Source organism: Hyperoodon ampullatus, assembly GCF_949752795.1.
Source record: "Hyperoodon ampullatus genome assembly, chromosome: 12".
NCBI classification, from domain to species: Eukaryota; Metazoa; Chordata; class Mammalia; order Artiodactyla; family Ziphiidae; genus Hyperoodon; species Hyperoodon ampullatus.
The window spans coordinates 6,751,798-6,995,085 of NC_136925.1; the positions used below are offsets into that span (position 1 = coordinate 6,751,798).

At 40.0% G+C, this 243,288-nt stretch overlaps 1 protein-coding gene across 2 annotated transcripts; it reads left to right on the forward strand.

The window, feature by feature from the left end:
- Positions 1-7,837: 7,837 nt before the first annotated feature.
- Positions 7,838-231,244, forward strand: FILIP1 (filamin A interacting protein 1; the record flags this gene model as incomplete). 2 transcript variants are annotated; one of them, XM_079716772.1, is made up of 7 exons in its annotated part: positions 7,838-7,876; positions 125,335-125,616; positions 167,688-167,861; positions 176,166-176,344; positions 212,563-215,368; positions 218,894-218,951; positions 231,204-231,244. In XM_079716772.1, the coding sequence occupies 7 exons, from the start codon at positions 7,838-7,840 to the stop codon at positions 231,242-231,244; spliced, it is 3,579 nt and encodes a 1,192-aa protein (XP_079572898.1). The 2 variants fall into 2 exon arrangements, with proteins under 2 accessions (XP_079572898.1, XP_079572897.1); XM_079716771.1 differs by lacking the exon at positions 231,204-231,244 and having other exon boundaries at positions 218,894-219,193.
- Between the last annotated feature and the right edge of the window lie 12,044 nt (positions 231,245-243,288).

Consider the following 243,288-nt stretch of genomic DNA (forward strand, 5'->3'; position numbering starts at 1 on the left):
TTATGACAAATTGATCTCTGACTGATGGATCAGAGAAGCAGGATAAATAATGGATGAAAGGATCCAGAATTTCAAGTATGAAAATAGTGGTAAATGGTGATTAGAAGTAATTCATTAATTCATTCAACAAAGATTTATTGATCTGCTGTAATGTGCTAGGCCCAGCTTTGGGGAGATTTTCCTGACATCAGCTTACTATTCTTCTCAGCCTCCTCTGAGCTTTTATCTATGCCAGCATTCCTCACACATCCTGCGTTTGACAAACACAGGGAGAAAATTACCTGTTATGGAGAGACTCAGTCCAGACATATTACAGGGTAAAGAATCATCTTGGTACATGAAAAACACAAAGTATTCTTTTTTTCTAAATTCTGGTAAAATATACATAACATAAAATTTACTCAATTTTAACCATCAAGGTATTCTTAAGTATTTGCCTATTAGGATCAAAGTTTTTTGCTGTGAAATTTTAATGAAAGTGGAGTTCTAAAAATATGATTATTCAGTCATATTATGTCTTGTTTATATAAAAATGAATATGAAGAATTAGGAAGTAAGTAAGGAAAAGAAAAAGAAAAAGGTGATTTCTATGATTACTTGAAAAGTGGAAATATGTAGGTTCTATGTTTTTTTTAGATATTACTTTATTGACTAAGAAATATAATTCCAAGTTTCAAAATTCAAAAAATAGAAGGATATATATATATATACATATATATAAAACATAGAAGGAGATATATATATATATATAAAACATAGAAGGATATATATTCACATATATATAACATAGAAGGATATATATATAAAACATAGAAGGATATATATACATATTTATATATATTTAGCATAGAGGGATATATATATATGCTTCTTCTCATCAGTGATCCCTAGCCACCCTCTTTCCCTTGCCAGAAACAACGGACTGTGTTAGTGCTTAAAAAAATCTTTCCAGAGATATGTTACTCATATATATACCAAAATGTATATATTCTCTATTCCCACATCCTTTTTACATTTATGGGACCACCTCTGTTCCTTACTTTTTTATAACTTAATAACAGTCTAGAATTCTCCACATCCTTACATAAAAATTTTTCTTATTCTTTCTTATGTCTTAACAGCATTTCATGGCTTGTCAGGCAAAATTGTGAAAGACTTTGAAATGGGAAAAGAAAGAAAGAAAAAAGATTACTGGCTATCTTTTCAATGGAATACTAAGCATCCTTCAGTGAACCCTTCTATATTGGCTGATTCAGTAAGGGTCTGTGTCTTTCACTGTCTGTAACAGAGCTATTTTAAACACCGTAAGTTGGAGAAGACAAAGTAATGAACGTGAATTTTGTCTGGTGGAAAGGCAACTGATTTCTTTCCCCATGCCCCACTCCTGGGTCCTTTCTTTATATCTATTAACAAATTTATTTTAGTACTTTTGATGATATATCTCTATCTCTATCTCTATCCCTATCTCTATCATCTCTATCTCTTCTTTAGATTCTTCTTGGAACCACTTGTAACATCTTACTGCTTCCTTCATCAATCAGTGAGTTAAATCTTTGATATGTGTTAATTTTATATTTGTATGATAGTCATAATTTTACCTTTAAAAAAATAATTCTTAACAGTTTTGGTGGTCATCCACTGAACCGCCCAATGACAAAGCAAGGTCAACTGCATTGCTAGAAAAGTGCATTTCATGGTTTTGTTTTGGTAGGTCCTTTTCTTCTCTTGTGTTTCCCACTTAGAGAAGTTCCTTTAGCATTTGTTGTAGAGCTGGTTTGGTGGCGCTGAATTCTCCTAGCTTTTGCTTGTCTGTAAAGCTTTTGATTTCTCCATCAAATCTGAATGAGATCCTTGCCGGGTAGAGTAATCTTGGTTGTAGGTTCTTCCCTTTCATCACTTTAAATATATCATGCCACTGCCTTCTGGCTTGTAGAGTTTCTGCTGAGAAATCAGCTGGTAACCTTATGGGAGTTCCCTTGTATGTTATTTGTCGTTTTTCCCTTGCAGCTTTCAATAATTTTTCTTTGTCTTTAATTTTTGCCAATTTGATTACTATGTGTCTCGGCGTGTGTCTCCTTGGGTTTATCCTGCCTGGGACTCTGTGCACTTCCTGGACTTGGGTGGCTATTTCCTTTCCCATGTTAGGGAAGTTTTCAACTATAATCTCTTCAGATATTTTCTCAGGTCCTTTCTCTGTCTCTTCTCCTTCTGGGACCCCTATAATACGAATGTTGTTGCATTTAATGTTGTCCCAGAGGTCTCTTAGGCTGTCTTCATTTCTTTTCATTCTTTTTTCTTTATTCTGTTCCTCAGCAGTGAATTCCACCATTCTGTCTTCCAGGTCACTTATCTGTTCTTCTGCCTCAGTTATTCTCCTATTGATTCCTTCTAGTGTAGTTTTCATTTCAGTTATTGTATTGTTCATCTCTGTTTGTTTGTTCTTTAATTCTTCTAGGTCTTTGTTAAACATTTCTTGCATCTTCTCGATCTTTGCCTCCATTCTTTGTCCGAGGTTCTGGATCATCTTCACTATCATTTTCTGAATTCTTTTTCTGGAAGGTTGCCTATCTCCACTTCATTTAGTTGTTTTTCTGGGGTTTTATCTTGTTCCTTCATCTGGTACATAGCCCTCTGCCTTTTCACTTTGTCTGTCTTTCTGTGGATGTGGTTTTCCTTCCACAGGCTTCAGGATTGTGGTTCTTCTTGCTTCTGCTGTCTGCCCTCTGGTGGATGAGGCTAAGAGGCTTGTGCAAGTTTCCTCATGGGAGGGACTGGTGGTGAGTAGTGCTGGCTGTTGCTCTGGTGGGCAGAGCTCAATAAAACTTTAATCCACTTTTCTGCTGAAGGATGGGGCTGGTTTCCCTCCCTGTTGGTTGTTTGGCCTGAGGCGACCCAGCACTGGAACCTACCCAGCTCTTTGGCGGGGCTAATGGCAGACTCTGGGAAAGCTCACGCCAAGGAGCACATCCCAGTACTTCTGCTGCCAGTGTCTTTGTCCTCACAGTGAGCCACAGTCACCCCCCGCCTCTATAGGAGACCCTCCAACACTAGCAGGTAGGTCTGGTTCAGTCTCCTATGGGGTCACTGCTCCTTCCCCTGGGTCCCGATGCGCACACACACTACTTTGTGTGTGCCCTCCAAGAGTGGAGTCTCCGTTTCCCCCAGTCCTGTTGTAGTCCTGCAATCAAATCCCACTAGCCTTCAAAGTCTGATTCTCTAGGAATTCCTCCTCCCGTTGCTGGGCCCCCAGGTTGGGAAGCTTGACATGGGGCTCAGAACCTTCACTCCAGTGGGTGGCCTTCTGTGGTATAAGTGTTCTCCAGTCTGTGAGTCACTCACCCAGCAGTTATGGGATTTGGTTTTATTGTGATTGTGCCCCTCCTACCGTCCACTGTGGCTTCTCCTTTGTCTTTGGATGTGGGGTATCCTTTTTGGTGAGTTCCAGTGTCTTCCTGTTGATGGTTGTTCAGCAGCTAGTTGTGCTTCCAGTGCTCTTGCAAGAGGGAGTGAGTGCACGTCCTTCTACTCCGCCGTCTTGAACCAATCTCCCATTTTATTATTTATTTTCTGTTTGTGTCCTCTATTATTCCTCTTTTATTCCTTGTCTGCCTTCTTTTTGATATTTGAATATTTAAAAAAATTTTATTTTATTTATCTATAGACTTTTTGGCTAGACCTCTTTGCATAAAATTTTTTTGGTGACTGCTTGACGTAAAAACGTAGAAACCATGAAACTTTTTTATAAACCAACTAACTATCCCCTCTACCATTCTTTATGTTGTAAATGTCATATGTATTACATCTACGTGTATTTTAAACCCCAGAAGACAATATTTAATATTTGCTTTAAATAGTCATGTAGTTTTTTTGTTTTTTTTTTTTTTTTTGCGGTACACGGGCCTCTCACTGTTGTGGCCTCTCCCATTGCGGAGCACAGGCTCCGGACGCGCAGGCCCAGTGGCCATGGCTCATGGGCCTAGCCGTTCCGCGGCATGTGGTATCCTCCTGGACCGGGGCACGAACCCATGTCCCCTGCATCGGCAGGTGGACTCTCAACCACTGCACCACCAGGGAAGCCCAGTCATGTAGTTTTTAAGAAAGGAAAAATATTGTCTTTTATATTTACCCATAGTAACAATTTCTAAAGCTCTTTATTTCTTCTTGAAGATTTGAGTTTCCATTTCATTTCACTTTTCTTTCAGCCTACAGAAGTGTTTTTTTTTAAGCATTTCTTATAGTGAATTTCTTTTAGTTTTCTATTGCATGAAAATGTCTTTATTTTGCCCTTATTGGTGAAAGATATTTTCACTGGATATAGAATTCTAAATTGACAGCTTAATTTTTATTTCAGCACTTTAAAGATATTGTTTCACTGTCTTCTGATCAGTATAGTTTCTGGTGAGAATTCAGTGTATAGTCAAATGGTTGTCCCCCTATGGGCAATGTATCATTTTCCTCTGGCTGCTTTCAAGATCTTCTCTTTAATGTTGCTTTCTAGCAGTTTGACTATGATGTGTACAGGTGTGATATTCTTTCTTTCTTTTTTTTTTTTGGCTGCACAGCTTACAGGATCTTAGTTCCCCGACCACCTATTGAACCCAGGCTCCCCGCAGTGGAAGCATGGAGTCCTAACCACTGCACTGCCAGGGAATTCCCAGGTGTGGTTTTCTTTGTATTTTTCCTTCTGAGCATCTTGAATCTTACATTTTTGTCTTTCACCAAATTTAGATGTTTGGGCCATTATATTTCGAATAACTTTTTCTCCCTCTTTCCTTTTGGGACTCTAATACATGTATGTTAGACTTCTATTATTGTCCCACAGGTTTCCAAGACTCTGATAATCTAAAAAAAGCATTTTATTTTTATTTTTTTGGCTGCACCATGTGGCTTTTGGGATCTTAGTTCCCTGACCAGGGATTGAACCCAGGCCCTTGGCAGTGAAAGTGCAGAGTCCTAACCACTGGACTGCCAGGGAATTCCCTCAAAAAATATCTTAAAATATATTTTTGTCTTTTAGATTGGATACTTTCTATTGATCTATTTTCAAGTTCACTGGTTCTTCTGTCATATCCAATATGCTGTTAAGCCTGTTCAGTGAGGTTTTATTTTCAAAATTGCATTTTTTTTAAGCTCTGGAATTTCCTTTTGGTTCTTTTTTATAGTTTCTATATTTTTCTTCTGCTGAGATTCTTTATGTTTTCATTAATACAAGCATATTTTCTCTTATTTCAATGAGCAGAGTTATAAAGTCTGCTCTAAAATCCATGTCTGCCAATTTCAACCTCTAGATCATTTTGGGATTGGTCTTGGTTCATGGTCTTACCTCTTGAAAATGGGTCACATTTCCCTGGTTCTTCATAAGTGGAGCATTTTGGATTGTATGTTGGACATTGTGGGTTGTTCTGTAGTGAAGGCTCTATATTATATTTCTCCAAAGAGTGGTTTTTTTTTGTTTTTTTTTTAAGTGAAAAGTTAACTTGGCTAATCTCAAACTGTAAAGGCATTTTCTTGGGCAGCAGCTCAACCCCCTATTTCACCTTTAGCTGAGGTATTGGAGTCTGCTCCATTCGTATATGCCCAAGTTCAGAGACTTGGGCAAAGTTTATAAGCAGAATTCAGGGTTCTCCCTTTCTGGATCCCATCTCTCTCCCCACCCTCTCAACTTTTCAGGATCTGTGGTTGCTCTAAATTCCATCCTCTGATTCTTTAGGCCAGAAAGACTGTTTTCTATTAGAGTATTAGGCATGCTCTTCAGTGCTAACTTCGACCTGCCCTCAGGGCAAAATTTGTAATAATGGAAAACTGAAACTCTTCTGATCCTTCTCCCAAGTTTTGATTCTTCCAGAATCTGCTTGCTTACTTTCCAGTGACTTCACTTTCCAGGTTTTCTTGTTTGCTTTTTTTGTACAGAGTTTTTAGTTGTTATTTGTGAAAGATCCTGATAGGATCTTACTTGGCCATCTGAGTCATATTCCACATGGTATCTTAGTGCGATTGAGTCTTTTACCCCAAATTGTAACCTGATAATTTTATTGACTTTTCTCATTCTTTATCTCACTTTTCCCACTTCCTCACACATTCTTCCTAAATTACCCACATCAGTGTTTATCTCAGGGTCTAATTTAGGGGTGACACAAATTAAGACCCACTCACTCATTCAGTCATTTGGTCATTCACACGTTATTTAATTTAATCCCTCCAACAGCCCTTAGAAGTACACTGTGAGAAGAGCTGCACTGTTATCTCTGTTTTACATGTGACTGATTTTTAGTGAGATTGTATTATGCCTTTGATACTATATTCAATAGGTGGTAGAATATAACTTCAAAGCTAGAAGTGTGTGATTCTAAAATCTTACAGAACTGTGTGTTTCGGATTAGTTACTTTACCTCATCCTTTTTTTCTCATATGTAAAAAGAGGATAATAAAGTATGTAACACACAGGATTATTGTGTTAGTTAAATGAGATATTGTGGATACAGGACATAGTGCTTATAAAATATTAGATATTATATCAGTCAGCTTTCACTATATGGCAAGCAATCTCAAATTTTCAGTGGTTTACAATAACAAATATTTATTTCTTTTCAGGTTTATATTGTCAGCTACTAATTGGATGTTGTGATTTTACTCCAGACTACAAGCTGATTGTCCTCTACATATATCCTTATTTTGAGACCTAAACTAAAGGAAAGCCTTATGCTTTTCTTATGGCAGAGGGCACAGGAGCTAGGAGAGCTTTGGAATCTTTCAATTCCTCAAAAACTTCTGTTTGGAAGTGATACATAGCAAACATTCCATTGGCCAAAGCAAGTCAGATGTCTGAGCCCAAAGTAAAAGGGACTGGGGAAACATATTTTATTCATGAAGAAAGAGGGAGTGAATAATTACAAACAATAATACCATCTACCACAGATATAACAATCATTTTTGCTCCCATGGCCTACAGTTACTGTTTTCCAGCAACTGGAGTAGAAGGTTAATCATAAAAACGGCAAGGGTACAAGGGAGTATTTTATTAAATGCCAAAAGAAAAAAAAGTTCAGACAAGAGATGCTATGGGCCTTCAGAGAGAGTTAATATGTGAACCACAAGGACTGGGAAAGGTCTCATGAATGAGAGAGGCCTTTAGCTGGGTCTTGAGAGATGATTAGGATTTGGGTAAAAGTCATTCTAAGCAGTTGTAGTAGGATGAGCAAAGGGACAGAGGTGGACTATTTGGCCCTGTTACTGGGGTGTTTTTGGTGGGGGGGGAATCACTGGAGGCAGGTTGGAGAGCCTGGATTTCAGGCAGGAGACAAAAGGGAGACCTTAGGAAATTGTGGGCAAGATTCAGAATTGAAAAGTTATTTTAGAAAGACTGGCTTGGCTGTCCTACAGAAGGGAAGATGGGTGGCAGCGAGTATTTCTCCAGCGTGATACACAGTGGCCATTCTTCTCTCTTCAAAGTTGCACACTGGCTCTGTGAAACAAATATATGACAAAAATGTGGTGAGCATGACAAATATTTCCTCAATGCAGACTTGACTCCCACTGGTAAGAAAACGAAAATTGTCTTACTTGTTTTTCTCTGAATCTTCTGTCTGACCAAATAAAGAGCATGCTTTGGTAGGAGACAGTAATTCCCACACAAAAACATAATTCAAGTAATGTATTAGATAGGCTGGATGTACAATGAAGCATTGCAAACTGGATGAAAATATTTGTGCACTGTCATTTTATTTTGCTTTTGAACTAACCAAGGGAAGACAATTTGAACACAGTTTTCTGTTGTGCACTTCAAAACAGAGAAACGATTTCTAAAATTTTCCGTCTTTGAATTCCTTAGCAAAATACAATGCCCAGAAGCTTTTGGAAAGCAGTGACAGGGGCTGTGGTAAGAGTTTCCACCTATTCTTTTATTCAATTATTTTTCTATGTGCTGTGGTTGTCTGGGTTCATTAATGACTACTGGTATTTGTTATGTTGATGTTTCTCTATGTTAGATTTGAAAATCAGTAACAGAGGTTTGAATGAGATTATTTGATTTTCAGAATTAGATTTATGACTTAGCTAAGTGAAAAAAGAAAATGTGATGTATTTGTTTATCAACCCTTAAACCAATCACTTAAAGATTAAGATTTCTTTTCAGACCTATTGGCCCATCCTTATTCCTGCCATGAAACTACATTACTTCATAGGATGTTGCTGATTTTTATATGGTTTTATAATTAAAAGGCAAAACTGGCTAGCAAAAACAGACCAAATGGCTTTCATTAACTTTGAAAATACTTGTTTTCCAGACAGGAGCTGACGATGCCAATCTATAGCCACTATCTAACAGAGGTCATATGCCCAACTGCATACACATCTTAGGCTTAAAAAGAAGGATCAAAAAAACTTGAAATAACTTTAAAATTCTCCAGAGTGATGTAGATATTATACATGAGAAACAAAAACTTAAATTTTACAAATAGTTTTTTCTATCAATTATGCAATTTAGCAAAGACTTGTAGGTCAACTAAACTTAATGTGAAAAAAAGACAACTCACTTTTTTGAAAGTACAATGAATGCTTTTAAAAAGTGAGATACTTTGTTTTTATTTGGGATGTTTTTACAAAAACTTAATACCCAAGAGATTTTCGTTGGTCTTTTAATGTTTCCTGTGTTGTACTATACTTGTGGGTTCCTGTTTTTGCCCTATCAAATTCTTTTTTTAAACAACACAAATTTATTTATTTATTCATTCATTCATTCATTCATTTATTTATTTTTACATCTTTATTGGAGTATAATTGCATTACAATTTTGTGTTAGTTTCTGCTGTACATCAAAGTGACTCAGCTATATGTATACATATATCCCCATATCCCCTCCCTCTTGAGCCTCCCTCCCACCCTCCCTATCCCACCCCTCTAAGGTCATCACAAAGCACCGAGCTGATCTCCCTGTGCTATACAGCAGCTTCCCACTAGCTATTTTACATTTGGTAGTGTATATATGTCAGTGCTATTTTCTCGCCTCGTCCCAGCCTCCCCTTCCCCTCCTGTGTCCTCAAGTCTGCTCTCTACATCTGCATCTCTATTCCTGCCCTGCCACTAGGTTCATCAGTACCATTTTTCTAGATTCCATATATAGGCATAAACAACACAAATTTATTATCTTGCAGTTCTGCAGATCACAGGTCGAATATGGGTCTCACTGGGCTAACACCAAAGTGTCAACAGGGCTTCACTCCTTTCTAGCCGCTCTAGGGGAGAACACTTTTCCTTGCTTATTTAGATTGTTGGCAGAATTCAGCTTCTAGCAGTCATGGACTGAAGCCATCTCCATGTCCTAGCTGGTTGTCAGCTGAGCGCGTTCCCAGCTTCTAGAGGCTGCCCACGCACCCCTTCCATTTTCAAAGCCAGCAATTTTTCTGCCATTTAAATTTTATTTTGAAATTGTAATGATTAAGTTCTATATACTTTTCCTTATTTAGTGTGTCCTTCTTGGCCCATCTGAGATGGGAAGTAGGACGAGATTTGATCAATAAATGGATTCATGGAAAACCACCATGGATTCTGTGCTTCAGATTTCACAGCTTTGTGCTAAACATTTGTTGAATTTGGATGAGCTGCAAAGCCTCTCAATTTTCCCATCTTCAGAAGGAGGGAATGGAATTGGATGATTTATAAGGTCCTTCCTAACTCAAGACCCTTATATTTAGAAATGCAGTTCCTTCTACAAAGTCTTTCCCGATCTCCAATGATGTCTCCAGCTTTCAAAACTCATGGTATTTGTGGGCTTTTCTTTCTTGCCTCACATAATCTTTCAGTTTTATAACAGTCATAGCACATAACATAGTGCTTTTGTCCTCCAGCTTTTTATTTAAAAATTTTTTAAACTGGCAGGAATTTGGAATTTGAAAGACAAGTACAATGAACTCCCATCTATCTCTAAACTGTGTATATAATATGTGAAAATAAGTTGAAGGCATCATGATACTCAGCATTTCCTAAGAATAAGGACATTCTCCTACCATTATCACATCTAAGAAAACAGTGCTTTAATAATATCATCTAACTTATATAGCTCATATTAGAATTTCCCCAATTGTACAGAACATAACTTTTACAGCTGTTTTCATTTTTCGATTCAGGATATGATCAAGGATCATACATTATGTTTTCTTGCTATGAGATTTAATGTAGGACATTACCTTGTTTGGTTTTTTATGACATTGCTATTTTTGAAGAATATAGACTATGTAGTTTTCATTTGGAATATCTCACATTCTGAGTTTGTCTTGTGATGTTCTTTGATTAGATTTAGATTAAACATTTCTGGCAAGGCGGAATCACAGGTGATGTGCACTTACTGCATTACACAGGAGGGTCAGCAAGTCCCTTTGTCTTACTGTCGGTGGTGCAAAGTATGATCACTTAGCTAAGGGCAGACTGCCAGATGGTTCCATTTTGAAGGTATATTTTCCTCTTTGAAGTTGGTACTTACAGACCATGTGAATATACTGTTCCCCATCAACCTTTAAGCAATATTTTTATCATCCAGTAATGATTTTTGCCTAAATTAGTTATTACATTGGGGAAGGCAAAATGGTTTGTTTTAAAAAATTCTTTCATTCCTTTGTAATTATGAGCTGTCATTCCTCTATCAGGAGAGTTTTTCCTCTCCCACTCCTTTTTTATCCCCTTCTCACTCTACTTCTTTTGAGAACCACCAAGGACTCAATTTTTTATTCAACATGTTTTAATCCTTTACTGTTTTCAGTTTTTTTGATGCTCGGATTATCCCAGATTGAGCCAGTGAAAGCCTCTTCAAATCAGGACACAACTTCACTAGTCTTTGAATACCTCCTTGCCTTGTGGAGTAAGACGTTTCAGACTCACCTTAAATTTTTCTCTGCCCTAGGTCTGGAACCAGCCACTTCTCCAAAAGAGTCTTGGTTTCTTTCAGTGTGAAATGGGATTTCAGTTAACACAGTCTATGCTCTAGGAATGCTCATTGCCAGTGGGATAATCCTTGTTTCTAGGCCTTTCCAGTGCAGAGAGCCAGGGATTTCTTTTTAAGAGGAATTATATAATGAGTTATAATAATATATCCAATTCAAGTTTAGGATTACACGGTTTTTACTAACTGCTTCTGTCTTACATTTTTATTTCTTTTCTTCCATGCCAAGAATCCTGGTTCTCAGTGACACTAGGAATGAAAGGATTAGCATGTCACATAATTACTCATTTGCTTTTTCATGTATTACATGCATCATAATCTCAGAATAACACTGTTGTCTACAATATGATTACTGAAAATAGATACAAATTTTTTTGTGTAGTTATTTGCATCCTTAGGGTATATCTCTCTAGAGGTGTACAATCACAATTTATATTTAAAGTCACTTGGATGTTAGCCAAAAAAGAATGAAATATTGCCCTTTGGGCCAACATAGATGGACCTAGAGTGTATTGTGCTAAGTGAGATATGTCAGACAGAGAAAGACAAATATTATATGATTTCACTTATATGTGGAATCTAAGAAACAAAACAAATGAACAAACATAACAAAACAGAAGCAAATCCATAGATAGACCAAAAATAGGTGGCTGCCAGAGGAGAGGGGGTTATAAGGATGAGTGAAATAGATGAGGGAGATTAAGAGGTACAAACTTCCAGTTATAAAATAAATAAATCACATGAATGTAATGTACAGCATAGGGAATATAGTTAATAATAGTTTAAACTGTATGCTGACGATGGTAACTAAACTTATTGTGTGATCATCTTGTAATGAACAGAAATATTGAATCACTGCATTGTGAATCACTGCTGTAGGTCAATTATACTTCCAAAACCAACCAACCAACCAAAAAAACTAATAGAAAAAGAGATACGATTTGTGGTTACCAGAGGCGAGGGATGGGGGCAGGGGAAATTGGATGAATGCAGTCAAAATGTACAAACTTCGTTATAAGATAAGTAAGTACTAAGATATAATGTACAGTATGATAAATATAATTAACACTGCTGTATGTTATGTATGAAAGTTGTTAAGAGTGCAAATCCTGAGTTCTCATCATAAGGAAAACAAATTTTTTTTTCTTTTCTTCTATTTTTTATCTTACGTGAGGTGATGGGTGTTCACTAAGCTTATCGTGGTCATCATTTCGTGATGTACGTAAGTCACATCACTATGCTGCACACCTTAAACTTATACAGTGCCGTATGTCAATTATATCTCAATGAAACTGGAAGAAAAAGTCACTTGGAAAAGTTTTTTTCTGTGTGGATGTAGCACCAATTGGATATAATTTTAATTTCATGTGTTAAAGATTGTTCTCATTTAATTTAAAAATGAATACAATTCAAAATGAACATTTCAGTGTTTATTCTTGCTTTTGTTTAATAGATATGCTTATTTTATATATATATATATATATATGTATTTTTTTACAGGGAAAATCTTGGTTCATAGTAACAATAATATGTTAACTTATTTACAGTGACCTAAAATGCATGTAAAATAGTTTCAGAGTTTCAATACAATATCACTACTAACAATGCAATACCAAGTAAAGTTAAAAAAAAATTTTTTTTGTCGTTAGAATATATCCCATTAAGGATGTACAGTAATGGCTTCAAACGTTACTTGAATTAATTCTTTTTTCTGTTTGATTTTTATAACTTGATACATTTAGGTTCATCTGTTTGTATTTGTGTTCAACTTAATTTTTTTTACAGCTATTTCATTTAATTTTTGATTATGTAAAAGCATTTATATGGTCCAAAGGTTGAAACTATATAAGATGGTATGTCACTAAAGTGTCCCTCCTTCCTTATTTCTTCTGTTCCACCCCCCACCCATCCTCTTTAGGGAAACATTTTCTTTTTTCTGGCTTACACTTCTTTTCCTCATTTCGCAAAAACAAACATACATTTCCCTTTCTTAATCAACAGGTAATATATAATAGACTTTTTAAACTTTGTTGTGTTTACTTAACAATATATCCTGAAAATGACCCCATATTGATTCATAGAGATCTCTCTTATTCTTTTCTTTTTTATGTTTACACAGTATTCCATACTACAATGTATTCAAGCAGTCTCCTATAAATAAGCATTGCCTTGTTTCCAATATTTTCCTGTTATAAATAATCGTGTAATTCAAGACTTTATGCATATGTTGTTTTATATATATATATATATATATATATATATATATATATATATATATGGATATGCCACAATTTAGTTCTTTATTTAAAAAATATCTATATGCTAATTATTTTATTGAGTTGCATTGAACTGAGTAGAAAAGGAGCTGTTTGTGCCCCTAGTTAGTCTTTTGGGGAATGGGGCAATGGCATACTCTTAGCAGAGCCTGTGAATCTATTTATAAGGTGCTGCATTTGGACCAGTTCTTGGCTTATTTTATGACAAACATTTAGATACTGGAGTTGCTTCATCCTTGCCACATACATTGAGCTCTCAGTATGTCTAATGCAATGTGCTTCCTCAGAGATGAAGACGAAGTCCTTACCTTTCAGGAACTGACAGTCTATCCCATAGTTTGTAACCTGGCTCAAATTTGAATCACCTGGAGAGCTTTTAAAATGTACCGATCCATGTTGCCCCTTCTAGACCTATTAAATCAGATTCTCTGTGTTTAGGCCCCCATCGTTTTTTTTTTTTTTTTTTTTTTTTTTTTAACTCTCAGTGTGATTCTAGTTGCAGTCCAGGTTGAGGACCACTGATCTGTAGGTAGATGTGACCATACACGGTAGGTGTCACAAAGTGTGAAGGGTGTGAAGGAGATGGAAAGTCTCTTGGGCTGGGAATATTTGGACTCACGGAACATACAGGACTTGAAGGAGTAAAACAAGAGGACGAATGTGACGTTGAGAGGAGGAGGACCTAGAAGTTGGCGAGAGCAACCGAGTTGTGACTGACGCATGGGAAGGAGTATGTGGTAAAAATGAAGAGAGTAGGAACTTTGCGGGCTACTGTGGTGTGCTTAGAATAATCGAAAATTCAGGTCAGATGATGGGTTAGGGAAGTAAAAGGGCAGCAGAAGACGCATTTGGAGTTTCAGAAATAGAAAGCAATGATCTGACAAGATGATGTGTCCAAGTCTCCCTACTAAATTTTTTGTTCTACAAATGAGAAAGCAGACTAATATTCAATAGAAGACATTCTGCAAACCACACAGTTTCAAGCACCAGTGGTGCCACCCGCCTCCGATCCAGACTTTCCTCCTCCCCGTGTGGTCTCCTGAGCACGAGCCAGGCTTCTCCAGACCCCCTCTTCCCCAGGCTCTTGCCCACCTCCCTTAGGGTCCCCAGGCTCTTGCCCACCTCCCTTAGGGTCCTTGGTGACCTCACATTCCCTCTCCTGGGCAGAGTAAGGAGTTGGTTCTACTGTTTTCCCAACGGACCCATGTGGTGTAAACTTTATGGCTACTCCCCTGACGACCCATTTTGTAAGTTATTAAACAAACCAAACTTCACTGAATACTGACTTTTTTCTTTTTTGCTTTCTTATCAACTTTCTTACTGACAGGGGAGTGGGGAGACAAGAAGTTGTGGAGAAAAAGAAGTGAATATTTCAAAATTATCTTTTTCTAATCAAAACGAGGATAATTTTCTTCACTTGCTCAAAGGTCACACTAAGCATGTGATACCTGGTTTTCTGATTCCAAATCTCCTAATCCCTTGGTGACTCATGTGACTAAATTAAGATGTTAAAACATGATAGATTATTTAAAAATAGCAAATAACTACTAATTTTTTGCCTTTCAATTTTTGTATTAGAGCGTATTTGACCATAATAGAACAGAGCCGTTTTTATATTTCAAAATATAGATATTACTGTGTTACGAGGTTCGGGAGTCTACTTTTCGGCCGAAAGATCTATCTGTCTGGCAGAGAATGTCTTATTTTAATTTGGCATTTGGAGTGTCAGGCTGGTGCCGGGGCTGCCTCACGCCAGAGGGTCAGGGAAAATCACACTGTAAGTCGGAGGGCGGCCACCAGGTGGCAGTCAAGCACTACCCATCAGCGTCTGAGTTGAGGTTAGTGTGTATGATGGCGAAACAACTAATTTTGTTGAAAAACAAATGTGTTTAACTTTAAGAGCTTTCTCTCTCATATGTAGATAAAGTCTAATATGGACCACAGACCCCATTATTAAAATCCATCTAAACTAAGATAAAGTTTTATTACTTATCTGCCATAAATATCGTTTCGTTTCTCTCGCATACTGCAAAACAAAAAGGGAGATGATTGAGTACTTACATATTATTGACCATATACTTGAAAATATATATCAATAAACAGTGCCTAACAGTCTTCTGTCAGAAAAATGTCCAGAACTTCTGTGCAAAAGGGAACTGCAGTAGGGTTCCTGAGCTGTCACGATGTACCTCTACCTGACGTTTCTCCGGAGAGGTCTCTTCACCTCAGAGGGTGTCCAACTTTGCAAGCTTCCTCCACAAGTATGGAAAATGAGGAACATGAGACTGTCTTACTTTTATAAAAAGATCATATTATTATTCTCAAAATTAACTTTTTGTAAATACTTTAACAAAGTATTTATTTATAAAGCATTTCAACATTTTGAAGAAAAATTGGAGTTTCTATATGTAATTATAACCTTTTAGACCTATGCTAAATTAATACCAACCCAGAAAAAGCATAAAATTAAAATTATATCATCCTGATTGGTATGAACTAGTGTATCTCATTGTTACTGTTCCTTTCTCTTTTAAATAGAGACTGCATGATTTGTACTCAGTTAATAATATCTTTTTGTTTTATATTTTTATTATGGAAATTTTAAAAAATATACAAAAGAAGAGAGACTAATATAAGGAGCCCGTTTATATTCATCTTCCAACTTCAATAATTCCCAACATTCTGCATTATTGTTTCATCTATAACCTCCGACCTTTATTTTTCCAAGTATCTGAAGCATTTTAAAGCAAACCCAAGAGATCATATCATTTCGCCTGTGAACACTTGTTTGTATCACCAATAAGTGAAAACTTAAAAGAAAAACACCAACCACATAACCACAATACTGCTCTCCCATTACTGGAGCTCTTGATATGTAACTTTGTTTTAAAGCTCAGTCAGGCAGTACAACATCCTCAGCGAAATAATACTTAAGTCTTGAGGGCTTAAAATGAGGGTATGCTGTAGGATGTTGAATAAATAATAATTTTTTAAAATAGGCAGAACTATTTTTAAGATGAAATACATAAACTATTTTTAAGATGAAGTATATTTATAGAGAGTATATTTTATTATTTCATTAAACTATAAAATCTCATATGTGAGTCATTGGACAAAGGGAAAGCATGTACATATCTGGAGACAGGCAAAGTTTTTTTATTTACATGTGTATATAAAATTTTGTACATGTTTACAAGTTAGATAAGTGTGTTCCAATGTGCATAGTTATGTTTTATTACCACAGTCTGGATAAAAGTTATAAGAGTAAGACTACATTGGCTAAACTATGTCTGCCGTGAGGCATAAGACTTTCTGATGCACAGCTCTGTTTATTCTGGCTTCCATTCTTTTTCAGACTTCATGTGATGTAATGTTCCCTATAAAAATCTGACATCAATAAGGGTAGGAACGGACTCGTTACATTTTTCTGAAGATAATCAGTGTTTTTATGTTTTAGTATTCTCCTCCATGCCTGGCCATATTGACATTAGCTTCAGCTGAAGCAGGCGTGACCACAGGGTTCGTTTACCTCAAATACCTAAAGCTTAACAATATGCCGCAGAGTTCAGCTAAGATCAGGAGAGGCATGCAGTTGCATAGATGAATGTAAGTGATATTGCATATCTTTTTAGGAATGCGATGTTTAGATTATATCTAGTGGCGGTTAAGAGTAAACAGACAGCTTTTTTTTCTCTAAGATCTTGTATTGATAATACTTCCACGCCATTTACAATATTATATTAACCCGTTGTATTGCCTGTGTGTGACAATTTTGCAGGGTTTTTCCTAGCACACTGTTAACTTAAAATCTAAAAGAATGCACAAATTAAATTGCAAATACAAATATAAAGTAACTGTTATTTCCTCAGATTTTTTTTTCAGTTGCTATTTGCTCTTTTTTTTTTGAAGTTTTGAATTTTATTTTATTCTTTTATACACCAGGTTCTTGTTTGTTATCCATTTTATACATATTAGTGTATATATGTCAATCCCAATCTCCCAATTCATCCCACCACCACCACCCACCCCACCACTTTCCCCCTTGGTGTCCGTATGTTTGTTCTCTACATCTGTGTCTCTATTTCTGCCCTGCAAAGCAGTTCATCTGTAACATTTTTCTAGGTTCCACATACATGCGTTAATATACGATATTTGTTTTTCTCTTTCTGACTTACTTCACTTTGTATGACACTCTGTAGATCCATCCGTGGCTCTACAAGTGACCCAATTTCATTTCTTTTTATGGCTGAGAAATATTCCATTGTATATATGTACCACATCTTCTTTATCCATTCATCTGTTGATGGGCATTTAGGTTGCTTCCATGACCTGGCTATTGTAAATAGTGCTGCAATAAACATTGGGGTGCATGTGTCTTTCTGAATTATGGTTTTCTCTGGGTATGTGCCCAGTAGTGGGATTCCTGGGTTATATGGTAATTCTATTTTTAGTTTTTTAAGCAGCCTCCATACTGTTCTCCATAGTGGCTGTATCAATGAACATTCCCACCAACAGTGCAAGAGGGTTCCCTTTTCTCCACACCCTCTCCAGCATTTGTTGTTTGTAGATTTTCTGATGATGCCCATTCTAACTGGTGTGGGGTGATACCTCATTGTAGTTTTGATTTGCACTTCTCTAATAATTAGTGATGTTGAGCAGCTTTTCATGTGCTTCTTGGCCATCTGTATGTCTTCTTTGGAGAAATGTCTATTTAGGTCTTCTGCCCATTTTTGGATTGGGTTGTTTGTTTTTTTAATATTGAGCTGAATGAACTGTTTATATATTTTGGAGATTAATCCTTTGTCCGTTGATTCGTTTGCAAATATTTTCTCCCATTCTGAGGGTTGTCTTTTCATCTTGTTTGTACTTTCCCTTCCTTTGCTGTGCAAAAGCTTTTAAGTTTCATTAGGTCCCGTTTGTTTATTTTTGTTTTTATTTCCATTACTCTAGGAGGTGGGTCAAAAAAGATCTTGCTGTGATTTATGTCAAAGAGTGTTCTTCCTATGTTTTCCTCTAAGAGTTTGATAGTGCCTGGCCTTACATTTAGGTCTTTAATCCATTTGGAGTTTATGTTTGTGTATGGAGTTATGGAGTGTTCTAATTTCATTGTTTTACGTGTAGCTGTCCAGTTTTCCCAACACCACTTATTGAAGGGACTGTCTTTTCTCCACTGTATATCCTTGCCTCCTTTGTCATAGATTAGTTGACCATAGGTGTGTGGGTTTATCTCTGGGCTTTCTATCTTGTTCCATTGATGTATATTTCTGTTTTTGTGCCAGTACCATATTGTCTTCATTACTGTAGATTTGTAGTATAGTCTGAAGTCAGGGAGTCTGATTCCTCCAGCTCTGTTTTTTTCCCTCAAGACCGCTTTGGCTAACCAGGGTCTTTTGTGTCTCTATACAAATTTTAAGATTTTTTTGTTCTAGTTCTGTAAAAAATGCCATTGGTAATTTGATAAGGATTGCATTGAATCTGTAGATTGCTTTGGGTAGTATAATCATTTTCACAGTATTGATTCTTCCAATCCAAGAACATGGTATATCTCTCCATCTGTTTGTATCATCTTTAATTTCTTTCACCAGTGTGTTATACTTTTCTGCATACAGGTCTTTTGTCTCCTTAGGTAGGTTTATTCCTAGGTATTTTATTCTTTTCGTTGCAGTGGTAAATGGGAGTATTTCCTTAATTTCTATTTCAGATTGTTCATCATTAGTGTATAGGAATGCAAGAGATTTCTGTGCATTAATTTTATATCCTGCTACTTTACCAAATTCATTGATTAGCTTTAGTAGTTTTCTGGTGGCATCTTTAGGATTCTGTATGTATAGTATCATGTCATCTGCAAAGAGTGAAAATTTTACTTCTTCTTTTCCAATTTGTATTCCTTTTATTTATTTTTCTTCTCTGATTGCTGTGGCTAGGACTTCCAAAACTGTGTTGAATAATAGTGGCAAGAGTGGACATCCTTGTCTTCTTTCTGATCTCAGAGGAAATGCTTTCAGTTTTTCACCATTGAGAACGTTTGCTGTCGGTTTGTCGTATATGGCCTTTATTATGTTGAGGTATGTTCCTCTATGCCCACTTTCTGGAGAGTTTTTATCATAAATGGGTGTTGAATTTTGTCAGAAGATTTTTCTGCATCTATTGAGATGATCACATGGTTTTTCTTCTTCAGTTTGTTAATATGGTGTATCACATTGATTGATTTACGTATATTGAAGATCCTTGCATTCCTGGGATAAACCCCGCTTGATCATGGTGAATGATCCTTTTAATGTGTTGTTGGATTCTGTTTGCTAGTATTTTGCTGAGGATCTTTGCATCTATATTCATCAGTGATATTGGTCTGTAATTTTCTTTTTTTGTAGTATCTTTGTCTGGTTTTGGTATCAGGGTGCTGGTGGCCTCATAGAATGAGTTTGGGAGCGTTCCTTCATCTGCAAATTTTTGGAAGAGTTTGAGAAGGATGGGTGTTAGCTCTTCTCTAAATGTTTGACAGAATTCACCTGTGAAGCCATCTGGTCCTGGACTTTTGTTTGTTGGAAGATTTTAAATCACAGTTTCAATTTCATTACTTGTGATTGGTCTGTTCATATTTTCTATTTCTTCCTGGTTCAGTCTTGGAAGGTTATACCTTTTTAAGAATTTGTCCATATCTTCCAGGTTGTCCATTTTATTGCCATAGAGTTGCTTGTTGTAGTCTTTTAGGATGCTTTGCATTTCTGTGGTGTCTGCTGTAACTTCTCCTTTTTCATTTCTAATTTTATTGATTTAAGTCTTCTCCCCCTTTTTTTTTTTTTTTTGATGAGTCTGGCTAATGGTTTATCAATTTTGTTTATCTTCTCAAAGAACCAGCTTTTACTTCTATTGATCTTTGCTATTGTTTTCTTTGTTTCTATTTCATTTGCTTCTGCTCTGATCTTTATGATTTCTTTCCTTCTACTAACTTTGGATTTTGTTTGTTCTTCTTTCTCTAGTTCCTCTAGGTGTAAGGTTAGATTGTTCATTTGAGATTTTTCTTGTTTCTTGAGGTAGGATTGTATTGCTATAAACTTCCCTCTTACAACTGCTTTTGTTGCATCCCATATGTTTTGGATCATCGTGTGTTCATTGTCATTTGTCTTTAGGTATTTTTTGATTTCCTCTTTGATTTCTTCAGTAGTCTCTTGGTTATCTAGTAACGTATTGTTTAGCCTCCAAGTGTTTGTGTTTTTTACAGCTTTTTCCCTGTAATTTATTTCTAATCTCATAGTGTTGTGGTAGGAAAAGATGCTTGATATGATTTCAATTTTCTTAAATTTACTGAGGCTTGATTTGTGACCCAAGATGTGATCTTTCCTAGAGAGTGTTCCGTGTGCACTTTAGAAAAAAGAGTAATCTGCTGGTTTTGGATGGAATATCCTATAAATACCAATTAAATCTATCTGGTGTATTGTGTCATTTAAAGCTTGTGTTTCCTTATTAATTTTCTGTCTAGATGATCTGTCCATTAGTGTAAGTGAGGTGTTAAAGTCCCCCACTATTATTGTGTTACTGTCGATTTCCTCTTTTAGAGCTGTTAGCATTTGCCTTATGTATTCAGGTGCTCCTATGTTGTGTGCATATATATTTATAATTGTTATATCTTCTTCTTGGATTGATCCCTTGATCATTATGTATTGTCCTTCCTTGTCTCTTGTAACAGTCTTTATTTTAAAGTCTATTTTATCTGATATGAGTGTTGTTACTCCAGCTTTCTTTTGATTTCCATTTGCATGGAATATCTTTTTCCATCCCTTCACTTTCAGTCTGTATGTGTCCCTAGGTCTGAAGTGGGTCTCTTGTAGAGAGCATATATATGGGTCTTGTTTTTGTATCTGTTCAGCAAGCCTGTGTCTTTTAGTTGGAGCATTTAATCCATTCACGTTTAAGGTAATTATCAATATGTATGTCCCTATTACCATTTTTTAAATTGTTTTGGGTTTGTTTTTGTAGATCATTTTCTTCTCTTGTGTTTCCCACTTAGAGAAGTTCCTTTAGCATTTGTTGTAGAGCTTTTTGGTGATGCTGAATTCTCTTAGCTTTTGCTTGTCTGTAAAGCTTTTGATTTCTCCATCAAATCTGAATGCGATCCTTGCCGGGTGGAGTAATCTTAGTTGTAGGTTCTTCCATTTCATTACTTTAAATATATCATGCCACTCCCTTCTGGCTTGTAGAGTTTCTGCTGAGAAATCAGCTATTAACCTTATGGGAGTTCTCTTGTATGTTATTTGTCGCTTTTCCCTTGGAGCTTTCAATAATTTTTCTTTGCCTTTAATTTTTGCCAATTTGATTACTATGTGTCTCGGCATGTTTCTCCTTGGGTTTATCCTGTATGGGACTCTGCGCTTCCTGGACTCGGGTGACTATTTCCTTTCCCTTGTTAGGGAGGTTTTCGACTATAATCTCTTCAGATATTTTCTCATGTCCTTTCTCTCTCTCTTCTCCTTCTGGGACCCCTATGATGTGAATGTTGGTGTCCCAGAGGTCTCTTAGGCTGTCTTTATTTGTTTTCATTCTTTTTCTTTATTCTCTTCCACAGCAGTGAATTCCACCATTCTGTCTTCCAGGTCACTTATCCGTCCTTCTGCCTCAGTTATTCTGCTATTGATTCCTTCTAGTGTAGTTTTCATTTCAGTTATTGTGTTGTTCATTTCTGTTTGTTTGTTCTTTAATTCTTCTAGGTCTTTGTTAAACATTTCTTGCATCTTCTCGATCTTTGCCTCCATTCTTTTTCCGAGGTCCTGGATCATCTTCACTATCATTTTCTGAATTCTTTTTCTGGAAGGTTGCCTATCTCCACTTTATTTAGTTGTTTTTCTGGGGTTTTATCCTGTTCCTTCATCTGGTACATAGCCCTCTGCCTTTTCATGTTGTCTGTCTTTCTGTGAATGTGGTTTTCCTTCCACAGCCTTCAGGATTGTCGTTCTTCTTGCTTCTGCTGCCTGCCCTCTGGTGGATGAGGCTATCTAAGAGGCTTGTGCAAGTTTCCTGATGGGAGGGACTGGTGGTGGGTAGAGCTTGGTGTTGCTCTCATGGGCAGAGCTCAGTATAACTTTAATCCGCTTGTCTGCTGAAGGGTGGGGCTGGGTTCCCTCCCTGTTGGTTGTTTCGCCTGAATTGACCCAACACTGGAGCCTACCTGGGCTCTTTTGTGGGGCTAATGGTGGACTCTGGTAGGGCTCACGCCAAGGAGTACTTCCCAGAATTTCTGCTGCCAGCGTCCTTGTCCTCACGGTTAAACACAGCCACCCCCCACCTCTGCAGGATACCCTCCAACACTAGCAGGTAGGTCTAGTTCAGTCTCCTATGGGATCACTGCGCCTTCCCCTGGGTCCTGATGTGCACACTATTTTGTGTGTGCCCTCCAAGAGTGGAGTCTCTGTTTCCCCCAGTCCTGTCAAAATCCTGTAATCAAATCCCACTAGCCTTCAAAGTCTGATTCTCTAGGAATTCCTCCTCCCATTGCCAGACCCCCAGGTTGGGAAGCCTGACGTGGGGCTCAGAACCTTCACTCCAGTGGGTGGACTTCTATGGTATAATTGTTCTCCAATTTGTGAGTCACCCACCCAGCAGTTATGGGATTTGATTTTATTGTGATTGTGCCCCTTCTACCATCTCAGTGTGGCTTCTCCTTTGGCTTTGAATGTGGGGTATCTTTTTTGGTGAGTTCCAGTGTATTCCTGTCAATGATTGTTCAGCAGTTAGTTGTGATTCCAGTGCTCTCGCAAGAGGGAGTGAGAGCACCTCCTTCTACTCTGCCAACTTGAACCAAATCCTCCCTCCTGAGATTTTGAAAAAAATATTTATTTATTTATTTATTTGGTTGCACTGGGTCTTAGTTGAAGCATGTGTCTCCCTAGTTGCAGCATGCAAACTCTTAGTTGTGGCGTGCATGTGAGATCTAGTTCCCTGACCAGGGGTTGAACCCAGGCCCCCTGCATTGGGAGCACAGAGTCTTAACCACCGCACCACTGGGGAAGTCCCTATTTCCTCAGATTTTAACTGTCCTCTGTGTATGCCTGCTTTATATGGACTTAGTCTTAGGAGTACTTGCATTAGGAAAAGCATAGGTAAGGTAACTTTGTCTCATCAGGTATCTCTAAATTTTATTTGTTGACTAACTTCTGAAATTCTAAAACCAATGTTCTATTAATTCTGTAGTAGATAGATTGATTTCTTTGTTCAAATACAACAATTCCTGAGCCCTAAGCCTTATGAATTATAACACCTCGATGTGTATTCACCCACTCTCCTTTTCTCTGTGCAAGTCTCAATAGGGAAGTGAGCACACCGAGGTTGCTATCAGAAAGAATACATGCAGGCCTTCTTAAGAAGCAGGTTTATTCAACAGAATTAGCTCTAGTCAGGATTTGAGTAACTAAAAAATGTGCTAAGTAAATTTGTGTTAGCAAGTAACCTAAAACTGCCTGTTTTGTTTCTATAAGGCTAAAAATATCTGTTTAACAAAATGTTATTGGGGGCCTCCCTGGTGGCGCAGTGGTTGAGAGTCCGCCTGCCGATGCAGGGGATACGGGTTCGTGCCCCGGTCTGGGAGGATCCCATATGCCGCGGAGCGGCTGGGCCCGTGAGCCATGGCTGCTGAGCCTGCGCATCCGGAGCCTGTGCTCCGCAACGGGAGAGGCCACAACAGTGAGAGGCCCGCGTACCACAAAAAAAAAAAAAAAAAAAAAAAAAAAAAAAAAAAAAAAAAAATGTTATTGGAAGTGTTTTATTTAAAACAAATATTATAGGCTAATGTAGAGTCTATTTTGTCTAATTTCCCTGAGATGTATTCTCCAATCATAAAACTGTCAACATCATCATCTACTGCATGTTATATCAATAGATAATTGGAAAACTTACACTTCTAGTGGAGTTTAGTATCAATATTAGAATGTGTAAAAACTTCTGAGTGAGATTGTCCTGGGTTCTAATTTTAGTTCTGACACTGACCTTGGTCTATTACTTACCCTCTCAGAAATTCGATTTCTTCATCCATAAAAATAGTGTAATCCTATCTAATAATAATAGCTGTGTTGGAGAATTGTTTTGGCTCAGATGGTGAATATGAAGTAGCTGGCTGTCTTAATTTGGGTTCTCCCAGAAACAGGAATTCTAAGGCAAGAATTCCAGTGAAATAGTTTACTCGGGAAGTTCAGAGAATATGGTAGGGAAGTGGGGGAAGAATCAAATGACAAGGTGTCAACTGGCAAAGAGTACGTGGGTCAGCCAGCTACCACAAAGGACACCTAGAGCTTAATTCTGTAGGGAAAAATGATGCAAAGCACACACCTTAGAAATTTCCACCTGAGGGGTGAGGGAGTTGGGATATTAATACACCAACTTCTGGGAGGTCACTGGTTGAGGGCTTCTCTCTGGGGTATTAATTCCTTAGCACTATACTCTGCTCCTGAACAACAGCCCTGAGGGATGCATACACCATGCCAGTGGTTGGAATCTCACCAGAGCATACTGAAAATTCCTCAGGAATGTGGGGTGGGCACTAATACAGCTTCTACACTAGTACAATGTTTTCCCAGGCTTCAATAAAAGCTAAGTATGAAAACTAAAAAATTAAACGGACCTCTTACTAGAAGATATTGTTATTGAATGCTATACCCTTCCCTTTATAACATACTCTCTTTTCTGAATTAGCTTAAGGCTAAGCTGCTGTACAAAAAAAAAAAAAAAAAAAAAAATCCCAAACACAGTGGTTTGAAGAATGGAGATGTTTCCTTCTTATGTATTAGTCCACGGTTCTGTGGGACAGATTCGCGGGCCTCCCATTCGGGGAAGCACGTTCCTTTTATCTTGCTGCTCCACAGTAGGAGCTGGAGGAGACATGAGGGTATATCTTTGTTTACATGGTCAAAGCAGAAAGTGCCATTTCTAGCTTCCAGCCAGTGGGAAGGGGAAAAGAGAGGGGAGGAGCGTCTGCCCATTGTCTTAGGCCCAGCCAGACCCAGAAGTAGCATCAGCATCCCTGCTCTCATGGAGAGAACTTGGTCACGAGGCCGTACCTAATGGCAGGGGAGCCTGGGAACGCCGGCCAGCTGGGTGATCAGTGTCCAGCTCCAGGTCGGTTACTATGGGAAAAGGGAGAAGGGGTTTCTGTGCACAAGCACCTATTAGTAGTATAACATCTATTTTAGGCTTGATTAAGCTTCTTGTAAATCTCAATAGCCACAGAAAGAGCACAGGATATGAGCCTATCAACCGATCTGGTGGTGTCTTTCACTGAAACTGAGTCACAGAGCTATTCACATACTAATGACGGGCTTGGACTTCACCGCATCTTTTCTTTTCACCACATCTTCTTCACCCAACCATACACTCACCTAGAACTTTTCCTGCTCTCACTCATAATTTTGCACATTTGTATATTTCCAGTGTCTTGATTTGAGTTGAGGCTTACCTCATTGACCTGAGCAGAGAGCTGTGCAATCAGCACGACTGATGCCTCGGTTCGAATAAGTTCCTAGAGCAGGGGTGGGGGAAACCATCTTTCACCCTCCAATCACCATGCAGCTCTCTGGTGTGCATGTGACCTGTGACAAGGTTCTTCATCTACTGCTTGCCTGGTGCTCCACTGGAGATGGAGAGAGGAGGAACGTGGAGCATGGGGGCGGGAGGGGAGGTTGCATTAGGGGCACCGTGGAGAAAGCAGGTTCTTGACCCTTGGCCTCTGGGTGGGACTGTTGGGAGGTCAAAGGGGTGAGGTCTTAGCTTGCTGGAGAGGACTTCTGTGACTCTTTATCTGGTATGAGATGTGGAAGCTGGAGGGGGCTTCTTAAGTTATAGGTCGGTCCCCACAAACATGGGCCAGTGAGAGACCCCCCCTCCTTGCTGTTCTTACTGTTACCAGGCTCTTTTTCCCCCAGCAATATCTTGCACAAAGTACCACCTTGTGACTGTGGAGTAATTTTTAGTAAAGTGACTGATGAAACTCTGACTTAGGCCCTGTAGTTTAGGGGAATCGACGCATGATGTAAGAAAGTGTGAGATTTTTGAAATTTGACTGTATAAAACTTGAGGATCTCATAGATATATTTCAATCACCTGCATAATTTCTCTCCTTATAATCATGAATATTTGAGAATTGGCTAATCTTTATGTTATGTATGCAGTGTACTCTTTGTCTAATGATTATCTATCTGCATCTCTGATTAACCAGACCCTTTCAAAAAAAGTTTCTCTTCCTCACACGCTCGCATTAGAGAGGAATGTTTATGATTCTTTGACCTAATTCTGTGTTGTGCTGATTTAATTACAATTGTGTGCATTCTAGTTATGCTATCTATCACATCAGCTAGATGAAATATCTTGAAGGGAGGGACAAACTTAAAACTTTCTGTTCCTAGGAACAAGTCCTTTTTTTTTTTATAATATCTTTATTGGAGTATAATTGCTTTACAATGTTGTGTTAGTTTCTGCTATATAACAAAATGAATCAGCTATACGTATGGATATATCTCCATATCCCCTCCCTCTTGCGTCTTCCTCCCACCTTCCCTACCCCATCCCTCTAGGTGGTGACAAAGCACTGAGCTGATCTCCCTGTGCTATGCAGCTGCTTCCCACTAGCTATCTATTTTACGTTTGGTAGTGTATATATGCCAATGCTACTCTATCACTTCGTCCCAGCTTACCCCTCCCTCTCCCTGTGTCCTCAAGTCCATTCTCTACGTCTGCATCTTTATTCCTGTCCTGCCCCTAGGTTCGCCAGAACCTTTTTTTTTTTTTTTTTAGGTTCCATATATATGTGTTAGCATATGGTATTTGTTTTTCTTTTTCTGATTTATTTCACTCTGTATGACAGACTCTAGGTCCATCCACCTCACTACAAATAACTCAATTTCATTTCTTTTTATGGCTGAGTAATGTTCCATTGTATATATGTACCACATCTTCTTTATCCATTCATCTGTCGATGGACCCTTAGGTTGCTTCCACGTCCTAGCTATTGTAAATAGTGCTGCAATGAACATTGTGGTACATGACTCTTTTTGAATTATGGTTTTCTCAGGGTATATGCCCAGTAGTGAGATTGCTGGGTCGTATGGTAGTTCTATTTTTAGTTTTTTAAGGAACCTCCATACTGTTCTCCATAGCGGCTGTATCAATGTACATTCCCACCAAGAGTGCAAGAGGGTTCCCTTTTCTCCACACCCTCTCCAGCATTTATTATTTGTAGATTTTTTGATGATGGCCATTCTGACTGGTGTGAGATGATACCTCATTGTAGTTTTTTTGTTTGTTTGTTTGTTTGTTTGTTTTTTGTGGTACGCGGGCCTCTCACTGTTGTGGCCTCTCCCGTTGCGGAGCACAGGCTCCGGACGCGCAGGCTCAGCAGCCATGGCTCACGGGCCCAGCCGCTCCGTGGCACGTGGGATCTTCCCAGACCGGGGCACGAACCCGTGTCCCCTGCATCGGCAGTCAGTCTCTCAACCACTGCGCCACCGGGGAAACCCCCTCATTGTAGTTTTGATTTGCATTTCTCTAATGATTAGTGATGTTGAGCATCCTTTCATGTGTTTATTGGCAGTCTGTATATCTTCTTTGGAGAAATGTCTGTTTAGATCCTCTGACCATTTTTGGATTAGGTTGTTTTTTTTTGATATTGAGCTGCATGAGCTGCTTGTATATTTTGGAGATTAATCCTTTGTCAGTTGCTTCGTTTGCCCTAGGAGCACGTCTTGCTCTTTGTTGATACTCAATGAGTGTGTGTTGTTAATGTTGTTATAGTTTATAAAGCTGAATGCCTTCTCCTTTACTTCATTTCTTAAGCCCCTTTTCATACGTACGCGGTGTCTAAAGATATTTTACAGAACTCTCCAGATTTCCATGCACTTTCCTTTTGTTAAGTCCCATCCGATCCGGATATGCAATATGGAGCCACATTTCTGGGAATATTCAGTGTGCAACACAAAGTCCTAGGAAGTTCCTTTGGAAATCCAGGGATTTAGGGTTTGGAGGGAGTAGTTTGAGTTGATGAATTAATAGAAAGTCTTCTAAATTTGTCCAACTCAACCTTCTACTCCTTTCTAAGTAATTTATTGAGGGTATAGGATTCCTCCCCCCTCCACCCCCAATGAGATATGGCCTCACATACTTTGCTACTCTTTGAAGCCCAGTTGTTCTCCAATAGTTCATTCTTAACATTTCAAACAAGTTTCAGATGTTTTCCTTGGGTTTATTAATCATAGAGGCATTATAAAACCTTTCCAGACAAACTCCGCCTGGCCTCCTCTTATTTGGTCCTTCCATAACTCTGATTACTCAGCATTTCTATACTTTTCTGGTTGTTTGGAAACTTGCACATTGGTAGAGAGAACTTTTTTAAGTTAGGGTTATCCTAACTCAACTAGAGTAACAATATACATGAGATGCAATTGTTGCCACTGCCTGGCACTAAACAGAATACACAGAAAATTGAATCCATTAAAATGTGAAACATCACAAGCTTTGGGGACCTTTCAATAAAACCTGCTCAACTTTGGAAAACCATTTAATGCCACTCTAAAACATTAAAACTTGTAATTTAGGTTTGAGCTACTTAAATGAGTAAGCAAAACCCTAAGTGGAAACCTGATATAAAATAGTTTTTGTTGTTTATCCATTCTAAATGTAATAGTTTGCATCTACCTACCCCAAACTTCCAGTTCGTCCCTCTCCGTCGCCCGCTGCCCCTTGGCAACCATAAATCTGTTCTCTATGACTGTGAGTCTGTGTAGCACAGGGAACTATATCCAGTCTCCTGGGATAAACCATACTGGAAAAGAATATATAAAAAGAATGTGTATATGTGTATAACTGAGTCACTTTGCTGTACAGCAGAAATTAGCACAACATTGTAAATCAACTATACTTCAATTAAAAAAAAAAAAGAAAGGGACTCTCCTGGTGGCACAGTGGCTAAGAATACGCCTGCCAATGCAGGGGACACAGGTTCAAGCCCTGGTCAGGGAAGATCCCACATGCTGCAACTAAGCCCGTGTGCCACAACTACTGAGCCTGTGCTCTAGAGCCCTTGAGCCACAACTACTGAGCCCGCGTGCCACAACTACTGAAGCCCGCGTGCCTAGAGCCCATGCTCTGCAACAAGAGAAGCCACTGCAATGAGAAACCCGCGCACCCAAACGAAGAGTAACCCCCTCTCGCCGCAACTAGAGAAAGCCCGCGTGCAGCAACAAAGACCCAACGCAGCCAAAAATAAATAAAATAAAAAATAAATAAATTTATAAAAGAAGAAAAAGAAAAAAATATTTTTTTGGCTCGTCAAAGATAAAATCACAGAAACATGGACTATTTAGAATAGGATTTAGTTCTAAAATCAGTTGAACCTTGACCTCTGAAGATCTAATGGTTCTGACAGGGTATCTGACAAAGGCATATGTTTATTCGGCTTATTAAGTCTATGTAAAGCATCTTAATTTTGAACGACATTATGTACTTCTCTCACTATGGGCAGAACATGGCTGAGAATGGATACCTTCTGCATGTCATTGTTTTATCTTGCAAGTATTAAACCAATACATTTTATTTCCACCTCTTCCCTGAAATTATTTTTCATTCACAGTCTTCTATTTCTAAAGCTGAGTCTTGAGGCTTATGAGAGGCTGGCACTGGACTTCTTTAGTAAGACAATAGGGTTGAGAGCAAGGCTTTCTGGAGTTGAGAGTTTTTCCCAGTCTCCTTTAGCTTTGATTTAACTTACCAAAGGGAAAGTCTGGAAAACTTGGGTCACAGGGTTTTCCCATAGTGCAGAGGAGGTAACTCTCCCCTGTGGCATCTGAGCCATATCCCTCCCTGAGCTTTCCTGGAAGAGGAGGAGCTGTGTTAAATAGATGTGTGGGAGGCTATTTCCATTTATCATCTGAAAGAGATTGCATTTTGGGCTAACATGGGACTCAACCCCAGCAGACTGAACTTGGCTGTGCAATGTGGCTAGTGGGACACTCAAAGTTTAGCTTTTCCAAAGACCCCTCCCCCATCCCATGTTGTATAAATAAGTCTAAGGAGTTCTTGCAACTCTGGAAGGGGAATCTGCAAATCAGCTAAGTTGGGAACCGGTGAGCCTGCCCTGTGTCCCAGTTTGAGACTTAGTTTACCCCAGTTGTTCCTGTGTAATTATAAGCAACCTTCCTTTCACTCTCATGAGTGTCTCAATTTGGTTGATCAATCTTATTGTCAGCCCAGCCGTGGAGCCTGCTGAGATGGGAGCGGCTCTGAAGCAGGGGCAGGAGGCCTATTGGGCCAGATGTAGGAAATGTCATAGACATGGGGAGCTCTACAGCGCTGCTGAGAGCTGAGCTGGAGATCCATCAGCCAGGGGACGCTGCCAAGTCAGCTAAGAGACCAGATCAAGGATGATTCCAGCCAGGGAGTTGAGTCATGAATGCCGACAGGGCAAGCAGAAACCAGGTGGACCTGGACATCAGGGGTAAGGTTGGAGAACTTGAATGGTTGTCTGCCCACACATAAACCATAGCCCTCCCCCATACACCCCGACACACCTTGTAGAGCTGAGGTGTGTGTGTGTATGTGCACGTGCACTGGTACCCATGGATGGGATGGAGGGCTAGAAGTCTGCCGCTCTTTCCTAGATAGGTCAGAACATTACCTAAAGGCACTGTTTCCATTACTGAATGGAGGTTAAGTTTTAAATAGTCTTGAAGAAAGTTTAATTCCTTACCCTCTAACCAGCTGATGATAGAGGCTTGTGAGGAAGCTCAGAACAGTTTCAGTCAAATTAAAGACGTTACATTTCCTTTGCATATCTTGAGTTGCAGTATGCCAGTAAATTTGTGACCCCACTAAATGTATATAAGTGCAGTCTAACTACTGATTAAACTAATGACCAGTGAAGTTAGTCTGTTTGGGTCCAAATCCCAGTTCTGCCAATTACAAGCTTTATGATCTTATTCGAGTCACTTAATTTCACTACGTTTTTATTTTTCCAAGTGTAAAATAGGGATAATAATAGTGCCTAACTCTCGGTGCTTTTCTGAGAACTAAGTGAGATGTATGTACTGGGTACATAATACATGCTCAGTGAACGTCAGCCATTGTTATTAGTATCCTGGTGGTCACAGTGATCTATTTCATAAGTTGTATAACTTCTAAGTGTCTACATTTGCATCAATCCTACCTCTACCGATAAGATTCAAACTCCTTAGGGCCTCAGAAGTTTTTTTTTTTTTTTTTTTGCGGTACGCGGGCCTCTCACTGTTGTGGCCTCTCCCGTGGCGGAGCACAGGCTCCGGACGCGCAGGCTCAGTGGCCATGGCTCACGGGCCCAGCCGCTCCTCAGCATGTGGGATCTTCCCGGACCGGGGCACGAACCTGTGTCCCCTGCATCGGGAGGCGGACTCTCAACCACTGTGCCACCAGGGAAGCCCTGGACATTTGCTTTTGTTAGATAGTCTGTGGGATTACCAGTCTGGGGCTTCTTATAATGAAATCTTGGATTGGGGATTCTCAAACAAGGTGACTGACTGGTGTACCTTTGGTCATCAGACCTACTGAAACCTGGTTTATGGTAAAGAATTCTCAGCATAGGCTATTTTTTCTTTTTTCTTCATCCAGCCCAGACCAAGGTTAAGCTACCTTCTTATTTTCCTATGCCTGCGTTTTTTTTTTAAGTTCAAGTGTCCTAGTTTAATTCAGGGGTCTCACTTCCAGATCCTAATCTCTGGGATCTAAGGCTTCATATCCTACTTCGGTAAAAAAAGATCTATTGGTTTTTGAGACTAATACCGCCCCCCCCAAGCCCCAAGGATCTCATTGTCAGTTTATGTTCCCTGCTCTTGTTTTCATTTCCCTCTTTGTTTTGGGCCCTTAATGGTTTCCTACAGTTTCTTTCAGGTTCAGCTGGTTTTCAAAAAGAATGTTAGTGATATTTTAGCTAGCATTTCTAGGTGTTTTGCTGGAGGAGAATTTCAGGGTTTTTGGACTATACTCCAATATTTTTAAAAACAGAATTCACACACTTGAAATCACGCATTTGTTGATTTGATTTTTGTCTCTCTCCCCCAAGAGACAGTGTGTTCTTCAAGGGCAGGAACCTTGCCTAAGTTCTGGGCCACACATAGTGTTTGGTACATAATTGGCATGCATGATATATTTGGAGAAATGGATCTTGATAATGTTAATATGGAATTGGGGATGTAGTTGTTCTCTGAGCTCCAGAGGATAGTGACTCTGCTTTACTCAACTTTGTCTTTCCAGGGAATTTAATACAGTTTCAGGAATAGGGAGGATGTTTTCTATAAGTATTTGGTAATTACCTTATGGTTATTTATAGAAAAAAGAATTGTAAAAATAAGCAACTTCTTTATGTTTGATTATCATAGGAATGTTAAGATGGATATTTACAGTTTTATTTTTCAGAGTTTCCCCTGACCTCTGAAGCTATAAGTAATTTTTCCTCCATGTATTTCTTATAGCCCTTCTTGCTTTGCCCATCTTGTTGTGTATCTGCCTCATCTTCATTACCAGACTCTAAGCTCTTGAGGGCAGTTACTTCTGTATTCCTGTCTTTAATCCTCTAGTGCTTGCTGGGTTTTTCAACCTTGGCGCTGTTGACACTCTGACTGGATAATTCTTTGTTTTGGACAGCTGTCCTATGCATTGTAGGGTATTTCGCAGCATCCCTGGCTTCTACCCACTGGATGCCAGTAGCATTCCTCCGCTGTGACAACCAAAAATGTCCCCAGATGCTGCCAGTCGTCCCTGGGGCACAGAAATGCTCTCAGTTGAGACCTATCACTTCAGAGCCTCACACAGAGAAAATGCTCCCCCATTTGTTTATTACATAAACTTCTACAGCAAATTCTGATTGAATTCCACAAGGCAAATGTAGAGTTCACATTTTCTTGAGGAAACTGGTCTAGTGTTGGACCACCCTCCTTGTCTGCAGGTCTGAACGGGCACTGAGATGCGCTGTGCTCCTGTCACCCCTCACTGTGAGCTCCCTCCTCAAAGCCTGTCCTCTCATTCCCTCTCCTTGTTTATAATCTGAAAACATCTGGAGGTGCAGAGTTTGGGTGTGTGGCTTAAGTCCACAGCTTCCATAACGCATGTATTCATTTTCTGACAAATACTGTCGGTCAAATTTACATTTGAATGACCTGCTCTACAGATGACAGGATTTCTAAGCAAATGCAGACAGGGGATTAGAATACTATTTGTTGGCATAAATGTGCAAAATTTGGCCTCGGAACTGTAACATTTTTTTTTTCCTTTAGCAAAGCTACAACTAATTTAATCAGCAGTTTTTGAAAAGAAACATTCCTGCTTTCTTACTTTTACTTATTTTACACTGTTTTCAACAGTTTAGAAATATATAAAAAACTTAAGCAGTAAATTATGTTTTGTTAAAAAAAGCTGTTTATATTAGAAACAAAGCTTATAACAAGTAATACATTTTAGTTAACAAAATTAATTTTAGGCAAGGAAAATGATTTTAGGTAGTGAAAGTGGACGGTGAGACCTTGTCCCCTCTCATGTTCCGATGCCCACTCTTAGGGCACCGGCTCACCGTTAACTTATGTAATGTGACTGACACAGTGGTGGAGGGTACAGAGCAATGGTGGGATGTGTGGATTAAATTCCATTATCTCCACTTGTCAATGGAGGAAATAGGCTCAGAGGGATTAAACCATTAAAAAAAAATTGTTCACTACTTGAGGTCAGAGCAAATTCTCCTTTTTCCCAGGGCTCTTTCTACCATGAGACATATTCAGATAGTGATATCATATTCCAGATATTGCTGGGGAAGTGCAAAAAGTGTTTCTCTGTCCCTAGTCACTTACAGTCCACAGCAGCACAATGGCTGGAGACTTTCCTCAGGTAAGCCATAAAGGTGAAAATATTTCCTCCTGGCACCATGCAGAATTTCCAGGAAGAGTCCAAACACAATCTATGGCTCAGAGGGAAAATGTCATGGGAGAAAGTTACAGAAACAAATGCAATGTTGTAATGGTATGAAGAATTAAGACATTTTTAAGGATAATAGAGTAGAAAAGGCATGGAAAGCACAGCAACTATAGTTCATTTTGAAGAATCATGAAAAGATGACCTTTTTCTTTTCTTCTGAGCAAATATTAAGAGGAATTCAATTAATGAATTCCAGACCCACACCAGACAAAATTCAGCTGTTTTAGTTTGTTTAATTATTACATTATCATAAGGTAAGTTCACTGAAATCCTGAATAGTAACCAGAAATGCAAGTCATACCAAGCACAAGCCTTCAAGTCTCCACCTCAGCAAAATATTGGAAAACCACCAACGAAAAATGATTTAAAAAAAAATTTATGGAGTATAGTTGATTTACAGTGTGTTAGTTTTAGGTGTACAGCAAAGTCAATCAGTTATACATATACATATATCCACTCTTTTTTTTTTTAAGATTCTTGTCCCATATAGGCCATTACAGAGTACTGAGTAGAGTTCCCTGTGCTATACAGTAGGTTCTTATTAGTTATCTATTTTATATATAGTAGTGTATGTCAACCCCAATCTCCCAATTTATCCCTCTCCCCCCAAAAAATGATTTTAAGTAATCTTATTTTCCTACTATGAAAACAAAACATCAATTAAAAATGTAGAAAACGTAGGGAAAGATAACCATTGTAATTGTTGTCATTTATGTAGTTCAGATATAAATATACATATACATGTATAAATATATATATATGTATTTCTGTAGAAATACATATGCATGGTGTGGGATGAAATATTTATATCTATATCATATCTATTTTCTATATATCTATTGCCATGTGATAATACAATAATTCCTTAATGCTATTTTATTACCTGCTGTTTTCACTTAACATTAAGGGAACTTCTTTCTGATTCATTAAATAATTAAACATTCTTCTGCAATGTTACTTTTATGGCTAAAGAGTCAACAGGGAACTTATAATTAAGGTGTGGAAGTCAGTTTGCTTTAAAAAAACTACTGCTTTGTGATTTTCATTTACTTTTTTATTGTCTCACTCTACCTAATGATTCTGATTTCTACATTCTGTAGATTCAGATTTTTATATTATATTTACTTAACACTAGCCTTTTTAAGAACTTTCTTCATCATTTCATCATATGGTTGATTTCCTCACAGTCCTCAAGGTAGGGACTAAAAGGAAAGCTTTGAGGTACAACATTTTTAGATATTTCATCATTTCAAAACACTTCCCTGTCCCTGATTATTTGTTCCAGCTCTCCCAGGTGAATTATTACCACATTTTCAGATGAAAGGGGTAAAGAAATGCAAATATTAAGCATATGAAGGCCTGCTCAGCTATAAAATGGATTATCAAATTCAAATATTTCTGAGCATTGCTCACCCTGAATTTTTCACCCAGTCTTTCACCCTTATAGCGACATTTCCTGTTAGTAACCACCTCTGCTGGCCTACAGCTTTTAATGCCTAGACATCTTACTTTCTTGACAGTTTTCCTTTTCATTCTCAGATAGGCAGATCAGTATGTTGATGAGTTTTGTTGATGAAAGCAAGAACTGAGCCTGTTTCCCCTGTGGTTTAAGGACTAATTTGCCTAAGGTGGGCCTTTTTAGTTTCCCTACTTTTTTTTTTCTCTTTAAACTTTTGATCTCAGTTGCTAATAGTGTGTTATTAATATTAATCCAGTTGTCTTCTTAATTAGCTCATGACATCAGGGGAATTCCATGTGTCTTCCACGCAAAGACTCAGTTAGATCCGAAGAGTTCAGTTCACACAGATATTTTAAGATGACTGTCATATTAATAATGAAGATAATATTAATAATGAAGATAATAACTAATATTTATTGAGTATCTACTTATGTGTCCAATAGTAAGCACTGTTTTGAAGATATTTTATTATGGAAGACTTAAAACCTCCATGAAAGTACAGAGAGCCCTGTAATGATTACCCGTTACCCAGCTTCAGTAACTGTCAACTTCTGGCCAATCTTGTTTCATTGTCCTCTTGCCCACTTCTCTTCCTCCCTCACACCACAGTGTTTTGCAGTAAATTCCAGATATCGTTTTATTTCATCTGTATATATTTCAGAAGATAAGAATTCTCAGGAAGTATATACTCAAATGTATTTTTAATTTTTAAACTTTCTGTTAAATTATTACGTACAGACAGAAAAATACATAAATCGTACGGGCGCAACTTGGGTTAGTTTTTGCAGACTGAACCCATTGGTGTACCTAGAACATCGCCGGTGCCACAGAAGCCCCCGTTGTTCTCATTCCCAGTCGCGTCCCCACATCCCAAGGGTAACTACTATCCCAACTTCCGGCACCCTAGATTAGTTTTTCCTGTTTTTGAACTCGGTATGTATGGAATCATACAGTGTACTGTTTGGGGTCTGGTTTCTTTCATTTAACATTTTCTCTGAGAGATTTATCCGCATTTTTGCACGTCAGTCCTCATTGCTTTATAGAACACCATAGTCTGACTGTACCACAGTGTAGCGATTCAATTGCAGAAAGCATTTAGAGCGGGGGTCCCCAGCCCCCAGGCCACTACCGGGCGAACGAGCGGAGCTTAACCTGCCGCTCCCCATCGCTCGAGTTACCACCTGAACCAGCCCCCCCCACCCCGTCCGTGGAAAAATGGTCTTCCGTGAAACTGGCCCCTTGTGCCAAAAAAGGTTGGGGACCGCTGATTTAGAGAGTTCTAGTGTTTGGCTATTATGAATAGTCTTAACTTCCTTTATTAATCGTATAGAAGAGGTAAAGGCGGGTTGGGTGAAATAAAGTAATTTGCTAAGTTCACACAGGTAATAAGTAATGGAGTCTGAATTCAAACTAGCTTTGCCTGACTTCAGACTCAGAGGTCTTAACCACTGTGCTTTCAAGGCAGCCCTTTTCAGAGTTAACTATAATTATCTGCATAGTGTGTGTATACAAACCCATACGTTTGTGGGGAAAAGTACATTATTCTGCACGGCTCTGTGCCCAATCACTGGTTTTCCAATTCTGTGTCTATTTCGTGGAGAGTAAATGTCTCACTCCATTTAAAAACATTGTTAAAAGTCATCCATTACCATTAAGATTTAGAGTATTGAGCAAGAGTGAGAGATGACTTTAGAATAGGAAAGGAAGAAGGAAATACACTCAAGCACATGTCATCTGACCCTTTCAAAAAATAAGATGCTTGCGAACTGTAAATGTATGCAGAATATGGTCTTATATAATAACTACCAGGGTTAAATTCTATTAACCTACTTTCAAGCACATAAACAGGGAAGTGGGGTTTTTAATAATAATAAGTTATTATTATCTTATAACTTTTAAACCTAGTCTTGCCTCTCCTTTTTCTGAAACTGTTGGGAAAATAAATAATTTAGTTAAATATTTTATGAATAAATGTAGGTGTGACACTATTTTATTTGTAAATAGGACAAAGTAGTTATTCTATTATGAATATTTGTAGATATTACAAAGTATGTATTAGTACTACTTCTTTTAAAGTTTTGTAAAATCTAAATAGGAGTATAGCTAGATTAATAGAAAGTGTAAGTATTTGCAAATTGTAAAACCTGACTATACCAAATATATCAAACTATCATTTTGATACCAAAGAACTAGCTAATGTATATCAATCCCTCCATCCCCCTTGTTTTTTGGTTTTTGGTTTTTCTTGCTGTTGATTATGTCTTTGAGAAGTTTTGGTTGTGAATGCATAGTTCATAAACATTTTTGAATTGCTTATCAAATCATAGACCAAAATTATATTTTTAGAATGTAATTTTAGAATTTTGCTAAGCAGTGAACTCATTCATCATGCATTGTTTGTTTTAGAGAAAATACTGAACAGCTCATATCCTTTGCTTAAAAATAGATTTTTTTTTTCCTCAAAGCAATTATCTTCTTTTCAGTCCAATTTTCTCTTTTCTGGTATTCAACAAGTCTTCATTTCCAATAAGCTTTTATTTTACTATGCTGATCATGAAATTATGCCACTTTTTTTTCTATCTGCCTCAAAGCTGTGGAGTTTTAAGTGTATGTTTTTCCTCAGAACATATATCTTCAGGTATAGAAAAGTCTATACATTTTGACTCTCAGTGACTGTGAAGAATAGGTTACTGTGACTAACATATGTAAGAGACAGTTAAGTGGTTAAGAACACAAATTTTTGGAACCAGACTCCCTAGTTCAAATTCTGGCTCTGTCACTTACTAACATGTGACCTTGGTCACGTTACTTAATATCTCTATGCTTCAGTTTTCTTGCCTGTAAAATGAGGGACAATAATAACACCGACCTCACTGGGTTATTGTTAGAATTAAGTGGGTTAGTACATGTCCAACCCTTAGAACTCTGCCTAGCATATAATATGTTACACAGGTATCTTTATTATTATCCAGAAATCTATTACTTTCCTTTGAAATTTAAAAATTTCAAAATAATTAACTTACAATCTAAGAATTTCTTCCTACAACTTTGAATATGCAGCTAATAATGACCCAAGTCTGTCCAGAGAGCCTAGATTCATTTTCCATAAGTTTACGGATAATATGCTCTAAAGTTTTCTTCATCTTTTCTTTCATCTTTTACATGTTCATTTGCTCATTCACTCATTCCTGTTTATTGAACACTTACTGTGGTGCTTGAGTATTTAGTAAGGAACAAACAGGAAACATTCTCTGCTACCTGGGAGCTTACATTCCAGTCTTAAAGCCAGCCAATGTGCAGAACAGGGCAGGTCTGGAAACTCCCCTTGTGACCTAGGCCCCCACCCCCTGCTGCCCTGAGCATCGTTTTGAAGTCAATGTCTATTTTTCTCTTCACTGTATATATTAAATAACATAAACTTTTAACTTAAAAATCACTATGCCTCTTTAAATGAACAATGTGGTAAATTTTGGTCTTATAAACGGATACAGACATAATGTGCCACCTCCCTTACAACTCGTCTGCTTTTTTCTCACTGATAACATCTATCTTCTTATTAAAAAGTTTCATCGTGATTCATTCTTGAAGTTGGGAAATTCAGCTTTAGTTGTAAGTTTATTAGAGGTTCTCAGAATAATGCTCACACTTAAGACGGGGAAAAGGATGACGCTGAACGGTAATATATTAACAACATGTGTTGAAAAATCGATTCCTTGTTGACTGTATACAAAACACAAATCTCTAATAGTTCTTAATGCACTACTTCCTCTGTGGATTATGTAGGAAATGCTTTTGTCTGAATAATCATTCCCAGGGGGTGGGGGAAGCCTTCAAAATAAATTCACTTTATAGAGAGGGATGGAGTGTGTGTGTGTGTGTGTGTGTTAGAGAGAGAGAGAGAGAGAGAGAGAGAGAGAGAGAGCATGAGAGAATGAGAGAGAAACTGATGACTGTGGAGTACTGAGTCAGACCAGCACATATGCCTAGCCTGATTAAAGAACATAATTCGAAGGTAGCAATAGTTTCTAATTATATGAAATACTTTGTATGCTGTTGCTTGTTACCACAGTTTAGAAATAAACTAACAGCAACAATGAACAGCTAGTCCAAAGGTTAAAGAAAACAATGGTGGGGGGCTAGGTTTTCATTAAAGAAGAAAAAAAACCCCACCAAAACCTCTAATTGTCTGGATAGTTAGGAAACAAATAAATAACAATCACCCTCTCAATGGAATTACCTAGGCCCATAAAGGCAAAGTGGGTTATTTCCCCTCAGTCTTTTTTTTTATACCTGGCTTCAGTACTTAATAATGAAGCTCAGTTTTTTTTTTTTTTAGAAGTAATGGATTTACTTTACTTATTTTATTTCTTTAACATCTTTATTGGAGTATAATTGCTTTACAATGGTGTGTTAGTTTCTGCTGTATAACAAAGCGAATCAGCTATACATATACATATATCCCCATTTCTTCTCCCTCTTCTGTCTCCCTCCCTCACACCCTATCTCCCCCCACTCCAGGTGGTCACAAAGCACCGAGCTGATCAGAAGCTCAGGTTCTTGATGTCCCATCGCAGAAAGAATTCAGTGAGAGACAAAATGACAGGTAAGAAGTGGATTTATTTGGAGAGAAACACACTCCACAGACAGAGTGTGGGCCATCCAAGAAGGTGAGAAAGGCCCTCAGTCTTCTTGACTTTGGCTAACATACTTCTCTGCTTCCTTTTGGACTGGGGACATCTATAAAATGAACTCTTAGGAGGGATGAAATGATACATTCCCCAGGTCCTCTTTAGGGAAGGGGGCGCTATCGCATGTGGGGTATTAGTGGGGTGTGGGCATTTTTCAAACAATTGTCTCCCCACCCCACCCCCTTTGTAATGTTTTAAAAAAAATTCTCCTAGTCCCTCTCTGAACCATTTCACAGCCCAGTCACACACGTCCACTGCCTATTAGAACCCACTTTCTAGGGATTGTGAATAGATGGTCTCTAAAAGATCCAGTAGCGTTCCAGAAGAGGCAGTTTCTTATAAGAATGCTTTCATCTCTGTTTTCTTTTTTTGGAGTATAGTTGATAAGAATGCTTTCATCTTAATAGAAGTCTTTTTAAAAAAAATCAGCGTTGGCCCAGACCCAGAAGGACTGAGAAGAATCTGAACAAATGCAATTTTATATGTGAACAGTAGTAAAGAAATTAGAGGGGGAGGATGAATGCTGTCAGTGCGGTGGGTGGGTTGGGGGGAGCTGAGATGTTTTCTCATTGGTTGAGGTGTGGGCTCATCTAGCCTTGGAGGTAAGTGTCATTTCTTTAAAAAGAAGGACACGCACACCCCTTGTGAAAAGTGGCAGCCTTTCCCAGACAGACATCAGGGTTCTCTAGCATATTAAGCCTCTTTTCGCAAGTATGCAACACTTAAAATATGCAGTCTATGCCTTTACATGTCTCCTTGGTCCAGCTTCAGTTTGCATGTCAAAAAAAGGGTATCATTAAAAATGGTATCATTAAACTGACAAATTGATCTCAGGAAAGGGGTCAACATTTTTAGTGGTATTGGCAAGATTTTTGTCCGGGCAATATTCTAGTGTGTTAGCCAGTAATGGTGTGTGCTTTTGTGTGTGTGAGCACGTGTGTGCATGTGTGTCTCCCTTCCTACTTTGTGGCCAAAAGACACTCTCTCGGGTCCTCTTACTGTTAATTTCACATATGTAATTAGTAAGGGAATCCCAAGAATAGTTTTAAGCACACTTTTTTTCATGATTCTTAATCTTGGAAGATTCATACTATTTTCCGACACAGAATAAAGCAAATAAAAATATCTTGAGACATTCTTTATGTTGGAATTCAGGGTAGAAGTGATCGCTCTCTGATTTTGGAGACTGGAGGGTTAATGACGAGACAAGGCTGTCGACAACCAGAGGTGTCCGAAGTCCTGGTTTTCCTGGAGTGTTCTCCATTTCTTGCTTTGAATGAATGACCTGAGTGAGAACGCTAAGATTTTCCTTTCAAAAACATAATGTTATAGACATTCCTTTATGATAAACTTACTTTAATAACAGTCAGGTATATAAACTGGTTAAGTCTGATATGCCAGGTATAAATGTAATCTAGCTACGAATGCAACACATCAATGTAGAAAGCTGCCTGGGAATGATCTCTTACTGTGAATTTTCCCAAGAGTTGTCACACAGTTTTAAAAGCCTTTTCTATTTAAGACCGTTTATCTGAGAAAGCCTAATTGAGCAGAATATTGCATTGATAAATTGCTCTGCTCAAGGCAACTGCTTTGAGGTTCCAAATCACAATCTGCATTTAAGGGCTTCCAACAATAATTACCTCTGTGTAATGAGCAGCAGTCCTTAAAAGGGTCTGCCGTTTCCCCACAATCTTTTACAGGGTGAGCAGAGCTGTATCCACTGATAACCCAGCTGCCGAGGAACTGAGCAGAGCCGGCTCCAAACTTCTCAGCTGTTGACAGGCTTGACTTGCTGAGAACACTGGTTAAATATAGCACACGCGAGCTCAGCTTCTCGACAAAGTCACTGCTCTGACAGTGCTGTGAAGGGAGCAGAAGACGAGAAACCTAATCTCAGAACCCAACACCTAGCAACAGTTGAAAAAACTTTTAAACAAAAGTCTGGGTGGGAGATATACAACAGCCTCCAATTTCTGCTGATCGGGATTTCAGGGAGAAGAAGCTGCTTTCCCCTTCTCTCTACCCAGTTTCCTGCATGACTTCAGCTATTGGCTAGTCCTAGGAAAGAAAGTGGGAAAAGCTTTTTCCTCTGTATTCTTTTGGGCTGGATAGTTTTCCAGAACTCCAGTCTCTCTTGGGCTGTGGGGCAAGCCACTGGGTTCTTCCAAGGATAAGCTACCTCCATAAAGGACGTACCTTTGGTTAGACGAGCTGCCAGTCAGGTAAGACCAAAATACACAGCTACCTACTCTCTTAAGACATTTCTGTTTCCACAAGAAGAGAGCTCTCTCTGATTCTGTGTTGTCTGTTTCCTTTGATTCTCACTGTTCCACGATGTGATAACACATTCAGGAATTATGACGATCACTGTGAATTCTTTTTAAAGAATCAGAAAGTCATCTCTTTCTCAGAATTATCCGATTGTTTTCTAAACACAAAGATTGTAATGATGCTTTAATAGCGATCAAAATATGTCTGCCAAGTTATCATTTTCTGGCAGGTAACAGAAATACGACAAAGGACAACTTCACAGTCCTTTCACAATGAGGATGGGCAACCAATGGAAGGGATATTTTCTCTAGAAGCAAAATAACTTTCATATAATGAAACTAGCTGAGCAGCTTGTGTGGTAAATGAGAGGCAAGTCCTGCGTGGTGTTTGTGTTGATGTGCTTTTGACTGGCTGGCTTCTCCTTTGCCGGATTCTCTGACTACACTGGTACACCTTGTGCTGGTTCTGACCTCGTTACATTACAGTCACCCCGAGTGCTTCTCACTAGGCACAAGATATGCCTGGTTTCAGATCACTGCTTTTGGAGTTGTTGAATAGTATTCAGGAGAATACTATTTTGTGGTTTTTTTTTTTTAAAAAGGCATTGAGTAATTGCTTGTATATTGATGAGACAGATTCTGATTTTTAAAACTCAGATTGAATGTATTAGAAAAAATTCTTTCTTAAGTTGCACGTATGTGTGTATGAATGTGTTCACCACAGTGTGAAGGAAATCCTCCTTTTGTCTGTTGTATTGTCTCCCCTTCCATGAGTTTCCAGGCTGTTTTATCAGAATTGCTTAGCGTGGTCAATATCACACTGAATCTGACAAAACTTACGGCTTCACATTGGTGAGTGGTTAGTATTGGTAACTCGTGTCTGTAGTTGGGTTGGATTTGTGTAAGAAGTTTGTTCCTCTAAGTGAACATGATAATTTGAAAAAATATCCTAAACTAAGGATAATTTCAAAGAAGATACAAATGCACATTTTAAAAGAAATTATTTGAGTCTATTTTGTCAACTTAAGTAATTTACCCCAAACCAGTTTTGAACAAATTGTTGACAAGAATGTATCAACTCTTTCAGTAAATGTTCCTATTTTAAGAGAAACTAATTAAAGCTTATATATCATATGCTCAGAAAAATGAAATAGTACATACATTTCAGTACATATTATATTTCACGATTCTGATTGCATGATTAGTTTACAAAGTAAATGCAGCTAATCATGTATAATGAATGTAACAGTGCAAAATGCATTCTGGTAAACTTGGTATCGGAGAATGAAACTTCTGGTGCTTTAGTGGAGATGAAGTATCTTGGTCTTTAAAGAGTTTCAAAAAGTCTGAACTAAATGCTTTACATTTTTCTTGTTTTTATCTTAGGAAGGGTCACATTGTTGGCTTACAAATGTCTGTGTAAAGCCAAAATCTGCCATTCGTAGATTTCGGAGGCATGTAATTTCTTTTGGAGTTAGTGGAACAGCATGAGGATAACTGAGTACAGCATTGGGCCCTGGGTGAAACCATGTTTCCTGATGGATTGATTTTTGAGTATCACTGTCTTCATGACTGTAAGTTTACCCTTGAGAATCAAAAATAGCTCAGGTCAGAGCACGTGCTTTCCTCCAGTTTATGAACAATCCACTGTGCAGGTTGTGTCCTCTCGTTCACTCAAGCTCACGTCTGTGTTATTTTGACGCTTGATCGTAAAGAGAGCCCATTGCCGTTTCTCCCACCACCCTAAGGTCTGTTCCCCTCATCCCTGGTCTGTATTGTAACAGTGCTGCTCCCCTTCCACCCCTCGCTGCCGTCCAGACCACCTTGCCCATGACCATGGGGTTCATTTCCTTATGCTTGTCTCTCCTATTCCTCACTTATCTTTTGCAACTAGTCGCTGCCAAACACCTAGGCTGGGTATTTTGAGAACCTTCCATCATCTGGCATGTACTTCACTTTTCCAGTCTCAGCTCCCACTACTCAACAACAAGTGTCCCTCTGCTTCAGATAGCTCAGATTTTGGGCCCTTCTCCAAACACCGACATACTGCATATTTCAATGCTCCACCTCTGCCCCTTTCATCCCCTCCTGCCTGGAACACTTTTCCTCCTCTCTCCTGTAGAGACTTTGTCCACTGTTTAAATCAGTGGCTTCCACTTTCACAATGATTTCCCAGACCATAGCATTTAGAAGTGATTCCTTCTTAGTTTGGGCTGTTTGGTGCTCTGTTAGAATTAGGGTCCTTTGGAGCAGGGTTTACTTCTTTAAATTCAGAACAATTTTATGAAGGCGACCAGGTACAAAGCATTGTCCTAAGCATCCCTTGGCTCTGGAGCGGTTCGGCCCCATGTACCTTGTGGATGTTCTATGAACATTTTTGGCTCTGAATTTCTAATGATGAGCATGTGAGAAAGTATAGGTAAGTATAAAATCAAGACAAGCAACTATAAGTGTGGTTAATAGATTTTTATCTCAAAAATTTCTCAAGGAAGGTCTTCATAGTTTTACCTAGTACAGAAAAATTACAAGTAATTGTGACTACGCTCGTGTACTTGATTGTGGAGACGACGTACCTCTTGGGAATGAAATAGGAAGGGATATATATATACATATATATATATAAAGATATATATATATATATATTTATACATGCATCTCCTGTGTATACACCTAGAGCTCTAAATACTATAATTCGTATACTTTTATCATCTTCTGGTACCAGATTCTATTTATAGTTACCTTTGGTACCATACATTTAAATCATGGTTCCTTCCATTTGTGGGTCATCATGGATTAAAATCTGGCCTTGAACGTTAAAATATTTAAATATCATGATTATCCCTTTTTATTTTTCCGTAAATATTTTAAAAAGAGACATTTCTCAGTTTTATTTTAAATCACTCCTGAAACCTGTAGCCTTACTGTGTGAGACAAAGCATGAATCATGATTCTGAACTAATTTTTTTCCGTGTTCACCAAAAGAAAAGAACTCTCTTTACATTTTAAGACGGCCAAGGGGGTTAAAATTACTCTTTTAAATGGGTGTTCACCAAGAATCACTATGGGATTTTCCCAAAGAAATTTATGAAATATTTAATATATTCATTTAACAATGATCTCCCGGTGGTTATAATTTTTACTTATTCTTTAGAAGTGACACTTTGTGGTAAAATACACATTCTCAACTAATGCTAATTGTCTGTTTTGGAAGATAAGCATTTCTTCACAAAACAGTTGCCCTAAGAAATAAGATTTTACAGAGCTTGTTTAATTGACATCTTCACTAATTAGTCCCCTCTCTAACATGTGGGTTTTAAAACAGCAGCATCATGGGAAGTGAAGGGGTGAGCTTAGGCTGAGATCTATTTCAGCAGACAGGTTTAAGAGAAAAAAGGCTGGTAACACCTTATTAGAAAAATCATATCTGAAAGCCCGCAACATACATTTGTTTATACATTAATTATTTTTAAGATATGTAGCAGTAGAATGAAAGATAAGCTAATAAAATGCGTTTTGCTTCCTTATATCTGAGCTGGATGTGTCATTCAGATGGAGCAGGCAGGAAAGGCTAATTGCATAGGCAAGTCAGATGGCCTGAATTCAGGTTTCAGCTCACTGTGACCCTGGGCAAATTACTCCCTGTGCCTCAGCTTCCTCACCTCTAAAATGAGGGTAATAATACTAGCTTCCTCATAGAGTTGTTTTGAAGATTAAACGAGTTGATAAAACTTACAGTTGCCCAATAGACTTTTCAATAATTTTATGCTATTCTTGCTTTGTTAGTACACCTTAAATATAGTTATCTGTTTAGTTTAATCTTTGTTGCACACAAAAATCTTAGATACAGACGGTTTGTAGAATCAGGTTCATAGATCATAGGAAAGACAGAAGAATGTATTGTTTAAATGTGGAATCCTGTCAGGGACATACTTTGCTGCTGTGTACTCCAAGCAGACATAGTTTGAGCTCCAGCCAATAACTTAGTATGGAATTTATGTTTCAGTCCCTCCGTTATCACTCAGCAGTGTGCTGTCTTATAGAATTATTACTAAAAAGGCCAAGAAATCGCCCACAGCATAGACCGTTCCGTGGTTTCTATATTTGCACTTGGAGATAAAGTGTGTTTATACGTAGTGCTTGGGTATCTCTTTTATAGCCGACTACGCTGGGAGACTTCCTCTTCCAAGGAGGGATATATTATTAAATTTATCATTCTTTATTTCTTCCCTTAGATGTTTTGTTTTGTTATACTAACCTAGTAACAGATAAAAATGAAAAGACCAAAAAAGGTCGTCTCACACTAGCTTCAACCTCACCAAATACAAGTGAATTCTTGCTACTCATTGCCCTTAATCCTAGTCATTCCTCTTAAACACGGCAAGAAAGTATATTCCAAGGCAAAAAAAGAGTGTTACCGCATAAAGATGTATGAGTATATTATGGGGTGCTCACTATTGTGTGTATATATATATATATATATATATATATATATATATATATATATTTTTTTTTTTTTTTTTTGCGGTACGCGGGCCTCTCACTGCTGTGGCCTCTCCCGCTGCGGAGCACAGGCTCCAGACGCGCAGGCTCAGCGGCCACAGCTCATGGGCCCAGCCACTCCGCGGCATGTGGGATCTTCCCGGACTGGGGCACGAACCCGTGTCCCCTGCACCGGCAGGCGGACTCTCAACCACTGCGCCACCAGGGAAGCCCTATTCTGTATATTTAACTTAACAAAAATATATGAAGCACTCAAAAGTGGAGAAGTTTCTTAGTAACTTCTACTAGCTTATGCAGGGTACTCACAGTTTAGACCTGTCCATTTTGCTTTATTTTTCACAATTGAAAGGATGAGTTTCTAAAAGATAAGGCAAACTGAATTTCAGAATGATCATTCTCTAATGAAGACCTTGTTTTAGAAAGAAAGAAAGAAAGAAGAAAGGAAGGAAAGAAAAGAAAAGAATTTTTCTGGCTTTATAGAATACATTATAAAGGTTCTAGGGCAAAAATATGGGAACCTCAGGAAAATATATTGGATTATGTTCTTCTTTTTTCCTTAAATGGTCAGTCCTACTCTTTAGCTAATCAGAGAAGAGAAAAGGCTGCAGGCAGAGTACAACATTCCCCATGGCAGTAGCTGAGGCAGTGTAATTTCAAAGGCTAGGCAGCAAGTTGTGTAAGAACTTAGAATAAGGAAAGTCCAACATGAATTGGGCAGCTCCAGTTGGCTGTTAACCAGCTGATTGCAGAACTTGAGAAACTCCCAGGAAAGAGATGAAGAAATACGATATTAACCAGCACTCCAGTCCCTGAGAGCTTTGTTTAAGCCACAGCAGCACTGAAAAGTCAAAAGAACGTTGGTGTTGTGTTTCCTTTTTGGGAAATGGTGTCAATGTGCATAATATTGTGTGATTTATGTGTTTCTGAGGTCTGTGAAAGACAGACTTTAAAAAGAATTTTTAAAGCTGATGCAGAATTTATCTCAAGTGGTCTGACTTCCATTGAACCCTTAAGGTTCAGGGATTTTTCTGTTTTTGCTTTTTTGCTTAAATGCTGTCACCTACCTCCTTCACCAAAACATAGATGAAAACAATTGTTGCTTCACTGTCCAAGGACTTTATATGTCTACACTTGAAAATAGTCTTTTTTTTTTTTTTTTGCTTTTTCAATAATTGTAATTGCAATCTTTCAGTCTTTCCAAGTTACTTTGAAGAAGTGAATTATCTGCTGCTTATCTTTCTAAGGAAAAGGTGAAAGAAAGCCATGAAATGGACATATCAGAGTTGGCCAAATGCATTCTTTAAAAAATGATTTGCTACAGATTTAAAGCCAAAAGGCAATTTGATTGAAAACAGTAGACTGCTGACATCACCAAGACAATCAAATTACTGCCAACTTGCCTTGTTTATATAAAAGATCTTTGCAAAAATAAGGTCCCCCCCGACACACACATGAGTCATAGGCGATACAGTAATGGGGATAAATGGACTTTATTTTTCTTTATATGTCTTTAATATACTTATGTCTTAAGTAACTCCTTTTAGGGCCTGCTTCTTTGACTGAGGTACCACAGGAAAGGAAGAGGCATTGCTGAGTTCATAATGCTATTTCAGTGTGGCAGCCTAAGTACATGAGGAAATGACACCCCGGGCCTGTATTTGGAGCCTTGCAGTTACTGTGACGACAACACACACTAATGGAAAACAAAGACGGTCTGCTTGCCAGCACAAGCCAGGAAGAGTTTTGCCAGCTCAGATTTTTCCTAATTATTCTATAAGTCTTGAAATGTGACACTTGAGATATTCAAGGCTCTTTGTGTTTCATTAACTGTTTAGTGAGTGACGCATGCTTCACGGGCAGCCTGGAATTTGGACGAGGGAGGGGCCTTTACATATAAGCTTAACTTTCACATGCTGTCTTGATAGATCTCATCCTCTGGTTTGGACACCGCCAGACCAACTGCTTTGGTCACAGCCTGTTGTTTGGTCCTTCAGGAAGGCAGCTGCTTTGGTAGAATTCACTCCTCGGGGGCCCCTCAACTTTGGTGACAAATCCCCACCTTCCATATTCTGTTCATTCCATAGATCGTTGCCCAGCATGCCAGGTGTTCCTACTAATGACTGGGACATCTGAATCCCAATTCTTATATAGTGATATAATAGATAATATAATAACAGCTACATATAATATAGATTATCTACTTAATGTATGTATTATAGAGCTATGCATAATTATTTAGTATATATACATGATGCCAATAATAGCATTTACTGGAGATTTTTCTGTGCCAGGCACTTTGAATGATTTTATTTACTTCTCCTAACAACCCAATGAGGCACTATTATTATCTCTTGTTTTATGGATTAGAAAAATGAGGTTTATAGGTGATAAGTAACTTGCTCAGTGGTAGAGTTGAGATTCTAACCCAGGCAATTTGATCGTATTTAGCCCATATTTTCACCACTTTCTTGTAATGCAGGCAGTTGTTCAAGGAGGACCTCTACCTAGGTGGCTGTGAGGTTTTGGTGAAGGTGTCGAATGTGACCCTGCAGTCTGGAAAGATTCACTAAGAGCAAAGAACAACGAGATCTGGGGGTTGGGCTTCCCTGGTGATGCAGTGGTTGAGAGTCTGCCTGCCGATTCAGGGGACGCGGGTTCGTGCCCCGGTCCGGGAAGATCCCACGTGCCAGCGGAGCGGCTGGGCCCGTGAGCCATGGCCGCTGAGCCTGCGCGTCTGGAGCCTGTGCTCCGCAGCGAGAGAGGCCACAGCAGTGAGAGGCCCGCGTACCGCAAAAAAAAAAAAAAAAAGAGATCTGGGGTCAAAAGGCCAATGGGGCTCTTCTCCAGGGTCCTGAAGTGGAGCCAGAAGCTGTAATGGCCTGCGGAGCTGGGCAACCCAGGAAGAGCTAGGCCTGGGGCCCTGGAACACAGAAGCTCTTCTTCCACAGTGGTGGATGGCACGACGTGGCTCTCGGCTTCTACACTTGCTGAGATGATTCTCTGGAGAAGGGAGACTTGGAGCGTTTGAATTTATGATCTGTTATGGGTGCTCGTGTAGCCAGATCCTTTGATGCCACTGGGGGCTTTGGTCTGTTGTGGCTCCTGTTGACAAGTGAGAACTCCCCCTCCTATTGTAAAGAAATGCTCTGCAGATCTCTGCCTTGGTCATGAGCGTTCCGTTTGTTAAGTGGTTCAAGAGAGAGTCCCGCAACATACTTATTCCAGCTGTTGGTAGCAGTAATGCTGGAAGAAGCCTTTGGTGGTGTGTGTACGTTTGTTGGGGGAGGTACTGAGGAAGGGGGCAGAAAGTCTTATTCTGTAGAAGAGCCCATATTGACTCCCAGTGACTTTGTTTAGGGTGTGAGTTGTCAACTTAACAGCATGTTGTTCCTTCTGAAAAACAGAGCTGGCTGTGGTTTAAGGAGAATTACCTGGTACTTTTCAGCCAGTGGTTTGCTACAGTGGAGCAATGGCATGAGATATTTTATTATTCTATTTAATTCTTTTATCTTTATTAAAACCCGAGTCATCTCCAATGATGCCAAAAATCTGACTCTCTGGATATACTTGGAAGTTTTGAATTTCTGTTTACTTGTATGACACTTAACTTTTGTACTATCTGAAGTAAAAGGAGAACAGTTCTAATACAGTTTTGATGGAGCAGATAATGCTTTGCTTTTTCTTACGCCAGTGGCCATAAATACTCTACTTTTCCTGTGTATCAAATATCCCAGGTGATAGGATTTAATATCCCAGGAAGGTGAATGTGTCATGTGAAATAAACACATAACAGAATGAGTCTCTACCTTCTGAGAAATTCTATTCTATGAATTACAAACAGCATCTTGTCACAACTATGTAGCACACCCCAGCCCCGCTCCTACATGCTCACTACTGGTCAGCACACAGGACTTGTAGGCTACCTACCTGACAGGCTAAACACCTTCCTGAAGCAAATACACTCTTTGCTCTGTGGCATAGACCTATTTAATCCAAAATAAAGGTCGTGATGTATTATATTTCATGAAGGCACTCTTTTTCATTCACATGATCTCTCCTGACTTCCTTACGACAAACAAACTAAGAATTTCCCTTTTGTCCTCCCTGTCTTTATGTAAAAAGGTGTAACAGTGTCAAAGGAGGGAAAGAATTAGTGTTATATCCTTTGGAGACAAAGGGCTTCATGGGTTGGCTTCTGGAAGTATTCTTTTTCTCGTTCAGTTATTCTAAATTCCTCTTGGCACCCAAACTGCATGATAATTCAGACATTCTGTGAGACCTCCTAGTTCTCTTGGCATTGCCACAGCTGGTCTGACTTCCAGCAGGAATGGGGGTTCTGAGTCTCACACGGTCGATGATCATACAGCTTTGGTCCTGGAGCCACCCATACCAAAGAGGGTGGAAACCTCTAGACTCTGAGCTCACCCAGAACCATCAGGTCATCTCTTCTGCGGTTCTCAACACTCCCTGTGTGTCAGAGTCACCTGGGATGCTTTGAAAATGCAGATGTCCAGGCAATGCCCCAGAGGTTCTGATTCAAGCTGGCCTGAGTGCGTGCCCAAGTGTTGATCTATTTTGGAAGCTTTTATGTGATTTCAATGTGCATCCAGGGCTGAGAACCAGTCATCTAATACAATATCTTCATTTTAAAGAAGAAGGTACTAGAATGAAGGAAGAGAGGTCACTTGGTAGAAGTTACAATGTCCTCTGAGGCTGAGTCTATTACCTTTTCTATCACATGATCATAATAAACAACAAAGTAGCCAATATTCAGTGACTGCTTTCTATGCCTGAGGCACGAACAAGGCAGAAGTGAGGCACATACTCGTATGCTCCGCATTTACAGATAAGGAGGCTGAGGGAGCCGCCCCGGGCCCTCCAACAAGCAGGTGGCAGATCTGCGATTTGAGTCCAGGCAATTGGACTCCTCAGCTTGTGCTCTTAATCTCTTAATCACTTTGCTGTTCTGGAGCCAACTCTGAGAATGTAAGGTGTTGAGTGGCAGCTGCTTCCCTATTTCAGCATCAGGGGGTCTTGTGGCAGCTGGCCTTGGTGCTCTGAGGTCCCACTAACTGGTTTGCTGCTTGACTGGAGATTGGGTCCTTGCATTCTCTATTTTCCCAATAAGTGTGCCAACTGGAGATAACCCATTCTCTTAGAGGCTGTTCCAAAGCGTTCCATTTTCCCCAGTGACTTTGCTTCTTGTATCCTGTCTTTCTTTTGTGGACCGTTATAATATTTCCTGTCTTACTTTTGGGCACATATCTTTTTACCTTTATGTGGAAATTCTAACCACAAACTCTACTGTCTCGTTCAGACCTTGACTTTTGCCCTAACCCCGTGAGTTTGCCTGTGTTCACCATGTTCCCCAGGATTCCCTATCTCCGGACTTTCTTACTAACCCCCTAACTTCTCATGACCTCAGCAACAACAGGAAGGGATTAATCACTTCACTTCTTCTATAGCAGCAGGTGCGTTAGAAACAAGCTGGTCTGTCCCATGGAAGTGACTGGCTGGAGGGTCAATGTACTCCAAAGATCTCTTAAAGTATACCTTTTTAGGTTGCATTATGGAATTAATTTTCTGATTGATTCTGTAAGTTTAAATTTCTATAGAGAAGGCTTTTTACACCTTGGGAAAAATCTATATACATTGTCTGGTTAAATGAACTTTACCAAGATGAAAATCACTAATGGCAAATACTATAGCACAGATTTCTGTAAGCAATAGCAACTCAACAAAAAGTGAAAGATTATAATAAATTTTCTATGATAAATATTTACATGTAAATTTTAAAAATTAACGTGATATATAGATTCAGGTATGACTTGGGACTTTTTTTAGAGCCATGTTTCATAAAACAAGTGCTCAATAAGTTGAATCTGTTAAATGTCATGGAATTGAGGAAGTAAACATTACTGAACAGTTTTGATCAGTAATTGGACTGAACATAATTTTTTTTATATAAACATGGGAGTAACAATCAGTGACCATGGGTGATTATTTCTCTGCTTCTCAGTGTTCTCTGAACCGTTAATGACCACATATTGTTTTTATTACAAGTTAAAAACCAACAGACACCTTAAGTGTTCATTAGAGCATCAGAGAGTAATGAATGCTTAACTGAGTGGAAGCTAGACTCTGTAGCTGTGATTAGCACGATATATGTATATTTCCAACAACAGACTAGAACTCTTACTGTAAATGCATAACTATTGACACAAGTCTAATCGCTCCTCATCTCTTCACTCATGTGCTGCAAAACTCATAAAAACAAACAAACAAACACAAAACAAAACACAGCCAAGCTCTTATTTGGTTTACTAGCTGGCAATGTTCTTATCCTTGGGAATCTATTTTGGAGTTAGTTGCTCTCCTCCCCTGCAAGTGGTAAAGCAACAGCTGCCATTTAATTAATGTTCTGCTGACAGCTCCAGCTGATGAATAGCACTGAAGTTCCCTATCAGCATCAATACTACCCATGTTACCCCAGGAGGAAATATTGATTAGAGCTGCTTGATTTTGCCTTATTTCACCATAGCTTTCTTTCCTGCACTACTTCCTTCAAATTCCAGTGAGGCTGTTATTTACATCACCATTCACATCTTCCAGGGAATAAGGTCCCGGTGGAACACATGTGTTCCTGGTGATGTATTGCAATGGAATCTCACCAAAATGAACACGTGAAACACTGAGCTCAAATAGAGGAGAGGACTGGGGGAAAACCAGATGAAAGTGACTTGTGGTTTCTCAGAAAGTAAAGAATTTTGTCCTTTTGAGAGAGAGATTAGAGAAAAGAAAAAGAGCTCTTGTTTTTCCACATAGCATGAATGTATGGTTAAAATCCTGCAATTTGATTTATATCTGGATTATTATTTCAAGTTCTGTTCCCAGAACTTTCATAGGAGTTGAACTTCAACAGTACTATCATTCCTGTTGTGTGACAATGAAAAAGATTTGAGCTGTGTGAACACAGCCGTTTGCAGAGTGAGATCCATTCAATCCGTGCATCCTGAAGAACATATCTTAGGCTCCGTCAGGCAAGGCCCATGCACGTAGCTAACTGGCAACGGGTAGAACACAGGATGCAAATGGTGTGGCCTTAGATGACGAAGAGTGGTTCAAGCTAGCATCTGGTCTCTGAGGATCTAACATGAGGTTATGAGGTGTCCTGGAAGGCAGGTGGGGCAGGGTTGTGTTCTGACCCAGGCAGGGTGTCAGCGTTTGGGCAAGCCTGTCAGCAGGACCAGGGGGGAGAGCCGGGAGGTGGGATTCAGGGGCAGAATAGTTCTGGAGGCGGAGCAGTCCTAGGGACTCTGTAATGCAATGTCAACACGACTAAGATGCTACTGAATCTCAGAGTCCTGGGCTGGAGCTCTTTGTGTCCCTCCTGCATCACATTTAGTTGGCAGTGTTCACCGACTCCCTAAATATTTATTGAGATTCATCTGTGTCAGGCACTGCGCTAGGGATTGGGTCTACAATAGTGAATATCATATTATCTCTACTCTCTAACTGGCTTACAGGTAAAAACAATGGCAATTTCAATGCCATTGACTAGTGAGTGAATGGGACTGTGGGAGCACTCACCTGGTTTTGGGTGGTGAGTGACTGATTCAGGAGATCAGAGATGGGGCGATAAAGCAACTCTTGCTGTGGGGAAAGGGGACCCTAGAGGCTGAAAGCAAGGTAGGGCCTGACAAACAAGGTCTCAGGGAAGGCAGAGGAAATTAATGTGACTGAAAGGCTCAATGACTGATTTGTTGCAACAAGTCCGTATAGCTTTATGAATGGTGGGGAACTCGTAAGTTGCATTCTTTTCTTATATGATAATTTTAATGTTTTTAAAACATTATATGATAATGTTTTATCATATATGATAATTTTATATGATAATTTTTTATATGATAACTTATATGATAATTTTAATATTCTTAAGAATAATGTGATGAAGAGGATGCACTATATGCATACATTTTCATCACACTTAAATCTGTCTTGGACATAATAAGCCAACCAGATATGCATCTTGTGGGTTGGAAAATTCCAGACCCTCACCACCACCCACACTCTGAGCATTCTTTTAAAGCAGTGACCAGTCTTTTTTTTTTTTTTTTTTTTTTTTGCGGTATGCGGGCCTGTCACTGTTGTGGCCTCACCTGTTGCGGAGCACAGGCTCCGGACGTGCAGGCTCAGCGGCCATGGCTCATGGGCCTAGCCGCTCCACGGCATGTGGGATCTTCCCGGACTGGAGCACGAACCCCTACATCGGCAGGCGGACTCTCAACCACTGTGCCACCAGGGAAGCCCTAAAGCAGTGACCAGTCTTAATAGGAATTCTGTGGCTGTCCAGTGGTTAGGACTCTGCTCTCACTGCTGAGGGTGTGGGTTCAATTCCTGGTTGGAGAACTAAGATCCCGGAAGCTGTGTGGCCAAAAAAAAAAACCCAGCAGTGATCAGTCTTTTAGATATATTTCTAAAAGGGAGTGATGGATATTGCCTATAAAATTCTTTGCTTTAAGACTTTTACAAGTTTGTGCACTTTGAAAAATACTTACATATATTCAACACTTCACTTCGAGTGACTAAGTGCTTCTGGAGCAAGAAACTTATGTGAATAGCCAGGAAATTTTTGAAGTACCAGTTGGGAGCATTGCCTTACCACATAATAAAATGAATTTTGAAACCACACTCATTAAAAACACTTTTGATAGTGGTGTCAGAATCAGTTCACATCAGATGAGGAGTTCAAAGGAAAATAGTCAGAACTCCAGAAACCTACATATGAGAGTTTCATGTTAGAAAGGAGAGACACTTCAAATCAGAAAAGAAAATATGGAGTTTTCAGTCAATGGGGTTGAAAAAACTGGGAAAAAATGAAATGAAATCTCTATGTCTCCACTTATACCAGTACATACTAGGTGCATCAGAAATTTAAGTGTAAAAATTGAAAGTGAAATACTTGAAAAATATATACATATTGATAGAGTGGGAAAGACCTTCCTACGCAAGGGAAAAAAAGCAGTAAAACAAAAGACTAAAATATTTGACTCCATAAAAACAGAATGAAAACCTTTATACAGGAAAAAAAAACCACCTCATGAACAAAGTTAAAATGCAAACAGCAATCTGGGCAAAAATATTTGTGACAAAATAAATTAAGAACAAATATCCTTAACACAAAGAGCTCTTTTATTTTTTTATAAATTTATTATTTATTTATTTATTTACTTATGGCTGTGTTGGGTCTTTGTTGCTGCACACGGGGTTTCTCTAGTTGCGGCGAGCAGGAGCCACTCTTCTTTGCAGTGCACAGGCTTCTCATTGAGGTGGTTCCTCTTGTTGCGGAGCACGGGCCCCAGAGCACAGGCTCAGTAGTTGTGACTCACGGGCTTCGTTGCTCTGCGGCATGTGGGATCCTCCTGGACCAGGGCTCGAACCCATGTCCCCTGCATTGGCAGGCAGATTCTTAACCACCGTGCCACCAGGGAAGCCCCAAAGAGCTCTTTTAAATGAATAAAGCAAAAGAGACATGACAATAGAAAAATGGACAAACGGCATAAATAAACAATTTGTAGTAAATGTGTGAAAAAATATTTAACCTCACTGATAATTAAAAGTTCAAATTTAAAGAAGATAGTAGGGGCTTCCCTGGTGGCACAGTGGTAAAGAATCCATCTGTCAGTGCAGGGGACACGGGTTCGAGCCCTGGTCCAGGAAGATCCCACATGCTGCGGGGCAACTAAGCCCGTGAGCCACAACTACTGAGCCTGCGCTCTAGAGCCCGTGAGCCACAACTACTGAGCTCATGTGCCTAGAGCCTGTGCTCCACAACAAGAGAAGCTACTGCAATGAGAAGCCCACACACCGCAACAAAGAGTAGCCCCCACTCTCAGCAACTAGAGAAAGTCCGCGTGCAGCAGCGAAGACCCAATGCAGCCAAAAATTAAATAAATTAATAAATAAATAAATTTTAAAAAATAAATAAATAAAAAAGAAGATAGTATTATTTCAACCAACGCATTGACAAAGACGCAACAGAATCCAATACCTGTATGGTGAGGGTGTGATGAAATGGTCGCTATGGAATGCTGGTGGGAAAATCAGCTAGGACGAGCTTCCTGAAAGGCAATTGACAATATGTGGTAGAAATCTTAATAATCAGAAGAAAATCAGGCCACTTCCATTTTGAAAAAAAGCATTGTTTTCCTTTCCTCCTATTGTTCTCAATTATTGCCTATTGACTTCTAAACGTTTGGCACACCTAGAGGCTCTTATTAAAAAGAAAAGTCCACATACTTCTTCCTCAGTAGCTTGATAGGATTTCCTAGGAGGAACCTTGCTCGATTAGAATTGTGGAAACAAGGCTGCGTAGTCCGTTCTGCCTAATCACTGAAGTGCCAGGAACATCTTGATGGCCATGTATTTCCTGAGCAATGTTATTTTCAGAACAGAAATTGATATCCAAGATGGACACATATATGACTGGATCACGAGGGTAGGGGAGCAGGGGGCAGGTGGATAAAACGGGGCACTGGAGTCAGGAATCCTTGCCTCTGATCACTACTTCATAAAACTGCTCAGGCTCATTAGGGTTATAGGGCTAAAGTGATCCAGGAAAATGGTACCAAGGCTCAAATGTTGGGCAATCTGCTCAGTTCATGAATTACTCTGAAAAAATTGTTTTACCATAATATCTTTAGGTACTGATAGATGCTAAGAGATGATTGACTCCAACCTCTTTTTAGGAGGGATGAGGAAGCTGAGACCCAGAAAGTTTGTCTTTCTCGAAGTCGTATGGCTTATGAATTCAAATATGTGAATTCATAGACAAGACACAGCATCGTGCTGCATATCTTCCTGGAATCCAGAACATTATCTGTCTTGGGTTATTTCCCAAGATACTTGTTGTTTAAAAGCTCGTGGTTTGGGCTTCCTTGGTGGCGCAGTGGCTGAGAGTCCGCCTGCCGATGCAAGGGACGGGGGTTCGTGCCCCGGTCCGGGAAGATCCCACGTGCCGCGGAGCGGCTGGGCCTGTGAGCCATGGCCGCTGAGCCTGCGTGTCCGGAGCCTGTGCTCCGCAACGGGAGAGGCCACAACAGTGAGAGGCCCGCGTACCGCAAAAAAAAAGAAAAGAAAAAAAGAAAAAAGAAGCTCATGGTTTCTCTGTCTCCTCCTCCCTCTGGCACTCCAGATGTTGGGCTTTTCGGGACACCAGCACCTCTCTCCTCATCAATTCTGTCTGTTATTCCAGGGGATGGAGGGAGGCTAGTTGGAGAGCGGTGTGTGGTGTGCATGCGTCCTGCAAGGGGTCTTGTGAGGGTGGTGCCTGGTCCCTGTGATGCTCAGCTGCTTCTCACCAGTCTGAGAGCAGGAACATTTTGTGAACGGGTAGGGAGCAGTGATGTGAGTAAAACCTCACCCAGACCTTGTGTGCTAACATTCTTGTGCTTTGCTCTGGACAAGGCCTTTCTTGGAAGAAGCCACTCCTGAAAGATTACCCAGAGTGAAGGTAGGCAGTAAGCATTTCACACCATCTTTTGTTGTTGGGTCCTGCAAGGAATGTGCTGAGATGAGAGTGGCGCTTTGTCACGTTGGTGGTCCTTCCTGGTGTCCTTTTTCACACACTGGGCGCAAGTGGATGAGTTCCCTTTACTTCTCTCAAACCCACAGATAAAGTGAGCCTATGCGTTATAGGTAATTCTGTTAATTAGAATGTAAGTGTGAATAATAGCACACCTATGCTTAATTTCCAACTTCTATTTGGCGATTTGACCAACAATGCATTATTCAGCGAGTTCATCACCTTCTCCTTCTGTAGCCCTGCTTTCTTTCAACAACCAACATGAGTACATTCTCACGTCTTTGCTTCTTCATCATCCATTGTGCCCTCCCTTCCATACTCACACTGTGATGGTGGGAATTCTGTTTCCCCTTTTCCCCTCCCCATCTGAGTTCAGGCCCTGGTATGTGTGAGTTTTGTCCCCTGCCTCACAGGAGGACCTTCTCTGTCAGGCTTCCTAATCAACTTCCCATGCTTTCCTGGGCTTATTCCTCATTCTTTCCTCTTTCCCTTCTTTTCAGAACCCTCTTTCTGTTATTTCTCCTGCTTCAGCCAGCCTTTGAACATCTTTCAACATTAATATACATGAAAGGTACATAAATCAAGACACTTTTATTCATGTTATGGAGAAAGGTGTTATTTATAAAGGATAATTTGCTGTCAGTAATTAACTTTCAACCTCAAGATTGATTTTCAATTCCCAGTCATTCTCTGAGAAACACCCATCTTGGAGGAGGGAACTGCCATTTCTCCTAGATTGTTGTACAACAGAGCAGAGATTGAAGCATAAATTCCCACTCTACATGGGAGGTCAGACTAGATGCTTGGGAACAAGGAGATGGTCTGACTTGACTCTCTTCTCAGTTTTTAATATTTGCTTTTCTATTCTGGAATTTGGTGATTTAAGCGGGAATAGTGTCTGCTCCATTAAGAGATTGGAAGAACACTGTGTAAGTACAGTGACTGTAAAGGGTGTTTAATATACCAGGAAAAGGTCAGAATTTGGTTATATAAAATCCTCAGCTAAATTCCAGAAATTTTTCATGAGTGCTTTATTTGAAAGGAGAGCTATAAAATGTGGATTTAAAATATGTACGTAGGATGGAATGGATACCATTTTCTCAAATATTCTTGGAAAGGTTCTATATAATGATGGTGTGTAATTAAGTTCTTTTACCCAACTTAGGTTCCTCACTAATAGTGGTTGATTTATTTGTTTAATTTGGTTCATATCAAACTGAAGGTTACAAATAACCTCCTCTGCTGTGTATGGTCTGGACCCAACTATAGAAGCAATTGTCTATGTAATTTTCTACTTACAGCCCAATTAAACTGAAAGACAAATTAAGAATGATGACATCAGTAAGACCTGATCTATAAACTGTCATGTGAATATGACAATCATTAATGCATTAATGTTAATTTTAATATAACTATTATAGCTATTGGCTATAGGAAGAAAATAAATGACAGAATAATAATGAAGTTGTTTTTACTGAGTGCTCCCAACATACCAGAATCTATGCTACATGCTTAATGTGCATGGTATAAAAGTAACTATTATTATTCCTGTTTTATAGATACGCTATTTTTTAAATTCTTGCTTAAAACATGGTCTGACTTCTTGTCATCTAAAATTTGGGCTTGGGCTTCCCTGGTGGCGCAGTTGTTGAGAGTCCGCCTGTCAATGCAGGGGACATGGGTTCATGCCCCGGTCCGGGAGGATCCCACAGGCCGCAGAGTGGCTGGGCCCGTGAGCCATGGCTGCTGAGCCTGCGTGTCCGGAGTCTGTGCTCTGCAACGGGAGAGGCCACAACAGTGAGAGGCCTGCATACCAAATAAAAAAAATAAGTAAATAAAAAATAAAAAAATAAAATTTGGGCTTATCTGAAACTCACATTTTAGGAAACAGGGTGCAAGCTCATGAAATACTTTTTCCCTCATGGATTTCCTAATATTTGGTAGTGTTGATTTGTATACAGAATTCACTATAAAATAAAAAAAAATTACCCATAAAAATATTATCAGAGTTAAAAAAGTAAGCAATATTCAAAGCCATTTTAACTTGTTAAACCTCAGAAAAGATTTTTTATTATTTTAATACTATATTAATATATTAATAGCTAATTTTAATACACTATTAACATATTTTGTGTGATATAATAATAAAATAATATATTATATTATTAACATGTGCAGGGTAATCCTATGTAGGGAATGGTGGCGTGGTGGACAAGGCCCAGCCACCATAAATACAAGGACTGTAAGGTGATTCCAGGAGAGGAATTGAGTTAACTCTGAGCCACCCATTGTTTTATGTCAGATTCTCCTCGTTATTAGTTCAGGTTATAAAATAAATTTTTCTTTTTTTTTAAATTTAATTTATTTTTTTATGCAGCAAGTTCTTATTAGTTATCCATTTTATCCATATTAGTGTATACATGTCAATCCAAATCACCCAATTCATCACATCACTACCCCCCACATCCTGGCCACTTTCCCTCCTGGTGTCCATACATTTGTTCTTTACATCTGTGTCTCTAATTCAGCCCTGCAAACCGGTTCATCTGTACCATTTTTCTAGGTTCCACATATATGCGTTAATATACGATATTTGTTTTTCTCTTTCTGACTTACTTCACTCTGTATGACAGTCTCTAGATCCATCCACATCCACACAAATGACCCAATTTCGTTCCTTTTGATGGCTGAGTAATATTCCATTGTATATATGTACCACATCTTCTTTATCCATTCATCTGTTGATGGGCATTTAGGTTGCTTCCATGACCTGGCTATTGTAAATAGTGCTGCAATGAACATTGGGGTGCATGTGTCTTTTTGAATTATGGTTTTCTCAGGGTATATGCCCAGTAGTGGGATTGCTGGGTCATATGGTAATGCTATTTTAAGTTTTTTAAGGAACATCCATACTGTTCTCCATTGTGGCTGTATCAATGTACATTCCCACCAACAGTGCAAGAGGGTTCCCTTTTCTCCACACCCTCTCCAGCATTTGTTGTTTGTAGATTTTCTGATGATGCCCATTCTAACTGGTGTGAGGTGATACCTCACTGTAGTTTTGATTTGCATATCTCTAATAATTAGTGATGTTGAGCAGCTTTTCATGTGCTTCTTGGCCATCTGTATGTCTTCTTTGGAGAAATGTCTATTTAGTTCTTCTGCCCATTTTTGGATTGGGTTGTTTGTTTTTTTAATATTGAGCTGCATAAGCTGTTTATATATTTTGGAGATTAATCCTCTGTCCATTGATTCGTTGGCAAATATTTTCTCCCATTCTGAGGGTTGTCTTTTCATCTTGTTTGTACTTTCCTTTGCTTTGCAAAAGTTTTTAAGTTTCATTAGGTCCCATTTGTTTATTTTTGTTTTTATTTCCATTACTCTAGGAGGTGGGTCAAAAAAGATCTTGCTGTGATTTATGTCAAAGAGTGTTCTTCCTATGTTTTCCTCTAAGAGTTTTATAGTGTCCAGTCTTACATTTAGGTCTCTAATCCATTTTGAGTTTATTTTTGTGTGTGGTGTTAGAGAGTGTTCTAATTTCATTCTTTCACATGTAGCTGTCCAGCTTTCCCAGCACCACTTATTGAAGAGGCTGTCTTTTCTCCATTGTACATCCTTGCTTCCTTTGTCATAGGTTAGTTGACTATAGGTGCATGGGTTTATCTCTGGGCTTTCTATCCTGTTCCACTGATCTATATTTCTGTTTTTTGTGCCAGTGCCATACTGTCTTGATTACTGTAGCTTTGTAGTATAGTGTGAAGTCAGGGAGCCTGATTCCTCCAGCTCCGTTTTTTTCCCTCAAGACTACTTTGGCTAACCGGGGTCTTTTGTGTCTCCATGCAAATTTTAAGATTTTTTTTTCTGGTTCTGAAAAAATTGCCATTGGTAATTTGATAGGGATTGCATTGAATCTGTAGATTGCTTTGGGTAGTATAGTCATTTTCACAAGATTGATTCTTCCAATCCAAAAACATGATATATCTCTCCATCTGTTTGTATCAATTTTAATTTCTTTCATTAGTGTCATAGTTTTCTGCATATAGGTCTTTTATCTCCCTAGGTAGGTTTATTCCTAAGTATTTTATTCTTTTTGCTGCAATGGTAAATGGGAGTGTTTCCTTAATTTCTCTTTCAGATTTTTCATCATTAGTGTATAGGAATGCAAGAGATTTCTGTGCATTAATTTTGTATCCTGTGACTTTACCAAATTCATTGATTAGCTCTAGTAGTTTTCTGGTGGCATCTTTAGGATACTCTATGTATAGTGTCAGGTCATCTGCAAAGAGTGACAGTTTTACTTATTTTTTTCCAATTTGTATTCCTTTTATTTCTTTTTCTTCTCTGATTGCCATGGCTAGGACTTCCAAAACTGCATTGAATAATAGTGGCAAGAGTGGACATCCTTCTCTTCTTCCTGATCGTATTGTTTAGCCTCCATGTGTTTGTGTATTTTACGTTTTTTTCCCTGTAATTGATTGCTAATTTCATAGCGTTGTGGTCAGAAAAAATGCTTGATATGATTTCAATTTTCTTAAATTTACTGAGGCTTGATTTGTGACCCAAGATGTGATATACCCTGGAGAATGTTCCATGTACACTTGAGAAGAAAGTGTAATCTGCTGTTTTTGGATGGAATGTCCTATAAATATCAATTAAATCTATCTGGTGTATTGTGTCATTTAAAGCTTGTGTTTCCTTATTAATTTTCTGTTTGGATGATCTGTCCATTGGTGTAAGTGACGTGTTAAAGTCCCCCACTATGGGCTTCCCTGGTGGCGCAGTGGTTGAGAGTCTGCCTGCCGATGCAGGGGAAACGGGTTCGTGCCCCGGTCTGGGAAGATCCCACATGCCGCGGAGCGGCTGGGCCCGTGAGCCATGGCTGCTGGGCCTGTGCGTCCGGAGCCTGTGCTCCGCAACGGGAGAGGCCACAACAGTGAGAGGCCCACATACCGCAAAAAAAAAAAAAAAAAAAGTCCCCCACTATTATTGTGTTACTGTTGATTTCCTCTTTTAGAACTGTTAGCAGTTGCCTTATGTATTGAGGTGCTCCTATATTGGGTACATATATATTTATAATTGTTATATCTTCTTCTTGGATTGATCCCTTGATCATTATGTAGTGCCCTTCCTTGTCTCTTGTAACATTCTTTACTTTAAAGTCTATTTTATCTGATATGAGTATTTCTACTCCAGCTTTCTTTTGATTTCCATTTGCATGGAATATCTTTTTCCATCCCTTCACTTTCAGTCTGTATGTGTGTCCCTAGGTCTGAATTGGGTCTCTTGTAGAGAGCATATATATGGGTCTTGTTTTTGTATCCGTTCAGCAAGCCTGTGTCTTTTGGTTGGAGCATTTAATCCATTCATGTTGAAGGTAATTATCAGTATGTATGTTCCTATGACCATTTTCTTAATTGTTTTGGGTTTGTTTTTGTAGGTCCTTTTCTTCTCTTGTGTTTCCCACTTAGAGAAATTCCTGTAGCATTTGTTGTAGAGCTGTTTAGTGTTGCTGAATTCTCTTAGCTTTTGCTAGTCTGTAAAGCTTTTGATTTCTCCATCAAATCTGAATGAGATCTTTGCTAGGTAGAGTAATCTTGGTTGTAGGTTCTTCCCTTTCATCACTTTAAATATATCATGCCACTGCCTTCTGGCTTGTAGAGTTTCTGCTGAGAAGTCAGCTGTTAACCTTATGGGAGTTCTCTTGTATGTTATTTGTCATTTTTCCCTGTTGCTTTCAATAATTTTTCTTCGTCTTGAATTTTTACCAGTTTCATTACTATGTGTCTTGGCATGTTTCTCCTTGGGTTTATCCTGCCTGGGACTCTGTGCGCTTCCTGAACTTGGGTAGCTATTTCCTTTCCCATGTTAGGGAAGTTTTCGACTATAATCCTTCAAATATTTTCTCGGGTCCTTTTTCTCTCTCTTCTCCTTCTGGGACCCCTATAATGCAAATGTTGTTACGTTTAATGTTGTCCCAGAGGTCTCTTAGGCTGTCTTCATTTCTTTTCATTCTTTTTTCTTTATTCTGTTCCACCACAGTGAATTCCACCATTCTGTCTTCCAGGTCACTTATCCGTTCTTCTGCCTCAGTTATTCTGCTATTGATTCCTTCTAGTGTATTCTTCATTTTAGTTATTGTATTGTTCATGTCTGTTTTTTTGTTCTTTAATTCTTCTAGGTCTTTGTTAAACATTTCTTGCATCTTCTCGATCTTTGCCTCCATTCTTTTTCCGAGGTCTTGGATCATCTTCACTATCATTATTCTGAATTCTTTTTTTGGAAGGTTGCCTATCTCCACTTCATTTAGTTGTTTTTCTGGGGTTTTATCTTGTTCCTTCATCTGGTTCATAGCCCTCTGCCTTTTCATCCTGCCTATCTTTCTGTAAATGTGGTTTTTGTTCCACAGGCTGCAGGATTGTAGTTCTTCTTGCTTCTGCTGTCTGCCCTCTGGTGGATGAGGCTGTCTAAGAGGCTTGTGCAAGTTTCCTGATGGGAGGGACTGGTAAAATAAATTTTTCTTTGTGGAAAACTAACCACCGTTAGTGTTATCAGATCTTTACTTGCTTCTCTAACGACTTACACTGACCAGCCCAGACTGTGTGTGATTTACAGTTCAAATAATGTTGATTTATATTCATGATACATTTGAATGGAAACTTTTAATTGTACGCACTTTAAAATGGAGACCAATTAAACTTTTGTCTGATATTATCTTCTTAAAATAGCTAATGAGTATAATAGTCTCATGGAAGCTCTGTTCCTCCTCTGGGAAACCAAATGGACAGCTCCTCCACTGCCTCTATGGCAACTGCAGACCTCCTGAGGAAACACTGCCTGGAAGGAAGACAGAACTAGTATCTCAGTTGGCCCAAGTTACAGTGGAGGGATCCTCCTTACTCTTCCTCGGTTTTCACGCATGGACTGTGCTTGAAGGTGAAGATTGTTGGGTCTGACATATGGGTAGTTACCATATGATAACCACTTGGGGGGGAGTGGGAGGTGGCTTTAAATACAGCATGAGTGTATAACTGAAGACATTTAGTGAATCACAGCTCTGTGAGTGCAGCCTTTTTTTGTAGTGAAAACTTGGAGGCAATATATATTACTAATCAGGAAAAGGAGGAATCTGAGTTGCTCTCACATCAAATTTGAAAAAGTACCTGACTATTTAATAAAACAATATATTAAATAAAAATAAATACAAAAATATCTACTTTAAGATTCTATTGGAAACATTAGAAGACTGTATTACAAGAGTTAACAATGGTCATCTCTGTTTGGATGAGTGTGACTTAAAATTTCTACAGTAAGTATGCATCTTATTTAATAAGAAAAAAAGTTGAAGTTATTTAAAAATGACTTGATGGATTAGTTCACATGACCAAAGAGATAAGGAATATTCCATTTAGACCCCAAATTTAATAAGATATTCTCTGAAGATCATAATGCCAACATTGTACTTGTGTATTTATAGCCTACGTTTGCTATAAAAGATTTAAAAGATTATCATCTAGATTTGGTAGGAATTGTTTTACATTGTCCCAAATAAAACTATAATGTCTCTGTATTTTTAAACAAAACATTTCTTGGCTAGCATATGCATGGACATTTTGCTTTTCCAAAAATGCATTTGTTTTGTTTATTTTTTAAAAAAAATTTAAACAATCATGAACTTACAGAAAAGTGGAAAGTACAGTACAAAGACTGTCTTCCCCTGGAACTGTTGGAGAGTGAGTTTCAAACCTGATTCCCATCATCCTTAATTCTTTAGTGTGAATTACCTACAAATAAGGATATTCTCCTATGTAACTGTGATACAAGCATCAAGATTAGAAAATTAACACTGATACATTACTACCATCAAATTCCCAGAACCCATTCAAGTTTCCCAGTTTTCCCAGCAGTGTCTTCTATAGCAAAAGGATTTGTTTCAGAATCACAATTGCTTTTAGTTATATCTATCTCTTTCACTTATTTCAGTCTGGAACATTTCCCTAGTCCTTCCTTGACACTTTTGAAGATTACAGGTCATTTATTTTGTGGAATGTCCCTCATTTTGGGTCTGTCTGACGTTTCCTCATGATTAGATCCAGGTTATACACATTTGGCAAAGCACTTTTTGTTTGTTTGCTTTTTATGCTTGAGTAATATATGTATGTTTGTATATGTATATATGTAGACACATATATATCTATGTAAAATATAAACTTTAGTATGTCCTCCTTTTCATTCCTAATATTATTTTTAATTGAACTATATTTGATATATAATATTTTAATTTCATGGGTACAATATAATGATTCAACATTTGTATACATTGCAAAATAAGTCTAGTTACCATCTGTCACCATACAAAACTAATAAAATATTATTGACTGTATTCCCTATGCTGTACATTATACCCTCATGACTTATTTATTTTATACCTGGAAGTTTGTACCTCTTGATTCACTTCCCCCATTTCACGGCCTTTCAACCTCTCTCTGTCAACCACCACTCTATTTGCTGTATTTGTTAGTCTGGGTTTTTGTTTGTTGGTTGGTATGTTTTGATTTTTAGATTCCACATATAAGTGAAATCATACGATATTTGTCTTTCTCTGTCTGACTTATTTCACTTAGCATAATACCCTCAAGGTCCATCCAGGTTGTGGCAAATGGCAAGATTTTCTTTTTTAAGGCTGAGTAGTGTTCCATTTTAGGTGTGTACCACATCTTCTTTATCCATTCATCTATCAGCGGATACTTAAGTTGTTGCCATATCTTGGTTATTGTAAATAACACTTCAATGAACATAGGGGTGCATATGTCTTTTCAAGTTAGTGTTTTTATTTTCTTTGGGTAAGTACCTAGTAGTGGAATTGCTGGATCATATGGTAGTTCTATTTTTAGTTTTTTAATGAACCTCCATACTATTCTCCAGAGTGGCTGCACCAATTTACGTCCCCAGCAACAGTGCACGAGGTTTCCCTTTTCTCCACATTCTCACTAACACTTGTTATTTGTTGTTGTTGTTGTTGTTTTCCACAGGAGAAGGAAGGATTTATTTTGCTTGCAGCAAGTAAGGAGAACACTGGGGATATTTCCCAAAGCAGTGTCTTTTGTTGATTTTTTGATAATAGCTATTCTGACCATTGTAAAATAATATCTCATTGTGGTTTTTATTTGCATTTCCCTGATGATTAGTGATTTGGAGCATCTTTTCATGTGCCTGTTGGCCATGTGTATGTCTTCTTTGGAAAAACATCTTTTCAGATCCTCTGCCTATTTTATATTTGGATTTTTTTTTGTTATTGAGTTGTATGAGCTCTTTATCTATTTTGTATGTTAAACTTTTATTGGACGTATGATTTGCAAATATCTTCTCCTACTCAGTAGGTTGCCTTTTCGTTTTGCTGATGGTTTCCTATGCTGTGTAGAAACTTTTTAATTTGATGTAGTCCATTTGCTTATTTTTGTTTTTGCTGCCCTTGCCTTTGGAGTCAGATTCAAGAAAGTATCTCTGAGACCAATGTCAAGGAGCTTACTGCCTCTGTATTCTTCTAGAAGTTTTATGGTTTCAGGTCTTACATTAAGTCTTTAATCCATTTTCAGTTAATTTTGGTATGGTGTAAGATAGTGGTCCAGTTTCATTCTTTTGCATGTGGCTGTCCAGTTTTCCAAACACTGTTTATTGAAGAGACTGTCTTTCCCCCACTATATAGTCTTTCTTCACTAAATATTTGTTTTTAATGACCTCCCAAATCTTCTTTGATACCAGAATTATAACTTTAGGGACACAAGAAGACTGTAACCTAAGCTTGGATTTCCATATGACTCCATCATTCATAACTGTAACATCATTTTTTACCTTCATCCAGCCTGTTTTGCTGCATGAATTGGTTAGGACATCTCACCATCAATTGCCCTTTTGGTCTGTCTCAGGGCTTCTCAACTTCAAAGCAATTGACATTTTGTGCTAGATAATTCTTTGTTGTGGAGGCTTGTCCTGTGTGTTGTAGTATGTTTATGCTTATGTATCCTTGGCTTCTACCCACAAGATAACAGTAGCACCTCCTACTCCAAGCTGTGACAACCAAAAATGTCTTTAGACATTGAAAAAATAACCCTTGAGAGATGAAATTGCCTCTGGTTGAGAACTCATGGTGTAGCTTGTTTCTTTAGCTGATCTGAACTCAATTGGTGTCCAAATCTTGAAACAGAAATAGAATGGTTTAGGCAATTTCTTTTCTTCCAGTTGAGTTCCATTGTCTTTTAAATGTAACCAGAACATTCTATCATATTCTAGCAATGGCATTTTTCTAAATACTAAATATGATTAGTTCTAACTTAGTTTCCAGTGGGACCTTGGCAGGACAAGAGACTTGCTTGACATAAGTTGCCATTTTACTAGCAAGCACCAGCCTTGGTGAGCTCCTTACCTAAAAAATTCTTTGGTGTTCATATCTCTTTAAATGTTGTTCATCTTTCAAAGTCTATTAAAAAAACAAAAACTGATACCTCACACTTCCCTTTGTAATAAATGGGACTTTATGATTCCTTCTCTTTGTTCCTTAAGGGCACTTACTGTTTGGTCTATACATTTTGGCAAGTAATTACTTTCCATTTCACACTTGATTTTTTACCTTCTTGTTTGTTTGTTCATTTTCACCTTGTCGTTTTATATTCCTGTCTAATTGGAAACTCTTGAAGGCAGAGATATACCTCCTTTGTTTACCCTACAGCCTTGACATATGGCTAGACTACGTGGAGTGGATACTCAATAAATACGGGATTCAATTCAACTGGTTATGCTGGAAGTGGTTAAAAACTGAGTATTTTAGAATATGATGGATTCCCAGCAAGCTTACCCCTAGAAAATAAATTCACTAAAATATATCAACTTTTCTAGTGTTTTGTATCTGTTAGTCATTTGCCTTAGTATTCCCATGAAGCAAATGAAGGTATACCCATCTGCAATGAAAAGTGGGCTTACTGCATGTGAACTGTGTCATGTGGCTACTGCTCTCACTCAAACTGTCCTACCTTGAGGAGTTCTTTCTTCCTTCACAGTTTTTTCATTTTAGGAACAAAAATGTGGCTAAGTGTCTCTCAACAATTTCAGAATGATGGGCTCTGGATATATGTCAACACTTGAAAGTTACCATAGCAATCAGCTGAATTTTTCTCTTAGTTGGTAAGTTTGGTTAGTTATAAATAACATGTTATGGGTTTTTTTTCAAAAGCAGTTTTTACCTTTCACCAAGTCCAGGGTATTTATGTTTCATTTTTTGTTGACTATAGAAATGATAAGACATTTCTACACATTTTGACAAATATAGAGATCATGTAAAATTAAGTTGTTATCATGGCCAAATACTCAGAAGAACACAAAATATATTTTGCCAAAAAAAATTTATCTTGGGCTTAATGAGAAAAAGACATTTTACTAAAGTTAACTACAAACCAAGCACTTTAAAAAGATTGGAATAACTCTTAGTATTTTAATGAATTTAGAAGAAAGAACAGATATATTCTCCAAGATGGTATTTTTTGTACTCGTCATGTGGCATTATGCAATCTTAAATGCAAACCAGTACTGTTATAAATATAGTAACTTCAGAAATATATCAGGCTTCCCTGGTGGCGCGGTGATTGAGAATCCACCTGCCAGTGCAAGGGACACGGGTTCGATCCCTGGTTGGGGATGATCCCACATGCAGCGGAGCAAATAAGCCCATGCACCACAACTACTGAGCCTATGCTCTAGAGCCTGTGAGCCACAACTACTGAGCCCGCGTGCTGAAACTACTGAAGCCCGCATACCTAGAGCCTGTGCTCTGCAACAAGAGAAGCCACCACAATGAGAAGCCCACGCACCGCAACGAAGAGTAGCCCCCGCTCGCTGCAACTAGAGAAAGCCAGTGCGCAGCAATGAGGACCCAACGCAGCCAAAAATAAATAAATAAAGTAAATAAATTTATTAAAAAAAAAAAAGAAATACATCTCAGGCAGGCTTGGGCTTGGGCCTGTTGACCAGTGCTACACATGGAAAACTGACCTTCCACTCACCTCATCTTACAGTAAACTCAGAGAAACATGCCTGTCATCAATAATACCTGTACAGAGGTAGGTACTAATCTAAGTCTCTAAAACATACAGATTGGAAGAAACAGCACATTGCCAAGTTCAGTCTTTAGGCAATATTTTTACTTTTCTTTTCTCTACAATTATTCCAATGTTTTCCTACCTTTCTAATTAAAGTTTATACCCCGAGGGAAGGGAATGAAGGCAAGAGGTCATAAAACACCTTTAGAAGTAGCAAATGGAAGCATCTTAAATGACCTCAGTAGAGCTGGGTACCTCTGTAGGTGCTGAAGACCAGGAAGGTTGGTGCTGTCACAGGGAGAGCTCTGGATGCCCTGCTCTGCACTATAGTCTTCAAGCTCCTCAATTCTTTTATTTTAACTTACATAAAGGAAGTTAAAGGACCATAAATCCTTTGCTTGTCCTTGTTGAGATCTTTTTGAATAAATCGTCTTTACATTTGGAGGCTGTTGTGGTGATTAAAATTTCTCGGAGAAACTGCTGTATTAAGATAGGGAAAATTCCTAAGATTCAGTTTCTTCCTAAATCATATTTGGCTTTTATTTATTATCAATGGAAATGGCTTTCAAGAGAGGCTCCATTATTTTCCTTTAAATGTAATATAACAAACTCAGTGCTTCCATTTTAATTTTAAAAATTAACTTTCTACTTATTACTTTTCTATTAGTGTAAAGAAGTTTCTTTGTCTTAAAATTCTGTTGAACATTTAGTCGTTTTCGTTTGAATTTTGCTTTCATTATTCATTGACTTGACACATATTTTTAAGGACTTACAATATTATATCATCAATAGGCACTTTTGCAAAGCAAATTCAGATATAGTCCTTCCTCAGGGATCTTCTATAAAGTTAAAAACAACAACAGCACATAATCTTCTCAAGTTTAGTCAGTTTGAAAGTAGGCAGACCTGATTTCAAATCCAGATTCTACCGACTGAAAAGGCCCTAAGGTCTACTGTGCCCACAGTGTTCCCTGTATAGACCTTAATTAGGAAGGTACGAAAATATTGAAATAGGTGATGAGAAAAGAAAGGTAAAAATTTGGCTAAGAGACTTTGAGATTTGGAAATGTGCCATTTCTTTCAATCTCCATGGGGCTTGAGATGGGGCTTTTGGAAGAAGGAAGATTTATGATGCATTTTATATTTTGTCTCTGTGACCAATATATGTGTCGTGGAGATAATTTGATGCTTTTAGTTCTTTAAATATTTCTTCTTAAATAAATCATTCAGTCCATTAACCAGAGTTAATGTTTTCCCACTGGTTTTCATGTCAGAGCTAAAGCCCAATGTAGGCTAATGGGGAAGGAGAAAGAAAAATTAGTACATTCATGAATTATTCCCTGTTCTCACTTTAGACAAGTTAATTTTCCTTAAATTATCAGGTTCTGTCTTAATCATAGGCCACTTGTGGTTATCAAGAAATAAATGTTTGTATGTTTGGCCTTCATGGTTTTACATTTCATACTAAAAGCCAAATTCAACCCGTCCTTTAACACCCTATCACAAAAGAGTCCATGTGGGAGCCAAAATTCTAAGAAAATGAATAATTCTTAAATTATAAAAATCTTCTCCCAGTGGTTATTAAACTAAGACTTGAGAGCGACTATTTTGTTAAATTAACATTCACATGTTATAATTGCCTTAAGAAGATGACTCTTGTTTCCAGAATAATCACATTACAAATGAAAGAACACTTACATCACAGCATCCTCCTGGGTGGGTAATTTAAACCTCATCCAGAAAACAGCCACAAAATATAGAGCCCCACCCAAGATTACCTTTCTTTTTTTTTTTAAGACCAGAGGGTAAAGGGTATGGTGTGATGTGGTTTCTTTGGATTCTCTGGTACTGTGAATGAAAGGAAGAAATAACTTAAAGAAGGAAAGAAATAGCCTAGATTTTAATGAGTGTTGTTTTCTTCATTTCATCAGTTTAAAGCAACTTTGTTTACAGTTTATTATAACTTCATCACTTGTCTTCCAAATTTGTGACATATATTAAAAGTTTATATGTTAAAAAATCATTTAAAATTTCCTTAGCAGTAGATTCTCCTTATTAAGAAATTAGAACTTAATAGATCAAACTGGAGTACCCCTTGGTTATTCCCCTCTCCAATGCCTCCTATCTTAGTCCTCTCTCTAGAAATACTCACTATTAACAATGTAATATATATGCTTCCAGACTTCTCTCCATGGGGTTGCCCATAGAAAAGGTATCTATGTGTGTATGTATTTTAACATAAATGATGTAACCATTATTTCACTTAACAGTATGGCTTAGACAATTTTTCATGTCAGTATTTACAGGTCCACCTCATTTTATCAATAGAAACTTGCAGCATGATCTTCCACAGAAAGGGTGCACAATTATTTATTTAGCCATTCCTGTTGTTATGAATATTTAGGTTGTTTTTGAATTTTTCACTGTTACAAACAATATTCCAGTGAAGATCCTTGTACTTGCTTCCTTGGGCACATGGCTCTCTGGCGGAGATATTAACAGTAGAATTTCGGAATGATGGGTTATTCAAAATCACCTCTTAATGGCTGTCCTTGTACTTATATTCCCTCCAGCTATGTATGAGTATACTCATTGAATTTTAATTTCCTCTGTTAAAGTAAGACTGAGCAACAGTTTATATAAAGCTAGATCATTTTTTATTATTTCTTCTGTGAATTACCAATTTATATCCTTGGCCCATTTTTCAATTAGTTCGGGTTTTTTCTTTCTTTAAATGATTTATTAATTCTAACCCTTTTTTGTTGTTTATGTTGCTTGTCTTCTACCTTTTAAAGTGCTTTGGTCATTCAGGTGTTTTAAATTTTGACGTAGTCAAATTTATTATATTTTCTTTTATGACTTTTCCTTTTGTACATATTATTTCAGATGGCTTCCTGACTCCAAGGTTGTACATATTTGCCTATATTTACTTCTAAAAGTTTCTTATATATATATATATATATATATATATATATATATATATATATATATATATATTATGGCTGAGTAATATTTGTGTATATGTATATCTCCCACATCTTCTTAAGCCAATTGCCTGTTGATGGACACTTAGGTTTCTTCCATGTCTTGGCTATTGGAAATAGTGTTGCTACGAATACTGGGGTGCATGTATCTTTTTTTCCCACCTTTTCTGAATATATGCCCAGGAGTGGGATTGCTGGATCATAAGGTAGCTCTGTTTTTAGTTTTTTAAGGAACCTCCATACTATTCTCCATAGTGGCTGCATCAATTTACATTCCCACCAATAGTGTATGAGGTTTCCCTTTTCTCCACATCCTCTCCAGCATTAATTGTTTGTGGATTTTTAATGATGGCCATTCTGACTGGTGTGAAGTGATACCTCATTGCAGTTTTGATTTGCATTTCTCTAATAATTAGTGATTATGAGCATCATTTCATGTGCCTGTTGGCCATCTGTATGTCTTCTTTGTAGAAATGCTTATTTAGATCTTTTGCCCTTTTTTTTTTTTTTTTTTGCTGTACGCGGGCCTCTCACTGTTGTGGCCTCTCCCGTGGCAGAGCACAGGCTCCGGACGCGCAGGCTCAGCGGCCATGGCTCATGGGCCCAGCCGCTCCGTGGCATGTGGGATCTTCCTGGACCGGGGCACAAACCTGTGTCCCCTGCATCGGCAGGTGGACTCTCAACCACTGCGCCACCAGGGAAGCCCTTTCGCCCATTTTTTGATTGGGTTGTTTGTTTTTTCAATATTGTATGTGCTGTTTGTATATTTTGGATATTAATCCCTTGTCAGTTGCATCATTTGCAAATATTTTCTCCCATTAAATAGGTTGTTTTTCATTTTGTTGATGGTTTCCTTTGCTGTGCAAAAGCTTAACGTTTAATTAGGCCTCATTTGTTTATTTTTGCTTTTATTTCTTTTGCCTTGTGAGACTGAACTAAAAGATATTGCTATGATTTACGTCTGAGAATGATTTGCCTATACTATCTTCTAGGAGTTTTTTGGTGTCATGTCTTATATTTAGGTCTTGAAACCATTTTGAGTTTATTTTTGTATATGTGAGGGAGTGTTCTAATTTCATTCATTTACATGTTGCTGTCCAGCTTTCCCACCACCACTTGTTGAAGAAGCTGTCTTTTCTTCATTGTATATTCTTTCCTCCTTTGTCATAGATTAATTGAGCGTAGGTGTGTGCATTGATTTCTGGGATCTCTATTCTGTTCCATTGATTTACATGTCTGTTTTTGTGCCAATTTAGGGTCTTTGTTCTTAATGAGTACACATGATAATACATTCCTATTTGTACATGGGTCTGTTTCTGAACTCTCTTCTGCTTATATTAAACAATAATACCTCAAAGTTCTAATTACTATAGATTTCTAATATGCTTGACATCTATTAGACAGGTTGCTTTTCTTTGTATTTCTTTTTTAAAAAAAGGACTTTAGTTACCACTGTTCATCCAATCTTTTGTATAAATTTTAGAATTTAATAAAAATTATAGTTGTATTTTGAATAGGATTATGTTGAAATTATATACTTATTTGAAATAGAATTTACATTTTAAAAATATTGAGGTTTTCATCTATGAATGTGGTATATTTCCTCCTTTATTCAGGCTACTTTATGGTTTTTTAAATTAAGTTTTGTAATTTTTTTCCATAGAGGCTTTAATTATTTCTATTAAGTTTATTCTTAAGGACTTTATAATTTAATTTCTGTTGCTATTGGGAATGTGATTTTCCCCCCAGTTACATTTTAAAAAGCATTGATGTCAATAGCATAGAAAAGTTGTTGATTTTTTTAATGTTGATTTTGCATCTTGCCATCTATATAATTGAACTTCCTTCTTAGTTATAGTAGTCTTTTATTTAAATACCTTTAATTTTCTAGGTAGATTGTCATGTCCTTTGTAATTAATGGTAGTTTGTCTCTTACTTTCCAATATTTATACCACCTGTTATGGTTTTACTTATTTGATTCCATTGACTAGGATGTCCAGTTTGATACTGAACAGTAGTAGTAGTATTTGTGTTTTGTTACTGAGCTTAAAGTTAATATTTCCAATAAGTCTCATGTTTGCTGTATTTTGCAGGTTCAGTAGATAACTTTGATCAAATTAAAGAAGCTTTGGTTTGTTCTTGGTTTTCATACACACACACACACACACACATTGTGCACGTGCAGAAACACACACAACCATGTATATAGCTCCACAGTTGAGTCTTTGGAGCATCACTGAAATTATTTTTCTCCTAAATCATGTGACTAAGTTAGTGAATTACATTGGTTGTTCATTATTAGAAAAATCTATCTTTCCATTCCTGGAATAAAACTTGCCTGATAATAATGCATTATTCTTTTGATGGATTGTTGAATTTACATTTCTAATATTTTATTTAGCATTTATGCATCCATGTTTGTGATATTGGTTTATACTTTTCTTTCGTTATGCAGTCTTATTTTGAATTTTTGGAAAGCTTATGACCCATACTTAAATAGGTTGGTAGCTTCTCATATTTTTCCATTCTTGTTTGTTTAATATATGAATTTCTATTTTTTAAAAGGCTGGTAATAGTTGCCTATAAAATTTTGTGGGCTGGTAAACTTGGGTTATATATTTGAATACTGTTTCTAGTTTTTTCTGCCTTTGTTGGATTGATTCAATTTTCTTCTACTTTTTTTCCTGATGGTGTAAAAATTATAAATTGTTTTTGTTTTTCTAGTAATTGCTATTGCTATTCAATTTTTAACACATGCAACTAAATATATTTTCTATTAATATTCAGAGTTTACCAGTGTCTCTCTACATTCATTGAACAAAATGAAATCTCTGTACACTTCAGCTTTACTCGAAGCATTTCCTTTCATTACTATTTCCCCCATGTTGGGATTATTTGGACTTCTGGTTCTACATTGTTATTTTAAAAATTATCACTGTTGTTTTTAAAAATCAACACAATTAGGATTAATAATGTAATTTAATGGACTTCTTTGTTCACCATTGCTTCCTTATTACTATATTTATTTTTATTTTAAATGGGATAATTATTTCAAAGAGTTATTATAAATGATAAACTTACTGATTCCTTCATGCTTCATCTTCATACCTGAATGGTAGTTTAGTTAGGTATAAAATTATAGGTTTAACTTTTTTTTTTCCTTGCTCCTTTTTTTCATTGTTAAGGAGATTCTCTGTAGACCCTTTTTTTTTCTTTCCTGAAGATTTTAGGATTTGTTTCCTTTATTCCTGGTTTTCTGAAATGTTAATATAATGCCTAGGTGTGAGTTCTAAAAAGTTATCTTACTCAGCACTTGGTTAGTCCTTAAATTGTTACTAATGTATATATTACCTTCCTTCATTACTTCTAATATCTCTTTTAGTTACTCCATTAGATGGGTGATTGAACGTTTCGGTCTATTTTACATGATTTCTAACTTTTATTTTATACTTTATGTCCTTTCATCACTTTTTCTTGAATATTGGAAGAACTTCTTAGCTTAATATTATGGTTAAGAAAGTTGTTCTTTGACTCTGTCCACTTATTGAGTACTCTATTTCAATGACCAAAATTTTCATAGTTGTTTATTTCTAATTGATCATTTTCTATGGAGTTAATATCTTCACAGATATCCCTATGGATATGAATTATACTTATTCTAAAGTCTTATTATGACCTCTTTATTAATTTTGGTTCCTTGATATAAGTTCTTCCCTTTTTTAAAACAAAGAACTCTTATTTCTAATGCTTAATGATTCCTGAGTGTTTGTTCCTGCAGCTGAGACTCATTGTTAGGCTGTCCATTCTATGTGTTCCTGCAGTGGCTTAGACACAGGGGCAGGATTTGCTGCTGGAAATCTGTATTTCAGTCTGTTTTCAAGAGCAAGTAGGAGGGATAGGGCTGCCACTGGGCAGAGTGCCTCAGAGGCTAGCTTCTGGTAGGTGAGGGGATGTCTCCATCCTCTTGGGTAGCTGCAGCCACCCAGGGCATCTGGGATGCTGTTTTGCTTCTTTGACCCAAGTTCCCATACCCATTGCTTTCAGCTGAAGCAACAACTCTTGTTTCTGCTCTTTGACTCAACAAGTGGCCTGCATTGGTAGAGGGGGTGTGCACAGTTCAACCTTCTTGACTGTTTGTGCTGCTGTTCTCTAACAGTCACGGTCTGTTGTCCCAAACTCGCCACCCCCCTTGTCCTTGGTATTCATTCCTAACATTTTTGGCAACACTCTCCTATTCTTGTTGTAAGCTGTGGTTTTAAATCTTCATTCTAACCCCATCTGCTTTCTGTCTTCCAGTGTTTTCTCAAAGTTTATGGTCCTCCAAAGGTTGATACTGTTTTCCAGTTATATGGATTAAAAAAATCCTTTCTAAAACCTTAAGGGTTTGCAGTGAGAAGAGGAAGCTATAATCTATTTCCATTCTGCCACCTTGAAATGGAAACCAGAGTACTTTTTAAAACCTTAGGAGGATGTTTTAAAAATAAGTTTAACAGACCAGTTTTCAGGACTGCCATTTATGGTCGTGTGTGCTATTCACTGCATGAAGGCTCTGGCTGAGGAGGTAGATGAGAGCTGACACTGAGCTCACTTCTTTTCACTGTACTGTGTTTACTTTCAGAGAAAAGGGGCCCTTTCCCCCAGTGTACACAATGATGCCCTAATGGTCAGCAGTGGTGCTGGCCATTTGAGCTTTAAAATACATTATGTATGGTGATAGTTCCACGGGTATATACTTATGTCAAAACTCATCAAATTATTCACTTGAAATATGCACGGTTATTGTACATCAATTACAATACTTCAGTAACGTTGTAAAATAAAGTTAGAAAAGTAAATTATGTTATGCAAGTAGTGAAGTAGGTAGAATGTGCTCTTGGATTTAGAGGATAAATTCTGAAGGTTTCATATTTTATAAATTGGTTAATATAATATCAAAGCTTTACCTTAGTTGACAAGGTACCAATAATGGTGAAAGAAGAGACATTCATGAACCACAGAAATGATAGTTAGCAAGCAATGGTAATTAATTGTGAGTCATCTTTTATGAGGGACGAAAATAGTAGAGTTAACGACCTGCCTTGGGAATCTTAGGGAGACTCCTAGGTGGAGGCAGGAGGATGAACTAGGGCCGTGCTGTTCACTGTAGGACCCACTAGCCACATGTGATTAGTTAAATTTAAATTTATTAACACAAAATAAAATAAAAATTCAGTTGTTCTAGTTTCATTTCAGGTGCTCAAGTCCTTGTGACTAGTAGCTACTGTAACAGGCAGCACAGATATAGACCATTTCTGTCATTGCAGAAAGCTCCATTGGACAGTGCTGAGCTAGATAATCTCTTAATTTAGGTTCTTTCCATTCCAATAGTTTTATCTCTGTAGATTAGTATATTAGTATATTTATCTCTGTAGAGTAGTCAGATTGTCTAAGGGGGAAATGAAGTATGGATACACACTGAGCGTAGAATAGGTACTGGGTGACTGATGACATTGTTGGTGTATGTATGTATGAATGAATACATGTATGAAGAGTAGCAGTGAATTCCCACTATTTGATAAAACATTGCGTTCATTCATCCACTCATGAATTCAACAAATATTTGTCAAATGTTTGCCATGTACTAGGTACTGCTTCAGCTTCTTGGGATATATGAGCAAACTAAATAGACAAAGATCACTTTCCTTGTGGAGTTTACATGCCAGGGTGGGGATGTATTACAAATAATAAGCATAATATGTAAGGAAATCATATCACAAGTTTTAAGGTAATAAATGTTATGCAAAATAAAATGTAAATAAAACGTAAAACAGAGCAAGAGGAATCAGGAGTGCTGGGTGAGGATAGAGAAATAAGGATTATAATTTTAAGTAGGGTCGTCAGGTTATGCCTCACTGAGCAGGTGACATTCGAATAAAGACTTGAAAGAAGTGGGGAGTAAACCATGTGAATATCTGGGCAAAGAGCATTCTAGGCAGAGAGAACAGCAGGGCGCAGACCTCTGTTGGGGGCATGAGCGTCATGTTCAAGAAGTCGCAAGATGAGTGGTGGGGCAGAGTGAACAGGAGGGTAGCTGGAGAAGAAGACTGAGAGGTAACATATGGACGGAGCAGTAGGGTCTTGTAGGCCATTGTAAGAGCTTTGATCATGACTCCAAGAGGGTTTGGAGCGGAGAAGGGTCATGATCTGACTGAAGTTTTAAAAGGTTCAGTGTAGCTTCTGTGTCAAGAAGACACTGCCGTGGTACAAGGATGGAAGCAGGAAGACCAGTTGGAAGCTGTTGCAATATCCAGACAGAAACTGATGGTGGTTGGCTCTAGGGTGGTAGTGGTGAGAAGTGGTCAGACCCTGATATATTGTTTAAGTACAATGATAAATATCTGGATGAATTAGAAGTGGATGTTAGAGAAACGAGTGTCAGTTAGGATACCAGAGTTTTCACCTGAGCAACTAGAATGATGGAGTTGCCATTCACAGAGCTAGGGAAGGCTGAGGAGGAACAGCTTAAGGGAAAGATTAGGAATTGAGTTTTAGACCTCCTGGATTTAGGATGTCTGCTAAAGTAGTTGAACAGGCTGCTGAATAAGCAGGTCCAGATTTGGGAGAACAATCAGGGAGGCACATAGTGTTATTGATAAGTAAGGAAATATATTCTCTGTTAATGAACTAATGCAAGATTTTGTACATCAGAAGGTGAGAGTTGGCTGGCTGTGAGGTGGGATAAAAATGTCATCATTTGGTTCTTAGCAAGAGCTAGGAGAAGACCAGTCCATAAATTTTGCTTTGCAAATATTCACAAAATATCCAGGCATTAATTTTGGCTTTAAAAAAGGGAATGTTGGGCTTCCCTGCTGGCGCAGTGGTTGAGAGTCTGCCTGCCGATGCAGGGGACACGGGTTCGTGCCCCGGTCTGGGAGGATCCCACATGCCGCGGAGTGGCTGGGCCCGTGAGCCATGGTCGCTGGGCCTGTGCGTCCGGAGCCTGTGCTCCGCAACGGGAGAGGCCACAACAGTGAGAGGCCCGCGTACCGCAAAAAAAAAAAAAAAAAAAAAAAAAAAGGGGAATGTTTCCGTGCAGGCAGGGATGTGCCTGCGCAGAGATGTGCCCTCTTGGGCACAGAGGTTTTCTGTGATTTTTGCAGAAAACCCTTTAGCGTTTTCTTGTTAATATTGATGTCATTTTAGGACATATGCTGGTATTTTTTTCCTCCCAGCCCCGTAATATTTTTAGCAGTTAAACCCAAATGACTGTACTTTAAATATATTTTATTTATCACTGCAGCATAAATCATTTCTTTTTAAGTAATAGGGAAGAAAACCTTGCTATTAATTTAAAAGAATGAACTAATTAAATGTAAGTATTTGAGCATCAGGCCTGAGTCCTATAAAAACAAGTTAATCAAAATCGTGGAGCTTTATAATCTTAAAAGGATGACATCAAGGGTCTGACGTCTTGGATTCTTAAGGGCAGACATGGAACAGTTCAACATCTATGCCAGAATGACCTCTATGAAGCATAATATTTCCTTTTAAATATTTAGACATCAAGATAGTTTTCTGTGGTTTTAATTGATAAAACATGGATTAGGGGAAAAAACCCACAGAAGTACAGCTATGTTTTCAGCTGTCCTCCTCTTTCTCTACCTTTGCTTTTATCTCCTGTTAAATAAAGCCCACCAGTCCTAATGTGAACAGCTCAGTTAGCACCTTCTTTCAGAAATGTGACCATTTATAAACATCTCTGGATAAGGAAATAAAGTGATAAGGAAAAGTTCATCAACTCTGAGTTAGAGTCATGAAATCTAAAGGAATTACTATGATTAAACTAAGATAAGAAACATTAGATAGTTTATTCTGGGTTTAGCTATGTTGCTTCCATAATGCTTTTCCGAATATTTCTATTTGGTTAAGACTCGTATTTTTGGCTGTTTTCTAGATCACATATATCACAGTGGCCCATGTTATGCACAAGGATTCTTGTTTTATGATACCCAGAAAACTGTTTAAGCTTTGGTAGTTTCAGAAGAATCATGAGTTAACATAGGGAACTCTCATTCAGATAGTTTATTTTCAGCTGATTTGCTTTCTTAATTGCATAATCCCAAACTAGATATTTATGTAAAAAAAAAAATATATATATATATATATATATTTACTAAGTTTATCTTCGAGCGTAATTAGCTAGTTCTTTTTCTTTCTCTTTAGCCTCACCCTAACCCCACTCCCAATACCCACACACCCTGTAACCAGTTAGGTTATAATAGAACACAATAAGTCAATGATTAGTTGCTTATTCTGCATACTGGATGCTAACAGCCAAGAAGTGATTATGTGGAATAAATGAAATTCCTCCTTTCCATGAGATCGTATCTTAGGGGAAGGAGGTATGGCTCATGTAGGGGGCACAACAGTGAGCTTGAGCTGTGTGCTGAAAGCAGCAGTTCTAAGATGTGCACATGCCCCTGGACGTGTGCTGAATGCAGACACTCAGCCTTAAGGCCCTTTGCGCACAGGTATGTCCTCATCTCGTCAATCTCACTTGTTTACTCCCTACCATGAATTAAATATTTCGACTGGACATTTCTCACATATAATGTGCTCTTTTTTTTGTTTTTTGGCCATGCCGCAGGGCATGTGGGATCTTAGTTCCCCGACCAGGGATCGAACCTGCATCCCGAGCAGTGGAGGCATGGAGTCTTACACACTGGACCACCAGGGAAGTCCCACAATGTGCTCATTTTTTATTCTGTTGCCACTGTGAAGCTCTCACCTACAGAGGAGGTCACATGACAATGGAAAATAACCAAATATCTGAGTAGCCACTGTCTTTAACCCTCCCCCACCCTGTAGCCCCCTCTCCTGAAGCCTCCTACCTCCACCTAGATGGCTCTTGGGCCACTGTGGTCCTGATGGAGGCGGTGGCGAAGAGGAGATGCTACAGAGGTGCCTAGAAAGGAAGAACAAGTAAAGGGGTGGTGGTTACTTGCGTGGAAGTCCCACCTCTGCACCCCAGACAGCCGTGGGATGACAGGAGAGTGAAAAGAGAGCCTGGGTAGTAAGCTTGGCTTGCGTTTGAGAGAGAATTTTCTAGAGTTTGGAGTGAGCACAGAAGGGGATTTTTTTAAAGCAGCTGCTGTGCATAGCTATATATATCCATGGCTATTGATATGTGTATGGACATATACACATGCACACACATGTGTACATGTGTTTGTACATATATGATTTAACTGATAAAGATTTTGTCTTATTTTCAATTATTTTTGTTATTGGCAGAATTTATGCTAAGTTGGTACATGCCAGGATGGGCAAACTGCTTGTTTATAGCTGCTGTCTGTTCTAACTGAGCCAGTGTGCTCCCGTTTGGCTGGTGACCCTGCCATCGCTGCTGTGCGGCCCCTCCACTGAGATCCTCTGGGCCTCCCTACAATCCAGAAACTAAAGCATTCAAACTTATGCTGCAGGGGGCCTCAAAACCTCACTTCAGCATGGCAGCTGGCATCATTCTGAGTGGTTGTTAAATATTTCAAACATCACTTCTGATTGTAATGTATCTGGAGCCGGGCCCTAAAGAAATGAGATATTCAGACAAGGCAGGTCCCTGTGGGCTTCACCTTGGTAGGGGGAGAAAGAGAAGTGATAGGAAGGATTGTACCAAATATGGGGTGTGAACAAGGAAACTGAGGATGTAGGCAGAGAGGTAAAGATGCACTGCTGGGAAAGGACACTGCCAGCAACTCACTCATGTCCTGGTTGCCTCTGGGGCTGCCACACCTTTGCACAAGCCACTGTCCCCTGCCCACCCCCACCCCCGAAAGTTCTTGCCTTCTGTCATCCTGCCTGATCATTCACATCCTGTCCTCCCTTCCACTGAGCATGTGTGTCACATGCACACACTTCACACTGGCTAACATGGTGCTCGGTACAAATTCTGGAGTGTTTGTTTTCCAGTGTGTATGTCGAGGCACCTTAGTGCATAGAATCTGGAGATCACCTCATTTAACACCCTTGCTTTGAAAATCAGAGAATAAAAGTGGTCCAGAGAAATTAAATAATTGCCCATGTCCCTTGGATCTGGGATCAAAGTCTAGTCCAGGCATGACTCTCTTACTATACCGTGTGTCTCAAGTTGCAAGTTTCCGGAGGGAAATTATATCCCAATCAGGACAAACTTCTCAATTAGTTGGTTCTGTGCTTTAAGAACAATAGACGTAGTTTTTCTCTTCACCCTATGAACGCTTGGAAAAATAGTCGTAACGTTGTGTTGAGTAAAAAACCCCATATGATCCCATTAAAATATGTATGTAAACATAATTTTAAGCAAAGGAAAAATTTGAGGTCCAAGTCAATAAATATTCTTCTATGATGTCAGGTAAGGCAGTAAAAGAATGGACTCTGGAACCCAGCTGCAATATTACACAAAGTATTTAACTTCTCTGTGCCTCAGCTTCCTCACCTGTGTAATGGGAATGATAATGGTACCACTTCATAAGGTAGTTCTGATGATCATGCAAGATGATTTAGCTTAGAGCAATGCCTAGCACATAGTAGGGCTGTATGTGTTAGCTATTGTTATTATTATAATTTTTGGTGGGTTGAAGCTCTCTACAAACCAGATTCAAAGAGCAGGAGAGACCTGATTATTGGAATTAGATTTGTTGAGATGACTGTAACAAAGTGAAAGGAAGGTCTGTGGCGGGGTGGCAGGGGGGTGTTTACAGTAAACACTGCATGAGTTATATACCCAACATCTTGGCCGCAGAAAAAACTTGAACGTACTAAATATTTCTTCATTAATCAGCTTGTTGGGACCAGTTCTATTTTTATCAACATGTCTTATCTCTCTTATAAACAAATCATGTCCACCAAAGCTGGAAAATTAAAAAGCTAACAAGTATTCTAATTCAACAGATTTTTTTTTTAAACATGCAAAAAAGCTTGGTCTTTTATACTGACTTTTGGCCATATTGCTTTCTTTATCTTCTGAGATGAGGTGTATAAAAACATAGTTATTTTCTGAGGCTCACAATGGAATCTCAGAAATAGGGGATGGATTCTCAATTCTAAAAGAACTTTTCACCTGGGTATTAAGTCAAGCCTTACTGGGAAATGAAAATCATTATCAATAATTCTGATAATTATTTCCCTCTAAGATAACTGAAATTCTAAGGTATTTGCTTTGTAAAATAATTTGTTGACACTAAATTCGCAACTATAGAAATGATTTAATATCTAACATTACTCCTAGACAAAATTCAGCTGTTTGCTTAGGACATGATAGATTTTCCTCAAAGCAACATTGTTTCTTTTTAAAAATATATAAATGTACATAAAATGATCTTAAGTCATTCAAAAAGGTGTTTAGGAGCTGAGTGCCTTTAGAATGACAGAAAGGTGACTTTCTCCAAAAGGTATTAAATTCTGGGGAAAGTGTCTCTGTCTCTTTAAAATCTTCATATATTTGCTGAGACAGCAAAGAGGTATTGATGGTTCTAGTCAGCTTAATGGTGGCTTATATTCCTTGAGGAAGGTTATAGTCGTGGAGATCGCAACAAACACTTGTGGTTCTTAGCAAAGAATCCTTAGACATGCTCTAATCTATGGGGCTGCCGAGATTTTCTACTGTCTTTTAGGTCCAGAGCCACTGGCAGAAGCAATTCTGGGGACTCCTAGTCATAGGACCACTGCCATCTCTACTGGCTGTGCTGGGGCCCAAGTGTTTCCCAAATAAGATGAAAATTAGAGCCAAGAGTCAGTAGCATTTCCTTCCTCAAAATAACATTTGATTGGAGTTACTTTTAATTAACTTACTTGAAGTGGTTAATGTAAAAATTTAGGAAAGTTGGCTTCCAGAAAACACATAAGTGTCTGAGGATTCTGACAATTATCTTCTAATTCTCTTGGGAATATAAAGTGTGTGGGTAACCTAAATATTAAGAGACAGGAACCGTCTGACCATTGGAAAGCTGCAGTTGAAATGCATCCCTGTTAAAATCAGTGGGTCAAAAAAGCAACTGGAAATTATGTGTCCATAAGGAAATGTGGACATTAGTATAAATAACAATGGCAGAGTGGATGTTCCAAGAGGATTCTAAAAAGCAGTCGGTTCAGAAGGTAGTTGTACCAGGCCTGGAAAGGACAATGGTAATGGCAAAGTTTTAAAACTTTCTTTTGAAAGTTTGACAGTGAGCTGAGGGGATGGGAAAGAAGTGAGAAACCCTTTCCCCAAATTTCCAATAGGATATGCCCTTCCTAAATTCATTTTTATGTTTCATGTAAAAATTCTTATAGTAAGATGAATATTTCTTTAGTTAGATGATGTGGTTAAAGCAATTATTCCTCTTCAGACCTGCCAAAAATTCATACTAATAGTTAATAACAGGCTGAATGAATATTTTAAAAACTGCATTTGAGAAACCTCAACTCATAACTTAAGAAAAATTTTCGGTAAGCAGTGTCAGGGAATCACCACAGACACTCACAGAAAAGAAGCAATAAAAATTGGTCTGTCACCTAGAGGGGTGGGATAGGGAGGGTGGGAGGGAGACGCAAGAGGAAGGAGATATGGGGATACATGTATATGTATAGCTGATTCACTTTGTCATACAGCAGAAACTCACACACCATTGTAAAGCAATTATACTCCAATAAAGATGTTGAAAAAAAAATCAGTCTGTTAAAATACAACCAAGCAGGATCAGAGACAGTGTATAGTGTCATTAGATTCTTAGCTCATTAGATTATCTTGGCTAGCTCTGTACTTAGATGAACCATGCTGCTTGCTTTGGGGCCTCCAGGCAAAGCTTATGCGGCAAGAGTTGAGGTCTGAGTACATTTTCAGTACACCGCTTCGTGTTATTTCTTCTGACATTTGGCCATCCCCCAAATAATCTCTAGTACGTTTCATCAATGCCTTCATTTTCCTTTTGTAATACTTAATAACTTCTTTGGGTTGCTTTCTATTTAAGCAATTTCCCCACATCCAAGAGCAAGGAAATCCTTGAAAAAGGAAAGTTTAGCTCTCTTAAAGACTCAGACAATGTATCTTTGTAGGTCAAAGAAAATGTGGGGGTGGGGGGTGGGTAGGCATCATCGTAACTCATTCCAAGCCAGCGTTTTCACTCATCTTTTCCTTTCCTATAAATAAAATTAAGTTTGGGGAAAAGGTTTAGAAAAATATTTGAACAAAAATTTTGTCCCAAGCCTCCTCTTCCTCCCAGCCAGAGGCCACCCAGGGACTTGATTGATGTTCTCTATTGGAGAAGTCTGAAGGAATACACTTGGATAGCTTAAGTGTATCTGCTTTAGTAGGTAACATTTCCGGGCCACACAGAAATGGAACTAGTTTTCTGGGTGTGCCTCCAAGTTGACCAACTTGGAAAGTAATTAGCGGTGAGGCTTAGAGAATGCTACTTTAACTCCTCTGGGTCTTCTGTTCCTCTCTAATTAAAATAAGAGGGCAGATTAGATGTTCTCAAAGGTGATTCTAAATGAGGATCTTTCAAGTTTGACCCTACTGCCATTTTGGACTGGATAATTCTTTGTTGCGGTGGGCTGTCCTATGCATTGTAGGATGTTTAGCAGCATCCCTGGCCTTTACCCATGCCAGTAGAATCTTCCCTAGTCTTAACACCCAAAATTGTCTTCAGACTTTGCCAAATGTCCCCTGTGGCTAGATTGTCAGATAAAAATACAGGATGCTAGTTAAATTTGAATATCAGATAAAGAATGAATAATTTTAAAATATGTTTGGGGCTTCCCTGGTGGCGCAGAAATTAAGAATTCAGCCTCCCAATGCAGGGGACACGGGTTCGAGCCCTGGTCCGGGAAGATCCCACACGCCGTGGAGCAACTAAGCCTGTGTGCCACAACTACTGAGCCTGCCCTCTGGAGTCCGTGAGCCACAACTACTGAACCTGCGTGCCACAACTACTGAAGCCCGTATGCCTAGAGCCCGTGCTCCGCAACAAGGGAAGCCACCACAGTGAGAAACCCATGCACCACAAGGAAGTGTAGCCCCTGCTAGCCGCAACTACAGAAAGCCCGCGTGCAGCAACGAAGACCCAACGCAGTCAAAGATAAAATAAATAAATAAATAAATTTTAAAACAAAAAGAAAAGACATGAGAGCATGCATTTAAAAAATATATGTTTGTCTGAAATGTTGAATGGGACATATTTATATTAAAAACTTATTTTGATCATGTTGAAGAATATGTTCTGACCTGGTAAATATCAGAATGTTCAAGCCATTGGTCCCTGGAATCAGACCTGGATTCACACCCATCTCTTCTCAGCTTTGTGGCTAGGGCAATCTGTTTAACTTCTCTAAGCCCCAGTTCATACCTACCTTTTAAAGTTGTTGTGGGGATTAAATAAATTATTTTACATGAAGCACTTATTTGAAAAAATCTTTTTTTTGTTCTTTATCTAAAATTCAAATTTAACTAAGCATTCAGTATTTTCATTTGCTGAGTCTGACAACAGTATCTGGGGAGCAAAATCACTTCCCCCCTCCTCTCATTGAAAATCTCTGTTCTAGTAAAAAAATTTAATGAAGATGTGGTTCTATTCTCCCTGAAGTTTTCTGGATTAATTATAGGGATAGGCCAGACATCTGTTAGATTAGATTTTTGGAAATGTCCCTATTTAGTTAATTTTGTGTTCATAGAAATGCCTTTTCTAAAAAAGAATATTTTTCAACGTTGTTAAGATAGGGATGTCAGACAGTGACCATTCCTTTTGATCACTGTTGATTTTCCTCCGGGAAGACTAAGTGTATGCCGAGGGCATTGTCAAAATGGGGTTGGGGTGGGGGAGAGAGAGAGAGAAAGGAGAGAGGGAGAGGAGAGAGGGAGGGAAGGAGGAGAGAATATGAATATGAGAAAGAGAGAAAGATTTTGTTTGAATTAGATATTTTTTTAAAGTACCAGTGTAGAAGTAGATGCCATGTGAGAAGTTATAACTTCGTTAAACTTATTTTGAATTCCATACGGGAGTGAGGTGAAGGATCATCTTGTCAGTACTGAGGGCATGTGGAGTTTTTAACCCTGTCCTGCTTTGGGGACATTTCCCCCTACATCAGCCATAACCAGAGGTGGAGGCATTGATCCCGGAAACTGACTCCTTCTCTTTTCTGCTCCAAGCTCTTGAGGAGTTGTATGGAGAGAGCAGGGTACTATAATGAAGTGTGCATGTGGGGAAAGGGATGATCAAATGAAACAGAGGTTTAAGTACATGTCTTTGTATTGTGCCAAACTTGAGACACTACTTTTTCAACTTGAGCCCAACTCATTTCACCAATTTAGGATTCTGGCAATTCTTTTTCATCGGGATTTCCCATCTTCATGAAAGCAGGGGGAGTTGAAGATGCAGCATAAAAATGAGGGAAGTTGGAACTGGTGAGCCATGGCAGTGATAACTGTAAGCCCGAGTGCTTGTTGGTACTGAAGAGTGAAGTGTATTTTGTCACTGTTGTCGATAGAGATTTTTTTCAGTGCTTACAATAGGTATGGGATCAAACATGGAAGGACATGCTGAACAGCATAAAATTGCTCATCTCTTTTACAAACTTCCAAGTCATTTAGGAAAAGAATACATGCAGACAGACACAAGGTAGAAAGAGAAAACAAAATATATGCTAAATGCCAAAAGATTGTTCATACGTTTGGTTATATGAGTTGCGAAGAGGAGATTCCACTTTATTCTCGTACAGGGTGGCTCACCCTCAGCAGTATTGACCTTTTGGGCTGTAGAAGTCTTTGTCATGGGGGCTGACCAATGCATTATAGGATGTTTAGCAGCATCCCTGACCCTTACTCATAGAAGCCCATCGTGATCATCAAAAATGTCCCCAGACATTGCCAAATGTCCCCTGGGGAGGAAAAATTGCCCTGGCTGGGAACCACTGGTCTAGTAGTGTGTGGGAAAGCTTCCTAAAAGAGAGAGCGTTTGAGATGGGCTGGGAGAATAGGTAAGGTTTTGAAAGAAAAAGGTAGTGACGGAGGAGAGCATTTTAGGGGAGGGAGATGGCGTGAATAAAGATGCCAAGGTGGAAAACCAAGAGTCAGTTTGGAGTACAGTAGGCAGATGAGTTTAATTAGAGTTATTGTCCCTGTGGGAAGTAGGACATATTTTAAGAATAAAATGTATTTCGTGACTCTGCCTAGGCCTACTGCACCTGAAACTGTCTTGACCTTAGTAGCTGTTCAGTAATTAATGGGTGATTTGATGTGAAAAGTAATCTGTATCAAGATAAAAAAGCCTTGAGTGAAAGTCTAAAAGATTTAAACTCTTTTTTTTTTTTCTGGTGGGCAATGGACAGCCCTTGAATGTTCTTTGAGCAGGCATGACATAATCTTGAGAAAGTCAAGCTGTTCTGGAGTCAGTTGTCTCATTGGCGAGATAAAGGAGTTGGAGTTGAGTGTAGTAAGAGCAACCAGCTTTAAAAAAAAACCTTTCTGCTTCAAATTTATGAAACACCTTTGCCTACGTTTTCTAATTTGGTTGCCTCCCGAAATCTAATATTAACTATAGAAAATTTTTCTTCTCTAGTTATTTTTCTTCCCAACTAACACTGGTGTTCAGACATGGCAGTGGAAATGGGCTTTGAATACATTTCATGCCAAGAAGAAAACTCCCCCAGTTTTCTTTTCTTCACCCCTCAAGATGTGATGTCATCAGCGGGCCTGGGCGGCTGGTTCACCTCATGGGCAAGATGAAGTCGAGCAGTGCTCTGTCCTTGGCAAGGAGGAGCGTGAACCTGGGCTCCTTTCTGTGTCTGGGATCAGGGTTGAAGGCATTTCCTTGTGCCCCCTCAGATGAATAAGTGGCACTGTACAAGCCTTTAACAGAGCTGTCTGTCATATGAACTTGGCATTTACCCTCCACAATCTCTTGAAAGCCTGTTTGTGGTGCCACAGGATGAGTCGTTGACCACTCTGTTCTTTCCATTCCCAGAGGCCAGACAGTTTTCTCTCTAATGTTCCCACACCCTAGGTGCTCTTTTTATTTACCGCAGGATCTGATCTTGTCCTGTGGAGAAACTGCATAATTTACTGTTATGAGGTAATACATAGCTCGTCTTTCTCTGTCCCCAACCCCCCAAACAAACTTCTCTTGTTCCTTGGGTTTCTCAACGTCTGACTGATGATAGGACAAAGATGAGGATAAATTAGTGGAACCAACAAAAATGGGATTTGGGTAATTAGGAGAAAACACAGCTATGGCTAAAAATGGTTTCTATTAATTCAAAACATTGACAAGCAAAAGATTATCAATGTGTTCTAGATCTGGTCATCGGGACATCAGGCTTATGGTAGAAGTGTTTCTCATGAGAAGAAACAACATTAGGCTTCATGGAATTCAATTAAATTTCTTGAGTTGAGTCCGTCATTTCAGTCGGGAGCCTTCCATACAGTTGTTCGTGGCTATTACTATTCGTGGTAGGCAGAAGGGCCCTCCCAGAGATATCTACCCCTTAAGCCCTGGCTCCCATGAATATGTTATGTTATAAGGCAAAATAGACTTTGCAGATGTAATTAAGGTTATGGACCTTAAGTTGGGGAGATTATCTTAGATCATTCAGGTGGATGTAACCTAATCCCATGCATCTTTAAAAGCAGAGAATTTTTTTCCAACTGGAGGCAAGAGATGCAGCAAAAGAAATCAGAGAAAGTCCAAGTGTGAGAAAGATTCAGAAGGATTCTGCTACTGGTACTGAGATATAGGGAGCCATGTGCAAGAATCAAAGAGGGGCCTCTAGGTGGTAAGGTCTCCCAGTGGACACCCAGCAAAGAAACAGGGACCCCAGTCCTACCAATTCAAGAAACTGGATTCTGCCAACAACCTGAATAAGTTTGGAAGTGGATTCTTTCCCAGAACTTCCAGTAAGGAGTACAGCCATGCCGACACCTTGATTTTATTCTTGTGAGACTCTAAACGGAAGACCCATCTGAACTACACTGTACCCAGATTTCTGACCCAAAAGCTGTGAGCTAATAAATGAATGTTGTTTTGAGCCATTAAATTTTATGTTAAATCTGTCATGGCAGCAATAGAAAATGAATACATTTTTCTCGGTCATTGTTTCTGTCTTCCTTACTTCATTACATTGTCACAATTTACTATGGATTTGCATCACGTATGACACGGCACCAATTATCAGGCTCCAACAGTAGATTGTAAGCTTTTGATGGCACGGATTTTTTTCTCTCTTTTTAAAATTTCACCTGTGTGTCCCTAGCACCTCAAACAGCGTCTAGTACACATGCTATGTGCTCAAAAGATATTTCTTGAATGACTGAATAGGGCAACAAAAGAATTTTCAATATTATCCCTTCCCTGGTGGAGTTTAAAAATCCAGTTAAGGCATCAAAATCTCAAAGTAAAAAAAGAACCCAAAAAACAGGACAATAAAATTTAAGTACAAAATGAGAGATATAGACAATATATACTCTAGACTTCTAGTGGAATAGAGGTTGCAGTGCCTCGAGGTGGAGAAAGATTTCATGGAGGAGTTAGGCCTTCAAGTAAGAAGAGAACTTAAGGAAGCAAAGCAGAAGGAGAAGGACAGGAGAAAAAGAGACAGCCCCCAAACTCTACACAGGGTAATTCCAGATGACCAGGTGGTGAGTGAACTAGTCTTGGTTTAAGCATGGTGGGAAGACATGCTGCACATGCCTTGCTGGAAATTACTGTGCATGTTTTATAGTACACTATACCTACCATTCAGGAGCGGAATTTCAGCCATCGACATTCTTTGTGAGTCCTTTCATTCTTCTATTTGTGCCTTTCTCTCATAATATGATATTTTCATATTTAATGGTGTCATCTTACTTTTAAAAAATAAATTTGAATGCAAAAGTAATATATGTTCAGTCTAGACTTCTTGGGAAAAAATAAGCATAAAGAAAAAAATCATATACATGTTCACCACTGATAAAAAACTGCTGAACAGTTTGATGTACTTTATAAATTCTGTCCTTTTGAATAATTTACCTACTATAGTCACAAAATTAGCATTATACTGAAGATATGGTTTAGAGCTAATTCTTGTTTTATGAATTAATAAATAAACCATATCTTATCAATAAACCAGTCATAATTTATTTAATAATTTCCACACTATTGGTCCTCCAAATTGTCTCTAATGTTTTGGGATTTGGAATCTAATACTATTATTAAAACATTGACAAAAATCCTTGTCAATCAATTTCTGGTTGCATCTCTAATTATATCTTAAGGATAACATCCCAGAAGTTGGGATTATTGGATCCAAATGAATGACTATTTTGAAGGCTGTTTATACAATTTGTCAAATTACTTTGCAGAAAGAAAAGGAGGAGTTTGTTGTATGTACTGCCTCATATCAATTTACATTTTCATGAGTTATGTGTAAGAGTGCTCATCTCACCATATCCTCACCAACATTTAGTTTTCTAACTCTATCTCTGTTAATGGTATTTCCTTGTTGTTCTGATGTAAATTTCACTAGTTTTCTAAATGTACTTTTGTATATGTATGAAGTTTAATATATTTTCATGTTAGAGGAGAAGTTCATTTATCCTCTTTGTGAATCACCTACTGATACCTTTGCCTATAATTAATGTATTTAAATTTGGCTGTGTTGGGTCTTTTTTGCCGCACACGGGCTTTCTCTAGTTGCAGCGAGAGAGGGCTACTCTTCATTGGGGCGTGCGGGCTTCTCATTGCGGTGGCTTCTCTTGTTGCAGAGCACAGGACTAGACAAGTCAGTAGTTGTGGCATGCAGGCTCAGTAGTTGTGGCTCACAAGCTCTAGAGCACAGGCTCAGTAGTTGTGGCACACAGGCTTAGTTGCTCCACGGCATGTGGGATCTTCCCAGACCAGGGCTTGAACCCGTGTCCCCTGCATTGGCAGGCGGATTCTTTTTTTTTTCTAAACATCTTTATTGGAGTATAATTGTTTTACAATGGTGTGTTAGTTTCTGCTTTATAACAAAGTGAATCAGTTATACATACACATATATCCCCATATCTCTTCCCTCTTGCCTCTCCCTCCCTCCCACCCTCCCTATTCCACCCCTCTAGGTGGTCACAAAGCCCAGAGCTGATCTCCCTCTGCTATGCAGCTTCTTCCCACTAGCTATCTATTTTACGTTTCGTAGTGTGTATATGTCCATGCCACTCTCTCACTTTGTCCCAGCTTACCCTTCCCCCTCCCCATATCCTCAAGTCCATTCTATAGTAGGTCTGTGTCTTTATTCCCATCTTGTCCCTAGCTTCTTCATGACCATTTTTTTTTTTTTAGATTCCATGTATATGTGTTACCATACGGTATTTGTTTTTCTCTTTCTGAATTATTTCACTCTGTGTGACAGACTCTAGGTCCATCCACCTCACTACAAATAACTGAATTTTGTTTCTTTTAATGGCTGAGTAATATTCCATTGTATATATGTGCCACATCTTCTTTATCCATTCATCTGTTGATGGACACTTTGGTTGCTTCCATCTCCTGGCTATTGTAAATAGAGCTGTGATGAACATTTTGGTACATGGCTCTTTTTGAATTATGGTTTTCTCAGGGTATATGCCCAGTAGTGGGATTGCTGGGTTGTACGGTAGTTCTATTTTTAGTTTTTTAAGGAACCTCCATACTGTTCTCCATAGTGGCTATATCAATTTACATTCCCACCAACAGTGCAAGAGGGTTCCCTTTTCTCCACACTCTCTCCAGCATTTATTGTTTGTAGATTTTTTTATGATGGCTATTCTGACTGGTGTGAGATGATATTGCATTGTAGTTTTGATTTGCATTTCTCTAATGATTAATGATGTTTAGCATTCTTTCATGTGTTTGTTGGCAGTCTGTATATCTTCTTTGGAGAAATGTCTATTTAGGTCTTCTGCCCACTTTTGGATTGGGTTGTTTGTTTTTTTGATATTGAACTGCATGAGCTGCTTATAAATTTTGGAGATTAATCCTTTGTCAGTTGCTTCATTTGCAAATATTTTCTCCCATGCTGAGAGTTGTCTTTTCATCTTCTTTAAGGTTTCCTTTGCTGTGCAAACGCTTTTAAGTTTCAAAAGGTCCCATTTGTTTATATTTGTTTTTATTTCCATTTCTCTAGGAGGTGGGTCAAAAAGGATCTTGCTGCTCTTTATGTCATACAGTGTTCTGCCTATGTTTTCCTCTAAGAGTTTGATAGTGTCTGGCCTTACACTGAGGTCTTTAATCCATTTTGAGTTTATTTTTGTGTATGGTGTTAGTGAGTGTTCTAATTTCATTCTCTTACATGTAGCTGTCCAGTTTTCCCAGCACCACTTATTGAAGAGGCTGTCTTTTCTCCATTGTATATTCTTGCCTCCTTTATCAAAGATAAGGTGACCATATGTGCGTGGGTTTATCTCTGGGCTTTCTATCCTGTTCCATTGATCTATATTTCTGTTTTTGTGCCAGTACCATACTGTCTTGATTACTGTAGCTTTGTAGTAGAGTCTGAAGTCAGGGAGCCTGATTCCTCCAGCTCCGTTTTTCCTTCTCAAGATTGCTTTGGTTATTCGGGGTCTTTTGTGTCCATACAAATTGTGAAATTTTTTGTTCTAGTTCTGTGAAAAGTGCCAGTGGTAGTTTGATAGGGATTGCATTGAATCTGTAGATTGCTTTGGGTAGTAGATTCATTTTCACAATTTTGATTCCTCCAATCCAAGAACATGGTATATCTCTCCATCTATTTGTATCATCTTTAATTTCTTTCATCAGTGTCTTATAATTTTCTTCATACAGGTTTTTTGTCTCCTTAGGTATGTTTATTCCTAGATATTTTATCCTTTTTGTTGCAGTGGTAAATGGGAGTGTTTTCTTAAATTCACTTTCAGATTTTTCATCATTAGTGTATAGGAATGCAAGAGATTTCTGTGCATTAATTCTGTATCCTACTACTTTACCAAATTCATTGATTAGCTCTAGGAGTTTTCTGGTAGCATCTTTAGGATTCTCTATGTATAGTATCATGTCATCTGCAAACAGTGACAGCTTTACTTCTTCTTTTCCGATTTGGATTCCTTTTATTTCTTTTTCTTCTCTGATTGCTGTGGCTAAAACTTCCAAAACTATTTTGAATAATAGTGGTGAGAGTGGGCAACCTTGTCTTGTTCCTGATCTTAGTGGAAATGGTTTCAGTTTTTCACCATTGAGGACAGTGTTTGCTGTGGGTTTGTCATATATGGCCTTTAATATGTTGAGGAAAGTCCCCTCTATGCCTACTTTCTGCAGGGTTTTTATCATAAATGGGTGTTGAATTTTGTCAAAAGCTTTCCCTGCATCTATTGACATGATCATATGGTTTTTCTCCTTCAATCTGTTAATATGGTGGTGCTTCACATTGATTGATTTGTGTATATTGAAGAATCCTTGCATTCCTGGGATAAACCCCACTTGATCACGGTGTATGATCCTTTTAATGTGCTGTTGGATTCTGTTTGCTAGTATCTTGTTGAGGATTTTTGCATCTATGTTCATCAGTGATATTGGCCTGTAGTTTTCTTTCTTTGTGACATCTTTGTCTGGTTTTGGGATCAGGGTGATGGTGGCCTTGTAGAATGAGTTTGGGAGTGTTCCTCCCTCTGCTATATTTTGGAAGAGTTTGAGAAGGATAGGTGTTAGCTCTTCTCTAAATGTTTGATAGAATTCGCCTGTGAAGCCATCCGGTCCTGGGCTTTTGTTTGTTGGAAGATTTTTAATCACAGTTTCAATTTCAGTGCTTGTGATTGGTCTGTTCATATTTTCTATTTCTTCCTGGTTCAGTCTTGGAAGGTTGTGCATTTCTAAGAATTTGTGCATTTCTTCCAGGTTGTCCATTTTATTGGTATATAGTTGCTTGTAGTAATCTCTCATGATCCTTTTTATTTCAGCAGGCAGATTCGTAACCACTGCACCACCAGGGAAGTCCCTGCCTCCTTTTTTATATACTAGTGTTTTTGATTTATAAGAGCTCTTTATATATTATCACTAATTATTGATATTGTGATTATTATAGTCAATGGCTTAAAAAAAAATTGTCCTCAAACATGTTTTCCTCTCACTCCCTGCCATCCAACTCTATCCCTGCTGCCCCAACATGGAACAGAAATTCTACTAACGTTGGGACTTATAATACTTCCAAAGTGGTGTAAATTGATTACATTACTTATATCAACTAATTCTTGAATTCAAGAGGTGTTCTATCAATGCTTTATGATTGTTTAATAATCCCACCAATGAACTCTCTTTTAGAATAATTAGATAACAACTTAGCACTCAGAATTATGTGCATTTTGACCTGGAGTAATAGGTCTTAACTGGTTATCATATTGCTCTGAGTGAAATCGCAGACTCCATTGATTATTTTGAATGAGTTGTAAACACTCATAACCTGAGTGTTTGAGTTAGTTATAAGGCAGGAGTTGATATAGCCACTCACTCTAAGGAGTGGCTTTGGGACTGTCTTGGAATTTTTGCCACAGAAGTCAAATAAGCATCATTATTTCTTACACTGTTATATTCTTGGTGAGCTTTGATCAGCCTTGTGTTTAGCCAGGCTACTTAGGCATCATTTTTAAAAGGATTCATTTGCTATCTAATTCATTCAAATAATGAATCATGTTTCACTTTAAAAGAATTGAGAGCAGAAATGCCAAACCCATATTCTGTGACCAGGAACTCTGATCTATTAGTAGAGGTGGTTCGGGTGAAGTGTTGAGAATTCTGGGAATGTATTCAGGCTCAACAGTCAAAAAATGCCACAACCAATTAATGATCTGGGAGGAATGTGTGACAAAACTCATGCTGCGTATTTAGCAGCCCAGGTTAAAGGAAATGTAATTACTAATTTGGAAGTTGAAATACAAACTGCTTTTCTAATTTATTTAGTTTCTGGCATGCTGTCTTTGAAGTAAAATTACAAAGACATTTTTTCCTCACTTGTTTTAGAAGGTGTTACTCTATTTGTAGAGAACAGCTCTCTGTGGAGTTTGATATTACAACTATTTTAATTATTTTCTATTTGAAAAGTGTTGAAGAATCCTGAGAAGATTCCCTTTCTTCCATATTGACATCTGGTTTGATTTCCTCAAGAGCTCAGTCTTCAACGAATTGGAAAAGAGGCCTGATTTGCATCTGTGACAATATCTGGGTCTGTGTAGGTTTTAAAATGCAGTTTTTTTTCAAGGTGAAGATTTAGTCCATGTAACTTCACCTGGATGTTTAGCTGAGGGCACACCCAAAAGATCCTGAGTCGTAGTTGTAAAATAAAGATCTTTTCAGAGCTTCCTTGATCAAAGCCCCATGTACCTGTAAAGCAGAAATAACTCCAGCTCCTTTTAGACCTCATTATTAGCTTTCAAAATTTACTATTCTCTATTCCCTAGACAACTAGCCTTCATCTTTTTTTTTTGCGATACGTGGGCCTCTCACTGTTGTGGCTTCTCCCGTTGCGGAGCACAGGCTCCAGACACGCAGGCTCAGCGGCCATGGCTCACGGGCCCAGCCACTCCGCAGCATGTGGGATCTTCCCGGACCGGGGCACGAACCCGTGTCCCCCTCATCGGCAGGCGCACCCCCAACCACTGCGCCACCAGGGAAGCCCTAGGCTTCATCTTTTATTCTGTCCTATGAATATTTAAAATAATGTCAGCTGGATAAAGCAAATGTCAAGTCTACAAACCAAGTGGTGGAAAGCACTGCCCTTCCTCTTCACATGGTGGGTGGAACCCCAGACCCGGCCCCCTAGTTTCCCTCAATTGACAGTGACCTTATCCAAAGTTCTTAGATTTGAAAAACCAGTTCCTAGCTCTAGCTAGCATGCATGGTGAACTGCAGTTTTCATTGAAAACGCTTCCTGCCAATTAAAAACAAAGGAAGAAGATAATTGCAAATGATTTTCAGGGAATTAAGTTTAAGTTTTATTAAGTGTTTCTTGCCAGAAAAAGACTATTCTTTAAAGAAATCTAAAAATCTGTTTTCATATGCGTATAACAATTTTCTCTCTTATTTCCCTAACTACACTGAAACTGATTTTAGCTAAAACTACGTATAGGTTCTTAATTAACACTACACACATTTATAGACTAGCTGTGTTCGCACCAGCTTTGTGCCTCAGTCATTCGTTTTCAGTTCTGACTAAACATCTCCTCAGAATAATATGCTACTCTTTTGGAGGCAAGTTGTCTCCTCCCTGAGGTTTGGTGACTTCATTTGATATGACACCAATGTTAACCAAGGAAATGAACATTGAACAGTAAAAAAACCAAAAGGGAAGGTGTGCTAAATCACTGGGCAGACACTTGGCACCAGTAGAAGCAACTGGCTCCATTAGCTGGTCCAGGAAATGTGCCACATTGTGTGTAGAGAATCCAACTCCCCAAATTATAGAACTGGTAGAACGTTGTACACCGGGTTTACTTTGCTGGGTAACGTCATCCTTGGCTCAGATGCAATGAAAGATTCATCATCTTCCCAGGTGACGCTGGGGCAAACCAAGGTTTAGTCTCCTTTTACTGCCAGGGAGAGATTGATGGTTGTGGGTAGAAAACTATGCGAAAGTTGGCAGTTCTAGCTGGCTGGAGCTTTCAGGTTTGTCCAAGAGAAAGTCACGGGTGTGAACCCAGGTAAACTAAATGTTTACAGCTACAGAAGCCACCGTGGATTTGAAACCACTGAGGTGCATGGTCCCATTCATAGACAGCATGCCATTCTCTACAGCCACAGTTTTCTCCGTGAATGACTATGAAATGTAGCTTAGCTCATTTAAGTTTGGGGCTAAACATACAAGAGGGTGATTTCACCAAGATAGGTAGAGTTGTAAGGTTCAGCAAAATAATGATCTTAACTAAATTGATAGGATCACACACTTTGTTGTTATGAATAGGTATTAAGCACAAACAGATGATGAACTGTCCCAAAGGAATAAATGAAGAAAGTAAAATGTATTTGAAAAGAAAGACGTGCAGAAATATACTCTTTAAGTATTTGTAGTGATAATAAGAACAGTCCTGGCTTTGCAGAATGGAATCTGCAAATGTATAGGCCATGGGAACCAAGCAGTTTCATTTATTCACTATTTAGCAAATATCCTGTTGCCTACAATATGCAGACACTCTATTAGGTGCTAGGAGTAAAAATATTTAAAAACTTGGTTTCTGCTTTCAGGAAGTTCACACATAGGCAGATAAACATGGTAGTTGCCATAGTTATATGTGAACAATGTTTATGGAGAGTAAAGAAGGAAGCAGCTAAGTTTTCCTAAGGGACCCAAGGAAGAGGAAGCAGTGCTTGAGTTGACACTTGAAGGAAGAGTGGGACGAATGGGGGGAGGAGAAGGGCAGTCCAGAGGCCTGGAGCAAGGGGGGTGTGTTCAGGAACAGGGCTGGACTTGGTTCTTTGAGGGCAAAGGCCGGAAGGGAATGCAGAGAGCTTGACAGGGTCTAGGTCATGTGGGACTGCAGCATTTGCTTCTGGGTAATAGCAGATTACTCAAGACTCTTGAGCAGAGGAGTGACACAAAGACACTTCTGTGTTAAATCTCTTTTTCTGAGAGCTCTGCAGAGTATGAGTCTGAGAGACTGACACTTGGGGGCGGGGCTGCGGAGCTGGTGGGGGAGAAGGGATCCAGGTAGGGGGTGGAAGTCAGACCACACTGGCTACGGGCTTCCCTCTGGCAGCCCCATTCCCGTGCGTGCGTCTCAGCTCACCCTTCTGCTGGGCTGAAAGTCAGTGGAATGCCATAAGCTCTGAGATCATATAAAGTACACAATTATGGGTAAAAATCCCAATAAAAAAAAACTCTGGGGGGGAGGTGTACAAATTATCTTATTTTTCTTATATTTTGTTACCTAAAGTATTGTCGGATAAAACTTACGAAATTTTTTTCTCCACAAATGTACGCATACAGTAATGGTATGTGTAAGTCGAAATTCATTTAAACATGGATCTTTTAAAGTATAGGCAAATCTGTGGCAGTCACACACTGGAACAGGCCCATTTAAGCTCTGTGATTAATAAGGCAGTCAGATAGATAAAGTGTGTGGCTGAGGAAACGAGCTAGCGAGCGACTACAGAGTGACTTGAAGGGGTGGGGACACTGTGACAAAAACTCCCGTGCGAATTCACTCTATATGGGCTCATTTGCAGCTCGTGTATAAATGTCTCTGTTCAATTTGTTATTTGCATTTAACAATAATAAACAATGGTACACTGTGTACCTGGCAAGTGTAGTGAGTAGGATCAAAGCTTACAGTGAATCAAATGTTGACAGCTGGTTCAACCAGAAAAGGGGAAAATGAGAACTAGAGACCCTCAAAGAACACTGTTTTCTTGAAATTTCTGCATCTCCTTTGGGAATCTCAACCTGTTTATTATTAACTGAACAAAGTGTATCTGAAAATTAGAGGCAAATAGTTGGTTTTTGATGGGGCCAGTGGTGCATTTGGAAGAGAAGAAGCAGTAAACCCATTTTAATTTAGATTGGATCAACTATCAGAGAATTGTATTTGAGTCATTATGTTCACCATTATTTGCATTGTTACCTCTACTGTTTACTGAGCACTTTCTACTTGCACGGCACTGTACGAAGCAGTCAGCACTCACGAGTTCATTTTGTCTCTCCAAAGCTCAAGGGGTAGTCAGAGGTTATTATTATCCCTGTATTGCAGTAAAGCTGAGGGTTGGAGAGGTTGAACAGACTTTCTTCTCTATGGTTCACCTTAAATGTGAGAATGTTAGAGCAGAAAGAAACTTGAGGTCATCTATTTCATCAGAAACTTAGATGCTAAGCAGTCAGGCAGATAAGGTAACACCGAGACTCCATGCCTTATCCAACAAAGACAGCTGCTATTCAGTAGCAGCCTTTGTTGCCACATGGGAATGTAGGCTTATTGTTGCCTACCTTATACTTTTTAAAGAGAAATCAGGAATTTGGATTTGAATGCGTAAGTTCCCAATTTTTAAAGCATGCTGGGCAAACAAGGTACGTCCAATGGCTGTATCTGGGCAAAGGACCACCAGTTAGCAACTTCTAATTAAGTACAATCCCATTATTTTGCAAATGAGACACAGAGAGGTGAAGAGAGCTGCCCAATGTCACACAACAAGTCAGTGGTATAGCTGGGAATCAATGTGCAATACATATTTCTTCCATTTTTTTCCCCTGAAATCATGTTAGATTACAAGTTACCAAAGCATTTCTTTACATTTTTCAGAAAAATTTGAAGTGTGTAGCTGGGGAAATGAGCTAGTGAGTGACAGGGAATAGACTGACTACAGATTTTTGAAAGGTATTTAAAAATTGTTTACTTCCTCGATATATTCTATTAAAAATTGACACATAATGATAATGCTTTTGACATAAATATTTGCTTTCCCTTCTGCTGATTGCTTTGCTTAATGACTTTACAAAGAGCTTTAAACAGTGTAATTTGGAGACTTCTAAGAAAAACATGAGTTGATTTTTAATTTTTGTTTAATGGATGTTTCAGGAGCATAATGACTTCTAACTACAAATTTTCTAATAGTCTTCAATTTTCATTTAATCCAAAAACTGGAGAAATGAGTTAGGGAATCATTTTCCCAAATAATAAAGAAACTTTCCACTTTTATTTCAAGAGTTTTCATTGTGGACCACAACAATGATTGTGTCATTTTATAGCTTAACTGTTAACATGTTCTCCCTTCCTTGTTTCTCTAGTGGTAAAAAGATGACTCTTACAGGAACCTCTTGTTCCTCCATTCATCAGCTGGGTTGTCAAGGAACCCGGGAGGGGCTACTGCACTGATAGCAACAGCTAAAGATCCTGTATGTGTGCAGATATGGACGTATGTGGATGAGGGTTTGGGGAAAGAATATAAGAGAAATGAAGTTGGAGAAGGGAGGAGGTTTCACTCTTCTATCACACTCATTTCTTTTTTTTAATTGAAGTATAGTTGATTTACAAAGTTGTGTTAATTTCTGCTATACAGCAAAGTGATTCAGTTATACATATATATACATTTTTAATACTATTTTCTATTATGGTTTATTATGGAATATTGAATATAGTTCTCTGTTCTGTACAGTAGGACCTTGTTGTTTATCCATTCTAAATATAAAAGTTTACATCTGCTAACCCCAGCCTCCCACTCCAATCCTTCCTCCCACCTCCTTGACAACTACCAGTCTGTTCTCTATGTCCGTAATCCTGTTACTATTTAATAGATAGGTTCATTTGTGTCATATTTTAGATTCCACATATAAGTGATATCATATGTTATTTGTCTTTCTCTTTCTGACTTACTTCACTTAGTATGATAATCTCTAGATCCATCCATGTTGCTGTAAATGACATTATTTCATTCTTTTTTATGGCTGAGTAGTATTCCAATGTATATATGTACCAGATCTTCTTTATCCATTCATCTGTCGATGGACATTTAGGTTGTTTCTATGTCTTGGCTATTGTGAATAGTGCAGCTGTGAACATAGGAGTGCATGTATATTTTTGAATTATAGGTTTGTCTGGGTATATGCCCAGGAGTGGGATTGCTGGGTCGTATGGTAGTTCTATTTTTATTTTTTTAAAGGAACCTCCATACTGTTCTCCATAGTGGCTGCACCAATTCACATTCCCACCAACAGTGTAGGAGGGTTCCCTTTTCTCCACACCCTCTCCAGCATTTGTTATTTGTAGACTTTTTAATGATGGCCATTCTGACCCATATCACACCCATTTCTTAAAAGAAGACAGGGGAGTCAAGAGTGACAAATTGGTGGGTTTGGAGGCGTTCTCAGTGGGCCCTCAGCCACGTGGCCTCATGGAGACATGAGATTCTTCATTGCACGAAGCCAATCCTACCTGCCATTATACTTTGTAGATGGGTCTCAGCATTTCCCTGTTGCTGACTGTGTGGCTCTTAATAGTACGCATGTTACATATCTCCAATAAGCTCAACCACAGTGAGACCTCTCTTCCTCTGCAACTTCCCCTTTACTTCCTGCACTCTCAGGGGCCTGGCAGTAAACAGGCTGACTTGCCCTGAAGGTTGGGGAAGGCAGACGGAATCCTGCATTTCCAGGTTCTTAGGATTTTACTGACTTGGAATTAAGCATTTTAGTTCAGTTCATATCTTATTTTCACATTTGTCTACAATGTTTTTTTTTTAACTTTTATTTTGAAATAACTTTAGATTTACACGAAAGTTGCCAAAAGAGCCCACAGTATATTTTCAAAATAAATTCTGCTTAAAAAAAAAACCTAGAAATTATTTCCCTATCTTATTTATATCATTTACTCGATGCAATTGTTATATATATGTTTTACCTTTGACAGGAAAAGTAAACCATCATAGCAATAACATATGGTCATGCAAATTCATGTAGTTTTTAACTGACTCAGGTGAGGGGGGATATCCATAGCACTCTGCATTCAGTAGGTTTTCAAGAAATATTTGTTGACTGGTGTATATAAAAGGGAGGGTTTGATGACACATCTTTCCTCTTTTTTTTTTTTTTTTTTTGCGGCAGGCAGGCCTCTCACTGCTGAGGCCTCTCCCGTTGTGGAGCACAGGCTCAGCGGCCATGGCTCACGGGCCCAGCCGCTCCGCGGCACGCGGGATCTTCCCGGACCGGGGCACTAACCCGTGTCCCCTGCATCGGCAGGCGGACTGTCAACCACTGCGCCACCAGGGAAGCCCACATCTTCCTTCTTTAACTGAGAATTACTTAGCAATGGCCTAGTTTGTATTTCAGCGTTAGGAAGGACTTAACTGTGCACTGGCTCAGATATGTGGTCCCTCTAACCCAGAGCTTTATTTTGCACAGGGGCCCTGTCTTAGTATAACACAGTCTGGGTGGCTTACAAACAACAGGAATTTATTTCTCACAGTTCTGGAGGCTGGAAGACTGGGTGACAGCAGGGTCGTTTTCTGGTGAGGGCCCTCTTCCGGGTTGCAGACGGCTGACTTCTCCCTGCTGACTTCTCTCCATGGTGGGAGAGGCTAAGGGGCTCTGTGGGGTCTCTTGTAAGAGCACTTATCCCATTCAGGAGGGCTCCATCTTCATGACCTATGCACCTCCCAAAGACCCCACCTTCTCACACTGTCACATTAGCATTAAGATTTCAACATGAGTTTGGGGGGAACACAAACATTCAAACCATGGCAGGTCCCCAGTGACCTTTCAGGAAGAGTATGGCAGTTGCTCTCTAGGACATTATACTCAAAGGCTAGTGCTGTGCATAAATATTTCCTAACTTCTTTTTAGCATCCTGTTTTCCACTGATGATTTATTTATCTAAATCTTTTTCAAATCTGAGATGCCTGATTAATCCCAAGGGGTGAACATATCCCACTTGTTCTACAGTGTTAAGAATAGCTTACTTTTCATTGTCCCTATGTTTGCCCTCCTGCATACTTTAAGGAGTTCTACTATGTTTGCACATGCAGCTATTGTTCTGTATTTTAAGAGACAGAGAACAACAGGTTTGCACGCTCTGGTCATGACTGTATCAGCTTACTATTCCTTTAACCTTTTCTCAAGAGCTTTTAGTTGTCCTTCTCTCAACAAGCTGGGGAATTGCTGTGACATAGGACCTCTGGGTTAACATTCTGAGGGTGAGAATTCAGAGATCTGGAGAATTTCATTAGAGGGTATTTGGGGAGAATGTAATATTAGCCTATCAAGTTGATCAGCAGCCTGTTTGTAACCCTCATCTCCGGCAGAGCTTTCCTATTGGGGAGTCATTCAAAATTCATCTAGTTTCTGAACCTTTCAGTCACTTTTTGGCTTTCCTGTTTTCTCTGTAATATTTGGGAAATCCTGCAACTTCTTCACCTTCTGAATGAAGAGCCCATGAGTAGAAGCCTCACTCTAGAGGGTCCTTATGATTTCTGAGGACTTTTTGAGAGATCAGTCTACATTTTTTGCTTCCTTCAATTTATTTCAGCCAGAATGGGGCCACCTTTTCCAGGAGATCAAGTAGAATATGCTGGTGTCCATTGCACTTTCTCATACCCTGCCTTTTCCCCCCTTAGCTTAATTCAATTACATAAAGATGTATTGCTCATAAATTCTGTGTAAGCCCTGTGCTAGTTGCTTCAGGGGTTATGTAAGTGAATTACATAGCTTTTGCCCTCAAGCAGGTTATGATCTTGTGGGATCATAAGAAAAGGTTAAGTACACCAAAGCTGTAATATACAGACAAAAATAAGTATAATTTTTGTTTCTATTTTTATTTATTTCTGTTTCTGTTTTTATTGCTTACTTGGGTTAAATTTATCTAAAGCTTTCTAACCAAAGCCCCGTGGAATAAAGGAGAAGAAGAAGAGAAAAGCAAAGTCCTTGGGCTGAATATATTCATCATGTGCTGTGAATAGTGTTGATCCAAAGTGTGAAGTCCAGATGTTGGGTTTATCCCATAGCTCAGTGAATGACAAGAAGTCCTAAGACTATATCTTTTGTAGCTTTACTATCTACAAATAACCTATGATGAAGCAGTAGCCCTCTTTGATTAACATTTTCAACCCCAAATGATCTACTGGCAGGCATACAACTTAGCACAGCTGGAAAAAGCATATTCTTGAGTTCGTGACAGTAAAACTGGTTGTCTTTGGACTGTCACTGTGCCACAGTCATAGAATGTAATAGAGATAATACAGGAATTGTTACAATGCAACATGGCTAAGACAGCGTCATACATAGGGCCTCATTTCTAAAATCTATCCTTTCCATAAATTAATTCATGAAACCTCATAGCTTACCCCTACAAAAAGGAGAACAGTTTGTGATCTCCTGCCTTAGATGGAAAAACTGAGGCACAAAGCAAGCAGTTAATTTCTCTGAAATATCCTGTGAGCAGTTGATTTCTTTGGAATGTCCAGTTAACCTCTTAACCAACATTGCTGGTGACTAATTCTTGGTTCTTGACCACAGCTCTTCCCCGGCTCAGATATGTTCTCAGCAAATCATGAAGCTCATGACCAACGAGCACTGCTCTGCTCAATCCACCACATGCAGTAGAAGCCTTCGAGGTCACTGTTTGTTTGCACATATCTTTGACATCATCTTTTGGACTGTGCTTGAGGCAGTGTTACCTCATGGTGAGTTTCTCCGTAGAGATCCCTCACTGTGTCAACACATCAGGAACTGTTACCGAAACATTACAGACCCAGGCTCTCCCATGAGGCATCTCTGGCCAAGAGGATTGCTGAAATGAGGAGTGTGAGGAAGATGGGAAAGCCAGTATCCTTATGAACTAAGCTGTCTTCCCAATAAAAGAAAACAAGAACAAAACATTGACTTCCGTTCAAAACCCAGCCTGTTTTCTTTACAAAGGCCGTTTGTTTTAAGTTTGTCCATACAGACTCATGTATTTTCTCCCTGGCTTATTGTCACATACTTTAAGAAGACAAATTCTTCGTCTGATTTTTCCCTCCTCTACCTGCTTCTCGGTCTGCTTTGCAACACTGCTGTCCTTGGACTGAGGCTTGGCTTATCCGAGTGTGTTTATCCTTGTCAGGCAGACAGAGGGTCCAATGAAGGCAGTAGCAAGTGATGCTAGGTTTGTCTGATAACCGCTGTCTTCTTACTCACTTCTTACTTCTGCCTTTATAATATCTTGCTTAGGAATGCAGGGAAATTTCTGCAATCTGATTCTGTCTTCATGGGAAAGCGAGGGCCAGGGAGTGAGGCTGTGGCCGTCACTTGGCCCTTCCTCAGTCCTGTGCTGGAGCCAAGTGGCACTGGCTGTGTTCCGTGACATCATGTTGGTGATCATCATGAACTTGGCCACAGTGCGGGAATTTACACCATAGAAATCTGCAAATGTTACCTACTAATCAAGGATTTTTTTTCTTTCTCTAAAGAGCTGGCTTACCAGCACATCACTGCCCTCTGTCCTTAGCCTATCTATACCTGAAGGATTTCTGCCAGTGTCCAGTAAAACTTCACCAAACCTCCGACATACTGTGGACACAAGATGGCAATTCAAAAGGAGTCAGGAAGAGATGATTTCTCCACCTGTGCCATCATCAGAAGATATCTTGGGGACAGGGCTTTATGTGACCTGTAATCTCCATGAGCAGCCCTTTAAAGTGCCACCAAATAAGTATCGATATTATAAGCCACAAAAGTGTGCTTTCTAAGCAAATGCTGCTTTAAGATAACCTATAATCCCTTGTTCCCACTTCCAACCAGGTTTCTCTCACTAGGTCTCCTGTCCTCTCAGGAGCCACCCTTGCTCCCAACTTTGGTGCATCCACAGTTACAGTTGGAGGCCTTTTGTGCAGTGACTTCTGTGGCTCTGGGGGCTTCAGTGACCCTAAGGGCTTCAGGACCATCAGGGATTCTGGCCCCACCAGTGCCTTCAGTGTGTGGGAAGTTTGGTTGCTCTCTGAGCACTGGGGTTCAATCCTGGAGGCCTCCGCTCTTGCTGCAATCACTTCATTGTTGCCCTGGATAACTGCACAGCAGCCTCAGTGATGACAACAGAGGCCACTGGCAGCAAGAGCAAGAGAGAAGGAAGTGTCAGAAGGTCTCCTGGCAGCCGTCAGGACAGTGCTGACCAGCTCGGTTCCTTGCCCCCTCCGCTTGGGGTCTTCTAGAAACAGCTGAGTGAGGGTCTTTGAGGAGAGTCTGGACGTCCCCAGTCATGCGTGGGAGCAGAGTTTGAGAGGCCATAGTTTTACCTCCAGGTTACTGTATTCCATGGGACCTGATTTTAAGTTCTCAGTTTGTGAAATGGCCGCAGCTCAGAAAGGTGGAATCTGAATTCAGTGAGACATGATTTAACTATTGGTTAAGCCCCTGACAATCACCTATCCACTCATTCATATTCCAAGATGAAAAAAGCAAAGAAATCTCCAATAAATCAATATTCTCCTCTGAAGAAAAGGGAACAAAGAAAGTTACCAGGGCCTCTGAATTGCCGGTGCACCTATGATACCATTTTGGGCTTTGAAAAACGTCAGCTGCTAGAATACAAAGTACCTTTTTCGTTTTTTAAAAGATCACATTAAAGATCCCTCTCTGAGCCATTGTGGATGAAACCAGTATGCCTTGCATAGGGAAGGTGCTCAGGAACATTTTTGTGGAATTGGCTTTGAGATAGAAATATTGACTCATTCTTATCATAATAAATTTTTAAAAACTGACCTGGAAATAACTGATTCAGCCAACCAGCTAGCATAGGCAAAAGGTCTTCCTAGTTTCTCCAGCTCTCTCTGTGACTTACCTAGCCAGCTGGAACAACTTGACTAGACTGTGAGGTCCATGATGGCACAGACGCCCTACAGTTCTTTTCCTTACCTAGGACTGATGCCATGAAATCACGTTATGAGTATGTATTGAATGAAAATAAGAAAGTGGATCCTGAAAATAATTTCACTGTTGACAGTAACGTGAATTCTATCTTCAAATTTAGTTTTGAGTGATACATTTTAAAGTGACAAAGAAAGGTTAATTCTAAAATTTCCTTTTCAGTGATGCATTCATATGTAGGGTGTGGCATATTTATAAATACACAAGTGACAAAACTCTTTCATGAAAACAGTGGGACAGTTTTGGTAAAATCTAAACGGCCTGCCCAATATAGGTTACGATTGGTTTATAATCTAAATGAAATCTATAGAGAAATAGAAAACCTCTACGTCTGTGTTCTTGGTGAGGACTCTGGTTTAAGCAAAATCCAGCTATTTGTAATCCTTAGGAAACTATTTTCACACAATTCACCTAGGTCACTATCTTTTGCACAAAGCATTGTGAGAGTTTTTCGAAAGGTATTTTTCTTATGTTCGGAGGTTTTGACTTTTTTCTGTTTTCTATTTCTTCTGCTGCTCCTGCTATTAGTTCTGGGGCGCATTTCCTTCGAGCAGAGGTGTGTACCAGAGTAACATTTAGGCCCACTCAGTTGGCCCTGGAGTGCAGTCATGTAGGCTTTTCTCTGCCGGGGACAGCTGGCTGGGCCTGTGCGGGGGAAAACCCTTGGTTCACAAGCTACGTCACCTCCCCACTCTGGTTTGTCAGCTGCCTGGCAAATCTGTGTCCTTGGCCACAAGTGTCATTAGATGAGAGAATATGGGTGACTGCGAGTAAACACATCACCATTCTTAGACAAGCAATTATCAATCTGTGTTCTGGGGACGGTGAGTCGTGCTAGTGTACAAAGAAGAGAGGAGAACAGAAAACAAGGGGAAGGAGGGTACAGGACACCCTCCACCCTCCCTCGTTACAAATTTGGAAAATACTCACTTTGGGCATTTTTGTTGGCTTGAATGACAGCTGATGAAAATGAAACGTCAACAAAATAAGAAGGTTGTATTGAATTACTGGGAAAGCATTTTTTCTCATGGCTGCTTGAGAAACAGACATTACTCTTTATGTACATCTTAATTTTCAGACATTAACATTATAGGAACAGAGCCAAACTTAAAAATAACCTGTGTTTTGTACTTTCTTGATAGAACATTCCTTGACCTTCCTGTGCCCTCACTCCCACTATTTAGTTACCATGGTGACCACCAAGGTTCACTTTTTTTTTTTTTTCTGATGGGAAAAAATAAGAGTGCCATATGAGGGACAAACTGAAGGCTGAACATGCCAACACAGACTGTAGTCTCATTATCAGATGCAACTTGCCTGAGTTAATCAATTATGTTTTGTTACACACATAATTAGTATTTTGCTGCATTTGTTCTCCCTTTTGAAGTTCTCCTAAGTCCACATCAGGCCACTGAACAGCTATGTACTTTTGTTTATACGCTTTCCTTGCCCTGGAAAGAGTTTACGCATGCCCTGGGCCCAGCTGAAGTACCACAACCTGAGAAATGGTTGGTCCTCAGAGCTTTTCCCTCTGTCCTAATCTACAGCCATTTGTCTTTGCATGTTTCCAATTTCTTTAAGAACTCAGGAGTTATTCAGGATCAGGTCCAGTTAATCCTCAGATCCAAGACTGCTATTAAAGCATTTCCCAAGCTTCCTTTTATTTTTTAAATCTGTTTAAATGTCTGTTTTGTACACCAATTATCACAGGAGAAGTCATTGGGGCATGAGCTTCCTATATTTATTGATAATGTTTGTTATTATTTATTTAGTTAGTTTTTTTTCTATTTGGGGATATAATTTATAGTAAGCCTAATACATTAGGAGATTAGCATAACACTTATATTTATAGGTAAATATACAAATGTTGGGATAAGTGATTACATTTTTAAATAATGGATTGAACTGTTAAAAAAAACTTATAGACCACTATCTTGGACTATGAAATTCTTGAGGGAAGGAATATGTTTGTGTGTGTGTGTGTGTGTGTGTGTGTATCCTGGCACCCAACATGGTTCTTGTGTGCTTGTTATTTTGTATAGTGGTGCACAAAAAACTCTGTGGGATGAACTATAACCCAGAGTTCTGAAGCTGAGAAAGCCAGGGAGTTAATAGTACAAGATCAGTGTGATATTTCCTTGCCTTCGTTTCTACTTAAACAATTGCAGAACATCCTCTCCACTCAGGTTAATTTAAGAGGTGGTCCCCAGGAGCGGTCTGTCAGGCCCTCCACTCTCCTGTCCCTCAGCTGGCTTGACGATCTATTGATGCCTCTGCCACCTCTGCTGGTTCCAACAATGACCCTGCAGAAGTTCCCCAGATCCTCCCCCTGCCTTCTGCATGGCCAGTTCTCCAAGCAAGGCCCCAGCTCCTTACAGAGCCTCTACTGGTACACATCTCTGTTTCCACGTGTGCCCTTATTGCAGCCCCCATCAGCCTAGGCTTTGGCCGTGTGTCTGCTGAGGCATCATGGGAGCGTATTCCCGCTCTCTCAACATTCTCTCTCCCTTGGAAAAGTGACGCTGTCCTCGGTCAAGCCTGTGACAGCCTGCAGCTTCTTCCTTTTGGACAATTCCTTTCCAGATGGTTTCTTTGACTACCCTGCCCACCAGTCTGCTTCTTGCCTCTAGTTCCTCCCCACGCATTTCTGCCTGCCATCCAGGCTTGTCCAAGACTGGACCCAAACGCAAATGGACTCAGAAGACAGGTGGCTGGAAACAGATGAAGCTGGCAGAGTAGTTGCATATAAACCCACAGGAGTCGTCATTACTTGCTATTTTTTTCTTGAAACCTGAAACTTTCTGGGTGTAGCTTTTGCTTTTCTCAGGTAAAGAGAAGACTTTCTCTACTAGAAGAAAAACAGAGTACAGATAAATATACGGCAACTGACTTTTGGGTCTCAGTGTTCAAGAGGTAATGGAGAGCAGTAAGGACAGGTGTGAACTAGTGAGCAAGTTCTCCGTCCACGTGGGTCGGCCACCACTCAACCCCAGCGAAACGTAGCTACGTGGGAAGATGGGCTCCGTAGTGCCAGACCTTCTGATTTTTTTTTCAATAAAATCTGAAAATCTAGATTATTTGTGAGTCTTCTGGTAAAAACTGTCTTGTTCAACACACACACCCATATCTGCAAAGAGGTTTTGACCTCTTTGTAGCCTACAGGTTTAAACACTCAAACAGGGCCTCTGCTGGAGGATGAATGATAATCAGGCATGTAATCAGTCATGTAAATAGTTACAATCAACATTTTCTCCAGCCAAGTCAACTATTTCTAGTTTAGTTAGGGGAAAAGCAGAGAGTTTCTAGCTGAAATAGGTAGATATCCTGAGGCCTCTTTGCAACTGTCTGGACCTATCTTAACCCTAGAGTGTTGGTTCTCCGTGTGTGGTCCTGGGACCAACAGCAGTAGCATCACCTGGGAACCTGTTAGAAATGCAAACTCTCAGGCCCCATCCTAGACCCACAGAATTAGAAACTCTGGACATGGGGACCAGCAATGTGCGTGTTAACATACTCTGATTCTGAAGTGTGAGATCCGCTGCCCTAGGCTTGCAGAGGGAGCTGCTCTGCCTGCAGTGTGTTCCCGGGGCTCTGGCCGTTGCTGTAACCCTGGGCTTCCTGGTCCCACACCGTCAGCACCAGGTTTTAGGAGCCAAGACCTGTCTGCTGTGTGAACTCTGGGTCCAGCTTGGCTCTCCAAAGAAGGTATGTGACACCAAAGAGGACGCTGGCACATGGTAGTAGAGAAAAGGGGATCTGGGGATTGCATGTGTCGAGAGAGAAGAGAAGAAAAAAATATGTTCCTAGAGTGCTTCTCACCCTCCCCCTGCCGAGACTTCTTTTTTTTTTTTTTTTTTTTTTTGCGGTACGCGGGCTTCTCACTGCTGTGGCCTCTCCCGTTGCGGAGCACAGGCTCCGGACGCGCAGGCTCAGCGGCCATGGCTCACGGGCCCAGCCGCTCCACGGCACGTGGGATCCTCCCGGACCGGGGCACGAACCCGCGTCCCCTGCATCGGCAGGCGGACCCCCAACCACTGCGCCACCAGGGAAGCCCTGCCATGGCTTCTTTTACATAGGAGAATCGCCCAGTGGTATGATTTAAAGAAAACCTGCCCTCACCCTACCTTCCATCGAGCCTCTTTAAAATTACTCTTCCCTTTTCATTTCAACCTAGGTTTAAGACTGAGGAATACAGAGTAAGGGTAGTGATGCTATGATGTGATTTAAATCTAGCCAGGTGATTTCTTAACCCCATCCTTAGAACCCAGAAGACTTAGAGTTTAGTAGATGGGTCAGGTTCGGGTTTGGGGAACACCTCATGCAAGTCTGGGCTGGGAAGACCCACTGTGCAGCAGGATGAGATCACCGGGATCTCATGTTTATAATTTCAATGAAAGGCGTAGTGGGGAACCCGGATGGGACAACAAGAGAGGTGCCTAGAGAGGGAGGGGAGGGGGACAGAGAAAGCCCACCCAGTGGTGGCCTCGGGGCAGAGCGCCCTGTGTCACCACCTCTCTGCATCAGCCTCCTGTCCCAGGTGCCGTGCAGTCGCTTCACTGTTGGAAGGCCCCCAGCTCTGGCTTCCTCTGGCCCCGTGTGTGAGTCTCATTCCTTGCTTTTCTGTTTCAAAGCCAGGGCGAGAGCAGTAGCGATGTGATTTAAAGGAAGACTCCTTTACATATATTGCCTGAACGTCCTGTAGTACCTTAAGGTTTACAAAGCTGTAACCAATGTTATATTTCACAGTTAAGACGCCCCATAAAACTCAAGGACGTCATTCTAATACTTTCTTTGTGACTGAACTCGGCTTTCGTTACTCTTTGGTTGCCTCTCCCATTCTCCGTGCCTCCAATCCCCACCTGAAGCAGAGACCTTAACCTGGCTATTTCCTGGTAAATTCAATTTTATCTGGGTTTTTTTTTTGTTTGTTTGTTTGGGGGTTTTTTGGGTTAAATTCAATATGCATAGCTCAATCCTAGAACAAGTCAGAATTCCATTTTGGTCTTTCCTTTCCCTCCTGCTGAGCTCTCTTCCCCTGTATTTGGTATCACGCAGACACTGTGCTTCCTCTGGGGTGTTGTAAGGGCGTGGTGTAGTCTGCTAGCACGCACACCTGGTTCAGAGGGAGTGCCCCGAGGCTGTCGGGACTGGCCACATAACTTAGGGGCCCAGTGCATAATGGGGACTCTAGTTTAAAAAAATTAAGAATTTTAAGACAGCAATAGCAGAACATTAAACTGAGTGCAGGGCTGGTGCAACTGCACAGGTCACACACTCCTACGAAGCGGGTTACCTGTATTCTCCCAGCCTGGCTCCTGGTGAAAGTAGTGGCTGAGGCTCTTTCTGGGCTGTTCAGTGTCTCTCCACGACTCTCAGATGCTGCAGATTCCCTGAGAGTAGCTGCGCCTTCCGTCTCATCCCGTTTGGGTGGTCTGCTGTGAAACCCTCTGCCCTGTGACTCTGCCATGAGCACGCCGACCGTTCTTCTCAGCTCCCTTCAACCCTTGCTGGCCCGCGGCCACTTCTCTATCTCCTCCACATACTTAGTGGGCGTGTCTCCATCACCCACGTTGTACCGACACATGCTGCTAAGTCTCTACTCTCTGTCTGCATATCCCAGGCATGACTACTCTCAAATTTTAGCCTGTCAAGCTCTTCCACTTTAGATTCCTCAGACTTTGTGAAGGAAAGGAAACAGCCAGGTAAAGTTGTCCTTCCTCAACTTACCTGCAAGAGAAGAAGAGGATGGGTAGGCAGATGGCACAGTTACTGCATTCTTTTTTTCCCTAATTTTTTTCTTCTCTCTTATTTTCAGGCATTTTCCTGATGACTGTACACTGGGGGAGGGGGTGGGGAGTGGCAGAAACCAGCTCCCTTTCTCCCAGTTTAAATGCATCCATCAATCATATTTGTCACGCAGTCTAATTCAGGGCTGGCAAACTAAGGACTAGGGGTCAAATCTGGCCACACCCACCCATTTTTGAATTAATTGTCTGTGGCCGCTTTCATGTTGCAATGGCAGAGTTGAGTAAATGGAACAGAGACCACACAGCCTGCAAAGCCCCAAATATTTAATGTTTATCCCTTTACAGAAGAAGTTTGCTAACCTCTGTACTAGATGATCACAGCTGAAAGTAAAGTGTCTTTGTCACTGGTGGTACCTACGTGGAGGTGCTGAGAGATGTTTGATGACCCTGGCGGTTAATCTGCTGCAGATTAATGCTTCCTGCCTTACCGCTGCTAGTAGATACTTTCACACACATACGGAGAGTAAAACAGGCGTTATGATTTCACATACGCATGGTGGGTGGAGCAGACATTATTATCCTCAGTTTAAAGATGAAAAAAGTACAGGTTGGAGAGCTTAAGGAACTTGTCCAGGATTACAGAATAAGTAAGTGTGGGGTTAACGGTGGGGACGTGGATCTCTTGACTCCTTGGGGTTAATGGCAGACATCTCGGGGTGGATTCAGCATGTTAGAAAAACAAATGCTGAGGCTGTTGATACATGAGGTCTTGGGACACCTTTAGGTCCACCGTGGAGTTGGGTGGTACGCTGAGGTAGGGTGGCTGGAGGGTGGAGAAGAGAGGGGGCTAGGGGCCATTACGTGTTTGAAAAAATTATTCCAAAAGGTGGTGATTCATTTTCTTACATACTTCCTGCCCACAAAATGAGCCTGAAACTTCTGCACTGGGATAGCATGGCATTTTAGATAGAGTCAATTCCTAAGGCACCTTAATTAGCTAATCACAAAATTCTCCTCTTGACCGTTCTTTCCAGCCTTTGCACTCAAATAGCAACTGGGTTTATGAAGTTTGGTTAATGGCCATAGAATTCACAGCCTCTTCACACAGCATCAAAGTGAAGAGAGTCTTTAAACATCAAACACCTTTGACAATCATATGGCTTCAGTAGCATTCATAGAATGTGTTCCAATAGGAATAATTTTTACTTTTCTCCTGGCTTGGTTTATAAAGTAGCTGTGTTTGTTTTCAGTTTAGGCCCCCTATACTCTGATCTATCCCAAGACAAGGATGCTCAGAAAAGACCAAAGTCAGAAGGAGTTCGAAACAGACACAGCCCATGACTTCCTACATTACAGCTAATTTTAGGTTGCTGTTCATTGCAGCACTATTTACAGTAGCCAGACCATGGAAGCAACCTAAGTGTCCATCGACAGATGAATGGATAAAGAAGATGTGGCACATATATACAGTGGAATATTACTCAGCCATAAAAAGAAACAAAATTGAACTATTTGTAGTGAGGTGGATGGACCTAGAGTCTGTCATACAGAGTGAAGTAAGTCAGAAAGAGAAAAATAAATACCGTATGCTAACACATATATACGGAATCTAAAAAAAAAAAGGTTCTAATGAAACTAGGGGCAGGACAGGAATAAAGACACAGATGTAGAGAATGGACTTGAGGACACAGGGAGGGGGAAGTATAAGCTGGGACCAAGTGAGAGAGTGGCATGGACATATATACAGTACCAAATGTAAAATAGATAGCTAGTGGGAAGCAGCTGCATAGCACAAGGAGATCAGCTCGGTGCTTTGTGACCACCTAGAGGGGTGAGATAGGGAGGGTGGGAGGGAGATGCAAGAGGGAGGGGATATGGGGATATATGTATACCTATAGCTGATTCATTTTGTTATACGGCAGAAACTAACACACCATTGTAAAGCAATTATATGCCAATAAAGATGTTAAAAAAAGAAGTTGAGAAATTTAAAATAAAAGGCATTTAAAGGACACCTACATACAGTTGACATAAGTGTTGGCAATTAGAACTCATGAAATCATCGTCAGCACACGGATGGGGTGATCTGTGCAGTATTCCATCTTCTCCCTTGTCAGCATGAAGCTGTGATATCACCCAAACCACTGCATGTCTTTCTCCGCAGGGAGGCTAACCCATCTTGTTAACATCCAGCCATTGTGATTTGCCTCTCATTTCTTGAAAAATGCAATTCAATTATTTGAGAATATTTTCTGCAGAAAGACAAACATTTTTTTCTAACAGGAAATTTTGCACAGTTGGCTTACTAGAATAATCAGCTACTGTGCAAACTAGAATTTTTCTTAATTTGCCTAATTAAAAGAATCAGTTCATCCATATCCAGTCGTATAGCAATTATTGTATTTCTTGAGTCTTAGTGACTTTTTAAATTCAAAGACTCAGAAGTCAAAACACTGCAAGGGCAAAGTTACTCTTCAGCTCCTTGAGAACCTCAAGCACTGAGAAGTAAGAAGACAGTGTCGGGGGAGCAGGGGAAGAGAAGGTGGTCTTAGAAGAACAAGCTATTAGACAAGTAGAAATTAGAGGGAAAAAATCTGCTGCAGTAGTGGGATTCTATGTCAACTCTTGTTGCTTGAGACTATTCAGTGAATGCTATACCCTGTGAGTAAACTTATTTCAGCCCCAGGAAAGGATGGCTGCGAGCTCATTTGTGTTGCTGTGGTCCTGATATAGAGGTAAAAACTGCCATTCAGCTTCCTCCTTGCACCTGGAGAATCCAAACAAACCTGTGTTCTGGTTCAGCCTTTCCCAGGTACTGGCCGTTCTATTTTGGGCAAATGTCTAAATCTCTCTAAGCCTCACTTTCCTTATCTTTTTAAAAGAAGTAATTATAGCACCTGCTTTATGCATTGCTATCAGGATTTCATGAGATGATACTATCTATGTCAGATACTTAACCCAATGCTCAGAGCATAAGCTCCTCAGTAAAGGTCAACTACTATTATTGTGAATAGAAGTATAATAATATTTAAGAATAATTCATCACATGTAGACTGCTGAGAGAAAGCCTAAGATATTTTTCTCTGTAGCTATAGATAAGGCTCTTTTGTGAGTGAAAGGAAATGACTGATTCTTGTCAATTGTGGGGCTGGGCCTTTTCAGAAGTGATGAAATACAGGAAGGAATTCTAGTTCTGGCTAACCAGGAGTCTGGTAATTTTCCAGAGATGTTTTCTTTGTCAGATAAAACAAAAAGAGAGGCCACCCTATTTTATATTCAAAGATTTAAAACCCTCCAATTGTACATTCATTCAGACTCAATATACAATTAAAATTTTTTTTTCTTATTTCATGGCAGTTCCCTGATCTATTCTCTTGTTGTTTTTTTTTCTGGAAACCTTTTCCAGGTCTGCTGTTATCTTCCTTGAAAAATATTAAGTAGAACTCCATAAAATATTTCACCATGGTTTTAGGCTAGAGTAGAATAATATTTTTCTATTTTGCCACAGTTGTCATATTTTCCTTAAACTTTTGGTTACAACATCACTGCAGTGACTCCAACAGAATCCCCTTTCTTGAATTCTAACATTTTGTGAAATCATTTAGAAGAATATTCAGTTGGTCTGGGTAGATTTGTCCTAGTAGGATGAAAAGGTTTCACATAAACAAAAACCTTAGTTATTTTGAGGATTTTATGAGTGTAGATAATGAGAAGTGAAAAATCATTTAACATGGCTTGCTGCATAAATAGAATTATGAAAATGAAAGAAAATTGTAAAGAAAATTTAAGGGCAAACCTAGGAACATTTATTAACAGTATGTGCGGTTAGAATGAACGATAATCTCCTGAAAAATGTTTGAACATTTCATGAGTTGGGGTATTTATAACTAGACTTAACCAAGTAAATAAGATAAGCAGAGGAAATAATCTGGCACCGATAGGGAATATACTAGTTGATTTGATGGGTCTTTTGCATCTTAAAATTCACATAACAGATGTTTTCTTTTGCCTCTGGTTTTGGGTGCTGTGGGTATTGTCATTTATGTATAAAAGAAAGAATCAGTACAGTTCCATGCTCATGTTCTGGAAGCCCCACTTGCAGCAGGCTTTTTGCCAGGCCACACTGGAAAAAGTAGGCTTTCTGTAATTTTATGCTTTCCTTTTTGCTATGCAATATAGTTATAATTCTATAAAGTAATTAAAAATGGAAATTATATAAATAAAATTATTGTGGTATCTCAACCTGTGCATTGGGTAGGTTCTTGAAAAAGAATATAAATAAAATAAAACCAGAAACAAACCAGGAGGTGGATGGATACTTGAGAAGCATAGGAAAAATGCCGAAACCTAATTTATGCAGAAAAGAAGTTTTTGTGGGTGGTAGGGATGGAGAGTATTGTGACCAGCATTGAATCATAACATGGAAAGACAAATCTGAAAGGAGGCAAGAGCAAGGGTGAGACTGCTATGGAAAAATCAAGGTCAAGATTTGCAGGAACTAACAAAGATGGCAGCTGGAAAGGGTGTTTAATTGCTGAGGACTTTTTTCTTTGTCCTTTTTACTTGTTCAAAGGCTCTAGAAATACTTGTTAGTTCAGTATAAATTACTCAAAATTGTTATAAATATTTTCTGATTCCTAGGATATTGTTCATCTGACAGTACACTGTTTATTGCCCAACATATGGGGAGGAAAAGGAAGAAGAGAGATGACCATAGACCTAAAAGAGGGAGGTTTGGAATAAAATTTGGTCTTTCTTTTCTTCACACCGTAGTCAGAAAATTCCATGCAAAGTGTTGTTGACTAATTACTATGCAAGGAAAAGTAAATGTATTTCATGAACTATGTTAGGATGATTTACTTATTAAATAGAAGAATCTGTGCCCCAAATAACATTGATTCAAAAACAAAACAAAACAAAACAGTTCTAAATCTGAAGGTGTGAATCTTCAATTTCTTTACCCCATTTTCTTGAGGAGCACTTTCTTCAAAGGATATGCATTGGGATGAAGCAAAAGCATTCTTGGCTTCATTCAGAAAATTTGTTATTTACATGTCCCAACCTTCTTTGGCTGGTTTAATAATGAAATTTATATAAGGCAGATTAATAGGAGAAAAACATTTAATTTTATACATACAGGAGTCCCATGAAAATCTGAGACCTGAATGGCAGCCAGGTAATTGAAGCTTATATAAAACCTTGAGCTAAGGAAAGGGATATGGGTCTGGGGATACAAGGGGGAGGAAGGCCGTTCACAGGAAGGCAGAGGAAATGTTTGAAAAACAAATGTTGCCCTATTACAGATTACGTTTCTTAGGTAAAACGTATCTCTCTTCCTGGTATAGGCCCTCTTTCCAATGTAAATTTAGGCAGTTGATGGGGAGGAAAAGAGCTTTACCTGAGTCTGCTGGGTTTGACTGCCTTCAGCTCAAAACAATCCACATGCCAAAGTGGCATATTTGGGGTCATGTATTCTGCCCCCACCCCCCACTAACTATTAAGAAGCCTACAGAGTGCCAGATGCCTTTCTGTTATCTGCCTGCTACTCCTGTGAGCACAATGGACAGAATTTGGCCAACTCTGACTAAATGTTTATTTACTATTGTTCAACTCTGGGACTTTTAACACATTACGTCTGTAATGGTCCCTGTTCAGACTACATCCTGTTTTCATACCCAGTATCCTTAGTAATTAGCCCTGTTGCTTCTCAGAAAGATTTTTAAATGAGTCATCATTTTACAAGGTCTGCAGCAGGTTAATTATTTTGGGAAGAGTATTTTTGCTTAGCAACCTAATTTCAGTTGCTGTGTGAGTTTTGCAAGAGTGCCTATGGAAGAAGACAGATGAATGAATTTCTCCAACTCTGTCATATGAAGTGAAAAAACATGAATTTAGAAAACAGTTGTAAAACTGTCTGGGTCATCTACTTTCCAGGGTGGCCCCTTCACTTCCAATTTGCATGTGTTTAAGAACTTAGAAAAAAGCCATATAGAGAGTAAGTATTTAGGGTCACACCTGGGTTCAAATCCTAGTTCTTCTATTCTCTAGGAGTAGCTGTGTGATCCAGAAAAAGATATTTAATCTCTTTAAACCTCAGTGGCCTCATCTGTAAAACTGAGAATAATAGCACCCACTAGGGTTGATGTGAATATTAATTTAATTGAGATGTTGTATGTAAAATGCTTACCACGCTGTGTAGCACTTAAGAAACAGAGCTGTTAGAATACAGAAGAGTACGAATGTCACTAAATATGATACATGAAAGTCTGTTCTTGTCTGGACTCTATCTCCTACTAAGTAGAATAAAGTGGTTTAAAGTGGATATTATTGAGGGCAGGCTTGGTTACACTATTGAGAAATTATGTTTTTCTCCTTCTTACATGTTGTTCAATTCCTTTCTAAAACATTTCTTGACTGGTTTGCTATCTCTGAGTACTTTTGCAATCCTAAGATAGAACAGGTGCTGACGGCTGACTTTGTTGTGGAGGTAAAGATAGAAGACGCTATGTGGATCACTAGGAAAGGACTAAAATTTTTGTGCACGTGTCAAAGCAAAAGCAATTAATGTGAAATTTCAGAGTCACAGAGAAAAAATACTTGCTAAGACAGAATTAACATCACAGGTCCAGCACATGAGATTTTCCATCAGCTAAAGTGATTTCATGTGGAAGAGAATAGGAAACTCAAGCTTTTGATGTGATTGGTGATATAAAACAATTAGATAATTCTAAAATATGTGTTTTTTCTGTAAAAGTAATTAATCCTGCCAATAATTAATTAAATCTATAATTAATCTTCATTAATTAATATAATTCTGTGAAAGCTAGTAATACTAAAAAAATTTTATTTAAAAATATTAATATCATTACTGCACTGAACTTGAGTCCACTCGCCTGTGGCACAGCAAAGCCAATCTACTGACACTGGGTCGTGATGAAGGAAAGTGCAGCGTTTATTGCAGGACTCAACAAGGAGAATGGGTGGCTTATGCTCAAAGGACCCAAACTCCCTGATGGCTTTCAAGGAAGGTTTTCTTAAGGCAACGTTTGGGGTGAGGATTGTAGGGTGCATGACTTTCCTCCAGTTGGTTGGTGGTGAGGTAATGGGATGATGTTTCAGGAATCTTCAACATCAACCTTCTAGTTCCAACCAGTCTGGGGTCTACCTGCTTGTGGTCAGCATGTAGTCTGGTGACCAGCATGTAATCTGGTGATCAGCATGTAGTCTGGTGACCCTCCACCTGCGGGTTGGGGGGGTGGGTCTTCGTTTCTGCAGAACAACTCAAAGATATGTTATGTATATCCCCTGAGGAGGAAAACTGGGGCTCTGCTTTATTGCTGAACTATTGTTTAAGCTATTATTACTTTTCTTGCTTGACTGCTTTTCCTTTGCTTCTTCAATCCCTCACTTTCCTAATAGGTAACTGCTTGAGTCTGCTTTTTGTAACTCAGGGAAGGCCTAGGAGACTAACACCTTTTTCTACAAACAAAAAATGGGGAACATGGATGGACTTTTGCACCCGGGAGGGCCCCACAGGATTTGCTTCATTTCAATATTAGACTGAAATTTTTAGAAACAACTAAATATAGAGTTGGTACTAGGTAAATGCCACTTTCTGTGTGTTTGCAAATATAATTAAGTGCATGTAATATATAGATAGATATGCATTTGTCCTATTTTACAGATATCCTAATGCTATAGATCCTATAAAAGATACAGGAAATCCAGGGAAAAAAAGACACAAGCACATGCTAGAGTCAAACACAAATGTTGCATATGATTAACTTTAAGACATTACCATCTTACTTCCCGTGCCTTGGGAAATATTGCCTGGAACTTCCATTAACGCATGATCTAAATTGAAGTTGTTAAATCAATATTTGATGTACCATCCCAAAGAACCTTAAGATCTAACAGAGAAAATTATTTCAGATCAAAGAAATTCACATGTGACATGGAGTCATAGGGAGTCACAATTCAATTTGGGAAGCCCATGTGTCTTAGTTATGATGTGTAACAGGTCAAGAGTTAAATTTGAAACTGTGGAGGGAGGAAAAATAATTTTCCCTTTACCCTTCTAAGATTCTTGGCTGACATAACCCTGTAATAAAAATACAGATTAGTAGGAGAAAACAAACAGAAGTTTAATAACATGTATACCTCTGGTATACATGGGAGAGACCTAGGAAAACCACGTAACTCTCTGAAATGGCCCAAGCCATCACCTTAAATACCAGCTTCAGCTAAAGACAAAAGAAAGATGTCGGGAGTTGGGGAGCCACTTATGAGAGGTTATGAGGAAACCACAGTAAACAAGGAAAGCATAGTAAATGCAGATTTAAGTCATTTCCTTCTGCATTGGTAAGAGTTTCTAGAGACTTTAGAGTCATCCTTCTCTTCCTGGTACAGCGAGGGAGACCCCCTTACAGAGATTTCCCTTATAAATGTAAATATGTCTTAAAAAAGGGTAATTCCTACCCAGGTTTCAGAGCTTCACATGTATCTGCTGTTTCTTAAAAATAATGAGCTTAAAGTAATCAATATGCTAAAGAGACATATTCGGGGTGGTGTATTGTGCTGACATTCAAAACCTTCTATTCGTCTCGTCCTTTTTTTTTGGCTTGGGATTTAAGTCAGCCCACTCTGCCACAAACAAGCTGTGAGAAAATACAGTAAGGTCTGCTCTAAAGTGCTCTGGCTTCCATTACAAAGAAACATTTATTCTTTGTTCACCAGCAAAGCACAAAAATGCTCTAAAATTTCAGGAACTAATCACTGAGTAAACCAGAAAACACGGCGCTAGTATTAAGGACCACATTTTCAGTTTATAGTGTTCAAAATTAGGGTGCTATAGAAAGTTCACACACACACACAAAAGGGTCCATCTGGTTGTAAGGGTTCAGTTCAGAAAAGGAGCATGAATGTAGATTTCAAGATTTGTTAGAAGAATTGAATATTCACTATCTAAAAGGAAACATCACACTGTATTTATTTTTCTATTATAAACCTAGTGTTTTGAAAAGCTTTCCTTGGTTTCTTAACTATGGTTGGGTTCATAAAGGAAACTTACTTTCAGAAAACAAGTCTCTGTATTTTCTCTGGAATGAGTAATGAAAATCTTGCTGCTTAGCTGTACAAGGGAAGGGCTATTTATACTGTGAGTTTTAAATAAGCCCATGCACTAAGCTACTCTATTTAAGGGTTTAGGCAAATTTTGTGGTACCGCCCCCAGGATATTAGAGCTATCTTCCCTGTTGGATGCTTAGCCTTTGAGCTCAGTGTGTTTGTTTGTATCATACCTGTTAGTCAAGTTCTTTTGCTCAGAGATTGACACAGACTCTGCAAAGCGTTCAAAATGGAATGACTCAAATGTGCTCCCCATGGGACAGATTAACTGCTGTTTTGTCTTTTTTCTTTATTTTACCTCAAAATATTTAAAAAATTTTTGATTTTGAAATTGATCTGTTTTCTCCCAATTCTTTGTACTCTTGCTCTTTTTACTGTAAATGACTGACATTAAAAAAAAAACAAAAAACAAAAAAAACCACCCTGCTTTTGAAAAAGAGGCTATGGAAAAATAAAATTCCATATCACTAAAAACTAGCCCCCCTTCCCTTGGCTATTCCCTTTTTCTCTCTCCACTTCAAGCCCCGCCAACCCTCACTCTATGTGGATTTTTCTGCACATTGTGACTTCCAACTTATTCCTGGCAGGGTTTGAGGTTTGCATTTTCTGATAAACAATTTAGAATCATTAAGAAAAATAACCTTTTTATTTTACAAAAGCTTCAGATTCACAGAATTATTGCAAAGATAATACTGGGGGTTCCCATACACCCCACCCCCGTTTCCTCTATAATTAACACCTTACGTTAGTGTGGTACATTTGTTATAATTAATAAACCAATACTGACACATTATTATTGACTAAAGTCCATGTTTTATTCATAGTTCCTCAATTTTTCCCTAATGTCTTTCTTCTGTTTCAGGATCCCATCCAGGATGCCACATTATGTTTAGTTCTCATGTGTTCTTAGCCTTCTCTTGGCTGTGACAGTTATTCAAATTTTCCTTGTTTCTGATGACCTTGATAGTTTTAAAAATTACTGGTCAGGCATTCTGTAGAGTGTCTCTCAGTTGGAATCAGCTTGATGTTTCTCTCATTATTAGACTTGGGTCATGTTTTGGAGAAGGAAGATCACAGAGGTAAAGTGCCATTCTTATCACATTCTATCAAAGATACTTGATAGAATCAGCAGTGCTATCAGCGTGACTTAGCCTTGCTGATGTTGACCTTGATTACTTGGCTTGAGATGTTTGTGAGGTTAGAATCACATTTTCATTTTTTCCTGAAGATGGTCAAAGTATTTTCCTGAAGTTTTTAACGACACGTTCATTAAAGCTATAAGGAAACTAACTTGGGACTGATCTTTTGGTTTTTCTTTCTTGGTGATGTTGTAAAGCTGCTATTCGTTTCTAAGTAGTTAGACAAAAATAATTTCAGTGGTGGTAAAAACAGCTTATCTTTTTTCATGTGTTGTAGGTGGGAATGAGATCCCGAAACCAGGGCGGTGAAAGTTCATCCAACGGGCATGTCTCCTGCCCCAAGTCCTCCATCATCAGCAATGCTGATGATAAAAGTCTCTCGGAAGATACAAAAAAGAAGAACAAATCAAATAGAAAGGAGGAAGATGTCACGGCCTCAGGAACTGTCAAACGACACCTAAAACCATCTGGAGAAAGTGAACGAAAGAATAAGAAATCCTTGGAGTTATCCAAAGAAGACCTCATCCAGCTACTGAGCATAATGGAAGGGGAGCTGCAGGTAGAGTCCAGTTTTTTCAGTTATTGTGTCTCTAGTCTGAAGGTATAAAATAAGAGATTATGAGCCTGTCTACCTCACTGGACTGTGAACTTCATGGGGAAAAGGACTAATTTCCTTATTCATTCCTGTATCCCTAGTGCCTGGCACAAGTTTGCACTGAATACGTTTTTGTCGCACGAACGAATAAATGAATAGATGCTGATTCTAGCATCAAGCTTCTCTAGGAGCAGAAAATTTCTTCATGACATAATTTTGATAATAATTTAACACTTAGTAGTAGGTAATCAATGAGAATATCTAATTTAGCCCTTGACTGTGGTTGAAAACTGTGAAAAAGTCATGATTATTAGAAGGCAGAGTTAAGATCAATTGCTACTTTTGCTTTTTTCCAGAAGGTAGAGTAAAAGAGAGAGAAGGAGGTAGAGGGAAAGACAGAGAGAGAGAAAGAGAAGGAAACTTTGTTTAAACCAGTCTTACTCTTTTCTCTGTTTTTTGTGACTTTCAGCTTTAATATTTTACAAGGTCATAGGAGTTGAGATGCACTCAAATCAGCAGAGTGTTGTATTGTGAAAACTTGGTACTTTCACAAAGCATTTTCAAGTCTATTATCTCATTCGATCTCAATAATAATGTGGGTATCATTATCTATAATTTATAATGAGGAGACAGGCCTAGAAGGGTTAATGGGTTGTCCAGATCTCATCTTAGGCCTCCTGATTCTTGGTCCAGGGCACTTTCCACTGTCCATCCCCACCAACCTTCTGTGGCTACCAGGTCCCCCACTAAGAGAATGTTTTTAAGGATCCAAGAGGGAGCTGGGATTCTTCTGAGTTTCTGAGCCTTGGACAATTATATTTCTCTAAGTGGGGAAACAATAACTTTTTTTTTTTTTTTGAGGAGAGGATGATTTAAGAGTGAGGTTGCTGTTTTCCTTTTTGTTTTTGTTAGGTTCTTAACTTGCATAAGCCTCTAGGGGAATACTAAAAATTGAATGAGATGAAGCCTTTGTTTGGTGCTGTTAGCATCAGACATATTACTTACAACCTACCCTAAACTAGGGGGATCTGATCTGTTCCTGTTCTAACATTTGAGTGCCTACAGATAAGGAAACCCCTGGGGTAAAGAGAAATAGAAAACATGCAAAACTCAAATGAAAAACAAACAAGTGCGATTGAGCTTACCATTTATAGGCTGAGAAAAATCACCTTTGCATTTCACAGCAAAAGATGAAAGTTTCCAGAGCACCACCATTACTAAAAATAGCTTCACCACTGCCAGAAATGTGGTTATTGTTCTATTAACATTTATTGTTTAAGGAGGCAGAGTATATTAGTCCGATTTTTTAAGCTGCTCCCAGCCTACAGCTATTGACCTGAGTGGAAGGTCCAACAGTGACCTGAGAAATCTTCACAAAGCACTGTCATCAGCTTATTTCCTCCAGGCATCGTGGCTTGTGTGAAGCCTGTGGCTCTTCTAGACTCTAATTTCTGTAGAAGGATGTTATATCATGGTAGATTGTGGACCGTATTTAAGATTCACATGGCTTTTATGTTCATGGTGTTTCCAGATATGGTTCCAGAGCCTAGGCATGCAAAATACAAGCCCATACACCCGGGACATTAAAGAAATTAAGTAGAAGGCGCCAAAGAAATGCATTTTGCTCTCCCTTAATCTTTGTGAATGCAGGATACCTTACCTTCCAAAATAGATGTATTCCTGAGCAGCCATACATAAGCAAAGAGTGTAAGATATTTGTAGGGGAGGCAGTGGAGAAATGAAGGACCTGATATTATAAGGAATTTCATGGTGAATTCATTTGCAAAGCAAATAATCCATCCCCCCATATATGTATATGCACACACATACTTATTAAGTATCTGTACTTGTAAATGCGGATTTTGCAATACTAGATTTGTTAAAAACGAGAGTGTTCCTATATTTAGAGGAATATTTGTATTTCTCATATTTACATTTCATCGTCACAGGAGGGTGTGTGTGTGTTTTAGCTAAGAGTGAAAATGTGACAGCTATGGGCCAGGTTTGCCACAACAGAGACAAGAAAAAAAAAAGTCTATTTAAAGATCTGGCACTGAGAAGAGGGACAGAGAGTTTAGGTACCCTCGGCTCAGGCCTATATGCTCTTCAGCTTGACATTTATGAGCATTTAGTGAGTTGTCTCCCAGACCTCAAAGGCCACCTATCACCCTCCCTTTATGGAGCAGCTGTGTTATGACTCAAATACCCTTCCTCTGCATGTGCTGTTCCGAGGCTCTATAAAGTATCAGGGCTGACAAGCAGCTTTGAGGTGTCTGTCCACCTCCTTTATATTTCAAGTGTGAAACTGACACTCAGACAAGTTCTGTGACTTGCCCAAGGTCGCACAGCCATTTAGTTAACGTTTGCTCCAGATCCAGGTTCTCTGTCTCTCAGTTGTGTCCCTTCCTTTATAACGTTTCCACTCGGGGGATGTGCAGGGTGGGCTCTAGGACCTTTATATTTATTCTTCGTCTTCAGGATTTCTTTGAAGTAGACTGACTCTGTGAACTCCAGGGCCAAAGCCATTTTGTGAAATGATGAGAATTTTTTAGGTAAGAGAAAGTGAGGAAGGTTTCTTTCACATCAAGGAAGTGGGCCATGACGTGAGCCTTGCATTTTGGTGTGATCTGGATCTTGAGAAAACTGGGGAGGCGGGGAGGAGTGTCACATGGCCACGGGCTGGGCACCACGCAACCCTGGGGCTTCATATTCCCTGATCTATGAGGGTCAGCCTTGTGGGGGACTGGAACCACTGGTCGAAATCAGGAGGGTGACACACAGAGAAAAAGGCTTATAATATTGGGGAGATGAGACCGAAATCAAGTCTGCCTGTAGGAGATGTACCCTGGAAGTGACGTGGGGGGAAACTAGGAGATGGAGGTTCACTCAGCCTCTTCATGCCAGTTTTCTTTTTCTTAGGCTTCTTTTTGATCTCACTCATTCTCTTCATCTCCATAGCCAGGGTTTTGGACATGATAGACAATTCTCTGTGTTTTCTGGTACCAGTACTCTGCCGTCTTTGGACTCTGTTGTGTGATCTATGGGAATTTGTTGAACCAACATTGTAGACAGAATGACCTTTGACCTTTATTGTTAGCACTGGCTTTTTGCAAAATTTGCAAATTGGCTGGTTTTTTGTTTGTTTTGTCTTGTTTTGTTTTTGCCAGTGAGGTGTCCAGTGAACTCTTGACGTTCACCTTCAAGACATGCATTAGAAATAGAGTTGCTCCTCCCAGGGATTTTTGCATTTTAAGGAGTCTTGTCTGGAACTGGTCATGTCATGCCCTTGGTCTTGGAGAGACATCTTCCAGACTTTTCAAGCCACACCTTAGCAGATGCCAGCTCATCATTTCAGCACAATTACTGGCCGGCATTGCCTGCATAGAAGCAGCTGGGATGGTTTCGATGATTACACTTCTGTTCTTCACTGCTTCCAGTAACAAGTACTTTCTAATAAATTGGAACATTTTTACTCTCTGGGTGAAAAACTGCTTACATATTTCTTAGACTAAGCTGAAAATAATGAAATAGTACACCCAGACCATCACTTGGGCATCGTGATTAATTTCCCCTTGTATTTGTCCAAAAATAGTGCTTTCAAGAAGACAGTCAATTTGGCTGAATTAAAAACAACAATAGTTCAAAGGAAATGGTACTTACATCAAAAAACCATAATACAGAATACTTGGCAAAAGGATATTCTTGTAGAATAATTCAAAAACAGGATACTAATTGATTCTTTTTCTTGATGAAAAAAATATCTAGCTCTTTTATATAGTAAATTCCCTTGATACAGCCACTCAAATACGTATTAGAAAAACCAACCTCAAATTGACTTTCATCATATTTTCCTTTGTCCTTATAGTTAGTTCTCTTCTACCTGTGCATAAGGAGGCTCAGAGAAAACAGGATAATGTAACTGTACAGCGCGCTACCATTCCACTGGGCTTTGGTGTTCGCCAGGCTGAGTCAGAGGCAGAGTCACTACACAGTGAGAAATCTTCCTTCATCTGGGTGACTGGCAGAAGGAGTTGTTGTATTCCAAAGACAATTTATGAAACAGATGATATTGTTACTGAAAGCTCAGCTTCTCTGTACACCAGTGCCGAACCGAATCTCGGAGACAGAGTTCTGGCTGAAGGAGAAAAGGAGAGCTTTATTACTTTGCCAGGCAAAGGGGGACACAGCAGTCTCCTTTCTCCAAAACCCATGAGGGGCTGTGTCCCAATCCAAGAGGATTTGATAAGGAGTTTTACAACAGTACTTCCCAAGGATGGAGTTGCTGGCAAGATGAGGGTGTGTGCAGGGTCTCAGGTGGTCAGCCTCCTAATCTTTTATTTATTTATTTATGGCTGCATTGGGTCTTGCTGCATGCTGGCTTTCTTTAGTTGTGGCGAGCGGGGCTACTCTTCGTTGCAGTGCACGGGCTTCTTACTGCAGTGGCTTCTCTTGTTGTGGAGTACGGGCTCTAGAGCACAAGCTCAGTAGTTGTGGTGCACGGGCTTAGTTGCTCTACGGCCAGTGGGATCTTCCCAGACCAGGGCTCGAACCCATGTCCCCTGAATTGGCAGGCGGATTCTTAACCACTGCGCCACCAGGGAAGTCCCCGTTCTCCTAATCTTGATGAGCTTCTCTTGTCCCTTTAATCTTGCCTTAGGTGGTTTCATGGCTGCTCCTCCCTTGATTAGCAACTGCTTGAATCTGCCCTTTGGAGCTCAGGGAAGGTCACGGAGGCTGGAGTGTTGCCTACAAGAAACGGGGAACAAAAAAGGCCTCCATGCCTGGGAGCCCCACAAGGCCCCGCTCTGTTTCCATACGCCTGTGGATTGTTAGAAGTTTCCTCTGTTCTCTCCTTTTGGGGCTCCTAGCCATTTTCTTTAGTATTGTTCACTGGTTTGTTTGTTTTTTTCTTTTTTAACCTCACTACTACCTACTATAGGTGAGTCCCCTGTCCACTCTGTTTTCTCACCGAGAGAGTCTATTCACTCTTAAGGCATTAATTAATTAATTAATTCAAAACGGATTGATTTTCCGATATTTAAGAAACTGGAGGTCTGAAAAATGCAAAGGTGAGTACTAATAATGCTCAAAGCTAAAATCCGATGAGCTCCAAGTATGTGTCAAGCATGGTTTTCGGCACCGGCTATTACAGCAGTCGTGAAGAAAGAGCTCCCAACCTGTAGGACAGATGAGAATGTACAGGAATGAATATTGGGTAGGGTAACTGCAATGCAAACTATGGGAGTACAAAGGTGGGAAAGATTGTGAACATCTCAGGAGATAAGTGGAGGAAAGTTTCACTGAAGAATTGGACCTTGAAGGATTGGTAGGTCTTGGACAGGCAGAGAGGAGCATAGGGACCACCCTGAGCAGAATCAAACACTGAGTGGGTGGAAAAGTATGGGTCGTGTTCATCCGTGAACAGTCTGCCTTCTGTGGAGAAGTATTTGGTGGAGGGAAAACTGCACCTGCATTTGGAGACCACAGATAAGACATCTGAAAAACAACCGTCAACACGTGTGAAGAGCTGGAGGATGCAGAATCCAAGGGAGTCATGACTGTCAAGAAGGACAGAGAGGCTGCTTCAGTCCAACCAGCAGAGAGTTTCAGTTGGATGTGACTGAAGAGTGTTCGTTGGGTTTGTGGGTCCGGAGGTCGTTGGGAACATTTGCCAGGGCAGTTTCAGTGAGTGTAAGTCTACTGTCAGTGGTTGCAGAAGTGAAGGGAAGTTAAAGAACTAGAGTAATGGGCTTCCCTGGTGGCGCAGTGGTTGAGAGTCTGCCTGCCGATGCAGGGGACACGGGTTCGTGCCCCGGTCTGGGAGGATCCCACATGTCGCAGAGTGCTGAGCCTGCACGTCCGGAGCCTGTGCTCCGCAACGGGAGAGGCCACAACAGTGAGAGGCCTGCGTACCGCACAAAAAAAAAAAAAAAAAGAACTAGAGTAACATGTTCTAGTGAAAATCCAGGAATTTAGAAAATCTTTTTTTGTCTGGAAGGGTTAATCAGATTTTTTTTTTTTTTTTTTGGACACAGCCAAAGAAGCTAAATTTCCCTTTTGTTTAGCATAGCAGTAAATCATTTGTCTGGCACACAGTATGCCCTTAGTACATTTGATGACTTCCTGCTTTGAAATCACCATGCTGCTTTTCTCTATTTTGGAGCTTTAAGTGAAACATGGGAGTATTAAAAAGTAAAAGGCTAAAACAGCATAACTTGAATGCCAGGTCCTGCGGGGAAGTGTTGTAGAACCCAGATGGTTTGGTAGTTGACCTTATTAGTGTTGACTCTGAGCCTTCGTTTACTCCCTGTCTGTGTATTTCCTGTTTTCTGGGGCTGTTGGGATGACTACACTCAGCCGACAGAGATATTATTTGGAAAACCTTAGATAATGAAGGAGGAGAAAAATAGGATGGTAGCTAGAAGGAAACTCAGGTGAAGGGAGTGTTTTTAATGAGGAAAGAGACTTTACGTGTTTTTGTGTTAAAGGGTTATAGAACCAAAAATGAGCAGGGTCAAAGCTATGGGAAAGAGCAAGGGTTTTTGATGAAGCAAGGTCTTAAAGGAGGCAGGGGGAGGGAATCAAAGGTGTGGTTGTGTTGCGGGAAGGGGGACCCCTTCCAGAGCCCGAGCGTGGGCTTTTGTCTAACACCCGGAAATGAATTGTCCGAGGAGACACATGTGCTTACAAAGCAGGAGACGTTATTGGAAAGGGGAGCCTGAGCGGAGAGCAGCAGGGTCAGGGAACCCAGGAGAACTGCTCTGCCATGTGGCTCGCACTCTCGGGTTTTACGGTAATTGGGTTAGTTTCTGGGTTTTCTGTGGCCAATCATCCTGATTCAGGGTCCTTCCTGGTGGTGCACACATCACTCAGCCAAGATGGATTCCAGCGAGAAGGATTCTGGAAGGTTGGTAGGACATGTGGACTGGTGTGTCCTCTCTCCTTTTGACCTTTCCCTAATTCTTCCAGTTGGCGGTAACTTGTTAGTTCCACGTTCCTTACCAAGACTTCCTGTTGTAAGAGAACTGGTGCAAGTGGTTCCTATCTTGCCTGACCAGGGTGGGCGGTTTCATTCAGTGGTTCCCCTCACAGTCTGGGGGCCTGACCTTGGTTTTGCCCTTGAAAAGGAGGGAGAGCCTTCATCTTCTGTGACAGAGAGAAGGAGAAAGAATGGGTGGGGATAAATATACCGTTTGTAGAGGAAGGTGGGCAATTGAGGGAGATCTCCCCAAAGCCTCGGCTTTCTCAGCAAGGAAAAGACAAAGTGATATTCTGCTGAAAGTGAGGAGATGGGACCAAGCAGTGGTCTTAAGGATAAAGATGTACATGCCGTGTCGCTACCGAGGGGAATGTCAAAGGAAGGAGACTGTGGACAAATAGGAACATGAATGAGCAGAGTTGAGGACTCAGCCAGCAGAGAGACCGTGTGTGTGCAGTGGCAGCAGTCTGTCTAGAAGCCTGAGTGGACAGGGGAGATATATTTTATAGCTCTGGGTCGGGGGTTGAAGTTGTCCCAGTGGGTGCAGTGAAAGGACAGAAATGAAAGAAAGTGGAGTGTATTGGTGAGACAGCGCCCAGCAAGGAAGCGACATCCATGGGAGCGTGGGCCGGAGAGGGCTGGAGGGACCTGAAGCTGGACTTTCTGCACTTACGTTTTCTGTGTGGTGTGGTTTTAACTAATGCACGGTCTCGGGTGCGGTCCTGGGAGTGGAAGTGAAGGCAATTAGAATTAATGAGGTCAAGGAATGGTAAAGTGAAGATACTGGCTAGAGTCGTGACTGTTGACACCTCCTAGGATGATGGCAGCATTTGGAGTGGAGAGCTAGTCTGTATCATTTAGTAAGTATGAGGGCTGGGGAGCAGGAGCTCAGTAGATAATTGCTGCCAGACTGTTTCCTCTGAAATGCTTCTCTGATCATGTCATGCTGGTGCTTAGGAATTTACAAGAGGTCTCTAGACCCTGTCAGATTGAAATCTAAATTGATCAGACTGGTCCTAAAAACTATTTATTAACAGGCTCCCCACCCACTCGCCCCCACCCACCCCCCCACCACCACCCCATAGCCATTAAATCTCTTTTTTTGTTTTCCTTAACTTGACCCTGACTATCCAATCAGGCAGTCTCAAATTCTTTCCCAGCCCTGACCTAGACACTCACACGTACCATCTCAAATACTAACACCATCCCAGTGTTTTTTCCCTTAAGCTTCTTTATATGTTTCTTCCACCTTAAGACTACTTACAGGACAGAAATTGGGGATCTTTAGGAAAATTCAGGGCATGTATTTGTCCTTATTCTATCCTATACTCCCTTCATGTACTAGTCAACATTTCTTTTTTTCCTTTTTTTTTTTTTTTTTTTTTTTTTTTTTTTTTTTTGCTGTACGTGGGCCTCTCACTGTTGTGGCCTCTCCCATTGCGGAGCACAGGCTCCGGACGCCAGGCTCAACGGCCATGGCTCACGGGCCCAACCGCTCCGCGGCATGTGGGATCTTCCCAGACCGGGGCATGAACCCGTGTCCCCTGCATCGGCAGGCGGACTCTCAACCACTGCGCCACCAGGGAAGCCCTTTTCCTTTTTTATTAAAGGCTGTTTTTTATAGCAGTTTTGGGATCACAGTAAAACTGAGAGGAAGGTACAGTGATTTTCCCCTATGCCCTCTGGCCACATGCATAGCCTCCTGTTATTATCAGCGTCCCCCACCAGAGTGGGGCATTTGTTACAACTGATGCACCTACATGGACACATCATAATCACCCAAGGCCTATAGTTTACCTTAGGGTTCATTTTCGGTGTTGTATCCTCTATGGGTTTGGAAAATGTATTATGACGTGTATATACCGTTATTAGCACCTTACAGGGTATTTTCACTGCTCTTAAAATCCTCTGTGCCCCGCCTATTCATCCCTCTCCCAACCTCTCACAAATTTCTTTTAGGGACCACCAAAGGCTTACCTCCTCTGTGAAGTGTTTTCTAATTAATTACTTGCTCCCTGACACCTGTCTTTCTCCTGTCCTGAAATCCTACATTATTTTGGTATAAATATAAACCATAGTTCCCATACATACACATTCCCCAGGTGTTTTATGTACTTACTTATATTTGCTGCCTGAAACAACTTGAGAGAAGGGGTTGTGTCTTCTGCTTCTTTTGTGTGCCTCAGTGTACCTAGAAGAGGGCTGGACACATCATTGTTTGTCTACTGGTAACTGATGATTAATCTCAGAAGGTCCTAATATTTGTACACCCTATGAGACAGTCATAAAATCCATTTTTTAATGTCTGCAAAAGGCTTTGAACTATACAGAGAAAGTGTAAGGTCATAGTATACACAATGTTATTGATTTAACAGTAATGGTCCCAAATGTTTACAGTGATGTTCCGACTACCATACTAAGATTTTACTTTTCTGTCATCTTTAACGAGAGATGTCATGACTCCACTGGGAATGGTAATAATCTGTTCAGATGGAATTACCTAGAGCAACCAAGCATGATAGGTTTATCCTACAGGAGTTCCATTTATCACTTTTTTCCTTAGGGATGGGTTTTCTTTTCCTTAGTGAGTTCCATTTGTCACACGGTAAGGCTTCCCATGGAATCTCTGTGCTTCTGAAGAATGAGGCTTTTAGTTACTCTGCATGACTTTTTAAATTGGTGACTCACCTGCACTTACTATGCTCCATCTTTAGAATCTTGGGCTGAGGTCACTCTGAGCGAGGCTGCCCAGTGAAACCTCATACCACCAAAATGGTCAGCATGCTGAGAATGGTAGGTCTTTGCTAAGTTTAGGAAGCAGCGAAGAGACAGGCTACTTTCTGATTAAAATCAAGACCGGATCTGATTCTTTGTTGAATATGATGCCTCAGAATCTCATGTATCCAGTAGGATTGTCAGTATTTTGGCAAAGAGTTTTGGTGTCTGATTTTCATTGTTAGGCAGAATACGTTTAGTGCTCCCAATAGAATCAGAAAGCTGGCTTCTCTGCACTGAGAACACGGTACCCATTGGCACTGTAGGGGAGAAGCTTGATTTTACTGAGAAATGTAAAAAAATTAATAAAGAAAATGTCCCACAAAATAAATCTTTTTATTATTTTATGAACCTTTGGACGTGGGGAAATACTATACAGGGGTAGTATGTGAAAGATGCAGAGTCCTCCCATAAATGACTGTAGCCTGTATTTTTTTCGGTGAAAATGGTCTCGTTCACTTTTAGTAAAACAAACCACATCTAAATATCCAACTTATCTATGTAAATATTTCTCAATTATTTGCGCATGTTCGCTTATTACATGGAGCTGTTTTTAAATGAAATTAGAGTTTGTACAGATAACTGTTATGAGAAATGTGTGTTAAATGGAGTAAGATTGGGGGCGTAATAGATTTGTGATTCCGGGAGAGATGTCAGTTAGAATACTGACAGGTCAGACGCTCAGGGGAGAGGTAAGATCCAGACCTGTGGTGTCCAAAAGAACTTTCTATGAAGAAGAAAATGTTTTAGATCTGTGCCGTCCTATATGGCAGCCACTAGCCACATGTGGCTTGTGAGCATTTAAAATATGGCTCCTATGGCTGAGGAACTAAATTTTAAACTTTATTTAAACTTTATAGCCACATGTGGCTAGTGGCTACAACACAGATATAGAGAAACAAACAGGGCACTCATCTGAAGAGACAGTAGTTGAAGCCAAGGGATAGAGAATAAAAGGAAAAAGTCAAGTCCAAAAACAGACCCTTAGAGAACAACTATGGTTAAGAGGAGGAAGAGAAAAGAACTGGTCAAAAAGGAAGAGAGGACATGATTAAAGAGGAAGGAAGACAGACCAGAACCACGATGTGTCGTGGGTTCCAGGGAGGAGAGAATTTCAGGAAGAAGACATTTAGAGTTCTCAGAGCTGCTGCAAAGTCAGAGGATGGAAACCCAGAGCAGCCGTTTATTGAGCTAGCATTTGAAAGGTGCAGTTTCAAAGGAATGGTGAGTGTTGGTATCAGATTGCTGGTGCCCGGAAGTGCTCGGGCCAGCTTTCCTCTTGTTTGTGGATAGAGAGAGTTGGCAGGGCTGGATATGAGGGAATAGTAGGGGTGGGGGAAGGCTTTTTATTTGTTTTTGACCTTTTTTGGAAGGGAACACCTGAACAGGTTTTTAGGTGTTAGATACAGACGTCTTCCCGAAAAACTCCCTCCCGTCCCCTTGCTCCCTTATCCCTCACGGATACTTCGCTCTCTCTTACGTAGGCGACTGAGGTCTTCCCAACTTCTCTCCATCCCCCGAATCTCCATTCTGTGCCTCCCCTTTCTCCCCGTCCCCTTCGCTCAGAGAGACGTTTCCCTTTCCATCAAGGTTACTTGATAAACCTTGTTGACTTGATCGTACCTTCTTCCCAGACTACGTCACCCACCTCTTTACCCTCCCCCGCCATCCCATATCTCCCTCTCTCCTCTCCCCGGTCTTTATCCCCAGCTTGTTGGGGGCATGGAAACTTTCCACAGAAGGGGAGCTAGATTGATCAAAGCTCCTGGGGTTCTGTAGACATGGAATTCTGGTCTGTCAGCAAGGTCTCCATCGCCCAGGGGTCTGGACATGGACTATTTAGGTCACTTATTTTCTAATCTTCTCCTGACTATATGCCTCCTCACCCTCTCTCCTTCCACCCCACGCCACTCTAGGTAAATTCATCTCCATCAGTTTCTATCTTGTTTGACTGTTTGTAACAAAACTTCTACTTGTCCATGGTTTTCTTCTTAAGAACAATTTTAAATTACAGATTCCTAGAGGACAGACTCTGTGAAGCACTTGATAAATGCTTTTTGAAAATTACTTTGTAGTTCCAATTGGTAAGTATAAAGGCTTTTTTTTTTTTTTAACAAAAAGTGGATTACCATTTTAATTTTTTTCTAAAGTAATGCATGTTAAATCCAGAGACTGGCTTTGGCAGAACCTTCAGCACAGTGACCAAGAGTGAGGCTGTGCCAAGGAAACATCAGGTGGTGGTGAACATTCTGGTTTCTACCTTTCATGGCGTGGGGTTGGCCAAAAAGTTTGTTCGGGTTTTTCATACACTCGTATGGGAAAACCCGAACGAACTTTTTGGCCAACCCTATACCTTACCCCTGCATCCCTTTATGCATTTTCTTGTTGGATATATTAGGCCAATATTAGTTGCAGAACCATCTGTCACCCAGGGACCAGATGGTAACCTGCCCTGAAAACACTGTCATCATAAGCTCCTTCTTGCTGGGTGAAGGGAAGTCTGGAATTTTCTTCAACATGCTCCAGGCTTTCCTCCCCAAAAAAGTATATGAGGAGATGAAGAGTGGTTCATTATACTAGTTTGTTCACTTGGGTGTATGTTTAAAACTTTTTCATACTACAAAGTTAGAAAAACAAATAAATGACAATGAAATGGCAGAAGATAATAATGTCTGTATCGCCCATTTGTCCTTCCTGTGCTACCTACTATATGCCAGGAACTTCACATTTGATTTAATAATCACACTAGCCCGAAAAAGTTAGATGAGGAATAAATAGAGGCTTAGATGGGCTAAGTAAACTCACCCAAGGATGACCTAGTAAGGTGTACCATGCCTTTCTGACCTTAAAGCCAGTGCTATTGTATGCCAGAAAAATAATATGCCACTGCTGTTTTTGTAGTCCAAACGGAAGAGCAAACTCACTGGAAAGAGAACTCTGTTCCACAGATAAGGGTCAGAGGATTTATTATTTGCCAACAGAACTTTTTCCATACAAAACAACAAATTTTAAAGTTTACAACTTGGAATAATTTTTTGGGTCTCTAAATCACAACTTGAATGAATGTTTAGGCTCCTTTCAGTGAAACCACACTGCTTCTGGGGTGGGATTAAACCCAGCCAAAACTCAGACTGGGACTTGAATCCACTTGCACCTCAGAGTGGGACTTGAACCCATGAGCCCTGACCTAGGAAGGGACTCAAACCCACTGTCTCACCTGGTGTCAGGACTTACTTAAGCTCAGGTTCTATTGTCACAGAAAGAATTCCGTGTGAGGCAAAGTGACAGGCAAAGAGTGAGTTTATTAGCAGTGGACGCTGTGAGAGGTACAAGCAGGCTGACAAGGGAGCACAGCCCCGAGAACAAAGGGCTACATTTTTATAATCCAAGGAAAAGTAGGGGAGATGTCAAGGCTTACATCATTAATTCCTCCTTTGACCCTATATGGTCTAACCAGGACTGTCATGGTGCTATTTAAATCATATGTATATTAGCAAAAGGGTGGTGACATATACTAAAATGTGGTAATTCATCTCAAGTTTCGGTGTAATGTCCACTTTCCCTTTTCACCTATATTCCTGTCTTGGCTACATGCAGAGATGCTACTCTTCAAGCACCATTAACTCCCTGATTCATGTAACAAGATTCAGACCCCATATCTATTGTCTTGTGTTTTAACTATCAGGGTTTGTGGCTTGAGTGTGTCAGGAGCCTGAATGCACCTGGTCTTCCTTCAAGGTAGTGTAGATTGTTGCTAGGTTACTGGATTCTTTTCTTGAGTGGTCGTTAGCCTACAACAGTTTCCCAAACTCTCTTAAAATTCCCTTTCTGACTGGACAGGTACATGTAAAAGTATGAAATTAGAACATTCCCTAACACCATACACAAAAATAAGCTCAAAATGGATTAAAGAACTAAATGTAAGGCCAGAAACTATCAAACTCTTAGAGGAAAACATAGGCAGAACACTCTATGACATAAATCACAGCAAGATCCCTTTTGAACCACCTCCTAGAGAAATGGAAATAAAAACAAAAATAAACAAATGGGACCTAATGAAACTTAAAAGCTTTTGCACAGCAAAGGAAACCATAAACAAGACAAAAAGACAACTCTCCGCATGGGAGAAAATATTTGCAAATGAAGCAACTGACAAAGGATTAATCTCCAAAATATACAAGCAGCTCATGCAGCTCAGTAACCAAAAAACAAACAACCCAATCCAAAAATGGGCAGAAGACCTAAATAGACATTTCTCCAAAGAAGATATACAGATGGCCAACAAACACATGAAAGAATGCTCAACATCACTAATTATTAGAGAAATGCAAATCAAAACTGCAATGAGGTATCACCTCACACCGGTCAGAATGGCCATCATCAAAAAATCTAGAAACAATAAATGCTGGAAAGGGTGTGGAGAAAAGGGAACCCTCTTGCACTGTTGGTGGGAATGTAAATTGATATAGCCACTATGGAGAACAGTATGTAGGTTCCTTAAAAAACTAAAAATAGAACTACCATATGACCCAGCAGTCCCATTACTGGGCATATACCCTGAGAAAATCATAATTCAAAAAGAGTCATGTACCACAATGTTCATTGCAGCTCTATTTACAATAGCCAGGAGATGGAAGCAACCTAAGTGTCCATCGACAGATGAATGGATAAAGAAGATGTGGCACATATATACAATGGAATATTACTCAGCCATAAAAAGAAATGAAATTGAGTTATTTGTAGTGAGGTGGATGGACCTAGAGTCTGTCATACAGAGTGAAGTAAGTCAGAAAGAGATAGACAAATACCGTATGCTAACACATATATATGGAATCTAAGAAAAAAAAAAAAAAGAGGTCATGAAGTACCTAGGGATAAGATGGGAATAAAGACACAAACCTACTAGAGCATGGACTTGAGGATATGGGGAGGGGGAAGGGTAAGCTGGGACAAAGTGAGAGAGTGGCATGGACCAAAAAATTCCCTTTCTGTCTTTAACCCCCTAGTGGGATTTCTAAACTAACTAATAATCCTACTCTATCCCTTTCATCAGGAGGCTGCTTTATCTCCTCACCTGCATCTTGCTCTTTTTTTCATGCTTCTCAGTAGAATTATAACATACTGAAAAGTAGAAATCACTTCTAATGAATCCACTCGTGACTGATGCCAATGCCACTGTCAAATTGGTGACTGGAAACATTTTTCATGAAAAGTAAAGTAAAATCTTCACTTTAGATGCATTTTTCTAGTTTATTAATTCATTTAACACATTTTTATAGTTATTAAATGTTTTTAAGAGTAAAATGTAGAACTGCATACCTAGACCACGGTGAATTTAAATTGATGGTGTCCACATTAGTGAGATGTCACTGTAGCAGCACTGCTGACAACTGCTAGCAGCTTCACATTGTTCACAAATTCCCTGGCCAGCTTTTCACGTTACTCTTTCTTATTCCCTCCTCTCTTCTGAGCCGTTCTGGTGATATCCTGAAACTCACTGGGCGAAGACTTAGTAGATATAGAACAGCGTTTTTTTTTTAGGCACTTCCTTCCTTATTGTCTTCCCTTGTTTCAGCCCCAGTGATCCTCGGGGACCTTTCCTGGTCCAGTGGTGACGGTTCAGGGGGTTTGTTCTGAACCTGAGTGATCTGTGGCATCCCAGGGTTTGCCAGATGGAGTTCCAAATGCAGACAAAGTGTGGACTATTTCTGCTTGCAAAGCTAACTGGCCCAGGTGGGATTTGAAATCTGACTTCATAAGCATCACATCAACCAGTCATAGACCAGCCTCAAAATACATGAAGGGCTCAAAGAGACTCAGGTCACACAGCTGTCAACAGAGAATTATTTTTATCCAAACCATCTGTATTTAAAAGAGAAAGCAGGGCACTGATGAGAATTGTTGAAATCATTTCACAGTGATATTAGTGCATGATCAAAAGAAAGAATATGGACTGATTCAAGAAAAGTGTTATCACCTGGGTCTTTTCGGCTCACGTGTAATCCTGTCTGTGGACACAGTTTCGTGCTTTGATGATATATATTTTTTTATTGGCAGGAAAGAACTTCTACCACCTTTCCACACAACAGGCCCTAATCCCTGGCAGTGCTTACTCCCATGTTAAACATTTCCTGATCAAGGGCCTGAAAGGAAACAAGAAACAATGTGCACACATTTTAGTAGACTCTGCTCTCCCCCTGCCTTTTAAAAATAGTAATAATGAAAGCACATTTGCAAGTCTGAGGCTCTGTGAGGGATAGCTAATTTATGGGGAAAATCAGTGATAAACCAAACATTTGTATGTCCCTAAGCAGATGTAGGAAACGGTCTAATGGGCTCAAAACCAGCACTGGGACCAATGAAACTGAGCGTCCCTTGAAGAGCGGTGCTACTGTTTTTGAGCCTTAAATGGGTCGGCCCATTTAAGGCATATTATAACCCCTGCCACCTTGGAATAGTGAAAAAAAATTAATATGCGATATATATATATATATGTGATATAAATTATATACATGTAATTTTTGAAAATTACCAAACATTTTTTTAAACCTGAAAGCAAGCAATATGTAAGATGAACTGTGTTCTGAAACAATCAACATGTTCACGCCTTTTTTAAAAAAAATGGAATGTAAATTCTTGGCTTTGAGTTTACAAGGGACAATTATTTGAGTGCAGATAAGATTACTGTTGCATGCAGAATGTGAGCCCAGAGTATTTATCTTTGCAATATCTGACATGACTTTACAGGTGGTTGTGGTCTAACATGTCAGCCTGAAGTGCCAGGTCTGCTGGCTGCAAAAGACCTGGGTAAAGACGTCTCCTGAAAAGAAACTTACACATCCTGACCGAGAGGCGCTTCTGGGTCACTGAAGAGTGGAACGCAGGAAGCTGCAAACATTGCCCTCCCTCTCCCCGTCTCCAGAGCTCGAATTGCTTAAGTGGGGAGGGATATAGGGTCCCCTTCTTCACCTGTGCGATAAGATGTAGTGGTTGTAATATTCCATCTCCCCCTGAGTCTCACTGCCTTGTGCCATGATCTTCATAGTTTCACACCGCTGTCCATTACAGCAGAGAGTGGATCAGCGACCTGGTCCTGGGGACTTCCTTGGTGGTGCAGTGCTTAAGAATCCGCCTGCCAATGCAGGGGACACGGGTTCTATCCCTGGTCCGGGAAAATCCCACATGCTGCAGAGCAACTAAGCCCATGCGCCACAACTACTGAGCCCGCGTGCCACAACTACTGAGCCTGCACACGTAGAGCCTGTGCTCCACCACAAGAGAAGCCACCGCAATGAGAAGCCCGCGCACTGCAATGAAGAGTAGCCCCCCGCTCGCACAACTAGAGAAAAGCCCACGCACAGCAACGAAGACCCAACGCAGACAAAAATAAATAAATAAAAAATTAAAAACAAAAAACAACTTGGTCCTTCCTATGGACTATCTACTGCCATATGACAGTTGATTCAACTGACCAGGGAATAATTGACAGGCAATCGTGGAATACCGGCTAGGTAGTAGGGAGAATGCGAGGGAGAGGAATAAGCCATAGGGTCCCTGACCTCAACTAACTGCAGAGACATGATCTTCACCGTCAGTGCCTCACTTCGGTGTCCTTCCCGCTGTTTTCATGGTTTACTGCAACAGCCTAACTGGTATGACTTCCTGCGGTCTCGCCATCCACAGTTCTCCATATCACAGCAAGCGTTAGCTTTTTAAAATCCACGTTGATCAACCCTTTCCTCTGCTGAAAATTCAGATACTCCCTGTTGCGCTGAGAGGCTTTCATGCACGGGCATCTGCTCACCTCTTGAGGTTCATCTTTCACTGTGTCCCTCCGTCTGTGGTCCTGTCACACTGACTTGTCTGCAGTCCCCTGAACTCAGGATTGCTGAGAGCCTCTTCTTATTGAAGACTATTCTCTTTCATTATGTATTATGCAAATGACTGGAAAGGCACTAATATTCCACATGTTTCAGGTTGGCTGATGGGGGCACTGCATTTGTTCTATTCATTGATTTTGTCCTACTTTATTTTTAATGTCTTTCCAAATCCAGTGAAGGTCGTTAGGCAGGGGAAGCAATTCTCCAGACAAACACCTACTGTTTGTCTGTGCTTAAAAGCTTATTCCATTACTTGTTATAACTTGATCACGTTTCCTCAAAGACTTCCTGGGACAGAACTTCTCTTCTGTCCAGGCATTCCGAGGTTTTTATATTTTGATAGAGTGTCGTTCCTGTACCTCTTCAAAGGTGGAGTTTTATTGTAGTTACATCCTCAGGAATCACCTTGTAATTATAAAACAAGTGTATGGATAGAGCCATGCCCTGATTCAGTAGTAAACCTGAGCCGCCAAATCAGACCAAATACGAAAATACAATTCTAGGGTAAAGTGTTTATATTTTTAAAATTTTATGTTAAAAATATTTTTTGTGTGATTTAAAACAACAATTTTATTATCTTTCTTTTTTGTTGTTATTGAGGTAAATTGACATAAAACATGATATTAGTTTCAGGTGTACAATGTTGTGATTTGATATTTGTGTCTATTGCAAAATGATCACCACAGTAAATCTAGGTAACTTAAAAATAATTTAAAAGTTGGAATGGTTAATTCACACCTATGGTTGAAAAGCTAGAAAAAGGTATAATGTATGCAAGTATGTATATATTCTTTTTGTTTTTTACACAAATGGAGCATATTATATATATCATTCTGCAATTGGTCTTTTTCAGATGTCAAATATGCCTTGAAAATCTTTCCCTATTAGAACATACAGAGATTTTACGTTCTGTTTAAAGGCTGCAGAGTGTCTGACAGTTGGGTGTACCTTAGTGCAGCCCCCTGTTGATGGACATTTAAGGGGTACCCAGTCTTTTGCTATCACAATCGATGCTGCTTGAATACATTATACATACATCTTATCACACAGGTAAGAATTTTTCTTGGTCATATTGCCAGCATGGGAAAATGTTGTCAAAAGTTATATAAATTTGTGGTAGATCTTGCTAAGTTGCCCTTTATAGATCTGCTTTCCCACACTCTTGACAACACACTTTATTATCAGTTGTTTTGCCAATCTGATGTTTTAATTCCTTTGCCAATCTGATAGGTGAAATGGATATGTCCTTGTAGTTTAAATTTACATGTCTCTTATGAGTGAGGTTGAACATCTTTTCCAATGTTTTTAGAAGTATTTGTATTTTCTTTTCTGTGACTGGTCTGTTTCTATTCTTTGCCTGTTTTTCTAGTGAATTTTTTGGCTTTTACTGATTAATAAGAGCTCTTTATATAGTAAAGAAATTAGCTCTTTACCTGTGATATAAGTAAATAAAATATTTTCCTATCTCATTATTTTTATTTTGACTTTGCTTTTGGCATTTCTTGCCATGCAGAATTTATTATTACTATTATTAGTCAAAGATCAGTCTTTTCTTTTATGACTTCTGATTTGGATCAGACTTAGAAAGGCTGTCTCACTCTTAGATTATGAAAGATTTCTTTCAAATTTTCTTCTAATACTCCCCCCCACCCAGTTTTCCCATTTAAATATTTTATCCATCTGGAATTCATCTTTGTTTAAGGTGAGACTCTTCACTTTTTTGTAGATGACTACTGTCAGGAAGACAGAAACCACTCTAGATATTTCAACAGAGAGGAGTTAATAAAAAGATTTGGTGACACAGACATCGGAAGCTGAAGGGTAGAAAGAGAATGCTGAGGTAACCAGAGATAATAACTTCAGGAAGCAGTTACCACCTCAAGAGCTGGGGAAAGAAAGGGAAGACGTAGACTTAGTACAACAGAGGAGCTCAGAGGAGGGACCTCTCTGAGGGGGGCTCACTGCCCAGGTTCTGTGGGTTCCTCTGAGGCAGGCTGGGTCTGGAAGGTCTGAAGAAGCTGGAGCTGGAGCTAATGCTGCTGCTGGAGCAGTGCTGTCAAAACAAAGCAGAAAGGAGCTCCCCTCTCTCCACTCCCCACCTTCTAATCCTACTAATGACCCCATGGCAGAACCTAACAGGAAGCAGCAAGCACAGGAGTCAGGAAATGCAATTTGCAGTGTTCCAGACTCAGTGGCACAGAGTAGAATAAAGACAAATGAGAGACAATAAGTAAATACCTGTTAACTGAACAATGAATTTTCCCCTATGATTTGAAATGTCACTTTTATCCTGTAATATAATATTTAAATCGATTTCCAAGTTATAGTTTAGTCCATAGATTTCTCTATTTCATGTTCTAGTACCACACTGTTTTAATTATTGTAGGACTATGTTTTCATATGTGAAAAGGTCAGTCCTTTCTCATTACACTTTTTCTGAATTTTCCTAGCTCTTCTTATTTACTTTTAAAAGAGGTGACTTTATACTCAAAGGATCTTTAAAGGAATTTAAAAATCAGAACACTTTTTATTAAAAAAGTCATTTATTTTCCTTTGGATAGGTTTCATTGTTCATGGTAATCAGAACCTCTATATATGAGATACTTAACAAATACTTGCAGAATAACTAGCTGAAAATTTAAAATGTCATTGTGTCTTTTTTTATTCCTTTCCTGCGAACTCCAAACCAGTTTTAGTTTTATTGTATTGGCAGTTGTTGAGCATATAGAGAAAATGCAGAGATCTTTGCCTTTGTCACCAGTTCTTTATCTATTGAGTTGGCCAAAAAGCTCGTTCAAGTTTTTACAGAACATCTTACGGCTGTTTATGTAATCCAGACAAGAGCTGATGGTGGCTCGGACTACGGTGGTATCAGTGGTGGTGACAAGTGCTCCGGTTCTGCACAAATTTTGTAGGAGAGCTGATAGTATTAGATGGCAGGTTGAATACGGAATATGGGAGAAAACAATTAGTTAAGGCTGTCTGCAAGGTTGTTGGATCCAGCAAATGGAAAAGAAGGGTTGCCATTTACTGAGTAGGGAAGCACAGTAGACAATTGGAGACCGGAAATGTAGTTTTGCATTACGCATGAGATGCGGTTAGACATTCAACTACCAGTAGGCATCTGGATAAGAGTCTAGGGTTCAGGGAAGACATCTGGATTGGAGTTATCAATTTGGAAGTCACCAGTATGTAGATGGTAGTTAATGCCATGAAACTGGGTAAAAATCATGAAGAAAGTAAATTTAGATGGAAGAGATAAGAGGTCCAAGGACAGCCCTGGGGAATTCTAGCACTGAGAGGTTGGGAAGATGAGGAGGAGGAATCAACAAAGGAGAATGAGAATGAGCACCTAGAGAGGTTGGAGGGAAATTAGCAAAATAGAGTGTTCTGGAGTCAAAGTGAGGAATTTTTCAAGGCGGAGAGAAAGATCAAAAGTGTCAGATGCTGCCAACGGATCAAGGAAAATGAGGAATGAGAGTTGACCGTTGCTTTCAGCAACAGGGAAGTCATGGTATGCCTTGATAAGAGATGTTTCAGTGGGGTGATAGGAGCAGAAGCCTGATTGGAGTGGGCTCACATGAGTGAGCTACTACTTGTTTGGTAGGAGAGAATATTGGAGTCAGGAAGTATGGGCAACACTTCCAATGAGTTTTGTTGTACAGAGAAGGAGAAAAATGAAGTGGGACTTGTAGGAGTCAAGAGAGGGTTTTATTATGATGGTAGAAATAACAGTATGTTTGCACGCTTATGAGAACAGCTAGTACAGAGGGTAACATTGATGGTGGGCAAAGGCTGGAGCGTGTCCTAGGTCATAAAGAGAGGATGGGAGCTAATGGATAGGTCAAGAAGTTGGCATTAACTAGAAGCACCAACAGTTCACGTCTAGTAACAGAAGAGAAGATTATGTACATATGGACAAAGATGCTGTAGGTGTACAGAGATGGTGGGAGATTGTGGTTGTTCTTCTATAATTGCTTCAATTTTCTTGGTGGGCTGGGTAGCAAGAGGAAAGATGTGTGAAAGAGTTGATAAGAGAGAAGTTATAAAATTGTAGTGAATGAAAGTGGACCTGAGGAATATAGTGTGATTCCTTGGTAGCATTAACAGCCTAGGTAAAATCAGTGATGATGAATTTAAAGTGAGATCACTTGGCATGATGTGTTTTTTCTGCCTGTGGGTACAAGTATTAGAGATGGGACTTGACCAAGAGTTAGATTTGATTTGGCTGTGATTTGACCAAGAGAGTATAATCAAGTGAGAGAAGGGGTACGAAATTGAGGATGTGTACAATGGAAATTGAAGCCGGAAGAGAAGGAAAATGAGCACATGTGGGGAGGGAGGGTGAAGGGCAGTGAAATACGATAACATCAATATGGTTGGTGGCAATTCTTGGTAATAATGACAAGGACTAGAGTATGACCACAGAAGTGAGGAGCTGAAGTAGTGTGAAGGGAATCGGGAGGTCAGGGTACCAGAATCATCATCTAAGGGAATATTGGAAATCACCAAGAAACTTGACAGAGGTAGTGTTGGAGGGCATAACAGCAATACAGGAGCTCATATCTTCAAGGAAGGAAGGGGCGTGAATGCCCTGGGGGTGTGAATGGAACATGACTACAAACAGAAAGGATACAAACTGCTATTGTCATGAGATTCAAAGCCAGGACATTTTAGGGGAGAGGGAGAGAGCATGATCTGGAAGCGGTTAATGTGGAGGAAGAAGAAATCTAAGGAGAGTGGGAGAGAAACTATCCACTTCTGAGGGCTCTTGGGGAAAGGGTGTCCTCAGGAAAGAGCCAGGGTTCTCTTAGGGAAGGGATTCTCAAACTTGGCTGCAAATGGTCAGGCCACACCCAGACCGATTAAATAACAACCGCTGGAAGTGAGAGGCAGGAATCAGTATATTTTCAAAGCTTCACAGGATTCCAGGGTGCTGTCAAATGTGAGAAGCACTGCTTTTAGAGCGAGGAGGTGATGGGAACATTTTCAGAAGCTTCTGTGAACTTAGAAGTGGCTTGTGGTTGAATGTGTGTTTCAAAGAGCATAGTGAAAGAGTTTCAGGAGATGGGGATTAGGTGAGATACAGCATTATAAAAGATGCCAAATGCAGACTTGAGTCTGGGAGGTGAGGGGGGTGAGTTTTCTCTGGGTTTTACTTGTGGTACCTAAAGTACAAAGTGTCTCCATTAGCAGCTGCAATATCAGAAGGACACAATTGTTTTCTTTATTTACGGCTTTGGTGAGTCCTTAGGAGATGCGCCAGATATGTCAGGAAGAGATGCTTCAAATAGTTTTGCTCTGGTTAAGTCATCTTGGGATGGAAGCCTTTCAACTGATCCCCATGAAAATGACACCATCTGTGAGATGGCTACTAGCACTTCAGCTGGAAAGTGTGAGGCCATATTGCTGCAGCTCCGTGGTGTCTTGCTAAATTAGTTCTTGGGATTAAGCATGTGTGAAGAGTGGCTGCAGAAAGAGGCCATTCAGACTTCATGCTTGTTGGCCTTGAAGGTCATGGGGAAATTGGAAGGAAATTTTGGGATATTCCCATCATATTATTTAAGACTAATCACTGTTGAACATGACATGATGAGTCCAGCATTGAGCAATCTGGCAACACTGTTTGTCTGATCTCATCCACCTGCCTCTTCTATTTAGTCATCTTCACCACACTTTCATCCGACCACTGGCTTTTGGATGATGAAGCATGATAATGACAGCTCAGATAAGATTCCTAACCACGAAAACTCAGTAGAGGTCAAAGCATATCAATCGTCTGAAACAACAGTGTTTGGCAACTTGGTAACTACAAATAAGCAGCAGGAGTTTGAAGTAGACTAGGGGACCATGAGCCATTTTATCCACTCTATCATAATCAAAGTTTTTTCCCTGAAACTTCCCAGCAACTAATATGAATCTTAGCCAGTTGTTCTTGGTCATTTATTATGAAAAAGCTGATACACCGGGAACATTATACAAGCTAGTAAGGCAGAGATTTTTAAACATCAGAATCAGTCATGCTGTCAGATAAAGCTCAAGCTTAGGCTATCATGAAAAAAAAAAATCCTAAGGGGCTGCAAGTAATGAAAACATGATATATAACATGCTTACCCAGAGTGCTCCCCACTTCGAATCATGATTGGTTATTGGCAGCAGTTGCTGATAAACATAACAAAATCAAGTTTTTCCAACATCTTCTCTCAAGAGGACTATAAAAGAATTGGTTGATGTAGGAATTGCACATGGGAAGACGCATGCTGTAAATAATACTTTATATACGTACTCACTGATCTGAAAATTAAGGTAAAAATGTTGAATCCAATATTTTTGAGCTCAGCATCAATATTCCTATTGCTAATGGACAAATAATCTGTTTGAATATATAATCAAATTTCAGAGAAATATCAACTACTTTTTCAGGGCATTGATTTGACAGCATGCCAAGATTCCTTCAAGTGTGCCCAATAGAATTCAAATGTTTATTTTAAAAATTGATCTGGCCAGGGGCTTCCCTGGTGGCGCAGTGGTTGAGAGTCCGCCTGCCGATGCAGGGGACACAGGTTCGTGCCCCGGTCCGGGAAGATCCCACATGCCGCAGAGCAGCTGGGCCCGTGAGCCACGGCCGCTGAGCCTGTGCGTCCGGAGCCTGTGCGCCACAGCGGGAGAGGCCACAACAGTGAGAGGCCCGCGTACCGCAAAAAAAAAAAAAAAAAAAAAAAAAAGGTGGCTTGATGAATAATTAGCTATAAGAGTTACCTTCCCAAATTTCATTCCTAGTGGATTTTAAAGTCATGCAAGAATGGGACTATGTGCTACTCATGTGGGATTCATTGTAACAACTAGCAAAATAACTTTACACGGAGCTGCTAAGTTAATAAATGAGTAAATAGAAAGAAAGAAGAAAGGAAGGAGGGAAGGAAGAAGGAAGGAATTAATTAACTGCTCTATCTGTGGTGTGTGCTGATGTTAGTGGAAACAGAAGCAGTAGCCACATCCTTCAGCTTTCATCCAGAGAAGGTAACGGGACAAATCAAAGAGATGTTTGGTAAAGATTTTATTTAATTACTACAGGCATAATCACAGTAGAGATGTTTATTTCAAACAAATTTAACACAGTGGAATTCTAGTCCAACACAATTATCTGGTCTTTCCCTTGGAATTTTTTGGGGGATGGGTATTAGTTTTTGATCTAAACTTTGGGTTACAGATTCAGGCAAAAAGAATTAAGAAAACTGGAAAAGACTCAGTTGACAGCTGGACATGTATAAAGAAGACAATCAAGTTATTGAAAAACAAATAAGCAAGACAACTGTTAGTTCTGGTGAAATGAGAAATAGCATCAATAGAATTGCATTCTTCTTGAGCTTTCCATTCTATTAGAATAAAGAAATAAAGTGGTACATTTTGAGAGACTCTACATTGATAGGTACGTAGGGGGAATTCTTAAAGTATAATATTAAGATTGCCAGCTCTGGAGTTAGTCTGCCTAGATTTGCATCCTGACACCACACAGGTTGGGCGAATTACAGAACTTCTTTGTACCAATTCAGATCCCTCGTCCACAAAATGGTGATAATAATAGTACCTATTTGTTAAGGTTACTGTGAAGTTTAAATAAGATAATGTTTGCAAAGCACTCTACACATTTTCTGGCATATAGTAAATGCTCGATAATATTAGGGAGAGAGCAATAGAGACAGAGACAGATAAAGTGTGTCTGTGCTGACATCTGCGTTTATGTATCTATAGAGAAAAACAATCCTGAAAAGATCGACTTCCAATTATTCATAGAATCAGCCCTGGGGAGTGGAATTTGGGGGAAAGTGGCATACACCTTCACTTTTTCTTTACTGTTGATTCTGTAATGTTGATCTTTAAAAAATAATCAACATTTATTACATTATAAGTTTAAATCTTTAAAAATTTTGACAGTAGATCTAAAGAGATAATTTACTAAATTAAATTAATCCAGAGAGAGCACAATTTAAACTGGTTTATGCCGAATCAAGGCAGCAAAAGTGGCCGTAAGTAACAATTCCTTCTGGGGGGAGGCCATAATTATATACACATTCAAATCTGCAGTCTTAGATAATTCTTTGAGCTAGATAGGACACTGCTCTTTCTACCAAAGTTGAGAAAGTTGAGAGGTTTCCTGCATCTTAGGTTATCACTCAGCTAGTGAAGAGTAGGGCCAGAACTCAGGGCCTTGATTCTTTCAGACCCCTCCACCACGTTATGACATGCGCCGTGTTGATCATTCCCCACAGAGCCCCAGGTTTAAAGAGACAAGTAATAGCTCATTTACATAACCTCATAAACCCAGCAGAATGGATGGCGACATTTTCTGATGAACTGGCTAATTTGCCTTAGATCTATATAAAGACATAGGTGAAAACTCAGAATGTGTGAGTCATTCTGGTAACTTCTTATATCTTGTAAAGTTTAAATACAGTGATGTTTTAGGCTTTTGTGGCTGGTAAACTGAAGCTTTTCACCTTGCGGGTAATTTAACATGGTTAGCTTTGGTTGAGATCTCATTTTTTGGCTGCAGATTCACAGGATCCCCCAGTCTATTCAGTAATTGTGATGCAGTCCTGTAGCATTTAAGACTAAGCCCTAAAAGCTTTGCTTTGTATACTTGATCTGTAGCGACCTTTTGAGTTTGCTGCCTATTGAACCGGAGGTCTTCCCTGTGAAATCATAGAATACTGCCCCAGTTCACTTTCTGTTACTTGATATCACTGAACAAAAATACCATTATCAGGGTCTGAGAAAAAAAGATAGGGTACCCTGTCTCTTTAAAAGTTTAAGAATAGCAAGCACAGTAGAGTTAATTCTTTGGGGGCTGTGCCTTGAGAATTTTCTGGCTTAGAGTCAAGCTACAGATAATTAATTATGTCAGTGAAAAGCTCTGATGGCCTGTTCTTTTCAGAGAAAAGTGACATCATCCATAGAATTCTCTGGCAATAAAGAAGAACAAAGCTGTGAGTGCAGGAAATAACAGACAGATGTCCATGAGTGCATATTTTATCTACTTCAAAGTACATTGCAAGAAGTCATACTCTAGGGCTGTCTCCCAGCAGCAGTGGAGGGGGTCTTGGAGAGTCAGAGAAGGATGTTTGCAGGATTGGGTTCACCGACCTCACATGCCCTGGCGTGAAGAGAGAAATGTGACATTTTTAGGGAAGTTACTAAAAAGATGACAGTGCTCAAAAAATGTTGGCAAGATCATGGCAAGCCAATCAAGTTACATCGTGTGGGGAAACTGGACCAGATGGTGGTGGTACCATTTGTGGATGAATGTTACTATGGGAAATATTACCCAGTGAGTTTCATTCCAGGGCCTTCTCTTGCTTTGTGTTTATATCATATTCTCACAGAAAATTGTTACTGACCCCCAGAGCAACTTGTAATGGAAAGAATAAATATTTTGAAATCAGATAACTCTGTTTCTTACGTATCATGTAACCTTGGGCAAGCTATTTAATTTCTTTGAGCCTTATTTTCTTCATCTGTAGAATGGAGTTAAGAGAAATAAGTAATAATTACTGAAAGTAATTTTGTTCACACCAGGGTGCATTTAAAATATTGGTTGTTATTAAATTCAACTCTATCCTTCCCTGAAAAATGTTAGTTTCATATTACACATATAGAGCCAGACATATTAGTTGGAATACATGTTTACTTACATAAGCAATTTTAGACATGATAAAAAGATAATTGTTTCAAAACTTCAGGTACCAGAGTAGGAGAAATTCTACTATTAGACATTTATTCCTCTGAGTTGATACTACCCATTCTGGAACTTTCTTTTAAAAAACATTTTATCTGATTATCAAAGTAAAAGTAGTTCAATGTAGATCATTTAGAATATGTATTCTCAACGAGAGTTTCCCAACAGGGTAAAATTAGTTCTTAGAGAGGGGTAAAGAAATTTTAAATGTCATAATGGTTTGTGCACCTCAGAAAGATCACAGTACATTAACAGATGTACATTAAAGTTTCATAAGGGGGAGATTAGGAGAAAAATATCTAAAAAGTCTCCTTAGAAGCACAAAACTGAAAAAAGTTTGAGAAACAATGATTTAGAAATATTTAAAAGTTACAAAGAAAAACATTAATCACCCATAATTCTAACATCCTGAAAGAACAATTGTGAATATATGTGTATTTTTCTTCACATATATTTTTTTTACATAATTGCAAGTATGGTGTACACACAAATTTGAATAACGTTATAAGCATTTCCCACATCATTCAACATCCCTCGAAATACATTATTTGAAGTCTGTAAACTATTTTATCTTATGGAAGTATTATATTTTACTCAAATATTTCCTTATCATTGAATATTTACATTGATTCCAATCTTTTCACTGTTATAAATAGCATCATAATGAACATACTCATGCACAAATCTCTGTCCTTCTGGTTAAACTCCTCAGTGAAAAGGTCTCTTGTATGCATCTGTTACCAAATTGTTTTCCAGAACCTTCCCAACAAAATTATGAAAATGCCCATTAATCAAATTCTCACTACAATGACTATTATAGTTCTAAAATGTGTTCTAATTTAAGGCCGAGCAATGGTATCTCACCATTGCTTTAATTTACATTTATTTAGTTGTCAGTTAAGTTGAACTATTTCCTAATGAACAGTTTATATATAAGTAAATTGTATATTTATGACTTTCTATTGAGCCTTAGGGTTTTTTTTTCACTGATATATGTGAACTCTTTATAATTGAGGATAGTTACCTTATGTCTGTCATAGTTGTTACAAATATGTGTTTTGACCATTCAATTGGCTACGATTTTTTTTCACATGTAGAATCTCTAATCTCTTTCTTTGTCATTTCAGAGAAAATGTTTTCCCCCTTCAAAGTCAGATAACTACTCATGTATATTCATTCATCATTCATTTATTCATTCATTCACTCATCTGTCTTTAAACAAAGAAACACATAAAACAAGGTTATATACTGACGGATGATGAAAATATTGTGATGAGAGACTTGTGGGAACCTAACTGCATTTCCCCCAGAGCAAGGATTCTGTGCTCTCTAACTCACTGTTTGTGGTAACTTTACAGAAAACAACTTATTGCAGATAATGAGAATCAACTGTAACTCATTTCTATTTGTTCCTTGAATCATGGGGAGATTTGACAGGAATTTCATGAACATAAAAGTAAGTAATAAGCCAGTATCTTTTGGGGTCTAAACTTTGTGTAGTGAAAGGTAAAAGGTAGATTTTTAAGAAGCTGTTCTGTCCTCAAAAGAGAAAGTAGACCTGCTTAGAAAAGGGGAAACACAGGACACTGCTGTTGGATAAGGAGAATACACGCACACAACACACACACACACTTTACTCATACATGTAACAAAAGTTTATTGAGTTGGGTCCTGTGCTAGGGGCCAGGGACACAAGAGAACAAGAGGCTGTGACCTCCCTGGGCTGCCAGTCTTGCGGGAAGGGAGAAAACGAGCAATAGTGGTTACAAAGTGATGAGTACAGTGATTAGGGAAGTATCAGGTGACAGAAAGGGCAGGGCTACACATTTTACACTTATTCTCAAATCACAGAGCATCACATGGTTCCTAAACACTGACACTTAGGTAACAGCACACATGAGGTTTTCTTGATAAAAAATTTTTGAATGTGGTCCAATAGAGTAAAAAAGCTTGGTAATTGTATAAGCAGATGTAATCAACTACATTTTCTCTTTAAAAGGGTAGATTTGGCATTTCAATCTGGGATTTGGCACCAGAATGCCAAATATTGTCCATAAAAGCAGTTAGCCGGGGCTTCCCTGGTGGCTCAGTGGTTAAGAATCTGCCTGCCAGTGCAGGGGACACGGGTTTGAGCCCTGGTCCGGGAAGATCCCACATGCCATGGAGGAACTAAGCCCGTGCGCCACAACTACTGAGCCTGCGCTCTAGAGCCCACGAGCCACAACTACTGAAGCCCGCATGCCTAGAGCCGGTGCTCCGCAACAAGAGAAGCCACCGCAATGAGAAGCCCATGCACCACAACGAAGAGTAGTAGCTCCCGCTCGCCGCAACTAGAGAAAGCCCGTGCGCAGCAATGAAGACCCAACGCAGACAAAAATAATAAATATATAAATAATAAATAAATTTATTTTAAAAAAAAACGATCACAAACAGTACAGAAATCTTGTGCCTTTTTCAGGAGTCTCCTTTCTCTAAAAAGGGCATTCCAACTAGGAACTCATAAGAATTTATTAAACATCAAAGATGCAATTTTAAAAAAATTAACACTTCTAATTTTTTTCTTTAATTAATTTATTTTATTTAGTTTTGGCTGTGTTGGGTCTTCGTTGCTGCGCACGGGCTTTCTCTAGTTGCAGTGAGTGGGGACTACTCTTCATTGGGGTGGCTTCTCTTTGTTGTGGCTGTAGGCACGTGGGCTTCAGTAGTTGTGATGCGTGGGCTTCAGTAGTTGTGGCGCACGGGCTTAGTTGCTCCGCGGCATGTGGGATCTTCCTGGACCAGGGCTCAAACCCGTGTCCTCTGCATTGGCAGGTGGATTCTTAACAACTGTGCCACCAGGGAAGCTCAACATTTATATTTTTGTACTTATTTTTATTTTCTTTTCCTAAATCAGAGGGGTTGGCTTTGGTTGCACCTTCATTTAGAGGCAATGCTTCCAGCCTCAGTGCTAGCACAAGATGTGCTGTTTGACATTGTTTCTTACTGATGCCAGGTTTTAAATAGAATACTCAGAAAAGTTTAGGAAAAATTGTTAAGTCATTCCTGCTGCAATATAAACTTTTGACAGGGGTGATGAAGAAACTGCAGACTCTCGCATAAACTGTGGAGTCCAAATGCTTGAATTCGGCAAGGAGCTGCTCCTTCAAAGCACACCAACAAATAGTGCAGGGGGCTCGGAGGCACGGGGCAAGCCAGCAGGGGCTGCCAGTGTCTATGAAGCCTGTGGCACAGAAATTGTAGGTACTGTTATGAGTAGTCCAGGGAGTCACAGGATATCGAGAGCCACAGGGATGAGGAGAACTGCCTTAGCCTTTGACTTACTGATGCAGTTTGTGGAAAGGCTTTTTGCTGTGTTGCCCAGTAGATCCAGCTGTTCCACATCAGTCAACTCACTCCTATGAGAAAAGAAAAAAGAGGAAATTGCCTTTTATTGGGCATCCACAGTATTTCAGGCACTATATTAACCACCTCACATATATTTCAATCTCTTACAGGGTGGGGAAGATGAAGTTCAGAGCTAAGTGGCTGAAGGTCACGTTAGCAGAGCCACACTACGTCTGTTTGGCTGCTAAAGGGCAGGGTAGCTAACATTTGCCAGGTACCTTTATACATCAGCTCATGTAAAACCTGTGAGGGAACTACTGCTGTGCCCATTTTACAGATGAAGACACTGAGTTCAGAGAAGCTGATTCATTCAAGTCACACTAGCAGTAGTGCTGATGTGTGTTTCTAACTCAAGAGTCCCAAGTGCATGCTGTTTCTACCACATTGCTTCTCTTGAGTAGGAGTAAAAATAAGCAAAAAACTAGCTCTAAGTTTCCATCAGCAGCTTGTTTAAAGAGAAAGAGAGGGACTTCCCTGGTGGTCCAGTGGTTGAGAATCCACCTACCAATGCAGGGGACGTGGGTTCAATCCCTGGTTGGGGGACTAAGATCCCACATGCTGCAGGGCAACTAAGCCTGCATGTCACAACTACAGAGCCTGCACGCCTCAACTAGAGAGAGCCCGAGTGCCACAACGAAGAGGACACGTGCTGCAACTAAGACCCGATGCAGCCAAAAATAAAAATAATTAAAAAATAAAGAGAAAGAAAAAAGCAAGTGGGTTAAGGAAGCACATTACAATAAACATCTTCAGTACACCAGAACAGCTGATACTTAGAATGACGACCCCGAGTTCTCAGAAAGACATTAACTTATGTATATTACATTGTTTTTTGAAAGGAAAGGGACTTCATAATTCATTTGAATTCTAAATGAATTCAGTTTGGGAATTCATCCTATTCCCAAACCCCTACAGTTAAACAAATCTGTTGTTTAAAGTAAATATTTTTCAATTACTTATAAAAGTAAATATTCAGTGTGACATGCCCTGTAGGTTCATAGTGGCTGAGATTTTCTTGTATTTTTGTTCAAAAAATTAAACTCTACTTGTTCCAAGTTGGTCAACTGTATGCTACAAATATACACATCACTTAAGTCAGAGGCTGAAATGAATACCTCAAAAAACACAACAAATCCTAAGGAATTTAATGTTATGTGATTCAAATAAACCTTACATACAAATTTTTTCTAGACCGTGTAGTCTTGTTTGATTGAAATATCTTCTCTTTTGAAAGAGTATTACTTGTATTTCCCAACCCTCACCAGTCAGAGGATGAAAATAAGACCAAAGGAACTACCTTTTCCCTCTCGTTCCCTGTGCCCTCACCTGCTCTGTGGGATGCCAGGCCCCTTGTGCGCAGGGGGTCCCCAGAGGGTGGCCCACACGTGTTGCACGGCCTGCTCCGGGCTACCATTTGGCATTTGCCACTTGGCCCTTTTCCGCCCTCCAGCCCACAGCCAGCTCTGCTGTGTGAGCCCCAGGGCTTTCTCCTCCGTGTACGTCAGTTGGTGTCTACTTGGAGGCGGCTCAGACTGATGTGTACACTGAGAGCAGGATGCCAGATAGAGAGGGGGCTACCTCTTCCCGCCTTCCCTGCCTACTGCTGAATTCTAATTCACCAGTTCTTCTAGTTCTTATTGGGCTGTCGTACGGCCGTCCCTCACCCTGGGACTCAGGCGGGGGTCGAGGCGTCTGGGCTGGAAGGCCGTCGGAGTGACAGACGCTGTGCTGCACTCAGACTCACCCTTCCCCTCTGACCCTGCCCCATTGTCCTTCAACCAAAATGATGCCTTTCCTCCGCTGGGATGAGCTCTTTCCCAGGAAGAGCCTGGGTTCCTCATGCAAATAGCCCTGTGTCAGGGCCACCCTGCCAGTCAATCCTCCAGACCAGATTACATGGGAGGATTTCACTCAAGCTTGAAAAATACTTCTAGAGACCATTTGGGAAGGAGACAATCACAGGATAAAGTAAGGAAGTGAAGAAAATTTACATAAATAAGCAGAATTGTACCAGAGGTGTCTGTATAGAGCTATCTGTGCAAGGTCTGGTACAGATGCTGTATCTGTCTTGGGTTTCCTCTAGCTGGTTTACGTTGACGGGGTTAAATTCACGCAGTGGCGTAAACAACTACAGTGAGAAAACAATCATAGAGTTGTGCCTCAGCAATGACTTCTCCCACGTTTTATGGAATTCAGCTTCTCAACCAAGGTACAGAAAGCTGGACTCTGTCTGTTGGACCTGATTACATGCAGGGGTAGGCAGTTCAAGGGCTCTGCCTAAGGTCTTTATTAGCACAGAACCAAAAGCCTGTAGTCTTTTGGAATTTAAGAAACTATACACTGCAGAACCACAGCACTGAAGGGGGGAACCTGTGGCCTTATCTAATTTCTAATCCAGAACACAGCAATTGTCTTGCTATTAATATCCCGATGTGGGTAAAAAGGAAAATAGAAGAAAACCACATAAGTAAAGAAAATGTGTTTAAATCCATGGATGACTGTCATGTTCAGATAACTAACCACAAGAAAACATGACTGCACTTTTATAATTTTCTATATGGAATTTTACCTTTTTAAAAAAGTGGTATTCTCTAGATAAAGGATTGGGGATGGTTTGTATTTTCTTTTCTTATTTGAATTTTTGGGGGGTGAACAAGGTGGTACTTTTTTTTTTTAATTGTGGCAAAATATACATAACATTTACCATTTTAACAACATTTACCATTTTAACCGTTTTTTTTTTTTTTTTTTTTTTTTTTTTTTTTGCGGTACGTGGGCCTCTCACTGCTGTGGCCTCTCCCGTTGTGTAGCACAGGCTCCGGACACGCAGGCTCAGCGGCCATGGCTCACGGGCCCAGCTGCTCTGCGGCATGTAGGATCTTCCTGGACCGGGGCACAAACCCGTGTCCCCTGCATCGGCAGGCAGACTCTCAACCACTGCGTCACCAGGGAAGCCCCATTTTAACCATTTTTAAGTGTACAATCCATTGGCATTAAATGCATTCACCTTGCTGTGCACCATCACCACCATGCATCCATCTCTAGAATGCTTTTCATCTTCCAAGCCTGGAACTCTGCACACATTAAACAGTAGCTCTCCATCCTCCTTTCCCTCCTGTCTGTGCCAACCACCACTCTACTTTGTCTCTATGAATTTGACTTTTCTAAGTACCTCATATAAATGGAACAGTATTTGTCCTTTTGTGACTGGCTTATTTCACTTGGCTAAGTGTCTTCAAGGTTCATCCAGGTTGTAGCATGTGTCAGAATTTCCTTTTTCTCAAAAGGCTGAGCAATATTGGAGGGTATGTATATACTACATTTGTTTATCCATTCATCTGTCAGTGAGTACAGATGTTGTATTCCACCTTTTGGCTATTGCTAATAGTATGCTGCTATAAACCTAAGTGTTCCTGCTTTCAATTACTGGATCATATGGTAATTTATCTGTAATAGAATTACTGGATCATATGGTAATTTATTTGTAATTTTTGGAAAAACCACCACACTGTTTTCCATAGTGCCTAAACCATGTTACAGTGTACAAGGATTCCAGTTTCTCTACATCTTTGCCAATACTTATTTCCTGTTTTTTGGTTTTTTGTTTGTTTGTTTGTTTTGATGATAGCCATCCTAATGTGTGTGAAGTGGTATCTCATTGTGGTTTTGATTTGCATTTCCCTAATGATTAGCAATATTGAGTGTCTTTTCATGTGCTTGTTGGCCATTTGTATATTTTTAGAGAAATGTCTATTTAGGTATGTATCTGAAAAAAACCAAAAACACATGGGCTTCCCTGGTGGCACAGTGGTTGAGGGTCTGCCTGCCAATGCAGGGGATGTGGGTTCATGCCCCAGTCGGGGAAGATCCCACATGCCACGGAGCGGGGAGGCCCGTGAGCCATGGCCGCTGAGCCTGCGCGTCCGGAGCCTGTGCTCCGCAACAGGAGAGGCCACAACAGTGTGAGGCCTGCGTACTGCAAAAAAAAAAAACAAAAAAAAAAAACCGAAAACACAAATTCAAAAAGTTACATGCACCCCAATGTTCATAGCAGCATTATTTACAACTGCCAAGATATGGAAGCATCCTAACAAGATATGGAAGCAACAGATGAATGGATAAAGAAGGTGTGTGTGTATATATATATATATACACACATAAATACATACATACAATGGAATACTACTCAGCCATAAAAAAGAACAAAATTTTGCCATTTGTAACACCATGGATGGACTTGAAGGGCATTAAGCTAAGTAAAATAAGTCAGGCAGAGAAAGACAAATACTGTATGATATCACTTATATGTGGAATCTAAAAAATACGACGAACTAGTGAATATAACAAAAAAGAAGCAGACTCACAGATATAGAGAACAAACTAGTGGTTACCAGTGGGGAGAGGGTAGGGGGGAGGGGCAATATAGGGGTAGGGGAGTAAGAGGGACAAACTATTATGTATGGAACAATATACAAGGATATATTGTACAACACGGGGACTACAGCCAATATCTTATAATGACTATAAGTGGAGTATAACCTTTAAAAATTGTGAATCACTATACTATACACCTGTAACTCATATAATATTGTATATCAACTATGCTTCAGTAAAATTTAAAAAAGAAACATCTATTTAAGTCTTTTGCCCATTTTAAAATCAGGGTTTTTGTTGTTGTTGTTCAGTTATAGGAGTTCTTTGTATATTCTGGATATTAACCCCTTATCAGATATATGATTTGCAAATATTTTCTCCCATTCTGTGGGTTGCTTTCCACTCTGTTGATGGTGTTCTTTGATACACAGAAGTTTTAAATTTAGATGTAGTTCAGCTTATCTATTTTTTATTTTATTGCTTGTTTTTTTGGTGTCATATTCAAGAAATCATTGCCAAATCCAATATTATGAAGTTTTTCCCCTATGTTTTCTTCTAAGAGTTTTAGCTCTCCATTCAGGTCTTTGATTCGTTTTGAGTTAATTTTTGTATGTGGTGTAAGGTAAGGGTCCATCTTCATTCTTTGTGGATATACAGTTTTCCCAGCATCATTTGTTGAAAAGACTATCCTTTTCCATTGAATGGTCTTGGCATTCTGATTGAAAGTCATTTGACCATATATGTGAGGTTTTATTTCTGGTATCTCTATTCTAGTCTACTAGTCTAAATGTCTGTATTTATGGCAGTATCACACTGTTTTGATTGCTGTAGCTTTGTTGTAAGTTTTGAAACCAGAAAGTGTGAGACCTCCAACTTTGTTCTCTTTCAAGACTGTTTGGCTCTTTGGGGTCCCTTGAAATTCCATATGCACTTTAGAATGGATTTTTCTATTTCTGCAAAAAACATAATTGGGATTTTTAGGAATTTTACTTTTAAAAATTCAAGCTATCATGGTATTAATAAAAGCAAGTTTTAAAATGAAAAACAGCATCTGCTTGTGATATTTTAATAAAAGATTTCTGTTGGATAATATTTGGTCTGAAGTGCTAGAAAGGAGTAATCTTTAATGAACATGCAGTATAGAGGCTTTTAGGCTATTATTAACCATATAGCTGTGGAGAGAAATTTCTCCAGAAAAACCTAGACACATTTTTAGCCCCAATGGCCCTCTAAACTAACCATATCTGAATCTTCTCCTTGTATGTTCTTGTGTCACTAATTATGTTAACTTTGCTTTCTAACACTGCAGAGAAAAAAAAAATGTGTTTAATTTCTGTAATAATAGCTAATGCCATCATAAATTACTTAGCTTTTTTTCTTCCAATACGTTTATAATATTCCATTTTACCTAACTAGGGTAAATAGTGTAATTCAATTTGTATGAGGTTTAAAGATTGTTTCCTGTTGTAACATTCTAGTGGAATGTACTGTTTTTCCTTATTCAGTTTACATATTTTCTTTTTGGAATAAACTTAAGAAAAACAAAGTGACTCCTAAATTGTAGACAAGAACGTCAGATGAAAGAGCAGAAGTTGAAAAATGTAATTGTTTAACTCTTTTAAACAAAGCTAAATAATTAAGGTTGTTCTGAGATTTTCAGCGGCAGTTTATGCCTCTCTGACTTCACATCACTTAATTTTACTTTTATTTCCACAAATATTTACTGAGTGCCTATCATGTGGGCAGGCACCCTTTAGTAGACACTGCAGACACAGTCCCTGTCCTCAAAGCAGCTCACAGCCTAAGAAAGAAATAGGCAAGTAAACTAATAAATTACATTATTTAAACAGATACGGAACATTGAGTTGAGTTCCCAGAATGGGAAAGCATTTACAGAATGGGCATATGTTGGTATTCCAGGACCATCTTTTCCAGGGCTCCTTAGCTCAGTGCAGCAATAGACCATATTTATGTGGTTAACTGAATAATTCAAAGAAGTGATGGTGTTTAGAACCTGTGACATTCTGATTCTTCCATAGCATAGAAATAAATTATTCTTTCCTCAAAATGCATCCTCCAGGGACTTCTCTGGTGTCCAGTGGTTAAGACTCCGTGCTTCCACTGCAGGGGTTGTGGGTTTGATCCCTGGTTGGGGAACTAAGATCCCACATGCCGCTTGGCGTACCCAAAAAGAAAAAATAAATGCATCCTCCATTCAAGGTCAACAGGGAATGTCTTGTTTGAGGTGTGCAATGTCAATAGTTCAGGGCAGGCTTCTCAAACTTCCCACCTGGCTGTGTTCCCTCTCAACCTAAGTGAGTGGACTGCCAGGCTGGGGATCATGCTGGCATCGTCTAAGAAGCTGTCCCAAGCTGTCCACCTCAAGCAAATGTTTTTTAAGTCTTGTGTTTTGTACTAAACATTCAAGTAAATATTAATATTGTATTAATCTTCTGAAAGGGTTTTAAACTACTTACCACCTACCCCTAGTCTTTAAGTAATCTGAGTGCTTCAAGAGGATGCACCATGTTTAATTGGAAGTTCCACAGCTCATTCTGATTCCTGTGTCCTCCCAAAGTTAGACACGTACCCATTTTAGGAGTGTGGAACAGCTATGTCACATGGGCATAAGAACTAAGCATTCTTTCTACTCATTATGGGTTTTTCCCAAAGATTAAAAAACCCCACAAGTTTAAAAAATAGTTAAAATTGTCACTAGGCATAATCACCAATGATGGAATTTTACCTGTAAAGAAAACTAAGTTTTGGAAACACTGTCAGTGAAATTCAGTTTCTGAGTACAGTAAGTCCACCATGGCTGCCCTGCCAGATGCAGGGACATTTTGGAATATCCAGTCTCCTGACCACTCTGTGTTTGCCCTGGGACAACCAACTCATCCCAACTTGCCTGGGACTGTCCTGATTTGCAGAAGTCCAGCTTTGTGGGATTCTGTTCTTCTTGGTCCCAGGCAAACCAGGACAGTTGGTCACCCTCATTTGCACAGAGGTAGCAAATACTTTCACCAGTTTCTGGGGACCCTCCTTGTTCATGCTGCTGGTCTGAAGTGACCATGATTCCTTGGTGAAGAAGAATCAGTGGAATTGATAACACAGTGAGAACAGGAGAAACCTCTGGGGCAAGCAAGTCCCCGGGAATCGGGTGAGCCTTCTGGGAGCCTTGAACAGAGCAGACATTTTAAGTGCTTTTGGTGCTGAATTGGCCTAAAGTAGTGGTTTCTAAGTGCAGCTATGCTTCATAATCACCTGCAGAGATATTTTAAATCACAATTCCTGGGTTACCCCATCAGATCTGCTGATTCAGAATTTGGGTTTAATGCAGCAGATGGACGGTCTTTCCACCATCTGACCGTGTCACAATCCCAATGCTTAAAAATTCCAAGGCTTCTTGCTGTTCTGTGATAAAATGCAAACTCACTGCCTGGTTTACAGGCTTTTCATGAGTTGCCCGTTGTTTATCACTTCGGCCTCCTGTGGCCCCAGCCCATGCATCTAAATCTATTCAGTTTGGCCTTTGCCTACAGGTTTCCCCTGGCCAAGAACACTCTTAGCCTAGCTCCACTCCTCTTTCTCTGGCTCAGGTACTTATTGTGAGATTTTGGGTCACTTTCTCCAGGAAGCCTCCTCCGTCAGCTCAGATTCAAGTCAAGTGTTCTTCTGGACCAAGTTCTTAGCCCCCTGTATCTCCTCCATCCTAAGGTTTGTCATGTTATAATGTAAGTGACTTCCAACTGATTGTCTATTTCCCCCTAGACTTCAATGCCTCAGGATGCAATTATATGTCCAGTACTGAATGTGCACAAATATTTATTGAATGGATGACTGGACTCAGCCCTCTTTTGAACTATACCACCTGTGTGGGCTCCACCTGTCCTGTGTCTGTTGCCCCATCCCTACTTTCACAGCAAAGACCAGATACCCACCCTTGACTTTGTGAGACGGATCACACACTTACCTTTCGGCCCCAGGCTTTGCACAGCGGCCCTCTGCTGCCCCCGTGTGTTTGGAATCAGCTCCTTACGCAGCCAATTGAGACAACCCCTTGCTCCACGGGGTGCAGTTTCAATTCTGCAGGGACATCTTTGTTTTTGGCCTCCGTATGTCTCCCCTGGCACAAAAGGGAACCAGGTAGGATGGAAGAGAAGGCTGTGACCCCTCCGTGTCTGTTTCTATACCCTAATCTCCTATTTATTCTCCTCCATCACCAGGACTAAGTCAGTTGAACATTTTCATGGTCTCTTCTTCCTCTGACCTCCTTTTCTCCCCTTTCTAGAGCCCTCTTCAAAGTATTCCTCCCTCTGGGTCCTTTTACATCTACGTAAATACAGTGACCTATTTAGCAGCTCCCCAGCACCCTAAGACTTTAACTACTTGCTTGTGATAAAACTTCCGAGTGAAAATAGTAACGTTCAAGGATAGGAACTTTCTTACATTTTGAACTTCAGTCTTTTCTACAAAAATTAACAAGACTCTCAAAACAGAGGCGTAGGGCTTCCCTGGTGGCGCAGTGGTTGAGAGTCCGCCTGCCGATGCAGGGGACACGGGTTCGTGCCCCGGTCCGGGAGGATCCCACATGCCGCGGAGCGGCTGGGCCCGTGAGCTATGGCCGCTGAGCCTGCGCGTCCGGAGCCTGTGCTCCGCAACGGGAGAGGCCACAACAGTGAGAGGCCCGCGTACCACAAAAAAAAAAAACAAAAACAAAAAACAGAGGCGTAAAGTGGTTTTATCCCCAAAACGTAGGATCTTAATTACATAAATTGAATCACATGTTTAAAGTAATGAAAAAAATTTATTGTGGTCACATCTTTAGTATTCCATTGATTAAACAGATATCACAATATGAATATTTGATTTACTATAGTAAACTATTCTAAATAGCAGTGATTTATGGGCAACATTCCTCTTCCTTCTATGATCATTATTACAGCAATTAAAAAGCTTTTAGTTAGTTCCTGAAGAATAATGTGGCTCTAAATACATAATGCACAGGGTTACATAACCATAGCCTCTTTTTCTTTGGTAATTGGTGTCTAGGGTAATTGAACTCAGAATGAAATGTCTGGTATATGCAGCATAACACAGCCAATACAGTTCAAGCATAAGCACATTTTTTAGGGGGAGAAGAAATAGGTGTTTGACATCAGTTGTTTTCTTCTAAGAGAACTAGAAAGATTTGGTTAAAAAGAAAGATACCAATAATATTTACATATTTTTAAAGTGGATAGCTTAAACTTTTAAACTAAAATAGCTACTTATTTACAGTTGCAAAGCTCTTTGTTTACATCATCTGCCTGAAGACTGAGAACAATGGACATACCTTGGACTCCTTCAGTACAGGGTCACCATACACAGACGTGGAGTTGTGCCTTGCATAGGGGTGCCTGGCAGAGGGACTGAATAGGGGTGAACTAGAGCCCACTCTTTGCTCGTTAGGCAGGCTGCACTCTGACTCAGGGTTGTGTCTCCCGGAAGAAGCGGGCACCTCTTTCTAATTTGCACAAAGACACTGTACAGCTAGCCTGACTCTGTGTCTGCGCTTCGTCCTTTCGCCCTGCATAGAAACACATTGCCTTTCCATTCAACTATTTTCTGACTTTAACTTTCTTGCTAATTCCAAACCACTGGTTTCTTCAAAATTAATATTTTCCATTTTTGTCTTGAAAGGAGCACATGTATATGTGGCAGAGACAACATAGGGAAAATTTGCAAATTCCAGTCCAGTGACGTTTCTGTAATAAATTCGTCTTTAGCCATTTGGAATTAGATAAATTTGGAGACTACGAAAAAGCAATAAAAGTGAGAAATCTCAAGAAAGACCAACTTTATAATTGTCCTGTCTCAGGGCTAACTAGTTAGCTCCCTTGTTTAGAACACCATGATAATGAGCCAGGTTTATGATTTAAGACCCCCAGTTAGCATAACACAGGGGAAAACTCTATTCCACTGTCACAGACTGAAATTCTATTGCCACCAGTGTGTTCTTTGGTACAAGTTGGGATAAAGTCAGGGTACTTCATACCCATCACCATTACTGGAAAAACAAGTATACAACCAGATGGGAGTACGTTTGGTCAAAGTCAGTTCCGTCATAACTACAAAGTTCATCGTTCCTCATCAGTAGAAAATACATCCAGATGTATTTGCATTATGTGATGGGAACCACAGTCAATATGACTGAAAGCCTATGATCATGTGGTTTTCTCAAGAGCTTCAACAAGACACTACAGTTTTGCTAATGAACCAAAAGAACAACTCTGACCCCACCAACCTGACTCTGATTGGCAGTCTGGATATTACAAGAGTTAAGTTTCACCTTCAGTGGGAATACATTAGGTTGGGAAGCCCAGCCCAGAATCGTGAGAACTCCCAACCATGTGTTTCTGTGCAAAATGAATCACTTGATGGGAAACAGGAAATCACCAATAAAGGCTGTTTTTTTGTTAATTACAGACGGAGTTAGAACCGGCATGGGGAGAGCAGGGTTTTATTTTAAGCCAGACTTGAATACTGTATATTGAGGGCATAAACAGAAAACTAGGAAACTTTAAATTGTCACTGACTTCCTGTGCACTGAAAAGGGCTAAGTGTCCCCAGGAGCAGTCCTCTCCCTTCTCAGAATCACTGCTACTTAGATCAAGCACTTTCTATGTAGTTAATATGAGCACAAACCCTTTTTCTGCTTGCCGGCTTCCTAGCAACCTGAAGCAGAGTATCTGCTTGCCAATCTGCTTTTGGTAAAAAAAAAAAAAAGGAACAGAAAACACCCAGTAAATTTGCCCATAGCCCTGATGAGACAGGAATATATTCAATAAACTCCGTGTTGATTCTGTGAGCCCGGCATAGGATTTATGTTGTCAACCGTCTGACCTTGCTGCACTTTCCACCACAGGCCAGGGAAGATGTGATCCACATGCTGAAGACGGAGAAAACCAAGCCTGAGGTTCTGGAGGCTCATTACGGGTCTGCGGAGCCGGAGAAAGTGCTGCGGGTCCTGCACCGAGATGCCATCCTGGCCCAGGAGAAATCCATAGGAGAAGATGTGTACGAGAAACCCATCTCAGAGGTAAAAACGTACCCCGACAAGTCCCTGAGAAGGAAGCCTCGGAGGGATGTCTCCACACCCTTCCATTTTACACGCTTTAACATTTTCTTTCAAAGGCAAGCATTTTATGATGCCCTAATATAGAATTAAAGTATAATTAAATAATTCAGAATTACTATGGCTACATTTCATTGATAAGAATTGTAGAAGTATTTCCTTAAATATACTTAAAGCCCGAAATATGTTTCTCATGTGATTATGATAGTTACCTGCTCTTCAGTCTGTTATTCTTTTATTTCTCTAAGAGGGGATATGTGTAAAAATTTGAGGTGCTTATGGGTTTTGGCATTGAATTTTCAGATTACTATCAAATTGGTAGCCTAAAATTAAACTGATTTTTATTATTGATATTTATGGTTATAAAGCCACTCAGTTTTGATATCTTATAGACCATTAAAATGGTCTCATGTGAATGGCTAAAACATAAAAGTTGAAGCAAAATCCCAATGGAAAGCTTAGGACAGTTCTTTAAGATGAAAGGGAATCTAATAGGACCATATTTAATCATTTTTATACAAGACTGTATTAGGAACTATCAACTGTTGTTGTTAATTACCTATGACATATTACATGTTAAAAATACTCTCATATCATAGTAGAAGTTCAATGAGGAATCAGGGAACCAGTTGATGGATCCAGCCATGCTGACTCCTCAGAATTCATGTTAAAAAAAAAATCATAGGTATGAAATTAGTATCATAAATGAATAAAGAATGCAGAAATGAAAAGTGCGAAGCAATTTATTGTAATTTAGCTTAAGACAAGCCTTTGCAGCAGCTCAGCTTGACAGGTCTCAGAAAGATCTGCTTTAGAAAGTATTCACGACAGATTGACAGCCCCATAATTTTCTAATTTCTGCAACCAGGATGAACTAGAGCTCTGTTCTCATCTATTCTTTAAGCATTAAGAGATAATTATCAGTATATGATAGAACAGAGTCAACTGGCTGAATCCACTTTCATGTTTGAGATAACCCAGTTATTAGCTGCCTGTAGCTTTGGGCAGGTCACTTCAGCTCTTTAAGCCTTAGTGTTCTCCTCTGTCAGGTGCACATCTCATAGAGTTGTGAGGATTAAATGAAGCAATGCCCGTAAAATTTTTTTATTTTGCAGTACGCGGGCCTCTCACTGTTGTGGCCTCTCCCGTTGCGGAGCACGGGCTCCGGACGCACAGGCTCAGCGGCCATGGCTCACGGGCCCAGCCGCTCCGCGGCACGTGGGATCCTCCCGGACCGGGGCACGAACCCGCGTCCCCTGCATCGGCAGGCAGACTCTCAACCACTGCGCCACCAGGGAAGCCCCCGTAAAACTTTTAACATAGTGTCTGGAACATACTAGCTACTCAACAAATACCAGCCATTAGGATCTGCTGGAAGCTGAGGGTGATAATTGCTCACACTCTTATTTACTTCCAAACCTGTAGGGACTCGAGGAGTGAAAGACATAGAGAGGTCAAAATATCAGTTTTATATTATTCTTATAATCACCTGGATTGAAGAACTTGGCTTGGATAAATAGTATCATTTGGGCTTCTTAGTTCTTTTCTTCCAAGTTCGAGCTTGGTATGACCCCTCAAGGGAGAGGTAGGTCTGCAGAGCACACACATCCAGAACCACTGCCTCTGACCCACTGAGTTCTATGGACAGTACATAAAGGAAGGCGTTTCCAACTTACCTTCAGAAAGTAGGCCTAACCCAAGCGGACAGAGAAGCCGCGCAGAAAACACCCACCTTTCTTTTGGGTTGTCCTGCTGGAGTCCGCTTATGCTGGGCATGCTTCTTGGTTCCTTTCTCCCCTCAAGTCACCAATCTGAACAGTTGTTCCCCCCTTGGGGAGAAATGAATAAGGAGGTAGGGGGAAGGACAAAAGCTACTTTTCCCAACGCTGGCAAAGTGGTGAAGTCCTGCTCTGCGAGAGAAACAGAATGCCGAAAGGAGAAAAGATGTCGTCCACCACTTACAGATGTTTGGTTTCTTAACCCTTTGGGCTTTATAATCAAGTTCCTGTTGCTCAGGAGCAAGAGAGTTGCTTCCAAGTTCATGATGTAAGAATCCCCTATATTACTGTTCCATTAGCCTCCTGGTATCATAAGCAGATAGTCCAGCTCTTGTTCCTAGAAGCCATGCTGTACCTCAAGCCAAAAATCACTGCTTATTCTAATTTTTGTCCCAAATTAGGCCCAGCTAGGTCCTCCAACAGAACTCACCAAAGGTTAAGCAGTGAACCCAATATGGTGGACCCCCCTCCCTTGCCAGGTATCTGGGGAGAAATTTAGCAGCAAATATTAAATCCCCCTGAACTTCCTTGTAAACTAAAGTCTGAGATATCAAAGTTCATAATTCTTAAGCAAAATTGCAAAGAAATTAAGGGTTCAGTTTCTTTCCTTCCCAAATTCTTATTCTGCTTAGCCTTAGCCAGAAGGATCTTAATCTTAGGCAATTTCAAAGTTAAATTAATACATCCTGAAGTCCTGTATTCTATGTTTACTTAAAGAGTCCAAAGATTATGAGGACACGTGCAGCTATCATAGTACCAACCTCATATTCATAAATTGTTAAAAATGCAAGAAAAGCCCCAGCTCCAAGGTCAATTTTTCTCAAGTGTAATAATATTCCTTGACCTCAGGACTCAGCACAAAGCAGGCTCATGTCACCAAGATCAAGGCAGAGACTTAGAGGATGTCTGAGGGAAGGAGGGTGGATAGAGAAAATCTTCAGGTACAACAGGATGCCAGTCAGTGTGGGGGAACTTGTCCCCATCAGACAGAGCCTGCCGCCATCAAGAGGCTAATAATTATGGGAAATGGCGAATCCTGGGTTGGGTGGAGGAATCTGTTTCATGTATTATCCTTGCCCTCAGTGAGTGGCATTTGAAACCTGTCTGTCTTTTTGTGAAGTTTAGGGATTTGCAGTGGTGACATCCTGCATGCCTAGGTCTTATTTTAGGTGCCCTACTTTTCCACCTGCATATTTTTCTTTCTTTCTTTATTTTTGCCTGCGTTGGGTCTTCGTTGCTGTGTGCGGGCTTCTCATTGCAGTGGCTCCTCTTGTTGCGGAGCACGGGCTCTAGGCGTGCGGGCTTCAGTAGTTGTGACACGCAGGCTCGGTAGTTGTGGCTCGTGGGCTCTAGAGCGCAGGCTCAGTAGTTGTGGCGCACGGGCTTAGTTGCTCCGCGGCACGTGGGATCTTCCCGGACCGGGGCTCGAACCCGTGTCCCCTGCATTAGCAGGCAGACTCTTAACCACTGCGCCGCCAGGGAAGCTCCCACCTGCATATGTGAAATCTCTTTAATCTTTTTCTTTTTTCAGCCACAATGTCCAGGCCTAGGAAACCCATCTCGTTCCGGTGGTTTTCCTTACTGCCCGCTTGTTTCGGTGTTGTATTACCCCTTCCCGCAGGTGACCTTCTGAAGCCTGTCTGCCTTGGGGCCTAGTTGGGACCTAACCTTAGCCAGGTGACCGTTCCTCAGAACTTCGCCTTCCCTCGTGTTTGAACTCTAATTCTGGGGTAACTTGTCCTACTCAAGGCAACAAAAATGTTTTCTTTTGTCACAACCTTTCCTCCAGTAGGAAGGCTCAGCTGAGTTTTACTTTTATTGTTGTTTTTGACCAGTTTTTCAAATGGCCCCTTCTTTCTCTATCACTATTTTAGGCACCGTAGAGTTTTTGTTTGTTTGCCTCTAACTTCCCCTATGCTTTCAGTCCCAGACATTTGTTTTCTGAATATTACCTTCCGTATTGTGTAGTGTGTGGTCACCCTCCGTGAGAGAAGCAAAACCAAGGAGTTATGAGTCTGCCGGAGGATCCTTTGTTCAACACACATCTTATCTACTTTTATGTTCTTGAGTTGGATGATACCTCCTAAGGAATCTTTTCCCGTCACAGCACACCGGGGTTTGGACTGAATCTGCTGCTGTCCTGCCTGAATCCCCTTTCGTTTGTCTCATCTTTCCTTCGAAATCTACATCTCCAAGTTTCTTGAGCATGTTCGCTCAGGGCCCATCTACCATGGCTGACACCATGAAACTCACCCCAAATTGCTTTACATATCCTACCCCGATCTCAGATTTTAATTCTTCAGCATGTCTATATTTTATGTAACCACTTTGAGTAGCTGTTGCAGTCTTCAGGAGAAAGGGCCCCAGCTGATCTCATGAAGAACCATCTGCAGTTGTACAGCATGTTCCTCGAACGTTGCCTCGACCCCGACACCCTCTTGTGGGGCAGTCACGCTGTTCTGCTCTCTAGGCTGTCCTGTCTCTGCCTCCTCTTTCACCCATCCTGATTCAACAAAGACGAAAATCTCTCTCTCTCTTTTTTTTTTTTTTATAGCCCTATCTTTAAGGGCACTTAGATCCATTTCCCTTTTGGTCTTTCCAGTTTGGTCCTTAAGGCCTCATGTTTCCTCTTAAGTAGATTTCTCTCTTCTTAAATTCCTTAATATTTTCCCCATTAGCTCTCTGTTGATAACAGAGCTAAAATCATTCCCTAAACCATGATCCTTTTGTGTGAAACATACTGAAATTTCTCCCCATCTCAAGCCCCTGAACGTCTTCTCCACCAGCTTGATTCAGGTACACCCTTTCCTCAGTAAATTTTGGCCTTTGTTGCTATGATGATCTCATTCAATTTTCCTTCCACCTCTGTCCAAGTGGGAGCTACATTTCCAAAGTAATAGGTGCCCATTTCGCTTTCACTATTCAGTAATAAGAACTACCATTCCTCTGTGGTTGAGCCACAATTTGGAGCCTGAAAACCCAAAGCCATGGGACACCGTATACATGATTAATGAATCCACTGGGAGGTGGTCTTCAGAGTCTCTGGACAAGCCACACAGATCCAAGAGGTCAGCCCACTTCGGTTCTCTCCTAGGAGCTCAGTGCAGTTCCAAACAAAATAATGAGAAACAGGGTCTGGCACAGCTGATCTGTTGCTACCTGTGTTAGTTCTTACATCCAGAATTTAAAACTGAAAGCTAGATCCTCACACAGTAATGCTTTATTGCTAAAGAGGAATTTACTACCTTTGCAGTGTAAAATCTGGTCTGCAGGGCTTCCCTGGTGGCACAGTGGTTAAGAATCCACCTGCCAATGCAGGGGACATGGGTTCGATCCCTGGTCCGGGAAGATCCCACGCCGCAGAGCAACTAAGCCTGTGCGCCACAACTACTGAGCCTGCGCTCTAGAGCCCGCGAGCCACAACTACTGAACCCATGTGCCACAACTACCGAAGCCCACGCTTCTAGAGCCCGTGCTCTGCAACAAGGGAAACCACTGCAACGAGAAGCCCGCGCACCACAACGAAGAGTAGCCCCCGCTCACCGGAACTAGAGAAAGCCCGTGCGCAGCAACGAAGACCCAACGCAGCCAAAAATAAATTAGAAAAAAAAAAGGAAGTCTGGTCTGCAGTTCTGGGTGAAAAACGCAGCTCACACACCAATGTGTCAGCATCCTTCCAGATGCATTAAAGGACAAAAAGACTGTCTTCCTGATTATGCAAACCAGTGCTGAGGTCAAGCTGTACTGGTGTAGGTGAGGTGAACACAGCCCACAGAGACAACAGCAGCTACTCCAGGGGCCTAGTCCCAGCACGGTAGCTGCTGAGAACAGCTAATCTCAAAGGCCCACACAGACAGAACATACTAAAGCTAGGGCCTAGCAGTCCTACCTAGGCTGCCCTGGAACAATTAATATCAACATATGCTGTTTTTCCTCCAACTGTCCCTACAGTGTTTCTCTCTCTGGGTATCTCAGTCAACCAACCAATTAATAACGCCCCCATCTTTGCCTCCTGAGTTCCTTGAACAGATTGAGGGATAACTGCAGGAGTCTGACAGATGACTTGAAACATTAACTTTATTGTTGGCATCAATAGGTAGATGACCACCACCCAGGTTCCTATTACTCTCTCTCCTAGACTCTGGAGACAGCACCTGAGGGAGAGGACAATGTACCATCTTATGGCAGACAGAGTAAAAAATAAGAAAGGAAAAGGCAGGGCTGGGCTTCCCTGGTGGCGCAGTGGTTGACAGTCCGCCTGCCGATGCAGGGGACACGGGTTCATGCCCCAGTCCGGGAAGATCCCACATGCCGTGGAGAGGCTGGGCCTGTGAGCCATGGCCGCTGAGCCTGTGTGTCCAGAGCCTGTGCTCCGCAACGGGAGAGACCACAACAGTGAGAGGCCCGCGTACCGCAAAAAAAAAAAAAAAAAAAAAGGCAGGGCTGTTCATGCCCAGCTCGCTGTCCCCAGTACAACCTTTAAATACCATTCCTTCCTCAGGGAGGAGTGGGTCAGGGTATCAGGAAACAGGCAGAAGCTGCTCTTGCAAATACTCTCAAAAGGAGGGAAGGCCTTACTTTACGACAACGTTAAGAAGGATCAAAAACGGGAAAGAGCTGTTCCTTGCACATTTCTGATGATGGCCCAGCCATGCTTGACAAATTCTATAACATATGGTGAAAATCACACTTGTGGAAAAATGGAGAGTTCTTGGGGAGAGTATTTTGTAACAGGGAGTTATTCCAGTGCAAAAACCTCTTGTGTAGACTGTCCCATTAAGACTGCAGTAATTTATCAGAACACATAAAAGTACGATTTGCCTCCCTGATCATCTCAGGTATGGCTGGCCAACCTGGGCTTCACCAGTCTGACTGCTCACCTGTTCTTAGGCAAAGGGGGTGGAGGTCTAATTAGAAGGCACTGAGGGGACTTCCCTGGTGGCGCAGTGGTTGAGAATCTGCCTGCCAATGCAGGCGACACAGGTTCAAGCCCTGGTCTGGGAAGATCCCACATGCCATGGAGCAACTAAGCCCGTGCGCCACAACTACTGAGCCTGCACTCTACAGCCCGCGAGTCACAACTACTGAGCCCACGTGCTTCAACTACTGAAGCCCATGCGCCTAGAGCCCGTGCTCCGCAACAAGAGAAGCCACCACAATGAGAAGCCTGCCCACCACAACAAAGAGTAGCCCCCACTCACCGCAACTAGAAAAAGCCTGTGCACAGCAACGAAGACCCAATGCAGCCAAAAATAAATAAATTTAAAAAAAAAAGAAGAAGAAGGCACTGAGGATTATGGGGGCAAAATCTCTTTTGTTTTGGGCCCCGTAAATGATTCATTCACAATGAAAATATAATAAAATTGTACAGGGAACCTCAGATCCTCCTTATGACTGGAACATCAGGGAATAGCTCTGAAGCTGATACCCATGGAGCTGCTCCACTGACTCTTACAGAGTTGGCTGTGGGATTAAGAATGGATTCTAAATATGTCTGATTCACCTAGAGCAGTGGTTCTTAACAGGGAGGGGGGCATGGGGACTTTTCCTTCCGGGAGACATTTGACAACGTCTAGGGATAGTTTTGTCACAACTGGAGGTGGTAGTATTGGCATCTAGTGGGCAGAGCCCAGGGAGGCTGCTGAGCATCCTCTAGTGGACAGGACAGCCCCTCAGATAAGAATTACTTGGCCAAAATATCAGTAGTGCTGAGGGTGAGAACTCCTGCACTAGGGTCTGAAGAGCAGAGTAGGATAGGGAACTATCAATACTGTAAGATTGGGTCCAATTTAACAAACACGTACTGAACACCTGCTTTCTTCCAGGTGCTGTGCTAGGGACCAGGGACTAAAAAGATGATCAAGGCATATGGTCCCTTAAAGATCGTATAACCTGGCCGGAGAAACAGACACAAAAAGCCCTGTAATAATATTTGATAAGATCTCTTTTAGTTTGAGATATGTGCGCTCTGCAGGTTCTGAGATTCTCCCTATATTTCGTACCTCTTGGAAGAAGAGGATTGTGGGTCCTTCATATACTTTTCCTAGAAATGCACTTAACGGCAAGCCTTAAAAAAAAAAAAAAGTTGCAATGAGGATAATTTCCTCCTCCCAGGGGAGGAGTTTGGTACACGTGCCTGCTGAGCTCTTTATTTTTCTGAGATTAGGCCAGATGCTATTCTCTTTCTTTCTGAGTATAGGGCTTCACTGTCTCATTGAAACAGTGAGCTTGCTTTCCTGAAAGGTTAGGAACGACACATATGTTCACAGAAAAAAGGCCAGAGGCCAGAAATAACTGCAGCCCTATTGTGGCTAGTTCATAAATCCAACTGGCCTAGAGAAAATGATGGCATGGGGAACATGGCAGAGAAGAGCAGATTCCGTGTCCTCCCCCACAGGTAATAAATCATTAGACCAATGCAAACAAATTATTTAGAGTCCTCCGTAAATGAAATAAAATATTAAGCTCTTTCCCATGTTTGCTTCCTCAGCTGGACAGACTTGAGGAAAAACAGAAGGAAACCTACCGGCGCATGCTAGAGCAGCTACTGCTGGCCGAGAAGTGTCACCGACGCACGGTGTACGAGCTGGAGAACGAGAAGCACAAGCACACGGACTACATGCACAAGAGCGACGACTTCACCACCCTGCTAGAGCAGGAGCGGGAGAGGTAACTGCGCACGCGCGTCCCGGAGGGCCGCGCTCTCCTCCTGCCCCTCCTGTCCTGGATCAGATTTCCACCCGTGACTCCGCGGACACGTGCCCGGGGTCTAATTCCTAATTTCCGAACGGTTTGCAGAGAGTGAGACAGACTTTGCTTGGAACTATTGATGTGAGCATGTTGGGGGTTCGTATAAATACGGCAGCACATTCCCACTAGGATGTGAAAAGCCAGAAAGCCACAAACTAAGGGAGCTTCTGTTTTAACTTGATCAACGAAGCACCTACGTTTGCAAAGCCTCTCTACTAACTGCCTTCTGTTAGAAATAATATACTTTTTCTCTTTGGGGTTAAAATGCACTTATTCAGTGAGACAAATTATCACCATTTTAAATGAATCCTATCCATTCTTAAAACGGGTATAGAAAATCTTACTACTTGGTTGTGTGTGAATTACTTAATGACTAGAATTACCTGCTTAACTTTTTCAGGGTTGCATAACTCTTAAAACTCAGTGTAAAACAGAACAAAAATTCAGCATTGAGCCTTGAACACTGTAGGTAGTTTTCTCAGACCAGGGATTAGCACATTTGAAGCAGAGACTTCAAATTGAAACGCTTTGTGATGAACTCTTTGATACTCTCCAGTTTTTCAGCATCTTCTTTTTAGCTTATTCTCTCCTTTTCCTCCCCTCAGCTGAATGGTTACATCTGTGAATTCCACAGTCTTTGAAACCAATGACATTGAATCCCGATGCTTTGAGTTACCAAGCGTGTCTGCTTCTGTGTTTAGGACTTGCAAATTAAGAGCCATTGGGAAAGAGCTTCACCAGTCCCAGCTTTGCTGTATCTAGTTACAAAAAGGAGATCTGGTTTTCCCAGATTAGTTTATTTGCCAGAAAAAGTTACCTCAATAGGAAAGTAAATAAAAGCGTGAAACAACAGGTTTGTGTTAAATTTTTAAGTTATTGGTAATGTTTACTTATTATTGGACTTGGTACATCTCTTGAGGAAGGAGAAATGGAAAAGGGAGCAATGGCTGCAGTGTTATGTACAGTACCCTCCACTTATGGCTTCTTTAAGTCTGTCTTCTGCTGCTGGAAGCTCAGGTTTATCAGCTTCTTGTTTGGACAAATCGATGGTCCAATTTGACATTTTGGGGCAACCAAACATGAGAATAAACTCTACTCTGCAACCTCCATGAACTTTCCGACCTCAAGCATAGGTATTGCAAACAAGGTTTTAATGACGGTGTAAATTACATATATCTAGGTGTCCTGTGTTGGAATGTGGTCAGGTAAGAGTAGCAACTTGTTTGATATTTTTTAAAAGATCTGAAATCAAATAATTTTAAAGAACCAGCTGTGTGAATTAATATTTTCTGATCACTTTGTAAATCATTTGGTCTAGAACCAGATATGTCTGCCTTTTCTACAATTTCCCACCTAAGCTGAGGTGAATTCACCTACAGAGTGGTAGGTTTAAATGAAGTATGTGGATGGAGAGACTGTACTTACCCGGCTGTTTCTTTTTCTTTCTTTTTTGTTTTCCTAATATTTGTGTACTGTGAGAATAATTGAAATAATAACACTTGATGGAGAGCTCTATAGTTCACAAAGTACATTTATATTCATTATACAATGAGCCTGTCCCAAGTGTACTTATTTACTAACTTCATGTAGACCAATTCAAGACTAACAATTCCAATCCCTTGCCCCTCCTTTGGAGTTGTTTAATTTGACTAGGGCAATTACGCAACGATTTCTCCTGAGCAAAGCGCTATGTAGGAGGTTTTAAAAATCAAAGCAGAATTTAAAAATTATATATATCATGATGCTTTTCATACTTTGATCAGCACCGCCGAGATACGTCACCAGATGTACATGTTTTAGATAAGAATCTTTGACTCACTAAATATCCAACCACTTTAAGATTCTGAATCAGTAGTTTTGACTCAACAGGTTATACTTTAGTGCTTTATATATTTTCCTGTCAACGTTTTTGCCCAGGCCGCCCCCCTGACTGACCACCAGTGCACGTGCTGTGGGCACATGCTGACCGACACTCCTTATGCTACATTAAACGCCCTCACTAGGACCCTGATAACTGAAGTTGGCATCGCTGAATTTCTCTGCGTTCTGATCTGAGGCGTCCACGGTGACTGGCTTTGCTGTGTTCCCTGGGCAGTGAAGCCTTTAGGATTTGCTCAAAGGTCAGGCCTGGGCCTCCTGCTGCCTTTTGGAAGAGGCCCTGCTAAATCTGCTTTGGGTTAAGTCCTCTTTTTGAAGTAAGCGGTCATAATTAGATGTACTTATGGGGGCTGGCAGTTTGCTGACCCTGAGGCTTTCTTTCCCGTGGGCAATGTCACCAGGGGCTGGTCCCCACCAGGACCTGGGCCATGGCTCAGCCAGGCCCCAGCGCCCCACTCGGCTGCAGCCACTGCCGGGGAAGCTGGGCTATTGCTGATAGAGAGCTGGTTTTTCCGAGCCTGAGTGGGAATTCTGGCATAGACTATTCCAAGTCTTTTGTTTGCCTCTTTGTTTTGCACTCCCTTCCCTCTTTCTCCGGAAAAGTCCCTTTTGTGAGAAAAAAAAAAAAAAGAGAGAGAGAGAGAGCGCCAAGAACTTTCCTTCAGAAACATTTCCCTTTATTTCTCCTGTGAGCATGACTCAAGGAAGGAAAAAAGTGAGACGAGATAAGCCCAAGTTGTTTGTTCCTTGTAATCACCCAGTTTCTACTGGGGGTGTGACTCTGCAGGCTGCCTCTACCTACACAGCTTTCTGATTTGGTGGCCATGGGCGGACGGGCGTGCAGACCCAGGGGACCCTCCACACAGACAGAGCATCTAGGCTCCGTTCTCTTTACTTGTCCTGCTCTGTAAGGGTTTCTCACGTCCTCTGGAAAATGGTTAAAGGTAATAAAAAGGGACCCAGGCAGACAGGATCAGTAGCTATCCAGATTCAGATATTTGATGAAACCAGAAATCCTTGGCTTTCAAAAAAAAAGCCTTGGTTTGACTAGTATGGCAAAAGACTTCTGAGTTCAGCCCTTTTAAGTCCCTCATCCTACAGGTTGGTTAACTGAGGCCCAGAAAAATTATGTAGCTCAACTAAGACGACAGTGCAGGCCACTGGTCCAGCACTGTTGTACGAATGAGTCCCTTGGGCAGAATGTCTTGTTTTATGTTTTCTTCGTGTGTGTGTGTGTGGGGGGGGGTGCTCCCAACCTCCAAGCTCTTAACGTCCAAATTATGACACAGAATCTTAAAAAGCAGAATGATGGTTATCGGGAGGATATAAACAGATCTATTTGGACCACTGGTGTCTTTCAACTCTCAAGACTGGAGAAGCTTTAGAACAGCGTCTGCTGGAAGGAGCAGCCTGGGGAGTTGTTTTGGAGCGAAGTTTGAACAGCACACACAGTGTTCTATTTCTGTTGCATTCTGATGGGAGGCTGATGCTAGTTATGGGGGAGCTAAATAAAGCACCCCTCCAAGCTCCCTCCTTGTTATGGCCACTCACCTAGACCCTGAAAGTGTAAAAACTAAGCAGAAGTTATTTTTCACTTTTCAGGAGTTGTGAAATTCATCCTATATAAAAATTCCACACATTAAGTGCCTAAAATGGACAATATATTGTTCTGGGCTTCCTTTATGCTAAACCAAAAGACTGATCATAATCTGTTACCATCATTTACTGCTATTTATTTTAACAAATAGTTGTATTCCCAAATTAAAAAGTGGAAATAGCATGAAAAAATGCATTGGCTTAACTAGCATTGCTTAAAATATAGATGAAAATATCCTTCACTGAAGTAATTAAGATTAGATAAAGAAAGCTCCCTTTCTAACTAACTGCTATATTCTGTTTGGTCCATATTTTGAGTCAACTTGACCTTAAAAGGCATAATTCTGAGCACATGAGATCACCTTCAGAGTTTACGCTTTATTCTCTGTATGAACTGCAACACTTGTCATTTTAATCTTACACTTTCTCTAGGGCTGCTTCAAGAATGTCAAGATAGAGAGAATACAGTTACATCAAAAAGTGCTTTGGAACGTAAAGAAGTATTTGAGGGGGATGTGTGTACGTGTGTGTGTGTGTGTGTGTGTAAATGATGTGGGGAGGGCTGTCTAAATCTATAACTGTAGATATAGATTTGAAAGCTTTTGGATTCTATAGGCTCAGCTGGGACTGCATAAATAATTACATCATCATATAATATTGCAGCAAGCCTTCCAAGTATAGGGTCATTTTTTAAAAAACTACAAACCAGCATCTCAAGAGAAATCTGTTAACTTGTGAAGCAAAGAATGCAGGAACAGGGGCTTGATGTAGGGGAAACTCTCAAGCCCCATTTTGGTATTGTTCCTTTAGGCCTGGTGGCCTGTGAGACAGGCTGCACCAATCCACTTACCTGTGGCGGGGATGACCGGTCAGAGCAAGTTTGTGAAAAGTTGCTCTAGCGGCCTGGGATCCTGGGAGATATCCTTGGCACACTTTATAGAAAAAGATGCACATCTGGTTCCCTGGCATATTTCCCCTAAGTTTCTCAGATTTAAATGCCTTATGTCTAAACTATCGCAATGAAATGGACTTTTCTCATTGGTAGCGTGGAGAAGCACAATAAAGTACTTTGTAGAAAAAGATTGCTGCTGATGTGTAAATGATCAAGTCTGATCATGCAGAAAGTAATCAGTAGGTGGAACATATCAGCAGAAAACAACGGAGCCCTCTTGTCTGTGCTTAGCCCTCAGCTACATGCTGCTCACTAGCTGGGCTAGATTTCATTGACCCCCCTGATACGCAGGACACGTACACATCTGGTTTAATCCTTACCAAACTGTATGAAGTAGAGTTACTATCCCTATTTAGAAGATGGGAAAGCAGGTTAAATTCCTTCCACCAAGGTCACTTGCCAACAGTTAATTGGAAGAATCAGTGTTTGAACTGAGTTTCCTACGGTAAAAACAAACAAACAACCAACCAAAAGAAACCTTTTCCACTTCCAAGTTCCTACCTTCTGATTGAAATGAACACTTCATTTCTCCAACGTCTGGAGGAAGAAAAGATGACTTGAAATGTTGGCTCTGTGGATGGCACATCCGTTCTGTTTGCAGGTTCAGGATTCGAATTCACAGACCTTTACCTGTCATTGAGGTAAGCCACCTACTATCAATAATATCCTGACCAAGAAAATTGCTGGGAATAGACAGCTTCTAAGAAAGAAGAGGAATTAGAATTCAGAGACTCAATCACAGAAAGAATACGTTTTACGGTTGATTTTCTGAAAGAACGCAAGGATCAAACTCCACCTTCCAATGGCTCTCACCCTTGCAATTTGCAAATCCCACTTCCTACTGGAAAATGTGATGGAAATGAAGGAGCCTGAGGTGATTTTGATTTTGCATAGCTAGGGTGTTTGTGTTGGGGGATGGGATAGGTGGGGACAGTGTAAAGGAAGTGGTGTTATATCTTACCTAAAGGGACCAGGCAATCGGTGACTGAAAAAGATAGCTTCCCAAAGTTGGAAGATGGGAGTTGGAAGACAGTTGGTCCTCTTAAAAGACCCAGGATATTAACATATCTACTATTAGCACTGTAGAACTAGGAGCCTGCTACTCATTCTTAACTAGACACTCCTGGATGAAATATGAACGAGCCCATTAAAAATGCCCTTGAGGTGCATTTCACCAGATCCCATCTGTACAAAACTGCTGAGTCTTGAGTGGGTATGATCTTTTTCCCAAGCTTTATAGTGTTCTCATTCTCAAGGTCATTGAGTTAGCAACCTCTGATGTAAGATTCTTCAGAGTTTTAGTAATATAACTTTTAACAGATATGCCAGGGAAGATAGGTTATCTGATCAACATAATTTTCTAACTAATCAAAGGTTATGATGTGAATTAATTTACTTTTACTGTTATGGAAGATATTTCTCAAACACATTTTACTTTTTTAAGAAAAATTTTAATATACCACAAAATCCAGTTAAGTCATATTTGAAGATTTCAGAATCTTGTAGTGTTGCTCTCTGGGTGACTCTGTATGTTACAACCTCAGGGTCTATTAGATTATATTCAAATCTAGATGTCAATTATGGTTGTATTTTATTGTTGATAGGATGGTGAAGATGTTTTCTGGATCTTAGGGCTTAACCTGGCTAACTGAGAATTTTAGTTAATTAGATTCAACATATTTGGACTTTTACAACAACAGCAACAGAACTTGAACCAGGAAGGACTCTGATATTATACAAAGGGGTGGGATAATAATCAAAGAAAATTGGCCATAAGAAAGGGATAGCGTTGAAAGGGAGGTCTTGAGAGACAACGGGCAAAGAACATATTTCACTGCTTAAGATTTTAGCATGTAAGAATGCCTCAGTCCTGGTATTTGATACCCCTTATTCTAGAAAAGTCCTAGGAGAGGTGAGACTAGAGGGCGGTATTTGGAATTTGAATGTGAGAGTTAAAGAGTGAGAGCCCAGTAGTGGGAGGTGGTCAGCTTGTCAGAGTCTCTCTAGTTCTGAACCAATCATTGAGTTGTTCTCTTTCAATTTCAGGAAATTGCCAGACAGTTCTGGAAACCCTAAGTACCTGACTCACTGCAGGGGCCTCTTCTGAGAGAAATAGAGGCAGCTCCTTTTACATAACTGTCCTTCTTTCTGTCACATGACTCTGTAAATGCTGGTCACAGCCAGTTAGCCCGGAAGTGGGCAGCTGTCCTGGACAGAGGTCACAGAGGTCTCACACTCAGACGCCCCACGTGCCAGGCAGTAGCTGGAGGGGGCAGGTCCAGCTCTTCAGCACACACTGCGTGAGTGGAGGGACTGCTGGGCTGCAGAGCTCCCACTCTGGCTGCTGGGGGAAGTTCCATTCAGCTCAGGCCAACCGACCCCATTTTAAATTGTGGGTTCAGTGTCACCAATTCAGATTCTTCAGGAAAAGGAAGAACTCTGATTTTAGTAAAATCTTGTGAGTCAGTGTTCACTGAAATTTATAAAACAATGTGCAGTGAACGAAACTCATGGCTATTTAGTCTCTAATGTGGCTGGTTTGCAACCTTGATGACCTAGACGTTAGGGAGGCTGGGGCCTAGGAGGAAGCCTGGCAGGAGAACCCTGCTGAAGAGTGTGCTCTGTTTGATGGTGACAAACTAGCTCACTGAGACACTCTCTTGGAGCATACGAAACAGAAAGAAGTAAAGGCAACAGAGGCCAAGAGAGAACCCAGCAGACACATAGAAATTCTGAGTAAAGACTATCTCCCTCCCACGATGAAGAGTGGCCCCCGCTTGCCACAACTAGAGAAAGCCCTCACACAGAAACGAAGACCCAACACAGCAAAAATAAATAAATTAATTAATAAACTCCTACCCCCAACATCTTCTTTAAAAAAAAAAAAAGAATATCTCCCTCACAGGACTGGGTTTCAATGGACACCTCTGTCTGAGGGCTGCCAAGCACTGGGTCACAAGCATGTGCTCTAGGGTTACTAAGGCTGCAGGTGCATGCTCCACAGTGATGCACAATTTTCCACTTCTCCCTGGGCCTGATTCTCTCTGGGGTATTCTTTCTCAGAACTCCCTGGGTGACTCCGTCCCTTACCACCTAAAGACTGTCAGTCAAGTATAATATTGTTACAGCTTTGACATTTTCATTTGCCAGTGCTATTATAGAAATTTACTACAGTATGACAATAATTGGGTTTTTTAACCTAATTTTTTCTATTACCCTGTGACCTGGTCCTCATTAGAGCAGCCAGCCAAGAGCAATCACAGCTTCAAGGGAAACTTGCCGTAGCTGAAGGAGAGAAGTGAATAGCTTCTCTTCTGGATTCCAGAAGCAAAGATCTCAGAGTAGCTTGAGAAAGGATATATAATCAAGTTGATTCAGTTTTTATCACCCCTCCTTTCCTGATTAGATAAATGCTTCTTTTAAGAGAGAAACAAGACAGCAAGAGAGGTCTATGTCATGGGAGTAGCCAGTGCAAAAGAAGAGGCTCTGTTCTGAGCTTATTTGGGGGGTGGGGGTGGGGAAGGAAAAGTGGAGAGTAATATAAACCCCAGATATATGGGTGTGAAGAATTGAGAATGGAGCTATCACTAAGTAGAGTCCAAGGGTGTCTCAGTCTGCTTTGGCTGCCATAACAAAATAGACTGGGTGGCTTAAACAACAGAAGTTTATCTTCTCCCAGTCCTGTATGCTGGAAGTTCAAGATCAGGGTTGCCAAAATGGTCAGGTTCTGGTGAGGCCTCTCTTCCTGACTTGCAGACGTCCACCTTCTCGCTATGTCCTCACATGGCCTTTCCTCTGTGCATGTACGTGGAGAGAGATATTCTTTTTTTTTTTTTTTTTTTTTTTTGTGGTACGCGGGCCTCTCACTGTTGTGGCCTCTCCCGTTGCGGAGCACAGGCTCCGGACGCGCAGGCTCAGCGGCCATGGTTCACGGGCTCAGCCGCTCCGCGGCATGTGGGATCTTCCTGGACCGGGGCACGAACCCGTGTCCCCTGTATCGGCAGGCAGACTCTCAACCACTGCGCCACCAGGGAAGCCCGAGAGAGATATTCTTATCAGCCCTCCAATTCTATTAGATGAGGACCCTACCCTTATGACTTCACCTAACCTTTTTACCTCCTAAAAGCTGTATCTCCAAACATAATCACGATGGGGGTTAGGCCTTCAATATATGAATTTGAGGGGGCAAATAGCAAAGGGCATGGCAAAACTTGTGGTTCTCCCTCCAATAACTCAAGAGAAAGAGAGTAAAACTTGGTGTCTGACGTGTCCAGTTAGAGAGAGCTTGATATAGCTTCAGTATCCTGCAACCCTAAAGGAATATCTAGATTTTCCCTGTGCTTATGAAGGGCCATGGGAATAGCTGATTCAGGGCTGGAATGAGAACAGAACTGTGACCCATTTGGATCAGCAATCTGAGCAGGAATGCAACTGAGGCCAGAGACCACAATGTGCATCTCAGAGAATGCCAGCATGGAAGGATGATGCCTACATGACCTCCCCCCCATCCGTGATGGCCCCAGAACTCAGGCCCAACTCCAGAAATGGGGTCCTGAAGCCTTAGAGTTAACCCAGGAGACCCCGACTTGACTGAGGAGTCTTTAAATTTACAAAGGAAAACCTTACCTGACTGAGTTTACCCAGAATTAACTAAAATAAAATAGAATGAGGCAGAGGTGGTGGCGGTGGTGGTGAATGCTAGCCAGTGTAAGATGACAGTGGCTCTGTTGGTGGCAGCAGGTGAGGTGGCTGAGCCTGGCCTGGCCCGAGCCGCCACTGCTGAAAGGATGACCCAAGCCAGGAAGCGGGCTGCTGAGCCTCGACAACCTGCATGCTTGTAACTGCCCCAGCCAGACACACTCCTACCCTTGACGTAGCCATCCTTCAGTGAATCTACAGATGTTTTTTCTCAGGAGCTCAGCCTGACCCTACCTCAGTGATACAGGAGGAAAGACCCGCTGTTGTATTCAATCAATCAACCAATCAATAAAATAAAATGGAATGGGAGCCCATAAAAGAAACCTAGAGATATAGAAATATGAAGATAATTGTATTTCTTGCATGCATGAGTTTGAGGCCTGCAGCTAGTACCCCCCTTCGTTAGTAAAGTCATCCGGGTGTGGGCTAAAGAGAAATAATGTAGTATTGTGTCTGGTTCCAGAGTACTGAAGGTGTGCTTACTAATGTTTTGTGAAATTTAGAGGATCATCTGATCTAAGTCTAACCTTTCCAGCCAGTTAACTCTTTTCCTGGGTTACTCTAGCTACGTGATACCAGACCCCCTCAAAATCTGTAACCTAGAGACAGTTGTTTTCTCAGTCTCCTGCATTTCACTGGGAGCCAGAGAGCCTTGAATTCAAATGCTGATTCTGCCACTTACTAGATGAGTTAGATAACTCTTGGACAGGTTATCTAACCTCTCTGATTCTTGTTTTGTTTTGTTTTGTTCTTTGCGGTACGCGGGCCCCTCACCACTGTGGCCTCTCCCATTGCGGAGCACAGGCTCTGGACACGCAGGCTCAGCGGCCATGGCTCACGGGCCCAGCCGCTCCGCGGCATGTGGAATTTTCCCAGACTGGGTCACGAACCTGTGTCCCCTGCATCGGCAGGCGGACTCCCAACCACTGCGCCACCAGGGCAGCCCTGGTTTCTTTATCTATAACCTATCTCATAGAGTTGTTTATGTTCATGAGATAATGAATATAAAGCCCCTTCTACAAAGTATAGCATATAATGCCTAAAGGTGATCATTTCTTCTGCTCACCTGTGTATCAAACACTAAGAGGAAAACTATGACGGTTTCACTAGATCACAGTTTACATTTTCTCAGACTAAGATGTTCTGAGAACAATGCAAAGTATTGGAAAAGTAAACTATACTGTTGTCCCGGGGTAGTTGTTTTGTATTTAGATTGTAGGTAGACTCAGGAAAACTGAAAACCTACTACAAACAGAGAATTCAATAAAGTGAGGTGGCAGGGTACAAAACTACATAGAATCAATATTCAAAAATCAATAGTTTTCCTATTTCCAAAAGACAAAATAATATAAACTATATTAAATATTAACTATCTAGGAATAAACTTAAGAATGTGAAAGATCTACATAAAGAAAGATTTGTAATGCTACCTAGAGATTTGAAAAAGATTGAGACCAGCAGAAAGGCTTACCATTCTAGGACTGGAGAACTCAACGTTGTAAAGATGTCATCTCCATATATTAATCCACAAACTTAATGTGGTCCTAATAAAAACACCATCAGGGCTTCCCTGGTGGCGCAGTGGTTGAGAGTCCGCCTGCCGATGCAGGGGACGCGGGTTCGTGCCCCGATCCGGGAGGATCCCACATGCTGCGGAGCGTCTGGGTCCGTGAGCCATGGCCGCTGAGCCTGCGCGTCCGGAGCCCGTGCTCCGCAACGGGAGAGGCCACAACAGTGAGGGGCCCGCGTAAAAGCAAAAAAAAAAAAAAAAAAAAAAAAACCATCAGGTTTTTTTTAAGCATCAGAACTAAAAGAAGTTATTCTAAAGTTAATATAAAAAATACACAAACAAGAATAGTCAAGGGGCTTCCCTGGTGGCGCAGTGGTTGAGAATCTGCCTGCCAATGCAGGGGACACGGGTTCAAGCCCTGGTTTGGGAAGATCCCACATGCCGCGGAGCAACTACGCCCGTGAGCCACAATTACTGAGCCTGGGCGTCTGGAGCCTGTGCTCCGCAACAAGAGAGGCCGCGGTAGTGAGAGGCCCGCGCACCGCGATGAAGAGTGGCCCCCACTTGCCGCAACTAGAGAAAGCCCTAGCACAGAAATGAAGACCCAACACAGCCAAAAATAAATAAATAAAATTAAAAAAAAGGATACTGTAATCTTATAATAAATGACAGAAATTTGGATTGATAGCATTCATTGAAAACAAAAATAAAAATAAAAGGAATGGGTGGATTAGATGATACCTCCAATTGCTTTAGGGTTATTAGAGTATATATAAAAAAAAAAGAATAGTCAAATATTGAAAATGAAAAGTAGTAGAGAAGAAAAGTTTCCTATCAGGAAAACTAACAAACAAACAAACAAACACAACTCATTTTAAAGCCACAGTAAGTAAAACAGTGTGGCACTGGTATATGAATAGACAGATCAATGGAGCTGATATATTTCTAGAAATAGATTATAGTAGATATAGAAATTTAATATATGTTAAAGATGGCATTCTAAATCAGTTGGAAAAAGCTGTGTCTCTTAGGAATGGCTATTGTTATAGTCATTTTTATGTATAGGATAGCTAATTTATTTGTAGACATGGGGACAGTTGACCATATTATAGCCAAGGCTATTTTTTTCTGTCCTGACCTATGTCAAGGGAATATTTAGCATTTACTTTTTAAGTTTCCAAAGGATAGATAAATCCCATGTAATAAAAAATTATATTTGAGAAATAAAATATATAGCAAGAAAATGATGACTTACTTTCTACAAAAAAAAGCAGTATTATGAATTTTAACCACATAAAATTTTATGAGAAGTAAAATATGTGGTAACTATTGGCATCCTTTGGAAGAAAAACTGCTATAGTAACATTGCTGAGGTCATAAATTTACAGCCATTTTTCTATAACTTTGTGTATTTTAAAAATGAATACATTAAAAGGAAGTGACAACACATTTTATATAGTGAAAAGAATAAAAGCTTAAGCCCAACTTGGACTGATTTACTAGAATAACCTGGGGAATAATTATTTTCTTTCCCCAACAGCTGCATAAAACAATGAGAAAAACAACTAATCTAAAGATTTGTACCTAGTAGTGTATCAAATTGAGTGATTTAAATGCATGTATTTTTCAGAGAAGTTATTATGGGTTATTAAATGGAGTCCAGATACAAATTCACTTATTTAGAAAGTCTAATGCAGATTGGCTTATAATTTTTGGATAAAAAAGTTGATTGTAAGTGGTACAGTATATGTATGAAAATAAAATTTCATGCCTATCTTCACAGTTAATCAGAGAGCTCTCAGGAACTAGAGCAGATGGTAAGTTTTAAGAAACGCACCATGAAAATCACTAGGAAATAACAAACAGCCCAGCTAGAATGGAAATTTAATTGACAAATTTTCAATCAGTAACTATAGCCCTGGACTTCCCTGGTGGCGCAGTGGTTAAGAATCTGCCTGCCTAATGCAGAGGACACGGGTTCGAGCCCAGGTCCAGGAAGATCCCACATGCCGTGGAACAGCTGAGCCCGTGTGCCACAACTACTGAAGCCTGTGCTCCTAGAGCCCGTGCTCTGTAACAAGAGAAGCCACTGCAATGAGAAGCCCGCGCACCACAACCAAGAGTAGCCCCTGGTGCTGCAACTAGAGAAAGCCCGCCTGCATGCAGCAACAAAGACCCAACGCAGCTAAATAAATAAACAAATAAATAAATAAAAATTGAAAAAGAAAATAACTACAGCCTCATAGTCTACCCAAGTGACAAAAATACAGTGAATTTCCTAATGTAGTGACAGATTTTTAAAAATGATTTCTGATCTATCAATACACTGATACTATCAATTGTAATCCAGCGGTAGTAATGCCAGGCAATTGATCAATTCTGACAGGCATTCTGTATGTTAGAAAATACAAAACCAAAATCTCCTATAGATTTTTTTTAGTTAATTGAAGCATTAGTGAAATATGTAAGTTCCAAAGAAAACACCCGAATCCAGGTTGCAAAAGCAACTGGGTTAAAAGTGAACATTTCTAACAACTGATTGGCTGTTTTTGGTCTCCAAATTTCAAACTAGTTGGATTGAGTTTTTAATTGAGCTGATAGTTTATTTTAGCATCATGGACAAAATAAGGTATTGAAAAGTAATATGTAAGATTATTCTGGAATGAAAAGCCTTAGGAATGCTGCCCTAAATTGGCAGCCATAATAAATACCAGGCAAAAGGTTTTTTTTTTGCACAAATTCATACACCAAGAAAGAGTTAAGAAAAGAAAGTGCTGGGAAAATGTGTTGTTTCTTAGCACCTACAATGAATAATTTTTACTTTTTTTCCAGGATGGAGGAAGGTACTCAGATTAGCATTACAAATCCTGGATTTCAGAGAGGGACTTGGAACTTGGGAAGGTGTGTTTTCAGTGGTTGGAGGTTGTTCCTTTCTGGCTTCTTGACCAAGTGTACCCTCTTTTTCCAAGAATGCTTGTGTTTGGAAAGTACTTCATGGAGGTGAAAAGTTTAAACAGAAAAGATTAATCAAAGGTTGGGGCTTTCATGCTCAATGCATAACGTATTCAGCTCTTGGATGAGAACTCTTAGCTAAGAAACTTTTCAAATAATATTCAGGGGCTGAATGTGAGCTTCAGCTGCAAACTACAGGTCAACTTTACTTAATCTTAACTCATTCCTCTTAAGTTCAGAAATGCTGTATCTTAAGGATTTGCTTTATATTTTCCGTATAGTTTTCAATATCCTATAGGAGTTCACTGAGAGTTAAAATAAATAAGCATTTATTTTATTCTGAAATGCTTAAGGAAGCACTTGTGTCTGACCTGAAATGTGAAGGAAACTGGAGGTGGTGAGCTCTGACTTTTCTGCACCCAGTGTGCTTTAGAAAGGGACAATGATCTGGTCTACCTAGTCTTTGTCATTTGTCACAATGTCACCAAATCCTGCAGTATTCTAATGACGCAAGTGTTCTTACTTTACCCACTTATATATACCTGCCATCTTTCCCTCCAGTACTTTTGATTTGCTCAGCTTTCCAATGCTCACAGATTTGTCTGACTTCTGCAATCTGTAATATTTGAGAAGCTTTGGATTATATTTCTCCCAAAGAAGAAGATAAATGTGTGTAGAACTACTGCCCAGACTTAATACACCATGACCAAACCTCCAGAAAGAGATCTTGGAAGAAAGTTCTCCTGCCCCAACTAAGGAATGCAAGTGCAATGCTTCTAGAACATCCTATGACTTTCTTCTCCCAGCCTGTCACTCCAGCCCCCCAGTGCATCCACTTCTCAAAGTTCTGGAACACAACCTTCTCTGCTGCAAAACCTGTCTCTTGAGATAAAGGCACACTGAACTGGCAGTCCCAGTGATCGCCCACACACTGAGAAACATCCCGCTTGCCATATGCTAAACTAGATCTTTCTCAGAAATGTTCAGGAAACATGTCCTCTTTATCTCCTGTTCATTTGTGTTTCTGGCCAAGAGGCTATAGATTGGAGGTTCCAATGACCTTCTCCTTGGGTTCCATTAATTTGCACAGAACTTAGAGAAACATTTTACTTTCTAAATCTCTGGTTTATTATAAAAGGATACAACTCAGGAACAGCCAGATGGAAGAGACTCATGGGGTGAAATATGGGGGGTGGGTGCAGATTTTCTGTGCCCCTCTCCAGGCGCGTCACTCTCTCCAAATTACCATGTATTCACCAACCCAGAAGCTTCATTGTTTTGGGGTTTTATGGTGGCTCCATTACATAGGCATGGTTGACTAAATCATTGGCTATTGGTGATTGAATTCAATCTTCAGTCTCTTTCCATTCCCTGAAGGTCCAAGGCATGGAACTGAAAATTCTAACCCTCCAATCCTTAGGTTACCTAGGGGCTTTCCAAAAGTCACCTCATTAACATAACAAGATACCTTTATTACTGTCATCCTTTAGGAAATTCTAAGGGTTTTAGGGGCTCTGTGCCAGAATCAGGATGAAGACCAAATATACATTTCTTATTACAAATCACAATATTACAGGAACAATTGTAAGCAACTGGCTTTAAGAGCCACTTGTTTAGGTCATGATGCTCAGTGACCACCTTGATGTTTAAAGGAAAGTGGGAGGGACTTCCCTGGTGGTCCAGTGGTTAAGACTCCATCTTCCAATGCAGCAGGTATGGGTTCAATCCCTGGTTGGGGAACTAAAATCCTCCCCAACATGCCTCGTGGTCAAAAAACCAAAATATAAAACAGAAGCAATATTGTAACAAATTCAGTAAAAGACTTTTAAAAAGTGGTCGATATAAAAAAAAATCTTTAAAAAAAATAACTAAATAAAAGAAGGTGGGAGCCTAGATACTCTGTTTTTAGGATCCAGTGCTTTAATAAGTTATGATTGTCTTAGAAGGTCCCCACCCACTGTACATTTAAAACTTGACTTGAGGGACTTCTCTGGTGGTGCAGTGGTTGGGAGTCTGCCTGCCAGTGCAGGGAACACGGGTTCAAGCCCTGGTCCAGGAAGATCCCACATGTTGTGGAGCAGCTGGGCCCATGCGCCACAACTCCTGAGCCTGTGGTCTAGAGCCCGCGAGCCGCAACTACTGCGCCCACGCACCTAGAGCCCGTGCTCTGCGGCGTGAGAGGCCACCGTGGTGAGAAGCCTGTGCACCGTAACGAAGAGTAGCCCCTGCTCGCCACAACTGGAGGAGGCCCATGTGCAGCAACGGGGACCCAACGCAGCCAAAAATAAATAAAATTTTAAAAAAAGAACTTGACTTGGGGACTCGTAATCACAATAATACTTAACATGTGCATTAGATTACATTTGAGTACACATTTCAGTTAATACATGCTAAAAAGTTTGAGACAGGGAGACCCTCCATTTGGTTGTATATCATTCATAGAAAAGAAAATTACAAATCTTCTTTAAACAAAAATGTTGATGTAATTCACTGAGTAAATTATAATTGAGTGAATGTTCATACTTGACCAGTTCATTTGGATGTTTAATAGGTTTCTCCAACTTAATGCATCCAAAATGGAACTCTTGGTTTCTTCCTGCAAATCTATTCCTCCTGGTTGTGACCATCTCAGTCAACGGTACTGCAATCTAATTACTCGAACTAAAATGCTAGCAATTATCCTTAATCCTTGTTTTTCTCAGCCTTCCATATATAGACACCCATAAGTTGTATTGATTCTGCTTTCAAATTCTATCTGGAATTTGTCCATTTTTTCCCAGAACCATTGCCCCTGCCCTAGTCCAAGATAAAGCCTTATCCAAGCCACCATCGCATTGCTTGTCTGGGCTGCTGTAATAGCTTCCTTCAGACATCTTGTTTCCACTCTTGTCCTCCCAACCCCCAAGTACAGTCTCTATATATTAGTCATGTAATCAGATCCTTCAGAATGAAATCCAACTCCTTACCATGGTATGGCAAATTGGGCCAAGGGAACTTGCTTTTTTCCAATTGTCAAATCTTACTAGAAGATTTTGGTAGCGAATGACACATAGTATGTCACGATGAAAGCAGTTCTCTAACTGAATTTTGCTACAGATATAGTTATTAGGAAGCAGTGCTTTTAAGCTTGGTGAAGCTTCAGTCCCCATCCTGCAGACATGCCAACAAGTTCCCCACCTGAAAGGTTGAATCAGGCAGAGGCAGCAATATTCTAGCTACAGGATCAGCTAATTTTTTAGTTCAATTAGGTGATGGAATCCTAGGCTAAGCTTGGGGGACAAAGGACCGGATGGAGGCCTGAGTCTAGAGCCACACTCCAAGGACATAATTCTGCTGGGCTCACCAGGTGCTCATGTCTCATTTCTACAAGGATGAAAGTGCCACACATTTTGAATCACTCATTTCACTGATGAAAAAATGATTTCTAACCTTCCTCATGCTAATTAACTAGTGCACATTGAAGCTCTTATATCTTATCAGAGCTGCCTCTGGAGGACATACTCCTGATAAGGAGACTTCAAATGTTAAGTCCCTCTACTGGTCACTTGAGTGGACCTGGTTCCTCTCTTCCTCCGCTCTTCATGCTCTGGGGACGCTGGCCTTTTTCTGTGCCTGGAACTTCCCACACTCCTTCCCACTTCAGGGCCTTTGCACCTAGAACCCCTGCCTCTGCTTTTTGCATGGCCGTTTTTTTTTTATCCTTTAGCCTCCAAAGTCACTGCCTTAGGGAAAGACTTCACAGAGCAGGTCACCTGCCCTCTGTCACCTCCTTTGAAAACACCCCACTCCCTTTCCTCAGGGCATTTATCACTGCAGCTTGAACTCCACCAGGATGGGGACCTTGTCTGTCCTGTTCACACCGCATCCCTTGTGCCTAACACAATGCCTGGTCCTTAGTGGGCAGCCAATTCAGAATGAGTGAATGAAATAATCATTGGGGAAACCCAGATCAAAACCACAATGCGACATCACCTCATACCTATTAGATTTGCTATAATCAAAAAGACAAGAGATAATAATTGTTGGCAGGGATATGGGAAAAAGGAATCTCTGTTGGTGGGAATGTAAATTGGTTTAGCCTCTATGGAAAATAGTAGGAAGTTCCCTCAAAAAATTTAAAAATAGAGCTACCATATGACTCAGCAATCCCATTTCTGGAATCCAAAGGAAACGAAGACAGGATATCAAAGAGATATCTGCACTCCCATGTTCATTGCAGCCCTATTCACAACAGCCAAGACACAGAAACAACCTAAGTGTCCATCAAAGGATGAATGGATAAAGAAGATGTGATGTATATATGTATATAATGAAATATTACTCAGCCGTGAGAAAAAAGGAAACTGTGTCATTTTTGACATGGATGGACCTTGAGAGCATTATGCTAAGTGAAATAAGCCAGACAAAGATAAATACTGCACGATAATCTCTTATTCGTGGAATCTAAAAAAAAAAAGTCAACTCACAGAAACAGAAAGTAGGAAAGTGGTTGCCAGGGGTTGAGCAGGTGGGGGAAATAAGGAGAGGTTAGTAAAAGGGTACAAACTTTCAGCTATAAGTTGAATAATGTCTGAGGATATAATGTAAGGCATGATGAGTTGACAACACTGTATTGTATAATTGAAATTTGCTAAGAAAGTAAAACTTAGATGTTTTCACCAAAAAAAGAGAGATACAATTGATAGATGTGTTAATGAACCAGATGGGGGGAATATTTCCACAATGTATATGTTTATCAAATCACCACGATGTACACTTTAAATATCTTACAATTTTATTTCTCAATTATACCTAAATAAAGCTCAAAAAAAAAGATGTGGTCCTTGCGCTTCAGGATCCAATACTGGGATGTTTCTAGCTACTGTGACTCTAAAGAGGGTTCTATTGCCCATTTAAACATTTCCTCTCAGTTCCAAGAGGCTTCAATAAATAATGTCATGTGTCCAGGGAACCTTAATTAATTATGATAAATACAGCTATTTTAGGAGAGTCTTAATAGTAGGGCTTTAAATTAATTTTGAATGTAACTAGTGGTATTAAGCAGGGAAGAAAAAAGACACTTCTGTGATTGACATTTATGGCATTTGTTTTAATGATTTATCAAAGGTGATAAAACTTTTCTATTATCATTTGTCTCTAAATATTGATTTGATATGGTTTTGAACATAATCAATGACTCCCTGGGATTATAACTCAAGCTTGAATAACTAGAAGCAGACTAAATGCAAGATGCCACTTGACTATCTAATCAATCTTGACTCCTTCATTTCCTTTTGCAGCATGGATTTGTATTGTCTGTGTCAAATTTAGACCACAGATTTGTATTTTTGCCAAGAGCCTACTATTATCAAAATGAATAAACTGTGCATAAGCATATTATTAATTATCTATTGCCAGATTCTGTGGCCTTGACTCACATTGTCTTATCTAATTCTCATAATAACCCTGTAAGTTAGAATCCATATCTCTATTATACAGCTGGATAAACAGAAGCCAGAGGAGTTATAAAACATATTCTTAGTAGGTAGATGTCAAGCCAAGATTCAATCTTGGGTCTATCAATTGCCAAGAAGGCCCTTTCTGCAACACTCACTCAAACTTGCATACAACAGGTGATGGCCACAGTTTCTTCTTTCCTTCTTGAATTTCAGTTTTTCCCATCTATATTAAAACAGTTGGGAAAAACCCTCCAAAAATTTTTTAAAAAAACCCATAAACAACAACTATTTGGTTCAATATCTGTAATTTTACCTTAACCATGAATGTTGCTTTATGTAACTTTTACCAAAATAACTCGATAATCAAAACACATTTATTCAGAACTGCGACCCTGCAACATGCACTAATCATTATACTTAGTTCATGCTGTTAAGAAGATAGACATGTTCTTAAAGCAAAAGGCATGACTGAACATTAGGGAGGTAAGAAAGCAATTATCTTTAATTTATTTTTCTTTCATATTTTTCTATGCCATAACATAATAGCTTAAATATAATATAAAAGTTATCAGAGGACTCAAAAATGCTCTGCAGGGACTTCCCTGGTGGCACAGTGGTTAAGAATCTGCCTACCAATGCAGAGGACATGGGTTTGAGCCCTAGTCAGGGAAGATCCCACATGCCGCGGAGCAACTGAGCCTGTGCTCCACAACTACTGAGCCTGCGCTCTAGAGCCCGCGAGCCACAACTACTGAAGCCCACGTGCCACAACTACTGAAGCCCGCGTGCCTAGAGCCCGTGCTCCGCAACAAGAGAAGCCACCACAATGAGAAGCCTGCAACGAATAGTAGTCCCCGCTCGCTGCGACTAGAGAAAGCCCACACGCAGCAACGAAGACCCAACACAGCCAAAAATAAATAAAATTATTTTAAAAAATGCTCAGCAAACATTTCCTTCTTTTAACTTCAAAGTTAATTTGACTAATTTATCTGGTAATATGCTTTTATTCTATAATTAAAACGGAATTTAACACAAATGATATACAAATTCTATACATATGGGTTAGAAAAACTTATACTGGAACTTTTAAGTTACCTAACGGTTTTTTGGCTGAATTATCACTCACTCACAGACTCAGGAAAGAAAAGAAAGGAAACAAGGAAAAAAGAAAGAAAGAAAGAAGAGGGAATAAAAGAAAGAGAAGAGAGAAAAACTAGTCTGAAGGTGTTGTTAGAAGATTTTGAGACCATTTGCGTGAATGATGTTACAGACACTCCTTGAAATCTGGCTGAATGTATTCAGCTTTGTTTGCGTGGATAGCCATAGTTTTTTGCCATTTCAAAACACTTTTAGGAAAGAAACAAATTCAGGTAAAAATAATTTTTTTTTTTTTTAAGACACAATGATCCTTAAACTAATGGGTACTTGGCATTCTTTGGCCCACGCTGTAGTGTTTTCCTTTAGATAACATGTAAACTAACTGGCACTTTGCTTGAAACGTGAATCTCCTCCTGTTGGCTGAATCGTAGATAAGCCTCTAGTGGGATCCCTATTTAGTTCAATTCCAGCATGCGTTGAACAGAACTGTATGGAATTTAACTAGTTTGAAAAATCAGAAATCAGGAGTGAGGCCCATTTGACATGTTATGCATATCTTTTCTTTAACATTTTCCTTCTCCCCAACTTCAACTCCCTCCCCAAGCGCATTTTCCTCAGTGTAGGGCGTAATTCCCATTCTTAAGAGCTGCCTTCCCCTCCCGTCCCGGGCAGCTCCACCCCTTTTCACGGACTGAAGTAAATCTGCACAATAATGAACCGTGGAAGGGAGGAATGACATCACCAGTTAGTGGTCCCGAGCTGTTTTGCACAACATTCACCTTTCATTGTTCTGATGACAGGGCTGGAATGTGACGGTTAATTCCCTGTGGAGTACGGGGCTGAGCAGGGCCTGCTGCTGTTGAACAAACTTCAGTACCCCCTTATAAAAAACAAAAACAAAAACAAAAGCTACCATGCTTCCTAGTACTAAGGTAAGGAAGTCAAGATCTGTTTTGATTTAAGCAAAGCTAGTTACTTAGGTCCATGCGCACTTCATTTGTTCATAGGCTTACTTGGCAGTAAACTCATTTCTTAGTGTGGTTGCAAAGAGCATCTTGGAAGCTGAGTTTGGACATTTGTAGAGACTTGACTAATCTGACCAGGGCTGTAAGGACTCGACAACCTTTCAACTTTCGGCTACAGGTTTTACTGAGTGTGGACGGTGACAACCCTTGAAAATGACCAGCGTACTGTGACTTTCCTTAATACCTCAGACTCCTTGATTGGAACTGGCCAAGATGCGACTTGCGGTATGAAGCGTGCTCCTGTTTTTCTATGGAGGGGAACAGTAATCTCATCCTACAGAAACTTGGGGAGTTTGTATAAGAATGGAAAAATCTCTTATCTTGCTGCCATCCGTCCTACTAATATGTTCTGAAGGCTTTTAACAACCTTTCCATGTGCTGTAAATGTCTCTTCTAACTTATGATTTCTTGGTGAGCAAAAAACTAATTCGAGGTGAAAATATTATTTTCGAAGTTTTTGTTATTGTTATGTGGATTTTCTGCAGATCTCTCTTTGCATATGCAGAGAAGGCTTGTAAAAGTTGGCAATGAATTAGATTGTACAGTGATCTAAAGAAAGCCGTTTTTGTTCTGAAATAGTCAGTGTGGCAGTGATAACAAGAATAACAAAGCAGACAGGAGGTTTTATTTTAAAGTGTAGATGGCATTAAAACTTGGACTGTGTTAAACAATTGTGTAAAAAGTTCAACTTTAGTCGTTTTTCAAACTGCCAAAAACATTGTCTGAATTTAGCGGAGTATATAAAATAAATAACTTGTATTTAGTGCTCAGTAGGGCTGGAGGGTAGTGTAAGTCCTTCACAAAAGAACTTCACTTGGCCAAAATCTAATTTTTATAGCGTGATTTCAGATTCATATGACCTGTTGTACAGAAATTTGAACATAAGGGCAGATGGTATGGTTTTCATTTGTGTAGATTTAATTTTGTGTAACATTGATTGTTAATATTTTGTCTCTGTGTTTAAAGTGACAAAAATCTTGAGTTCAACTGTGATGAAAATCTTGGGTTCACTACATTGATCTGCCTGTATTCTTAATTCCATGTGACTGGATGAACTTCTGTTTGCTTGTAAAACCAAATATCCTTTCCACAACAGAAGGGCGCGTGCACATTTCTTTTTTCTCTTGATCAACAACAGTCAGGATCAATACAAAATTAAGTCTGGGGTTTTGGAGTCTTACTTATTATTTTGACTTTTGATTTTTAAAATTAGCTTTAAAGTTATTTAAAAACTGGATAAAGTAATTATTAGATAAACGTCAACATAATTTTTAAAGTATTTAGTGAAATTTCACATGTGCTTATATTTAAAAGCTTTTAAAAAAAGACCTTTAGATACAACGGCCATAAATTCTACTGCCCATTTTAAAAAGGGAGAGGGTTGTTTTTCTGAGTAAATAAATGCATGCAAATGCACTGCTATCAGTGATTTATGTACTTAAGTTAATTCACTACTTATTTCATGTCTGTATTATTTTAAACAAATCTTATTTATGAAAATAGATGTGCCCAAGAGACAGATTAATAGTATCCTAATAAAAGGCTTTACAACAGGATATGTTTTTATATTGTGAGTTCCCATAATTTATAAGCTTAGAATGTGACTTTTGCCCAGCACTCTATAAATACATGTACAGAGTAACATGGGGTATATATTTGTACCTTTATGGATTGTCTTCAGCTTGTTTGAATAGTCTCAGGAAATCTGATTCATGCTGCCGTTCCTCGCTCCTGTGTTCTGAGTGCACACAGGAGAGGCCTCTACTCAGGCCTGTGGGAGGACCCGTCACACTGTGGTCGCAGGGACCCTCAAAACCCACCTGCCTCAGAAGACCCTCCCTACTCTCTGGCTTCCCTGGGAAATCACTTCGTTTAGCTTATGGTCTGAGAGCGAGCGTTTCCTGTGCTAATGCACAGTGTTACCTAGACGGAGCATCCCATCACTGGGTGTGATACACCTTGGTGACACCTTCTTTGGGGTTGGGAGAGGTCTTTGGGATTGAGTGAGGGAAGGTGAGGGGACCAGCTGGAAGAAAGAGCCCAAGGCCACACAGTTAGGTGACAGACTTCTCTGCTTCATGGCTTTTTCTGTTCCTCCTGAAAATCATTCAGTAAATTTATGCACCTGGCTGATTCTTCGTAAACGACATCAAAGGGAAAGAATGATCTCTTCTTTCTACTGTTTTACAAATATTCATCTGATCCATCTGAGGGTGTTTGAAGAGTATTTTGAACAACTCAGGAAATAGGAAAACACAATAAACGGTATATTATTGTGGGTAGAAACTACTCATCCATGCCTGCAAACAACAGCAGTTTCAAGTTTCAAGAATGAAGTGATCTTTCCCACTGCACCAGTAGATGCACCAACACCCTCCCCCCGCCACCGTGTTTGAAAACTTCGTTCTGTCGGAGGGGAAAGATACAGATTGGCAGTAAATTTCAATTTAGCGTTATTGCTAATAGTATCTAACATTTATTGAGTACTTATCCTTTTACATATAATAATTCTGAGATTCTGACAACAACCCTGTGCACAGATACTATTATCCCACTTTGATAGAGAAGGAAACTGAGGCAGAAATATAAATTAAGAAACTTACTCAAGTTAGGAGGGGGCAGAACTGGACTCACACCAGATAGTCTGGCTCCAGAGCACGTGCTCAGAACTACTACACTGAACAGAGGGTTAGCTTTGAAATGACAAGTGCCCCCCAAAATGCATTTATTTTCTGTCAATGAAAATTATTGGCATGATTGAGTTACACAGAGTTACATTGATTACATACACAAATTACTACCCATGATTTCATACTTGGTCCTCTATCAGGAGCTATCCTTTTTTATTTTCCTGAATGTTCCCATTCAGTTTTCAGTATTTGTGGTCTTTCTCCTTTATCAACCAGAAATTTTCTAGCTCCAGAGAATCTGCAGTGCAAAACGTAAAGGGTAAAGAGCCAGGCTACAAGATTGTTGTGCTGGGATCCAAGGCAAGGCCCTTCCCTGTTGCCCAGCCTTAGGGCAGGAACAGATGAGACCCCTGGGGGTCTGGTCCGTATCTGGCCCCAGTGAGGAGGAGCACCTCTCTGCCTCCTGCTTCTTGCTTCAGCTTCCTTTTCGTTCTTGTTCCTGTTCTCCGTCCTTAGCAATGTGTACGTGTGCTATCACCGGTCATTCTTCTTTGTCCTCAACTCTTCATTGACCCACTATTGACCACTGCTCTCTGTGACTCCTCTCTTCTTGGATTTGTCCTATTTACTTTGTATTTTTTTATTTTTAAATGTTTATTGGAGTGTAGTTGATTTACAGTGTTGTGTTAGTTTCAGGTGTACAGCACAGTGAATCTGTTATATATAAACATATATTCACTCTTTTTTTTTTAAGATTCTTTCCCCATATAGGCCATTACAGAGTACTGAGTAGAGTTCCCTGTGCTATACAGCAGGTTCTTATTCGTTATCTATTTTATATAGAGTAGTGTGTATATGTCAGTCCCAATGTCCCAATTTATACTCCCCCCCCATCCCCTGGTAACCATAAGATTGCTTTCTATATCCGTGACTTACTCCTGTTTTGTAAATAAGTTCATTTGTACCCCCTTTTTTTTAGATTCCACATATAAGTGATATATTTGTCTTTCACTCAGTATGAAAATGTCTAGGTCCATCCATGTTGCTGAGGATTTGTCCTATTATCCCAAGTTCTAAGTCTGTCTTAGGAGAAATCATGACTCATACAGTTTTGCGTTGGGTGTAGAGAAGGGAAGTGACCCCTAGCCCTGCAATTTACATACTGTAAGATCTGGTCAAGATACAGTATATCATTCAAGGTCACAGGAAAAAAACAAAACAAAACAAAACCCAGAGGGTTCAAACAGGGTAATTTGATAGCTTTACAAATGTGCAGGTAGAGTAGAGAGAAGCTAAGAAGGGACCCTGCAGTTCCCAGGGGGGACGGGAGGCGGGTTGGAATGTGAGAATGTGTACCTCTTACTACCACCCATTAACTTGGACGGAGGGAGGAGTTACCAGAACCCTCAGGCGTACCTGTATCTATAGGAGAGGGCCTCGGACAGGGACTGTGGCCCTTAGTAGAAGAATGAAACCAACTATCCAAGTCTCCAGAGGGAATTAACACCACATTCTCCGATCTCCTGTCAGTGCCACCTATTGACTAAAGCAAACCTGAGGCTGGAAGGAGTTTGTTACTACAATGCCTAGTACAGAGGATAATAATGAGAAGTATAGAATTTTATGTTATTAAGTAATACAATATACACATTAATGGCTTGGTAACTTAGTAACTTCAATAACAATTTTTTTTCTACAGCTGTCTATAACATTGATCTCATAGAGTGAATCAAGGTCCCTATTCAAAAACAATTCCTAACCAAGAGGTCTGGAGCCCTAATTTGCATCCCTTACAAGTTTATAAGAGAAAACTATATATTTTTTTTCAAAGCTGAAGAAAAGTGAGATTTAAAAGAGAACACTTCAAAAAGTCGTAAAAAACTCATCTTGCCCATGCTGATTCAGTTGAGTTTTTCAAAAAGATAGTTTTGCCCTCAGCTCAAGTCAGTAGAGCCTTGAGAAAAAAAAACAGGGCAATGGGTCCATCATAACATACTAAGATTCCCCGTGGTACCAGTTAGATCAGCTGGCTAGATTGTGGTGCTACTGAAGCCAGTGTGGTCAAGGAGAGATTACCATTCACACACTCACCCGTATCAAAATGCAGGAATAATCCCATCTAATTCTTTCTACCTTAACTTTTACCCAAACCAGACAATTCTACACCCTAACTATTCGTATAATCTCCTTTTCTCATGTTGCAATGTGATCTTAGTTTTGTCTTTTTGTTTTTTTTTTTTTTGGCTTGGGAAAATTCCAACACTTACATAATGGGTCTCCCTGCCTCCAGCCTCCCCTTTCTGTAGTCCATATACCATGTTGTCATCAGACTGTCCTAATATTGAAATTGTATATTATCGCCGTTCTTAAAGTCCTTCGAGAACTCGGTATAATCCTCAGGAGGTGCCTGACTCCTTGGGATGACATCCAAACTGCTTGACGATCTGACCTCCACCTTCCACTGGAGCCTTACCTCTTGACATGGTCCCACCTCCTACCGTGTGCCCTGAGGTTGACTGCTGCTCTGAGTGACATCCTGTGTTCTTGCGTGTGCACACCCTTTTCCCTTTACGTGGCACCGCATTTTCCCCATTCTTCATCTGGATGACTTTGCTTATTCATTCATCGAACAAATACTGATTGAGCACCTACTGTGTGTTAGTCACTGTGCTGGGGGTGCTGGTGTTCAGCGCTGGTCTCTGCACTTATGGCTTTTCTTCTGTGCAGAGGTGGAAAGACAGACAATACCTAAGTACATGAATGAATGAACCAGATCATTTCAGACAGTGAAAGTGCAGTAAAAGAAATAAATATGGTACCATGATGGCGTGTGGCTGGGGAAGCTGTTTTCAATAGGCTAATCAGAGAATGCCTCTCTGGGGAGGAGACATATGAACTGAAACCCAAAGGATGAGAAAAAAGAGCCCCTGGGACCATGGGGTGTGGTTGTGCAGGTAGTACCCCCTGGCCAGGAAGAACTGGGGTTGAAATCCAGTCTTCCTTCAGCGTATCAAGCCAGGCACCCCAGTGTGGGCCTCGTGCCCTAAGGAGGGGGGCAACCCTTATCTAGGCCTCCCAGAGGGGCCATATGGGCTACCCCCTGACAGCGGGGGAACACTATTGGGAAAAACAGTTACAAAAGCTTTGAGCAATTACTTCCTCCAATCACATCTCCACCCTTGGATGGAGTAGCCTATACTTAAAGCATAAATGGCACTTTTTACAAAGGATTGCAATTTTTTTTTTAATTCCAAGCACCTGGTACATTATTTAACAATGGTGGAGTATTCAACCCATCCTTGTTGAATTAGTGAGTGAATTAATGAATCATGGCTATATTCTGTATGAGTCGGGAAGCTTCATACTAGAGCATTTGATTAGAGAGCTTGTTCTCAAACAGTGATTCTCAGATATGGGTCTCCTGTTGGGCAGCAAACTATCAGGGAAAAAATAGTTGTTTCAATGGTTTTAGGTGAAAAACAAACAATTCCCTAAACTTTAATTTCTCCGATGACTAAGAACAATTTACTAGTAGTAGAGTAAGTGATTTATTTCTGAATTTAGCATTTGTAAATTTAAATTAGCATGTTACTAGATTTTCATGAAGACTAAATTTGTATCTTACTGTGGAGTCTGGTTGCTACCAAATCATGGCAAGCACTGAGTGTGTGCTCACCTGGTAGTAGGAAATCTCACAATCTCCAAGAAGAATAATTTGTTATCAGCCACGAGATTTTCATGGCTTTCAGTTGCTGCCAGCTGTGCCTTTTAAAGATAGATTACTATCAGTTAAATTTCATCATCGGTTTAGTTTATTGTCCGTTGTTGGGCTAACCCAGAGAGGAGTCATAATGCATCTCCTTGTTTCATAATTTTTCACGACTAGACCTCAAGGTACCTATTCTATAGCAGAATTATACATAATCCCCTCAAAATCTGGAGAGTGAAACTTCATTTGTAATAATCTGCTTGAGAGTGTGTGTGAATGCTATTTGAATTACTTGGATTATACTCTTGAATTGAAGGTAGTGAGATTACTGGATTATTTATCAATTTATAGATATAGTTTTATAACATGAAATCATGTGTATAAGTTCAGGGTCTTCTCTTGCGATATAAAAGCAGTCATAAAAGGCGCTAGCAAAAAGTTTACTTCTTTTCTTTTATTTTTTTATTATTTTTTTGTGTGTGTGGTACGCGGGCCTCTCACTGTTGTGGCCTCTCCCGTTGCGGAGCACAGGCTCTGGACACGCAGGCTCAGCGGCCATGGCTCATGGGCCCAGCCGCTCCGCGGCATGTGGGATCTTCCCGGACCGGGGCACGAACCCGTGTCCCCTGCATCGGCAGGCGGACTCTCAACCACTGCGCCACCGGGGAAGCCCTCTTTTCTTTTAATTTTTATCACCAAGTTCTTTTTCATGAGAATAGGTGAGCTAGGCCCCATCCCACCACAGTGGGATAGTGATAAAAGTTTGAGGTCAGATAGGTACCCTACAATACTGCTGGTCTTCACAACAGGGGAAAAGAAAAAAGTGCACAAGAGCTTTATAAACTCATCCCCACTACTAAGAAACACAAAACAGAAACAAAGCTCAGAAAAGTCTGTGCCCTGTGATAAAGGACCCACCATTTCTGTATATGTAAAATATGGTAATCTAGCACTCAGTGCTCAGGGCTGGGACTAGGGTGAGGCAAATGAGACTCTCAGCCTTGGGCTCAAAATTTAAGGGGTTGCCAAAAAAACTCAGTAATCAAGATATGTAGGGCTTCCCTGGTGGCTCAGTGGTTGAGAGTCAGCCTGCTGATGCAGGGGACACAGGTTCGTGCCCTGGTCTGGGGAGATCCCACATGCTGCGGAGCGGCTGGGCCTGTGAGCCATGGCCGCTGAGCCTGCGCATCCGGAGCCTGTGCTCCGCAACGGGAGAGGCCACAACAGTGAGAGGCCCTGCAAAAGATACGTAATACTTTAATGCACTATTTTTAAAAATGAAAATTAATGCAAAAGAATCCATGATGAACAAAAATATCAAAATTTCAGATGAGAACAGGACCTGACTCTGCAGCTACACAACCCAGTCTCCTCCACTTCCCCCTAACCCCCGCCCTGCAGTATACTGGGGACATTAGATTAATTCTGCATAATTATTATAGTAGTCACCATCTTGAGGAACTGAGGGGATTTACGAAAGAGTAGCACTTCTTCCTGGGTCATCTGGTAAAACCATGTCCTATCATGTTACCAAGCCGCTTAGTTCTGTACTCCATGCTCTAGTTGGGAAAAAATGCATTGTGATTCAAGGTTTCAAACTGCAGGAAAGCTTAACTCTTTTGAGGTTCATTCATCTCTAATCACTCTCATGCCCTTGCTAGTTTTAACCTGCCTTTTCTCTTGACAGAGAGGCATACACACAGGGAGAGCTGAAGAAGAACAAAAACAGTGGAGGGGAAGGAAACAGTGAGAAGGGAAATTAGCCTGGTCTGGCTGAGAAACAAACCTAGGATGACATCAGGGTTTCAAATGGGGTCTGATGGATTAAAATGGTGAAAGTGACAAGGGAAGCAAAGAGAGAATTGCTGCTCTGGGGCTAATGCTGAGAAATTTGGAGAAATGGTTCAAGGAAGAAAAGTGAGAATGAATATAGTCCAGTGGGGCCCTGAGTCTTCAGGGGCACGGACTGACAACTGTTCCAGGGAAGGTGTTTATCTCAAAGACGGATATCCAGGAGAGGGTTTAAAAAAACTCTTTCACTTCCCTTTTCCCCTCCAAAACAATTTATCTTTAGACTCTAAAAGGAAGGCTAAATTAACAAATATCTGTGGAACACAGTCAGAATGAGCTGCTTTTTCTAGCATAAGTTTGAGTAAGCATAAACAGATCCCAGTGAGGAAGAAAAAGTAGAAGTCTCTAACAAGCTTAATTATAAACATGAAAAGGAATGAAAGATTCACCCACAATCATAGAAATATGAGAGTCACATCATAGAGTAAGGAAAATGAAAATATGACCAGACTCCAAACTAGCTGAGACTTGGGTGGAGAAAAGCTAAACATTACAAGAGGGTTAAATCTTATTATGGAAAATTTCAAACATCTACAAAATAAAAAGAATAGTGTAATGATCTCCTATGAACCCAGCACTTAACTTCAACAATTAATCAACTCTTGACCAATCTGGTTTCATCTATCCTAACTCTGCTGGATTACTGTAATGTAAATTCCAGACATATCATTTCATTCATAAATATTTCAATATGTATTTCTAAAATGTAAGGATTCTTTTAAAAATATTGTCAAAATCCTTTATCACACCTAAAATTTAATAATAATTCCTTAACGTAATTTTTCCAATTGTCTTATTTTTAATAATTTGAATGAGACTCCAAACAGATTATAATTGGTTGGTATGTCTTCTAAATTTCTTTTAATCTATAGTTTCCCTTCCCCCATTCTTTTTTCTTAGAATTTATTTATTGAAGAAACTAGGTTTTTTATCCTGTATAGTCCCCTACATTTTGGACTTTTCTGATTGCATCATCACAGTGTCATTTAGTATGTTTCTCGCCCCTGTCTTTTCTGTAAACTAATGGTTATAGAAGCTCGATCTGATTCAGGCTCAATTTTTTTGGTAAGAAAATTTCTTGGGTGGAGGTCTATATATATGTATACAGTATCTGGCTGTTTCTCTTTTGGGAGACATTAATGAGCATTGCCCACACCCATTATTTTATTGGGGATTGCAAAATGGTGGTATTGTATAATTACTTCTTTATTTATTATTCTATCACTATATATTAACTGGACTATTTCTATAAAGAAAAACAAAGAGCTTTAAAGTTAAGTGGGAACATGCTAATGTCTCTCATATACATATGAGGTTAAAAGTGTTGACCCTGCCCTACCTGTGTCCTGTGTCCACATCATCGCTGTTTCTCCTTCCTTGCACAATCAAGATCTCAAATCATTAGTCTCAGGTACTTGTCTCCATTTTTTTTTTTTTCACTTTGGTTTTTCTTCAGCTAAGCTTTATTTTGTATTTTGTTCCCTAACCCCACTAAAACCGCTCGAGTGAAGTACTGTCGATATCCGTGTTGACATATCAAATGGAAGAAGTTTTCTTTAAATTTGAATTTAAATGAAAACAAGGAGCATTTTCCTGTCTCTCACTTGGTCCCTCCAGAGTACTGCAGTATGGACATACCCCATTCCTGCCCTCTTGGCGTCTGCAAATCCACTATTGCCTGGATTCCCTCCTGACTCTCTGGCTCTCCCCGCTCAGCCTCTCTCATTAAGTTCCTTGATGTTTTCTCATCTCAGTGTCTTTTTTCTGTCCTTGGTCCTCTTTCTCTCTGATGTCTCACACCTCTTACTCCTCTCAACCTCTCTCATGGCTTTAGATTGCACCCATCACTGGACACTCCCAGTCTGTAACTTTGGCCCAGATCCATCTCCTGATCTCCTGAGTACCAATAAGCATTTCACTTGTAGGTTCCAACAACCTCAAAGTCAATGTCCCTTTTTAAAATTTTATTATGTTTTTGGCCGCGTTGGGTCTTCGTTGCTGCACACGGGCTTTCTCCAGTTGCGGCGAGCAGGGGCTACTCTTCCCTGCGGTGTGCGAGCTCCTCACTGCTGCTGTGGCTTCTCTTGTTGCGGAGCACGGGCTCTAGGCACGCGGGCTTCCGTAGTTGTGGCGCGCGGGCTCTAGAGCGCAGGCTCAGTAGTTGCGGCGCACAGGCTTAGTTGTTCCGCGGCATGTGGGATCTTCCTGGACCGGGGCTTAAACCCGTGTCCCCTGCATTGGCAGGCAGATTCCTAACAGTTGCACCAACAGGGAAGCCCCAATGTGCCTTTTTTGGAGCATCGTGATCATCCCCTCCAAGGCTGTTTCTCTTCTATTAGCCTGTATGTGATAAGCACTGACAGCAAACAAATAACCCCGTCCAGAAGCAGCAGAGTCTGTCCAAATTTCTCCCTCTCCATCCTCACTCAGTCTGTTACCAAACCCTATGACCTCTGTCTCCTGAATATCACCACGTGAACCCCGTTCTCTTTTTCTTCAATGACATAACCTTAGTTCAGACTCCGTTTCTCAGCTCCTGCTTTCTCAGGAGCTCCTAACTGATCTCCAGCTTCTCCACACCTGTCGAACTTCCTCATATTCTGAATCCCAAGTTCAGAGTCATCCTCTTAGCCCGCTGGGGGCTTTGTTTGCTTGACGTTCCTTTCCAACCTCCTTCCCTTCCACTGTTCCCACAGGTACCCTTCACTTTAGTTGAGTTACCTTTGGGGTCTATTTCCCAGTTCTGTGCTTTTACGTGCTGTTTCCACTAGACTCCTATTTTAGGCTTTGCAGGCCACATACAGTGTCTGCGTCTTCTTCTTCGTTACGTTTTACAAGCCTTTAAAAATGTAAGAACAATTTTTAGCTCCAGGACTGTCCAGGTACTGGCCTTGATCTAGATTTGGCCCACAGACAATACTGCTAACCCCCGGTCTAGAGGGCCCTTTCCCTGCCTTCTCTACTTACTTAGCTCCTACTTAGCTTTTAAGATGCAGGTTAAGAGTCACCTCCTCCTAGAAGCCTCCCTGACTCCACTCCCCTGATATGACTTAGCTGCCCTTGCTCTGGTTTCCCACAGAGGTAGATGCTTCCTCTGCATGTCTTTGTCTCTGTATTGGTTTAATTGTTCTGGTCTTTATAGAGTAAATGCCTTCGGGGCAAGAACTGTGTCTTTTTTTTTTACTTTGTATGCCTAGCAGAGTGCCCGGCACAAAGTAAATGTTCAGTAAATGATTGTCAAATGAGTAAACAAGAAGAGGTGTGACCCACAGCACTGGCAGATGGCATTTACTGAGAACATTCTGTGGGCTGGCCACTGTCTAAGCACTTTACAGAGGCCATTTGCTTTAGTCTTCACAACAGAGGCACAAAGAAGTTAAGGATTTGGCCGAGCACATTCGAATTTCAGCAAGACTTTTGAGAAGGCCTTTTGCGATCATCTTCAACAAATGTGGAAAGAGCTCATCATCGGCCACATTCTAGGTGCTGGGGCTGCAGCAGTGAATAAAATACACAAAAACCCTCTTTTCAAGGTGTTTACAGTTTAAAGAAGAATGACAGTCAATTAAAAAAAAAAGAATAAGTAAAATGTATAGTGTATTAGATGGTAATAAGTGCTCTGGAGAAAAAGACAGCAGAAGAAGAAAATAGGAAGTTCTACCATGAAATGCACAACACAAATAAGGTTGGCAAAGCAGGCCTCCCTGAGAGGGGATAATTGTACAAAGACTTGAAGGAAATGAAGGAGTGATCTAGTAGAATATCTCAAGGATAAAAGAAAGAGTTTTAAGAGGTGAAGTCACAGAAGTAGGAGGAAAAGAGTGATGATGTGGGGCCTTTTAGGCCATTGTGATGATTTGGGCTTGGAGCTGAGGAATGACACGATCTGATTCACCCTTTTTAAATGAATGCTGGCTCCGGGACAGAGGATAGATGAGGGTGAGCAAGAGTGGAAGTTGAGAGTCAGGTTAGGTCGCTATCGCACTAATACAGATAAGGGATGATGGTGGCGTGGGCCAGGGTAAGAGCAATAGCAGGATGAGAAGTAATTGGATTTGGGATGTATTTTGAAGGTAGAGTTGACAAGATTTATTGAAGAAGTGAATGTGGGCTTGTGAGAGAAGGACAGAACTCAAGGATGACTCTAGATCTGGGGCCCAAGCATCTGGAAGAATTTGGTGTAGTTGACTGACATGAAGAAGACGTGGTTGGAACAGGTGCAAGGGAGGGCTGGGAGCTCAGAGAGATAATGACTAACAGCCCCGCGGGCTCATGGGTGACTGATGACAATGGCCCTGCTGCTGCTGAATGGGTTGAAGTCAGCAGCAGGGAGAGCTTGACTGTGTTTGAAGGGCTCTGTGCATTGACCTGTCTTTCTGTTAATCACCGGGGTTGTGTTGCCATTGACACAACGCTAGATATAAACTGATATATTGGGTGACAAAACAGTCCAAGGAGGATCTTGACAATTCCAGAAAGATAGGTGAATCAAGTAAGATGAAGTTAACCTAAACAAACACAAAGTCTTGTGAATTTCAGCTGTTCAAGCAATAGCTGTTTGAGGAATAGCATTGTTAAAAGCACACTCTGGTCAAACAGATCGGGTCCACAATTCCAACCTGCCTCTTCTTAGTCCTGTCCCCATGATTAGGTAAAAGGACTTCCTTATTTATAAAATGGCATAGTAATGCCTTGCTCAAAGTGTTGTTACGAAAATGAAATGAAATAATAAAACACACAGCCTAGGGTGTAACAGATAGTTGGTAAATAAAATGTTCTATTATCAAAAAACCTTCCTTCCTATCCTTTATTTTTTAAAAAATTAAGTATTAGTAAATATTTGAGTTTGGAGTGGGCTTTTATGAGCCTCTTGAAATAATATTAGGACTCAAGGTTTTCTCATACCTGAAACATTATTTTCCTGGAACAAGTTTTCTTGTCAGCCGGAATTCCACCTGAAAATGTTAGCTGTCTTCTCTTTATTTTGACAACTTCTGCTTTCACCTCTTTCTGCCTTAAGATTAATAACCTATTTTATGTTTTCAATCATATTTTAAGTCACTCTTTTATATTTGTTTACAACTTTTCTCCCTTTATCTGACATCTTAGAACACTTTGCAGGGCTTTTAATATTATTTTTCTTAATATATTTTAAAACTGAGATATAATTTATATATTACAAAATTCACCAATTTTAATTATACATTTTGATGAGTTTTGATAAATGTGTACACCATAACAGTCAGAACACCGAAATCCTCTTATTTTGCTCCTTCAATAGCATAATTACATGGAAATGCCCCATAATGTACAGTAGTTTAAAGCACAAAGTGAAATTGTAACTATTAGAAAATTGTTTGTGCAATAGTCATTATGCTTTGTGAATAGTTGCACAATGATGTGATAATGCTTCTGAATGCTTGTTTAATGTAAAAAAAGCGGATTTCTAGATATGGGGGAAGAAGAAAAAAAACACCTGAAAGTGGAATGCCAAATTGACTGGAAAGGTAGATAAAAAGGTGGTTCATCCACCAGGACTGAGGATAGACAGACCGTTAGGGGTAGCTTTCTAGTCCACACGGAGAAGGCTCCCTCTCTCATGTGAGGTTTCCCACTTAGGAGGAATTCCTCTTCTCCCAGAGCTGATGACTAGGATGACCATATTTTTAAGAGAGGGCATTGCTAATGAGATCAGAGACATTCATTGTCTAATAGCCACTAGTAATATCCAATTACTGGCCTAGTAACAACCATAACATACATTCGACAAAAATTTATACTCAGCTCAGCACTGTAAGGACTTTAGTTCACACAGCCCTATGTAGGTGGCTTGAGCTTTATTTCTAGCTCAAGCTTATTTATTTGTTCTTTCTTTCTTCCATTTATCCATTCAGTCAATATTTCTTGAGCACCTCCTATGTGTCAGGCTTTGTGCTAGGGGGTGAACAAGGACCTGGCACCCACTCTCACAGAACTTTCATGAACAGAGGTAGGCAGACATTAAAAACTTATAAGTTGATAAGTGTTATAAAAGAAGACTGCAGGGTATAATGAGAGTTTCTAAGAGGCTCTGACTTAGTCAGTTTGGTCAGGGAAGGCTTCCTGAAGGGAGTGACATTTGAGTGAGACTCAAAGAATAAAAAGTTCAACCAGGTATGTTCATGTGTGTGTGTGTGTATGTGTCAGGGAGAAAGGAAGAGCAGGGAGGTACTTCTAAGCAGAGGGTCCAGCATATTTGAGGAATGTGTGGAGCTTAGATAACAGGTGAGAGATCAGCTTGAGATCAACCTGCCCAGGTGGTCAGGAATCACATCAGTCTGGGCCTTGTTATGGATTTCACGCCTCTACTCTTAAAGCAATAGGAAGTCATGGGAGTGTTGACTTAAAAAAACACACAACGTGAGAGTTGCAAATTAAGCTTTACTGGGGGCAAAATGAGGACTACAGCCCCAAGACAGCGTTTCAGATAACTGAGAAACTGCTCCAAGGAGGCGAGGGGTGAACCAGGACATATAGGAGTTTTTCAACAAAAGGGCAGGTAGTCGGAACGTCAAAAGATTATTGTTAATTAAAGACTGACTTCTGATTAGCTTCATTAATGGCTATTTGTTAAACCTTCATACTGCAGTAATTGATAAGGGATTTATTGTAACAGCATTTTATTTTATTTTTATGTAATACCTAAGAGAAACTTATTTGCAGACTCATCTTTTAATATGTATATGAAATATTTATGTATGATATAATATATAAAGTTTAATGTAATAAAATAGAATATTTTAATATATTTTGTTTTCTAGGTTGAAAAAACTCCTTGAACAAGAAAAGGCTTACCAAGCCCGCAAAGAAAAGGAAAATGCTAAGCGGCTCAACAAACTGAGAGATGAGCTTGTGAAACTCAAGTCCTTTGCACTCATGCTGGTGGATGAAAGGCAGATGCATATCGAGCAACTTGGCCTGCAAAGCCAGAAAGTACAGGACCTGACTCAGAAACTGAGGGAAGAGGAAGAAAAGCTCAAAGCCATCACTTCTAAATCCAAAGAAGACAGGCAGAAATTGCTCAAGTTGGAAGTGGATTTTGAACACAAGTCTTCGAGGTTTTCCCAGGAGCATGAAGAGATGAGCGCTAAGTTGGCCAATCAGGAGTCTCACAACAGGCAGCTCAGACTCAGGCTGGTTGGCTTGACTCAAAGAATCGAGGAGCTGGAAGAGACCAACAAAAATCTTCAAAAGGCAGAAGTAGAACTTCAGGAGCTAAGAGATAAAATTGCCAAAGGGGAATGTGGCAACTCCAGTCTCATGGCAGAAGTGGAAAAGCTTCGGAAGCGCGTACTTGAGATGGAGGGTAAAGATGAGGAGATCACGAAAACCGAATCCCAGTGCAGGGGACTGAGGAAGAAGCTCCAGGAGGAAGAGCACCATAGCCGGGAGCTCAGGCTTGAAGTCGAGAAGTTACAGGTGAGAATGTCTGAACTGGAGAAACTGGAAGAAGCATTCAGCAAAAGTAAATCGGAGTGCACCCAGCTGCATTTAAATCTGGAGAAAGAAAAGAACTTAACCAAGGACCTGCTCAATGAGTTGGAGGTAGTCAAGAGTCGGGTTAAAGAACTGGAATGTTCTGAAAGTCGATTGGAAAAGGCTGAATTAAGCCTAAAAGACGATCTGACAAAGTTGAAGTCCTTTACCGTGATGCTGGTTGATGAAAGAAAAAATATGATGGAAAAAATAAAGCAAGAAGAGAGAAAAGTGGATGGACTCAATAAAAATTTTAAGGTGGAACAAGGCAAGGTTATGGATGTGACGGAAAAACTCATCGAAGAAAGTAAGAAGCTTTTAAAACTGAAATCTGAAATGGAGGAAAAGGTATACAATTTGACAAAAGAGAGAGATGAGTTAATAGGCAAACTGAAAAGTGAAGAGGAAAAATCCTCTGAATTAAGCTGCAGTGTTGACTTATTAAAGAAGAGACTTGATGGGATAGAGGAGATGGAGAGAGAAATAACAAGAGGAAGGTCTCGAAAAGGACCTGAGCTCACCTGCCCAGAAGGTAACAAAATTAAGGAGCTAACACTTGAAATCGAGAGGTTGAAGAAACGTCTCCAGCAACTGGAGGTGGTGGAAGGGGATCTGATGAAGACGGAAGATGAGTACGGCCAGCTGGAGCAGAAGTTTAGAAGCGAGCAGGATAAGGCCAACTTCCTCTCTCAGCAACTGGAGGAGATAAAACACCAGATCGCCAAGAATAAAGCAATAGAGAAAGGTGAGGCGGTGAGCCAGGAAGCCGAACTGAGACACAGGTTTCGGTTGGAAGAAGCTAAAAGTCGAGACTTAAAAGCAGAAGTCCAAGCGCTTAAAGAGAAGATTCATGAATTGATGAACAAAGAAGATCAGCTTTCTCAGCTCCAAGTGGATTATTCTGTCCTCCAGCAAAGATTTATGGAAGAGGAAAATAAGAACAAGAACATGGGGCAGGAGGTCCTCAATCTGACCAAAGAGTTGGAGCTGTCCAAGCGGTACAGCCGCGCCCTCCGACCCAGCGTGAACGGGAGGAGGATGGTGGATGTCCCCGTGACGTCTACCGGCGTCCAGACAGATGCTGTCGGCAGCGAAGCGGCGGAGGAGGACACGCCAGCAGTGTTTATACGCAAATCCTTTCAAGAAGAAAACCATATCATGAGTAACCTTCGACAGGTGGGACTGAAGAAACCTGTGGAACGTTCCTCTGTCCTAGACAGGTATCCGCCCGCGGCCAACGAGCTCACCATGAGGAAGTCTTGGATCCCATGGATGAGGAAAAGGGAGAATGGGCCCCCCGTGACTCAAGAGAAGGGGCCTCGAGCCGGTTCCAGCCCGGGGCACCCAGGAGAGCTGGTTCTTTCGCCCAAGCAGGGCCAGCCCCTGCACATTCGAGTGACGCCAGACCATGAGAACAGCACTGCCACTTTGGAGATTACGAGCCCCACAGCAGAAGAATTTTTTTCCAGTACCACCGTCATTCCCACCCTAGGGAATCAGAAACCGAGGATAACCATTATCCCATCACCAAATGTCATGTCTCAGAAGCAGAAAAGCGGAGATGCTACTCTCAGCACGGAGCGAGCCATGTCCCCAGTCACAATTACTACCTTCTCCAGAGAGAAGACACCAGAAAGTGGAAGAGGGCCGTTTGCGGACAGGCCCACGTCCCCCATTCAGATCATGACCGTGTCCACATCGGCGGCCCCGGCGGACATCGCTGTCTCTCCCGAATCCCAGGAAATGCCCGTGGGAAGGACTGTCCTCAAGGTCACCCCGGAGAAGCAGACTGTGCCAGCCCCAGTCCGGAAGTACAACTCCAATGCCAATATCATAACCACGGAAGACAATAAAATTCACATTCACTTAGGTTCTCAGTTTAAGCGCGCCCCTGGGACTGCGGCTGAGGGAGCCAGCCCGGTGATTACCGTCCGACCCGTCAGCATGGCCGCGGAGAAGGAGGTGTCCACCGGCACAGTCCTTCGCTCGCCCAGGAGCCACGTCTCGGCTCGCCCTGGCGCGAGCAAAGTGACCAGCACCATCACCATTACACCGGTCACGACCTCATCGGCCAGAGGAACCCAGTCAGTGGTGAGTAGAGGGGGCTCCACAGTTCACGCCAAGGCGGGCGGCGCGGGGGTAGTGATAACAACGCAGTGCCCAGAATACAGCAAAAGCACGTGCCTCGGCTCCACCCGAACCCACTACGAGCTGTTTCCTAGGGGACTGTCTACATCAAGAAATAGGAGTAGGGGCTTCCCTGGTGGCGCAGTGGTTGAGAGTCCACCTGCCGATGCAGGGGACACGGGTTCATGCCCCGGCCCGGGAAGATCCCACACGCCACGGAGCGGCAGGGCCCGTGAGCCATGGCCGCTGAGCCTGCGCGTCCAGAGTCTGTGCTCCACAACGGGAGAGGCCACGGCAGTGAGAGGCCCGCGTACCGCAAAAAAAAAAAAAAAAAAAGAAACAGGAGTAAAAAGTGGCCTAATACATTATGAATTTGAGCCAATTATGAGGGCTAATTTTTCTTTCACATCAATTATGGAGACTCCAAAAATACTTGCAAAGATGGCCTCTTGCAGTGTCAGCATATGGGAATAATGAGGTTTAAAATTTGGTTTTTAGGTTTACAGTATTTTGGAAAATGGAGACTGGGGAGAAATGGTCAATATGCAGAAAATAATTAAAACCGTTCCTAGGTTGGGCTTCCCTGGTGGTGCAGTGGTTAAGAATCCACCTGCCAATGCAGGGGACACGGGTTCAAGCCCTGGTCCGGGAAGATTCCACATGCCGCGGAGCAATGAAGCCCGTGTGCCACAGCTACTGAGCCCTGAGTGCCACAACTACTGAAGCCCGCGCGCCTAGAGCCCGTGCTCTGCAACAAGAGAAGCCACCTCAGTGAGAAGTCCTCGCACCGCAAGGAAGAGTAGCCCCCACTCACCGCAACTAGAGAAAGCCTGCCTGCAGCAACTAAGACCCAACACAGCCAAAAAATATAAATAAATAAATAAATAAACTATTCCTGGGTTATATTTCTAAAACCTAAAATATTTAAAATACATTTACATATGGTCATAGTCATACTTTATTCGAAAAGTAAGATTAAAAGATTATTATATCCAAAACTATTTTTAAAGTAATAAAGAAGTGAGTTTATAGTTCTAAACACTATATTTTATTAATAGTATCGTGCAGAGAGCAGGTGCTCAATAAATATTTAGTTAATACCAGCTGGGAGGCTAAATGAAGGGTTATAAAAAAGCATGTCCAAAGTATAAAAGCCAGAACTTAAAAATAAATTCTATTTTTCAAAATACCTCCAGTGATTTTCTTCATTTATTGAGAACAATTGGTAGATGAAATTATAGAAGAGCATGCACCACTTAGATATTAGTTTAAACGAATAGACTAGAAATTATGATTCCTAATCTCTGAATAAATTCTGCAGCATATATTGGAAACTCTTAAGAAGGAGAGGAAGCTTATTATTTAAGTATAGAAACTGTGGCTCATTTTCCCATATCTTCACTATAATTTACTTTAATTCTCTGTGCACAAGCATAGACCCAAGACAGGCTCCAAAGTGTGAATTACTCACTAACTGCTTTGCCAGTAAAGCTTTTTGTTATTGGCTCAATGGGAGCTGAATAGCATTCAGAACTGCTCACCCTTCTCAAATGGTTCAATGCTGCTTTTATTTAAGCAACACAGCGTAGCTTGGATTTTTATAAAAGCTAGTGGAGGTGTAATTGTTGTAATTTAGAGCAGATCTTCTGCTGGAACATCTTATTCCCATTTTTAAGGGTCAGGTCAAGTGAGGCTTCCCTTCTGTAGCAACATTTTGGATTACTGACTAAAGCCCCTACACAAATAGGATTTCAAAACAACTGTCTAAGATTTCTAAGGCCTAAATGATGATTCACATACTTCAGGTATATCAGATCCCATAAGATCAAGGGCAACAAAAAGTTTGGGAATACCCCTCTTAGAAATCGTATAGTGTGCCTAGTTCATTTGTGCATTTATTCAACATTTCTTGACCATTAGCAGCGCTTTAGGCATGGGGTTAGGTGCTGACTGTAAAGAGGACCTGTCGAAGTTCTTGGCTTAGTGGGAGAGGCAGGATTGAAACCTCCTTAATGGTTCTGTGAGATGGGTATGTACAAAGGAACAAGCAGAGAAGGCTTCACCGGGGGAAGAGAAGAGGTCTTCACAGATGCAGAGAGAGGGCAGCGTGCGCACAGGCGCGGAGATGGCGATGTGAGGACCTGGCTTGCTGGGGAAGGTGAGCAGTCCCTTTGCGCTGCAGCGGCTGGGGCTGGGGACGAAACGCAGGAGAAGAAAAGGAGAGGCACACTGGGGTCAGATACTGAAGATGTGTGGGTCTTTTTATGAAATTGACATTTAATCTCAGAGGGTAAACAAAGGGACCCAGAAACAAGGTAATGATTTTTAAAACTACAACGTTATTTATGTGTTAGGTGTGTCTGTGAAACCATTTAAAGGATAAATTGGAGGAAATAGAGGCTGAGGGCTGGAGATGGTGTAGGCTTGAACTGTGGTAGCGGGAATGAGGACAGAAACATACTGAAGACGGAGCTGAAGATTTCATGACAAACTGAGTACAGAGGGCGGCTCTGAGGTCTCTGGCTTGGCGGTAGAGGTGGATAAAACGAGAAACCCAGGGGGACTACTGTTTGGGGGAGAAGTTAAGTAACGTTTGGGGCCTGTTATAATTGAGATGCCTGAGGGACACTGAAAATGTCTAGCGTGCGCTTGGAAATCCAGATGTGCATTTAAGGAGAGCACTGAAGACTCGAGGTCCTGGGACTCAGCAACATGTGGGTGACAACTGAGGCGATTCTCAGGGTGAATGTGAAAAATGAAAACAGGGCCAAGGATGGAGCATGGTGACACCCACATTTAGAAGGCAGGCAAGCTGGAACCCGGAGCCAGCGCCAGAGTGCAAAGGAGTCGTCAGAGACAGGAGGGGGATGGGTGAGACCCGAGTAAGAATCACAGCAGGAGTTTTCGGAGCACTTCAAGAAGGGCGGTGTGGGGGAATTCTGCGGCAGTCCAGTGGTTAGGACTCCGAGCTTTCACTGCAGGGGGCACGGGTTCATTCCTGGCCGAGGAACTAAGATCCTGCATGCCATGCGGCATGGCCAAAAAAAAAAAAAAAAGAGGGTGTGGTCAGCAGTGACAATACAGAAGAGAGAAGATCTGGCCTCCTTAGGAGGGGAAAGGAGAGCGGCTTCATGTCAAGCAAGTGGGGTGATTTGGGGGACAGTAGGAGTAAAGATGCCTGAGTATCCGCAGGGGGCCCTGCAGCGTCTCTGTGAAGTAGGAGTGAAGGTCGTCTTCAGTAAGGGTAGAGGAGGCAGGTCAGGGGCTTGAGAAGAGAAGGAAGAGTGCACAGACGCTCCGGGAGAGGACAACGGGGGCGACTGCAGCGGACTAGACACCAACTCCAACTTGCTCCCGATAATCTGACCTGGAGAGGGGTCGTCTGTGGGCAGTTCTGGGCCGAGAGCCCTGCTTAGGCTCAGACTGTTGGCATTTCTGGGGGAAACTCACCAACACTGTCCTTGCGTTTCTGTATTTTCTCTCTTACAGTCGGGACAAGACGGGTCATCCCAGCGGCCTACACCCACCCGCATTCCTATGTCAAAAGGTATGAAAGCAGGAAAGGCAGTAGTGGCAGCCCCAGGAGCAGGAAATCTGACCAAATTCGAGCCTCGAGCTGAGACTCAGTCTATGAAAATAGAGCTGAAGAAATCTGCAGCCGGCAGCGCTACCTCTCCTGGAGGGGGGAAGGGCTGAGGGCAGTGGCGGAGGGGGTATGTCGTGCAGATGCTCCTGCTGCCCTCTGTTCGTGCCAACTCTCTACATGTACTAATTTAAGTTTTCAATATCTTGTTCATAAAATAATCAACTAATAGCCATGTGTCTTTCCTATTTTGTGGATTTGTTTTGATGCTGGGGAACAGAACTAACTAGCAAAACTACCGTGTGCTGTGTGCTTTGCGGAGGGTGCTGGGCCCCAGGCAGGGCCTGACTTCTAGACCCAGTTTTGCTTCTAGAAAGTGGACCCATTAGTTACATCAGTAAGATATGGGGGCTGGATCACAGCCTCTCCAAAGCCAGCTCCTAATTGTAAATCAAATATAATAGGCTTTGTTCCACCATAATTGATTTTTCAAAACTCTTTTATGAAATAGGAAATAGGTTAACAATTGTCATTTGCCTCTATCAGATTCCAAATTTCCTTCATGTGCTGGAGACAAACAAACAAACAAAACCCCCCAAACAAAACCCAACTCCTAGTTATCACAGGGCCTGGACCTCTAAGGTTTTGCAAAAACAAAAGCCTCTGAGACGACTTCAGGAAACAATTTGAATGTGAAATAAAATGGAAACGAAATATGGAATACTAGAAACAGAGCTTTACTTATCTGTGTGAGTGTGTATTGTAAAGATTTTGGAATTTTAGAACCGTAAATGTCAGACTCATGCTCTATTCAAGTGTGCAACTGATTTAAATTGTGGAGCAGTTTGAATAGAGCTGCCAAATGGCCCTTTACAGCTCAAGAGAGGTTGTAATGGATAGAAAATAGCGACAGTAAATTTTGATACATTGTTGCCAAGAAATAAAATGACATCATGCCTAGCTTAATTGAATTGAAACATTTTCACAGTCAAGTGTGGACTTGACTTGCAAGTATAGAACCAGATCATGATTGTGTGTGTGCGTGTGTGTGTGTGTGTGTGTGTGTGGTGAAGTGTATTATTATTACCTGTGTTTGTATCATTGTTAATTTTAAGCATGTTTTCATAAGCATGAAGAGTGTGTGAATGCAGAATGCCAGTGTCTGAGAGAAGATTAACCATGTTGACATGGACATGGTGCTTGGTAGTCAAATAACCACAGATGAGCTCAAGGCTGATAACCCCCAGCTTAGCATCTGAGGTCATGGGCAGGCAGAACTTTGTCGAAATCTTTGAGGCAATTGGGTGAACTTTACAATCACACAATGAGTATTAAGTTACAGGTTGCTATTTTCTGCTTCTAAATTGTGAGGTTTCCAGAATCATTTGAATAGTCCCTGCTCCTGATATTAGGTAAAAGGTAGATTTCTTTTAAAGATATATGATTGGTTTTTAGCCCAGGAGTCACCGTGCTTCATGGTATAGAGACTGTCCTCTGAGTTCTTTCCACACCATTCTTCCTGTCCCTTGTAGAACTTGGGCTCAGATTGTAGATGAAGGAGATGGACCCCTCACAATATTCTCATTTACTTCATCAGATCACTGTTGCCTACAGCTCAGTTCTCAGCAAATGTATTTTAAAATATCGAGCAACTATGGGACACATGACCTAATAATGGAATTTCAAGGCAGAAGGAGAGGGAGACTGAGAAAAAAAGACTTTATGAAATACGGTTTTGAACAAGTTTAAACAACAGAACTTGCCATTTCGAATACTGGCTCGTGTCTTTTTGAAAGGGAATTCCCCCCTTTTGTAAAGTGGACTTTATCCCTTTCAGAAACAAGGACGCTCCACTGTTTATCAAATGCCTCCCTGGCATTTAGCCTATTTAGTGTTACTGTACATGCTGTATTTGAGCAAACGATGCTGTCAGAACGAAACACTGTGTTCTGTTTTATACTACCTGCCATTCTTCAGTGACCCTTATCCCAATCAAGTGTCACTGCTGCTGTTTTGCTTTTTTACCTGCTCACACCATGCTTATGTTGGTTCTGCCCGGAAGCTTCATTCCATCTGCAGGGAGAGGCTGTAAGAGCTTAACCGTGAGTGGACAGGATGTTTATACATCTGGATCTTGGAATACAGCCACCTGCAAAGGACAACCGCTAAGAAAACTTGGCGGCACGACACATATTCGCTTTTCAGAAATGATAAAGTGCAACTGCCGTGGCAGTTTTCCTTTGTAATTTTAGAACCAACTCCACATTTATTGGCTAACTTTGTTTTAAACTGCATATTAGAAATGAAATCCACCGAGGATTGGAGGTGGAGGATTCAATGCACTCCAACTCCGGCTTCTATGTGTGAGTATAATGTTTTTAAGATGCAGTTTCATGTGCTTTTATAAGAGTGAATGGGATGAAAAAGTTAGTCTTTTCCCTGTCCTAAAACAGTACTGTGTAGTGAAATAGCAGGGGTCTCACTAGGGCAGCTATGAACAGCTGCTGTCAGGTCCCGTCCTGGGGAGGGAGGGGTGCCATTTCCATAGATTTCAGTGTGATGGCTCCCTCTGGGGACATGCAGGGCCCCATCCACACAGCTACAGAGGCAGCCCTGGTCTTACCCTCCTGAGAATAATTTTTGTGTGTTGGCTGTTTCCACATTCTACGATGGTGGCCATGTAGCATGCATGGTACCAGAAACATTCCAAGATGGGACACGGCCCAAAAGGTATTTATCATTTCTTGAAAATGACTTTCCTGTCTAGGTCACCTGCTTAAACAGAGTCATTTAGTTTCTACTGGCATCTTTATTATATTTTCATTGAGGACAGGTTAACGGGGAACAGTTGGGCTGTCTGGAGATTTTAGTGTACTCGTTAAGGGTAGGGTGCTACCAGATCTCTTAGTTGAATGTCTTTAAGAAAGAAGTGAAGACATAGCTTTGATGTGCACTGTGGGAAGAGTATAATTTCAGGGAAACAAAAACCTGTCCAAGAATGGGAGATGCACAAAGATTTGAATTTCTCATTCCTTTCATAGATGTGGAGTACTGGGGAGAGAGCAAGACTTTCCTGACTGGGAAAACCCCAGGGATATTAGATGAGAAGGGCACGTTTATGTGGGCAGCAGGATGGCAGAGAGAGAGAGGAAGACGTAACAGGATGAGCACAGGGAGGGCTTCCCAGTAAACAGGACTGCATTATTCCCAAACCTCCCTAACCCAGCCGATGGTCAGTGTTTCCCCCCTACTTCCTACCCCGGTCTCATCCTTGGTTATCTCCTCACCCTCTGCTCTTTCAGCTTCTCCTTTTCACCTGTTACCTCCACATAGGATGTAAATATGCTCTGGCCTCTTCCGTTTCAGCACAGCTTTTCCTTCAGCCATGCAGTCCTCTATAGCTACTGCCTGACCCCTTCCCTGCCTGCCCGGGTGGAGCCACTGTCCCAATGCTCGGCCTTTTCTGCCTCCACTTCCACTGTTCCCATGGATTCTTTACTTATTCTTTATTTTTGTGAAAGTACCTCATATACAGTTGACATACAAGCCGGTGCTAAAAGACATGAAAACCGCTGTTCCTCACCTCACACCCCCTTTCCAAACTCAGCTCCACTCCCTAGAGAAAATGATTTCTCACTCTAAATTGATAAATTGTGGATATCCTTTTCTTCCCATTATTGTTTTGATGTTTGAGAATTTAGCCCTCTGACATGTCTCCTCCCTTCCCTTTTCCCCATCCTCACAATAGGACTGCATCACACATTTTTTGATAAATCAGCAGCCAGCAGCCAGCCTGTTTCATGTTCATATGTTTACAGTGTAAATTTAAATATTGTTCCCTGCTGAGCCAAGTAGTGTACTATGATTATGTTTCCTTCCTCTTACCATGTTCCCCCTTCAAAAGAATAATTGCTTTCATTTTTCATCTGCTTGCTTTTCTGTGTATCTATCTGTATTTCTTCCAAATGCTCCAATAGATCTACCAAACACCTATGAGTAATTTTTCCAAACACTTAAGCACATCAGTTTCATACTTTTCCCTGGAGGCCTTACTAGTTCAACCCTCTGCTTCCCTACTTAGTCTGGAACGCTTGTCCTTTACGTCTGCTGCTCAGCTGTTGTCCTGTTGCCTACATTGAATCCTCTGTTTCCTGGATTTCTTCTACTTCTTTTGCTTACCTGTTTGTCTGTCTGTCTATCTATCTATCTATCTATCTATCTATCTATCTATCTGTCTATCACCTGTCTATCTACCTACCTATCAAAGCGCATCTTCCAGTAGTTTCTACAGAGAAAAATCCTCCAGTAACCTTCCTGAGGCAGGCTACCTGCATTCTGGGAACAGATCAGGGAGATGAAGTGGAGAATCTCACAGTTTAGGCACTCCCTTGCATTCAGCCCATTCTTGTACCTAGGTCCAGAACTTGTCAGGTCAGCTTTTTCAGAGAATAAACCCCGGATCTCTGTAAGGGTGACAGTAGAGTGAGGTTATGCGCCTCTCGCTCTGTGACTGAGACATCTAATCTCCTTTGGATTCCTTGAACTTCTCTGACTGCCCTGCCTCAGTCTCCCTTGCTGGCTCCTTATTGTATGCATGCATTTTTTTTTTAATTGAAGTATAGTTGATTTACAATGTTGTGTTAATTACTGCTGTACAGCAAAGTGATTCAGTTACACATATATATACATTCTTTTTTCATATTCTTTTCCATTATGATTTATCACAGGATATTGAATATAGTTCTCTGAGCTATACAGTAGGACCTTGTTGTTTATCCATTCTATATATAAAAGTTTACATCTGCTAATCCCAGCCTCCCAATCCATCCCTCCCCCAACCCCCTCCCCCTTGGCAACCACAAGTCTGTTCTCTATGTCCCTGATTCTGTTTCTGTTTCATAGATAGGTTCATTTGTATCATATTTTAGATTCCACATATAAGTGATATCATATGGTGTGTGTCTCTCTCTGTCTGACTTCCTTCACTTAGTATGATCACCTCTAGGTCCATCCATGTTGCTTGTGCATGCATCTTAAGGGTTGCTGTTCTCCTCATCTTTTCAAAAGCCATTTGCCTACACTACATGCTCATTCTGGTTCCTTTATTCACTCTTGTGGCTTCAGTTATCTCCCATATGCTGATGACGACCAAACCTCTACCTCCAGCCATGCACTCACGTGGCACTGTACATCTCCAACTTAGTTCGTCTCAAAGCCATTCTCAACAACCCCTCCATCCCTCTTCCAAGTTTTTTCCTTCTCCTATAATTCTCCACCTCAGCAGGAATGACCTGAGCTACCCAGTCACTCAAGAAAGCCAGAAGCCACTTCAGGCCCCTCCTTCCCACTCGCCCACCAAGGAGACCCATTCAGCAAGTCTCTCATACCCCTGTCAAACCCCTGACACCTGAGACAGCTGCACCCACATCTCCATTTTCCCCATCACTGCCTGAGTGGAGGTTCTAACTGCTTCTCATCTGGATGACTCTAATACTCCCCCAACTGGCCCCATAATCTCCAGCCTCAACATTTCCTGATTCATTTTTCATTTTGTTTTTCAAAGTGCAAGTTGATCATCTCACTCCTCTATTTGAAGCCCTCCCAAGGTTCCTCATTATCCACAGCATGCAAAGCCAGCTCCCTGGTGTGGCACTCAAGGCTCTGTGATCTGGCTCCCTACCTCCCCACCCTCCCTTTCCCTCGCCTGGACTCCCACCCCCAGGCCCACAGAATGCCCTGCACAGTGGCCAGATCACCTCCCCTTGACTTGCTCAACTTGTTTCTTCTCCCTGCGTTGCCCTTCCTCCGACATTTCCTTCTGGTGGTTTTGTCCTCTGTTCGAAATCTCTTTTAAGAACTTTGCCTCCATGAACAAGACAGGCCATTATTTCAGAATCTAAGCCAGGGTTTAAAGCCTGTCTTTTTTTACATTTTTACAGCAAATGCTGTAAAAAACTTGGTACTTACTGTAGAGAAAGAAAACTAACAGTCAAAGGATGGCTGGGAGTTGGAGAAGAAAGAGGTGTTCTTGCTTCCTCCTTAGTCTGCAATACAAGCCTGTGAGAATGATATGGAGGGTGCTGACACATCATGACACATGTGAGAACACAGAGGGAAAGAGGGAGCAGAATTAGGGGAGGTCCGGGTGCTGCCCTTGTGGATGGTGTAAGTTACCGCTATTTCCCTCCAAAGGCTCCGTGGCAGGTAATGGATGCAAAACAGCCAGGAGTCCTGGACTGGGGAGTTCTCGCCTCTGCAGCTATCACACGTGTGGAGAACTAAGGGGGCCTGGGGGCTTCCTGTGAAGCACAAACATAAATGAATCATTTACGAATGGCCCATCCTCTCTTACTCCCCCAGAGGAGCATGAAAGCACTTCAGGAAAGAAAAAGCCCCAGGTGATGTGTCATGCTTTTCAGTTTCATGAAGGACCCTCTAAAATAGATCAGAGAGGCTTCTGTTTGAAGGGATCCAACGCCACCACCCATAAGCAGGGTTTAGCTTGAGGATGGATATTAAGGCGAACATGGAGAGAAGGTGGATCGCTGAACAACGGACTAGATTCCTGACACAGGACTGACCAGGAGATCAGAGGAAGGCTGTGTCACCTTTGGCAAACCACCTTACCTTGGCTTGTGGCTTAGCATTCAGTTATGATCTTTTATGATTCGGGCATTCCTCCTTAGAGTGGTAAGGTGAGATGCTTCACTCTTGTTCAGTGAGCAACTTAAAAGAGTCTGCCATAATGCTTTTCCTAAGAACTAATAATTAATTGCTTATCTGGTAAAAGTAGTTTGGGCCTCTCTACTTGTGCTAATATTATTTATGTGTGATGGACAGAATTGCAAAGCCAAGGGCTGTTTAGAAATGAACTAGACTTTAGAGGTCAAGAAGATAATTATCCTTATTATTAAAGCTGAAAACAAAAACAAAACAAGAAAACCCCCAACACTTAGAGTGTCTCATTATCTTATTAATGATGAAGGCAGGGCTTCAGTTTCTCCCAGTACCTTATTCAGGATTTCATACGAGTAAACTACTTCAAGTGAGCAAAGTGTATATTCATACATAGACTAAAAATACCCGCTCAATGGGCCAAAATAATATTGCCAAAGGATTTGAGATATTGAGCTTTCTACATAGAAACCCTGTGTGTCAAAGTTCTCATAACAGCAATTTGATGAATATTATCCTTATCTAAAAAACACAGTGCCCTTCTCAATTTTCACACATAATGTTATATTCCATGCTATCCTGTGACCAACCGTAGACTTAGATCAACCTAAGCTGATCTCAGCATCTAGCATCTAACACCTGTGTCTAAAAAGTAGAACCTGAGCATGCTTGGCTCAGGTACTTAGCTATTTTTCCACCATTTAGTTTTTATTTATAATTAATGTTATCTATGGGATAACTAGTTCCAATTTGCTTGTATCTGGGGAACAGTAATCTGTGTGAGAGGTAACAATTAACTTGCTTGAAAAAAAATCTACCAATCATAACTGCGATGATTGGTAACTCCCGCAACCTGGGGGGCGGGCGAGCGGAAGATTTGGCCTGATGATGGAGTGGAAAATGTTCTGTAAGGAAGCAAATAAACTCTTAGGTGGTTGAGAAACCTCAAGAGAGTTTGTATCATCTGATTCCATAGTTTCCTGAAGCAAATGACAGAACTGATTAGCGGAAGTATTTTTAATTAGCCGAGCTGAATCCAAAAGAAGAATACAAGTCCAAATCAACAGAGGAAGTTTATTGGATTTCCTATTTAAAACAGATGTTTTATCAGAACTCTGATTAACGTCTGAATGTGATAGTAACAGGACTGAATACTGAAGCAGTTTCTTAAAATGAACCTTAAAAGTAAACAATATCTAGGCACTCCTACGTCTAAAAGGTGTAGAGAATGCGGACATTTTTGCAGGAGGATAAACCCCCCTACAGGCGGCAGCAAGGTCAAAGCTGGGGTTTGGTAGCTGGTGGAGGAAGAAAGGCATAGCCCTAAGCTAGTGCCTTGCACTCCAGGCAGAGCTCCTGGGGGTAGGAGCCATGGAACAGGGAACAGGCCCTATGCCGGCCAAACTGATGCAGAATCCAACAGGAAATGTTTTCTGTAACACTGGTGTACAGTTTCCTGTGAATAAAGCAGCCCTCCTTTGCTGATGCAAAGTCCTGCTATAAATTGAACTTCTGCTTTGCTTTGTCTTTGGTTTATGAATTTGGAGGCGATCAAAGTGGTGTGGTCTCATTTACTAGAGTTGATTTTTAAAATTCAGAGCTCAAGAGTTCCCTTGAGGCTTGGCAGGGTATAAACATAGACACTGCTCTGGAGGAAGGCACTGGCTTTTCAGGGAATACATCTTTCTTACTCCACAGCCAAAGGGTTCTCCTGGGAGGAATCAGAATTCCAGTTTGTTACCAGGTTGCCCCACTGTAGCACTCAAGAGACATTCTCCCCCACATTTCTCCCCAAATCCTGTCTTATGTATACAACTTTGGATCTCAAGTCATCTGGCTGGCGAGTAGTTTTGGGGATACCACCCAAGTAGGATAAATAAGTCATCTTTGTAAGGTCAGAAATCAAGTGTAATTAGGAATTGATAATCCGTTAAACTTCCTTTCCATGGAAATTATCTAATAGCTAGTGTAATAAAAGAATGAATTCATTTCACAATAATATTATGAAAACAATGTATTTAATGTGTTACATGAAGCTTCTCAAGAAAAAAAACTTCAAGATAACACTTGAGAGAAACACATAGAGGAAAAAGTGCTTTGGTCAACTGTTAATATAAAAATATATGTAAAAATCCAGTGTCCCCATGTACATATACTGATTAAGATTTAGAGGGTTTTTTTCTTCTTCCAGTTAGAAAAGTGGAATTTGTTATTAAATATCTACACAACAGAGTGCCCCCAATTTAAATGTTTCGCTATTTTGAGTTTGCTGATAGAGGTGGTAATTAAGTGTGGCTTTGGTCTCAGTCTTCCTCATATATTCTACAGATTACTAATGTCAGAAAAGTGGTATCTGTAAAAAGAGTAAAATTTAGATTACAGAATTACATCTGATTGTACTTAGTTCACCTTAGAGGTCCCAAATGACTTATTTGGGTCTTATTTTGAAGATGAAATGAAGACAGAATAGTAGATGGAAAAAGATTTGCTCACTGACTTTGTAACTTCAATAAAATCTATAACATTATTTTATTGTACTAAATCATAAAAAAAAAAAAAGGAAGAGACCTGGGAATTCTGTCTTTAAAAAAAAAAAAACGCACAAATAATGGCATTAATCCCCGAAGCATCTTTATTTTATTATTATTTTTGCTGGCAACCATGAACTCCTTATGCATCAGATAGTTTTGCTGTGTAATGTCACCTCAAAATTTAATACCTTAAAACAACCTTTTTTATTTCTCATAAGTGTGTGTATTGGCTGGGTGATTCTTATTTGAGTCAGTTTACAGATTTGGGGAAAACATAGATAATAAGCAAATATAGATTTAACAAATATGCTTAATATATTTCAAATGATAGAGCCACTATCATATAGATCTTATCTCACCATCTTTAGAAACAAGATGAAATATGTCTCTATGTTATAAAATAAAATAACTTGGGCTTGTTTTACTTTAAGTAAATTTTATGTACATAAATACTAAACCCCATCTTTTATTATTGAAGTTGAATAAAATAAAATAAACTCTCTTATTTGGCATTGTCAAGTACTTTTGAGATAGTCTTTTTAGTAACATAATCTGATTAATAGCATTAATATATATATATCATGCATGGATTACCAGTTTGCTACCTTAAAAATAATAATAAGATGTAATGGTCCAACCAAGACATTGTTTCTATTTATGTACTCTTGCCATATGTATTTTCACCAAATACTAATTCTAAAAAGCGATTCTTATTATTTTTCTAAATTGGAATATAGTTGACTTACAATGTTGTGTTACTTTCTACTGTACAGCAAAGAGAATCAGTTATACATATACGTATATCCACTCTTTTTTAGATTCTTTTCCCATATAGGTCATTACAGAGTATTGAGTAGAGGTCCCTGTGCTATACAGTAGGTTCTTATTGGTTATCTATTTTATATATAGTTGTGTGTATATGTCAATCCCAATCTCCCAGTTTATCCCTCCCTCCCCCCTTCCCTCCTGGTAACCATAAAATTGTTTTCTACGTCTGTGACTCTATTTCTCTTTTGTAAATAAATTTGTTTGTACCAGTTTTTTAGATTCCACCTATAGGTGATATTATATGATATTTGTCTTTCTCTGTCTGATTTACTTCACTCAGTATGACAGTCTCTAGATACATCCATGTTGATGCAAATGACACAACTTCGTTTTCCTTTTTATGGCTGAGTAATAAATAGTCCATTGCATATATGTACCACATCTTCTTTATGCATTCATCTGTCAATGGACACTTAGGTTGCTTCCATGTCCTGGCTATTGTAAATAGTGCTGCAATGAACATTGGGGTGCATATATCTTAAAAAGCCATTATTATCACGGAAACTATAAAATGCTAGGATTAGGAGAAGGCAACTCTAGGAATTTAGAGGTTTGCACACTCAAGGGGAGAGAAGAAGGTACTGTAGTAAAATAATATTAGCCCTGCCAGCGATTTGAGAGATGATTTCTGATACCCTCATTTTGTAATGAGGAAACAAAGGCACAGGCATTCTGAATTACATGTACAATAAGAACAATTCTAGATTTCACTCTTTTAAATGTATGTTTCCTATGATCTCTTAAGGGAGGAAAATGGGGAAGATACTTTAATTCTATTAAGGAGGTTTGAGACCTATGTCTTTTCCCTCTTTGAAACCTACTATAGAAATTTTTAAAAAGAAAAAGTGTTGAGTGAGAAATAACATTTTAATGTGAGACCTTGATTTTTACCTGCATAATATTTTATTTAGTGTTTTTAGTTTTTACCTGAAGGTTTTGATACAATTTTAGGCCCCGAAAAAATTTGAGGCTAGAACAATTTTCCAAAGGTAAAACGAGATAATGATTTTATGGGTTTCTGGCACAGTAAAAAATCATATCTATGTCTTAAAAGCTTTTCAAAACCTTCATAGCTAGTTATTATTAAGTATATAAAACATTTATGTATTTACTTTATCTGTTTTATCCCAAATTCAATTCGGAAAGGTCAAGGGAAGGAATGGAAATATCTCCACCTAGTGGTCAGTGTGAAGTAAACCTCTAGGTCTATGACATAATGAGCTTTAATTAATGTTTACTTAGATATTTTATTAATTATCCATGTTAAAAATTGTAAATAGTAAGAATTTGAGACTAACATGAAAATAATAGGTGGAAATTTCCTGACGCTATTCATAAACATTGACATCAGTTGACCGGGAGGTAATACATTTTTCAGACAGAGAAACCATTTGAGGCTTAGTTATTTCTTTCCTCTGCTCTTTATCTCAGCAAAGGCAGGGCTCTGCTTCATTTTGCTCACCAATGTAGTTCCATGCCCAGCACAGTGATGGTCATGTAGTAGGGCCTCAATGACATAATGAAAAAAAAAGATGATAAATGTTCACAAAGACATAAAGGTTAAAAATGAAATCAATCAAATAAATATAAATATTACTCATTGTGGCTGGTACTGTTCTAATTGTTATTTCTGAATCTATTTTTATTTACTTTTATAAAAATGAATTCAGATTTAAGAGCATATGCAGAATTATGCAAAAAGACGCAGTCAGAGACAAAAATGAGTCATCTGTATTTAGTGACTTCTTGGGAATAATGAATATTTCCTTATTAAAACTCAAATCTACACCCATAAACAAATAAAAGTATGTGACTATCGTTCAGAACAGAAATTCTAGGCAATAGTCTGGTTTCCACTGTGGGGCTTGTATATAGTAATGACTGTCTTTGTGTTCAGTGCTTTGCTTGGGTAAAATCAATCGAATATTGTTAGAATATTAGACATGGTTTCTAAAAATCTTCAAGAATTTAGGGGTAAGGCTCCTATGTCAATATAAAGAACTTACCCAAGAATAGGAAAGATTTTCGGGAGAAGCTATTGGGCTCATGCACCTATTTTTGTTTGTTTTCTTGTTTAACACCTATGGTCTTTTAGTGAAATGATATGGTATTGACCCTCACATAAACTACTGATTTGAGTCTCAGTTTAATTGAAAATGCCGTATCTTTCTTCTCTTTGTAGAAAGCATCATCATCCACCAGTTACGTATGAACTCCAGATGAAATGGTAAACCGAGCACACACTGGGTGTGTGTACTTCTTCTGAATCCCTGTTGAATGGATAGTATTTCTCCAGCTCTCCACCATCACTAAGGTCCTCTATGCTACTGATCATGACTGGAAATAATTTTCTACTTCCAGTGAATTTTTTTGAGGATACAAATGTAAAAACTGAACATGGTGTTGCTGACAGTATAAAAATACGTAGCATGAGGGCAATTCAATCTTCATGTCAAAATAAATTTCTCTTCCTTTTGCAAAGCTTTCAGGTCCATGGGCACATGCTGTGTAATTTATTTTTATAATACACTTTGTAATATGATTTTTTACTAAAGTGTTTCCTTTTTCATAGTCTATGGCACATGTATCTGTAGAATACACTGTCAGTTCTTCAAAGTATTGGTATTGGTGCATTCAAAATGGTAACCTATACTTATTTTCTTTCATCAATTTGTTATTTCTGAAAAAAAAAAAGAAAGTACAACACTCTACATATTTCCTGGGGTAAATTCAAGAGGTAAATCCAAAGTAGGAGATTCTGGAAGAGGTGTTATTATTGTTTGTACAATGCCGTGGTTCTGATCATGGTTCAACACTAACAAATAACACTGACTTAAGAGCTTAATTTTAAATACTTAAGCCAGTTTTTAAAGTTGCTCTTTCTAGTGTTCTGTGCCCAAAACCCTGGATGAATTGGTTTTCATATGGAAGAAATTAATATAAGGAGCTGTATGAGTTTAACCAGTAAGACTTACAGGAACACCTTCTACTGACAGTTCAATTATATTTCTGTTTGCATTGTTTACTTATATGTACAGGACTTATAATAAGGACTGTGATATCAGGATATTTCTCACAATCTACCCAAATGAAAGCCTGAAAATAAAAACTGACCTAGATGCTATCAGCATCTTTTTAAAATATGGTAGGAGAAATCCCAAGATAGATAACTTTTTTTTTTCTTGATAGCTAGGATTTGGACAGGATTTCATAACCACATATAGGTTAGAGAATATATTCTTTAAAGATTCAAAGCAAACATACATTACTCAAATCTCAGTGTCAGACCTGCTGTTGAATTTAGGTTTATGTGAAAATATGCATCAGAAATCTACTTGAAACCCTAATAGTATAGGTTTTTTTTAAAAAAAGACTTTGCTAATATGGACATGTTTTCAATAAGGTCTTTAAAAAGATAACTGAAAGATAACTGAAGAGTTGACACATTTTCTAGGTGCAGAAATCATGTATCATGTCACTTTTCTGAGATTAAAGAAAGAATGCTTCTGAGTGTCACAAGGATAACTAGAAAGCACACAAGTAATACTATTGGCCCATTTCTCCAGTCCACAGCTTCATCCAGGTTCCTAAGGCCACAGAGGGAAATCCACACTGAATCTCTGGAACAGAAACATTAGGTTTTAAGGTATACCTTGTGGAATTAGCACATCATATTCAGTAGCTATTATAAATTAAATAACTATATTTTATGTAAAATTAGTTTTGATTTTTGTAAGTAAAAGAAATGCTACAGTAGGTTTGTCCTAGCATGAATGATTGTGAATGCATCACAGACCTGCAAGGCTTTCATTACTGATTAAGAACACTAGAGTGTGTATGTGTGAAGATTTAAAAAATTATTATGGCTTTTGATTTCTGAAAATGTTTCTGAACTGTAAAGACAATTTCAATGAGAAAAGGGTTTTATTTAGTATTGTTGTATTTTTTGACTCACAGTTAAGTTCCCTATTTGCCAATGCTTATACTTCTGATGGCAAAAATATTCTGATGTATCACAAACTAGCATCTGACGCAGATAACTTTCTGAACATGTGGGAATTTTATTACACTAAGAGTGAACAGGCTAGAGGATAAAACTTTAAATACTTCTTGACTTTAATTTAAAATATAACAAATAATTTATATATATTTGGATCGAAAGTTTTTGTTTCTCCTGCATTTATAATGAAATTTGGTACTTGCAAAGCAGAGTGAGGGTGATGGTATGATCCAAGTCATTCAGATGGATACAGAGCTCTTTTCTGCCTCTGCTATGGTTAAATCCTTTCTTTAAACTCTAATGGAATCTGAGTGACAGATGAGTAAAATTAACCTAAATTAATAAAAAAATTGTCTTTATATAAAATAATAGAATATTAAAAATTAACAGAAAATAGAAAACACCAAATAGTCATATCCTTATCTAATGAGTAAACAAACAAGATCATAAATAGTCATATTCCAATATCAACATCCAATTGAAAAAATTGCCTCCCATGTGCAATCCTGGCACCATCCCAGACTCACATGATTTCTATATCTTTTGTTATAAGCAAATCTCCAATCATCAGTATGAATGAGAATCAGTTTTGAATGGAATAATTAGGTTTTCTGAAATATAGTCATAATCAGTGTTTCCGGGTTAAGGCATATAATTGAACTAATCCATTATGTTGCCCTTTTCTTTTTGAGAGGAGAATGTTTTTTGAAGGTATCTTCTACAAAGAGTTTTTTTCAAGTATGTCATAAAATATTAGGGTTTGATGAAGTTAGTGGTAGAGGAAACATTCCAGATATTAGATGCCTGGAATGGTCACAAAATGTGCAGAATGAACTGCATCTTAGGACAACAATTTGAAAAAAAATCATGGTGTGGAATATCTAGCTTAAACATTAACAGAGACACCAACACTACTGAAATAATTCACAGCTTCTAAAAACCAGTGATGAAGAGCAAATGGTGTATCAGACAATGCATTTAATATGTTTGTGCCTTTTCTATTTATACTGTGGTTGAATTTTCCTGGAAATAAATAAAAAACATAGCAAAAGTAGGGTGTGTTCGTGAATTTGATGAGCAACAATTCTAAAAACAACAAAAATGAAAGACGGAAGTTTTAAAAAAAACATATCTGGCATCTGAGGCCTATATGCCCCTCCGGACTCCCCTGTTTATGCCTCTGCTAAAAATACTAATTAGAAGGCAAAAAGGAAAAATGACAAAAATTGTTGTAACAAATTCATAAAAATTGGGAGAGTTTCATGGAATTAATTTTGCTTAGTGACCACTAAAATTTTATTTTCTTAAATTTTCAGCATTTACTCCATAACTAAATGATGAAAACTGTGTTTGTTACTTAGGGAAAATGCCGTAGATTCATAAATTTACACAGAAATGTTTATAGGTGCCATGACATGATTCATTTATTTTCTGGTGTTGTTTTCTTTTTGTTTGTTTATGTTATTTGGGTAATTTTACCTCACCATTCACAGATTTTGTTATCTTAACAATTCAGATCTGTATTTCTTTAGATTTTGCTTTAAAAATATCAGATGTTAGCTCTTCCAATGTAAGAGACTTACAATGTGATCAGGTATTCTTAGAAGTCTTGCAAGGTTTAATGGATTTTCAAAAGCAAAAGATTGCATTGAAAAATTTTGGAGCTACATTCTATTTTCACAGCATTCTCAATTTTGTTTCTTTTAAGTTTTATTAAATCCGTGAGAAGTTTATTATTTTTCACTACAGCCGAGTGAATTTATGGATATATACTTGTTTTTTCTATGAATGTAATATCCTACTTTCAGTTCTTCACAGGCTATTGAAATTATTTAACCAATTAAGACATTCTCTGTATTATTTCCAAAGCCAACTATGTTTATCAAAATCTCACCAGAGTGAGAAAAATAACAATTGTGATATGAAAGCACTGTGCAATATTCTTTTTTGAGTTGGAACATAATATTCATCAAATTAAAATCATTTAAAATGAGTATTCAACTTTCTTTTTACTTAAAATTGTTTGCTTTAAAATAGTTTTCCCTTCTGCATTTTGTATTTTCTTTAAAATATGGTGTTTTTCCACTGTGAATATGCAGAAGTGGTACAGCAGATCTGCCAAAATGAGAGACGCTTTTCCTTGGAGTTACATCATAGTTTGATTCCTTAGTGAGATGAAAACTGCAAGACACCAAGAGACGCAGCTGCTTGCAGGGTTTCCTCGCCCCTCTAGCCTCCCCAAATGCTTTGTCCATCAACATTCAGATATTTCCCACTGCGTTCCGCTGTCAATCTAAAGGGAGATTACTCAGTAGAGTGAACGCTCCTGAAGTTTTCCAGCAGTCCTCAGCCAGCCTCTACATGGGCAGTTGGGTAATGGTTTCAGCTGAGTGTTCTGGGGGTGACTGTGGGGTTGTGCTCTGATCTCTTTTATTTGTCAGCCTTGTGCCAGAAAAGGTGGTCCATTGCCATAGCCAATCCGAATGTGTCTTTGCCTTACTGGAGACAAAGGAATAGGTTTCTCCTATTATTTAAAGATACACATATCCAAAAAGCAGGCAAGGCTGATGTCTACCCAAAGATGCCTTCCACAGGAAAGCTACAGATGTTAGGGGTCTTGCTCATAATTGCAGCTCTTTGGCTTCTCTTCTTGGAGGAGTGGAGCCCTTTGGGATACATGGTTTAAGAGCACTGTTATTTCATGACTTCCTGGGAGAAGGGTTCTCAGGCTTTCCATCATATACGTTCAAATGGATTATTGCCTTAGAGTCCTGGGCTAGAGTCACTTTTAGTGAGGACAGGCTTTTCCCCCAGGTAGAGAAATCGGAGCAACTTCTCTGGGCCCCATGTTTGCTGGCAATAGGGCACACTGCACCAAACTCTTTTCTTTTTCTGAATGTCATTAAAGTCTGTTTTTGTAATTTGTATTCAATGAATCCCAAGGAACGTATGAAAAATGTCAAACACTGATGTCTGTCTTCAGCTGGGGCAACGCCAGGGACTGCATGGTCCCAGGCACAGCAACCTGATCCACAGATGACGGTAGAAACCCAGTTCCCTGCAGTTCCCAGATCATTTTTTTTTTTAAGATAATCAGTCCTCCTTTAGTTTTCCCTGGCATTATTACCAGCATCTCTTTCAGAGATAAGTATCTCTAAGAATAAAATAATTTTCTTCTTTGTCTTCAGGAGTCCATTTGTCCCATTCTGCCTTATATTGACCGGCATTGGTGTAAAACGCTGTCTCCCTAGTTTGACTGTAAGCTTCTCAGAGGCAGGACTTGCATACTCCTCACAGTGAGTAGCATATACTGGATAAATGTTTGCAAAAGGCAATATAATTCCTTCTTCCAGCTGCTCTGTCTCCTAATCTTCACAGAAGTTTTCCATGACCATAAACACATCCTCAGTTTTGGTCTTTCTGACTCTTATTCCCATTGCTTTCTCCTCCTTGAGAACAAGGTATATGCATAGTCAACATGGCAGGGTGTTTTATGGGCACTTAATTATTGACTCCTAATCCCAAAGGGTTGCTCCTTCAGCAGGGTGTTCCATGCCGGATCTTCCTCACCAAATTGACCTGCCTGGTGATTCTACCCCTGCAGAAGCCTCTGTACCCATTGAAGGTTTCAGATGTAGAGTATCTGGATTTAACAAGAGAAAACTCTCAATAATCACTGATTCTAAGGGAAGATATGCTCTCTGCAAGGGCAAAGGGCCCTCATCTTCTCAGATCACCATATGGTCTGTTCTATCATAACAAGAGAGTTGTGGTCGGTCATTTTTGATTCACAAAGAGGCTAAGCACCGGTTCCCACATAGAGCCCTAGTGCAAGTAGGCAGTGGGACAAATGGACTACATAAGCTAACAAACTGAGCATCTCCCTGAGGTAGAAGGAACCAGAGATCTCTGTTTCTAGGGCAATGGCAATCTGCTAAGGTCTTGCTTGAGAAAAAGAACATGATCAGCCAGGGTATATGGTTTTGCAAATTATTAATAAGTGTAGTATAAGGTTCAACTTTCTCTATGTCCCTTTAATTTTGATTCTCTTCTCTCCTACGTAGAGAACCACAATATCACTTAGACCTTAGGACCAATTTCCTCACAATTTAGTTTTTGACATCATAAAGAGGGTAAGGTGTGGTACCTCCCTAGACCCTCTATAAGTCCCTGTGCACACATTTTATATGGCACTGACCTCATTATATTTCAATTGTTTGTTGGCAAATTGTCTTTCTCATGGAGTAAGGAAAGTCTCTTTCCTCCATGGCCCCTCCCCTTTTAAAAATAATTTCACTGTTACACGTGTCAGTTGGCTGTCAAACAAGAAATTGCAACATTGTATTTGAAAGGAAAACCTTATCTATAATTGATGGCACCTCTAATAGATAAACGATGGAAAACTATATGCCATGGTATGTAATTGACTGAGGTTCTATACAGAGGAAGTTATGAAGTCTGAGGTCTCATTGGAGTTATGTTCTTTCATTTAAAGAAAGTGTAGAATTATGAGAAATGAAACCTTATTTCCTTCCCAAAACAAAGTTCTTAGACTGTCTACTAAGGAACTTTGGTGTCATTGTCTTTCCTCTAATGAGATTAACCATTAAAATATCTTGCTTGACTTGTATTTCTGATTACTGACTGTGGTTATTTGTGAACTTGTAAAATCTGCATCACAACACCAATGACCTCAGGCTCATCAGAGAATCTCAGTGTGAGAACAAAAGGATTTTCTTAAATGCCTAACTGAAAAAGTTTAATAAATACACTACATAAAAATCAGGAAAAGGTCAACTTTAAAATCAACTTGGATCAATCTCTGATGCAATAAATACAAGAAATCAAATTTATTATACAGTAGATGAAAATTAATCAATAGTCAATCTAAGAAAAAAATGGTAAATTTTATTTGAGCCAATCTGAGAATTATAACCTGGGAGGCAATCTTTTAGAAAACTCTGAGGACTCTTCCATCTGTTAGAGGTCAAAGTACAGTCACATAAGTTTTTGAGACAACGGGTTATATGTCAAATGATGTACAGTATTGCCAGTTTATACAATCCAGATCTGCTCGTACAAAGGGAGTAGTGGATCATCCTGACCTTCTACAAGATTAAGAGGGAGGGAAGCTTGTTTCCTAAGGAAGTCTGATTCATGCAGATGCACAACACACACTGAAGGGGAGGGAGGAGGCCCAAACAGGCAGAGAACAATTTTATATTCAAATTTTTCTTGTCTTGCCATAAAATATGAATTTTATTTCATCAATTTCCCCTTTTTGATCATTAATCTTTTGATGGAAAGCATTAGGTGATCAAACATTTGGTCCCTTGATGCCAGGATGGTTGCTTACATGCTCTGGGTCTATCATGTCCCTTGATGTTGGGTCTTAATAGCCTGGTTCTTTCTTTCCTTTTAGGGGGTTGTACTAGTAAGATGTCTGGCAAGAACTAATAATAAATTCCAAGTTGTCCAGTAGGACTTATGCCAATTTTACCTCATATGTGCATTTTGCATGTTCATTAATTTATTGAGAACTGTGGATGTGATCAGTAGTTTCAAGTTGTCTAGATATCATTATCTTAGTAGAAGTAGGTAATATACAGCACAAAAGGGGCAAGAAGCTGCCAATTTATAAGTTACACAAACTGTAATCAAAATTGCCAATAGAAGTAATGATGTCATTACGTAAATGTTTAAGCCAAGATCCTTCTAAATCAAACCATTTTCCTAATATTCCCCTAAAATGGGAAGAGGATCATTCAGAGCAGAAATTTGATTCTTCATATGTATCATAAGATGAGTTACATCAGAAGACACATCAGGTATAAAAATGCAAGAGGGAAGAGATATGGGAACATATGTATATGTATAATTGATTCACTTTGTTATAAAGCAGAAACTAACACACCATTGTAAAGCAATTATACTCCAATAAAGATGTTTAAAAAAACAAACAAACATAAAAACAAACCCCAAAATTCAGTATGCATTATATCACAAGTTCCCCCTTGGGAAGCAGTTAGAATATCAAGGACTATGTGATTTTGTAAGACACTTTCCTCATTATGGAGACTTCAGAACTGAGCAAGCTATTGGCTTGATGACTATCATTTAAAGTTTGCTCAGTAAATCTTGTTAAAACTACTATGTGATTAATGATATCTTCTATTCCAAGTAAAGAAATGAATACACTGGCCAAATGGTCATACCATTGGAAAACTGATTGAAACCCAGCATGCTCACATTAAAAGCAGATTGACAGGGGCTGTTTCCAAGGCTACACACAGGTGATCTTGAGCCCAAAAGAAACCAACTGTGCATCTTCCTAACCAACCTGGGGAGAGCCAAGGCCATAAACTTGTTCCACAAATTCATTGGTCCCATTAGGAGCCACCCAATATTTAACATCTAACGAAAAGGAGTATTTATGGCCAGGTTCAGAGGAGGTGTCATTAAATTGGCCAGGTAAGAAGATCCAACTTGGTAATATTGGCAGTAATGGTAGCTTGCATGGTTTCTTTCTTTTAAAATAAAATTTCTAAGGACCATCCAATTAGAGCTTTGGAGAGAACTACCAAGGTAATCTAGGAGTACTGGAAGTAGGTAATTGGCCACAAACCCAGCAACTAGGTTAATTTTTTGAAACTTGCAAATGAGTGAGCCCAAGGAATAAATACATTTGGGTCATAAGCAAAATACAGTCCTGGTCCAGTATCTTGGGTCAGCTGTCTACTTCAGATGTCATCTTCATCTCGTCCTGGTCTGGTAGTGCTGGTCTAAGTTAGTCAATTTTGGGTGTCAGAAATAGGATTTCAGCTTATTCAGGAAACAAGGCCTAATATGGCCCCCTCCAACCTGGCTGTAAAGAGTCCTTTATGTGATGTCTTTTCCAGTATGCATAATCTTCTGGTTGTAGGTCACGGGGCATCTGATCTTCATCCAAAGATAGATTACTATGATAAGCTTCAGAAACAAACTTCACAGTAATGCAACATAGAAACAAGGAGCCATCTGAAAAAGCACGTCATTGGTAGTAAATATAAAAAAACCCTCAAAGACCTAGAATTTAATGTCCACTGAAATAAAATTTTTCTCTCTAAAATTATCGTTATTTTTATCAAATGTAGCCAAATTAAGACTGATTTATTTGCAAAATAAGTCTGGTTTCAATAAATTTGGCCTAATTATTTACACAAGTGTAATTGATCATATAGGTTCTTTTAAGTTGGCTGTGCTGGAAATTTTTATAAGGAATCTCAAATTAAACTTTTAAAAGGCATCAAGGCCGGGGAAGCCATGTCAAGGGCTTGCCATCAGATTCTGCCTGCAACATCTATAGACTCCAGTGTATTCCTCTCTTCTCAAGGTCCCCCAAATATCTCGAGATTCCTGCACCTGCCAGGAGGTGGCCTTTCTTATCCACCTGATAAGGCTGCTGGGAACCTAAGAGTCTCCAATTTCTGGAGAGAACAGGTAGAGAGAAAAGATAAATGTTATAATTCTACTTATAAAGGTATAATTTACCAAATTGCTATGTTATAATTATAGCTTGAGGGGAAGGGTTTCCTTATATCTGGAAAATACAGATTAAACACCAGTAATATTTCAGATAAAAAAACAAAAAAATTATAACCATATTCATCAGCTCCCTCAGTCCTATGTAACTAATCCCTGATCTTAATATTCTGTTAAGAGTTTTATGAAGCCATCAACTTTTCCATTAGAATTGTTTAATTTCTTACCCAGTTCAGCAGTATGATCTAAAAGTTATCAGAAGCCTGTATTTGTCAAAAAGTCCTTTCTATGAATCTTCTTGAAGACAAAGCATTTCTTTTGCAAAAGCATTAGAGTACATCAATAACTATCTATAAATGACAAAAGACTTAAAAAGGCAAGGTTAGAGATCTGATTACAATGCAGTTGACAAAGAAAGCTGGTTATTGTTGAGGCAAACAACATTTAGATAATAACTAGAATGATTACTGATAACATTTTACTAGGATGTAGTCAACTTTTAGAAATTTCATATAATCTCTAGGACATTCATAATAATGACATTTACCCATACAATATAACCTAAGAAGGTTTATTAGCACTCATTGGACAATGTTTGTCATGTAATTTAACATACCAAATAAGTCCAGTTAGTTTAATACCATTCCTTGGTAAGGAGAGAAAACAATTCTCTTGAGGTGTTCCAGGGGCCCTTTAGAAAGCATCAAAGGTAGCTAGAGGTCAAACAAATTTCAATTAGAATTTGATCTTTGGGAAGTTTCAAAAATATCAAAAAGGTTTCAAAACACTTAGTCAAATAAGATCATAGGTCATTGTGGATCAATACTTATTCACTTAACCAAAGCAACAATAAAAGATTTCAAAAGCTAGTAAAGTTATAACACATAACTTAAAAGGTAAAGAAACTTTACAATCTGCTATCAATCTGTCATCTCATTTACATACGATTTACTTAAAAGGTTCATCATTCAAGTTATTTCTCTTGTTGACAAATATTGTAACAGGAATAATAAGATCTTATTTGACTTCTGGTAAACCTAGCTAGGTACAATACAAGTATTATACTTAATGTTGATGACTCTAAAGACCTGTCTGTATTAATTAAATTGACAACTTAAACTTGTTTTCATGCATTAATCATTAATCTTAGATATTGTGATCTTGAAGTTCATTTGGGTTAGTTTTTTTTTAATATTTCTGAGTATATAAGCACTTAATTTTCTTCAAGCCAATTAAATAGAGCTCTTTTACAAATTAATTCTGGCAATACTACACATCTATAACACACATATACAGATAATAATGTGGAGGTGAAAAAAAAGTTAGGTGGGTAAAGCAGCTACTATGATGGCAGAGCATAGGAGATGGAAAGGAACTGGAAGGATATCAAGGAATCTAGAAAAGTCATTTCATCTATTTGGACCTCATCTGAAAAGGTAAGTTTTAGATTAAAAGTCTAAGGAAGTTTTCAGTTCTACAAGGGTTGCCAAACCTCCCAAATTCAGACTTGGGCATCTGATGTGCAGCCAAAACCAACCACTGAGACACTGGCGTGTGTAGATAGAGGAAGGTTTATTTCATTTAGCTGAAGCGAGAAGACTAGAGAGCAAGACCTCTCGGCTCCATCTTAACAAAGAAGCTAAAGTGGGGAGTTTTATGCAGTTAGGGGGCAAGAGAGAGGAGGCTTCAGGGAACTGACAGGGAAATCTTTCTTCAGTCTCAGAAGACACTTGGTGCAGCCAGACTTCTGGGTGGCAGCAGCTGGTCATATCTTCCTTAAGGTCATCCATTTCTTCTGCAACACAAACTCATAAATTCTCCTTGTGACCCTGGAGTTATCTCCTCCTGCCTGGCCAAGAAATAGTACTTCAGCATCTAAAAATTATATCATGAGAACAAGTGGTGCTGGGCAGGGAGCAGGCGGTCAACATGTGTGAACAAACAAGGCTTAATCAGAATTTAAATTGTTTGATTCCAGTTGCTAAAATGTTAGAGGGTACTAAAATCACAAGGGGCCCAGACACACAGGTCTATATTTCAGTCAAAATGGACTTTTTATAAGAAAAAAAGAGACAAGGAATTAAATAATCTTTCCTATGAACAAACAGTACTAAAGAAAAAGGAAACAGGGCTTCCCTGGTGGCGCAGTGATTGACAGTCCGCCTGCCGATGCAGGGGACACGGGTTCGTGCCCCGGTCCGGGAGGATCCCACGTGCCGCGGAGCGGCTGGGCCCGTGAGCCACGGCCGCTGAGCCTGCGCGTCCGGAGCCTGTGCTCCGCAACGGGAGAGGCCACAACAGTGAGAGGCCCGCGTACCGCAAAAAAAAAAAAAAAAAAAAAATAATAATAATAATAAAAAGAAAGAAAGAAAGAAAGAAAAAAAAAAGAAAAAGGAAACAGTATATCAGAAAAAGTATATCATGATCACTCAGATCACTAGAACAATAAAAATCTGAAAGCAAAATAATTGAGCATTCTCACAGAATGCTGGAACGGCAAACCCCTTAAGGAACTATCACATTTAGTGGGTATAATGATGTAGGCAGAAATGGGCAGAGAAAACTTGCCTTATGCTTTATATTTTTGCATTATGCCTGATGTTGTTTATATACATTTACCAGTCAACGGAACTCAGCAAAACGCTTCTCCGTTAACTTTGATAGGTGAACGTTTTCCACTTGTGCCTGAGGTTGAAAGGAAATTTACATAGATCAAAACAACATATAGACATACTTATGTTACCAG